Source organism: Lepisosteus oculatus, chromosome 6 (assembly GCF_040954835.1).
Source record: "Lepisosteus oculatus isolate fLepOcu1 chromosome 6, fLepOcu1.hap2, whole genome shotgun sequence".
NCBI lineage: Eukaryota > Metazoa > Chordata > Actinopteri > Semionotiformes > Lepisosteidae > Lepisosteus > Lepisosteus oculatus.
Window position 1 is genome coordinate 15,653,840 of NC_090701.1, and position 215,061 is coordinate 15,868,900.

At 36.7% G+C, this 215,061-nt stretch overlaps 10 protein-coding genes across 21 annotated transcripts; 5 read left to right on the forward strand and 5 right to left on the reverse strand.

Moving 5' to 3' along the window:
- Positions 1 to 16,571: 16,571 nt before the first annotated feature.
- On the reverse strand, positions 16,572 to 36,551 carry LOC102695403 (oocyte zinc finger protein XlCOF6). Its single transcript, XM_069191012.1, has 8 exons — positions 36,193 to 36,551; positions 33,198 to 33,721; positions 31,460 to 32,162; positions 28,862 to 28,961; positions 27,226 to 27,480; positions 20,539 to 20,672; positions 18,057 to 18,180; positions 16,572 to 17,326 (listed from the first exon to the last, which is right to left on the reverse strand). Exons 2-8 carry the CDS (start codon positions 33,693 to 33,695, stop codon positions 17,176 to 17,178), a joined length of 1,965 nt encoding a protein of 654 aa, XP_069047113.1. The 5' UTR covers positions 33,696 to 33,721; positions 36,193 to 36,551; the 3' UTR covers positions 16,572 to 17,175.
- Positions 36,552 to 37,130: 579 nt separating this feature from the next.
- Positions 37,131 to 57,957, forward strand: LOC102697627 (serine/threonine-protein kinase PRP4 homolog). Of its 6 annotated transcripts, XR_011189866.1 has the most exons (17): positions 37,131 to 37,240; positions 40,943 to 42,220; positions 42,701 to 42,868; positions 44,237 to 44,392; positions 44,614 to 44,695; positions 45,081 to 45,288; positions 46,914 to 46,987; positions 47,282 to 47,372; positions 47,829 to 47,976; positions 48,613 to 48,750; positions 50,012 to 50,165; positions 51,681 to 51,795; positions 51,935 to 52,086; positions 52,692 to 52,778; positions 53,474 to 55,562; positions 56,186 to 56,231; positions 57,772 to 57,957. XR_011189866.1 is itself a non-coding variant. In XM_015354761.2 (15 exons), the coding sequence occupies exons 1-15, from the start codon at positions 37,182 to 37,184 to the stop codon at positions 53,675 to 53,677; spliced, it is 3,114 nt and encodes a 1,037-aa protein (XP_015210247.1). In that variant the 5' UTR covers positions 37,131 to 37,181; the 3' UTR covers positions 53,678 to 57,957. The 6 variants fall into 6 exon arrangements, 1 of the variants encoding a protein (XP_015210247.1); XR_011189865.1 differs by having other exon boundaries at positions 53,474 to 56,278; XR_011189864.1 differs by having other exon boundaries at positions 53,474 to 56,231.
- Positions 57,958 to 58,044: 87 nt separating this feature from the next.
- Positions 58,045 to 64,667, reverse strand: LOC107078297 (protein FAM217A). Of its 2 annotated transcripts, none has more exons than XM_015354763.2 (5): positions 63,946 to 64,667; positions 62,283 to 62,379; positions 61,070 to 61,159; positions 59,745 to 59,827; positions 58,045 to 59,274 (listed from the first exon to the last, which is right to left on the reverse strand). In XM_015354763.2, exons 1-5 carry the CDS (start codon positions 64,218 to 64,220, stop codon positions 58,143 to 58,145), a joined length of 1,677 nt encoding a protein of 558 aa, XP_015210249.2. In that variant the 5' UTR covers positions 64,221 to 64,667; the 3' UTR covers positions 58,045 to 58,142. The 2 variants fall into 2 exon arrangements, with proteins under 2 accessions (XP_015210249.2, XP_015210251.2); XM_015354765.2 differs by having other exon boundaries at positions 63,278 to 64,519.
- Positions 64,668 to 64,805: 138 nt separating this feature from the next.
- Positions 64,806 to 81,104, reverse strand: eci2 (enoyl-CoA delta isomerase 2). 2 transcript variants are annotated; one of them, XM_015354769.2, is made up of 10 exons: positions 80,999 to 81,104; positions 76,084 to 76,246; positions 74,458 to 74,556; positions 73,151 to 73,336; positions 71,411 to 71,480; positions 69,754 to 69,856; positions 68,553 to 68,673; positions 67,452 to 67,541; positions 66,463 to 66,606; positions 64,806 to 65,579 (listed from the first exon to the last, which is right to left on the reverse strand). In XM_015354769.2, the coding sequence occupies exons 1-10, from the start codon at positions 81,028 to 81,030 to the stop codon at positions 65,424 to 65,426; spliced, it is 1,164 nt and encodes a 387-aa protein (XP_015210255.1). In that variant the 5' UTR covers positions 81,031 to 81,104; the 3' UTR covers positions 64,806 to 65,423. The 2 variants fall into 2 exon arrangements, with proteins under 2 accessions (XP_015210255.1, XP_015210254.1); XM_015354768.2 differs by lacking the exon at positions 80,999 to 81,104 and adding an exon at positions 77,119 to 77,226.
- A 126-nt stretch (positions 81,105 to 81,230) lies between these two features.
- Positions 81,231 to 90,370, forward strand: cidea (cell death inducing DFFA like effector a). Its single transcript, XM_015354770.2, has 5 exons — positions 81,231 to 81,485; positions 84,188 to 84,332; positions 86,118 to 86,270; positions 88,255 to 88,427; positions 89,537 to 90,370. The coding sequence occupies exons 1-5, from the start codon at positions 81,433 to 81,435 to the stop codon at positions 89,658 to 89,660; spliced, it is 648 nt and encodes a 215-aa protein (XP_015210256.1). The 5' UTR covers positions 81,231 to 81,432; the 3' UTR covers positions 89,661 to 90,370.
- A 4,935-nt stretch (positions 90,371 to 95,305) lies between these two features.
- On the forward strand, positions 95,306 to 100,507 carry tubb6 (tubulin, beta 6 class V). Of its 2 annotated transcripts, XM_015354873.2 has the most exons (4): positions 95,306 to 95,449; positions 95,888 to 95,996; positions 97,082 to 97,192; positions 99,237 to 100,507. In XM_015354873.2, exons 1-4 carry the CDS (start codon positions 95,393 to 95,395, stop codon positions 100,298 to 100,300), a joined length of 1,341 nt encoding a protein of 446 aa, XP_015210359.1. In that variant the 5' UTR covers positions 95,306 to 95,392; the 3' UTR covers positions 100,301 to 100,507. The 2 variants fall into 2 exon arrangements, with proteins under 2 accessions (XP_015210359.1, XP_015210360.1); XM_015354874.2 differs by lacking the exon at positions 95,306 to 95,449 and having other exon boundaries at positions 95,920 to 96,004.
- Positions 100,508 to 102,871: 2,364 nt separating this feature from the next.
- Positions 102,872 to 124,725, reverse strand: LOC102695016 (AFG3-like AAA ATPase 2). 2 transcript variants are annotated; one of them, XM_006634497.3, is made up of 17 exons: positions 124,496 to 124,725; positions 122,343 to 122,442; positions 121,740 to 121,817; positions 118,828 to 118,943; positions 117,225 to 117,377; positions 116,778 to 116,852; positions 115,142 to 115,266; positions 112,465 to 112,738; positions 111,930 to 112,067; positions 110,186 to 110,339; positions 109,222 to 109,329; positions 108,321 to 108,446; positions 106,879 to 106,989; positions 106,119 to 106,234; positions 104,791 to 104,991; positions 103,825 to 104,019; positions 102,872 to 103,380 (listed from the first exon to the last, which is right to left on the reverse strand). In XM_006634497.3, the coding sequence occupies exons 1-17, from the start codon at positions 124,586 to 124,588 to the stop codon at positions 103,138 to 103,140; spliced, it is 2,406 nt and encodes an 801-aa protein (XP_006634560.2). In that variant the 5' UTR covers positions 124,589 to 124,725; the 3' UTR covers positions 102,872 to 103,137. The 2 variants fall into 2 exon arrangements, with proteins under 2 accessions (XP_006634560.2, XP_015210358.1); XM_015354872.2 differs by lacking the exons at positions 118,828 to 118,943; positions 121,740 to 121,817; positions 122,343 to 122,442; positions 124,496 to 124,725 and adding an exon at positions 117,751 to 118,473.
- A 5,367-nt stretch (positions 124,726 to 130,092) lies between these two features.
- dipk1c (divergent protein kinase domain 1C) lies at positions 130,093 to 149,323 on the forward strand. The gene is made up of 4 exons (XM_006634496.3): positions 130,093 to 130,580; positions 139,029 to 139,724; positions 145,572 to 145,736; positions 148,097 to 149,323. The coding sequence occupies exons 1-4, from the start codon at positions 130,395 to 130,397 to the stop codon at positions 148,307 to 148,309; spliced, it is 1,260 nt and encodes a 419-aa protein (XP_006634559.2). The 5' UTR covers positions 130,093 to 130,394; the 3' UTR covers positions 148,310 to 149,323.
- A 24,218-nt stretch (positions 149,324 to 173,541) lies between these two features.
- Positions 173,542 to 195,396, reverse strand: c6h18orf63 (chromosome 6 C18orf63 homolog). Of its 3 annotated transcripts, none has more exons than XM_006634495.3 (15): positions 195,302 to 195,396; positions 194,179 to 194,318; positions 193,516 to 193,594; positions 193,042 to 193,098; positions 191,569 to 191,680; positions 188,242 to 188,283; positions 186,768 to 186,844; positions 184,864 to 184,973; positions 183,779 to 183,875; positions 183,590 to 183,675; positions 182,949 to 183,120; positions 181,042 to 181,671; positions 177,530 to 177,640; positions 175,603 to 175,686; positions 173,542 to 174,368 (listed from the first exon to the last, which is right to left on the reverse strand). In XM_006634495.3, exons 2-15 carry the CDS (start codon positions 194,310 to 194,312, stop codon positions 174,246 to 174,248), a joined length of 1,914 nt encoding a protein of 637 aa, XP_006634558.2. In that variant the 5' UTR covers positions 194,313 to 194,318; positions 195,302 to 195,396; the 3' UTR covers positions 173,542 to 174,245. The 3 variants fall into 3 exon arrangements, with proteins under 3 accessions (XP_006634558.2, XP_015210130.2, XP_015210131.2); XM_015354644.2 differs by having other exon boundaries at positions 182,937 to 183,120; XM_015354645.2 differs by having other exon boundaries at positions 182,937 to 183,120; positions 194,965 to 195,391.
- A 2,733-nt stretch (positions 195,397 to 198,129) lies between these two features.
- On the forward strand, positions 198,130 to 207,077 carry cyb5a (cytochrome b5 type A (microsomal)). The gene is made up of 5 exons (XM_006634418.3): positions 198,130 to 198,358; positions 201,142 to 201,270; positions 202,799 to 202,828; positions 203,842 to 203,876; positions 205,250 to 207,077. The coding sequence occupies exons 1-5, from the start codon at positions 198,224 to 198,226 to the stop codon at positions 205,329 to 205,331; spliced, it is 411 nt and encodes a 136-aa protein (XP_006634481.1). The 5' UTR covers positions 198,130 to 198,223; the 3' UTR covers positions 205,332 to 207,077.
- Positions 207,078 to 215,061: the final 7,984 nt, after the last annotated feature.

Sequence of the window (215,061 nt, forward strand, 5' to 3'; positions counted from 1 at the left end):
TGAAGCAGCACCAGTTCATTCAAAGAGAAAGCAGACATGCTCAAGTGCTGACACAGTCAAGTAGCTAATAGACAATAAAACCCTTGAATTTGTAAAATTTCACAGTGGGTATTCAAGAACTACACTTTAGAAAGCAAAATAAACGCTTTAGTCAACTTTGCATTTGCAAATAAGTAAACGACAAGCTTAAAATAATATTGTTTCTGACAAAAATGTTTCCCAATGTCTGTGTATAATCATTGCTTTCATTACATCAAGGCTTCTTTGAACTACATTATTGAATGTCTTAACTGTGCCCATGGTTCTATTTTCATCCACTGCACTTTTCAAAAGCACTACCTCTTTCATGGCATATACTGAAAAAACTCAACAAGTAAACCTTTGAATAAAATTAACATCTTGTGATGCACACTTCGGAAATGATGAATATCTAGCATTGCATTATGAAAGTAAGAAATGTAATGCTTTTGGTGCAAGTCATAGGTTTTAAAACAAGTTTTTCTGTATTGTCTGATAAAGCATCAGAGAAGAAGTGATTCTGAATATAGGCCACTCACTTTGCATTTGTTATACCCAGGGCACTGTGCCCAGAAAAAGTAAAGACAAATTAAATAACTCATGGTCTTCACAATTTAAATTAAGTATAATTCTATCTAACACCTTTTTAAAAGATGCAGATGTCCTATTTAATTGATTTGAATGTATGTAGAATATTGTAACACAGAAACTGTGAAGTTCTTTATCGTTACCGGATAGAAATAGGTCACGTTATATACTGTATGACTCACACAGTTTTGTTAAGTCAAAAACCTTTATCATTTTTTTAAATCTTATCACCATATGTTTTGAAGCAGTGTATCTTCAAGAAAAACGATAAGCTACTTCAAGCCATGTGATATTTTGAAAGTGGAAAATAATTGCTGTTGTATTACTGTAGGTATTTGTCTCATATCAGAACACTTTCTAGTGTACTATGAAAAAAAAATAATAATTGAAAGAAAAACATTTTATAAAACAATCCAGGCTGTCCTCTAGAAATGCTAAACCAGAACTACTCTGATCTAATATACAATATATAGCAGGACACGATAATACATAACACAACAATAGTCATAAATAACACAATAATACATGTTTCTGCACTTCACACCCACTGTTCAAGCTACTAACTACCATATAGGTTTACCAAAAACTGCTTGTGCAGTAAATACATTTAATCTGTCATCCTTGAACATTTGCCATGACATTTTCGGTCAAAACTGAGCCATAATCTTTTGCGGGCATGATCTGGAACTTTAAGATTTTCTTGGCTTGTGTAGTACTGAGGAAATTCTATCATATCACAGATTATATACAGATCTCTAGATTCTTATTTAAGGGATACCCATTTTTACATATGAAGAATATAATTTTAAAAGATAAATATAAGACACCTTCAGTTTAACCGTTTTATCCGTGTAACAATTACTAGCGAATGTCCAGTATTTCATAGAAAAGGTGAAAGGCTTGAAAGCCAGACAGATATTTCAGGTTCTGACCTTGCCTGAAACTGATATTTTTTAAGAAGCAAAGCACACATTGTTTGTCCAGTTATACACTCCGTACAAGGCTAAAATAATATTGAAACAGTTTTCCATATTCACATTGTGAATTGCAATGTGTGTTGCAATGTCAATATTAATAAAGCAAAATATTTTTGCACAGTGAATTTTAAATAGTCAAAGATTTACAATCTGGTTTTAACTTAATTAGTGGCTGCAATTACAGTTTTCTTTCCAGTAATACATTGATACACATCCTTTAAATGGTATTTATACATGTCATATTTACTCATCGCAGTGCCACTGGCCGTCAGCTACTGTACATGAAACGTTGGGATTGATGACAGAAGGCAGTTATCAGTGTCAGTAGTCATCCGGCAATTTTCTTTCCAGCCAATCACCCTTGGCATTTAATCTTTTGATATGAATCTCTTTGATGGCTCATCTGTCCAGTCCTGTTGTTGCCAATGACAAATTGTTGTTCCTCTGTTTAAACCAACAGTATTTCTTTCCTCAGAAATCCAATACTTACAGCACAGTAATTCTCCAGAAGTATGTGGGAGAAATTCTTCACTCTGAAACAAGAAACAAAATGCAGAATATACTAAAAAAAAATGTATAACCAAAACAATATTTTACTGATTTCACAGGTAACTACCTTGCAAGAATGTTGAAAATGCGTTTAGTTTTCTGATTAAGGAGAATCTATAAGCACGAAGCAAAAGGTTATTATCTACATTGTGTGGTGGATACTGTATACGTATGTCAGGCTACTTATCCTCATGGTGTTGAAAAATGTTACTCCCAAAAATCACAAAAACAGTTAGAGCAACTAGAACAGTTAGAACAACTAGAAAAGCTGTCTATAACATAGATATCACTAATATGTTTTTGGCAAGCATTTTGTAATTGGGATATGTTATGTTTGGCACTGTGATTTGGGAATTCTCCTATTTTTACTGCCTACTTTTTACTTTACTTTTTTAGACATGCTAGTAAACAGACAGAATCACCTGGAGATGCATACAAACAATTTGCAGAAAATGCTTTGACATGAACATTGGTAAGGATTGACCCAATAATTTCTTATTTGTGTGAATGCATTTTAAGAGGGGGCAAATGTTAAGTCTCTTTGTTATTACACAAATACAATCCTACTTAATTCTGTAGTTTCCATGATATAGCTTAGATTCTCTCATTGTTTTATTTTCATTTTCCAGGCAATGAAAACTCATACACACTCCAGAAAAAGTAAGTTAACATATTTTTATTGACCAACTTAAGAATCCTTAAGCAACAAAACAAGCTTGAAAACAGGCTTGATGCCATTGTGGACACAGGATATTATTTTAACATGATTTCCAATTAACCCAAGACTAAACTTTACATTGTATTCAGCTTTTATACAAAACATCACCATACTCTATTTATCCAGAACAAGCTGATTTGCAGTTATTTCAGTCAGCCTGTTTCTTCCCAGCTGTAAAATGAGCCAACTTCCATCACCTGCCTGTTATCACTCACTTTAGCCCTAACCCAGGTCATTAAGAAAAAGCAAAGTAAGAAGGTAAGATGGAGGTAGCTCAAAATTACCCTATCAATTCTCACTATGTGAAAATAAATCCTCAACAAGAAAGTCTCTTTATGGGCACAGACATATGTTTGGCGTATTCCGCTGTCTGAGATGGGATGCTCTTGTATTTTAACAGAAGACTATAAACTGTGGTAAACAAAGGAAGGATGCATCTGTCGAGGAACAAAGGACATCTGCCTCAGTGGCTTGTGGATCAGGCCATAACTCCAACTGCACAAAGCCAGTGAAATCAGGGACTCCATAAAGAAAACTACTGCAGGTCTTGATCATGCAGCTTTCCTCCAACATATAAGTTGAAATAAGACAAGAGTACCGTTTTTTTTAAAGACAGCCAGACTGTCCCCCAATTGTGGTCTTCAGCAGGCACCATAATGGTGTGTCACCAGAACCATGAGCATCTGCTGCTGTTTTATGGCTGCGCTTTGTGCCTATAGCAGAACACAAGGCCTTTCACTTGTGCTGGGTGTTTCAAGGTTGGTATAAAAAACACAGTATGAAAAGGAAAAGATAGCAACTGCACATCTAGACCTCTAAATTAAACTAAGGCAAACTCAAGGCCTTAAGAGATCTTTAAAAACACCATAATCTCTGCCAATTACATCTTGTTTCACATTTGGGGGCCAGGGGTAATTTTTTTTTTTTTGCTTACTTCTAACAGAAGAAATTCCAGCCCAGACTATAATTTAATGATTTATTGTTTGTTTAAATCAAATTCAACTGGTACCTTATTTTAAAGAAAACAATATTTTGTTTCATATTCAATTAAAGCAACCAGGAGAAGGTCTGCACAATTCAGTATTAAAAGAAAGAAAAGGATTTGCAAATCCTACCATGTAAATTTTCACTCCTTCCTTTTATTGTTGTTTTACATCCGTTGGCAGTTGGGGAACTGAAGTGGAAACTGCAAATATCTCTCAGTTTATAACCAGGCAGCACAGAGGCACAGTGCTAAGCATAGCTACAGTAAAATGCTATATACTGTAGCAATGGGTTCAATCCCAGACCTGGAGTGTTATTTGTGTGGAGCTTCTACTGCTTGTTCTCTCCATGTTTTTGTGGGTTTCCTCCCACAGTTCAAAGATGTACTGGTTGGTTAATTGGCTTCTGGGAAAATTGGCCCTGGTGTGAATGTGTGTGTTTGTCTGTGCCTTCCCTGTAATGGACTGGCATCCTGTCCAGGGTGTATCTTGTTGCTCTAACAAGCTCTATCTCCCCTGTGACTCTGTATTGGATAAAGAGATTATAAATAGATGGAAGAATGATTATATAACCTGCCAGATATGTGTGATTTTATTCTGAAATTGTGATAATTGCACACAGAAAAATGCCATTCAACTAATTGTCTAGGTAATTAATGTAATTTTGTGTACCTTTCTGTTTGGGTACTTGGCTTTTCCATTTTCCATTCATGTTATCCATTTTCTTTTTTCTCTTTATTTGTTTTAACTTTGAATGCGTGTGGTAGGTTGTGTACAAGTATATAGCAAATATTATATTTGTAGCTAATATAATTGCTACTTCAAATGGTAATAACTATAAGCTTTAAAGCAACAAAATGTGTAACCTATACAAGACCTATAAATACTTTTGACAGTGACTTTATGAATGCGATAAAGCATCTTGTATGATAGGAAGCAGGCACCAACCCAAGGCACCTACATTATCTCTGGTCTGTCTCATCTTAATGTCTTTGTGTGGAGACCTGCATATACACATTTTATATATTTAAGAGGACATTAGTCTACTGCAAGTCACTTGAAAGCAAAAAAATAATAATACTCTTCTGAAATGATTATTAATCAATGTATATTTGATACTGTTTAAAAAAGTAATTAGAAATGAAAGGTCTGTTCTGGTAAAACATGGATTCTTTCCTTTAACTGAGATATTGTTAAGTACTGTAAATTGTGAATGTTTGAAAAAATGTCATTTAAGTAATTATCTAAAAATTACCCCTTTTCCTGTGGACTGATCTTCAGAGAATGTTCATTTTTACATTAGCTATGGACCAGCTAGTGGTACATGAAACTGGCTGGTTTTGGTTTTCTCCAGGAGCAATTTGCCTAATTGGCCACACTACAAAGTGCACTGTTTCATGGATCCATTCTTGTTTTCCAAAGAAGCCAGTTCTACTGAAATTTTGAAAAATAAATCATTTCCATTTATGGGCCAAGTGGTGAAGTACAGCAATATTCCTTTGTCTGCAATATCACATAAGAGGTTTTACAAATTCCTTTACTTAGAATGTTGGTCTGGCTTCATGTAAAAATAATCTGTTACTGCTGTTAGAAGACAACAGTACCTTTGCTGGCTACACATAGAATTGATGTGGTTTTAGCTGTAATATTTTGTTGGTGTTTTTTGTCATCTTTCTGTGCAAAGATAGTGTTGGAGCCAGGAAGACTGTAACTCTTCTCAAATCATTGATTTTCAATCAGCAGTAATTAAAAGCAGACTATAATCTAATTCATTTCAGGGTCTTGATTCATGAGAATGACAAGTTTCTCAATATGTTTTCAGGGAGACTTTCAAAGCTTCGTGCTTTAATGCAGAATGTTTCCTATTTTCCCACCTCCAAGTAAAAGCTAATTACAAAGTTTTTTTTAATCATTTAATTGATCTTTTGCACAAATGCAGTGTCCTTTCAGAGCGCAACAGTTCTTGAATAACATTTGAGCAAAGTCAAGGGGTATTTTTGAAGCCAATTCAAGCTGATTCTCATGGATTGCTCAATTCTGACAGTTTTCAGGAAAAAGGAAAGTGACATGTACTGTATGATGGTGGCAAAGAAATCATGTTGGGTAGAATGTCTAACAACCTTAAGAAAAAACTGATTGTTGTACAGGACACAGTCTTGGACTTGTATTACTTTGGCAACATCATTCAAAAATGTCTTCTTCGGGGTTAACAATGCAAAACGTATTTGGCAGAGAATTGTCTCGGGTAGGCACCAGGCAGCCAGAATATTTTTGATCAAGCACCTGTGGTATGCAGATAGAGGCATACTGTACCTGGCACACATGCACTTTGTTGTAATACAATTATGACATGTTTAACCTAGGATTGTGAGCCTTATGGGACTTGTAGACAGGCTGCTCACATACAATATTAATTGCTTATCCACCCCCTTTATGTGATGTCCCTATTTAAAGTAGGGTTAACTGTTAGCAAATTGTATTATGCATGTGAAGGTGTTATCATCAGCAAGAATATCAAATTAATGTGTGAAGATAAAAACAAAATTTCTAAATGATGGAAAAACAATATGCCATATTATAAAATCTTGAGTCAGTTAACCAGAATTGTGTGTTGATATTTGAGCTGGTGTTTTTGAGATATTTTAGGTTGTGTTACACTGGGTTTTCAATTCCAACATTCCGTGAAAGGTAAATAAGTGGGACCAGCTTACTTAAACCCCCTGCATCTTGGTTGACGCTGCCTGGAAACACCAAATTCAAATCCCTCTGTCTTTAGTTGCACGTGATCCGTGAATTGACATTCTACTGCCTCTGACAACAGATAAAGGGAGATCAGGTTCCAAAAGGTTAAAACTATCTATCCAGGAAGTTTGCTTGGTTGACACCAAATGTTGAGTGTCAAACTACAGTTCCATCCTCAAGTGCTCCTTAGTTTGGCATCTTCCTGGATGTCACAAGAATCATTAACAGAACACCTAAGCAGAGAAATCCTCCTTCTGGCTGGCTTATAGGAATTTCAAATTGCCAGTTTTTGTGTTAGACTATATCATGAACTGTAAGATTGTGTGCTATCTGTGCCTATTTAAGGATGAGAATGGTGTACCTATGAAATTGCTTAATTTGTTGTGAGACTATTGACATATACACAGAGCATCATAAATTAAGTTCTTTGGAACTTCAAAGGGTTTCATACATATTTGACTGTAAATAGAAATATCATAAACTGGTGTAATGGGGGAAAAAGTTACCTAATAAAATGTTATAATTTAATGCCAAAATGCTACAAATATTTCTTAATCTTCTCAGTTAGTTGTACTCCATCCATATAGACTTTCTTGTTATATGCTTATCTCAAGGATTTTATTTAAATTCCAGTTTATTACCTGTTTCACAGGTTCATTAAATAAAACTGCTCTTTTCCTGAAAGGTTTGTTTGATTTAGAAGCTCTTGTTATTGAAAGACATTTTTTCACTGTTATTTTTAAATGCTCAGGTTGGAAAAGCACTGTGCTATACTTTCCCATGTCATGTTACAGTTAAACAGCATATGTTGAATTTTTCTTCACATAATTAACATACTGACATCCTGTCTTATGTAATGAACTGTTATAAGGACTGTTGTTCACTCTTTCAAAATGTTTTCTTCCATGTTCCCATCTGATCTAGACATTGACCTTATCCATTTTTAAATATGTCTTTAATAATTTAAAGAATGTTTTTAGTTCCAATTCTTTTCATTTACTTTGTTGTCAAACGTAGTACTTGTAAGACTGGTCTGTTCTGGGTGACATTTTGCACTGCACCAACAATCTAATCTGCTTTCTATTTATTCTCAGACTTTTTCATACATACCAAAATAGAAAGGAGATCAGTGTTGTCATGACCAGCACATAAATTAGATACTTGTATACTAACAATATCAGTGGCTTTGTCTGGTCTCTCAGTGTCTATCAACAATTACTCCAGCTGCTGCCATGTAGAAACTACAACTCCCACTGGTCAGACTCACCAGCTGGACATTATCCAATTACAAAGCCTGTCCTATTGGCTGCACTTAATTTTCTACTGCAAGAGCTTTATTGTTACTGCACATGAGGTCAAATGTTTCCTTCTGTCCAAGGAGGTAGCAAATACATTTGAAAGTCATTAGACCATCAAATATTTCACACAGTATGGAATAAAGCGGCAGCAGAGCCACATTAATGTTTTGTGGACAATATATTAAGGTGTTTCTGAATATATTTATTGTATAAGTCATTGTGTTCTGATGTTATTACACAATCTTCAGGAATAATATTCATCAACAATCCCTGTGGGGTTACTGACAGAGAAAACAAAACTTTCCCTTGATCCCATTGAAGCTCAGAGTATCACTGAAGATAGATACAGTGTATAGTTTTGCAGGTACTGTGGCTCAATACCCATGGTGTGGGCATCTATGGGTAATAATAATAATAATTCCTTACACTTATATAGCTCTTTTCTGGACATTCCACTCAAAGCCCTTCACAGGTAATCCTGTACCAATCCTGTAATCCTCCACCACCACCAATGTGTAGCCCCCACCTGAATGATTTGACGGTAGCAAAAGTGTATTAGTATGCTCACCACACACCAGCTATCAGTGGGGAGGAAAACAGAGTGATGAAGCCAGTTCATAGGTGGGGATTATCAGGAGGTGATGATTGGCAAAGGCCACTAGGATATTTGGCCAGGACTCCAGAGTAACACTTTTACTCTTTTAAAGAAATGTCCTGGGATTTTTAATGAGCAGAGAGAGTCAGAACCTTGTTTTTATGTCTCATCCGTAGGACGGCGACTTTTCACAGTATAGTGTCCCTGTCACTATACTGGGGCATTGGGACCCACACAGACCACAGGGTGAGACCCCCTACTGGTCCCACTAAAAATTCTTCCAGCAGCAACCTTAGCTTCCCTAGGAGGTCTCCCATTCAGATACTGACCAGACTCGCACCTGCTTAGCTTCAGTGGCTTGCTAGTTGTGAGTTGCAGGTTGATATACAGTAGCTTCCAGCGTTGACGGCTAGAACTGTATCCCAAAGCAGCAAAGCCTCAAGCCTGTGCAAGAACAATCCAGTTGCAACTCAACTAAAACGCCTCATAAAATTCCAATTACTGAGAAATCGTGAGTTGCTGGTGATGCGCAACAGGTGGAATGTTGATATACTGCTCACACCTTCTGTACAACAACTGGGGACTAAGTAAATGACATACAGTAACAGGATGATATAACAACATAACATAATTGTACAACAGAATGTGGCGGTGATAGTAAGTGTGACTGTCAGAAAGGGTTCAATCATACAGTTGAAAACACCTCTTATATATGGTGGTTTAGCTTATTCTGCAGATTGTTCTAGTGATTGGCAGTAGAAAATTGAAATGACTTGTATCCAAGGTCGGTAGTTGCTCTTGTGAGGTTCAGTAATAAAAGAACTACATCGTCAGTTGTAGCATGTACAGAGAACTGCAATAAATTATTAAGATAGGAAGGCATTTTCCCAGGTAGATTTGGAATTTAATTTAAACCAATGAAGCATTTGTCTAAAGAGAAGGCCAATCAATCAAAAATGAACATCACAATGATGAGTGTGATAAGATAAATCTTAAGGGATAGCAGTGTAAATGATATCAATTTCTGGTCTTGTAGAAACACAGTCCATCGGGTTTTATAGTTGAACTATCACTATTTATAGGGTTTTATAGTTGAACTATCATAATCACTGAGAAACAACCAGACCAATTAAGCAAACAATTGATTCAAATACTGTAAGACACTATGACTCCATAGTGGAATGAAAGCCGGAAGACATGGTACAACTATGGGACCAGGAGTGCACATACATCAGGATTCCCAAAAAACAGTCATTGTGCAAACAACATCACCTTAGTCAAAGATGGGGTATACAAGTATACAAGCTTCATCTTCTTACCAGAAATATTAAGTCAAATAAAATGTCTGCTCATCATTTTTTGTGATTCAAAACACACATTTTTGAAACCATGAGGTGTTAGAGTGAATAGCAGCAAAGAGGTTTTTTTTACAATTTTACCACCATTTTGGCTTGAGAATCCTGTAAAAAATAACCGGTTTTCAATAAGATTACTAAAGGAACGATGCTTCCTAAATATCACCCATAGAGCCATAGGTCTTTGCAAGACTTTCAGGAGAGCGTACTATGCATCCAAGTACAGGAAATAAGCTGAGGTAGCACATGACCGTGTGCATAATAACGTGTTCCCTAAATTTAATCTAATCCTGGTGCTTTGAAGGTCATACTGTGTTTTCTGGATGGACAAAAATTACAGATGCAAGTCTCTCCATGACTGGAAAGCATTTAATTTATTATGCATTAGGCAGCAGCTCACTATAAATGGGAAATCTAATATCAGTCTAGCTGGGCTTTAATCTTACATGAGCATTTATAAACCAAATATGCATAACTCCACAGAAATGGTATGCTGTGAACTATATTCACTCTCAGGGAGAATTATTCTGTAAATATTTATTTAAAATGTTTGTACGCTGCTTATAGAAGGCCAGCTGATTATTTTAATCATATCAAGCTTGAAAGGCTAAATAGCATTTTGCTGCAATGAAGCAAAATTACACCAGCGAGGTATCATCTCTGCTTGCTGTTAAAACATTCATAACTAATAATTCAAACAGATTTTATCCATGAGATAAAATGATGTTATATAATTAATTAAAGGCAGGAGAATAAAACCCCCATGGAAATATATGGAAACCAGAAATCTGCAACAGTTGTTTTTTTCAATATTCAATTCTCTGCTCAAATTCTTCTCTGCTCTGAACATAATAAAGAAATTAAGTTTGAAATCTAGATCCTTTGGACCACTTTCCATATATTTGTGTAAGTTTTAGAATTTGTAGATCTTTCAATTTTAATGATTAAATCAGTTGTAATATCAAAAAGATGTTTTTTTCCTAACACACAAGTGTATCTACACAAATGAGGCTGGCATATTTGTATGCTGATGATACAAAAATGGGAGCTCTTGGGAGCTTTGTGTCCAGCTAAAGTGGTCATTATAGCTGGATTGACTAACAACCTGCAGTTTGAAAATAGATATACTAAGGACTCCATAAGAGCTCAACCAGTTGAGAATGATTTTCTAACTGGCTGAATTCTACAAGACTGTGTGGATTTTGTGTCATACGATGATGTCCCTCACTTGCTGCATATCAATGTAAATTCCTCTTTCAGTAACAGGGCTAAATCTCTCCTCCTAAAACTGTAACTTGTACTTGCTTTAGGACTCAGCAGTGTGTAAAGAGAGAGGGTGGATCTGACAAAAAATCAAATTATCATGATGGTATGAGGTATCAAAGTCATGTTAATTAGTAACTGTTGATTCCTAACTGGATGGGTATGAAAATAAAATAAATGTCAAGAAAAGGAAATGGAAAAAACTCCACAAAATTTTAGGATGAAGCAATGCCTTTCTTCTTGTTAGCAATGAAGCTTGTACCTCTTCTGAGCAAAAAGTAGCTTCAATGTGAAATACTTTCCACAGTGTTCCACTTTAAAATGCAATTTAAAAGAGGATGAGGCTATAAAAAGAAAAAAAAGAATGATCAAAATAACTATACAACCCACTTAAAATAATCCACTTTTCTCTTGAGAGCTGATATTTATTCTCAACTGCAGAAACTTCTTAATAAATCTAATAATGTCTGACAGGGAATGAGTAGTTCTCGGATTTTTTTTTGTTTCCTCTCTTTTCAATTCCAGTGCTGTTTTGAGAATCAGGTGTACTCTTGATATCGTCCACTGTGGAATAGAGCTCGCTGAGAGAATCTCGATGCTCCAGAGCCTGAAAACTACAAGGAAGGGTCATGTGATTGTGCAGCTGTTACCTTGCAGCACTAAAGGATTGCATTAGAAGTCTGCTTTCTAAAAAAAAAATCTTAACCAAAGAGACTCAGCTCACACTCGAAAAAGTTCACAAACTTTGATCCACGCATTTTCAAAAAGCACAAATCTTGAAATCTGCAATTCACATGCTCATAGTTACTTTGAGAGCCAGAAACATATGCTTTATGTGTTTCATAACGTAAACAAAAGTATATTCTAAATTAATAAAATTTGTACTCCAGGACTGGAACTACAAAGTGATAACCACACCCGCAGTTACCGTTCAACTTCAATTTTATAAAGGTGAGAAATAGCTAGGCACAGGCAGTGGGAGAAGAAAAAGTCTTCCTTCAGCACCCTTGCACATGAAATACTATTTAATTATTTATTTAAATATTATTTTCACAAATCAGCCCTGTTGTTAACTCCTAGGGGTTGAGCAATGATTCTTTATAGATTTACGAATTTCACCTTTGTAATTGTGGCCTTGAAAATCACTGCTTTGTGAGTCTCTAGATGAACAGTCATTATAGTGGAGTAGAACATGTGAAACACATAAAAGTCAGCAGTACTACAACCAATGTGCTGATGACTGATACGCTTTGAACCTACATAATACAAAGTTACACGGTAGCTTATCCTGGCAAACCTATTGGGTTGAGCTGACAACCTACTGTGGGGTTCAAAGTTGCTCAAAATGATGTTTGAAGTGAACAGTGTGTCACGGACGTCCAAAGGGACTAACCGTGGGGAGCAGGAGAGCGGAAAAAGACCCATATGCGTAGCGGCGAGACAGGAAAAAGGCCCGGGCTCATTAGTGCAAAGAGTTCAGGAATGCCGTATAGAAACCTATGCCCTCAGGGAGCGGACGTGGGGCGCCCTGGTGCTAGGCGGGTCTCAGGACATCCAAACGTCAATGCTGAGCGAGGACAGAGTGCAAGACCCGGAAATATATAGCCCAAGGGAAAGAGAGGGACAGGAAGGACAGCAGACCGGAAACTAGGGACAGGTCAGAGAAGGAGCGCCCTCTGGCTGCAGAGGGCGTGACACAGTGTTCACATACATTGCTTTTATTCAGGAATACTAAATGTTAGGCATTCGTTTGGGGCAAGTAGATAGCTGCGTCAGCATGCATAGGCTGCGAAGGAAGAAATAAAGGTTTATTCCATGCTGAAAAGAGAAGAAAAGAAACACATTATTGAAATGTGTTTCTTTTCTTCTCTTTTCAGCATTAGTTTGGGTTTACATTTTGGTCACTCAGATTTAATACTGCAGTCATTATGCAGAAAAGAAGGTGTAATATTAATACGTCTATGAGAAATGTATAGGTAATATATTTCTAATGGGAAATATTGAATCCTATTATTAAGAAATTCATGTGGTCTAGTTTAGACTTAATCCTAGCATCTGATAAGTATGATAATCCTTTATTGCTGGGAGATATTTAAATTCTGTTTTTTGTTGTACACTATAATTGACAAAAATTGATGTGGCTTAGGAGCTTCCTCATATATAATTTGTGTTATTTTCAAATGTAGAACTTCTTCTATCATGTTGCCCTGTTACTCATTTGTCTGATGTTTAGAATATTTCATTACAACACTGCGGTACAATCAGTAGTTTAAACAGCCTTTTTAAAAAATCTTTAAATGTTGAACTGAAATTTAATAGATTAACATAAGTAAACAGTTGGATTTACAAAGCAGCCACACTAGATTGTATTGGATGTTTCGTCAAATGAGTACGCTCTTATTATGTAATAATAGTGAGGGAGAACATGAAAAAAGATTACAAATGAGACAAGTCTGTTCAGTCTATGGTGCTCATTTGGCTGCTTAGAGCTTAACGGTTTATAAATTCCAACAAGTCATTTCTGGAAAGATCTTATGGAGCTGCTTCAATACAGTAGATAAGCTAAGGAGGTTTTTCCAGACCACCACAATTCTGTCGTGGATTCTCCTAAACTCTGTTTCCACTTGACACACATTGCTCCAAGCATCATCGCTGACCTCTAACACTTTAAAGTGTCCTCTGAATTGACTGACTGGTGTGCACAGGCTTTCATTCCAACACAACTTTGCTCAACTCTCCAGGTGTTGATACAGTACTTTAAACAGTGCTAGAAAACTTGCTGACACCCCAGACTTCCAGGCAGGAGTTGGACCACTCAAAGATCTTTCTCATACATTGATTTTTAGATTTTACTACTGCCCAGCTGACATTTAAAGTGAATTCTTTCTGCTAGCAACTGACATTTTGCAGCCATTCACATTACATATATTCTGCCAGGTGTTCACCTAGATCTGATTAGTAACTATATGTTTTTATAATATGCTGAGAAAATAATTGAATTTCCATCCATTTTCGTATTTTGTGCAAATTCAACAAATTAACTACTGTATATCAGAGTCTACATTTTTTATATAAATTACAAAAAAATAGAAGCACTTTACTATAATGAATAATAGCTACAGTAGCATTTTAGGAGGAGAAGTACAGTATTATTTTTTGTCATGTTGAAATTATATTGTATCTTTTGTTTTCTTTTTGTCTTTATTCCTTTAAATTGCTCCTTTTTAAATAAAACACGTTTTCTCTATTTGTAAAAAAAAGCCTTATATGATGTATATGATGTACTCTTTTGGTCTCACATTAAAGCATTAACAAAAAGGAAAATGTAAGTTGTTAGATATAAGCAAATACCAAACAACTGACTGTCCTGTGTCTGAGGGCAACTCCATTCAAATGCAAGGTTGGTTGGTTTTAATAGGAATGTAAAGTGCCAGTGAATAAAGCTGGTGTGAGGTATGGATTCAGTGTGAGCTTGTTGTAAGTAGATGAGGGGCCTCCACACCATAGGGGAGCCTCTTAACGAGGGTAATTTGAATTTGTATATGTGTGAGTGAGGGGATGCTTGTGTCATGAGAAAGAACGGTGTGCTCCCCCCCACAATGCCTCCCTAAAGTGTACTGTATGAGCTGGGAGGGCTGCAGCCCAACATTTCCCACCACTCTCTCTCCTCACAATGATATCCTGCCACACCGCATTTCCTTAGAAGAAGGCTCCTTTTTTTCAGGAAATCTGCTGACTTTATTTTTCTCCTTGGCAGCCTGATGACAACACATAAGGAGACTGCGCTGCTGCCAAATCCTGGATGTCGTGCTGCACGCAGAGAAGCACAGTTGCTTGGTCCTGATATTCCAGCTAAGGAGGTCTAGAACTGCTGCTGCCAGCTACAGTAAATCAGCAAAGGACCCTCTTTTTTTCCCTGTGGCTCTGTGATCCTGAATGAGCATCCCATCCATGGGAAGAGCTGTCTGCTCCCCTTGTGGCTTATACCCTATGATTTCAGGACAGGCTCTGGATTGCCAAAACCTTCAGTGGGATAAGTGGGTTTCTGGCAAATATTCTGGGAAAATGCTGTTCAAATACTCCTTTTTAAACGAGGTGTTCCATTTAGCATCAAGTGTTAAATACCTAAGCAGGGATGTGATGAATTTCAGATGGAGGGATTCCACAGGGAATCAGTTTTACCATGTTGATGCCTATCAATCACTTATATAGAGATGTGCCATGAAAAATAATTGGCAAGGAAGGAGTCTGAAACGACGTGACACCAGAGCAATGATTTAACTACCTCTCTCACTTGTTTCACGAGCCTTTTTCTCTAAACTCTTCCTCCCACCCATCTGTAAGGAAACTGGAAGAAAAAAGTAAATGACATTTTTTTTCCCCCGCTTTAGTCTTGGCTAACATATTACACGCACACATAAATTGTAAGTACGGTTAATAAATTACTTGTAGCACGCTGATAAATGTGTAAAAGCCAACCAATAAACTTTACTATGACAATAAAAGAAACTGTAGTTTTGCAACAGAAGCAAATGTATTAAAGTGTATTGCTATTGTAAATCTCTGTGCTCCAAAGACAGATTCTCCATCAGCAAAGCAGCCTTCCTCCAAGGCAATTTTCATGCTTAGCTTACTTGGGCTTTCAACTACAGAAGTGTTTGACTGTTAGGATTCAGAATATCATGTAAATCACACAAAGTTCATTCCCCACAGAGTCAACATCAAACAAATAAACAGACCTGAAAATTTAGTTGAATATAAAATGTGCCCCAAACACTATATGCTGCTCTTATAGATCACAATAATTTCAAACCGCACTGCAGTAGAGTTAATCTGAATTAAATGACAAGTATTGCAGAAGTAATTTTAACCAAATTGCATACATTGTAGTAGTTCGAATAACAGAACCAACAACACACTACAATCCAGTCACTTGAATGGTCTATATCTAGCAGAGGTACAATAGGCCTGTTTAATCAAATCACAGTCATATCAAACTAAATGAACTGTCCAACCTGTGCACATAGGAGTCTGATTATTGAAGGACAGATAACATCTGACTCAGCACCTGTGCACACACATTTCTGTCTGTACAGATGTGAGTAGCATCTGTAACAGCTGCCATGTGGGACTACTTAGCCCCTACATTTATGAGTGGAAGATTAAATGAATGAGACTTTTGTGAATTTAATATGCAAAAGCATTTTGTTGACTTCCACTTTATGACCTATTTTGAAAATGCTGAGTGAATAAAAAGTACTTAAAAGTATTTACACTTTCCAACAGCCAGGAAAGATCACATGGATGATTCCCACCAGTGCAAAGTACAGTACATATTTCTTTTTCTGCATGGCTTCAGAAAACATGACCTCATTCATAATCTGCAGTGGTATCCCTAAATAAAATTTTGGTCAAAAAAGAGATTCTTCTTTTTTTGGAGGAAGACAACATTAGTAAAAGGACTGACAATAGATACAATAAAACATAACTTTTAAAACGTTATAGTTTTATTTTCCTCAAGTTTACAGTACATAGTTATATTAGGCAGCAGTAGTTAGCATTATTGTCTCGTTTTGCTGGGGCCCTGGGTTCAATTCCAGGTCTGGGGTGCTATCTGCATGTAGTTTGTATGTTTTCCCCGTGTTCATGCCGGGTTCTCCAGTATCCTCCCACTGTCCAAAGCCACATACTGGTGCAGTAGATTAATTTACTTCCAGGAAGACTGACCCTGGTGTGAGTGTGTATGGTTGTATCCGTGTATGCCCTGTCATGGACTGCTGTCCTGACGTGGTGTATCCTGCCTTGTGCCTGTTGCTTGCCATTCCCATGCTCCGGCTCCTGTGACACCGAATTTGATAAAGCATCTAATGCTGGGTAGATGGATGGGTTATTTTCACCTCCTAGGGGGGAAGGAAGTGTAAAGGTATTACTGTGTTTGAAGCTCAGCTGTCTTGTCTATACATTCAAAATGCTTGTCCTACCAAGAACCGGCCAGCCTGACCCATTTAGTACCATACATTCATGAACAAAATAAAGTCCGTCTTGGCAAGGGAAAATGTGAGGGTCAGGGGGGAGTGTGGGGGAGCTGCCTAGGTGCTGCCAGCGGAGCTGGAGTGATGCCTCTTGATGTGCCTGTGAATCAGCTGCTTGTCTGGGGAGGTGTAGGGGCAGAGGTGGCAGGAGAAGGCCTCTCCAGTGTGATGCCTCCGCACATGAAGATCCAGGCTCTTCTTCTGGATGCTGCAAGAGAAACAACGTCAAGCACGTCACGGGTGGCAAACACCAGAGCTCTGGGCCAGGGTCTGGTCAGAAATAACTACATGTCAACATACAGGGGTTGCATTGGTCCTCATCACAACTTTTAATAGGGTTTTGGCCAAATATGAGTCAAATATATAGTTATTTGGCACAGACTGGTTTATACCCACATAAGATAATTACATCTGTGCATAGTCTAGAGCTCTAGATTAGATCATGCATAATCATGACCTCAGATGAATCAACTACAACACCGGTTTTCCATTGTACTGCCTCTAATTCAATCACACACGTGGTATTTTTTACGCTTTTTACATTTTTCATTTAATACCCACTTGGGCATCCAAAAATGTTATTATATGTGCTTTTTTCAGCTTAATGCTTTGAAATGTTTGAGCAAACTGTTCAGGTGACACTACAATATGTAATAAAAAATGCCAACACCAAAACAACGCTGCTCTAAAGACAGCATTGCAAAAGGAATAAAAATCCAGCATCTGCATGGATTGATCAAAATGAAGAATCAATTTGTGAGTGAATCATTTTCAGACAGATGGAAATTATGTAAGGAAAATATCCAATAACTAATTAAAATATTAAATACTCAATTATTTATTAATATAAAAAGATATAATATATGACAGTAGTGAGCTCGATGAATGAAGACGTGGGCTGGAAAGGCACAGTTCTTGAATGGACATAGTTGTCTCACCAGCTGTAGGGGCAATGCTGGCACTGGTGAGGTTTTTCCTGAGTGTGTATCCTGGAGTGTCTCCGCAAGGAGCTGGCATCTATGGAGGCATAGGAACACTGGCTACATTTGAACGGCTTCTCACCTGTTGGAAAGCACAGACAGGACTGAAACAGATCCATACACACACACTGACCTTTTTCCTCCATGTTAAATGTTAATAATCCATCCATCCATTCTTCTACCTGGTTCTTCCAATTGAGGGCTGCTGTGGAGCCGGATCTCAGCAAGCAACAGGTGAATGGCAGGGTACCCCTGGATGGGACGCCAGTCCATCTCATAGCACACACAGGAACAAGCACACACACGCTCACACCAGGGCCAATGTTCCCAGAAACCAAATAAACCACCAGCATGTTTTTCGACTGTGGGAGGAAACTGGAGCACCCAGAGGAAATCCACACAAACACGGGCAGAACATACAACTCTTTAATAAAATGAATACAGGAATTGAACCCTAGGCCCCAGTGCTGCAAGACCGCAATGCTGCCACCGTCCCATCATGCCACCCTAAATGCTAATGATACTGGAAGTAACCTGTGCTACATTATGGTATGAATTCATTGATTTTCTCAAGAACTGAATGAAACCAAACCATTATTCACAGAGTACTTTCTAGAACGATATCCAGCAAGATTTGTTTTAAAAAATCTGCACCTGATTTTTATTCAACACTACTAATTTGAATTTTAAAGGATTTAAAAAAAATGTTCACCTTTTGTTGTGTTTTTTTATGTTAAGCAGATATTAACCACTAGGAGTGGTTCCTGGAATTCTGATCATATTTATCAGCATCATAGTGTAGAAAACAAATCTCCCATCTACTAAATCCTCAAACTGGCCACGTAAAGTGGACTCGGATTAGCCTATATATTATTTCATTTCAGAATCATGGAGTGACAAACAAAAACTAATTTTGCACTATTTTAACAGAAGTGTAGCACATATTGGGAGTACAGATGTGCTCTTTTGCTAAAGGGACCATATAATGGATTCAACTAACTAGAAGGAAAGGACAAAATAATGAAAATATTTTAATTAAAGTAACAGGCAGGAAAAATGATTCGGAGCATTCCTGTCGTTATTCAGCTTTGCAGATGGAACATCTTGATCGAGACTCCGTTCCCTCCAACTAAGATTACTTTCCCTCACAGTGTACATCCAGACTGCTAATGAGGCCTGGGGTAGACAACTTCTGAAAGGTAGGGAATATTGATTATACATTGACTTCTCTGTCTTTTAAAATGACATACACAAATTTCTTCAAAATACATCCTGTGCCTTTAAGACACTATCAGGTCACGGGAGAAGATTTCATTCGCAACCATTAATAAAAAAAACACAGATCAGACATTCTCTTCGGTATGCCATACAGTTCTTTGTAATGTGATGTGTCCCTCTGTGTTGCCATGGACATCAGTCTCTTCTATTCAGTCCAGTGTGAGAAAGATCTTAATCCGACCCCCATCACCCCCCACAAATTCTTCACTTTGTAAAGAGTGATAAATGCTAATCAATTAAAATAAAATGCCTCTAAATAACTCCGCATTCCAATGTTTTTTTTTCAAAAGCATGGAAAAAAGTTAACCTCTGTAAAAAAAAACAAGTAGAAAGGATCTGAACTGCTGTTTATTATCCTTTCTCTTTTTTATTCACTTACTTGGAAGTAACTGAGCTTCAAAAATGCTGTCAATATCTTCTGAAGCCACGACATATTAAATTCACCATTAAAAATGGAGATCCTTAGCCAGCATGTGTCAAGTATACTTCGTAAGTTGAATTGCTCTTTGAAGCTATTTTGGCTTTATTTTTAGTATTTTATGTGTAATTGTATAGTCTCTGTTCACTTCATAGTCATCAACTTTAAAGGGACTTCACATCACGTCACTTTCAATAAATTATTTATTCAATTCAAGTTCACAGTTGCCTGGAGCTCAGGAAGCATTGAGCTCAAGGCGGGAAACACTCTGGATGGGATATCAGTCCATCACAGAGCACTCTGAGACACAGACATGCACACACTCACACCAGGAACAGTTTTTCCAGATGCCAATTTAAATACTAGCATGTCTTTGGAATGTGGGAGTTAACTGGAGCACACTGGGAAAATGTACGCTAACACGGGGAAAACATGCAAACTCCATGTACTGTAGATAGCACCCCATGATTTGAACACAGGGCCATAGCACTGTGAGGCAGGAATTTGTAACACTGCACCATGGTGCCACTCTTTAAATGGACTTTTCAGAAGCTATTTTTAAGGTAACAGTGAGAAATCATGACAAGTATTAATAGTGAAGATACAACAGAGAATCTCACCCAATTTACAAAGTATGAACTGAGGAGTACATCACACTCAACTTCAATACAACAGATAAACGCCTATAGTTTGCTGAGTACTCAATCTGTAGTAACTTAACAGGCTGAGCTGCACAGACCCTACCTGTGTGGATTCTCATGTGTTGAATGAGGGAAGCCTTCAACCTGGTCTTGTACTGACAGTCCTCACATTCAAAGGGCTTCACCCCACTGTGGATTCCCATGTGTCTTCGCAAGGCCAGTTTTGAGGAGAACTTCCTGAGGTCAAGAAAGCAGCTTTAGTGCCACAGTTAGAAAAGCAACAAGGAAGTCCTTCTGATTAGAAAAATCAGAGACACTGTCAAAAGCATGTTTTCCAGGTTCAGTTTTAGTCCTTCTTACTATCTTATTGTCCTTAGGAAGTAAGTGTGTTATTTAGGAGTGGCATTTGAGTTTGATTTTTATTAGCCATCGATGACAAAGTTGACCCTTCACACTCTCCTTACTCTAGCTCAACAGTCAGACCAGTTACCTGTTTCTCATTCACTTTCTGCTAGCCACTCCAAGCTACAACTCTAGGTTTCTTAAATCGCTTGACATTACCCAGTGACTAAGAGTTTTACAGCTCATTTCTCATTCCATGCTATGAATCAATTCAGCCTTTTCATATCTGCGTCAATTCAGTGTTTATTGGAGATCCAAGTCACTACTAATCTGAATATATAACTCCCCAGATAATTAAATAAAGCCATTATCATAAATGACAGGACCACATGGCCAGGGAATTCGCCCAAAGGAAGCAATTTTGTATTTTTATTTTATACTTTACTGTACTTTATAATCCTATGCATCAAATTAAATGAGATAGACTGGGTATAGAATGAGATTTAAAAGTGTCTTTATAATATCTAATTTAAAGATAGACTGAGATAGAACCAAGTATCTACAGCTAGTTTGTATTCTGTGCATCTGTACATTGTGTGATTTCTGCAGTTTTGAATTTGAAGTTCAGATTAAAAGTGTAATAAGATGATCTAATAATGTATTTTCATGACTGCCAGGAAGATTAAAGAATGGAGAGCACTGATGTTATAGGCAATACCAACTGTTAAAGTATTTTTAGATGACTTAAGACAGCTTCTTTTAAAAAAATGAATGCACTACAGTAGGTCTCCCTGCACAAGAACTATGTTGAGATGCCGAAACAGGGAAGACCCTCCTGCCTGGCCTCACTCTATGTGCTACCATATATCAAAATCTATTGCTGTTTTATAACACAGATAAAATCCTAAAGGTTTCTCCTTATTAAACTAATTCTACTAGTGCGATCCTAGTAATCAAACTTATAATTCATTATGTAACTTAAAAAACAATTAAGCATTACCAGTTGTTGATTGCAAAAGAACTGTTAAGTTATTCACTAAAACTTTATAAATGTACTTTTTTAACTACAAGATTTAGTCATGCCTTTTCTACATAATGTAGAAATTGATGATTCCCTTGCCCCTTAAAAAAGGGCAATAGTCAACATACGATCCTTTTTTTGTTGTTGTTCCACTTTTTACCTCTTGTCTATCTGATTGTGATTAACCATTCAAAAACCTTCCCCAGTTAATCATAATGTCACTACAATTCAGGCTGGCTAAGTCAAGCAACATAAAATGCACATGCCTTGGATTCATTCCCAAGAATAGGTCAAAGAAAACTATGGTATATAAACCCAAAAGGATACTGTATGAAGCTTCCACCACCTATTGAGTTCAGGTCTGAGTACTTATGCAATTAACATACAGTAATTTTCTATTTTTTTCTCTTTAGTTTTTGCTGATATTTGCTCTCCCTGGAAGTCTTCAGCTTGAGCATTCGGGTTTTGTTTAAAGTATTAATTTTGAAAACAAATGCACACATCATTCTATAACTTCACAAAATGGGACACCACAGGAAGAGTTAGAATACTTTTCCTAGGCACTGTATACTGTATAGTTCGTAAGGCCAAAGCAAATGGCTGATACGTGGTAAAAGCTCTAAAGTTGTAGTTACAGCCACAAGACCAAGGGCTTGATGTTATTCAGCATTATATCATCACAGTGGTCAATCAGCGCATGTGAAATCAGGATAAGCGGGTTGAATTAACAGGCTGACACAGGCATCCTACAAGACAGGCGTGTGACTCAGTAATATTTCTATCTCATGTTTCATTGTTTGACTAGACTTTGCTCTGTAAACTGACCCAGTACAATGTAACCCCTGACCTTCAGATGAAGTAATGCTGATGACAAAACAGCATGTGGGCAACAGGGTTGATGCTGCTGTGCTGTCCATTTGTTTTTGGGGGGGGGGGGGGACAGGACGACTTGAAAATATATTTAGTTGAGAATAATCATTTAACTGTTTCCCCTGTACTGATATTCACTGCATATAAAATCTATTCAATAACACCCCAACCCTGCTGGTTTAGGACGGATGAAGTTGAAAAATGACTGTGAAATCTTTCAGTGTATTCATTTAAAAGTAACCATGGGCTGTTTAAAGTTTTCTTCTCGATTTTTAACACGTACTGTAAAATTTGACTTGATACAAATACATGAAAATATAGGACTGAAAGAATTGTTCTTAATTTACCATTTTTATATTAATTATAGACATTATTATACTTTATTTTACTAGAAATATACTTTTTAAACATTGTAATGCATTGTAGGAGCTGGATATATACAACATATTGTAGAGGCTTTTGCATGCGTATACTGTGTATTAAAATTATTAGGTATTATTATATTCCAAACTTCGCAAACTCCTAAAGAAACACTACAAATGTATATGTTTACCAAGAAATTGCATTTTGATTTATGCACTTCTTTGACTGACATATGCTGTTGAAAACTCTGATTTGCAACATGACCTGTGCATTACTTCCACACATGACTACTGTTACCATCAACAGTGATAAGCGTGTATTAGATGAAAGATTAGACCATTGTCCATACATGTTACATTCCTTTAACACTCACTACTTGAGAAGAGCTGGTCACCATTAAATCCTTACAACATTGTGGGAGACGCAGAGATACAATACATATTATTCATGACCTGGAATATGTGCACTGTCATTTATTTCTGCCCTGCTCTCCCGAGAATGCGAAACAGCAGTGCTGTACAAAATTTCACAGAAAATGTACAGGCCCTTTACCAACCAGTGATAAGACAGCCGCATCTCACTCAGCAGGTATAAAACTTAGAGAAATGAGCACCACTCATTTATCTCCATAGTTAATGGGCTTGAGTTACAGGTCTTGGCCTGCATACAACACGCCTAAGTCCACACTAGTTCTAATTTGAAGCTCTTGTAGATTATTTACGATGTTAAAAAGGAAATTAAAAATCTAACACACATTAATTATATGAGAGTTCACATGAGGTAAATGTCTACTCTTAAGAGCTCAGCTAGCTCAAAATGAGAAATCACTGCTCACAGGAATAAAAAGGGAATAAAAAAATGCAATTGTTGCCAAAAGAAGACAATGAAACAAACCTTTTGGCTGCACGAAAGATAATCAGTCAAATACACTGTAGCTAGCACTACATTTTCCACAAAAAAACATGTCATGTTAAAGTAACATGCCTGTTGTGTAATTTTCACTCTTCGCTTGGTTTTCAAAAGAGATCAAACTAAGAGAAAAGACTAAGCACTGTACTGCAACAGGACGTTCACCACTACTCATGTAAACCTACTTTTACTGGCTCATGGTTGAAGCTAATATACTTTATTTACAGCTTTGAATATTAAAGACAAACCTTTTGGAACTTTTAAAACAGAAATAAAATAGAAATAGCATTATTAATTTGAAAGAACCATGACCATATGTTTGTCAAAGCAAATGATTGTCTGGAGGCATTAAAAATCTGATGGCAGCTGACAGCTTACAACATTCTACTGAAAATGGTTTGTAAAACTGATGGTATCATTTAGAAGCCTTTTTTTCCTCCTTTGCTCCTTGCATCGGCTGGAAAAAACAATTTGTTTCGGAGGCTAATCCTTAGACGACGATGACTTTCATGTAACAGCACAAAATATGAACATAAGAATCCTGAAATCCTCAGCAGCTGAGGTCCTACCTGTAAAAGAAATAAGAACCTTTAAAGGTTCATATTTATTTTATAGGATTCATTTAATTTTACATTCAGAGGATAATTCATTAATTCATTATCCTCTGAATGAAATTGTAAAAATATAGCTGGGTGAAAAAAAAAAGTTTATTTTCCTTTTAAAAAACTGATTTGTTTTCCAAAATTATTTGGAATAATAAATAGGGTTTAAAATATATACTGTAGCACAAAGATGTGCTTATTTTCATGGCAAAAAAGATACATGAAAAACCATCTCAGTGTAAGATCAAACCTAATATACAATGCAAGTATAACATAGAGCTTTCTGTGCTGATATGGGGGCTGACCTCTTGCAATTGATGCAGCATGTCACTTAAATTGCAGGACTGTCCAAGATCAAGGTGTTATTAGCTATTCTCAAAACGAATGCGACTTTTTACTAGCTTTTTCAGTTAAACATTACAAAAAGCACATAAAATGGATCTCTATATCTGGTTTCCTGAAGTTGGCACTATACTCTGACCCTAACACTGTACTTAGATTTTGTGGGAGGGATATAACAGTTTCAAATACTTATTTTATTTCATTAATGTTTCAGATTTAACCAAATATGATGAGTATATGTCAAAGGCCCTAAAACAACTTTAAATGTATCTAAAGTTCTATATGTTTTTAAAAAGTTTATTTTTTCCAAAGATACATATCGCCTGCTTAACTAGAGAGAGAGTTTTAACAAATATTTTTTGTAAAACTTGCTAGAATAAAGCTAGAAGATCTAGGGTTACCAAAAAATTGTGGAATACTGTGGAGACTACTCATTCTCAAGTATTTCATTACTAAATTGTTTTTACATGCAACCACAAAATAACAAGGTCCTTTTTTTCCTACTTGTTCCTTAAAGGCCATCAATTATTTACAATCTGTGCCTGCCCTCTAGTGGTAAACCTTGCAGAATACAGGTATGACTCCAACAGTTGGCTGTAAGAGCTATATATAGGGTGCCCCTGTCTGTAGCCTTTACTTTCAAAGACCAGTTGCAAACAAAGTCTTGTTCACTTATGTCAGGCCTAGAGTTGCAAAAAGCTCACTCAGGAGAGGCTCCTTAAGCTATAATGAGCAGATAAAGCAAGGGGGGAATTTTTACCTGAAGAACAGGTTCATTTTCAATACAGCTCTTCATGATTGTGAATTTAAGTTAGTTTTGGTAAGTGCTTTACACATTTCATGTACAGGTACTTTAATTGCCAAGATAAAGGAAATACAAACATAAAGTGGTGGTTTGGTGTTTTTGTGATAGTGGTGGAATACTCTGTCTCAGACGCTGCTCCAGAATCTTCCATTAATGTTATACTGGATTGAGATTTGGAGAAGAGATTTGTATCGTATGTAAGCCTTTAGGCCTTTAAGCCTGTACTTGATGAAACTGCCTACTCGTGCATTAGATTGAGATTTGATTCAGAGTTGCTTGTCTGTTGTGTACTGCATCTCGAACCGATGCACATGGGCAAGGAGTATGAGTTGTCATCCATAGCTGCCCTACATGATTATGTCTTCACCTCAGATGTCCAGAAGCCTTGGTCAATGAAGCTCGTGACAAACATGCCCCAACAATCAGTCCTCTCTCAGATCATTGAGATCTCTTCTGCTAGATTTGGTTGCCAAAATAATGGGCAACTGAGCCTGTCCAGCATTTTTATACATGACCCTAAGCATGATGGGATCTTAATTGCTTAAATATCTAAGAAACCACCCCTTGTGGAAACACCTGAGTTCAACATACTTTGCATCCTTCATTTATTCAAGTTTCCTTTATTTTGGCAGTTACCTGTGGGATTAGGTGCTGGTCTTAGGTGGTTTTAATTTTGTTTAGCTAAACAAAGAGAATAGGCTTACCAAGATCTTGGTAATTTACATAAGAAAATAGATCTAATCATATTGTTTTTCACATTTGTGTCTTAATGTTAGTCTAGAATATTTGCAGCAATAAAATATCATACAGCAAAACCTTACTCAAAGAAATTAGCCCATGTGCATCCATTGGGGGAAATTATTTAGCTGTAACTGTCAGAAGATGTTTTTTCTGCTTTGTGTGGAAACAATTTCACAGATTCGAGTGACTTTTTTTTTCATTTTGGAAAAGGGAATTCTTTCTAACATTACTATCGACTCACTCTATTATGACACTAACAATGAGAAAATAAGTTCGAAATATTCTTCAATATTAGCGATTGTTTCGCTATCACATTTCCTGGCAATTGACATCAACTGTATTTTTTACGGGAACATTTATGTGGGAAAGTAAAACACATTCACCGGAAAAAAAATATATTACGAACACCAAGCAAATAACAATTTTGAACTCCACAACCACTAACGTTTTAAAATACTGGGAGCCCCAAACTATTCTAGACTTTTAGCAGGATTTATTTTTCATTGAGAATGTGATGTGGGTCAAAGTCTTCAAGCCAACCAAGCACTGACTGAAACTGGGAGACTGACTTTTTTTTTAGTATAGTTTTAAATCATACCATATTAACGGTATGGTATCAATCCTGTATTTTTTGTAATATGTTTTGTATTTTATTTGAGGATTTCTCCATCTTTTCTGTCGTATTTTTGGATGCTGAAGTAACTACTGGATCTACTTAATTTAATTTAACTTAATTTTGCTCCACTCGGTGAATCACGCTTCGGCTCCAATGGAAAATGAGAAGAAACAAGGTACCTGTCACACAGAGAGCAGCAGAACTCTTTCCTCATTCTTTTTTTCTCTCTGGCTGTCTCCTGGTGTGTCTTAGATACATTCTTTCTGCTGTTTTGGGCCTGCAACCTTTTCGTCGTCCTCCTTTTTTTCTTTTTCTGAGGGATTTCACTGCAGTTCTGTTCTGTGTCCGACCAGTTCCGGAACAGCCCGCCGCACAGGTGGCGCAGAATACGAGGGGAGCTCCCATGTGTCATCAAGTGTGCCTTAAGATTACATCTGTTGGATGCAAAAGTGGATAGCTTGTGATAATGCTTTTGAGACAGCTAATGTCTGGGAAAGTGTAGCAAAACCACTGCATTAATTAAAAGATCATATTCTGCAGCAATACCACATTTAAATAGTATTTCAACAAGTATTTAAACAGTAATATTTCATTTTCTTGTTATGCATTCTGGACCTACCGTATGCTATCTGTATTTTTAAGGACAAAGAATATCACTTATGTATAGCTCCGCAGTGAGGCCATGGTTTTCAGCTCTCGCCATTGACAATGTTACTGACTGACTCATCCTGTCTCTCTATATATACTGTATGTGCGCTGTCACTGACAGTTTCAGGCCAGCAGAAGAATACAAATTCAGCCTATGAAAAATAGCACATTTAGCTTTTTTCAGAGTAGAAGTAGACAGCTGAGTCTTGAAGCAGGTCTGGGATGCTGCTGCAGTACTGTTAGACAGTAGCTTTTTATCAGAAGGCAAGAGGAAAGCAGATAAATACATTTTAATAATTTCCTCCTATATTACATGTAGCATATTACATGTAGCAGTAATATGGTGGCCTTTCCTTGGAGCTGCAACCTCACAGCTGGGGTGCCTTCAGAGTGAGTTGTTGGTGCACCAGATTCCTCCCACAGTCTAAAAACATGCTGTCTAGGTTAGCTGACATCTTTAAATTATGCCCCAGGTGTGTGCTCCCTGCGATGAAATGCAGTTTAGGCTGTATCCTGCCTTGTGCCCACCGTCTGCAAAGCTTACCAAAGCTTCACATTGGACTAAGCTGTCATTGATAAAGGATGGATGGAACTCCTATATTTGAAATGTAAGTAATAAAGTCGCTGATAGCTCAAAATGTGAAGTCAACATAACTTCTATAAAACACAAACCAGGACACTGAGAGGCAATTACAGCTATTTAATTATTTCTAGGTGTAAATATTGTTTCAGGAGCCAGCGTTGGAAAGCCACCATTTCTTGGATTATGACTGAATGTCTCTAACATAGAGTCTCCCATAAAAGGGTACTACTTTGAGGTGGAAGCTTAAAACCCACTGCACTCTTCTGCAATTCAGACACTGTACATGTCCTTGCTGTTCCTTGTGTATGATGCCACACATAACCACTACTTAGAGAAACACCTGCGCATGCCAAGAAGTCACAGGAACCTGGTTAATAATATGTCTAACTTGTGAAACATCTGTAGCAACCGAATAATACATCAGACATACAACATACAATATCAGAACGTTATTAGACAACATTATATTTGAGACCTTATTCGTTAATTAAAATGAATGTTGAAAACATTCAAACTAGAGCATTCTGCAGCAAAACATATCTAATTATCCTTTAAGTTAACACCAGAGAATCTGAATGACCTACCTTCTGCTGAATGTCCTGTTACATTCAGTGCACACATGTATCTCGTCAGTGGGTTTGTGCTGGTCACACAGATGTTTGTAGACTTCGTCCCAAGATTTATCTACAGAATTAATATTAAAAAATTGGATTGGGTAATAATTAGCATGTTTTTAATTATTGGATATCTGATATAAGATATCTTCTGGTACTGAGAACATGAGAACATTTCAGTGCTCAAGGGCATGAGTTATGAGGACAGATGAGTAGTTTGTTCCAGTGTTCAGAACACATTTGTTCCATACTTTCTCTTACCACATTTGGCTTAATATCCTCAAAATACATTTTAAGTGAAAGCATACCAGATCGTTTTTGATTTTCAGACGTGTTGTCTCTGAACAGACACCTTCATACTGATGTACAGCTATTGCATTCAGCAAATAAAGAGCAGATTCCGCACAGCAGCAAAGAACTTTCACACCCTTCCTGGTCATCTGGATATAATAAATTAAAAGACTTGACTTGACTTTAAATTAAATCATAACTTTAAAATAAGTGTAATGTATCAAGCAGGACAAGCAGGAATGGAAGGTTTTAAAGATTCTGAAGACACTTCAGAAGTTACTCTCCCCTGGATGAACTGGTTTACTGCTAAAGAGCATTTTTGAATCTTAAACTGTAATACATAGGCCTGAAAGTAAAACTCCATAATGCTTTTAATCCAAGGTAAAATCATAATCCTTATACATATTTGAATAGTTATTTTAATGAATCTAAGGAAAATTCATAATGATAATAGTTTGACTGTCTGGCTGTTATCATTGTAACACTTGGATATTTATTTACACTGACGTTTTTTTATTTATCTGTCTATACATGCATAACCTTGAATTTATACAGATCCCTATGAGGCATAACTTTTTGGATTACCCTACATAATGAAGCATCCTGCAAGATTCCATTTTTATTCTTCACAGCACTATTCAGTATGCATAGTAACATATTGGTCACTTTTTAATTTAAGGGTTACTACATTGCACTACATAAATGGATTATAGGCCATCTGGTAATCCATTTAGAAAATATTAGAGATTCAAAAAGCTACCTTTTGCATATATTCCTAGAAATAGGGTTAGGGATGTGATTCAGGTTATAACCAGTTGTTTCTTACCAACATAAAATGAATCTACAGAAAAGGAAAGATTAGAAAGGATGTAGCTTAGAAAGGTTCTGCAGTGATTATCATCATGTTTATATCACTCTATTAAAGTATTCGATTTACAGAACTCTTAGAAATGACATTTGCAATCTGTAATCTAAAGCCTTAGTAATATAATGATTTTCAAACATGATGGACTCTACCAGCTAAAAAGGAGATGGAAGACTTTCTTTGACAGGTCATATGAACCTTGCAGTGGAAAAGCTTCTCCTCACAAAACTGAAGTGTACTTTGTTGAATTCATTACAGATACACTTACACGAATCTTTGTGTCTGACGACAACATACAGTACAAAATGCATGTAACCAGATAGCAGGAATGGTTACTGTTACATTTTGTTTTGACAACAGCTAAACAGTATGTAAACTGGTAGCAACATCAACCTCTGAAAGATGTGAAAACTTCCCTGCAGCTCTTTACTTTCAGTCCAGATGGGGTTTTTTTGTGATGTTTGCAACTGCCACCAAATCAATGCTTCCCAATTCTGTAATCAAGAACTCTGTGCTAGTTTTATTCTAGCCAGGATCTCAATTATTTAATTGAACACCTAGCTGAAGTAATATTTAGTTAATTAACCCATTTTAATTGCAGATGTCTAATTCCTTATGTCTGTTCAACTGTTGAAAACAAATTCAATTGTCTTAATTCAGAAGGTTTTTAACTCAAATTAAGATTTCTGCCAAACAAGCAAGATCATAATGAGAATGAATTCCAGAAGGCTTTTGAGACCTTCCTACAGGATTTGTTGTATTTTTTTAATAACAATGGGTGACAAAATTAACCTAGACCAGACAAAACTTCAGCCTATTGACAATAGTATTGTGTGCCACATTATTATATGATTGTAACTGGAGATTCTCCAAGCAGTGCTTTGAATGTTGTTTACTGGGATAAGATTGGCTTTAGTCAGCCAGGATTCCCTCATCTTTCTAACCTACAGCTTCTCCTGTGACTTCCTTGGCACCTGCAGACTTGCAGTGATGTCAGTGAGACATGGGCTTTTCCTCCAATCAGTGCTAACTCTCCAGCCAGGTACTATGAAGCTTGTAATGGGTCTTAAAGAAAAAAGGCTCTGTTGGCTAGCATGGCAAAGGAGTCTATATATGCGTCTCATTTTCTCCTGACTGGGTACAGGAACTGCTGTCAGAAAGTCAAGCCTTAAAACAACTAGTAGTTCTAATTACAATTTCAACCAATCTCATCCATAACCCACTCCCAAAATGAGAGATCAAATTTTTTAGAGGTTCACTGGACATGGAACTGATGAGCTTTAAGCCTTTTAATTGGTAGATGACGACTTTTTTTTATTTCATTTGCACTTTAGTGCTGGCTAAATGTGTAAAATGGCTCTTTCAGAGTTGCAGGCAATGACCGGCTGATGAGTGAGATTTGAGGGCACTACCTGTGAAGCTGCAGTGTAGACATTTAAAAGTGTCCTGGAAGTGGCAGGCAGCGTGCTGCTCCCTCTCTTGCTCTGAAGGGCACAGCGCCGGACAGAGAGCACACTGAGTCGGCGTCTGGGCTTTGCTGTGCCTGCTCTGGTGGGAGTCCCTTGACTTTGCCTTCCTGAATGTTTTCTGACAGACTCCACACCGGTGGGACCTCTGTTCCTTCCCATGCCCCTGCAGGTGCTTCTCCATAGACGACCACTCCAACACAAACAAGTCACACTTCAGACACCTGAAGCCCTGCTCCCCATCATGGCATTTAAGGTGCACCTCAAGAAGGTGTTTGGAGGCAAAGTCCAGATTGCAGAGGGAACACAAAAAGGTCTTCTTCTCAGTGTCCTGGCTGTCTTGGCCCTTCAGTGAACCTGGGAGCGATGAGGAAACTTCCTCCTTTTTGGCAGGGCCGTCGGGAGGCTCCTGTGCTTGTTGCAGGGCCTTACTTGGCTCAGAGATCAAGGGGTGGGTTTTCATGCTTGAGATCCTGCAGAGGCCCAGAGACATGAGGTGAGCTGACTGAGCCATCTCTTCATCCTGGTCCTCGCAAGTGGACCCAACTGTGGAGTCCATTGGACAGGACAGGGGGCCAGACTCTATGGAAGTTTGATCCTCCAGGCGGAATTGACCGGACTCCTCCCCTTCCTCAAAGAGAGTGCTCACCTGCATATGGGTTTAAGAGGCACATTTCTTTACAAGTTACAACCACAAAAGGAATGAAGTGCATGTAAACTAAAGATCAAAAAACAACTCTTGACAGCGAAGGGAATCCTCTAAATCATCAGAGGCTGGTGAAGTGTATGCCTTGGGCATAACCAGGCATCAGAAACTCAGGAAGTATTCCTAAAGTGCTTGTACTGGGTAGAAATTCTGGGGCCACACCTTAAAAAATGTCAATTCTTTAAAAAAAACAATAAAACTTACTCTATAAGATGCAGTATGAGGTCACCCACTGTAAAATCTACTCATGAAACACCTATACTGCTAATAGTGGTAGGAACAATGCAGTTTTTGGCATTCTGTCTATAATATATAGCGATGAGTTTCCTCCCATTCACCCTGAATAATGAAAGCAAAATTTATATTGGCTGCAATGTTATGATTCATTCTTCTGTCAAACTTCAGCTAGAACTTTTTTGAGTTTGAGTAATGTTTTATATCCTTATGCGTTTCTTCGTCATTTCAGTAATTAAGGCTGAAATTGGCAGCGCACTAAGCGTCACTTCTAAGATAAAAAATAAATCACTCTCTCCTACTTTAATTGCTTTCCTGAGGGTACTCTATGACCTTGGAGATTGGTGATACACTGTGCTTGTGGCAGAAAGGCTTTTCCATAGCCAAAATGAAGACAAAAAAATATAGTTCTACATTTTTGCTTCGGTATTGACCACTGAGTCAAAGCTAAGATTAGATTGGCTAAACTACAGACAGAAAAGCTGAAATCTAATTAAAATGAAAAGTAGTTTGATTAATTTCAGAATTTGTGAGCAAATGCCTTCAATACCTAGACAAGCCAGATCTAGGTATTGAATACTTCATACTTGTCCAACTAATTTGAATAAACCTGGACAGACAAACTTCTGCTACAGCGGTATAACAAGATCTTGTAGGTCATCTAGGCAGAAGATGAACAAACTGCTAGACACCAGGTGTGTATTATTGCTATGGGTGAATATTCTACCCAGACTTTGGACTCACCTCACAGTTGTGTGCCACATGGAGGCCATCACTGTTGGTACTGAGACCCATGTCACATGACTGAGGGCTAACATTGTGCAACATCCCATACATGGGCAGCAGGAAGGACATCCGCTCCAGGCTCACATCCATGTTGTCTTCACTCTCCTTGCTATCAGACTGCAGTTCATCCTCCACACAGTAGGGGGAGCCCCGACCCATCTCCTCCTCTTCCACCGGCCGATCCCCTTCGTCTTTCTCGAGGCAGTTTATTGGGAGGCATGTCCTGCCCAGCTCGTGGCGCTCGATCACATGGGAACTGATCTTGCTCTTCAGGCTGCTGGTGAACTGGCAGACTCGACACCGGTAGACCTCCACGAGGAACATCTCCACCAGACTGGAAACCTGCCCTTCCACCCCCTCTACCGTGCTGGAGTACAACCTGGAAGTGGTGGTCTCCTCAGGAATGCACAGGGCCACTGGCTGAATATCCTGGTATGCATACTTCAGCTGGCTCATCCTCAGTCAGCAACAGGGAAGGACAACTGCATGCGTGCACAAAAAAAGGCATTCAAATATATTTCCTTCAAGGACACTGGAATACTCTCTCCCCACAGAAAATCTTGACTCCATTACATAGGTCTTCTCATTTGCCTTAATATTCCTTTTTGCTTTCATAACATTGAATTGACAAATTAATGCTCTTTAATCTTAACTGCCTATTGTGTGAGCTACCTAGTGAGCTGAGTGTCCGTGAGACACGACCTCAACAGCTTCTGCTATTGTCAAGGCATACTTTTATACATCATTTGCAACGGCACCACTGAAGAAATTGTCTCAAGGTATGAAAAATAAATGAGAAAACCAAAATGGTTTCGGAAGGAGATTTATTCAAAGATACCACTTTACTGAGATAAGATAAGATCACTTTATTGGCCATATACAATTTCTTGTATTAGGAAATTGTCTTTTCACAGACCCCAACTTGCTCTCCATGAGACACACAGACAGGGAGAGAAGCTTGGGGTCAGAGCGCAGGGTCAGCCATTTATAACCCCTGGAGCAGTTGGGGTTAAGGGCCTTGTTCAGGGGCCCAACGGAGTAGGATTCCTCTGTCGGCCGCAGGATACGAACCGGCAACCTTCCAGCCACAGGCGCAGATCCTTAGCCACAGAGCCACCGCACCGCCCCGACTGAGCAGGTCTATTGTGTTTATAGTTCTGCTTCTCCAATTTCATTTCTCCTGTCCTTGGCCTCCCCATCAAACTTTGTACAGATTAAATCAAAACTCACCTCTTGAGGCAAGTGAAGAGGACCAGTTAAGTGACCACACCTATGGAACTCTATCAGTACATGAGCAGCACATTACAGACACCGAAAAACTGGAATGGTAATGCGTCATTTCAGTGTGCAAATAGAAAAATCATAATCATATTTTCTTTAACTTGTTCAGATATTTTTAAATCACAGGGTGGCCAGCAGCCATATCATCCTGCAACTCACAACTGGCAACCCACTGAAGCTAAGCGGGTGTGAGCCTGGTCAGTACCTGGGAAAGACCTCCTGGGAAAAACTATGGTTGCTGCTGGAAGAGGTGTTAGTGAGGCCAGCAGGTGGCGCTCACCCTGCGGTCCATGTGGGTCCTAATGCCCCAGGATAGTGATAGGGACACTATACTGTAAACAGGCGCCGTCCTTCGGATGAGACGTAAAACCGAGGTCCTGACTCTCTGTGGTCATTAAAAATCCCAGGGCGTTTCTCGAAAAGAGTAGGGGTGTAACCCCGGTATCCTGGCCAAATTTCCCATTGGCCCTTACCAATCATGGCCTCTTAATAATCCTCCTCTGTGAATTGGGTACATTACTCTGCTCTCCTCCCCACTAATAGCTGATGTGTGGTGAGCGTTCTGGCGCACAATGGCTGCCGTCGCATCATCCAGGTGGATGCTGCACATTGGTGGTGGTGGAGGGGTGCCCCCATTACCTGTAAAGCGCTTTGAGTGGAGTGTCCAGAAAAGCGCTATATAAGTATAAGCAATTATTATTATTATTATTATTATTATTAAATATCTCTGATAGCAACATGAAATATGACCACAGGCCAAGTACCACTTTTTCCAATTCATCAATTAAAAAAAATATCTAAGTAATCATCTAAACTGCACTACCACCATAATTAAGTGGACATTATTATGCTAAAGTGTTTTTTTTTCTAAAACTATACTGAAACAAAGGAGAAAACATCCACCGAATACTATGCCTGGGATGGACCAAGATGCACTTGCAAAGCAAAATTGACAGACTGATTACACCGATTTTGAGGGGCCATTTAACTGTATCAAAAGAAAATAACAGTGTCCCACCCCGTTTTACTATTTTTCGTATAAACATAAGGGATTTTTCATTATGACATGCTAAACGATTTGAAGTATTATAGAATGTTATATGTAACAGCATTAAAAGACAGTAATCTCATTTCCTTAAATGATAGCTGTTCTAGGTAACCTGGGCTCGATAATATAAAATAATATAGGTTTTAAGACTTTCTTAAAACTTCACTTCAAAAATATCACATGGATCAAATTCCTAATATCTATTATGAATGCTACTTTTTCTTCCCCATGCAAAGAGATACTTTAGATCGTTCTTTCGTCGCCGTGCAGGTGACAAGATACAGTAATTGAAAGGATGTGCATACAGTACTCAAAACATATTTTCACTAACCGTAAATTCTTTATTCAACACACGAAGTACACCTTTTTAACATAAATGATAATGTGCTGCAAAGCATTTTGTGTACAAGAACTGTGTGTAAACTGATCCGCAGTGTCTTGGAAGCACATATATCTGCGTGTGTTCACGGAGTACTATTCTAGCTGTAATGGCAGTACGAAATCTAAAACTTTTTAAACATAATACACTAATTTAGTTGCGATCACGTGGCATTCTCACCCTATGGCATAACTAAATCTGAGATATTATTTCATCGTTTGTTTTTTCCACTTATATTTCCTTACCTTATGTTCAGACTCCAAAATCACTAGTGCTCCACAGCCATGCTTGTTTCAATAATCTTATTTACTTTTATTTTATATCTTCCAGAGATATAAAGGGAGACCTACACTCCCACTTCCACACCAATTTAAGTCCATATTACTATTATTATTCTTGATTACTTCCAGGAAGTACCGTAGTTTTTATGCGGGCTCCTGGTTCAACCTCAGGGCTCATTTAAAAATGTTCATAACTAGAACGGCACGTAGAGGAATTGACGACGATGAGTATTGTGATTGTTTTGGAAATGTTAGAAAATGTGTGGTTTAGGTGTTTTATGGTGTGTCTCAGTGAGAACAATTAATTCATTATGCCGTTGTTTTCTGAATACTTCAGGTTTATATAAACCCATCTTATGTTTACGTTGTGGTTAAGTTAAACCACAAATATCCACGTGTATTCTAAATATTTTTTACAATTCTTTTAACCAGTTGAGTAAATTGAGAACATGTTCGTACTTACAGTGACGAAAACTACATTATTATATGTATGTATTATTACAGTACTAATAATGTTACATTATTGCTAATATATCTTTAACGCAACTCGATCTTAGACTATAGAGCTAGGGACCCCTCCTGTCCTCTTAAGACTCTACACTGGGTCACGAAAAGGCAACTTTTCAGCTGAAGTCCAGCTGCGGTTTGTATAAGTTTGGAGTCCCGTTTCCGACGCCTGCAAGTTTTCAAGATGATCAGACCCCTCGGGTCACACAGTGGCACCCTGCTCTTTTTATTTTAACTTCCATATAATTATAAAACTTTAACTTAGTATTTGAATGGTGGGCATATTGCGAAGGACTTCGTGAAACGGGGTGTCCCTACTCGAGCTGCGAAGGTTAAATGCACCCTTTTAGAGGGTGACTCACGTTGAGGTGGTAATACCGCGACGCTCCCTTGCTGTAGCTGGTGCGCGGAGTGCGCAGACGCAGTCGCCGCACTCGCTGGTGAAAATGGCCGACATGGAGACGGAGGTGGACGGAAAGAGCTTGGACAGTGGCAAAGAGCTAGAGTAAGAAATAACCATAATATTCTAGTTTTGTACGCTAAAAGAGGACGAAATGCTAAATGCCGGGGTTTTGGTAGGATGGTGACGGTGGTAAAGGTTTTTTTTTCTATGTATACGTGAAGCAGTGGTGTTCACAGACGTGTTGTTGCTTCTTAGTTTTGCGTTTCGTAAGTGCGTGCGAGATGGGGAAACGTGGTGGGGGGGATAGTTCAGTGTTCCCGGTTGAAAACAGCTAACTTTGACTTTGTGTGATAGGGGAAATCGACACGCATTCGCTTTTCGGAAATCGGGATCTTCCGTAAAGCGTGGGAACGGCCATCTGCCACACGGACGAGCTCCAACGGCGAGAACTTGCTTAGAAAACTGAGGCCGGATAGTTGATCCGCCACCCAGCGGGTGTCTGTTCTCGCTGCTGTGTTAGTAACCGTGTTGCTGTGCTGAACAAACAACAGAGCACATCGTGCCTCCATCCGACAAAGTGGCTTCGCGCCCTGCAGCTGGATTCAGCCTTTATTTTTGTTTCGGGCAAATGATTGCTCACGTCTTGCACGCCGACGCGATCTGTGTTTTTTTTTTCAAAAGCAGAAAAAAAAATCGGGGCCTACACTTCGGTCCTCTCCACGTTTTTTTTGGTACTAGAGAGCGTGTTTTGTTTTTGCCGTCCTGTAGGCCGTTTTAACGTAGATGATCACAACTTCCGAAAATCATGGATTTGGTGTTTACGCTTAAAGCATCCCGGAGCTTCTTGTATTATCAAGCCATATCAGTAACATCTCGGGTTTTTAACGATTTATTTAATAATCCAGCGATTGTTTATTAACGCCCGTAAAGCGAATCAAGCCGCAAACTGGTCGGTTCTTCCAGATTGGGGATACTTCTATTGCCTGAACCTAACCAAAAAAACTTTTCGGGAGTTAGATCGTCACTTGCTAACCTTAGCTATGGGTTTCGATTTTGAAAAAAAAACGTCAAAACCTTATCCAGGTGTCTTGCAGACGGTTTTCTTGCCTCAGTTCGTATCTGCAGATCAATGGCCCCGCTCTTCTTTGCAGAAACCTGGACCGATTTATGCAAAACAGAACTAAATGGGTTTCAGTAAAGATCATTTCGATTGTGAATTGATGACAAAGGCGATCTGGGAATGTTCTTTCACCAGGCGCAAATCTGAAAGTTTGATTATTCCTCACCGCTGGTGTTTTGACAAAGTGTGAGGTGTTAGGTTTTTAACAATTGAAACTGTTAAATTAAGGTTTTAATAAAGCAATAATTTGCACCCCGAACCTCAGTCTGACCACTGAAAAGGAGCGATCTTAGTTTCCAAAATCCTCTAGTAATTCAGTTGGGCAGGTTTAGAAAAATACTAAGGAAAAGTGCGCTCTTTTCACGCGTCTTTCACGTGAAGTGACCTTATATACTATCTGTTTGGTTAATTCTTTTTTTTATCATGGTAAGACTGTAATGTAAATAAGTAAATCGTTCAATAAAAATTGATAGGAATACATTTGTAAATGCACGTTTCTGGTTCAAGACCAACAAAGCATGTAACAACAGTATTTCCAAATCCTGCAAAACCTGCTTTATGGTTGGTTAATTTTAAGAAATGAACGTGATCTCGAAATCGCTTAACTTTAAAAAGAGCCACCCAGATTTCGTGACTCAAAAATGACAATATTCTGAAATAGGCGTAATGTATGATTATACATTTCATGGTATAAGCTGAAGACATGCACAGACATTCTCAAGACACTAGTTCCTCCTGAAACTTGTGGACAATTTGAACTTGGGGCTTTTTTAAGTTGGTCTGGTAATTATATCAAAGCCACAAATTGTATTATCCAGTTGTGTTCTAGTATTTTGCTTAACGTACTTGTGGAGTTACACTAAATACACACACAAATGAGTATGATGACATTTATTAGTTGCTATATTCTGGAGGGACTGATCTGTGTAGATCTAGTGCTGTGAAAAAGGATGACTGTAACATAGTAATTGTATATAGTATATTGTGCAGTCTTTCTGTGGTCACAAAAATTATTGGTGCCCTCCATTTGTAGTAAGTGTAATCACTATTTTAATTGACTATCCTGACTATCTTATGTATGTTTATTAAACAGTCATGCGATGAAGTGATAGTTTTCTTTAATAGTGAAATCTCTAGTGTAGAATCTGTGAGGTGGTGTTTTTAGGTTGGGTACTAATGCTCGTTTTGTTAATAAAAACAATTCCTTGCACTTATGTAGCACTTTTCTGGACACTCCACCCAAAGTGCTTACAGGTAATGGGGACTCTCCACCACCACCAATGTGTAGCCCCATCTAGATGATGTAGAAAATGTTCACCCACTGTTTTAATTGACTTTATTAGCCAGTATTCAAGTCTGCAACTATGTGCACTAGCAGATGAACATGGTCTGAAAATGAAATGACGCTCTTCAGAGCAGGAACAATTTAGGAACATGGAGGTTGCAAAAAAGACATTTGTCCCTAGCTAGCAATAGACACCCGCATTCCTCTGGTTCTGTTGTCACGTTTATTAAACGTATTTTAATAGAGAGTGTTTGTAGCAAAAACCAGGATTGATATTGTGTCGCACATTCATTTAAATTGTCTACCTTTTCTTGAAACAAATTCAGAAACGAATCCCATTGGTGAATTTTTTCATCTTCCCCCATTTGCCTTTATAAATTAGAAGTCCGGTCTGGGATTGATTGCCCAGGCGATAACACACAAGGTCTGTCATTACTAGGTTGAGCTTTATTTAAAGGTCATCAAGGGTGTATTTGCCTTGCCACATAAGTAACCCACATGGCTGGCAGGGCAGCCTCAATCCAAACTCTGGTTCTGCTTTTCGCAATAAGAAACAAAAATGGCTCAGGGGCTTCCGAGTGAATTAACTAATAAGCTTCACATTTGAAGTTCAGGGCTGTATCATGATTTGAATGCATTCATAATCTCCCCAGTGGAGGTGTTCAGTTATAAATTGGCTTCATCACTCTGTTTGCCTCCCCACTGGTAGCTGGTGTGTGGTGAGCCTAGTTGTGCACTTTGGCTGCTGACGCATCATCCAGGTGGGGGCTACACATTGGTGATTGAGGGGAGTCCCCATTACCTGTAAAGCACCGTCAGCGGAGTGTCCACAAAAGCACTATATAAGTGTAAGGAGTTAATATTTTTATTGAAGTGCAGATGGATTTGGGTTGGCTGGAGTCAGCTAGAGGAAGAACATTTTGTTCAGTTAAAATCAAGCTAAATTAAACCTTTGCACTTGACGCTACCAGTTTAGAAACTTGGGTCAGCCAAAATGTCACGCTAGTTAAAAACACGTCTCCTGTAAAGATATGCGGCATACCTTAGATGAGCAGCGCACATTTGGATTTACTAGTCCTGCAGTACATATTTATGTATTACATTTCTAAGAAGAGAAGAAATTATAGGACAGGGCATAGCAGTTCCAGAACACTATTTTAATTTTCTGGTCTACTTCGATAGATTCCTTAAAAACCTAATTTGTGTAGAAGATATTCTGTTTCCATCTGTAGTACCTCATTTGTCTTTAAACTTGACACCAGGAAAATGGCTTTGAGGAGTTTTAGTTATTTCTTTCATTTTTTTTAGGAAAAACTCAAGTCATGAAAGATCTTAAAATGCTTTGAATAATATGTCTGTGGATACTCAGACATTTACTGTTTAAATTTGTGCTCCACAGAGGCGAGGATGCAGAGAGCTCTGGGAAAAGCGGAAACGAAGAGAATGGAGACGTATCGGAGGAAGAAGACAAGCCTGAGTCCAAACACAGCAAACACAAGAAGAAGAAGCATAAGCATCGGAGCAAACACAAGAAGCATAAGCACTCCTCCGAGGAAGATAAGGACAAGAAACACAAGCACAAGCACAAACATAAGAAACATAAGCGTAAGGACAGTGGCCCAAACACCTCTGTTAATGCCACAAGCAAAGATGGTGCTTCTCCTTCAAAGCGTCCCAAGCTGGATGACATGGCAGTCTTAGAAGATCTGGAGAAACAGAGGGCGATGATTAAAGCAGAGCTTGACAATGAACTGATGGAAGGGAAAGTCCAGTCTGGGATGGGTTTGATACTGCAGGGTTATAACTCTGGTTCAGAAGAGGAAGGGGAGATTCAAGAAAGAGCACGTAATGGGGAACAGCGAGGCCCTGCCAAGGCTGTTACTCCCAAAAGCCAGGGCAGGTCACAGACAGTCAAGGACTCCAAAAGCAAACGAGAGTCCACTGACCATAAATCTAGTTCAAAACGAAGGAGTCGAAGTAAGTCCAAGGATCGGGCGAAACAGCATAAATCAGAAAAGAAGAAAAGTAAGAGCAGTGGAACTGAAGGTGGTACCAAAGATAGGACAAAAGCACGGAGCAGATCTAAGGACAGGAGGCGATCTAAAAGTCCCGCGAGGTCTAAAGAGAGGGCCAGGAAATCAAAATCTCCAACTACTAGAAGGCGCTCTTCAGCCGAGAGAGCCCGGAAATCCGCCTCACCCGCTGGTGAAGCAGAAAAAAGCCGAGCAAGTAAGCGATCGCCTCCACCCTCCAGTGACGGCAAAAACAGGGACCGGAGTCGGAAATCCAAGTCTCCTGACCGAAAGAGTAGATCTCGTGAACGAAGATCCAGGTCCAAGGAGAGGAGATCAAGGCGTTCAGAGGCCGAGAAAGAGAAGGACAAGGACAAGAAACCAGCCAAGTCGCCCTCTAAGGACGCCTCGTCTGGTAAGGAGAACAGGTCACCCAGCAGAAAACGTGGACACAGCCCGCAAAGACGTAGCTCTTCCCCCAGGCGGAAAGAGAGGGCATTGAAGCGCAGCAGGTCGCCACCTTCCTTGAACACCCAGGCGACGGACAGGAGGTCAAAGCAGAGCCGCTCTGCCTCTCGAAACAAGTCCCCAGCTAGGAGAGGACGGAGTCGCTCAGGGGATCGCCGGAGACGAGAATCGGACCGGCTGAGACTTTCGCCTGTCAGGTGCGTTTCTTCCTTCTTTCATTGTGGAAGAGGTTGTGAGCACTCTTTTTTTTTTCTGGGGGGTTGTGCAGCCTGTGAAGACCAGTAAAATGGCATCTCCTTTTGTAACCTTCATAGATTTTGAGAGGTTTTAGTGAGTAACCTTTCTGGCGGATAAAAAAAAATCAAACAGTGTTTAAACATTGTGGGTGTTAAAATGAGCTCTTCCTTTCAAACCTGTAAATTGAGTTGATCTTGTCTTCCCATGTTTTGTTTAAATTAGAAAGTTTCACTTTCTGCAATGTGTAAAGGAAGTGCCTGCTTTAAATATATAAAAGGGTGCATTACAGAAATATAATTCTCCATGTGATGGTGGAGTATCTTGCAAACGAACGCTGTTGTGAGCTCCTGTATTACAGCTGCTAGTGTTAGGTTTATCTGTGGTTTTTTTCCCCCTTGCTAGTCGTGGGGATTCTGAGCAGCTCAGCTGTTGCTTTGCAGGCTGCGATCGCGGGATGAACCGCCAGGGAGGAGGGACAAGTCGAGGGACGCGAGTCCCCTGCTCCCCCGGCGCAGGATGAGCCGGTCCCCCCTGAGGAGGAGGTCTCGCTCCCCGCTGAGACGCAGCCGATCCCCGCGCAGGAGAAGCCGATCACCCCTCCGGAGGCGGTGCGTGCCTTTTTTTAACTAACGTGACGCTTTCTCCAATCCCATCAACCCAGGTGTATTTCCCACAATTCTTCCCAGGAAATAAATGACCCAATATACAAAAAAGACCATATCAACCCCTGGAGAACAAGCTACAGAGTACACAATAAAACTACACAGAAACAAAGTGTTGACATTGCATGAGGTCAGACTTTTACTCAAATGGGAAGGGAGTGTTTTGGATCTGTTAAAACGCAGGGAAAATGGGCGTATGGTTTTGTCACTAAATTGTGTAAAGAACCAGATAGACTAGAGTCAGGCCCGTTTTAGCGCTGGCAGTGTTCCTAGAAATCCTCCTGAAAAAGATTTCCTGCTCAGGGGTTAAGTAGTAAATTTCCTACAAGAAATTATTCGGTGCAGGTAAATTCTTGTAAAACATGTCCCAGCTTTGCAAGGGGTTTCCTCTTGTGATTTTGCTGCAAGTCTTGCATTGTCATATTCCTCTAAAGCGGTATATAGATGTCAGAGGAAACATTTTCTATAAAAACTTTCAATAACAGAGATAGTCACATGGGCAGGTAGATGCTCTGTTACGATGAGCATCGCTCATCTGCTTATAATAGACCATGACTTGATTGGCAAATACAAGTTAGTATTTCCTTTTTCCTAGTATATCCTTTTCCTTTTTATGTGTTGTGCATAAATGTTTATTTAAAAAAAAACTTTTTCCTTAGCCAGCTTCACTCCTTCCAAAATGAAAGACAACACCATTATTGGAATTTAGTCGGACTAGTGATGTGTAGGACTATGATGTTTATTTTTTATTTTGAGTGCTAAACTTCAGAAGAGAAGAACCACTTTAATCATGAATGTGCTATCCTTATTTTAATAGGACGTAATTTATAGGTCTGACTCGCAGTTGCAGTGAGACTCTGTCAATATTAAGCTTCCAAAAACTACATTTGTATCATTCAGATTTCTTAATAGGGTACTTTCCTACAAAGTTTGATCCCTGCATCTTGTGTCCTCTTAGCTGTTAAAATAACTGCCAAGGCTGTCTTCTATGTCTTTGTATTAAAGCTATAAGTTGTCCCATTCTTTTGTTTGGATCGTAAAATGTAAAAATTCTAATTAGGATGTGAAATTACCTGCACGCATTTGCAATTTCATAGTAAAGTATTTTACTGGTCTGGTGTTCTAACGTTTGGTTCCAGAAGACAGATAGTTTGGTCCTCAAAATAATGGGTTTTTATCTCTTTGCTTGACATTTGTAAATTGTTGCAGTTTCAGATTCCTCCCCTCCCTTTAATCTCATCCTAGAAAAACATAGTCATACCGCTTTGCTCTGTTTCATTGGCTCCGATTGTGATGCAGACTTTGTGGTTCTAGGTCACTGGATAGAGACAGGCTAGGCCGGTACAGACCGAGGTGGAGATCAGGGTCCAGAGATCGCCGGCGGAGACGCAGCAGAGACAAGGAAGACAAGTTTAAAGGCAGCCTTTCAGAGGGAATGAAAGCTGATCAGGAATCCTCTTCAGATGAAGTGTAAGGCTTATAGATTTTAAACATTTCAATTGGATACTTGGAGAAGCACTTTTCCTACTTAAGGTGTGCTTATGAGCTGTTCTCTATGCATGTGATCCTACAGATGTTCTAGTTGGTTTAACGTTTAGTACATAGTTTAGGAAATCATATGTTATTGACTGAGTATCCTACTATATTGCATAACTGTGTCTTGAGTTTGGTACTTAATTTCTCTTTCTCAGTCTGGAAGATTATGATGTGGATGAAGAGGATGAAGAAGCTGTTATTGAACAGAGGAGGCTACAACGACAGGCCATAGTGGAGGTTTGCTTTTTAGTTTTGTAATTATAGTTACAAACAAGAATGAATGCCACCCATCTCCGATAATCTCATTTTTTAAGCATAATATTGATTGTAATGATGCCCTTATTGATAATGGTAATAAAAGATTTCTCTGTCTTTTCAGATAGTTAACATTCTAACTTATGTTAACTAATTCTATTTAATTGGCTACTTTAAGACATTGGAGTTGAACACTTGGGTCTATATCTCTACACACTTGCACAGCATTGTAGAAATGTTTGAGCTAAGAAACATCCTTAGCATCCCAAGTAATTTCAGTGTGTTGCTGTACTATATTTGAACACATTGCAAAAGCAAACAGCTGCACGTCATAAAGTGACAGAACATTTGTACTGTATTTCTCCAGAAATACAAATCTGTTAACGAGGACAGCAACATGTCAGTTCCTTCGGAGCCCAGCAGCCCCCAGAGTAGCACCAGGAGCCGCTCTCCTTCCCCCGATGATATCCTGGAGCGAGTAGCCGCTGATGTCAAGGAGTATGAGAGGGAGAACGTGGACACCTTTGAGGCCAACGTCAAAGCCAAGCACAACCTCATCGCTGTGGAAAAAGATGGTTAGTGGGGAAGGGGGGATTGCTTATCTCATGGTGCCTTTTTTTCCCCAGATCCAAAAACATCAAATCGCATCTTAACATAAGACTGTAGTTTCTTTTTCAGAGTGAAAACTAAAAATCTTTTGGTTCTAATTCTAGAGTTGATCTAGCTGATCTATAGTTAGTCAGAAAAAAACTGGAAGAGGTAGATCAATGCATAATCAAAACAACTGCACATCAGTTTGATCTGTTGTAGGATTTTTAAACCCCTGCTGTCTTGTATTGTATGTATTGTACTCATGAAGCAGAAAAAATTAAAATCTTGAACAATCGAGCACAAACCTTTAATATCTCAAGCGGAACGCTCTTCTGTGCAGTGGTAGCATTATCTGCTTCTCTGTAAGATCCCATAGGCATAAACGTTGTGGGAAGAACTTGAAATGATTGTAGTTGGGATCCAGACCAAATATTTTCGGATTATCTCATTTTTATTTGCTTGTCGTTTATTTGTTCACGGACATATTTTGCAGCAGGGTTCAAAAGGAAAAAAAAACACTTAGCATCACTTTCATGTAGTGTTGATGCATCTGTAAATATCCTTAAATTTAGACTTTTTTGGCACAGGCATATAATCATACTGAGCATGAAAACAAATGTATTTCACAAATTTTTTAAGTGAATATATGGCTTTGAGGTATCGATCAAAGGTTTTGGGTATTGATCATTTGTAACTGGGTGAAATTCTAGTGATTGTTGAATAAGCGCTAAATTGCCTCATTATTAAGACTTGTTTTGGCACAGTGTTTGTGATTTAAACTGAATGTTGAGCCCCACGAAAAAGAACACTGAAAGGAACCACAGCACCCTGATCATCAAGCGAACAATGCATTTGCCATCCGTATGTTAGTCAGACAGGTTTTACATTGCCAGTTGCACTATATCAGAAATGCCATGTCACATCAACCTGTCCGTGAGCAGTACAACTATGAGGAGGTAGCTAAACATTCATTCTCGCTGATGTTTGAAATAAAATTAGATGGTGTTACGTTTTCTTGCGAGATGAGAATGTGACAGATTAAGCTGTGGGTGCCCTATTTACTAAACCTGCCCCTGCTGAAGATTTGTGGAATAAAGTGTGGCGTGTATTTGGGAGACCAGTGAACAGGCCCATGCTTGTCCACAGTCGACCGAAAGAACATCCTGCTGTGGGACAGAATCCCTCAGTGTTTGAATCCTGGAACAAAGCATGTCACAGATAGCGGTGTTGATTTCAGTGGATGTCACATGCTATTAGCCAGCAACTTTTACAGTAGCACCTCTGTTAACTGACCCTTTTCTTGACCAAAATTAATCAGAATAATTTGCCTATTTCATGCCTGCCGATTAAAATATTAGTGTACCTGCTACAAAAAAGTATAATTTTCCGATAGTGATAGACTAAACCATCAAAAGAAATTTATTTCAGGAGAACAAAGGGTAATGTCATAACTCTAGGCATGAAATGTTTTGGGATCACTTTTTCATTATAGTTGTACTTGCATTTTTGTTTGGAATGCACAGTTCAATTTTCTTTAAGAACAGCAAGTTCTTTCTGTTATTAGAGAATAAAAAGAAAACCGCTGACCATTTCTGTATGTATTTTCCAGGATCAAATCCAAAGAAGCCATTAGCTCCAGATATGTTTACAGAATCTGATGACATGTTTGCCGCATATTTTGATGTAAGTATTTTTGATGTTAGCTCAGTGGAATTTAATTTTCTAGAGAATTTTAATTCTTTTGAACAGCACTTCTAAATTAAAAAAAATTAATTGGTATGTGCCTTAAGTGTTTTTTAGGACTTCTGATTGTTTTAGTTATGACTTGAGTTTTCTGTAAACCAGCGTCATCCAATAGACCATATTTTGTTGTGATCTCCATTTGCTTTAATAAATTAAAATTGTGGTATTTCAATTTTTCAACGCACAAGGAGCATTTCAGTGTTGAGGCAATAATTTGAATTGTACAATTAACAGAGTGCAAGACTTCGTGCTGCTGGCATTGGGAAGGACTTCAAAGAAAACCCGAATCTCAGGGATAACTGGACTGATGCAGAAGGCTACTACCGTAAGATCAATTAATCATCTTCTTAGTGTTTAAGAAATTAACTTGGGCAAAGTTGAGCTTGCATTTGATTTTATAATTTATTCTAATACTGACTTTCTTTGCAAAGAAAAAAGCTCAGACCAATTTGGTGCCCTTTTAAAAGTCTTTTCACAAGTGTTGGAAGATGCAATTCCTTATAACGGCATTAACTCTACATGACCTTACTGCTCCTTCCATGTTTTTTTTTCTACTAAATCTGTTGTAAATGTTCCTTATTTCTCACAGCTTTTTTAAAACATCATGTCTTAATATGCATTTTGAGGTTGGAGGACCTTGGAAAGTTTGTGAGCATGATGTCAACATTTTGTGTACAATGTATAATGGGACTTTTATGTCTTCTGGTAATTCTGAAGTATCAATGTTTGAGCACACTTGAAAGTAGTAATAATAAGAGCTTTGAACTTTATACATCTACAGGCGTGAATATTGGAGAGGTTTTGGACAAGCGCTATGGTGTTTATGGCTACACCGGCCAGGGGGTCTTCAGTAATGTGGTGCGGGCCAGAGACATGGCTAGAGCAAATCAGGAGGTGGCTGTGAAAATCATCAGGAACAACGAGCTCATGTGAGTACTGTTTGCACATTGGCAGCCATTCCCAATTGACAGATGGCAATGTTCTATAATAGACATTATCTACAAGCAGTAAATGTAAAACTCAACTACATGCGGGGTGCCATTACACCTGCTGCAGTCGCTTCAATTTCCACTCCTGGTACGCTGAATAACTTGCATGAACACTGTAGCAATGTGTTTTTCTTAAGTGCCCTCTTTCAGGTGTGTTGCCCAACTTATAACCAATTTAGACTCTGAAGAAGCAAACAGTGTTCGTTGTGGGGAGAACTCGGTAAATTCATTCCTGTCTGTTAATCTTAAATTGATCACATATTAAAGCGTTTAGTGAGAAATAAAGGTAAGCATTTTGAGAATGATTAATGCTTCCAGCAGCTTCAGTATACAAAACCGAATCCTTAGAGTATGTCATTTTTGAAAATCAGGACTGAATACAGCAAAAGGAAAACTGAAAGTCTAAACAAACAAGCAGATGAATTGAAGGCATCGGTTTTTACTGGCTGTGTGTTGCTCCCCTGGGATGAAAACCAGCATATACAATGTACCCCCCTCATCAGGACCAAGGCTGTGAACCACTAACCTATATAGTATTAAATAATAAGTGCTGTAAATCATTACATGTCATTATAGGCAGAAGACTGGACTGAAGGAACTGGAGTTTCTTAAAAAGCTCAATGATGCTGATCCAGATGATAAGTTTCACTGCTTACGACTTTTCAGGCACTTCTATCACAAGCAGCATCTCTGTCTAGTGTTTGAGCCCCTCAGGTAAATTGTCTTTACTACTTTCACACTATTAGAAGTATAGAGTTTTTTAATATTTTTATGATAGGAAGAATTGAAGCTAAAACCATTTTTTAACTATGTAAGTTATTCAAGCAAAATTATTTAGAATTCAGTTAACCGGACTATATAATTAGTTTGATTGCCGTCATTTTTAATATAGCCTATACTTTTGAACGAGTGTTACTGGTAATGGGGAGCATCTTTCTTGTGAAATGCACTCTAGATATCTGCTCTGTCCCTAAAGTTAAATGGTAAATTTAAATTGTGAATTTTATTTATATATTTGTAGTCAGCAATATTCATATTCTCTGATTTTGTAATGGAAATGGTACAAGCAGCTCTGCTTTATCCCTTTATCCCAGCATGGGACAGTTGGAGGCCATGTGCACTTGTCATGATGTAATTGGTTTTTCAAACTGACAGTGCCTTCAGTAGAATTGGCATCTGTTTAATGAGTCCCTGTAGATTTTTACATCTCTGCAGGTTTGGAATCGTAATCACAATATGCTAGTGAGGTAGCTACCCTTCAAACCAGCCGTGCCCAGGCGCTAATCTTCATCTACAATTCCGAATTGGATTGTTCTAGGCGTCATTCAATGTGTTTGCATCATTAAAACACTTCCTATTCTTTTGAATATCGATTGTCTAACAAAGTTCTACTTAATTTTCTTGCAATGAGAAAAACTTAAAAATAAATTGAATTAATCCTTGCATTTGTATTTAAGTTGTTTTTCATGGAACAGAATAGTTAATAGAAATTGAATGCAGTACATTTTACTTTTTCAACTTACACATACCAACACAGTCTTAGCTAGAGGTTTGGCTGTGCTACATCTGGAAGTGGCCAGTGGAAATGAGGCAGTAGCCTCTATTTTAACTACTAAGTTTAACAATCTAGCATGACTTTGTGTTGCCAGTCTCAACCTTCCATGTGTTTTAGAGCCATTGTGCTAATTTTCAACAGTGTATGTAGCTATGGTTCTGCTTGATATACTGTTTTAATTTTTGAGCAGTATGGCATTCCATTAATGGAATTAATGGAACAGGCTGTAAAGTTTTTTTTTCTGGTATTATAGTTAGATAAATTGCAGCTGTCATGTAAGGCTCCTATGATGGTTGTATCTCTCACTATTACTGCCGAGGGGCAGACATTTGAATGTGGAGGAGGATCTGGAAATGATCCTTTACTGTGACTTATTTATATGTGGGTTTGTGTAATTGTCTAATTGTTTGTTTTATTCAGCATGAATTTGCGGGAAGTGTTGAAGAAGTATGGGAAGGATGTAGGCCTTCATATTAAAGCAGTACGATCATACAGTCAGCAGCTCTTCTTGGCTCTGAAACTTTTGAAAAGATGCAATATCTTGCATGCCGATATCAAACCTGACAACATACTGGTGAGTATACTGCACAGTCCTGTACTTGTCTTCTAGTCTGTTTTGTTATTTAATTTGTTGCATACTGTTTTTACTACTTTTGAATATTTAATTCATGATAGGTACATTATTTAAAATCTGTATTGTAGTTGTTATAGTCTGTGTTGATAATGTTTTTCAGGAAGTTTGTGTGCTGAAGTTCTTGGCAGCGGAGTTGCGTTTTATCTTTGGTTTCAAAAAGGAAAAAGTGTAATTGGTTTTGGAGTTTTAACATGAATGGATGCCACCTCTTGGTAGTGAATTGACCTAACAACTGAATTAAGTTCCAAGGACGTATGTCCCAAGAGTTACCATGCTGACTTCACTAGTCCGTTGAAAACAGTCTATTCAGTATAAAACGTATATAGCGTGCTCCTATTCCTAAAGAAGCAACATTTTCTTTCAAAATGAATCATTCTTTAACATGCCATTCCATCTTATGTTAAGGGTCACAGTAGTATTTGCGATATTGTTGGAGAAAATTATTTCAAATTAATGCCTTTCATTAGTTTTTTTAGATAGTTTCTGATAGGGAAGACATATTGCAGATGTATAATTTGGATTGATTTATACAGAGCTTTATATTTAAGCCATTACTGATGACTACAAGTTGCACTTGATTGAGGCTCTGTGAAGAAAACATAGAGGTTTTCAGTTGGCATTTGTCAGCAAAGCCGTTTTAAGTTTGCTTGTTTCTTGCAGGTTAGTAGTGTTTTAGATAGTTTGTGATACCCTCATGGAGTACTATTTTGTGTAAATATACTGATGCACAGTAAAAAAGTAACAACCTGTTTTATGTTGGCAGCTCATTGGGGACATTATGTACATTTTAAAAAGGGAGCAGTTGGGTATGTTGATTTAGTAGTGTGGTTCTTTGAGATAAAATACAAAAAAAAGGTGCTCACACCTGAAGAAGGCTCCACGGCCAAAACGTTGTGTTTTCTTTCTTCTTTTTTTCAGCATGGAATAAACCTATTGTTCTTTGACAAAAAAAATGCCTGTTTCTCTGTTTAGTACTTAGTTTTACAGTTTTAGCAATTTTAATTCAACTGTTCCTCTGCTATGTATAATGGCAAACCTATCTGGAATTGTTCTGTTCAAAATCTGACAGAAATACACTGTAAGAATTGTACTTCATGTCCAAATTACAGAAAGAGTGACAAGAACATGGCCAAGCACTTTATCCAGAGGCAGACGCATCAGCTGCCAGGACTGTGTTAATGCTCTGGGAGGTTAATACCTGGTGCTATTTTGTGATTTCCTTTTTCACTCTAACAGCTTATTATTTTTCAAACTTAAAACATCTTATGATTTTGATCTGTATTTGTGTTTGCATTTTCTTGTGAGTGATGCATATAAAAATTTCATTAAATGTATTCAACCTGAGTGGTTTACGATTTTAATTTGATTTATTAAATGTATATAGTACTCCTCATAATGCCCTAGCAATTCTTAAACCAATTAAAAGTTCATTGCACATTTGTCTTTACACAACAGGTCAATGAATCTAAAACTATCCTTAAATTGTGTGACTTTGGATCAGCATCCCATGTGGCAGATAATGACATCACCCCATACCTTGTTAGTAGATTCTACCGGGCACCAGAGATCAGTAAGTAGTTTTGTTGCATTACTGTTTTTCAACACTGGTAGTCTTGGTAAAACCCACGTTTTATCAATAAATCCTTTTTAAAACAATCTTGTGCGAAAAATATCATGTGATAAACATATTTAATTGTATCTTTCTGCAGTCATTGGAAAACCATATGATTATGGGATTGATATGTGGTCTGTGGGCTGCACCCTATATGAACTGTACACTGGGAAGATCTTGTTTCCAGGCAAAACGAACAACCACATGTTGAAACTTGCAATGGACCTCAAGGGAAAAATGCCTAACAAGGTAAGAATAACCATCAGAAAGTTCTGAAGTGCAAATTCTGAATTCCTGATTGTTTTAATAAGTTTGATGACAAAACAGTTGCATTGATATATTCAAAACCGTTATGTGGTTGCTTCAATCAGAACTATGAAATGTGAAAAATGTGGGGTTAGTATCTGTGAAACAGCATAGCTTCAAGAGTTCATTTTTTTAGTATTTCTGTCCTGGATAGAAGCTTTTGATATGTGCACCTTAGAATAGCTACAGTCTGTGAAACACGCTGGTCTTATCATGATTATTTAACATTTTAATAACTGCTACAGATGAAGTAGTACAATTTTGCTTCAGTATCCAAATGTCCTTTACTCTTATTGATGAACAAGTATGTATTTGTAGTCACAGATTTTTAAGTAAAAATGGTTGATGAATAGTTCCTACTTTTAATGCAGCAATTGCATCTACCTGTAGAGAGCATGAAGATCTGTTCTGCAACTGTAGTCCCAACTTTTCCACACCGAAGGTTAATAAACATTGTTTTGATTTTGAAAACCATGTTTTATGTAGATAAAACCTGTTTTAGATGTTTGTACACTGTGCGCAAAACAAAATGCATTTGTTCTCCACAGATGATCAGGAAAGGCTTGTTTAAGGACCAGCACTTCGATCAAAATTTGAACTTCCTGTACATAGAAGTAGATAAAGTGACTGAAAGGGTATGTATTTTCTCATCCATGCCGGTTTTTGTATTTTTATTCAATCCTATGTTTAGTTGGCCAGGACCCTTTTTGTCCTTGACATCTCCCATAGTTTGTTTCCTGTTAGATAGATAGATACTTTATTGATCCCGTGAGGGAAATTGCAGTGCAACAGCAGCTTAACACACACAACACAGCCACAGTGTAACGAATTATATACTAATAGTACAATACATACAATACAATACAAGAGTTACTCACAGTCCGGACACACAAGAGCAAACTAGAACAGAACAGTACACAGAAAATCGTATCACACGTATGAATATAAATATAGATGTAACCATAGATATAAATATAAATGTATTGCACAGGTCCCTGGCATATATTGCACAAAAGTGGTTGTAAACGGGAAAATAGAAAAAGAAAGAGAACAGATGTAGCAGTAGATGTGTATATGCGTTCAGTCCAGAAACAGGTCACTGTCGCTGTTGCCTCTGCCAAGACGCAAGGTGGATGCGTTGTACAGTCTTATGGCAGACGGCAAGAATGACCTCCTGTAGCGCTCCCTGTCGCACCGTGGATGAATCAGTCTATTGCTGAACGTGCTCTTCATTCCTGCAAGCCTGTCATAGAGTTTCCTGTTGCCAGTTCCAGTTATAGTGCATTCGATAACTGTGTTCATAAACCTGTGTTTGTGTTTCTCTGAACAGGAGAAGGTTACAGTGATGAGCACCATTAACCCTACTAAGGACCTGTTAACTGACATGGTTGGCTGTCAGCGGCTGCCAGAAGATCAGCGCAAGAAGGTTATCCAGTTGAAGGACTTATTGGACCAGATACTGATGCTGGACCCAGCCAAGAGAATCAGCATCAACCAGGCACTTCAGCACCCATTCATTCAGGAAAAGATCTGACAACAGAACAAGTACATTGTGTCTCACAAAATAGCTACAGAGACTGAAGGATTCATAGCAACCATATTTTTAAGTAATGTTTATTTTTGACCCACAGATTTTTGTTTTATTCTGAAATACAACCAAAGTAGGGGTCCAAGAATTCTCAGATGACCAGGAAGACTAATTTACTCCCTTTGACCATTGGCCCAATTTAGTTGGCAAGTTTTCATTTCCTTACTGGTCATTCCAGATGTTCTTAGAAATTGTTAAAGGTTGATCTTCCTCCATTTTTTTTTATTTCCTTCCATTTTAAAACGGCTTATTCTTGGGCCCTTGCAGGTAATTGTTGCAGAAGATATAATTATTGTACATAAATTATTGTATTGTTGAGATTCTGATTGTAGCGAAGGTTTATGGGTTGCCAAGGCTGCACAAAGAAGACAAAAAGCTTTCAATGATTGTACACATCTTTTATGTAGTGTATTGTTTCATCAATACATTTTTATATATTCATGTGTTTGTTCGTGCAGCTCTGGCAACCAGTCTTTCTGTGAAAAGGCCAGCGTAAATGCTGTTTATATTCACATTTTCCTAGGTGTATGTGTGCAGGCCACAGCAGCATGCCCTTGGTGTATTTCTGTGCCGAAGGGGGTCTGTCCTACTTGAGCCTGCCTGCAGGGATGGTCTCATCTTTTAAAGCAGGTTGTGTACCACTTTCAGTACACTGAAGGTAAGCTTAAACCCATCAACTTCACTGGTGCTCTTACCAATTAGTACAGTGGCAAGTTTGTTCTGAAGAGTGGCTTTTTGGCATTTTGCCTCATGCATGTGTCTAAATGCAAATCCTCCTGAAGCTGTGTGCAGATGGTTTGTTTTTGTTTTTATTTAGTTTTTTCCCTCCAAAATGGCTTGCAAACGCAAAAGTGTACAGCCAACAAACCAATTACTGTGGGGGGGAAATAGGGAAGTTTTGATGGATGATGGCGCCTTCAGTGTACTGCTTCTTTTATAAAATCTTTCAAATCTTTGCAGAAGTGTTCACACCTTTCTCAAAATAAAGTGTAGTCCATACATAAATGCTTTGTTTTTTCTTTTAGTAAATGCATGTCAGGGCTAAAGGGGCATTTTGTCTTAGTTTTAAAAAGTTGCATTTAACTTCATTGAAAGTGTGCACTTTTTATGATTACAGACTTTTTTTGTCATTTTGACTTTTCTCATTTATGTGACCGTGTTGTCTTTCAATACAGGCATAATCCTTCTGCTCTTGAGTATACACCTGCTTGTTTTAAGCGGTAATTGCTTCTTTACCTTTTCCTTTGTACTGTTAAAACATCTTGGGGGTTTTAAAAGAACCAAAAGTGTAGTGTTGCCCAATCTAATTTTGTCTTTGCTTATTGTAATCTCAGTAGACTTCCCTGCATGTCAAGTGGACCATGCAGATTTACTGTAAATTTTTATTATGCATCATAAAACATCATAAAATAAAGTCTTCTGTGGAAAAAACGGTTGTAGACATTAAGATATTTTTGTGGTGATATTTTTATGCACTAACCTGTTTTTAAATTTATAGCTTTCCGTTTTAAACCAGACAGAACAGCTTTTCCTTAACACTTAATTCAAGAGAGGTGGCCAAAAAAAACTTGAAAATACAGATTTTTGCTTTGAGTTGACCTCAGTTGCAGCTTATTTGTGGTGTAGAGGAGTAATGTTTGGTTAAACCTGACAATCACATGCTGTTTGCTTCTTTTAATCTAATTGATGTTTGTGATGTTTTCTCACTTTTCCCTCTGGTCGCTGAGAGAGAATGAAATCAAGTAAAGCTTCCAAGCCAGGAGGCACAGTCCACGTCCTCTACTCCGTGGTTCTGCTTTGAAAGAGACAAGGCCTTCATCTACTTAACAAGGTCATTTCTGATGGCATGTGTAGATAAAACATGTGGCATTAAATGAGTTAAAATGCTTACGGCTAACTTAAAACTGTCCGTAAATACTGACCCCATTTGTTGGTGAAAGGGAGAAAAGTTCACCTCTTTTTCCATGAACTGTGCTTTGAGCATTACAAGCAATCCAAACCTCCGGGAAATGAGAGTAAAACACAGCGACAGACTGTTGGCAAAAAATTTAGGACAACTTGATTTTTCTGTCTTCGGGAAGGTGGGGCTTTACAGATTTCCTGAGTTTACCTAGGGCTGCATTCACAGCAGTTACCCTTGCCTTTGGTATCCTTGCTTTCACATTTACCTTTGCAGTTTTTGTCCTTAGGCAGTTGACCTCGTCACGTTTCCACCACAGGGTCTTCAAATTTTTTAAACCACCCACACACCCACCCTCTCACACACTCACTCTTTGGAAAAATCTCACATTTTCACTTCTGTAACCTGATGTTCTGGAAGGACAATCTTATTTTAGCAAATGAAGTTGTAATATAATACAGAAGGTTATGAATAGGTTTGCTACAATTCATATATATATAAACCTGTTTCAAAAATGCATCAAGATGCTCGTTTATGTGTTCTTTGTATCCTAGGTGCAGCCCATTTGAAGACTACAAGGATTCCAAGACCTGGACAAAGGTTTCTGTTCTAGAAAAAGATTTCTGTTAACCCTTTTACTGTAAAATGTAATTGCTTGAATTTGTGTCCTTGGTTGTGTAAACGTGGTTGCAGTAGCTACCCTTTCCCTTTAAGAAGTAAATAAGATATAAAAACTAGAAAATTAGATAATTATAAGGTTTTGATCTAGAGTGATAAAGTGTAAATTACATTATTGTCTGTTTCTATGAACATACTTTATTCAAGCAGTAAATTCATTCATCTTAATTGGATTAATTTTAGTAGCCTAAATGTTTATATATTGAAAACATTTTGGCTCAGTTTACAAGAATGCACACTCTAGGTGGTTTCTTAAATAACCTGTGGTTTTTCAGATGCAACGTGAAATTATCGTTTCGTAGAAGGGAGGTCTGTCTTGAGAGCCAGTGTGTCTGCAGACTTTTCAGTTCTCTTTAAAAAGGCAACACTTGAAACAAGCTTTAATTTGATTCATTTATTTCAAACAAATTAGCTAATTTAGGTTAATAGTTAAGTTGGAATAATGTCCTACAGACATTACACCAGCCCTCCAGGACTCTGATCAGAATACCCTGCTTTGTAAGAAACATGGCCCCTTTCACTAGTTGATATTGGGATGTTTTTACATGTATATACTGTGATATATGCTGGTTAATCTGTCAGCACGAGGTTTTTGCAGCTGGGTTGAGGCATGGCTATAATTATACAGTCTTGCAGGATTTCAGGAAAGTAATGATTTTTCACTGGTTGTGTGAAACCTATACAAATACTGGAGAAAGATGCATAATCTTGACACTACCAGATTTTTTGCAGAAGAGCACAGCTGCATCTGCTAGCTTTTCTTCTGTAAGTTTTCAAATGGTAGAGTGCTTAAGCCAGAAGAAAACTCATGACATTGTCCTATAGTGCGACACCACATCCAGTTTCACTATAAACACTTGAGAAGAACATTTACATAGCTTTTTCAGTCCCTGCATTTTGAGATTTATAAAGGCATGCCCTGTGTTGCCCTTATCAGGGAATGTTTTAAAGGATAAAGGGTGAGTAATGTTGCTGATGAGCTGGAAATACCCATGTCAACTATAGACCATCATCTAGAAATGCAGGACATGAGATTTTGAAAAACTATAAGGCCTAAAGCACGTCGCTGTTCTTGTGACTGTTAACGGAAACCTAGGTATTCAGATTATAATCCAAGCTATGGTTTAAAAGTCATTTCTTTACACTTCTCCATTTACTTTTTAATTTTTCTTTATATTCTTGATTTTGGACCACCAGATCAGGATACATTTTGATGCATTGATACTAAATACAATTTCTATATTTATTGCACAAATACCTATTCACGTTGTACCTGAATGCCCAACCTAACTGGAAAGAATACATCTAGATTTGTACACTATTTCCAAATACAACAAAAAAATGTCCCCTATTGTTGGTGGTGTATCAGCGATCAGCACTGTGCAGGTAATATTTTCTTACTTTTGGTAGAAATACACAGGGAAATTTAATGAGAAATACAATAAGTTTTTCTCTCTTTCAGGGTAAGTGGCTCCGCTGGAATGATGTTTGTGCAGAGAAGAATGGAGACGTAATAAAGCATTGCAGCAAACTACTTATTTTTCAATTAAAAGTGCATTTTTATATTAAGTATTTTTCATTCTCCATTGTAAAATGCATGACATTTTATCACATACTGAACATAAAATAAAACTTAATTGAAACAGTCTTCCTCATTATTTAGTAGCACAATATTTCTCCCACAATGCCATTACTAGTATTTTGTATCCATTTGTTTTTAAAAGGAAAAAGTGACATAGCATCCATTCACAGTTTAAACACTGATCCAAACACCATGCTACTGTCCCTGTTTCATGTCTTTAATTTTTCTTGCTGTAGGTTGCCAAAACCGAGTCATAGATTTAGTTTTCCCATAGATCCGTTCAGGACTGAACAGTTTGTCTGTCTTGGGAACACAGGTGTGCTTAGACCTACTTTCTTTGACGATCTTGGTCTTCTCAATTTCCTGGAAGTCCTCAAGGGTGAGGAATCCTGTGTAGATACTGCCCCTGTAAGCTTGGAGGAAAAGGTTTGATTCCTACATGTAACGACAGAGCTTGAGTGTGGTCGATTAACCTGAACTGACTTTGTACTTGATTCTGCCTTTTTAATGCAGTTTTTTTTAGATTCACATGCAGTCTTTGGTCGTTTCATAGAATGTTTCTTTTTAGACCTTATATTACAAGAGATTTTCCAATCTGACAACTCGGATTGATAGTTTAAATTGAAGAAAGAAGACCAAGTCTCTGAAGCTCTGCTTTCAGAAGCAGTAAAGTTCTCTGACAGGGGCCCTCCAGATCCCAATATCTCAAATTTGTGGTTACTTTTCATAGAACCAGCAGCAGTGCCAGGTCGGGAACGGCTCATCTTGGATTTTTCCTTTTGTATAGTCAGCTGTTGCATCTTTTCCATTTGTATCAAACGAGAGACTATGGGTGCAACTGAAGAGTCTTGCAGGTGTAATTTCTTTATGCTGTCCAATGAAAGCAAGGATCCTGCTTTGTCTAAACTTCTTAAAGATGCAGGGAGAAACTCTGGGTAGGAAAATGTACAGGTGTCCAAGTCTGAATTCAGGACAGAATCATCATCATCAAATGCCTCTGGTCGCAATTTGAGTGTAACTGGACTACTACAGTTTTGAACCGTACTATCTCCCTTTTCATAATCTGATAAATCACTATCATCTGAGGTGAGGTCCAGATTGATATTCCTGTGTTTGTCTGTTGATACATTTGTAATACACTTGCCCCTGACTTCTTCAAAGCTGGCTGGGCCTGATGAGGCAGTAGAATCACTGGTTCTTTCTTGAACATCCCTTGTTTCTTCTCTTTCATGTAATCTGAGAGGTATATCCTTGGGTGCAAAAAAGCCATTTTCTCTTTGATAGAGGGATGGAGTGAAGCATTTAGTTCTAATCAAGTTGCAGTAGGTTATTGAATTTGTGCAGTTCACCAGACTGGTTTGCTGATTTTGCAGATTGTGTGAACTGAAAGTACATTACAAAAACTCATTAAGAATGTTAACTGAGAGGGGGATAGTGCTATATTGCACATCCTGCAAAAATAGGATACACAAAGTGATACAGATTTTATAAATGATCTAAATTAGTGTATTTGATTTAAATATCACCAGTCACATCGAAATGATCTCTTGGTTGCCATGATTCCAATGAATGGTCCCAGAAGTTACCTTAAAGGTTAAATGGAATAGGCTATGCATGCTTTACAAGGGGTTCAGCATGAGCAGCATATACTGTAGGTTAAACAAAAGCGGATTAGTTCATATTCTGTACTAATGGGTAAAAAGAAATGATTGCACACTCATTAAAGAACCAGTTGAAATTTACAGGTCAACTAATAAAAGACTATAACACTGTTTTATATAAAGTATCCGTGGTATAGTATGCACAAGCCTTTTAAAAAGGATTGCCACTGAACACGTTTCAGATCAACCTACCATGAGGGAGAATCCCAATTGCTGTAACCCCTGTTGGAATGAGGTCCCGAATATTCATTTGAATGGAGTTTGGGAGGGAAAATCTAGGACAAAAAATAAAATGCAAGTCTTTACAGGAAACTGAGCACTTTTTAGCCAGCTATGAATTTCTTTAACAATATCACATTAAAAATAGAGAGCAGTTTAAACTCAAATGAATATGGGATTCCATGAGCCAATGGAAAATGCACTGAACCCCAGCAGAAGAGGAGTACATTTGTTAATAATGATGAAAAAAAAACATTCTGAAATGTACTGGATTGAAATACAATATCTTTAATTTAATTTTTAAAAAGTTTTTTTTACAAGTGTATTGAGTGCAATGTATAGATCACCATATTAAAGCGATGGCTAAAATATCTAGGTGGTTTTTCTTGTTTTTAACAGTTTTAATAAGTTTTCGAATTTTTGATTCCAAAGTTTGCAGCTTTCAAACAGCTTTTCAATGTGAATATGCAAATAGCAGAGGTGTAAGAACATTACTTGTGGTGAAAGACTTCACAAGCTAAAACTGCACTTTTCCAATACACAGTTTTGTGGTTAAAAAGCACTTGAGATTACATTAAAACAGACTTATTGGCTCATTTGTTGTTTTTTTCATGAAACTACTGAAACAGCCAGTGAAATTGAAAAATATTGCTTTATACCGAGATGCTTTAAAAATTCAGCAAATGAAAATTGTAACCATTCTAACCACTTTATGTAGTAAAATGTTCCATTTCTATGTAAAAATATAAATCAAGCCCATCAAATATGCAGTATCTTACACTTAAATGTATTTTTATTCCCACTTCTAGCCAATTTGTCATGGAACTGTTCATGCTTGTGGTTATAAAGGTTTCATTTCATTGCTTCGGTACTTCACATTAGTGAGTTAATGTGACAAGGCAATGGTGATTGCTGGAAAACAAATAAATCTAAAATCTCAATTTGGATATGCAAGTCCAGCCTTTCATGCCAAACCTTTCACCAAATGTTCAAAATGTACCTTATACCATTAAAAATCTAAGAAACGTTTTATTGACAATTTAAGGTCCATTCAGTCTCTTAGTCTTGCTATTAGGATGCTACTGGGACCTGTCTCCTCATTTTTATCTGAGACATTAAAACTTTTTTTCCTCTTACTCCATCAGAAAGCAAATTTAGTTGCTCACAGCTGGTTAATAATTGCTAACTATCTGAAGAGCTACAGTCAAAATATTAAAGTGAAGCTTTGTAACACTTAATCACCTTTGGAGTCTCCTAAGAATTCATTGAGGAGTGAAAGTTATAAATAAACTGAATACCTTTGGCCTCCTGTTGCATTTCCTGGACATGCTGAGCTCTTCCAGCTGACGGAGCAGCAACCTGTACCTCTCTTGAGAAAAAGAAAGGTTCTACAGGAAGAGAAAAAGATTCTTCATTAACATTTTTTTTGTTGTTGTTGAAAAGAATATACAATGTACTCATACTGTAACAGTGACCCACGAAATATCATCATCAAGCACTGCTTATGCATTTTCAAATCACGTTCTCCCATTAAGTGAGATAGAACTATTTGTAATGCTTTGAGATTGTCAGCTGAAATGTTTTTTTTTTTACTTTTCTGCATGGCTTTAACTTTTGCCTTATATAGGCAAGTGCCACCTCTATACTAGAATGACAACAAAAGATTTCCATTGATATTATATCGTATATGAGGAATATTTGTCCTCTGGTTAGAGTAGAGACTGCAGTAAATCATTCCACTTATATACTATGCTATTTATGTTTCTGGGGAATAACAGAATATATTGTACTAGCACCATGGGTGTCTGGCAGTCTGGAGTAGAAAACAAATCTTTAGTAATTAAGCGTAAAGATTTTTTATATCCAATTCAAAGCGTTGATATAGAGGGGTTTGTGCAGTTGACTAACGACTACAACGAATTCTAGCAATGGTATTACAGATATACAATTAAGATTTAAAGAAGTCTACTTTTGATTTGTACTGCACGAACATTTAATACCTTTAATAAATTTAATTTCGTTTTGTTTCTAAAGTTGAATTGACTTGTAGTAGAGAAAAGCTCAAGCATTTAAGCACTTTAAAATGACTACGTAATAATGTGAAGTATTTCATTCTTTCTTAAAAATAAATTCAAAAGTGGTAATACAAAAAAAGACTTCAAATAGTGCTGTTCGATGATTTTGTACATTTAAGTTGTGAACTGCTCTTGCAATGCTCAAATTCAATTAAAAATACAGCTATGATGCTCCATACAGTACGTCTCGACTAGGAAGCTGTATACATTTAAAAGTAATTAAACACATTAATCAAGGAACTAATCAATTTAAGAAATACAAATTTATCAGTTTCTATTTCTCCCGTCGAAGTAATGACGGCGCCCTTCTCTTGTTTTCGAGTTCCCCCCCCAATAAGCATGGCTCCGTTTACACCGTATTTGCGGAGAGCAAATTCGTGCCCGTTGAGAAGTGTCTCTGTATGAATCGTAGGCCATCAACTTTTCTACTACTTACACCTACAACCTTCCGTCCTCCGTTTGTCAAAGAAGTCTGGTCCTTTTCAGAATAGCTGGATGTGGCCAGGCAGTTGCATTCGTTGCTTCCGTGCATTCTGAAATAACCCAATGAACTTTAAAAAAAAAAGTTACACTGACAGGTCGCAGACCACTGCGTCTCAATTGTTTCTTGAACTGGTTATACAGCCTTACGATCACCAGCTGTCACTAAGAAACACACGACACTACGGCTTGACTAAAAATAATAACGTCTCAGATTACTATCCCTTTGCATTCTGCATTTAGCATATTGCTTATTATTGAGACAGCTTGCCCATTGAATCCATTATACAGTTGGTGGTTTAACAGAAATGTACTTTTAAGATATTGCAGTTTAACAGTATAGAATACATGGGAAATGGCCCACACGATCCCCTTTCTCTCCCTGCAGAAATGAGGATGACTGATACCATGACAACGACAAACCGCAGCCTCTGAGGAATTCATGAATGAACTGCAAACGCAGCAGCTATTATAAACCAGAGCTTTAACAGCAGTAATCGTAAATTGAATTGTTTAAACCGTAAAGTATTGGATATTAACGTATACACACACCGTATATTAAGGCTGTCTGAATTAATATACGGTCAAATATCAATTTAATTTAAAATAATTCAAAATCAAGATTCTAAAATGCTTCCAAATTAGCAGACACAAACACAGAGTACGTAAAGAAGAGTCTGCCTCTTAACCCATAGTTTTAAGACGAAATTCAAAAACTATTCTGTTGCGTTAGCACGGGGATTTACGGAAAATGAAATTATAAACTGTCAATTTAATATCGAGATTGTTATGCAATTGAATTACGAGAGCTATACAAAATAGACTTTGTAACTAAACTAGGTGTCTAATTCAGTGCTGAATAAAAATGACAGATCTTAATAGTCGATATTCCCACCTATAATATTTGCAAGCCCTTTATTACTCATAGCTCTGAGTTTAAATAGTACATACTCGTCTTTACATGAATCTACGATATATTAATATCTTCATTAGTCAAACGTGGAAATGAAGATTTTTGTTTCTCCCACGTTTTTCAGTTTCTGTGTGCAGTTACAATACCACAGTTTATGCACAAGTCAGTTTTGTTACCATGGTATATGCATGTCGTGACACTATAAAGCAATGTGAGAATTTTAACTATTAAGGGGAATTTCGGGACACACTTGTGAATCTTCTGATTGAGAAATTATAGCAATTTAATACAATAACTACTGTGCCAGACAATATAACACTAAGTTTCAGTCAAAAAGTCAGCTCTTCACAAGATTTACTAGAAAACAGGTTAAAACAAAAAAACGAAAACTACGAAGTCGTCCGGGAATTGTTTCATCAGAAATGTCACGGACTTCTAGTTGTATAATTCTTTGGATTATTTTTCCAAACTTTGGTGTGATGTAAAGGAGAATAATATAGAAAACGCAAGCTCCAATACTTTTATTAAACGCAAAATGTATCTATGCTACCTTGGCCTGTAATATGTAGAAAATTGAATAAAACAATATATCTGTATATAATTCGGTAAACACGAGAATGTTACAATGAATATTAAACTTCCCTTTCCTTTTCCCCCCCTCAAGTAACACAGAATATAAACTCATTTTAATGCCAGAAATACTTACATATATCCATATGAACTGATCTGAGCAGAGCCTGCTGTAGTACATGATGAAGGATCCAAACAGATTGAAAAAGGAGAATGCAACAATCTCTCCTTTTTGTTCTGCCCTAGAAAAGGCCTTGTGGCCCCTTCTGTGCAGGTAGGTCTTACAGAGTTGTGGTCATGCACCCAGCCATTTTTCAAAAGCATGCAGTTCTGTCCTGTTTGAAAGGAACTGTGCAATACCACAGTGGCTTTGGGTAAAAGCAGTTGCTTCTTTACTGTTTTAGGCTCCATTTTTTAAAATCCCCACAGAACAAGACAAAAATCTCACTGAGCCATGTCGGGTTCTACAGATCTAACCATGTACAGTAGTTAATGATATACCTAAGTTTGCAAGTATCAACAAGCAAGGAATGGGGGATTTCATCAGAAATAAATAAAACAGTCAAATGTAGTACACTTTGAAACTATATTAAGGAGAATTAGTTCCAGAAGTCATGGTCTATAGTAAGCAGCAAAATGTCAAATATTGTCTTGATCTACCACGGTGATCTTTTTAATATTTAAATGCTGACCAAGAGATGGTCTTTTATGTTAAATACATTTGTACTTTTTGTACCGATTTATGCGTTTTGCACCTTATTGACATTTTGAATACAGTAACTTTTAATTGTTCAATGAACTTTTGAATAAATCAATAAACATTCATGACTTTACTGTTTTTAAAATGCATAACCCACTATACAGTTTATACAGTCTGCTCAGGACGTGGATTAAATCATTGTATTCTAGAGATGGTACTGTGTGCACAAAAGATACTGGGGCTTAAGTCACCAAGCCAAAAGAGCTGCAATATATATAGTAAAAGAAGCACTCACATTTTATCGTGTATTCAGAATAGGTTGTCTTCATTCAAATGTATACAGTACATTTTAGGTGAAAAAAACAAACTGAACATTATTATAATATGGAATACAACGGTTCATAAAACTGCCAGACAAATCAATTATAGTGATAACTAAGAACTAATTTTAGTACTTTTTGCAAAATGTATAACTGTTAATTACTTTAATCCTGAATTTGACAGAGGGCATTGCTTAAATAACATTGTGGCAACTCTTTAAATTCATTACCTTATTATATTTACCTTGAAATATCTTTTGATCATATTTTTTTAAGATAACACTGTTACCTAGTGTTCGCATATCAGACATTACATTAGCCTGCATACTTCATAAAGTTTAAAAAAACACAGGGTACACAGCTCCACTGTAAAATGTAAAAATAGACAGGCGTTTCTACAAATTGTGTTTTTAAAAACAATTATGACTTTCTTCATTTAAGGGGCACGTAAACATACAGTGGAAGGCACTACACTTTAATGCGCAAATAGTTGTGAGTAGGTTCATTATTCTTTCAGAAAGCTGCTTAACAAGTGGACTTTTGTCCTGCCATGCAATTACAGCTTTTGCGCATGTGAAAACCTGCTATTGCTCACTACAACTTTGACTTTGCTTGAAAGAAGCTCATAATTGCATTCATGCACTCATCAGAGAGCCATCTCTCCACAAGTCTCTCACACTCCTGGTTATTGACAAGGTGTAGTTTCTCCTTTTCAATCCCCCGGATCAGCTGTTTGGAAAAGGCCAAAGACTGGGGGAAAAAAAGGAAAAACATCATATTCTTAGAGCACAAATTCTTTAAGTATTTCTCTCTTATGGTATTAAATTCTCCTAACAAAAGACACAAAGACAAAAAACGTTTAAAAGATGAGTGGTATTTGCCATTTCTAAGCTACTGCTTAGGCCAACAGAATATATACTTCCCAATATACCACCTGTGTAATTATCAGTTTCAAATACAATAAAAAGGTATTTATACTGGACAATTGTAGAATTATGAGTTGTCTACTAACAAATGTTCCATGTTATTTTGACATCGGTATCTCATACAAATGGAAGTCTACAATACAAATACCAGTGGTATTAAAGAAAATGCATAAAGTCTTGCAACAACCAAAGAAGAAACCTAATTTTATCTGCTCCGTGTTAATCTAAATTGAACACAAGATGTGGATATTGGGTAGTAATTGCCAAGACTGAGCTATATTTTCAGTCAAGTATGAGGCATAAAGAAATTTCAGAATGTTCAATGCTTTTGATTAGTAATATAGTGAATATTAGTACAGTTAAACAATTCTAGAAAAGGCCATGGCTTCTCTCTGCATCACAAATCCAATGCATTAAAAGTTGTTATATTTAATGGAAGAAATCAAAGATTACAGGCAGTTGCATGGATATAGAATAATAAACTTGAATGCATTTAAAGAGGTTTTGATCTTTAAGCCCAGTTTGGTACGTGGTAAAAAAATCCTTGCATAAGTCAGACAAAGATAGTGTTCACATGTCTGTGAGGAACAAATAACAAGAGGATGTAGATGGTATAAGCAAAGTGAGATGTTTGAAAATGATGTGTTTCCCTTTCTTCGAAAAGCAACAGAATCGAACAGATTGAACCGACAAATGAAAACACCTACATTCTTGGGAAGCTTGGCGTACTCTTTCAGCCGAGTCCACACCTCCTTCTGAAAAGTGCTGTCTGGAAAGACCTCCGTGACCAGGCCCAGGTTACAAGCTTCATGGGCTGTGAGCTTCTTATTGAACAGCAGCATCTCATTGGCCTGAGAGCAGCAGAGCCACACAGGTTACTCAGGAACATCAGGATACTAATTCTCATTGCAGTAACTCTTACCAACTACATTTATCCTCATCAATGACATATTGCATGGGATTCCCAATTACATTCAAAGTGAATCTTACTATGGATAAATTGATTTGTAAAGTACATACAGTAAGAGCGTATCAGTGATCCAAACTTTTCTTATGCTTTCCTTTTTTATCCAGTGACCTTACCGCTGCCATCTCAGTATTTTTGTGGGTGGATTTTTATTCTGGGTGGTTATTTATTCCTGTGATTTCTCAATGAAAATAAATGTTTTTTTATATATATATACTTGGTCTAAACTTACATATGGAGTAAAACAATTGATATACAGTGTGCAAGTCCTACAAAATGCTGCTCCATACTGTATTACCCAAATTTTAAAACATTAAAACAAGCAGCTGTGCTCTATAAATAATATGTATACCACACAACATCAAGGATAAAACAGAACAGATCCGAACCAAAGGTAACACATAATATACCTTTAATGCATTATAAACAGCATGATGAACACTGAAAGCTTGTACGTGTACCACCCGGTATGGAGAATTTGTGAATTTCCTAATTTAATCTGTATTATGCCATGCCAGTGTTTTCCTTGTAGTGTTGTTAATCCCAGGTATTGTTAAAAAGAAAATACATCTCAACAATCTTCCCACATGATTAAACAATAATCCCTTCTCTGTAATTTGACGTCTGTTACTGTAAGTGCTTGTGTAAAAATAAAACCTGTCACAGACAGCATGGACCTTCAACGCTTGAGGCTCTGCCTCATTAACAAGAAAGGATGACTGGTCTCACCTTTGCGTTGCCCATGATCTTGGGGAAGACGTAAGAGGAACATCCTTCTGGACTCTGACCTAGCTGGCTAAAGGGTGTGTGAAATGTAGCCTGGTTGAAACAGAAGCAGAGTTATATATGATGTTCTGCACAACAGAAATATACCAAAATGGTCTGCATCACCTTTTATTTGCATCAAGACTGACATATTTTTATGCCTTTTCTCTTATGGTATACATATATGGGTATTTCCTCGGTTCAAGGAAAAGTTCCCTGCACCCCTGTAATTCATAACTTTGGAAGTTAAAAAGGGAACTGCAATACTATTTTTTATATTTCAGGGTTAGAATGAATCAGCACTGATTAGTGCATTTCAAACCACAATAAAAGGTAAATGTACACAGTAACATGTAAAACCTCCAATTTACATCACAAAATAGATTACATTTCCAAGTATGTACAGAACAAGGCAACACAACGTCTGGTGAGATGAAGTGGCAATAACAGATACTGTAAATTAATAGACAATGTAATAGACACTGTAAACAAGCAGGCTTGTGAATACATCTCTTTTGATCCAATAGAAATATTGCTGTCAGCTTTGAGACGGTTTTGTTGCTAAATGGAAGTTAATCGTTAACTTTATAAAGATGACTTCAGAATATTTCTGTCTGCTGCACAACATGTATTTACTTGCTCACACATCACATTACATTAGTCATTCCAGTGACTAGTGATCAGGAAGGACCACTTCACATCGCAACTTGCATGAACTCTCTCGTCCGTGGGGAGACCAGGGCTTTGCGACATGACGACAAAGTTCTTTCAGAAAGTTCACGACTTTGTGCTTAATTCGAAATTTGTACAAATCTATGCCACAAAATTCATTTTGTGTCATTCTTAACCCAATAGGCAGTGGAACAGGAAATGCTTTAGAGATGGGACGAATACTGGAAGCTGAGTGGATTTTATGGCAACACACAGTACCCTCCCATCATGTGAGAGTTGGTTTGCGTTTGATTTTTAATCTGTTCGGGACATGACACTCCATTACAATCAAATTCTCCTTTGCAGGGCTGCTCATCCCAAAAAGCACAAACACAGCATCTCAAGAAAACCTACCCTGTCGGTGGCGTAGACTACATCAAAGAGTCCGAGCAAGGTGACCACAATTCCTACGGCAGGGCCATTAACCACAGCAATCAGAGGCTTAGGAAAGTCAATGAAAGTCTCGACAAATTCTCTGCAAACAAGAGCGAATTCAAGGAAAAAAAAACACAAAGGGGGCTTTCAGACACAAGAAAACCATCAGGCCGTTGCTTGAAAATACTGGTCTGTGAATAACATCACTCCTTATACACATTCCTTTCCTCTGATCATTATCAAAATTTCAGCTTTTGTTGATGTAAAGGCTGCAATCTTTTTTTTCACCTTTATTAAGATCTTGTAAGCAACAATACTTAAGTAAAAAACAAATGTATCATTTTTAGGAAAAATAATTTAAAATAAAAAACTTTCAATGCCTCAGTTGCGTATGTGTGCACACCCTTTACATCAACAAAAGCTGAAATTTCAATGAGGGTGTGTAGACTTTTGATATCCACTGTGTTTCAGAATAGTCTGAAAACCTGACTGCTACCCCATACTACTTTCAGCTACAACACAGGCAAGCCACGACCTGTATAAGTACAGTGCGTAAGATCAATGCAGATTCTAACAAATCAAGCAAGGTTTTTCAATTATTGGTGTTTGGTAACAATAAAAATGCACTGATTGGAAAAGAATGTGTAAGTAGGAACTATTTTCCTGGCAATCAAAATTATCAAATGGTTCTTTTCCATTTTAATAAATACTGCCTCAAATAATCAAGAAAAAGATTTGGATAATTAGGACATAAAACTAATTGAATATTATCAAAATAATGTTTTGGGACATTTTCAACTATATAGAGGCCAATTTATTTTAAAAATCATCATTTTAAAATGTCAAATGGTTTTGGAGTTTGATCTTCAAATTTTGACAACTGATTGATGGAAACAGTTTAAAGTTTTAATTCTGGAACAAAAACCTATGGGAATCACTTTTCATGGATAACAAACAAGTTAATGCCAAATTATATGGAGATATAGATATATAGACAGTTTTAACTTATTTTGTTACATGTTAGTCTAAAAGTATTTTAATATTCTAAGAAATCTGTAATGGAGAAAGGAAAGAAGTATTACTTATATTACTACAGAACATGTTACACAAAGGCCCTGTGCATGATCTTCTAAAAGCAGCAATATGTAAAAAAATCACTGACTCCTTAATTGGTTCTTACCTGAGTAAGTCTCCTGAATCCTTTGCCATTTTCTCTACACCTCCAGCTGGAATGTTTGTGAAGTTATTCAGGTCATTTCCACTGGAATAAAAATTACCACTGCCTAGTCCATAAGCAAAAAGAAAGCAAAATAAGTGCCCTTGCAAACATAAATGGTTCAACTATTCTCTGTTACTACCTGACAGGTCATTTTTAAGATAAACAGAGAAAAACACACCACCTAACCTCACTCTCTCATTCCAGTCACTATTCTAGCCTGGAAAAGATGAAGAAACCACAGAAATTTTCAGACTGGTATGACGATCATTGAGCCACTTGCTATTTTTCCACACTGTATGCACACTGAGGGCTGAGCTGTGACTGTGTCTGAAACAGACTTTACAAGCAGCACACAGGCTGTCAACACACCAAGATCAGCAAGAGTCTTGTTCGAACCTGGCTAACTGTGGACACCCTAAGCCCATAATCAATATCAGCTAGTTTAACAGCCTAGAGCCAGTAACCTCCAGGATTCTGAGCACACTAGAAGCAAAGCATGATTTTGGCACTCCTGCCTTGAAGTAGTCAAACTATGGTTTACTAAGAGAGCCTGTCTATCCAAACATGAAAAAATTACCGAAACTTCATATGTAAATATTGTGCCCTCAGGTTTGTACGTCATGGTAGCATAGTGGTTAGCATTGCTGCCTCACAGCACTGGGGCCCTGGGTTCAATTCCACACTTGGTGTGCTACCTGCACGAGTTTGTGTGGGTTTCCTTCTGGTGCACTGGTTTAAAACCACAGTAAAAACAAAACATATAGGTAGGCTCATTGTCTTCTGGGAAAACTGGCCCTTATGCAAGTGCCCTGCGGTGGACTGGCGTCCAGTTAAGGGTGTATCCGGCCTTGAACTGGTTTGAAAAAATTTGCCCCGTGACCCTTAACCGATTGAAGAGGACAGAAAATGGATGGACAAATTCCATACACTATACTATTGTAATGGAAGCAGAAAGTGCAAGAACTTAATTCTACAGCGAATTAGCAAGACACCGTGAAAAACTTGTGAGCAACAGATGTCTCTCCGTAGTTTTTATCTGGGAGATCCTGTGATATACTATATGTTTATACGTGATATAAATATACTGGCAATAAGATACTGTCTGGTAAGGCAAGGCAGAGGTTTGATTACCTGAGCTATATCTTGGATCATCAGCTTCACAATACTTCTGCAATGTGTTTGGTTCAAAGGGAAGAAAGGTTAAGTTTTTAAGCTTGGACAAAATTTACTGACCATTCATGGTCAGCATGGTCCTTTTTACATAGTCACAAAATCTGAAATCAGAGTTCTTAATTGTAGAAGGAATTAAATGTGGTATGCAAAATAATTTGCAGTATACTATACAAATGTAAAACTTTCTAAAACTTATTAACAGTTTCTATAGATCATTACATGTTAAGAGTTTTATCTGTTGTACATCATTAAGGCATAGCGGATCTTATACCAACTCAGCATGTGAATTATAGGGAGCTGGATCTTGTCAATAATACTGGATATACTCCCTACCACAGAATGAGCAGTGAAGCAACACAGTGAGCTGGGAAATGATCCTCACTGACTGAATGAATGTTCTTGGCTGCAACACACCAAGATCAAAAGGTGAGGACAAGAATGGTACCTGTCAGTACAGTTATGACACAGTCATTATTAGCTGCCAGCTCCAGGGCTTGCTTAATTTCATTGTACATCTGCAATAAAGAAGGAAAGGGCCATTGGACACAAGTTCAAGGACCAATGAAACTGATCAAACAGGTATAAAGAGATGGTATGCTCATACAGGTTGACATGTCCTAAAGCAAACAGTCACTGAAAGAGATGCCAATCTAGCGAAACAAAACAATACACGGGGGAAGAAAGTTTAACTCTTAGCAGTGCAGTAAAGTTGTGAATATATCACAGAAAGTGCAAAATTTAATATAAACCTAACCTTGTTCATAGTTGCGACAACCTTCATTGTGACTGATTTTTTTTACTCCTGTTGTAAAGTAATGTGAAAAAATAAACAGAAAAGTGACCGTCACTTTCATACAGAGTGATTGGTATGCCTCCTCTATCCGATTAGGGATTATCCTTGTTAAATACAGAAAGGAGGACCCAAAGGAACACAGCCCAGGAGTTGGTTATTGTAGGTATAGAGAAAATTAAATGCTATGCAGCTAGTAGTATTAAAAGTTTCCATTACTGCTACTGTACTTGCAAGGGTGACTGAAAGAGATTATAGACATTTTACAAATAATGGCAAGGTTGTTCAATTTCATAAATGAGCCTTTACTGCTCTCCAGCAAGTGTAAATTATGCATTATTAGCTGCAACTCTTCACAGCTCGGGAAACTTGAAGACAGAGGTGCACAAATTATTTATATTTATGACTGCTTGAAAATGACGACTTTGCAAAGAAGTGACATCTTCCATCTAAAAAATCATGAATATTACAGCATTAATAATAAGGTATTTGTCTTCAGCCATATCAAAAGGGCTGCAAGGTATCATTTACATCACCCACACACAAGTTACAAGTATTTTTATTCTGACATTTTGATTTGGGATTCATTTAATTTTACATCTGATTTAAATGTACCTTGTTATAAACAGACTAATTCAATTACAAACAGAATAATAGCTATACAAGCCACCCCAATAATAGAAATATATGATAAAAAATTACCTTCTGTAGGTCCAACGTACCCAAAAATGTTTTAGAACATATGCTTTATAAAGTTTAATAAAATATCTCTGTGTTTTGAAAACCACACATATTCAATACATGAACGCTCTTTGATTTAATATGAATATCAGGCTTGGATGAAAATATACTACGCATGAGATCCAAGATCATATGTCACCTGTATTTGCTATGATAAGCCTGCAAGTCTGATTTCAGTAATGGGGAACATGGACAAAACTTTGAAGGCTGGACTTGTAGCTTTTACAACTTCTCAATATCTCTCTGCTTATCAAATGAAAAGTATATTACTATCATATTTATAATATGGACAGTATAATAAAGTTTAAATGCCTGAAAAATGTCCTCTTCAGTCATATTTCTTACCTAAATGCTTGCAGCAGCTCTAAGTGTGTATAAGGTGCTGTACGTCAGTGTGTAAGGTGTATGTTTCTCATGTGCCCCACGTCTCCCTGTTCTCCAAAGTAGAAAAGTTTGTTAAGTTGCTATTTATTGGGCGGGGGGGGGCAGCTTGCTTCTACATTACCACTATACATGAGGGGAGATTTACCTGTGTAGGACTGTCAAACGGTACGAGTCGCAATGTTCTCAGCTTAAGACCCTCTGTGGCCCCCATAACCTTGGTATTAACTTAACATTAACCACATCTGGTTTTCCTGTTCAACTCTGCCTTACCAAGACAGTAATGGCGTTCTTCTTCTCTGGTCTGTTCATGACAATGGTGGTGATGTTGTCCTCCGTGGTCACAAGCAGTGTCTCAAACGTAGCCTGGCCCCCCGTGGATGACGTTTTTGGCTGCGCCGGTGTTTCTGCAGCCACCAGGGACTCTACAAGGTCTACGTACTTCTGCCTGGCCTCCTCCTAGTACCAGCAAGGGTTAAACAGCTAGTTCATTTTCACGGTCTTTACTGAACAGTAAAAATAATACCAGTCCAGCTTCGCTTGGTAATCAAAGAACTGAAAATATTGTGTAATACAGTTCCCAGTTAAATCGGAAACCACAAGAAGAAACACTGCCAGCAACGCATTGTAATATGTCAGGATTCTGGCTCCGCTGTTCCACCCAGGATCAATGCAACAGTTAGATCCTGCAAAAGTGTTTAAATCAGGAAACTTAGACGCTGCATTTAAAGTGAGTCATGAAGTATCAAAATATTAATAACAACTTGAATTTGCATAGTGCCTTTCATTTTAGAGGACCCCACTGCACATATAGGTGGGGATTCAGTTTATCCACAACAGAAGGGCAACACACATCCACATTGAGAAATAATTTCATTAAATAAATTAAGGGGGAAAAATAGGGAGGGCAGCAAATTTTTTAGTAGGAGGATAAACTTACTTGACTCAGGTGCAGCACAGTATATAGCAAGTCTATAGAATGATGGTTTCCCTCGGTTTATCTGTCTGACTGCATATGCTAAAGTAATTCCCTTCTCCTCTGTAAGGGACCAGAAATAATGTCTGGAATAAGACTGGAGTGATTGTATATATATAGCCTCTGGATACGTGGTAGTGCCATGGCTGTTCTGAATCCTGATTTACACTGCATGATTTTGAACATTCTTATATTATGTACTCAAACCACAGCTTATGATTTGCAACTCACAGAAATTTCTTTAATTGTTTTAAAAAGTAAGGCCCTCATGTGGCACGTTTACAGCAAACGAATGTTACGTTATTGAAAAACTTGATTTAACCAAGTCTGTGTGTTTTGATGAAGACTTTTTATATGCCTACAGGATCTACAAAACTGTTTGGAGTACAGAGACCCTGCATCCCGCATGTGAAGAAATGCAAGACAAAGCAGGAGGAAAAGTAGTCTTCATTTCTCTAGATGTCCCCTCACCCACATCTTCTGCAGAATCTAGTGCTTCCTTTTTGCCCCCTTCTTATATTTCTCTCATTCTTGCAATATGAAAAAGAAATCTGATTATTTATAAAGCCTAAAGAACAGTAAATGATAATAGTTTGGTACTCACCGGTGATAGACTGTCAAGAGACTTCCAGGCATCCCACTTGGCCTTGTTGACGAAGTCCAGCATGCTTGGCTTTGGAATATTGCAGGGACCCTGCATGGCCTAGACATATAGAACAAGCAACACAATCATTTAGCCATTCGGCTCTCAAAGAGATAGCATGTCTTTTTCCATTTAAAACAACTGAGAAGAGCAAGCAGTGCTACAACAGAAGATTAAGGCATCAAAACAAGACCTGACTCAGGTGACCCAACCCAACAAGGCCTTAGGCGTGTAGAAACCCACAAGAGTTCTCGCTGCACAGCAGGATAATGAACTCCTGACCATCTACAAGGCCCACTCAGATGGCGATCAGTGTGACAGGACTAATGACATGGCTCAAATACAAACCTGACTTCTAGATTATGGGACCCAAATGCATGGTAAGCATAGATCTTTACTAGTTCAGCTACTCAGAATATCCACTTTAGAGAGTGAAACCTCGGTAGTAGAGTCGCACTACTTGTGCAGTTCTTTTTGTGCTGTACTGAAACAGAAAGCCGTGGTGATGCCAATCCAAGCATCTACAATTCTGTAATGGATCTAGATGACCCCATTCTTGTGTTATATATGGAAATGGAATAATATCAAAATTATCCACAAAGACATTAGTTCTATCGAAAGTAAAGTCAGTAAATATACGTCTACAGTATGTGCAATACAAAGGAAAACCACAAGTATTGGAAATTCATGTGTTGCACTAGTGTAGATTTAGACTTTGAACGAAGAATGATATTCTTGCAAAGCAACAAAAAAAGAGAAAAACATATTAGCCTTTAATCCAGAAATAAGTACATGTGTTACTTATTTTCCATAATATATGCACCAATTATGATAAATATGAAAATGTATTAAGCAGAGTAGTAGTAGAGCAATTTATTGCCATATGTACACACACATTGGAATTCTTAACCGTGCTGATCTCTTGGGACACACGGTACAACAGACAACACCACACGATGCAGACAGTACCTAATTAATAACAACAGGAACAATAAGTATGTTGTGGGACAATAAATATGTAGTAGTGAGAAAAAAAATGGTAGACCATGCAAAAAGTGTGTAGTGCAGATGTGTAATGAGTTTGAATGGAAGCATGGTACTGTAACGCATACGGCCACCAGTGAGTGTGTAAGAGCCGGCTTACCAGAGCGGTGACATCACCGCCCTTCCCTGTGATAGCAGGGCCCACAGCCGCTGGGCTGGGGAGAGATCTCTCTTTAGCTCAACGGGCTGGGTCCCTGTTGAGTGACGCCGGAGGCCCGGGTTCGAGTCCCCGACGGTGGGGGGCCAACCTGATGCGGCAACAGCGAGGGAGCCCACGTGAACCCCGAATCGTTACAGAACATTGTCCAAGTTGTGTTTTTGTTGGCTCAAGTGCCAAACAGAGGACAGGCGAGCCCCACTGGTACTGTAGCTTCACTCTGCTCAGACACCTGGACTCGAGTATGGAAAACAATACTCACAAGCCTGATCCAGCTCTGCCCTATGTGAGTGGTTTTCAGTCAGTCTTGGTCTGCTGCTAGTGTGCTCCCTCCTGCTACAAATGACAAGCCCTTTAAAAACACCACTATGAGGTGCGAGTATCACCTGTTTAAAAAGTGCATATATTTTCAATTTGACTTCATTGCCAGGGTCCTTTTTCAGTTTGCTGAGCTTGTCCTTGGCGTGATTAAAGTCCTCGACAGTTGCCCCCATTAAGGCCCCAGTTGTATGAAGCTGAAGTGCTGGTAAGCGAAAGGACTGAAACAGTCTGAGGAAGAAAAGAAAGACAGTATTTAGAAAGTATTTAAAACATTTTGAATATTCTAATAAATATTTATAGAGATGCAGTACACTGCACTGTGTTGGCAAACCAATCATGGCTGTTAAAAAATAAAAAATATATTTGAAATGCATGTGGAATAATAGGGAGTTTCAACAGTGTAGACCCTACAGGCTGTTACAAACATAAACCTCACCTTTATTTCACCAGTCCTCTCAGGCCTACATATGTTGTAGGAAGAATCATTTTAGTTGTTTCTTAGACGATCTAAAAGAATCAGCTTTAACAGGGGTGGCCGGATGGTAGTTCAACAGATACACAACCTTGTTCCTCTTAGGTGTGCCTAAATTTCTCACTCTTAATTTCCACATTTAGTCCCCAGTCTCCATAGCATTATGATTGAATCGGTAACTTCAGCTGACATTTCAAAGCCTGACAAATCTACTAATTCGAGTAAATCACCGTTTCCAGACAAGGAAATATATGTACACGTCTTTGAACTCCTCCAGATTTTTCCTTTTTGAAAAGCGAAAACAATCATAGAAGAGATTGTTTACTTTTCAAAAGCTATGTCTTCGAGACTGATACTATGTTTGACATAAGAAAGCCATCGCGGTCTCTGAAAACGTTACTAGTTAATGAGTCAAACAAACAGAAAACTAACGATTTGCTTGCTTTAGAAATGTTGTAATAAAAACATAACCAAGCAAACTTGGATCTCGTACAATCAACCCGTGCAGCATGTCAACCTTCATTGCAGCTGCTAACATTACAGCAAAACCAGCAAATAAACCTCCAAAACCTACACAAACCGCGGCTGGACAAATATTCCACAATTATAATTCACTCTTTAAACTCACCTCGCAGATTTCATGAAACGCCAGCTATAAAGCAGAGACACGGCTGCAGCCATACTATTGTCGAGGTCAGTGGGATAAAGTTCACCGGCAATCTAACAACCCAGAGTCTTACCCCCTTTCTGTTCAACCCCTCCCTTCATTTCGTACAAGTCAAAGCTCAATTTAGTGGCTCCCTCTGCTGGTCGGAGCACGTAGTCCTTTTTACAGTGCAAATACAGTCTACACCTTGTGACTAAGCGTGGTTAGCATCTGCACATTATAAGCATTCACAACTTCATGTTGAAGTTAGGAGCTCATGGTTAGTATTCTAGTATTCAGGATTAGTATTCTACATGCAGATGTTGGAGTCCCTGAACACCAATCAACACCTGTTCTTCAATATTACAAATGTTTGAGTGTCTCTTGTAAGTGTTATGTCTCTGCATTAATTTTTTCATTGTCTTTCACCTTAGCTGGCACAATATGACAATGTTTTATTCAAAGCGAACATTACACTATTATGAAGAAAAATGGCCCTTCATGTTTCCAATCCTTCTTGTTTGCAATCTTCTTGTTACACCTGTGTGGTTCTGTCTATTTACACCAATTTTAATGCAAAACATCAGCCATGCCTCAACACAAATAAAAACAAGAAAAGTCTCTATGAGGTACAAAGAATCAGATGTGTTCTTTTTGTCTGACAGCAAACCAAGAGCTAGAAGTTTATTTATTACTTTAATATAAATAAACTATAATATAAAAGAAAAACAAAAATACATTTGAGACATTGGATCATTTGTTTTTAAATCACTTTAAGGTTCTACAATAAAAGGCCCATTAAACCAGACACAGACATGCAATGGCTAAGGCAAGTAGGCCTGTTGTTAATTACAAATCTTGTTTTCCTCATAGGTTTCCACATCCCTAAGAACATACAAATGTTTCTATTTGGTTATTTTCCCCATTTGGTTACTAGTAGCTTTTCAATTCAAGAATCTAGATAGCAGCAGTTGTAATAAAATTGCATGTTTGGTGATCACTTATTCAAATCAGAAGGAGCAGCAGGTTAAAAATAAATTCCTGTTGGTCTCCACATAATATTCTCCAGTAGCCTTACATGAAATTAATGTGTGAAGGAGGTTTAAGATGGAGACCCATTTAAAACTAAACAGCAAACTAAACTGAGACAATAAAGAAAACTGCTGCTCATTAAAGATCGCAAGGCACTATTCCAAAAGAGTAGGGATTTTAACCCTGGTGACCTTGTTAAATACCACTCTTGACTTGTAAAATCTGGCCTACCTAATGTTTCCCCTTAACTCTATTGATGAAGCCATTTGTCACTTCTCTACCTTGACTGCTCTGTAGTGAGACTGGTGGCTGCCACATGTTACCCAGGTGTCCTCATCTGCATGTAAAGTGATTTGGGACCTTTGAGTTGAACAATGCTATACAAAATGAAAACTATTGTAAAGATATTTCACTTTAATGTTATCTTTCTTCTCAACCATTGATTGCAATTGACAGATTGGTACTTACTGTCACTGTAATTCCTATTTTAATGCTTTTCTACAAATCATTTATTGAAAGTGTTTTAACATACTGTCTTACCTTTTTGTGTGGCAACATCAGTACTGCAAATTGAAATAGGTGGTTAAAAACAGGTTTGGAAAAATATTCGTGAAGATTAGTACTAAATTCATTAGGGCAAATCAAATCAATGTAAATGCCCATTTTGGAGCGTGTGCCACATCCCCTCCACTGTGAATTTACACTACTCCCATCTGGGAGACACCTTGGTGCCCATAGGAGTAACAACAAAAAGCACTAGAAATAGTTCATCCCTTAAGCAATCATGTTCTCAAACAATGTAAAGTAACTCTCTTATCTTCTGAAACACTGTTGTCCTGAACTCTTTGTTGGTGATGTCTTGTTTTTGTTGTATTGTTCTGTTGGACTCTGCCAAAGTACAAACTTCCCTCAGGGGACAATAAAGCTTGAAATGAATCAAATTACGTTTTCAATACCATCCTGTCTTCTGTACCAGATGGACAGGTATGCTAATTTTGCAAAGTAGGGTGGATTTTGGCACTGCTCCAACCTGTTTTGTTGTTGCCAAGAAAGTTGCATAACCTCTTTGCTGACAGTGGGGGAAAAAAACAGCAGCACAAGATTTACTCACAAATAAGTAGAATTAAGGAAGCTAACAATACATAAGCCTCTTACATGGAAGTAACTCACACACTAGATTCCTACAAAACTACATCTGAAGTATACATTAAGTCACCGAGCATAAGTCCTGTGTAAACTCAGGAATTCTTAAAAAATGCTATTGTGTTTCGCTTTTCTCTGAGTTATTTCTTGTGGCATATAATCCTCATAAATGTAAAGGTCAAATAATATGTAACTGACAGTTATATATGCACATTTAGACTGTTTGCAGCATGATTAAATTGCTGCTGCTGTTTTCATCTAATTTCTATCATCCATGCATTTCTAATAAACTGCATAATGGGTGGAGCAGTGGCTCTGTACATAAGTATCTGTGCCTGTGGCTGGAAGGCTGCAGGTTCAAATCCCGTGGCTGGCAGAGGAATCCTACTCTGTTGGGCTCCTGAGCAAGGCCCTTAACCCCAACTGCTCCAGGGGTGCTGTACAATGGCTGCCCTTGTGCTCTGACTCCAAGCTTCTCTCCCTGTCTGTGTGTCTCATGGAGAGCAAGCTGGGGTATAAGAAAAAAAAGATGAATTCCTAATGCAAGAAATTGTATATGGCTGACAAAGTGATCTCTTATCCAATACTGGGTTGCACTGTCTCAGAGCCCAGTCTGGCAGACAATGATTACAAGGCAGGATACACCCTGGAAGGAATGTCAGTCCATCACAGGATGTTTTAATTAGTTACATCAAGATAACCAGCATGCACTAGGCCATTACATCGTTGAATCTCAAGTATCACTGCTTCATTTCCATGGATACCAGGACTTCACATATTTCCTCTAACACCACAGATAAATTAATGCTGGGGACAACAAAACAAAGCAGCACGTGCTCTTGTTAACTTTATTGTCGTAACTGTGACCTTGAGATTATTCTAGTGCTTCCAACAGAAATCAAAAAGCTAGAAAAGTGCTTCAGAAACGTATATCTATGGTGGAAGGCAGTGTCCATTTCAAAATGAAATGCTCAGATGTTCTGCGGCACCTGTTTCAGACAGCAAAATACTTTAAAGACTTAAAGACTGTGGAGACTTGACTGTCATACACAGGCTCAAATTTATATTTTATTGTTTCTTAGCCTAATGTTGTTCAATACAATGCACACTGTTTTATGCAATATACATTATAATGTACAATATAATGCAAAGCAGCTGTTTCTTAATCCAGTATTTTACAATATAATGGAGAGCAGCATATGCATTTCTTGGTTATAAATTTATCCAATACTGAAAAATTACTAAATCTATTTTGCCACAAGGTTCAAGTAGTCATCACTAAGCTCATGTGCTACAGGGGTTTTCAAAGACCTGTTCACTTTCAAACATTCGTTCTGGTAGCCATTTTAAGAGTAATTTAAGAAGACATTACAGGAGGTAGAGACTTTACAACACATACACTTATAAAAATGTATAAAGCAATTTGATTAGATCATCTCGCCCACTTCAGAAGGATCAAAACACTCGAAATGACTGGGACACTTGACAAGTTCAGTTTTTCCATTTAGAAGCCATTCAGTATCAGTTACTCAAAATCTCTTAAAGTTTTATTTTACTATAACACTACTAACAGCTCATCTGTACAGAAATATAGCGTTATAGCGCTAAATAGAATTCGTATGCCATTAAAATCAGTATGTATTTCAAGTTTTTTTCCCTCAATCTCAGAAAAGGGGATGTACTGTACCTTAGTATTGACTTATCGGGTTGCATATTCATTTGGCAGAACAGGCAACAGCACTCAGTTTTAAAATCGAATGTGCGTAAAATCGGAGATAGACTGGAGGACACAAACAGGTATGTAGATAACTGGTAGGCAATCGCTTATGTGCCTTGGATTCCCAGTTCCAAAAAAAGAAAAATAATACAAGAAAACGTCCCCCTTCCCCTCCTTTCCTCGTCATAGCCTTCTGCAGGTAAGAACCAATCAGATGACCGTAATGGCATCAAAACACAAAAGCATCCCCCCCAATACCCCCGAAAATATATTGTGCGACTGTGGCATCTGTTTATCAAGTAACCAAGTGACACTGTCTGTGAGTGGAGAAGATCTGACCTCTTGCTGAGCGGAGAAAGGTTACTGTAGTGACCGCACTGACCACTTGCTCGGACCGGCGAGCCATGGAGTACGCTAAGGAATACGCCAGCGCTTTGTCGCCGCGGACTCTCATAAGGCGAGTATTTTTTTGTTCAGAATGGTGCCATTTTATGCAGCACAAATTTGTTGCGTCAATACCTCTGTTGTTAAAAGAAATGCATTTAATGCACCTACGTAACATTTCACACATTATTAAATAATAATACCCGAAACATGTCGGCGAAAGAAAAAAAACATCAATACCATAGTTTTGAAATGATTTCAATGTTTCGGCGAATCAGGCAACATTCTAACATTTTTAATCTAAAAAAATAAGACTGGAGGATTTCATATTTACACGAAAATCTTCCGTATCTTTTACTTAAGACCCTATATTTAACGCTGCTGATTAAAAAAAATGTCGAGAACACACCGCATTCCATTTAATTTAATTGATCAAGGCTCCTTCTCTGTAGCCGGCTTTATCAAGACAATACAATTAACTAAATTATCTTTAGGACCTCTGGCTGATTTGTATAAATATAACGCACTTGGATACTTAATATTTGTTTACAGTGTTTAATAGTTGTGCAGCCGGATCTAATTGTTTACTTTGAATGTTTCTTCATGCACTTGTACTGTTTTTACATTTGTTAGTCATAAATGAAACACATTATTCACAGTGTTTATCATGGAAAGTTACTCCCCATACCCATCTCGTCTGTTCACGCTGTGTTGTGAGACCCCGAAAAGTGTCCCCCAAGGAAGACGAGCCTTATATTCGTGTGCATAAAGGGCTAGGCTAAGTCATAAACAATGCTGGCGCTCTTGACAGATCAATAACTAGTAACACAGAACTCTAATCTGAGTATTATGTAAAGTGGATTCCCACACCAGACTCAGGGTTTATTTTGAGGTTTGGTCTTTGAAATTGCAATTATTGGTGACATTCTTTTCATTTACCATGTGAACGTTCCGTTTTTGATTAAATATGATAATGAATTTGATTAAAGTGATAATCACAGGTAAAAAAACATGCTATGGGACTTTTTTGTCCACATGCAAATAAAGCCACGACTTTTCATTAGTAATTTTTGCTCTGTTTGCATTTGTGCTACATGTACAGAAACTGGTAGTGACGTTGTACGGTTTCCATCTTGTGCACATGACACTCCTAGAGGTCTTTAATACAGGAATGCGATGGCTAACAGGAAGCTGCACGTACACGTATTCAATATAAAGCTCCAAATGATGAAAACTGGTAAGATGTTTGCATGCTCATACGAAGTTCACTAAAACCAGTTAAATTTAGGATGACCTTAGTTCATCCAAAAACTTCATCTTGGTTTCAAACCTATTAACTACAGCTAAACCTATTAGTTAGCTACAGCCCTACCCTTGTCTGTTGTAAAACCTTACTTTAGCTCCCATGTTAAGTCAGAGATGTAAAATTAGCATTAAATCCACCTCTAGGGCTGCAGAATGAGCAAGAACATAATTTAAAGAACAGACTAGATTTATCATGGAGAATAGAGGCTGTTCGCCTGTGTTTATTATCATACACTTCAACCTTGGTGATGTCTTTCTTGAGGGCTTGTTATATTTACTGTATTTGCTCATATGCATCAGAAGCATAGGTTTTGCGCCAACCCTAAACTAGTTCCATCCCTTTTCCCACCTATCTTTTAGCCATGCTGAGAGATCCTTTTACAAGCTGGGCTTTGTGATTGTGGTTGTCTTGTTATGCACCACGCCCAGGTAACCAAGCACATTTAAGTGCGATACAGAAATTGGCAGGGCGCTTCAAATTAAACATTACTATCCATTTTCACAACATTCTGTAATTTTTTGTAGAGTAGGGGTCCCAAGCCTGCTTTGCTAAGCCCACACATCTGCTGGCTTTTGGTCCAGCTCCAAGTCTGTTACACCATTAAAACCTTAGCTGAAATTAATCCCATGATTAAGTCAATTATGTGATTGTCTTTATCTCTTAAACATGTCGGAGGTTGTCTTTTAACTATTGTGTTTTAGAGGTAACTTACAATTCCAAGAGTATTTTTTTAGCAAATGCTCTAGTCATGCATCTTGTTAATTCAATTAAGGGTGAAATTAAAATGATTCAGTGAGTGTTTTGAATTTCATATTGCAAAGGAGTAGCATAGGTGCCTTGATTTTCCTTGCGTATTTATTGTAAAATATACTATTGTATACTGTATATAGAGTGGAAGCTTGTTTTAGTTTCTGCCACTATTTGTCCCACAGAGGTCCTTATCCATAAAACACATTACAGTTGAATTTTTATTTCCTCAGAAAATAACTCGGGAACAACAGGAAAACAAATAGAATTAGAACAATGAGAAAAATGGTTAAATTGTAAAAATTGTCTGCATAGGCAGTTTAAATGTTACTGGTTTTGCAACCTTCAAAGTTCATTTTTTATTTTCAGAAAAAAAAAAAGCTAGACAAACCTAGCAGGAGTTGTTGACTCGGACTGTACCATGCTTTCCTTTGTGGGGGGTGGCCAATATATCATTTTGTTGGTGTGGGGAGAGGGGAAGAGGGGTTTCTGGAGAGTCTAGCTCGTGTCCATTGCTATAGGAAGGGTGTATGTTTTCCAGCAATACGGTTTTGATGGGTGAAATGGAAATTCCACATTGCCGAGAAGGAGACCAGGATTAGCAGGACCACAGCATCAAACCAACTTAAAGATCCCTAAAAGAATTATTCTTGTACAAGTGCTGAAAGTCCAAGACTCAAGGAACTTCTGGGGCCTGTTTTTTTTTAATTCTGAAATTGCAGGACTGTGTCTTCGGTGGGCTCGTCGATCAGCAGGCGCGTTCTCTTCAGCCCGGAGGTACAGCCGCGGCCCTTTAGGGTCTGCACACATGACCGGGGCAGGCGTAAAGGAATGGTGGCCTCTTCGCTGGACAATCTCCTCGCTAAGGTAGTGTCCTAAGCAGGGAGGGTCAGCTCAGAAAACCCTGGAGTTGTGAGGTCACTTTTCCATCCCCACCCAGCCAAGTCTTTTTTTCCCCACGGTAAAGATTGTCAGTCTGTCAGTTAGTGGTGAGGACTGTGCAGTAGACTGTCAAATCCCCTTTCAGATTTCCATTGTTTATACAAACCATTAACTGCTGTCCTGTGAGAAGAGTTCCGTAATTAGAGACAGGAGAAAAATAAATGTGTGAAAGTTTACCGCACATTGGAAGATTCAGCATTTATTTTTTCTTTCCTAAAAATAAAAGCAAGAGAGAGTGCGGTACTGTGTGTAAAACTGAAATGTGTTATCAGAAATGTGCCCTCTGAACATGCAGAATAATGTGTTTTCAAAATGTCTCTTTGCCTCTGGATATGAGTGTATGTTTCAGTTTGTGTGTTTTACAGAAGGTTAAAGTACTGCAGCTACTGCTGAGTTCATTTGCTTTGCTTTGTTTCTTGTGTTGTATACAGTACTTATTGTGCAGTATCTGTACCTCCATCTTGATATTGCCCCAGGTCTTTTTTATGAACCCAAGGGCCACTTGAGATTGAATTGTGTGCTTAAAGGAAGAGCATCATTGCTCTCGGTTCATTTCTCATTTTCCTGTTTGAGATATTAATGTCTACAATCAGCAACCACTAGTAAAAGGTAATGTTATTTTTTTTGAGGGGGGGGAGTGGGGGTTGTCATTTGTTTTGATTTGTTCAGATGACATTAACTAACTTGTAGTTGATCTACTTTTACTCCAACCGTGCAATTGCCCTGGTATCTTTACAGTTTAAAAATCCACCCATACTACTTTCAGGGTGGTAGGGGAGCTGGAAACTTTTCCCAGCAAGCAGTGGGTGCAAGGCACACCCTACACCCTGGATGGGACTGCTGTTGACAAATCTTATTTTTCATTTTTATTTTAATATGAGAACCCCTTGTGCTGATGGGCTGTTCTATCATACAGTTTTCATAAGTATCTGTTGCTATGTAATTTCTGTAAAATATATAATGTTGTATTTTGTTGTGTGTTAACTGTTGTAGATCCACAATATTGTCTTATGCTAGATAGTTCCACCATCCTGTGTCAGGTTAAGAGCTTGTCAACCCACTTCTTTAAATGAAGGCTCACTTGTCCATCAATAGGACCAGGGATGGGGATTATAGTATATAACCTGGCCTTAGTGATGTGGTGCTTTGTTCTGTCCTGTTGTTTTTCCATTTGCACGTTTTGATTTGGTTTCCCTTAATAAACCTTCTCTGACGGTACAGTGTTATTTTGACTCGACTGACTGCTTATACCGAGTAGTAAGTCACAGCTCCTCTCTGTACAACGTAAAATATAATGTACACTTTTATTTTGAATGCAACGTAACACTTGTTTTAAAATATTACTCTAAACTTTGTGCCATGAGGCTCAAATCCATCTGACTGTACAATTTTGACTTATTTGAAGGAGTAAAACTGGATATTTAGAGCACATGTACTGTACACTAACTGTAGAATTGTTGTTCTCCACCACATATTTATTGTTCCTGTTGTTATTGTTTATGATGTTTGTAATGTACTGTCTACATTGTGTGGTGTTGTCTGGTGTACTGTGTCGTCTATTGTACTATGTCCTGAGAGATCAGCGCAAATAAGAATTCCAATGTACATGTACATGAACAGTAAATAAACTCCTCTATTCTACTTCTCTCTACTTGTGCAACACCTCACAGTGGTGAAGCGCTGATCAGTGTTTCATTCCTCTTGCTCCAGGCTGTGCAGGCTTTTCTGCTGACCTCAGAAGTGATCACGCTGGTCCTGGAGGAGGACGGGACTGTGGTTGAGAATGAGGAGTTCTTTCAGTCTTTGGAAACAAACACACAGTTCATGTTGCTGGAAGGAGGGCAGAGGTGGACTCCAGCCAAGGTAATTATAGATTGTTTGGCTGCCCCTTAAAATCATTTAATGCTATAGGAAACAGCCAGAAACGTCTGACATCTATTCTTCATCTAACGTCTAAAGACTAAGATCTGGGTTGAGGTAGTGGTTAGAGGTTGGGTGTATGTTGATATTCCCCTGAATATTCAAGTTGTTCTGACTTTTCTTGGTCTTACTTGCCCATAATTTTCTTAGGTGCTATATACAGTATATAAATTAGAGATGATGTTGATGATTTATTATCTACTATTGATTAGTTCCCTGCCCTCTCATTGACTGTAGTTCCCATTAAAGCCACCAGGAGGCGAAGTAGGACTGTATGCAGTCTGGTTTGTGGCTCCTACAGAAATTGCAAAACATGTCTTATCCTCTGTATTTTGTTCTAATTCATTGAAATCTTTTCTGTCAAGTTAAGGAAAATTAATTTAACGTAAAAAGCATCACTTTCCCGGTGCTATAGCACTTGTGGTTAAAAGTGTATGAGTGAAGGAAAAAAATAATATCTAAGCTGTACAAATACACCCCACATACTTCATTTCTAACGTGTTTATGTTAAAAAATGTGCACTATTATCAACATGAACACTTACATTATAGATCATGTGTAAACAACAATAATGTAATTTTTGTTCCTTATAACAGTTTCTATTCAATTAACTGTATTTTAATATACCATTATATATTGTTCAGTGTATATACAGTTATGTTGTACTGATGAGCATATTTTTCTGAAACTGAACTCCTACGAATGTATTACAGTCTTAAGTAGTGGATTGTTTTGTACTTTTAATTGCACTCTTACGTTTCAGGTGATACACTTTATTTTCATACTTCTTGAAAATGAAAATAGTTAATTGAAATGAACATACATGCTTGAACAAACTTGTGCTGTTGCTGTTTCTGAGACATGTGACGCATGTGGTGAGATCTAAGATGTAGGTGGTATATACAAGAGGAAAAGAAGCAGGTTCCCAAGCCCAGAGCCAGAGGGCTACAGTTCTGCAGGGTTTTCCTCCAGTTTAACAGCTTTTCCCAGATCTTCAGATGCACCCAACTTATAAATCCTTCAGGAATGTGGCCTTTCAGGGCTGGAGTTGGGAGCTCCTGTCTCCCATGATCTAACCCAGATGCTGTTCCTCTTGCCACTGCTCTCTGAAGCCATTTTCCATCTACATGGGGCACCTTGCTTAAATCCAGATGTGCTATATCATAAACCCCACACGTGTCAAAGGTTTGCGTAACTTGTTCTACAAAAATGACTTTCAGAGATTTGTGAAGCCAGTTCTTCCTCAACAGAAGCTGCACCCACTGTTTCCGGTCATAACATTACTGGACAGATAAGATACAGAATCGTCTTCAGGATTTCTGTTGTTTTACATGAGATATAGACATTCGCCTAACCTGTTGTCCTGCAACATCCTGATTCAGTGTCATCAACTACTATAGAGACACAGAGTTACTCATGCCTCAGTACAAAGTAATTAAGCCTCAATCATTTTCTTAATTAGAAATAGATAATACAGTATTTAAGATCATGCTTATTAGTCATAAATATAATCCAAACAACAAAGTTAACTGAAAATAAAGGAATAAGTCAATATTCATATCTTGCAATCTTTAACATGTTTCCATCTGTTTTGATACCATACGGAGATAAAAATAAATTTAGGAATACTGTTATATTCTTTTAATTTCACACACGTCTGTATGATTGTTTGATATGGTGACAAATGTGAAATGTCCAGAATCTACTGTTACCTACTGTTGACTTACATTCAAGAGCTACAGAATAAGATATTTTAGAAGTTGTCCAACGTTCTTCTGTGCATTGTATTTGATTTGTGATTATTTTAAATCCACCACTATTCATTTCTGTTTTTGTTTCTTTAGAGAGGATGTTGAATTATAAATGTCATCTCAGAAAGTCACAGTATTTCCATAGTAAATATGTTTGATGTTTTTTTTTTTTGTAGGGAGCCCCAGGTCTCAAGCGATCTAAGAAAAATGGAATTGCCAAATTCAGTTTTGACCTTTACAAATTAAATCCCAAGGATTTCATTGGATGCCTCACCATTAAGGCCATTTTTTATGACACATACACAATGTCATATGACATTAAATGTACAGGAGCGAAACAGGTGCTGAAGTAAGTATTTGGTGATAGAAGGTTTAGAAACACAACTTGGAAAGGATTAAATGAAATCTTTTCTCTAGTCTGATATTTTATTAACCGTTGTACAAGAACTGCAAACACGTTATGTTATTGGGCTATTTTATTACTAACTTATACACAAAATACTGCGTATAAGTTTGTATAAGGTTGCGTATAAGGTTGTATTGATAGCTGCATATACTCTAGTTACATAGTCTGAGGTTTCCATTTTTTATTTTATCCAACCAGTTTGATTCCTGTTTTCAGTTTCTACCTGTTGTTTAACCAACCTATCAAACTGTTAACTTTAGAGAACTGGTGATGAGCACTTCAATTTGAAGATGGTCTTGATATTGTAAGGTCAGTTTTTTCTAGAATAAGAGGAGTAGGTTGAGTTGAGTGTTTATGTTTATTAATTTATCTAACTGAGGTTTCTATCCAGAGTGACTTAAATCTGTGAATAGTTATACAGCTGGGCATTTTTACTGAAGTAATTTGATTGAAACACCTTGCACAAAAGTAACAATTAGCCATCAACTTACAGTCATGCCTTTGGAGAGTTTTGCTTGGTGCTGTAGAATGGAATGATAAAGGGCTGTTTCAAATTCATATTTTTACTTTGCATCACCAGCATGGGACAAACATCTACAAAACTCTGTCTTTTACATTTTGATTGTCTTGTGCTGGTTTTCTTCTCACTTGCTGTATCCCCTCTGTGCTTAGAAGCTGGACCTTTTAAATCCCTGCTGGAAAATCTTTATAGTTCTAGACTATTTTATGGTTTTGTAACCAGTCTGGATTATTTCATTCTAAACAATGTTAGCAAAGTTTTTTTTGTCTTTGTAACCGGTGTTGAGCTGCAATTCCGCTATATATTTTCTTTTTATATTCACTGTAGTATTGTTTGTTAGAGTACAATCTAACATAAAATGTTAGATTTCTATAATATTCCATTAAAGGGAGCTTCAGCTCTCCTCAACATGCCTGCTTTTTAAAGACTTTTTGGAATAACTAACTTGTGAATGTGTGGAGAGGTTTGAACGGAAAGAACATGGACCAGAAAGATCAAATCACTTCTCTACTTTCCACGTTTTTTTTTCCAGGATAGCCCTCCGTTACCTCTCCTATCTGGCCCGAGTTGCTGGCCAGTTACTTCTCTATAGTGCCTCATATGTGTATCAGCGTATCGGAGAAGAGGAACAGACAGGGACATCGGGGACATGGTGATGCAACAAGAAGATTCCTGATACTTGAGTGCCTGACCTGCCTGTAGACATACTGGCTGTGTTGAATGTACTGTGTATTTTAATAATTTTGAGGACCACACAAATGTACAATGTGTGATACTACATTGTGGGTAGTTCCTCCAGTAACTCTCAGATCTCAGCCTGTTCAGTTATGATTGATGAATGTATTAACTCTGCTGCCTCTGCTCAGAGAAAAATACTGTATATAATTGGCAAAAAAATATAAAAAATGTTGCAAACTTAATGGAATCAGGAGATTCTCAATTATCACCTATATTTTTCTTTTTAACAAAGTGTATGTTTTATTTAGATATACTCTATAATTTCCATGCAGGCCACTCTGACAGACAGTGGGTTATAACATTTACAAAATGGGTATTATGAAGTTTGATGCAGCATACTGTAAGGAGCCAAATAGGCTATGGACAGGTAAAAAAGTGACATAAATGTACCTTCTGATAAAGAAAGCAGTAGGAAATGCAAGTTCAGTTTGATCAAATCATTCAGTCAAAATATTCATACTTTATTTATTGAATAGTGTATTGTGTTAATGTAAAGTATACCTTTACAGGACCAATTATAATGTTATTACTAGCACTAATATACAGTAAACAAAAAGTCCACAACCATTGCCTGTTATCAAATGTTTTCACATTATGTCAAAATAATAAATATTTTTAAAGGACTGTTTGCATTTGTATAAACTTGATCATTACTACATAACTAGTTTTCCAGCATTAAGCTTTGACTTCCTCTGTGCGTTCCTCTTACCAGCTGCAGAACACACTATGGGAGCTGGACCTTAAGGATATCCTGAGGTTCCTGCAGAGTGTTTGCAGCTTGCACTAGGAAGGGAACAATTACTGGCTTTATATCCGTTTTATTTAGAAAGATTCTCCCATTTTGTATAAACAAAACATATAAGAAACAGAATGATACCAATGCAAACTAGTGATACCAAAAAGGGTGTTTGTCTAGACCGATCTAATAAAAGAGCTAGTACAACAGTTACAAATCAGATTTTGTTCTGTATACTGTACCTAGGAGTGTTGCTCTCTATTGGCGGCAGTGAGACTCCAACTTGTTGCCCCACCCCGCAATGCATTAGTACAATGCGGTACCTTACAAATTAGATGACATCATATCGGGAGACTCCACTGGAAAATGTTCTGTAGGCATATTTTTCTCAAGTTGACCAAGTTGTCCTGTCTGCCATAATTTTGTGTCAAATGATTCAAGTGTGACACTCAGCCTCTTTCTTTTTTTCCAATAACATTTCTCACCTAAACAGTTTTATCGGTGACATTAATTATCTGTAATTATTTTGCTGTTAAAAACAATAAAAATAATAAATGTGAAGTAAAAGTCAGAAAAATTGAAAAGGAAGGACCGCTTCCTGAAAAGCATAATATAACTGCTGAGAGAGATTTTAAAAATCTTACTGAGGCATAAGAAACTTAATGTACACTGTGTGAAAAATGAATGCTCTAATCTCTGCTAAGCACTTTTAACACTCAATAGCTAAATTAAGCACAGTTTTCTGACAAGCACTACCATAGTATGGAATTTAATTTTTTCTTGTTCTTTAAATGTAAATAAATAAAATAGATAAATATCAATGCATAATCCTGTTAAAATTAACAAAATTGTCAAACATGGTTCCATCAATGACAAACTGTTGCATATTACATAGAAAGTGCATATCAGCAGATAACATTTACATAACCCCAAATTTGTCTTGTTAATATATCACATTGCACACCATTTATGAAATATAGTGGAAAGAAATTTAAACATGCGTATCCTTATTCTTTTTTAAACATTTTGATATTATTGGATTGCTTTTATAGTCAAATAGTTTTATTAAAGTTACTTCTTTTAATTTTTCTTCAGCAAATATGCTTTCTTCTACAGATTGTACGTTTGTCTTTAATTTATCCTCTGTGCAAGAATAAGTACTTAAAAATGACTGCATATAATCCATAGATATGATGGAAAAGGAATTAATATATTTCATAACTAAAACAATCAAGTTGAAGTTCAGGAAAATATGGGTTTATTTAATGGAGGTTCAAGGGTAAATCATAAGGAAGAAAGTGTAAAGTTTAAAATAGAAACAATAATAGCTACACAACTGAAAAATACATTAACCAAGAGGGAGGCAGAAAAGAAGCAAACATTTATCCAATGCTATAAACAGTAGAAGAACCGTTGTTGGATGTAAACAGCCTGCAAGATAATATAGTATTAATACCATAAAAAAGAAAAAGTTCATGAACATTTTATACAGATTTTTAGAAAAAAAGATGAATCAGCTTGGAGTAATTTTAGCTTAACTGACACTAAAGTATTGCAGGAACTAGGGCAGCTTAAAGCTAATACATCACCAGGGCCTGACAGTGTTTTCACAGTTGTGGTTATGGAAATAAGGGGTGTTATTCATAGACCTTTAACTAGGTATTTCAACTGTCGCTTAGGTTGGGAGCTGTACCCACAAACTGGAGCAAATGCAACACCAAGAGTCACAGATATCTGTTTCATACCCACTGGTCTTCTTAATCAGAAGCTGGTATTTGTAGTGAACTCATTACATTCTTAAGATTTACAAGAATAGGAGAAATGGCAATGACAGAAACAGTGAAAAGATTAAATTTAACATTGACAAGTGGGCAATATTATCCATTAGGAATTAGTAACATACACCACATATCAGATTGGTGATTTTGGGCTTCAGAAGCTTCACAGCAAAGGAATCTGTGTTTTTATATAGATGCTTGTTGTTCTCATCAAGATGGTGCAGGGAGTTAAAAAGCGAACATCGCTTGGGCTTATAACAAAAATGTGGAATTTAAATCAGTTAATTTAGCATAAAGGTTATGCTCAAGCTAGACACCGCATTAGTAAGACCTTAGAACCCGAAATAGTTTGTTCATTTTTGATCACCGTACCACAAGACGATAGTATATCCTCAGCAAGAGTTCATAGAAAAGCAACAAGAATGATACTTGGTGTTTGGCATTCTTATGTGCAGGCAGGATATAGGACATAAATCTACAGTCTAAAATAAAGGAGACAGGAGATTTGAGCCAAGTATATGAAGTTACAGACATGGTCAGATCAGGGATTACTTCAGACTCAATAGTGAAACAAGGACACAGGCTCTAAATTGTGAACCAAAAGGGAAATTATTTAAGATGAGAATTGTGGATGCCTGCAATAGGCTTCACAGTTAGTGAAGTTAAGATTTTGCCTTCTGGTGTCCAAATTGTGAGAAACTTCAATGCTACTCGACAACATTTTAGGATATCTTAGGTGTTTAACAACAACATGATCTAAACGACTTCATCTCGTTCGCAATCTTTCTTCAATTCTTATGCTCTCATAGACATTTCCAAGAGCTCCAATATTTTCTTGGATGTAACTTTCATTGCACAAAATATTGTCTGTATAGAGCAAAAAAAAAAACAAGTTCATTTCAGCTTGAAACTAATTTGACAAAGATCTTGGGTTGAGCCTTTTTCTGCTCCATGGATGCTTTAGCAGCCTATCCTGTGGAATTCTTCAGCTCATGAGTTCAATGACTTACATGGCATTGTAACTATGCATGCTGCAACCAGAGTCTCAGCAAGAAATGTCAGTGCAGGAGCTGGGGTACAGTACACAAGGCATTTCGAGCAGACACATAGTTAGAGACCCCCCTCCTACCTATTCAAGTTCCAATGGAAATTCTCTTGCAGAATAATATATGAGTCCTAAAATGGCCCTGTGGAGTTATTTGTAATCTATCAACACTGAATATAAATACCTTAGCTATCAGTGTCCATTTGTGTTTATCTGGCTTTTGTTCCTGCTTGAGAGAAAAATGCTCCAATTGCACTTGGATGGGATTTTCTGATATACACCAGTTCATCTCCTGAAGGATTACTGTGGAATGTCTAAACTTTGGCAAAGTCTAGCAAAGCAGTATGGAATCACACTGAACTGAACATGCACATCTATGACAGTGGCCAAGTAAATTTTAGACAATTTCTTAAAACAGTTAACTCTAAATCAATTCAGAAATCGAAAGAGAACTAGGAATGCAGTTGATAGGCTAGAACATGCTTTCCATCATGAATGGATTCCAGCTGTGATTGAACAACATACTGCAAGAACATGCTAGGATTGAGAGGAAGACAATCAGCCGTCTAGCCCATTTGATTACAGATGTTGTGAATTTTACAAGACATCCTGTTGTCCTTTAGAATCCCTTCAGTAAGAAATGCTCTTGGAAAGATTTAGTGAGCCACACAATACAGGTTAAGTTGTTCATGCATGCTTTCATTTTGTGCTTGGCTGAAAGCAGCCTCTTCCATTTAATGAAGCTTTGCCCATACTTTGAGAATTTTCTGATAAATGTTTCCACAGGGCTAAAGAATGTATATCTGGTTACACATTGTACCTCTTAAGGCTAAAAATGGATCTGAATGTTCTACACGAGCTTCACAACCTAAATATTATTTCACCACAACATTTGATGGATCATGACAGGTTGGAATGTGTGATGGTTTGGGTTTGGAATTCTGTGTTGTTGGTGAGGAAAGACAAAGGCAGCTGTCATAACTACTGGTACAGCCCCCTAACCTGTTTAAAATGTACGTTTGAGGTTTAGGCTTCATACCACCAAGTGGGCAGTTCCAGTGCCTTCTAGTAACCAAATCATTCCAGTCTAACCAGTTGACAATAAATTGCCAATTGAATCCACAACCACACACTTTTTCTATAACCTTGAGAACACTTTTCTTAGGCTAACACACTTCACAACAGCTAGACTGCAAGAGTAGTTTAAAATGACAAACTGGAAAGAAAAAAAATAATGCTGAGAGAATTTAGATTGTGGAAGTGCAATATTAAGAATGTCAGCATTACTTACATATTTCTGAGTTTCAAGAGAGAAAAGTACAACATAAGACTGTTTATACAGTAGCTTTATCACCCAGTAACTCACAACTGGCAACACACTAAAGATGAGTGCTATACTGTAGGTGTGAGCCTGGCCAGTGCATGGATGGGAGACCTCCTGGGAAAACTAAGTTCTTAAACATAGATCTGTTGACTCTAGCCTGATACAGATTAAGATACATAATTTTCACATGTTTTAATGCCCATATCCATTAGCAAGACCGCATCTTTTTCAAAACCTAGCTTTATTCAAAGGCTGTGTATGTGCAAGTCTTTGTTTTACAGCGATAACTTGCTATTCTTTCATCTACTATTTTGCTTCTGTTGTGATTAATCGTTAAAACCGATTCTTGAAAGTGCTTTTATTATTATTATTTATAATACTAATAATGGATTGAACAATGTTTCAAAATTGAAAGGATTTATATTCAGCCTGTGAGGATCACTCATGAAACAATGTGAATGCAGAATTAAAATAAGCGTCCTTTATAAGATTAACTTCTATTGCTTTGAAACAACTAGTACATTTAATACCGTATAACATCAACTACAAAAGACGGAAGAAAATAAAAGGTTTGGGAAAAGAAAATTAAGGTTGAGCTATCTTGTCATTCAGATAGAAGCCCGACCCTACCCTGCGCTGATTGGGTGGAGACTCCCTGAGATTAGAACTTTTGCTGTAGCGGAGTATTTCATAGATTGACTCGGAGCGCTTGAAGCAGTCTGCGCCTTTCGACCCATCGCAGGGAAAGTCAATACCGCAGCAACGCAATGAGGGAAATCGTTCATATACAGGCTGGCCAGTGTGGCAACCAAATAGGAACAAAGGTAACTTTTTTGTTTGAGTCATTATTTGATTTTTCCATAACTGTTCATTTGTAAATTATAACCGAATGTAAAGAATTATACAAATTGTAAGGCTTTCACGAGTACAATGAAGTGTGTGTGATAGTAAATTTATAGAAAATCCACATATAATCTACATAGAAGATGATGATGGTGACTCGGTTTAATCCTAATTTTTTATCTACTTGGTATACTGATTTTTGTGCCGGAGCGCACAGGGAGTGGCAAGAATGGTGTCTGTAATGTCCTAAACATTCAGAGAATTCTTCAGCTGTCAAGCACTGCCTGTGTCCGTTATTAGAGAGGTTGAAAGTCAAACCCTTACTTTTTTCAGAACGTCGTAAGTTTATAATAATTACTGTTGCTTTTTAAGTGTGTCTGGTTGAATCCTGATTTAATCCTTTTCGTTGTTTGGAGCAGTTTTGGGAAGTGATCAGCGATGAGCATGGGATTGATCCTGCCGGAAATTATGTCGGTGACTCAACTCTCCAGCTTGAAAGAATAAATGTGTACTACAATGAGGCGTCCTGTAAGTTTGTGAGTCAGAATGAATACTCCCTGTAGCATTAATGGAGAAATTACATTAAATCTTGGAATCTTAAAATGCAGATTTTGTTGGGTGGCATGACTTTGGACTAAGTGCTTTTTTAAATATTTGAATTAAATTAACCCTACAGGTTCGAATATAAAATCCTATATTGATTACCTACTGTTTGAGTGTGCCATGTTTTTAACTTCAATGAAAGGTACATAAGAAAATATAAAAGGTTACAAATAAAAGGAAACCCTTTGGCCTATATAGCCCCTTTGATTGCTAGTGGATAATTGATCTGAGGTTCTCAATCTGCTGTTTCTTAAATTAAGCCAGGATACTAGCTTCAACAGCATGGATAGTTTGTTTTAAGCCTACAGAAATCTTGAGAAAAGAAGTGTCTTCTTTTCCCAGTTTTAAATGTACTTCCTCATACAGTAATTTCCACTTCTGTCTTCTGGGTCTTGTTTCACTGCTGATTTTGAGGAATTCTGTAGGGTTACCCTTGTCAGTCTCTGAGTATTTTGAATTCTGCAGTCAGGTCCTGTCATAGTCTTCTCATTTCAAGACTAAAAGGATTCAGTTCTTTTGGCCTGTTACTGTAAGATATTCCTTTACGCCCATGAACGTATCTGGTATCAATGTCTGGACTAATTCCAGTGGAGAAATATTTTTTTTAATAACGCGGTTACCAAGTTTGAATATAGTATTTTAAACAAGGCCTTACTAGTTCGTAACATTCCTTGACAATGATGTAAGTGTTGGACTGTTCTACACTGCTGCTGCCCCAACTCGTAATTGAATTTCATATTAGGCAGGTATTGTGTATTTTGTACTTACCTTTGAACGTCTTCAAAGGTCTATCATTATAGGTAAACTCCTTCACTGTACTGTGCAAACTGCTGCATGGTCATTATTATTATTACATTAAGACTTTGTTCTGACCTCTTTCACTTGTATATAAAATGTTTATCTTTAAACCTTTGTATGTCGCTTCAGTTAAAGTCATCAGCCAACTGAATAATAACAACAAAAGAAAGCAGTCTTTGTATCAAATTGTCTGGTGTGGCTTTGTCTTCCAGCCCACAAATATGTTCCCCGTGCTGTACTTGTTGATCTGGAGCCAGGCACCATGGACAGTGTCCGATCAGGACCCTTTGGGCAACTTTTCAGACCCGACAACTTCATTTTTGGTAAGCAGTCGTGTGGATGGTTATGTAAGCAGTGCAGAACATGATAAGTACTTTTGTGGTAGGTCGTACAGTACACCCAAATACCAAACATAAAAATGGCATTCTCTTTACAGAGAAACACAAACCTGATATATCCACAAAGTGAAGCAGAAATAACATTTGCCTTGTCTTTCTTAGCTTATAATCAAAGTGACAGAAATACTTATTAGAATTAATAACACAGCACTAATACATAATATGTTAATTGAATGTAGTAAGGATTTGGTTTGACAACTCAGTCCAATAAAGAGTTCTGCCTCCAACCGCAATGGGAATTCATTTTAGGCTGTGAGATCATAGTGAAGATGCCTGTTCTGTGTTACACTAAATGTATTCAGTCTGGCTTCAGAGGCCTTCAATCCAAGTATAACTCATTTCCCACTTCATTTATCTGGTAAAATCTGAGAGTCTGCTCCATATCTCCTATATACTGTATTGCATGTACTGTATATAAAATGTGTAGGCATGGAATTTGTGCTGTATGACTACGAATATTTGTTACAGTCCATTGTGTGCCTTTGTGCCTGTGGGAAAAATGACCATCCGCTCAATTCACTGTTCTATTTCAGCGAGTCTCTCTGGTGGCACAAACCTGTACATATACTGAGAGACATTAAAATGCAACAATGAGAGAATGCCATTCAGCCTTCATACCCTGTTCAGTAACTTGTACTTACCTTCGCAGTATTAACCCAAGGACACCATTCAGCTGTTTTTTTAAAGGCACCAGAGGATTAGCTTCAACATGGCTGAACAGTCTACTATATTAAGCCACAAACTTTTGTGTGACAAAATGCCTTCATTTCTTAGTTTTAAATGTACATCCACATAGTTTCCCCTGGAGTCTGCTGGTTCTTATTGCACTACAGGATTTGAAGAACTCCATAGGTTTAACTTTATCAGTGTCTTTGAGAATTCTGAATACTTTAATCAGGACTGTTCTCTGTTAAGGAATATAGTTTAGTTTAGTTAGAGGTTTAGTTCTTTTAGCCTGTCAGTGTAAGACATTATTTTAAGCACTCTCTATACTCACAACAAATGGGTATTTGAAAGAGCATGTACCAAGAGACATTGAAAATACAACAGATGCATTGGTTTCAATGCTAATTTCTTACATTTTTATCAGCTGTCAGTATTTTTCAGAGAATGAAAGCACCCCACAGCTTTGCACAGCAGCATGGCGAACACAGTACAACTCTATTCACGCTGGCCATTTTATGCAGTCTAGCCAGAGGCATCTTCCTCACAAGTTATCTAGCACTGACTTGAGACTGAGTGAGGATTAGCACATCCATCTGTCACTGAGTACTTGAAATAGATAAGAGCCATTTGAAGTGATGATACAAACACTGGAACAACAAAAAAGTCACTTTTCTAAGCAGGGTAAGGCATTTTGCCCTTTTTGCAGAAACAGAAATGCAAAACAATTTTTTCAGATATTTTTGACAGTTATATAACTTTAAATGTATGTGAAATACTGTTTTTAAGTTCAAAGTAAAAAACATGCAGAATGTTCTGTTGTTATAATAAACATGGAAGCAGACATAAGTCCTGTCTTATGAGTCTGCTTGACAATGAAATAACACAATGAAGATTTGCAGCAGACTAATAAAAACTAAAAACTAAATTTTAAACTTTGTGAGTATACTTCCTAGATACTGTATTTAAATATATGTCAGTATCTAGGGCAATATAAAACAACATAGTGGAAAATTGAGATTGTTAATTGTTAGACAATACAGATGGTTCTAAATGTAATGTAGCCTCTGATAATAAACTGAGCATAATTGTTTAAAAATCAGCAATAAACAAAATGAGTAAGGAAACATTTTTATACCAATATTTTTAAAATATGGTTTGATGACCTTGCAAGACAAGGTCTCCAAAACCAAAGTGTTTCAAGTCATGACACCAGGATAGCTTGAAATCTTCTTGTAAAGAGAAATAAATGCTGTGATTGCTGGCAAGTTAAATTTGGTTTCAATTTTTTGCTGTTGAATTACAGGGCAAACAGGTGCAGGGAACAACTGGGCAAAAGGCCATTACACAGAGGGGGCCGAGCTGGTGGATTCAGTGCTGGATGTGGTGAGGAAGGAATGTGAACACTGTGATTGTCTGCAAGGCTTCCAGCTCACCCACTCCCTGGGCGGAGGCACGGGCTCTGGAATGGGAACGCTGCTCATCAGCAAAATCCGTGAGGAGTACCCGGACAGGATCATGAACACCTTCAGTGTCATGCCCTCTCCCAAAGTGTCAGACACGGTCGTGGAGCCCTACAACGCCACCTTGTCCGTGCACCAGCTGGTGGAGAACACCGATGAGACGTACTGCATCGACAATGAAGCTCTATACGACATCTGCTTCCGTACCCTCAAGCTCACCACCCCCACCTACGGTGACCTCAACCATTTGGTGTCGGCCACCATGAGCGGGGTCACAACTTCGCTGCGTTTCCCCGGGCAACTCAACGCCGACCTCCGCAAGCTGGCGGTCAACATGGTGCCTTTCCCCCGTCTCCACTTCTTCATGCCGGGCTTTGCTCCCCTCACGGCTCGGGGCAGCCAGCAGTACCGCGCCCTCACCGTGCCTGAGCTCACGCAGCAGATGTTTGATGCCAAGAACATGATGGCAGCCTGTGACCCGCGCCATGGCCGTTACCTTACGGTGGCCACGGTCTTTCGGGGACCCATGTCCATGAAGGAGGTGGACGAGCAGATGCTCGCCATCCAGAACAAGAACAGCAGCTACTTTGTGGAGTGGATACCCAATAACGTCAAAGTGGCCGTGTGCGACATTCCCCCTCGTGGTCTGAAAATGGCTTCTACTTTCATTGGCAACAGCACAGCCATTCAGGAGCTGTTCAAGCGCATCTCAGAACAGTTCTCAGCCATGTTCAGGAGAAAGGCCTTTCTTCACTGGTTCACTGGAGAAGGGATGGATGAAATGGAGTTTACAGAAGCTGAAAGCAACATGAATGACCTGGTTTCAGAATACCAACAATATCAGGAGGCCACGGCCAATGATGAAGAAGAGACTTTTGAGGAAGACGAAGATGACATTAATGAATAGAAACATTGATCTGCAACTTGCTCTTATATTGTTTGGAAATTACTTTTTTACAGTGCATTTGGGGTTCCAAGACACTTTTTTCCCTTGTTGGTGTGTTTTTATAGAGCTAAAGGAGAACAACGGAATTGTAACAAGTTTTAGCAAAGTGTTTATCTGAAACAAAAGCAGTTAGAATAAAAATTTAAAAAGAGATACAACCAAACGTGTCTGTGGGTTTATAAGAGCGTCACAGTAATGTGATTTGTTCTGAAGCTGTGACAAGAGTGTCAGAGGTGTTGGTTCTGTAAGATCATAAATAAGCAACTCCCAATGTGGCCAAGTGATGTTGTCAGGAAAACAAACAAATACCACTATAGGTTATTTAGGAAGAGATCACATCACTGATGTATACCCAGAGAATAGCTATATAACTGGGAACTTCATCAGGAAATGGGAACCAAACATGGATGGAAAGACAACCTTGATAAAGTCAACATTAAACCACTTTGAACATAAAGATTATGATCAGGAGAGAAGGCTTGTTAAGCCATCTTTGTCATGCAGTTCCAGTAGCTTGTTGTTCAAGGATCCAAATGAATTTGTATTCACTAAATTATTGGATGGTACCTTTTGGTTTTAAGTCTTAAAATAAATTACCCAAAACATTTAATTGCTACTAAGTCACCCAAAATGTAATCTTCAAATTGTTTTCATCTTCAAAAACAAAAATTTCTTGTACTGTTTTAAGATTCACCAAATCTGAACATTCCTTTTCAATTTGATCATTCCACCTTAATGTAATCATTACATTGCTGGTTTTGTCTTTTGTGCTACATCTTTCTTGATTTTCTGTGGTACTGGAAAGATTTTGCACCCAAAGTATATACCTTTTTACATCCCTTAAATTGTGCTGTAATGCTCTCCTCATGTCGTCCTATGAATACCTTTCTCCTAGCATTTTAATCTTTTATGTTTTTTATGCCTGTAGACATTTTTCTTCCACTTTGTCACCAACTTTAGTCTTTGACTGCAACACCATCTGCATTTTTCAAACTCTCCTTCCAAAGACATATACAGTACCTTCTAGCTTTTAAAGCAGTGTTGGGTAGACACTACAACTCTGGTGTAAAAACAATGTTTAAATGTTAATGTTACCATCATTTACCCACATACAGGATTCCTCTTTTCTATACGTTTCATTCTGTCTTGGCTATTGCATAAAAAATGGTTTAAGTACTGAATACAGATTCAGTGTACATCCATTCAGATGAGCGATTGTAAAAAGCACAAGCAGCAGGTGCTTGAAAAGCACTTCACAATGTGCATAATCTGTTCCTAACAGCTACTGCCGAAAATAGGTAAATTTTTTAAACGAGGATTATTTTTCTTGCGCATCCTGGAAGATCTTTTCAAATACAGTGGAAACAAACTTCAGGAGAGAAGAACACACTAGTTCATTTTAGCACCCCAATGAACATCGTGCCTGGGCAAAAACTGAGGTATTAACTCCTTTTTTCTTGGCATTTGTTGTTTTGTATCCCAATTCTTACTAATGTTACCTCTCTTTACAGCTGCCATGTGGCTCCTCCTAACACCCTATTTTGAAACTAAATTTAAAGGTGTTAGCGATATGTAATAATCAAGAGAAGGTTTAAAGCCACGGGCTTCATAAATTTCATTTCTGATCCCTGTGTGCAAAACCTTGCATTCCAGCACAGGAAACAAAATCCCCCTGAGCATTCACAACAGCTGCAGGGGCTCAATGTCTATATTTTTGCCATGGCAAAATCAAGAATCTGCATGTGAGGATGCATTTTTACTTGGTTATGATGAGATAGGCTAAAAAAAAACGTTTTCTAAAAAATCTCTGAAGTAAATAAATAATGTGTAAAATAAAAAAAAAATATTGGCTTTTGTATTTCCATTAAAACATGAGGGTTTCAATGAGCACTGTCAATGTAGTTAAGTGCTCAACAGCTGTTATCACTAAAGTTAAGATCTTCTGGTATGAACAGCTGTTGTACATTGGAAGCAGACGGCCAGCTGAATGCGAACAATTGCATGCTAAAATATTTCTGTCAGCCCTTTAGTCAGTCAGGCCCAAGAACCAAAATGAATGAGTAAGGTGTGGCTTAATTAGGGCACTTTTTTAAGTGGTTCACCCTCATTTTTATTAACGTAATAAAACCAAACATGACAAGGCTTCTACTAGAAGACTCTGTAGTCTTCCCGTGAAGAGCACAACTGATCTATGATAGCATGGCATTTGGTTTGGTTTATTTGATTTAAGATCAGCTGACAGACAGAAGTGATTTTACCATACACTTTATGAAGGGTGCAGGCTGACACATACTGTACTGTATGTATGCAGTATATGCAGTTTTGCTGATCAACCCCCAGAGGTGGCTGACTTGCTGTTATTATCTTATCTCACAAACAGAATCCAATTGCAATAAAATTAGCTTTTATTATTCGACAAAATTATTTTTTTTTTCTTTGGTGAGATGTATGGTAGGTCGGAGAAACAAGAAAAATACACTAAACAATCACAAATGTGAAAACCAGCAAGATAGCTGATGGCACTCCACTTAGTATAATTTAATCAAACCCTTGAATTCCTGTCTTTTATTTTGTTTTTTTACATCATCCTCCACTTCACAGAAGCAGGATTGATACTGAGATTGCAAAGATACATTTGAAAACTGCGTCTTGGATAGTTCATACTTCTATAAAGATCTTTAAAGCTGAAGAACATAACCACATTATATCAGATGGTGTGTGAAATGTTATGTTTCTTCCTGCTTTCTGAGCACTGGTGAAGCCAGTGGCCAGGAACCTTTATGATAATGCACTAAAACTCAGAAAGGCATTCCTCCAGTGATCTGCCTTGCAATTTGTTCTTCTGTGCTCTCCTCTTTCTCTTTCTCTCGGTCCTTGTTCCAATCCTTTAGCCCTTCGGGAAGGGTAGTGTCCTCATCAAGACCTCCAGTGCCCTCCACAAACTCCTCATAAGTAGATTTCTCGGCAAAGGGCCTCGGACCCAACAGCTCCACCATGTCATTCTTATCAAGGACTTCTTTTTCCAACAGGCGAAGTGCCACCTGAAATAAATGGGAACATCAAGTGTTCTGGAAGTGCATATATCAATGTTTTAAAAATATTTAACATATAAGAATTCATATATTTAACAACAATCAGAATTAATACATTAGAAAGGAACGCAAAGGCAAATACACTGGTACCCTTTGTTTAATTTAATACTTTAATTTAATATTTTTCTATTCTAACTATACTTCACATGGGATAATGGCAACGAATCATAAAATACATTATGAAAATGTCATTATGAATAAATAATACTTTTAATTGAGAGACTATATTTGGACTGTTTTTTGGACTTCATACTGTTAGGAAAACGTCTATATGAGAAAGAAGTGACCTCTAAACATGAAAATCTGGGAACAACTGAATTCAAAACGTAAACAGAAATTATACAGCATCACTAAAACCTTTTATGTATTTTCCCATAGTTTGAAGCCTCTCACCTTTTCAACTTCAGCTTTCTTCTCCGACAGCAGTTTCTGGGTCAGCTCATAAGCTGTGTTTATGAGGAGCCGAACCTCGGTGTCAATGAGTCTGGCGGTGGCTTCACTGTAGGGCTTCTCCAACACCATCTCTCCCTGACGAGGGAGATCGAAAGACACCTGTCCCACCTTCTCGTTCATCCCAAACTGAACGATCTGCGAACACAACGGTGAGAGTTATCACACACGACAGAAAAGAAAACCAGTCCTAGGCTGATTAAGATCTTCTCATTTCCCAAAAACCACCTGGATCTCAAAATAGTTTTCTAACAGTGCAATGACATTGCTCCCAATATTAAAAAAAAAAAAAATCCTTGAATTTGGAACTATTATAACAAATATTTTTATACTCTTTATCTGTGCATTCATATAGTATATGCATCACTCAGTTCAGAATGAAGTGTGAATTATTCTTGTACATTTCAATGATTAAATAAACCAAAGGGATTACATTACTATTATAATTTAAAAACATGACATACATGTTCTTAGTGATATATTTTCTATTTCAATGCTGTCTCTAACCAAGCAGTTGTGATGATGATATATGTACCAATTGTCCAGTTCATCAACTGGAAAACGACTTATAATAAAAACTAGGAGCATAGGATGAAGCCCCAGACTTCATGGACTTGAGCCTGGGCTGCTTCATTAGTCACCCGAGACAAAGAATCCCTGTGTGGGGTGGAACAACTCATGCCTCACTGGTGTTCGCTAGCTTGAGCTTGAAATGTCCTCAAGATTGCAGCACAATAGTGACTCTTGGCACAACTAGTTAAACCACGCTTGAATGCTATCATATAGAAATATTCAGCTGCATAAACAAACATTCAAGGCTGATATTTAGTGGACATTACTTTCTATAACAGTTGCTAAAATGAAGGAACTATTGAATGGCCTTGTATGAGAGGATGAGAGTGTCCAAACCTGTGCGTAAGCACTCTGAGTGACCTTCCTCAAGTCGTCCTGAGCCCCTGTTGTTATTCTTCCAAAAAAGATCTCCTCCGCCACTCTCCCTCCCAGAGTCATGCACATTCGGTCTAGAAGCTGCTCTTTAGTATACAGGTACTGTTCTTTGGGTAAGTACTGGGCGTAACCCAATCCCTTTCCACGAGGAATGATGGATACCTGCAAACAAAAAAAAAACTGAAAATCTCATCCTTCGCTTGCGCACCGAGCATAATTTACATTTTAAAAAGTGCTCTGTCCCTTACAAGTTGGAAAAAGAATGTCGATGTTAAAAAAACAACATCGCTGCCTGTTGCTCTGGTTGTATAGGAAGCTCCCTTTTGCTTCAATATTGTAAGTACAGTAGGTGTGAAATTGCTGTTTAGGTTTTTGAAACAAATCCCAATATTCTGTTCAGCTTCCACTTCCCAGGCTGCTTCTGTGGAAGGGTTTCAATACAGACACGCATTTGTGGGGCACTAGCACTTCTTCTTTCGCAATGTCAGCTTACACCTGTGCAGGGGTTATGTCCTCAAAGCAGCTGTTCATCTGAAGCCACCAAGAACAGATTTCTCTCTAACCCTTGTCGCCGCTTCCAGCAGCTGCATGAGATTTAAGCAATACAGAAGCTTGTATTTCTAAAAATATAAGCTAGCAAGACAGTGCTTGCATTAAATTCAAGATAATGTGGACAATAAAAAAAACAATCTATTAAAGCTTGTGAAGTTAACTTTGCTTATGTGTGATTATTCCTTGCATTTTTCATAGGAGTAAAATGTATCCCTAAAAGGTAACATCAAAACACCGCTTCTAAAAATTTAGGGCAAAGATATTCTAGTAGGAGGGGGTGACCATACATGTTTAAAAGAGTGCTGTCTATTTTGAGAAGATAAGTTTTAAGACATCTGAAGAAAGCAACATTAAAGGAGTTCATGTTATGTGGGATAATTTAAGAGCTGAATGTTTGCATCCAAACACTTGGCTCTCAGTCACGCGCAAGACATTAATTGACATGTATGAAGCACAAAACTTTGCCCATCATAACCCTCAGGGGAGGTTTATCCTCATTCAGTTACAATCCTGTAATTTGGTGCAGTTAATCTATATGAAAAGAAAACCAGACGATGTGGTGTTGTTTGATGAGATGAATATCTCCATTGTCAATAGAACCAAATACGGTAAAAAGAAAGAGGAGTAAAGTAACCTGGAAACAGTGAGGTTTATCTTTTAGAAATGCATATTTCATGTTGTAAACAGGTTACATTTGATAGGCAATCACTGCCACACAAGTGCTTTAATTCAAATACCTTTAAAAGAGGATCAGCATGCTCTAAATACCAGCCTGCTACTGCATGTCCAGCTTCATGATATGCAACAGTCTTCTTCTCCTCTGGCTGAAGGACTTGTGTCTTTTTTTCAAGACCTGAAAATGGCAACAAAATCTTGAAAAAAATCATAACTACAAAATATTAAAGCACTTCTGGCACAGTGCTTCTTTGTGGGCCACTTTCAGATTTGATACAAAAGAAAAATATTAGTATGTAGAAAATTTGGATGACTTAGTTTACTGTAGAATTTGAGGCGTTTGGGTTATTTCTGTATGTGACAGAATTGCGTTTTGCAATTTTCAAGGCCAAAAACGCATTTGTTTTCTGGATCAGTCCATAATAAAGAGTGTTTACCATACAACTGCAAGCAGTAAGAAACAGATACGCAAGTAAGGTTCTCACAATAACATTCCTATTTTTGTGTATCACCGATTTATTTCTTCTCATCCTTCCAACCTCATCAAAGTTTCTAAGTTAAAACAAAAAAAAATATTTCTAATTAAAAAGGATGCATACAAATCAACTACACTGCAAGTGTCCAATCATGAAGGACAACAGTATTAGCAGGTTTTCTAGGTTTCTTTCAGAAAGAACAGAAAGAAGTTATTAAATTGGTCCCGTTACGCCGGCTAGTTCATCTCACTAAAAGCCAACTTCAAATGAAAACCTGCAGACACACCATCTTTGCAGGAACAGGTTTGCGCATCCCTCAACTAAGAAATGATAACATTTACAGTACCTCCTATCACACGCTCAATAGCCTGTTCAAAGTGCTTCTGGTTGATAGAATCAGAGAGGTGTCTTGCAGCAATTAATGCAGCTTCATTGCAAACATTAGCAATGTCTGCCCCTGTAGAGAAACAGAAACAAAAGGGACAAGAAACACTGCATGTAAAATGAGCTTTTCACTATTCCAACTAACGAGGGAAAACATGTTTTATACAATTAAAGCTAAATATAAAAACATCAAGACCAAACATGGTCTTTTCAGCAGTCAAAGACAAATGAGTGAATCGGAAATCTCATGATGAAATGAGATGCAGACATAAGTTTCATTAAACTGAAACGTTGTCTCTGCAAAATCCAGATTCCCTGTTCTTCATCAAGCAAGTCGGGCACCACATTGCATGTTTGAACTTTTTTGACCATCTTGATGAAGAGAAGGTCAAATGATTATCTATAGATCAGAACTTCATAAATTACCAAAATTATGAAAACTCAAAGTCACCTGGATGAAACACTGATAAGAAACAAGATCATATCCAATGCTTAGAAAGAACATGCTTATCATATAGGTATACACAAGTGATTGAGAGAAATGTGCTTTGAGAGATGACTAAGAGGGAGTGTGGAGATAAAATTAAGGTGAACTGGACTACAAAGTTAGGCACTTTAGTTTACCCAGCACCTAAAACAATAAGATTAACATCCAGGACAAGTTGTACCAACACATTTCACTCATCAGATAAGTACTCTTTTAATAAAACATTAAAAATGGTTTTGTAAATGCTTTTATATAATTAAGATAGCCATACTGAAACTAAGATATACTCAACCTTATATACTGTACCTTCTTGTTGTACAACTATGAATAGAGTATAAATACCACAGTTAATTATATACCTAAAGATTGTAACACAAAATATGCTTTTAAGTTACCAAAGCAAGTCACAAGATCAGACAATCAGGCTTCTAAATCATGGTTTTCAGTTAAACAAAGAGTAATAAGCTAACTAAAATCACTCAAAATATGCTACTAAAAGTAAAATAAAACAAGTCATACTGCAGCACTAAGGAATACTTTTTTCTGTTGCATTCAGAAATAAAAAATGCTAATGTTCCTCTATGCATCATAAAACAGTTTAAATTTCTACAGCTGCACACTAATAATATTTAAAAGTTTGCTTTACTACTTTGTGGCTGCTTTCAGGTGGATAAGAAAAGTAGACTGCAAAGTATTAGCTGCATTTTCTTTTGAGAAGGTTAATTCTCTAACTAATCTATAATTTGCAGTGACTTGGTTATTACTAGCACTCATAATTTTAACTCCCACTGAAGCCTGTTGCTGCTCCCATGGTGCAACAGGATAGAATTCATAAGAAATTTACTAAACAAAAGACACAAAGAAATTAAGGAAGACCAAACTCGCACACTGAAGTGTTTACATTTCCTCATACTCACCTGAAAACCCTGGCGTTAATGCTGCCATTTTCCTGGCTAGGCCTTCCTTATCTAGGGACAGGTCCAATTTCAGAGGACGCAGATGGACTTTGAAAATGGAAGCCCTGCCTTTGATATCTGGGGGCCCTATTGAAAACAAAGGGAAAAGAATATTATGGCTGTCAGTTCTAGGCACCTATATCCTTTCTATGCCTACTGTCTTTAATTACGTTCTGATGTTATCTCTACTAAAAGTAAAGAATAAAATTGCAAATTGATAATATGGAGAAAAGGACCAAAAAACACTTGAGAGAATAAATGACACATGGTCAAATGTTAGTCAAATTCAGGGTCATGGTGAGCTGGAGACAATGAGAGAAGGGTAGGATACACCCAAGACAGGATGCCAATCCACTGACTATAGATTATATAGTGACACCCATTCACCTAGACAGCATACCTAGGATTATCGTGGAGTATGGGAGGAAACCGACACACCCAACGAAAACCCATGTGGGCATGGGAGAGAGCTTGCCAACTTTATAATTAAGCACAGCAAGCAATAACTGAAGCTAGGAAAAAGCTGTGACAACACTAATCACCATGTCAGTAGGCTACTCTCATCCGAGTGAATGATTTTAATTTCCAATATTCTTTATCAAAGGGGGAACTTTGATTGTAGACACCGATGAAGATAAAGAGTCAATTGAAACATTGGGTCGTTATTCAGCTATTTATAACTAGGAGCTATATAATAAAGAAAAATAAAATGAAAATAACTTTGATGGCAGGGTTGGTGCAATGGGACGCACGAGTAGCCATCTTCTTTCAAAAGTTCATAACTTTGAACTTAATTTGTCGAAAATCTTTAACCTAAGATGTTAAATATTGTAACAATGAAAAAAATGCCAATAACATGTACCAATAAATATCTGTCTGTCAAAACGTCCAGGCCGCAGAAGGGCAGGATCTAGAATGTCTGGTCTGTTCGTTCCTGCCAACACTACCACGTTTGTTGTAGTGTTAAATCCTGAGGAGAAAAGAGTGGTTTATGTTAACAACAAAACTGATTAGTTATAAAGCTTGAAAGTCAGTGAGGTCAGCTAAATTCCACGCTGTTTCTGAGTCTGTACAGGAAAAGAAAGGTCTGTACTAAAGCCCTGGAATACAACTTCAGCTCTTTATGCATGTCACCAAAACGCTGCACAACAGTAGATCAGGACATTATTTAAGAGTTGTAATGTACACAGAATAATCCAGTTCTTTCAAATGAAAAAAAATATGCTCATTTTAGTTTAGAAAACACACACTCTGCCAGTTCACATTTATCTAGAATTCATTTGTTTATCTGAAGTTCACCCAAAACGTCCCAATAATTCCAAACTTTCAGCCTGTCTTTCCACAAACTAAAAGAAAAGCTCTTAAAAGGCACAGAAAGCCAGTGTGTCCCAATAGTACAAGAAATAATGTTCACAATTTATACTGGCAGTCTAATGTTCAACAAAATAACAAACATCTCTGAGGAGCTAATGTTACCAATTTCTAGGCACATGAGTTGATAGGCAATCTACAATTGGAAAGCAGGATTTTTCTTGACGTAAAATTAATGAAAATATATATTTTTGTATAAACTTCTACGTGTTACTTGGCTGGAAAACTATATGGTCTTGCTTTTTCTAGGACATCCCTTGCTCTTAAGCATTATGTGACTTATGTAGAAACAGTTCGTAAAATTAGACTCTATAAAAACATAATTCCTTTTCATTCCATATCTTTAAAAAAGAATGCTAGAGTATGTATTAAGTTCCATGCTTTCCTGCTGCTGACTGCTTTTTCCTCACCACACCCTTCCCCTTAGCTTTTTAACCCTTGACATCTGCTCTCACCATCCATTTCCACCAGCAGCTGATTCAGAGTATTCTCCTGCTCGCTCTGTCCTCCGAAATTTCCCCTGCCTCTCTTTCGACCCACTGCATCAATTTCATCAATAAAGAGGATGCACGGGGCATTCTTGCGGGCCAACACAAAGAGGTCTCGAACCTGCAACACAAAAAATAGTTTTAGAAAAGCTGAAACATGCCTTTGAGAGCAATTCATAGTTCTGATTGGCAATTAGTACTGTCATGCTTTATTGACTTTTTCATGTTCACAAATACAAAAATACACCGATTTTTAAAAAATATATTTAAACCAGCGCTGTCCTATAAGATGAGTTACATTTTGACTTACTCTCTCAGTAGAACTGTTTAAATAATTACTATATTTATCCTGAAGTAGTCAAAATAGGACTTACAAGAGTATTTTAGCTTGCTGAAATGACTGGATTTGTATTGCTGGTTAACTGCTTTTGGAGAGAAATCATTTTCAGCACTAGATGACACTAAATCATACAGAATAATTCATTGCTGACTGAATGAATGCAATCATCTTTTTCAGGTTTAATAAATTTTCCTGTAATCACCTGCAGCTCAATAAGAACTACACAAGTTTAGCAACGAAGTAACTGAAGCAACTGATCTACCCGCACTTCAGGGATGGCCCATTAACCATCTGGAGGTAAAAATCAATGATCACTTAACTGCCTGGAGTGACATATCAGTCCAAGGTATGATTTTATAACAATTCTGCTTGTCTACATGAATTTTGACAACAAGCCTTTCCAAAGTGTTTAATGGGCTGAGGAAGAGCCATTTAAAAATATTTACTATGTTAGCCAGTGGAATTAACCTTCATTTAGGATTATATTTTCTATTACACATATGCAGTGTTTAGTAAAATTATTTCACAAAAATATATTACAGATACAGTACAAATTACTTGTGCTAGGAGATTACTTTAAATTAATAAGAAGTTCAGAGAAAATGTTTTAGAGTGGCAATTACTTTACATGGTAACTATATACACAAAGAACAAACCTCACTGTGACTTAAAATAATTTCCCCCAAAAACGTAAATCACTTAATCAAGTAACTCATAATTGATTTCTTAATAGATTTTTTAAAACTAACTTTCCCAAGGACTGATCATATAGCACACATGTATACAGGTGTATTAACTATCAGTGAAAAAACATATTAAACTTTTTCATTCATATTTCAACTAACTGCCTGTTTAGAGTTTTCACTAAGCTTGTTTCATTCCCTTTTTTGTCTGGCTCAGTATCTAGTTCTCTTCCTACGGCTGAGCTATCAGGTCATTCGCCATCTCAGTGTGCTGACAGGGCGGATTCCCACTGAGGTCAGCAAACACTGAGTCAGTGGTCTTTCTCTACAACTGATCCTCTGTGCCGCTTCCTTATCATCTCGTTTGCTCACCCACCCGCCCTCCATCATTCAGATGCATAATACAGACTTCTAATGATTCACCAACAGCAAGAGTTTAAACTATTCGCACGACTGGAGACGCTAGGTAAAATAACAGAATGTAACGATCATAACCTATGCTTATATTAGAGATGGAATTGATATATTTTACTTGGAATAAAAACAGATATTCATGTTCCAACATAGTCTCTTTTAATCTCACAATCTCTACAGAAATCTACACAATCTCTTTCACTCCCAGTAGTGGATTTTAGTAGTGGAGCTAATCAAGGCAATTTATTCACATAAGCGGTAAACATCAACTTACCCGTGCTGGCCCTACACCCACAAACATCTCTAGGAACTCTGACCCATTAACGGTGATGAAAGGCACATTTGCCTCCCCGGCTGTTGCTTTTGCCAAGAGAGTCTTTCCTGTGCCTGGAGGTCCCGTCAGAATAGCACCCTATAAACAGCAGATACTGTATGAGATATGTCAATGTATACACTGGCCATGACAACAGAACATCGAACTTTTATCTGTACTACAAATTAAATGATTGCAAGCAACAAACAATATTGAGGATAAGGAGTGGGGAAAGTATTGCTACATCTCTCTAGTTTCTGGATTATTGCTACCTTTGCTTCCCTGATAATATTTGAATGACGCATTGAAAAATGCAATTTTGCAAGCAACAATGGGATCCCAGTGTGTTCTAGAAACCAAAAAGAGCACACAAGCACTAGGTAGGGTATAAGTACTGCAGTGTAAATGAACTGTACAGTATATACTTGAATAAATATGTGGGTTTTATTGTTACAAACAGAGTTAAACCTTTTTCGACAGGACCTAAGCTTCACACCTTGGGGATTTTGGCCCCTAAGTCTTGGTACTGTTTGGGGTTCTTCAGGAAATTCACAAACTCCATGATCTCGAGCTTCGCCTCTTCACACCCCGCGACGTCTTTGAACTTGACATCGATCTCATCCCTCAAAACCTTGGCGGTGGTCTCCCCCACGCTGAAGAGGCCTCCCATCCCGCGGCCTGACCGCCCGCCCCCGGCGGGGCCCCTTCGCACCGTGTACAGCAGGAAGCCAATGATGAGCACCGTGGGCAGCATGCTGAGCAGGAAGGAGCTGCAGGAGACAGGAGCAGGACTGCCGCGGTGAGCGTTCGTAAGTGAACTCAGAAGTTTCATTTTACATAGCGCCCATTAGAAACAAAATAGCAAACAACTGTGCTAAGAGTTATAACTGACAGAAAATACATTAATTCCGGGTACAGAAACCCACAGAGACTCAGTTTCTAAGAGATCTGCTGCATGGCAGTGGAATGCCCTGCCTCCCAGTATCATCCACAAAGTGGTCAACGTTTGTCGACCTTAAACACTGAGAAGGATATTAGGCAACAGATCTTCCAGAAGAACTAGTGGGAAGCCAATGAAGGATCTGTGTATTAACAGGATTTTAAAATCAAAGCAATATTTATAATGTAACCAATGTTAAAAAAAACGTTACCTGCTGCATTACAGCATTCAATAATGATTCAAAGACTTTTTGAAACGCTGGTAAGATTGAGACAGTCCAAAAGGCTTCCTCCTAAGCCATCACTGTTACACACTCGTTTAGACTGCAGATAAGATATTTATTTGTAATGTGTCTGAAAGGACCCTTTTATGATCAGTATTCCTATAACCTACAGTGGACAACATTACCAGGAGTTTGGAAACCCAACCTAGAAACTTTATCCCTTTTAGAGACCGCACAGACAATTTGTCATAAATCTGACAATTACTGGTATGTTTTGGTAAAGTAAAAAAAATAACAGAAATTTTCATTTCAAGATCAATGCTTTTCTTGGCAATGTAATAGACCGGTTAAAATACACTCGAGTCCTTAAAACTCCCACTCTAAAGACTCTTTCTTTGTTGCTGCTAAACTCTTTCAGAAGTGGAACTATAGATTGAGGCTTGCTAGAAATCAAAACCTTTCAACCAAACAGGTGTCACAACAACACTTGGTTGTTAACTTGTGGTAAAGAAAGTGAACAAAAAGTGGATAGTGTCCTGTTCTTCTGACGAAGAAAGATTTTTAGCTTGTTGTTAACTTTTAAAGGGATTTAAAATACATTACAATTACAAAGTACGAAAGTATTACAAAATGATGAATGAAGATTAATTTCACAATGTAATTAAAAGATTCTTTATCTAGCCATTCCAAAATTTAAGACACGTTGAATCTAAATCTGTTTAATCTTCATTCACTGGTGAGATAAGACTACCCAACAAATGCGATAGAGAAACCACATTATGTGTTCATCTTTAAACTGAAGGAACAGGAGGAAGCAACTTCCATTCATCAGCTTCCCAAAATGACGGTGTTTTACTTCCTACCTTATATGGATATAAGAAAAAAAAAATGGCAACAAAAGTAACAGAGACTTCTCCTTAAAATACTGCTCTAGCTAAGTGGTCCGCTCCCATTAACCAGTTGATAAATTCACGGAGAACAGAGAACGTCAGCTTTATCGCAAATTTCTAAGTGTGGCTTCCTCAGCCACACTAACAAAAGCACATCTGGAGGCCTGAGAGGATGTGAGTAAGCCTTTGAACCGTCTCCTAGGTTGTAAAGAACTTCCCTTATAAGGGAGGGATTTGTCCAGTAAAACAGTTGCTGAAAGGGGTCTTCAGTTCAGCAACATGGGATTTGTGTACTTATGGCTCCACCTACAGGACTTCTTAAACGTGTTGAGCAATACTTGCCCCGCAAACACACAAAAGCACTTATCATCACTCTTTGTCTACAAATCTCTTCTGAAATCTGATTTTTCATCCTTGTCCTTACCTCTTCAGCCCTCCTGCCCCATCCTATACCTCTCTCTACCCCACATTAAAAGATGAACTTTAGTATTGTTCTACAATAAAAATTATTAGCTTTGTCTATACTGACCCACACTATGTGTGCACTAGCATTACAGTCGGTAAATGTAATGAGTGTATGTTCTCTTGAATCAAAACACATTTAACAAAGCTATTCTAACACAGGAGAACATATTCGCACTGTTTCTCCAATATCAAGTACGTCCTCTATTTTAGGGTTTTTCTGCCCCTAAAATCTTGTGGGAAGAACATCTTAATTTCCCTTGTGTACTGTACTTACTTTACCTCCAACAAACTGAAGAGGTGGTATGCTGTCACTTTCTTTCAGTCTGTACTTAAGAATCACAAATGGATTCAACTGAATTTGTTTTTTAATCAATCAAATTGAAAACTGTGCATTATCAGTGTAGTAAATTTGGAATGTGAAATTCCAAGTGATGAGACTTTAAGCAGTGCAAACTCTTTTTTTTTACACTACAGGTATTAACCAATTAAGTGAAATAAATTATGCTTTGTAACATATCCTCAACTGCATTCCGGTCTTTTTCATATATTTAAAACAAAGCTAATCAATCAGGGATGGCACATTCCTCTGGGCACTCCGCAAGCTGATGGAGAGACAGAGTCTCAGAAAATGCCCTGTTGTGGACTGAAGCCTCACCCATCGCTCTCAGTAGAATAGACCACAGGCAGCTTGTTCTCCCCCTCAATACCCATCTCCAGCTGCGCTGTCTCCAGGTTCCGTTCAAACGTGTCCACGCTGCCAATGTTGAACCACACATATTGCTGTAGAGAAAAAAAAAAGTCACAGTGAAACTAACCTAACAAATCAATAAATCTTAAATAAATAATACCCACAACAAAGAGCAGGGGTTCCCAAGTCGAGGCTTGCAAGAGGGAAAGAGCTGTTCACCCGCTCAAATTCAGCCAATAATGAGTTCACTAGCGCTGTTAAAAGCTGTGCTGGAATTAAAGACTGCAAATACGGTAAGAACATAAGAAAGGCTACACATAAAAGTAGGCCTTTAGACCCATCCAACCTCTGTGATAGTAAGTAAACACAAGGGCCCTCCAGTACTGGATTTGGGAAAGAACATTTGAAACAGTGCACAGTCAGTGTTCATCTGTGAGTTTTTTTACATAATGGACACGTTCTTTAACATCATTTTATTAGCCCTGTACAATTTCTTGCATTAGGAATTTGTCTTTTCACATACCCCAGCTTGCTCTCCATGAGACACAGACACACAGACAGGGAGAGAGAAGCTTGGGGTCAGAGCGCAGAGTCAGCCATTGTACAGCGCCCCTGGAGCAGTTGGGGTTAAGGGCCTTGCTCAGGGGCCCAATGTAGTAGGATTCCTCTGCCGGCTGCAGGATTTGAACTGGCAGCCTTCCAACCACAGAGCCACTGCTCCACCCATTTCACATTTCTTAATGTGTAAAAAATGCAAATGGACCTTTTAACAAGATCCAAGTTATAATGCTCCCCAGATGTTTTCACATTTCTTCCCCAATTACATAGAAATAAAAACATCATAAAGCTAAATATGTTACAAATTGGATAATGTAATAAGTAATGTAACAGAAGAGTCTGACACTCCGTGGGGGGGGGGGTTAATTTTAGAAAATGAAGTGTTATTTCAAACTGTCCTCGCTACTCACTCTCATAATGAGCTGCTCTTCTATGTACTATCTCTGAGGCTCCACAGTTTATTAAGGTGCAGAACTTAACTGAATTTCAGATGAAGGCTAATTAAGGCCCTACACAGTTTTAAGACAAACTCTTGAATTATCAGACATACTGTTCGCCTATTTTGCAACTGCTTCTGTATATTGTCGAGATGGAGAAAATAATAAATTAATATCTACTTTGTTCCAATTGACACCATTTGTGTATAACCCAAAATTTTTAGATGAAAAATTACACCGTTTTGTTCCCACTTCCATTATGCATGTAACCTATAATCTATTAATTTAATCACACTAATTCCTCTATCTTTGTTTTAATTACTTTAACTGATTTGTACTCCACGTACATCAAATGTTTCAGTTTCATAATACAAGAGAAAACTGAACTGTTGTTTACGCTGCACATTTTAAAGATTTTATAAAGTACAAAGTTTTGGACTTTTACAATAAGGAAGCTCAAAAATGAATTGAGTTTCATAAATGGCATTTGCAAATTGATTTTTATGACGAGGAGAAAATGGACCTGTTGATTTCCCTTAACCTTGTACAACAATTAAAAGACAAGTAGTTTTAAACTGGGAGTATATATATATAGAAAAACTACTTACCCCATCAACTGGTAGTTTGCCAGGGGAAAATATCACTCTCACATAGCGCTTGTTTATGACTTCTAGTCTGTCAACCTGTTAAATGAAAGAAAATTGATTCATTCACTTATATCATCTTAGCTCACTTTTACACACCAATTTAAGCAGGCACCCTTACCCTCTAGTAATTTTCGCATTAAAATGTCAAGTTCATGCAGATGATGAATGATCACAGAGCATTTTCACACCCATCAAACGCAAATTACTTCATTCATTTGAGTTTGGAGACTGGCCTTGTGCATTTGCAGGACCTGAGGCTCAAACATCGTCAGAAAGTCTGTATTTACAGAAATAAACACCAGTGAAAAGCAGAGAATTCCAATGATTTTGCCCTGGTTTTGATGTTGCAAGACAGTTTGGATATGGAGTACATAAAAAGAGGAATACAAAAATCGTTTCTATACTTACAACACCCTTTGAGAGATAATTATTGACAAAATCTTTCCAGGTGACCTCCCTGCCTGCATTTCTGAAGAAAAAGTAGTAGGCAAAAACAGCCCAAAATGCTGCTCCTCCCATGAAATACAGACGAAAGTCCCTGTCATCCCATGGGACGTCTCCCTGAATACACAAGAAAAAAAACAGGCAAGTTTAGGGAACTGTAATTAAGACTGTTTCAGTTAATTTGAGAATGAAGGCTTTTCTTAGCAAAAGTAAAACAAAAAGACCAGTCTTTTCAAGACCCCTCCAACAGCTCTCATCCACTTGAAGGATGATCCATCTGACTGTATCACAAGTCCCCACTGCTCAGTAGTTCACTGCCTACACTATCTGCACCTTTGGACAAAAATGTAGTGAGAGGTGGGATGAGTAGACTTGTGCATGGCAACCCAAAAATGATCTGTCACTCTGTGGAGTTGTAGGTGGAATGCTTTTGAGGAAACTGGCTGCTTGCTCCCTGAAATTTGCAGTCAACCGATCTGCATTTGCTCACCTCTTTGCATCGCACTTCGACTTAACGTTTGGATATCATGATCCTGGAGTATGCACGTCTGCCCACTGTTGCTCTTTGCTATTGATGTCTTTCCCTCAGAGTTCCATACTAACATCATCTTGGACAGCAGTGCTTGGAAAACATCCGCAAGTTCAGCTCCAGCCAAACCCACCCCAGCGATCACTCCTCTGTCAGTGTCACTGAAGTCTTCTTTTGCAGCCATACTAGCTATAATTATAGGAAACCAGGCCAGTCTGGCATTTTCATACATGACCCTAACCATGCTGGACCGTTATTTGCTTAATTAATGCATGAGCCACACCTGTATGTAAGCTCTTACTCACAATAAATTGGCCATGGAGTCCCTCATTCATCCAGGTGTTGCCCGCATTTATCAACTAGTTTGGGGTTGTACTGAAGAGAGCATATGATTTTGTTTGTGCTTTAGTGTTAATTGCAGTGGCTGAAAACATTCACGTCTTGGGTAGAATAACCTGGAGGCAAAACTCAAAACTGTACATAAAAAATATGTCCAGGAGGTTTCCTTGACTAAAAATAAATCTTTGGGACTCTGAAGGCTGATAAACCCATAACAATGACAGTCCTATCACAATGTGGCACAATTTTTAACAGCTAGAAGTTAAACACCTCATAAAGTAACAATATAAGCTACAAACTGGAAATTAAAGACCTATGCACTTTGTATGAAGTTTTTAAGATTGTATTAAGATTTTAATAACACTTAATATCCTGTTGTAATAGTAAGTTTAAATTCAACATCCTGAAATAAATACTTTTTAATGACGACCTAAATGCTGTAAAACGGTTGATACAGTAAACCTGAGGGTAGGGGTTACACTTAGACTATACAGTGAAATGTACCTAGAATCAAGATCACTTTACATGTAAATGTGGAACTACAAATCAAACACAAATACACATTTTTAAAACTGGATGTTACGCAGTCCAGCTTCTGACTCTCACATCATATATTTTCTGCTTAATAAATGTTTCCACTTATAGGCTTTCATTCAGCAGTTCATGTGTGCAGAAGACCTTTATCTGCTTATATCTCACCTTTTGCAGTCGTGTCCACCACTTTGACTCGTCCTTCCTCCCTCCTCTCTTCCCTCCTCCTCCTCCCCCTCCCCCACTGTTCCCTGAAGATTTCTGTGAATTGGAAGGCTTGGCCTCTGAAATTGGAAATAAACAGATATGAAGTTTGTGCATGAAAATGTTCATCACCAGCAGACAAGTTGTTAACATGAATCTTCCTCCTTCTTGCACAATTCAGTAATAGTAATAAACACATTTCCTACTTCTGATGCCTTTAGACAGGTTGTCTAAAATAATGTGATAATTACTGTATGGTGTACGAGTCAATTTGTATTGGAAAAGCAAAAGGAAGCAAATTAAAGGCTATTCAATGATGTTCAGATTGGCTGTTCTCTGTAGATTTTCAGACCCTTCCATTACCAAACTAGTTTGTGGGATAAATCATTCAGAGATGTTTTGTCTTATGCAGGCAATATCTATTCTCGAAAAGAGATCAAGAGAGAGCAGGGAACAATGTTTGCATCATACTAACATGAACATTTAGTTGAAAGACAAGGTTAAATAGCCATCAAACGTGCTATTGCTACAGTTTAGAAACCAGTGAGTGACAGAGCCTGCAAAAAGTTAAATGAATGGAAATTAGATGGAGACACAGCAAGCATCAAGACATTCCTCCTGCATAACGTTGACAACATAAGGTTGTGGGTTCAAGTCCCACGTACACGAGCAAGTCTAGTTACATGCCCTTCTGTATAATCGGTAAAAATTTAACTCTCATTTGAGAAATGCATGAATCAAATAAATTAATAAAAACATAAAACTAAAAGAGCAACCCTACGAAATTACATTTTGTGTGTCAATTATGTGACAGATGTGTAAAAAATATTGAAAAGGTGCAAACACTTTAATCTGACAACCAGTGACCAAAATGTGAATTTGTAGACTTGCTCTTTTGGACTTTATTTTTTTTCTGCACCTTTGACCTCTTAAGTTAATGACTTTCTAAAATAAATAATAGATTGACAGTTCTAAAAACATTTTGTTCAAGATGGCTTGTGAGAACGAATTTTAGGAATCAATCAAAAAGAGCATGTTTAGAAAACAGTCTGTGCTACAATTCCAATTTTCATTGTTTTATATGAATACATTGTTTTTGTGCTATGACCTTTGAATTGTTCTGTTTTTCTCTGGCATTTGAGCTACACACTATATTATTTTAAAAATACAGTTGTCTCACAAGTCAAGTCTCCCATGAATAAGTAGAGTGCTCATGGCCAGTAATCAACTCATAAATCTTTTTTTTTGGCTCCTAGCATTAGTTCTATACAGTATATATGTCAGTAACAATGCTACAATCCAAACTAAATCCAGACTAAATGGTAAACGCTATGATTTACTGTTGGCTAAAAAAGAAAGCAAATAGCAGTTTTTCATTTTGTTAGGAAGGTTATCCAGAGGTCACAAGGAACGAGAACATTATTTTTTAAGAAACTTCTGGGCTGCTGTAAATATTTCCTTGGGGGAAGAATGCTTCATTACGATTAGTGGAGCCAGAAAAATTAGAAACAAATGTATTAAAGAGACAAAACCAAAGGAGGGTTTCAAAATTTGAGAAGCAAATGGAGCAGGTTAAAGAAAGACAATAGATTATTGTCTGGTCACTGTTAATCAGCAATCTTACATGCCACCAAACATGTTGTGTATTGTAAAACTTCATTACAATAGAACCGTCAGTGCCTATTCAATACAGATCAAAATGTCACATTAAAGCTGGTTTAGCACCATATCATATTTTTATATAATGGTGGTATAATTCCAAGTTGTTTACTGCAATTGCAACACAAGCAAAAAAAAACTGTCAAAATGATCATTGCAAGGGTTCTGGGTGAACATCCAGCCAAGAAAACACTCACTTGCACTTTTACAGTAATAGTTTTTTAATAATACAACATTGATCCATCAACATCGATTTAAATATCAGTTTAAGGGTTACAGTTTTAGAATACTTACATCTTTTACACAGTCATGATTTGGGAATCAAATCTGCTATAGCAACTGAATGTTTTTTATCCTTTTGCACAGCACTGGCGAACACAACAGTGCTTGTACTTTTGTGGATTGTGTAATGACAACATGTCACGTTCCATAACATATTGACATGACTACAGTCTAATGTTCTGACACTGACATATGTTCTAATGTTGATTTGTGTTGACAAAAAAAACATGCCACATATAACACCTCACATGTAACATCCCCCTCTAAAATATACACATGTATGTAGACAATTCTGCAGCACAATTTGTACGTTTTAACATGATTATTGAATTTCCTGCAATGACGGGCTGTGGGGATGGAACCTTTTTAGTCCTGAACAGAGAAAACTACAAACGAACCCGATTACACGGGTATTCAAAATCATCAAAAGTTCTGAAAGTCAGCCTACCTGATTTCTTCAGAATGAACAGTGAAAGACAAACCAGAGGAAATAAGTGGAAACTACGTGGAAGTGCATTTAAAACCAAGATCAAGAGGCACATCTTTACATAAAGGGTTGTGGGAGTATGGAACAAGCTATCCAGACATGTTGTTGAAGCTCTATCTTCTTTCAAAAAACAGTTTAATAAAGGGATAAGGTCCGTGGATCAAACAATCTACCAAATGGGCTAGATGGGCCTCGTTTTATACATAACAGTCCTTTATATTCTTATATACATCACACATTTACTTCCATATTTCATAATTTCCTTTGCATCAAGGTTAACTTTCACTCTCAGTGCTTTACCATTTCATTTTCAAGATATACGATAACAAAAGGATTGTACGTTCTTCCACACTGGGCCTACACTTTGTCACTTTCTCCAAATAGTTCTGTATAAAAACCGATTTCGGAATTTTGAGAAACAGAAATAATCATGCCAGTTCAAGTGTACCTTTAGCGCCATTGTTCATTCCTTCTGATTCACTGCTCTTCTTGCTGTTTTTTCCATTAGGAAAGTACTTCTCAAATCCTAGAAAAAAATGGTTCTTTCTGATCCAGCTGGCAAGATCATTAAAACACATTTCCCTTAATGCTGCACGCAAACTATCTTACAGTGATGACATGGTTATGAGACTAATAAAGCCTCTTCGTATGTTTGCAAATAATAAATATGTCCAGCACTTAAAAACAAAATGATGCCTCTAATCAGAAAGTGATCAGGATAAAAGAAAGCATTCTTGAAATGCATATAAAACACGTAGTTAAGAATGGGAAGTATTACTTTTGCACCTTGCCTTCACTCCTATTAATTACTACCAGCCACAACTAATATAAGAAGAGTGACACATTCTACAACACTTGAGAACTGATAGCTTCAACTATTATTCATTCACAATCACAAGTGACTAGCCTTCCCAATGAGGACTTGCATCCCATCACTAATCTCAGTTTGCAAACAGTTGGACAATACGAGAAAGGCTACAGCTGAGAAACTGCCCGGATACCAGTACCACATAGTTTTTTCTTCTGTGAGCTTGAACAGCAATGACTGTACCTTTCGGAGGTCTTGAGCACAGCCGTCTATAGGCACCAATTACATTTGCTATTAATGTTCTTCTGTCCACTGCAACATCCCTGCTTTCTTGTGCCAAGACCTTAAAAGAAAAGGATCACAAAATATTAGAGAAGGCACAGCCAACGAAGTCCTTTAAAACTCACTTCTGTCTTCTTCATGCTTAATTGCCACATTGTCATTTGTTATGTCAAAATCAACATAACAGCTGGCAGTACATACAAAAATTCATTACAATAAAATTCAGAGGCATAACACAAGACAGACTGGCAATTATGCAAAGGACACTATGAAGGACACTATGTGGAACAAATTCATGCTTTGAGATGACGAGGACGTGCTATGTTCTGTTAACCTACTGTATTTTCTTTTAGTGCATACTGAAACATGGAAAAAATAACTATTTTTAAGCAATTTTAGGTTTCACAAGTTCTAGGTCAAGCAACAAAGATGCACTTCAAATTCAAACGACATTTCAATCATGTAGATTAAGGAGGAAAGCAAAAGGTTATTTGAACTTGAAGCGCATCTTTAAGGTCAACTTTAAGGTAATCTTTTAGGTGACCTGCCTCCTTACTCATAGCTTATTTTTTGCACTACATTTTGTTTGTGACATGATTAATACTGTATAACTGACAAGTGTTAACTCAGCACTGGAAGGTATTTCTTTATTGGCTCACAGCATCAACGTGAGGCATTACACAATGGCACAAACACAAACTCCCAGCCACGCTTTCACAACAATGCCCCTCAGACCCCTCCCTCACTCAAATCATTCCTCAAACATGTACAGAGGTGAAAGACTCCCCTACCTACCCCCACACATCACACACAAACTCTCTTAACAGGTTAGAGCACAAAATCAGAGCAGCAGCACCTCAACGCAACACAACAGCTTTGTGTTGAACTAGGCAAGGCAGCAGCTCACCCTCATCCTTGGCTGCCATGATGTTTGCCAATACATTCCCAGGCTAATATCAAACTGCTTCTCTCCAGGGGGCCCACAGCCAGTACAATCCTGACAACCCAGCCTGTGAAGTGTGAGTAAAATACACCTGCACTAGGCCTAACTACTAACATAAGGCATCCCACAACCAGACAAATAATTAACAAATCAGAGGTGTTAACAAAAAAGACAAACAAAAATCTAAGGCAAAATAAGCAAAATCCTTTATTATCACAGAATCTATACTTAAATGCACCCTTCCTTTGTGCTACATGATGCTGCAAACAAAACAACTGCTTCCCTACCATAGAAATTTCAAGTGCACCCAGCTGGTGTCTAAAGGAAAAGGTATTTATCTGTTTTTACATACAACGTAAAACTTCAGTACAAGGAAAATGCCATAAGATGCAGTGGGTTGCTTCCACATCATCTGGTCTGAGAGTATCACATGGCTACATTCAATACCACAGGTACAGGGTGAGACTGAAACGTTATCTTGGAAATGTCGGAAGACATCCAACACTCCCCTATGTAAGGCCTAAGTTTATCTAACCTTCAAACCTCCAGATTCACCTCCATATGTTTTTAAAGAGCCAAGTGAATTCGAATAGATGAAACGATGATCAAGATGTTTTCCTTTTAATATTAATATTTTAATTTTCCCAGCCTGATTTACTCCATTTCACAATCTGCTGCCGATTCAAGATCATATATAAATATTATATTAATGTAATTCTTAAAATTAAATAATTATTAATGATTAACAAAAGAAACTGGTTGTTATTGGCACCTGGAGCATTTAAGAAGGTGTTGTTGCACAATCTGGTTGTTATTGGCACCTGGAGCATTTAAGAAGGTGTTATTGCAAAAACTGGTTATTTTAAACTTCATTTTAATAAAGAGGCTAAGGTGGTAACATCTGCCAGAAACCATAAAAAACATGTATCCTAAATTATCCTTCACATTATCAAAAACTGCATTGCTTCAAACGTACCTGTGATGTAACCGTTACTTAACAATGTCAGATGAAGGCCTGTGCTGTATTAAACACGTTTCTTTATACATCAATACGACACACGACGATCCTTGTTGCAATAGTAAACTCGGGTGAGGTGATTTATACAATCATCGTATCCACACAAAAATCTCGGACCCACATAAAACAGGTGCTAGGGTTACAAGCACTTACCAGCCTTTTGCTACCTGTGACGTTGTTAGGAGAAAACAAGCTTTTGAAAAGATTCCTACAGCCTTTAGACAGAAGAAGATAACGATGGGCCATCCTGCTGATTTCGTTTTAGTTTTCTAAAGTTTTACCATAAACAAATGCAAATCTGTATTATTCGATTGTCCTACTACACTAAGACTTTTTCCTCCATTCCTCTCCGCCATTCTCAAAATAACAATACGTCATCACGTCCGTCCACCAACACGCTGTGACGTATTTCGCCTTAGGTTTGCGTGAACACGAAGTGCTGAGTCACTGTAGAAGCACCACAGCAGCACTGTAGATGACTCAGCAGAAACATGTATACGAAAGCTTACAAATTCGAGTGCATTACTTGTGTTTAACGATTTATGGAAAGCGTTTGACGTTTGTTCGATCGTCAATAAGGTTTTATTAATACCGATTTTTATTTGTGTGGTAGGTCTATTTTGGTTCTTTTATCAGTGTATGCAAGAACTCGAGATACCTGTATAATTCAAATAGAGCTTTGATCATTTGTAACTACACCGTATTTTCTAGCTACAACTCGCATACCAACGTGGAAATAGATTTCTGTTTTTGCTTATTGGGTATAAAATGGATAATTATACTTACTGCAAACAAATTTATCCATACCATCCATACCAGTTAAAAAACACATTTTAACTGCAGTCACGCATGTATTAAACAAATATCTGCATTTCAGTTACTTTTTAACATGACAGGTAATTTTCGGGGGGAAAAAGACCTCTAATCAATGCAAAATCTATAAATACAACAATCTGAACAATCCGGAGTGATCGTAGAAGTGCCAGTGTATTGTCGACAAACTATTCTTTGAATCTTCATACACTATAGTTGTATATCTTTAAGGGATGGCTTATTAGAACAAAGCTGTTCTTTGAGAACAATTGCATTTTACATGTGCCTGCGTTGTGAAAAGAGCCATTTATTTTATCATTCTAGAATGATAAAATTCTAGAATTGTATTGTTCAACGCAGTTGAGAAAGTAAAATGATAAATCACCCTTCTTTATGTGGCGACTTTATCTACAGTACCAGTTCCTTTATTTTACTTGAAACAAGAATTTCAACAGAAGTGACAACACATTCCTGCCACAAGATGGGAATGTAGGCCCACCTTTTTGTAGGTTCGTCGATTATAGTAATTGGAAATAGCTGCCACTAATGGTTATAAAGTTTATGTTTTTTTATTTTACTAAGCAAGTTTAAAATTACCAAAGTATGTAGAATAAGACCTCTTAGACTCAATACATTTTTATATCTGTTTCTAATTCTCGGTCAGTAAAGAACTTCAGAATTCAAGAGGTCAAAAATAATCATTTGGTTGCTTAAAGCATGCCATTAAGCCTTTTCTGAACAGATCTCAGAGAGTCAACTGCTACTGCAAATCTCCACAGAGTTTTTGTCAGGCCCCCACAACTCTATGTGCAAAAAATAAAGTTGTTTATGGAGACATCTTTTGGACTGTCTTTGCAATTATACCTTTGAAGACTTTGAATAAATGCATCAATACCTCAGAAGAGTGCATAGATCACTGCAGTCCAGGTGTCCTGATGAGTGTCTTGAAGAGCTATCAATTAAGTATCTCAATCATTACAGGGTTCTTTTAAAATAATTTTTAATAATTATTTGTAAAATATCTTTGAAGGAAAGACAAGGTATATTCTTCAATATCAGAAAGACTACAAGATAGAATGATATGCCGTAAAAGCCTGATATATACTGGATGATGATTTTTTTTCATGTTCTACACCACATCAGTAAACAGTATAAGACCTTGAATGGACCAGTTAAAGATAGATTTCAAAATAAATATCAGGTGAATAATACACAAATGTGTACTGAGTAAGAAACTGATTATAAACCTCAGAATTAACAGGGGCTCCACTCAGAGCAGGAGAGAAGTGTTACAAGGTCTAGCTGCTCTTAAAGAAAGTATATTTCCTGGGTCTGACTGTAATTTCCCAAACACACTTAAATAAAATATACCATATGTAAGCCCTTAATTAAATCCATAATAATGATTAAATTGCTGTTTCAAAACAGGTACATTCAAATTAAAGCACCAAAAGAAAATTGCATCTCAAAATCTGATATGATCTAATCTAGTATAATTAATCTGAGATAAGGACACAAAGTGAACCGGACAGTAAACACCTCTCCTGTATTTCTATAAAAGTTAGAAGTGCATTTAAGTTATTAAAGTTATTTATTTTATTTAAAGTAAGTATTGCTGTTGAACAAAAATAATTCCATGTTTAGAAAAACCTTTTTTAAATTAACTTGTTAAAGTTTTATTTTTTTATCTAGTCGAATTGGTCTAAATTATCTAAATGGAAACATTTAGATTTCCAGAAGGCTACTGTTAAAATTACACCCTTATGGTTAATTAACAAAGATAAATCTGTGGGAAATTATGTTATACATGAATACAGGTTTAGGATGGGTTAATTTCTAGGAAACAGAATACTGACAACAGGAAAGACCTTAGATTGGGCAGAAGGTACTGTATGTAATGAGTATTCACTCTTAAGTCCCAGTTTGTAACATTTCGTGCTACACAAACCTAAATTAAGTCCGGTGATCTTCCTGATTAAGATTAATAATCTAAAATATTGTAATCACTAAGTAAGGGAAACAAACACAACATATATGCTGTTTGGGACTGGGTATACATCAGGCAAATTAAATTTAACTTTGATAAGGGCAAAGTTCTACATTCCAGTTGCAAAAACACATGCATTCTAAATAACAAATAAAAAACTTTGGCTGCTTCTTGGTATTGCAAAGAAGAATTTGCCAATCATTGGACTGTTCCCCCACTAATGGGGAATGTGTGCTGGGTTTAGACCATAATGATATGCAATAGTGTTACCCTGTTAAGGGCAGCTGAATCACACCATTTTCTAGCCTGACCTCACCAGTTAAGTAAAGAGAGGTCTCATCAGTACTGGAATGGGAGATGTTCAAAGAAATCCAGGCTGCTACTGTTAATTGGTATTAGTGGACCAGCTGGTGACACTGTTCTGTAGGAGGTGTTGTATTGTGGATGAGGTATTACATTGAGTTCCTGACTATTAAGTCATTAATAGCACTATTTGTAAGACTAGGGGTATCCGTTTCTATTTCTAAATTCATCTCTGAGTTTTCACAATTTGATCTACCCCAAGTTCCCCCTTAATTTAACCAGCAAAACAACTTCTCACTTCCTGGTCTGTGTAGTGGTGATACTGGCACATAGTGACTGCTTCATCATCCAGGTGAGAGTGGCTTGTGGATAAAATGGAAATGTTCCAATATGGTTTTTAATGATTCATATGCAGGTATTGTGATGTGTTTATGTTGATTCATCATTGTCCTGCATTATATACAGTAGGTACCTTGATGATGTGGGGTTAAGGATACACTGTTTAAGTCATACAATGCATGAGTAAAAATGTATTTAGAATGTTATGTGCAGTTTTTATCAAACAGTGTTATCAGCAAAAGTAAACTGCTGTCCAGGAAACAGTTAAAGGATCAATCAAATTAATTGATGCCATACACAGATTCAAAGAAAATAACCTCCTTGGATTAAGGAGATTAGAAAGGGATTTGACTTTTCATTTTGACTCCATTCAGCTTTCCAATAAGCATGGCTTTTATTGCACAATAACATTTGAGTCCCTCTATAACAATTAGGTGTAAAACAAAGAAATAGTTCAAATTCAAGATTAGTGTTGCTACAGGAAGTTATCATATATTTCTAACTGGGAACTCAAGTCTTCCACTGGTACACACTCTTTCAGGAGCCTAAGAAATTGGTCAACATGTAATTGACTCCAAATGTATTAGTGAGGTAAAATGAATAATGGTGATACTTTTACTAATTTGCTGGACCCTGAAAGATAATATAGGACTGAAGCTGTTAAAAGAACAAGATATACATAAACCAATATGCAAAACTCCACAATCTTAAGAAATCGCATATTATAAAGGGTCTTCTGTTATAAACACTTAGGAAGTTAAAATCCAGTTCTTTCCTCTGATGATTCAAGCCTGTTTTGAATATCAGGCCCATTGCAAAAAATGACACCATAAAGTTGAGTAGTTTCCCACCCTTTTTTTGGTTTTAATCATTGTTTTTGATGAGTCTAGTATACAAGTGAAGTACTGTGGCAGGATTTGTATCTCAAACATTCCACAAGCCCTCTTTCTATCCTCTTTTTATCCTCCGAGTCTGGGCAAACCCATTACAGTGCCGGAAACAGATTTATGGATAGACTTTTTGGTGGCCATTCAAGAACATTAGCTTGCTGTCTTCGACCCTGTTTTCTAAATGCCCTTTCAGTTGCTTTAGAAGTTTAGAGGTATGTTTTACATTGACATCTTCTTGTATGTATGTATGTTAAATTCATACAGCTTGAAGTGCCCAAACGTTTCCACCTGGACATATTAACATATTATATTTCAGTGCCTTAGAACTTGTAGTCACCGGTTGTTACAGAGGTACAGAACGAGCAGCCATCTGAGTTCACATCCAGAAAAGAAGCACACTCCTGAAGGTGAAGTAAAGAGGTTAACACCCCAGGCAAGGTCCCTCCCACAGAGATTCAGCTCATCTGGCCTGTTTCATTTTGATGTCATTTCATAGCTTGTGAATGGAAGCTTCCAGATTTTCAGTACATAAATCCATGTGATACCCCCAAATAAAACATCTGTAAACACCACATGCACAGGGAAAAGGTTTAACAAGAAAAACTAAAACCAGCAGGAGATTTCTTTTCCAAGCTTTTATAAGAGGTTTTGCTGCACCTCTGCCTGCAAGATGAAGGCTTTTTCTGAAAAGCACTTTCTGATACCTCTTTACACTAAAAAGCTTATAGGACTTAAGAGTTTGTCTGACATCATAATCTAAAATGTTCCTACACCACTGCTTTTTTATTTTTTTAAATCAGCATTTAAAATAAATCAAGAACTGATACAGTTGAAGGTGCATTTGAAAATCATAGTTAATGGAGATATTATTTTATTACTTAAATGTCAGTACTCAACAAATACACTGTATTTTCTATACTGTAGCAACAAAATCAGAAGAACTCACTGCCTTGAAAAGAAAACGTATTCCTTCTGGCGGTCCATGAGATTGATAATACTCAGACAAACTAAGTTTCATTCTATACAGTATGTCAAGAATTATGAGTGCCATACCTCCTTCTAATCTCTAGATTTAAGTTATTTTGATGATTAAATATGATTCAAATACATGTGTGGGATAGTTTGCAATGTTTTGTGTGAAATTTATTTTATAATTTCTTAAAGTGATTATAGTGTCAGGGAGGGAGCGTGGAAATCATTTAAATGAGGGAAGAAAATAATGTGTTCTTTGTGCTTTTATGCTTTTCTTATGCCCCCTCCCCTCAACCAAGTGACACAAAGCAAAGTCTGTGAACTTGCAAAAATAAAAAAAAACCTGCATGACTGTGTGAGGTGCTACTTAGAGACAAAGGGGCTGGTCAACAGAGGAGGCAGCTTGCAAAAGGAGGCGGAACTAAGCGACTCCAGTATGAAAAAGGAGCTTTCAGTGTTCTGACTTAGAGCTCAGTACTTGTGAAAGCAAGCGCAGAGCACTGTAGCAGGAGAACTTCATTCAGAAGGAAAGTGCATGTCGAATCCTTCAAGGCGCACAGCATGCAAAGCCGACACGGAGAGAAAGAAACTGAGTGCGTTTCGGCTATTTCCAGAGCAAAGCAGGCACAGCAGCTCCTCATTGCTGAATGGCAGCTCTCCAAAATGACTGAGTTTGTTTCAGAAAGACATGCATTGTGCTGCTCTTGAATGGGTTGTCCATGCCAAGTGGATGTTCTGACTGCAGGCAATGCTAGTCTGGAGAAGTTGTGTTCTCAGGTGGCTGGGGGTGAGGATATTCAGGAAAACCACCTTCTTGTTCGTCCTCTTCTGGTTCGCCTTTTGGATTTTTGTCAATGGTTTAGTGTTCATGCACAGGACCATCTTCTCTGACTTCTGCACTGATGAGAAAAGTAAAAGGATACTGGAGAGAGTGGTAGGAGTTTTACTTTTTTTCTGCAAACCAATAACCAGTTCGTGGAAAGTGCTTTACTATGAGAGGGCAGTTAAAGGCAATAGTCCTCAGTATTTCCAGTTAAAATAATATAGTCATGACACATGTGATTACAAGTTTTAGAATAGTCTTACAATTACTGATTATGGAGACTTCCTTTGAATGAAATACAGGTATGATGCTTAAACAAACAAAATGGCATAATTTTGCTTTGTGATAAATATGCTTTACACCATAGATTGTCATATCATCCAGTAACAATTCGTGTGAAAAAGTGCTTCTTGTAGAACAGGTCAAAATCCAGTTTCTTCCCCTGTTTCTCTTCCATCTGTGGTAAATATTGTTCTGAAATCTGTAATCTAATCTATTGTATATGGACACAGATCATCTACTACCATGATCACATTAAGAACAGGTTGTGTAATTCATCTTGTTTTTGTCTCTTATAATAAATGTGCATGTGTATGTTAAACATACTGTAGTAGTTTCATGCAACTGCTTCACAGCCATTCAGACCTTTATGAACAGAACAATGTTTTAACATTGTACCTGAATTCTATGATGAACAATGTGGACCAAGTAGCAACACAACATTATGGAGTCATGCCTCATTAGGATTTCTTGTGGACAGAAACGTACAGCAACAATGATATTTGTTGACTACATTTAGGGTCACATCGAAAGAAGTGTGACTCTTTGCTACCCTTTATGCAGGACAAAGAAATTATATTTATAGTACAAAAGTTCAGAGAAAAAATTGAATCTAAAAGTAAAAATTGCACCAGAAATTGCAGTTACAGCAAACAGTAAAAAAGTTAAGAAAATAATCATTTTTACTAAAACATTTTCCTCAAAAATCAGGTGTACTGTGTAGATTACAGTTAGAAACAGTGGAATTAAACTCTTTATTGGAGCAGAAACAAAATATCCTTTCTAAATGACATTGCATTAATTACCTTGTTAGAATACATCAAAAACGATAAAGAGGTTTTGCAAAGAATTCACATTTAAGAAAAGATGCAATGAAACTCCTTAATGAAAATGAAGAATGATACTTAATGATAGCCTATCAAAGAAAAAGATGGGAGAGCAGCCAGGACTTTGTAATGAATTGAATGACGGCATCTTTTAGGAATGTATTGATAGAACAGTCAGAGAAATAGTCAGGTCATTCAGAAGCAGGGAGTCAACATGGGAATACCCCAGGGATCAATTACTAAGGTCAAAGTAAAAGGCAAACATATGATCAACAGAGCAGAACTACAGTATGTAAGACAATTAAAACTAATGTTAAGAGACTGTGTTGTACAGTACAAGTATACAGTAATATATGGAAACCGTCTTTTTCAAAATGGGGCTTTTGAAAGTTAGATCTCATTGCTTTTTTTATAACTTATAATATTGTTTATAAGGCTTATGTAACATTTTAAATTTGTCAGATGTGATAGTTTCCCTGGAGAGATGATTCTGAATACAATAGTATCATATAATGTACAGCACAGTGGTGCAGTGGTTAGCATTGGTATCTCAAAGCGCTGGGGCCCTGGATTTAAGTCAGGACCTGGGGTGCTGTATGTATGGAGTTTGTATGTTATCCCTATGTTTCCTCCAGGTGCTTCTGTTTCCTCTCATAGTCCAAAGACATATTAGTGGATTCTGATAAAAATTGGCCCTGTTATCAGTGTGTGTGCATGCTTGCGTCTGTGTGTTCCCTGAGATGGACTGATGTTCCATCCAGGGTGTATCCCGCCTTGAGCCCCTTGCTTGCCAGGAAAGACTCCGGCTAACACCCGTCCCTGTACTGAATAAAGTTGATAGAAAATGGATGGATGGATAGTATAACATGGCAATCAATGAAGTAACTCAACAGATATTCTGTGTGTCCAATATTTATACAAATAGGTACAGCTGCAACAATTTGTTTAGACAAGTGATGTGCTGATTGTCAAAAAATGTCAAATATCATCACCACACAAATCCTCCTGTATGTCATCAGTCACAAACAAATTTGGATTCTGCAGTAACATAATCTCACCACATCTCATCCAAGTTTTGCAGCTGCTTAGAAGATTTATAAAGGGAAAAGAAATAAGCCAAACTCTTACGGCATATTTAGAAAAAGTATTTATTGCCCAAAATACTATTTAGCCAAAATTTCACTAAGAGTTTATTGAAATACTTAGTAATTGTTTTTCTATTTTCCAATAAAACATGTCTTGACAATTGCATATGGGAGTTTCCTCTCTAATACTGTATATAAACATGCATTATGATTTCAATACAAAAACAAAGTGTCCAAGATACCCAGTGTCATAGACAGAAGCTTCTAAATAAAAAAGCAAATGGGCACAAGTAGCTGTTTCTCTCAGTTCAGGTTCTGAGGCCTTGTAAGCAAAAGGCTTATGTTGCTGCCTGATGTTGGCCTGAATTCCTGAATTCCTGAACGCAGTGACAAGGAATAGAATTATTCAGGATCCTCTTTTAGAAACCTTCATAGTGCTGCATGTGTTTTTGTAATCTAAACAGAAAGCAGAAAAATGTGAATACTTTGGCTTACTTTAAAATTTATATTTTCTTTAAAATTCAATTTTTCCAAGCACTATGTAGATTCAGACAGATGGGTGTTTTTTTTTCAGTTCCACCATGACTCCTGGCATACATACTGTATAAGAAATTCTGTTCAGAAGCATGTTGGAAAAAAGCGAACATCGAAGCAACAGTACATTTACCAAAAAGATTTATTTAAATTTAAATTTAAATTTAAATATATTTTTTAATTTTAAATACCAGATCAGTCTTAACAATAATGTGGATAATTTACCAAAAGATGTGAAAGCTGAAAGATAATGTACTCAGAAACAAAATCGAATATAACAGTTTTCTTTTTAAAAGTAGCAATGAAAATGAATACCATCTTCAGGTGTTTTATACTATAAGCAGAAATACAACTGTGAACAAAAAAATCTTTATATTAAATTACTATCACACCTTTTAAAAACAGGGACACTGAAATATATACCCTGAAATGTGGTCAATGTAATGGCAATGGCTATGTAACTTGGAATTTAATGAAGTGAATTGTATTATGCTGTTGGCAAATGAAGTTGGCTGCAATTGCTTCTCTGATAGATGAACAAATGAAAATTCAGACTCCCAAATACCTAAACTGGTAAAAAACATAATCCAACTCAAGGCTGAATACTATATTTTAGACACTAGCTGACTGTGACTGGTGGTCCCCTAAGAAAGGTGCAGAATCAGTAAAGCATTCACCAGGGTAAGGGGTTGACATTACTCCACCAACTTTAGGATTCATACAACTTCTTAGCCACCTGTAGACTTGCAGTGATCTAGCAATATGCCTCCGCGTGTTGCTCTCCGAACAGTACTCTGTGAAACTTCTAGCTTTTGAAAAGATAGGTGGAATAGGTGGGCTGGTCTTCGTGCCCTTAATCATTATCCCTGTATGGGGCAGGAGGTGTTGCTGGAAGCAGAGACATAAACAAAACAACTGGTGATACCAGATTTAGTGGGTAAAAGAACAACATGCACAGAAGCAATTCTTGGGAAAATAACATGGAGAAAGATTCACATTTAATCGATCAATCTTTTCCTTCTATAGAGCTTTTCAATTAAGAGTATTCTGAAGACACTTAACATTTAACTTAACTTAACTTAACAAATTTTACACAGTACAACGTGCAATTAAAAAAATAGATTAAGAGTTGAAAGAGTTGGAATTTCAAAGCAACAGAGGCTTCATATGTAATATTGTCAACATTTTATTTTTTTTGTTAAATCCCTGATAATGTAACATATTTGATAGCAAAGTGCTGAAAATTACTTTTTAATTTTTTTCTTTGAAATGCATCCTTTTGAGTTTTCAATTATTATACAATTAACTGAAAAAATACTATTTACTGTTATTTGTATTGTCCAAATCACATTTTCGTTTCCTAACTGATTTTTAATCAAGATTTAACAATCATTTGTTTATTTGTCTTTAAGTTAAATGCCAGCTAATTTTGTTCTACAAGAAAACTAAATCCCTGTTTATTTTGTCTATAGTAACGTAAGAGTAATATTTTAACCTAGGCATTTTATTTTATGTAAAATGTGTTTATTGGTTTTTCAGAAAAAACAAATATATTACATAGTACCATATACAATAATGAACAAAAATCATGGCACTAAAGACTTGGTACCTAAACTGTATAAATCCAGCAATAATATAAAACCAAGAAGAAAGGAGACTAACGTTTGGAGTTAATTTAAAGATAAAATCAATAACCGAGTCTGGAGGGAAAGTGGAGAAATGGACTGGTCAAATTTCACCTTTTAAGTATTTGTGTTTTTTATGGGTGAGATACCTAGGAACAGTTCTGCAGGTTTATGTAACACATATTTACAGTATAGAACAAAATGAAAAATATCAGCCAAGGTATAGCACCTTCTTCAGAATACTGTACTGTGTTAAAATGGAAAAGCATATTATCATATGCATATTGCCAGGTTCTTAACTAATTGAGGTTGGGCTGGGTGATCAGTTTTAATCAGACAGGAAAGCTAAGTTTGTACTGTACAGTATCTAAAACACTATTAACTTTTTAATTTCAAGGTGAAAGGTGGGATATACTGTTATGTGTGAAGAATTAAATAATGCTGTTTCTTACATTTTAAGCATTCAATCTTGGAATGCAGTAAAATGTTAGTTTTGGAAATACAGTCTGGTGTCCTGCCCAGGAAGAGAGAAGTTATGTGCTCTCTGATCCAGCTTGTACCATATGCTTTGAGGAAAATACTGATTGATTACCATGACCCTCAAGAGAGGTGGCTTGGCGGCTTGGAGGTGACAGATGAATCAACAAATTAGCTGTAATATATATTATAGTATTACCTGGCACTCAAGAAAACAAGAAATACCATTAAAATAATTTTCCCCTAATCAATCCAGTAATCTTATTTCTTGAAGAATTCCAGAAAAACGCAGGATCATTTTCACATTTTCAGTTGTCATTTCATGTACTCGTAGCAACAAGTCAGTACTTTTGGACCCCAGAGTTAACTTTGTGAAGAATTTCAATTCAATGTCCCTTATAGTTTCTGCTTTTGAAAATAATGAGTTCCTTTAACCTGCCTGTATACAACATTTCTTTGAGACATTTGGCTTTGCTGGTTTTTGAAATCTTTCATGCATACTGTAACTCTCATCTCAGGAGTCTAAATAATATCTTACCAGTGCAAGGCATGTCATTTTAACATTAATTGATTAAATTTCTACACAATTTCTTTTTCAAACGGATTCTTAAATGTGTTTCAAGGTGCTTCAGTAATTACAGTGCCTCCCATTTGAACTAGTATACCTTAAAACTGATTTTTCACATCTTTGCCCTGTCCTAAATATTGCCATTCAGAATGAAACATGAATATTTCAATGTTTCAGTTTTTTTTAACAAGACACTGCTGTTGGAGAGAATCATTGTAGATGTGATGCATTGAATGGTACTGGTTGTATTATAAACAGCTACTGTATGTTCTTCTTGGAATAAAGGCAAGAACACTGTAAAGTTCCCAGATTCCCAGAATTTCCAGATTATTAATGTTTGTCTAGGAAAAATGGTGCATTCTCTGAAATGGGCTTTTTTATTTCAACACTCTTCAACATATCTGGCATTGCTGAGGAAATTCAATACAGCCATTTTTTACTTTGTTGAATTCTTCACATACCACTACAGACCAGCACTGAAAGAGTCGTTCTGTAATAATCAAAAAGGACTCTAATAAAGAATCACAAGAAAACACTTGATCCCCATAAGCAAGATTTAAAAAAAGAGAAAGTTTGACCATATGCATCATTAAATTCTAAATTAAGAGTGTTGGAATGATTCAGCACACTAGAAAATACTTTTTTATAGGATGTTCCTTGTTCATAATCAGCTATGTTCCAGGATTCATGCTAAAAATTCTATAAATCTGTTTAAAAAATCTATATAAAAATTCTATAAATAAAAAGTTAAGAGGTCTGGGAGTTTGATGTTTGGAAGAAAAGTATTATTTTCAAGATTGCACAAAGGCAAGGCTTGAATTCTGTTGTAAACAAGTAAAAGAAAATTACTTTTGTAAAATTCATCTCATTTATCTCTTATTTTGAGGGAATTTAATTACAATGCGAATTTCCAAAAGCAAAAGTAAGGGTTTATTCCTTGCTGAAATAAAAAGAAAAGAAACACAACGTTTCAGCTGTGGATTGACATACGTTCCGGTGCCTTATCAGCATTAATGACCTTTGGTTTCATTCATTTGACCAGTCTTTCAATTTTCATGTGAATCAACACTGAAGGCAGCTGCTTTAAAACACACCAGGAAATCCAAAACAAGTGTAACAAATCCCAAACTGGCAGAGGAACTACTTTTAAACAGATGAGATGCTATTTCATGTCACCACAGTAATATTTAATAGCACGAGACAAAAAGAGGGAACAAATTCCTCTTCTTCTTTGAATTTTTCCCCCAGTATATTCATTACTTGATTGCAAAAGAACATTTAATCAGGCCAACAGGACACTTTTGGAGCTACAAGTGGTAAGAATGTATTACTTGTTTTGACTGAACCTACTGTACAATGTCTATGCCCTGATACAAATTTGTAACCAGAAATTCCTTCATTAACATCAAGGCTTCTGCAGCTCTTTACCCTGTGGACTCCTTAACGTGTGAACGTGTGAATCAATCTCTAACTTTGAGTGGTCGCAATCAATGCAAACGTCAATGTGTATGAATTTGTATTATGAATACACTATCCCCTGCAGTGTATCAAGACAAGAAAGTTCAGATCAAAACAGCCATAATAAATCAGAATCAATTATATTGATCAAAGCTTTGCACAATTACAATGAGCTGCCGATATACAGAAATCATGTAACTACAGCAAATGGCCACGAACAAAATGAAACTCAATCACATCTGTATGTAATAGTCTGGCTTTGTGCATCACTCTTATAAACTGTATAGAGTTGCAGTTCTCTGCAAGACCTACCATGTACCTTTCTTGGATTTCTTTATATATTAAATAAATATTTTATCCTGACAGGGCTAAACCAGTTTAATCATATTATTCAATTGACATCTTCTGAATCAAAAGTACAACATGAACAAGAGTACACAATTGTAAATTACAGAGGCGTGCACTTAAAACTGAGGAATGGAGAGACTTTGTCAGCTGGAAAAGCCGGAGAGCAGCAGTGGTGGGTGGCTTTGCTATTCAGACAACAGCCATAGTCAAGATTCTGGGAATCACACCTGATCCTTTTGAGCCCCACGTGAAAAATTTGATTAAGTCTAGATTTTTTCGCCTTTGAAATATCTCATGCATTAAGCAATTTCGATCAATGTCCGATGCTGAGCACCTGATTCATACATTTATAACATCAAGGCTTGATTTTTTCAACTCTTTGCCCTATGAGTGCCTTAACACTCTTCCAGGTAAGTCAGAATATGTCCAAAACGCAACAACTGGACTTCTAACTCGTACCAGACCATGGCAGCATATCAGTCCTACATTTAAGTCTCTACAGTGGTAGCCAATTCAAAGTCAAATATTCAATATAAGATCTTGTTACTGAGTTTCAGGGTTTTAAATAATCTGGCTCCATCATATACAGTAGCATATTTCAGAAATCCCTCATATTTACATGAAGCCTCCCTCCATTCAGTTGAGGTTGGTCCTTTGCTCAGCGAACCTGGGACTAAATCTCGGACGTTTGGTCACCATGCTTTTCTGTTTTCTGCTCTGTTCTTATGGAATGCACTTTCTCCAACTCTTTGAGAGAAAAATTCTTTGCCTCTTTTCAAGTCTCAACTTTAAACTAATTTTTTTTAACTAGGGCCTATGTCTGACTGCTTCACAGTTTATCATGCGTGTTCTCATTTTTAAATATTTTATTGTATTTTTTTCTCTTTTTCTTCTTTATCACCATGTACAGCATCCTTGGAAATTTGCTTTAGAAATGAAAAGTATATTTTATTACTTTAATTTCTTTGTCATTATTACTTTCTTTCTCAGCAAGGTTGTGGGAGTCTGTAACAAGCTACCCACCCCTTTTAGTTCAACAAATATCTGATGAGATACTTGAACCAATTTACTATTAACTACAAAACAGTCTAGATGGTCTGAATTACATCCTGTAATCTTCCTTATGTTCGGATGGTCAAAAGGAATGTTGAATCTTCTGCTGATTCCCCTATTTGTGCTCATTTTAATTCAAAAGAGACCTATACAGCAGACCAAAGTATTGCAGAATTTAGGTCATTGAGAATTGTCCTATCACAATTATGTTCAAATCGCATTTGCCCAAACAATTTTGACTGAAAGTGGTCACAACTGTATTTGGTGTCAACGTTCATCATTGTCACCCTTTGTTTTTATTTTAGTGTGATCAATACAAGGAGGGAATTCTCACTGGGGACCTGTGTGAAGATCTGTGTGTGAGCCAGAAAGTGGAGTACAGGAGGTGTCTTTATTATGAAAACGGTAAAAAGGTTATTGAGGCAGACTGGCGTGGGCTTCCCATCATCCTCAAATCCAAGCTGGAAAACTTCTCTGCCTATGAGACCTTTGGCCTACTGGATTATCAGGAAATGCACGAAATCTCCACAATGGATATTGTGTTTTACACTGCGATGGAGATTAAAAGTTCTTTAGGCCTTGAACTGAAAAATACCACTGTGCCCAAGCTGTGGACCAAACATCTCGAAGAAAGAGTAGAACCCTATTCCAAGGCTGAGCTCGCCTCTATGTGGTCACTGCTCCAGCAGGAAGAGTACACGTTTTTCAAAATCTTACAGGACCTGAGCAAACATGTGGTCAAAGTCCTTGGCTCCTGTGGACACTTCTACGCTGTGGAGCACCTCATAGCTGGGCACACGTGGAACCAGAATCTCTTCTGTCTTGAAGAACTGCTTGACCCATCAAGGGTGACACAAAAGAGGAGAGCTTTAAGAGAGGCCATCCATAAAATTGCACTCAGTTTCTTAGACATGGTCTCCCACTTCGAAAACGATTTCTCTTACAAGCTTCACCTCTGTGACGTAAAGCCAGAAAATTTCGCTATTAGAAAAGACCTTACGGTAAGTGTGATCAGAGGAGCTGCACCACTCTGTTTAAACCTTCAAACCCTTGTGAAAGGAATGCAGTAATATGGAACCTTCTTGTTTCGCAATTCTTAAGTTCAGTTAATTTTATAAGCGTACAATAATCTTCTAAGCTTCTTATTCCAGCATTTAAAGTTCTCTTTTTGTCCTGACAAAAATAACTCCAAAAAATATAGCAGCCCGCTTATTATCTTGGCCACCAAAAAAACCAAAACTTTTCCCAGCTTTCAAAAACAGTTTGTTTATAATTTAAGTCATTAAAGGTAAAGCTTGCAGGTATCACAATCTTGTTAGAAGTGTTTATGTTTGTCTGCCTTCTCAGTTCTCACAAACTTAACTGACTACTCACATTTCTAGTAAACAAACCATATAAATAACATTATTATTTAATCATATGTATTTGTAATATATTTGAGTGTGCATAAATGAGCATCTCTATTATGGAAAGGTGGTACAAGATGGTTCGTAGTCATTTTCCCTCTTTCCCTTTCTTTGCACACCTGGCATGTGAGGGAGTGTCATGAAACTAAAGCCTCTTTTCTTTGTCTGTAGTCATTACCTTTAAATTGAACATGATTTAAATTATTTATCATTATTAAAAATATTACATTATTAATTACTTTTATCAAGGGTGCAACATTATGGGAGGCACAACAAATTTCTCTTACACTCAAATTTCTTTGACAAAACATAGTTATCATTGGAGCTGCCATAAGTTTTTTTTATATAAAAAAGTATATAATTAAAATTCTCAAAACTGACACACCAGGATAAGGTAAACCTAGTTCCCTGTTTTTCAGCTTTTCTTTTTTTGCTTCATTTCACTCTCAGGCTTTCAATGTCCTCCCAGTTACATTGATCCTGTAATGTCCTTGCCTGGAGCTGAAAACATTAGGAGTTGCAACTTCTCTAAAACAATCAATTTGCTATTCAGCTAAACTCTTCATTGTTTGATCTGCATATGGAAAGAGAGAGAATGAATTTAAATTAAATTGTCAAGAAGTACAAAAAATATAAACTGTTTACTACTATTTGTATATTGCTATTTATATTTTGCAGTTACAAGAGCGCAGATGGCATTTACAAACTCGGATTAAATCTGTTCTAAATGTATAATATCTTGATGATTTTCACTCTGCTATCACTTCATTTTGGTTAATCACTAGGTTTTACAGTACCATTTAGTTGGCAGTACATATTAAAAATATTATCACCTGTAGCAATATGATACAATTAAACCACCCTAACTAGCATTAACTATTGAAATTAATATATTCAAAACTGTTTCTCTTGTCTGCTTTTGTTCTGTTTTCTTTTTAAAGCTCTTTAATTCTACTTGATTCTAATTATTAAATTAAAATTCTAATAATTATTATTTTATTATTTTATCTAATCTAATTATTTTACTTCTGTATACACCAGTTTACCAAATTCATGTGTCCATTGAATACTTGAAACTGCATGTACAAGTCAAATCAGATCCATCTAACATATTCATTTAATTAAAGTTACTGTAAATTAACTTGATATTCAATGCCATTTTTGGAACCTTGGATCAGATTTAAAAAGTCAAAAAGACATAGTAGTGCAGGCAGTTGCAGTATGTGATTCAATAATAGACTTCCGGAGCCATTCAAAGACACTTCACCTGTGAACAATGTGAGCTACTTGAGCAGATTGAGACCAAAATGGGCTCCCCTGGGCTTGTGATCTGGATTGCTGATCTGCTCAACTATACACATTTAACAGTATTGGAAAGACTACTAAGAATGCTCTTTTCACAAGACAGTCTACAAGTCACTGTAAGAGGAGGAGGGAGACTTCAACCATAGAGGAAGAGGTAGCCACAGGCCATAATTGCATGGAAGGGTATGCACCTCCTAACAGAAGCCGTACAGTATGTCCAGAAGTTTCTGTATTCAACCTTGTCCAGGATTTACTGGAGTCAAGTCTGAGATCTCTGATAACTGGGAGAAAAATTAGACAATTGAGAGGCCCAGGGACATGTGGAAACCTAATTCCACTGGTAAAAGGCAGGGAGTGATTGTAGGGATCCAGACAGATGTGAAGGCCAGACAGTGCCCATGTTCAAAGGAGTCTTGTATGATCTTTTGCCTGAATTCAGTCCTGGTTTTAGACTTCCCTGAGAGAGTGCACAGGCTTCTGGCGAGAGCTGGGGTGGACTCAGCCACAATGGTCCATTTTTGGAATGAATCGTGTCCTGGAAATATACCTATCATGGAAGCCACTAGAGAGAGTTCTCACCTGAGCAAGGTCTTTATTTCAATATTGCAGTATTGGGAGCCCTGCTGTCACTCTGCAGAGTGCGTCAGAGATTCAACTTGTTACAGGCAGTAAAGGCTTTTTATAAAGATATTGTAATGCAGAGGAAAGTACAGCACTTTGTCCTTTCTAATACTTCTCCTTTCCTTAGGACAAAACAGATTACATCATAGAAACAAAAGAAGAAGTGCCAATATATATTTTGCAAAGCTTAGCAGTTACCCTCGGCTAATTTAGTAATCTAGACAGTATGTAATGTGTTTACAAACTGTCTTCTAAAGATCTGCACGTAGCACAGCAGTTACATCCTTATATATGTATACTTTCCTAAAGCTCTTTACATTTTAAGAATCAATTTACTTATTAGATTTCCATTTCAATTGCTTAGAAAAAGGTAAAATTACAAGTCTGCAAATACAAAGCTTTAGATTGTAAACCTCAGAGCAGAATTCTCAAGAACCAAGAGGAATCCCACATGGCTGAAAGATTGCTAGAGAGAAGACAGCTTTCATTTTATTGTACCTATTGAAGATACGTCTTGACCAAATGGGACCTGTACAAGTGGAATGCAGTGCAATGGAAGGAGAGTGATTTATTGGAGTAGCGTCTGCATAGAGTACTTGAGGAGCTTTAAAATAATGGGGCTGAAGAGCACGAATCTTAGAACAGGCCAAATCTGTTGGGATCAAGAAAACCAACACTACAACACTGAGAATGCTTAAAACAAATAACCTATCAATTAAGTAATTTCTTACATTTTTATGCCTTAGGCTTAGAAGTGCAAGGAATAAAATGCAATAATTCAAGGTTGTGACACTGTGATAACTAAAACAAATTTGAGAATGATACATTTAAAAGTAATTGATATTCTGTAGAAAGATGGGCTAGCCAGAATGGCTGGTGGGGAAGAGTACTGTAGTGTATCACAAAATAACTCTGAAGTTAGGGAATAGAAGCAGAAGGGTACTATAGTTTGAAATTTTATGGAATACACTGAAAAACAGATCTTAAAAAGTTTCACAACATTTGTACGGACCACCTATTTCGGTCTCAGGTGCAAAACAGCATACTTTGTAATGAGATCAGGAAGGTCAGTAGCAATGTGATATTAATGGCAAATTTCAGAAGCTGAAATTGATATAAATGAAAAGAACAATGTTTGTTTTGTTTCTTAATGTTTGTTTTGAGTTTTAGCAGAGAATGCTCTTTTTACTATCTGTATACTCTCATTGTTTACTGGCCAGTGTTGAATGAGTCAGGTGGGGCATTAAGTAGGTATGTCATATTATATAGTGGTATAACTAGTATATGCCGAGCACATTGCAATATTCATTAGCATAAATCATAGTGACTGTATGCTCCTAAAAGATAACCATTACCCTGAAATTTGGTATGGATATCTATCATAAACACTCCAATGGGATTGCTTGTCCAAGGCTCACTTGACTAGCTACCAGTCTGGGCTTCTTTCATGAGCTGAACTGAAAATGACAGAGTGAATTACGTGGTCATCACTTTACCACCAGGGTTTTATTCTGGATTTAAGAAAGAAAGATGAATGAAATACAGAATGAAACAAACTCTGGGTTTGTAATTTAATTTTGATCCCCATCATTTTGTCCTTTGGAAAAAAAGCTAGACACAAGACGAACTTATTTTGGTACATTCAATAAACGTTGTAAACAATCAGAATACTGTTTTAATCAACACAATACTACTTTGAGGTTTCAGTTTTTGTATTTGTGCCACACACCATACTTTCATGTGCTCATAAAAGCTCTCTGTGCCTAAGCCATATTGTTTATTTCTGTACAACTAGGCTTATTCAGAAAAACAAAAATCCTCCAGGGTATGGGCTTGTTGGAATGTCTTTGCTGCAATATTTTTTCCAAGTAAGCTGGATACATTGTGCGCTGATTCCATCTGCCCATTAACTCTGAAGCATATTAATATCCACTCAAATATTACACAGCCTAAGGCCCTTAAATGTGAATTGCAATTATTTAAAAGCTTATGAGAGGTGTGGTCTACGAAGTTATAAAAGGAAAGCATTAAATCAAATTTAAAGCATTTGGAGTTCTTTACAGCATATACTGTATTCTTTAAAACAGAATCATCATGAATGTGTACCTAATTTGAACACTAACACTAATCTTTTTAAAACTTTAAGTATGTTCCTTCGTAATTGACTGTTTTGGTGAACTATTATATCTTTGATATATTCACTTTAAATTACTAATTGTAATTTTACAGCAGCCACCTTACAATTATGTTCATCTAGGAATGATATACATGGCAGAAAATACTAGAAATAAACAGGGATTGCTTTTTTTCTTTTCTGCGTCATAACCACTGCACACAATTACAGCTGAGTGAACCGACAAACAGCTGTTAGATTGCTGTTGCATTTACCTTTCATTTTAAAAATCCATCCATAATCATTTCAGGCAGCATGATTTTGCAGTGAGCCTGACCTTAACCTGTCAGACAGGTCACAAGAGAAGATTCTCCAATGCCAGTCCACATGCACAAGCCTTCACACACATACACACAGAGGATAGTCTAGAAATGCCAATTAGCCAAGAAAAAAAAAATTCTGTAATCACAAAGCCAGTGACTGGAAACAATACCTGAAGTAAGAATTCCCCTAGAACCCCTAGCTAAGAAGGGGATAATCAAATCTAAAATTTTTGGGGGGAGGTGGGAGGAAACAAGAGGACATGGGAAACAACCATGAGAATACAAGCAGACACCACACTGGGTCAGGTGTCCCAGTATGGAATTAAATCCAGAACTCTGGACCTGTGAGGTAGGAATTCCAACCACTGTGCCACTGGCGTGATGTTCAGATCAGAGGTCATTATAGAACTGTGTGAACCCATTATCATTCAAACTATCCACACTGTCAATCTAAAATAAATATCTTCTCAATGAAGTAACCTAAACCAGTGAGAATGTCTTCTACTGTATGAGTACTGGTATTAGTTCTGACACCAGCCAAACAAAGAGTCCTTAACATGCTCAAAAGCATATGGAGATTCAAAAATGTTTGTAATTTTTTATGTGTTCATTTAGCATCCAGAAATACTTCCGACATAAAAATACGAAATAATGTGAACAGTTCTATTGTTCTCAATGCTTGGAGACATTTACAATAACAAATGCTATGAATCTGCTGCTAGACCATATGGACCATAGCCACAAAGAATAGATCAGTTTAATGTGCTTAATATTATTAATATAAATATTTTTACAATTTCTACAGTAATATATGTTATTCTGTAATAGACATGATTATCTAATCAAACATTAGTCACATGCAAAAAGCTGTCCTGAATTCCTGAGAAATGACATTATTCATAGAAGAAGATAAATTCCATACTGATAACCATGAAAAGTCAGTTTCAACATTGGCAAGAAAGAATATTTTTCAACTGAAGACAAAATAGATGTATTAATTGCTTTAATAGTTTATGTGCCGTCTGCTTTAATCGGTCTTTCTTCATTTGATAATAGTCAGTGTTTGTTTGTGTCTTGCAGGTTGTTGCAATTGATGTGGACATGGCATTCTTTGAGCCCAAAATGCAGGACATACTTGAACAGAACTGCACAAATGATGAAGACTGCAATTTCTTTGACTGCTTCTCAAAGTGTGACATGAAGAAAAATAAGTGTGGTTCAAAACGCACCAATAGCAATCTCCAGGTAAGGAGCTATTTTGGCAGAAAAGATATAAAGCAAACTGTAGAATTATACTGTAGGTGGCCACAAAAAATAAAATCACAGTTTATATCTGGGTTTGTTGTGCTGTTTTTTGTATCTTTGCAGTTTTTCTTGGTCATTAAGTTTTTAAAAGCTGAATTTTAAAAATAAATCCATCTGTATTTCAAGTAGAATAGCCATAAAACACATGCGTTTATTTCTCAAGTGTCAATTGAATATTGCTGTTCTATTCTACTATTACTATTTATCTACTATTACTATTCCACTTGAAATAGTAAAAACACATGAATCCACTGTTTGAGTCTTAGCTGGTGTTAACTACCCATTAGTTCTCTATCTTTCTTAAAAAATATCGTTTGAGAATTCTGAGTGTCTCAACAAGTCAAGAGGCTTGCCCGAACGTACATGTAGGTTTGGGCCCTCAACTCAGTGATAAAGGGTTCAAACGCTTGAGCATGGATCATGTCACTAGCAGACTGTGGCCAGAGTTCAAGTGTCATTGTGGTGCTCAATTGGCCACCAAGGATAGGGTGGGATTATTTGGCAGAGCTCTCTTGCTTCTTCTCTCTAGCATTCACTGCCTTCTCGAGAGTACTTAAAGTTATGTTGTTGAGATAAAGCACATCACCTCCAAACAGCTCTTCAATCTCCGGTATAGGGCTGTGTTTTCCATGATATTGTAAAAGTGAAATGGCTCAAAGTTGGGTGGGCCAAAGGACTTTGCCTACACTTCCTCCTTCTCCTAATTATGGGATCATAAATATATATATATATATTATATATTAAAAATATATATCTATATTAGTTATTCGTGAGTGGTTCCTTGGAGTCAAATGTCGAGTCTGGGGCTATTAGGTATAGTCATTAGCCAACCAAGACAGTACATAATTGTGTCAGAAAAGCACCAAATGGGTTGGATAGACTTGGGCAGACTTGTCCAACAGGGACACATATGACTAGGCGTGTCAGCCTGCAGTATTGTAAGTGAAAGAAACCCTAATTATTACTTACTACATTGTTACTGTAGGTGTTTCAGACCATCAAATGACTATATTTGTGATGGTTCATGGTAGTAAACTGAGTTGATAATCAACTGGTGATTACAAATGGGGAGAGTATAAAACAGACATTATGCATGTCTGATTGGTTTCTGCTTAGTTTTACATTTAGACTTCTGGGGTTACATTCATAGTTCTACAGATGCCATACTGAGCAAGACACTTTCAACATTAAAGGTTTTAACTTTTTGTGTTAAATATTCAATTGTTCAGATAATTCTTGTAGTTAGGTGTTGTAATGACTTTGTAAAACATGCAAGAAATTGTATGCATTAAAGGAAAACAAAACAGATCTGAATATATTTAATAATGGTATCTGTATTAACAATAAAATATGAGCCAGAGGCTTTTATCAATAAAGTACTTTTATCATTGTAAAATGCAAAGCTAATTTGAGTATATGTTCTCTGTATTTATTTGTCACTTTTTCGCCTGATTATTGTCAACTTTGTCCCTTTTGTTTGTCTTCTTTGTTATGCATTCCAGTGTAGGAAATGCATCTGCTGGAACTGGGTCAAAATGAGAAATTGTCTTGTTTTGCTTGACACAGCTTTGTGCAGCTGTTAGATATAGGTCTGTGTGGAAACTAGTTGTGAACTCATTGCACAGCTGTAGGACAAAACCAGGATGTGTATTAAGGGGGTGGGATTTCTGCCTTTTGGCTAACAGTTCTACCTTGTCGGGGAATTCTGATTTAGGGGCATGTAATCATAATCTTGTTGTTCCCAATAAAAATAATAATAATCATCATCATCATCTTAAAAATTATCTATTATTTATAATGTGCCTTTCTAAATTAAACGACACTCTGCATAGTGATAAAGTAAATGACAAAAAAGTACAACAGAAAGTAAACAAGAGCATACAGGTTTATACAGATAGAATGCAGGGCAAAAAGACATAGGCCCTGGTAAAAACCTGAGTTTCAAGTGTTGATTTGAGAATTTGTCTCCCATAGAATCTGAGGAAGGGCATTCTATAGCAATGGAGCAGCGACAGAAAAGGCATGGTCTTGAAAAGTCTGGGATTTAGTCTTGGGTACAGTGAGCAAAGGACCAGCCTCAAATAAACAGAACCCACTGGAGGGATTGTAAACATTGAGGAGCTTAGAGATGTATGATGGAGCCAGATTATTTAGAGCCATGAAAGTCAGTAACGCGATCTTTACATTGAAGAGGTGACTTCATACGTAACCTTTGTGGCCAAGATCCTGCATGCTGTAGCTTTCATCAAGCCACGTACAAGTCTCTGAACTGACAGGTACTTTATGCTGTGTTTCTGCAGGTGATTTGTGACAAAATCTTCAGGCATTGGTTCTCCCCCAGCCTCGTATCCCCCAAAGCCAACCAGCCTTTGCAGGTTCAGCTGCAACAGGCCGTGCAGAGGTGTGCAGAGCCAGCAGTGGAAGACCCAGCCGAAAGGAAAGCTCTTCAGCAGCACCTGCTTTCCCAGTTGTACCAGTTGCTGCAGGACAGCAAGGAACAGTTAAATGAATGATCAAGATGAAAACACCCTATGCGTAAAACCATAAATGTTTTCCAGATGTGTACTGCACAGTTTTTCAGCATTACATTTTTTTAGTGACATCCATCACGGAAAATGATAGATTCCTCTTTTAAACGCTTTGTAACAGTATTTTTTATACTGATGAAGAAAATGATGTCGAAGCTCCGACATAATTTTTTTTTTGTGAAATGCCACTGGGAAGGATGTGAAAAATGTGCTTTATTACAATAATTGTGTTAAGAAAAAGCAAGCACTGGTTATGAAGTAGACTAGTATTTGAAAAGCAGTTTGGATACGAGCATTTAAAACACGAGATCCAGGTGTTATCAGGGAGAGCTGATGAGTTTTCAAAGAAATTTCAGCTAGGTGTGTATAGAAATGTGTTTTTGTTTTTCTTTTGTAAGACGTTTTATGCAGTCATGAAGAAATTCCTTATTCACATTTCAGTTCAAATTGGTAGCATAGTTAAGATTTCCATGGTACTTTGGAATTGTATTTTTGCAGCTTCACCACAGTTTTGCTGTCCAATTACTTTCTTTGAACATTACTTTGGAATACTATGGAACATACTGTATAGTTATCCTCACGTAAGGCAGGTAAGGTGGTGTATTTTACAGTACTTTTCACTGTGCAATTAATGTTTGCTGGCTCCTTTTTGTTATTGTTACTGTTTGTATAATAGCAAAATTTAAGAAGCATTTTAGTGAAATTTTAGGAACACAGATTGTTTTCATTACTGAAGTTAAAAAACATAAACCCACAAACTATCAGTGATTTTTTTTTTAAATCATGGCTTTTATTTACTTTGGAACAGAAACAAAAACAGTGATGCAAGACACTGTGAAACACATAGCACCTTTATTTACATTTTTGTGTGATTTGTCTGTATAAAGTGCTTGTAATAAAAGTTTTCTTTGGCCCAATATATACAGGGCTTTACAATGCACTCAATAACTTGTGAAGTGTTTCTACATTTTATAAAAAATAAAATTGTATTGGACAATATCTTCCTGGGGTACATTTTTATCTATTTATCACTGAAAGTCTGACACAGGCATTGTCTTACTCTTGACTAATGTGGTGTTTTTTGGGCAGAAAGAGAAAGTGCTGAGAGAGCTGTTATTGTTAACATAACATAACATATACAGTATAACAACTATTTTTACTGAAGAAACCCCACAAGTTACTGAATGGGTTACTACTGTATTTCTCATGGCAACCACTAATCTTGGTCTCACCTATAAATTATAACTGCCCAAATGAAAATGCAGTTTCATCCTCTTCAGAAAGCTTTCCATGTTTAATAGGCTGTGAGAAAAACTAAATTCACCTCATCAAGTGATTAAAATGTTATGCAAGAGCAAAGGAAGAAGTCCAAACAATGTGTTGTTGGTAGAACGCCTATTAAAATCTATTTCACATTACTGAGCGAAAGGTTACTGTATTGCCATTTCATGATTGTTTCATTTTTCACATACTGTACCTCTTTTTCTCCTTCTGTTTGCCAAAACACATCTGTTTTTCTTATCTGTCTACAGTGAGTTTCCCTGGGGAGACCTACCAGAAAGGTTCCATTTTGAATTGGAAAGAAATAACTCTTATTCTATCATGCACGTTTTAGTTTCAGTCGTCCTAATAAATGCAGCACTCATAAAAAAATTCCCAGCAATGTTAATCCGAATCGTACGTAATGAGCCACATGACAGCTAATCTTAGTTTATTACTAAATAAAAACCTGTGATTAGCTAGACAAATGAGTTGCTCATGTTTTGCTTGAGTTGCTATATGAACTTTTAAACTCTGCTATGTTTGTTCAGCAGTCTGACCGCATCCCAGTGGTTCTGCTGACTTATCACCCTATCGAGAAATTACAATGTGCAAAGAACGGAAAAGTCTGCCTTTGAAACAACAATTCAGAAGTTCATCCAGCAAAGGCAGCCCATCCCAATTTTTCTGAAAGATGGGGGGAAAACACAAGAGAAACATTCTTCATGTTAAAGTCATTGCATTCAAGCAACAGAACAATGTGAATACAAATCTGCCTCAACCTTTTTTTTTAGATCTCAATCAGGAAAGTGGAAATCAAATTTTGATCACTCTTAGCTTCGTGCCTGCCTCTGCCACATTGTAGGTGCTCAGTTAACGTTAACCCTATTTTCTATATTTTTGTAAATCTATGAGCAGCGTAATTCAAGTCTAAAGGAACTAATGCAATAACGCTGCAATACAAATTTCCAACCATACAGACACACTTGCTTGCGATAGGGATAAAGTGACAAATGGTGCACACAATCAAAATGTGTTTTCTTAAAGAGCATTGATTGATTTGATTGACTGGTGTGCTGTTGATTTGGTGAAGTCAATCTGCAGTCTTCTGTGGACTTAAAAATAGGTCATCAACTACATAAGCCTGCTATATAAAAATTCTTGTGTGCTACAAAAACACATCATTTTGATTTTTAAGATAAATTGATTCACAGAAACTTTATATTTTTATAAAACACCTCATGATCAGTTATCATTGAGACTTGTATCTGAAAATTAATGTATCTGTTAAATTAATAATTAAAACTATAGACTATTTTGACATGTACTATGTATTTTGTGAAGAATATATAGGGTATTAATATTACAGTATGCTGAACAAAAATTAAATTTGTGCATGGGTTTATCAGTGGATCAAATCATTAGGACAATTTGAATCTCCTTTTTCCACAGAATCGGTCAAATGAAATTAAAGATCTCTCCTGCGTGTACTTTTCTGATGTCTTATATATGAATTCAGTACAATACAAAGAACGTGAAGACTAAACAGAGAGCAGAGGGTAATAGATATTTGACACAGTACTATAATATTTCACTTCTTGATGAATTCCAGATTGTAAAAATGTGCTCTTGAGTTCTTAGATTTATGTACAAAAAAGTTGTCTTTTACTGCAAGACAAGTCACTCAAGACATCCACAATATATCTGTTTCAAATCTGCAAAGCTATGGCTCATTTGATAAATTCCTCACTGTAAAAATACACTGTAAAAATGCAGTATAAGAAGAGGATACTCAAATCAAACACATTTGGCAGATTCATTTTGTTTTCCCTGAATTTTAATCTTCATTGTCAGGTTCTTGTTTCAGTAATGAATTATGTTGGAGACAAATTTTAGAATTTTACAACTGTAACATTTAACATTCAACACAAATGAAGACATTTTGAGGACATTTTTTGACTTATGACTCCTAAATGCTAATAACGGTAAGATTGAAAACAAACAAATAAATATGTATAGTGGCAGAAAGAAAACTTATCTAACACCATGAAAAAGTAGAATTGTGACATACTTAATCAGATACGCTATTGAGAGAGAAATTCGTCTTGTCTTGCATGTAGCCCGAAGGTTGAAAGAGAAAGTGTGATGAAATAAGATCTCAAGTAACCTAATTAATTCTCAAAACACTGATTAAATCACTAATGGAACAACTGAAAATTCACAATAGTCAATCATAGCGCACTTCAAGCATGGAATTATAATTGCGCTCTAATTCCCAGTTTAATGAAACAACAAGATATTTGCATGCTCACAATTGAGCAATCTCTACAAAAAAGCAAAAAAAAGCTATTTATGTTTGCCCTTTGCTTTGGTAAATGAACTAACTTTAAGTAGAATTTCTGTCTGTCAGCAGAGCAGGTATAATTTTGTTAGCTGCCTCCTGAACTTTCCCACAGTGGAAAAAGTTTGCCTTAACTCTGCCATGTGCAAAGTGAACAGGTAATTAATTTTCCATTTCTATCCACCCCTGGCCTCTCAGCTCAAACTAGCCTTAGGGATTCTGAAGTTGAAATAAAAGAAATTAACATTTTTTTTCCCACAGTAAATTGTCTTCATATTATTTCGAACATTAAATAATTTAAATCAGATTTGCTAAGTTATTATCAAACCACACGACATTTCATTTTCATCTACAATCACCTCTCTCACTAATAAGGTGATTCAGTGTTCATGCAACAATCAAAAGTTACTCAAGTGTATCACAGTCTGTCGAGAATAATCAAGAATAAACAAAATGTTGCCAAGCATTTAATCAGTATCTAAAATCCATATCCAAATTTAGGTATTTTAATATTTCATGATCCTTCAACTGGTCAAGCTGCTTCCTCATTCTGTGTGCATATAACCTTATTAAGAGGAGAAAAAGAGTTTCACAATGAAAAAACCTTTTTATGTTTTTAATACCGTATCACTATATTTATATTTAAATATCCATTACTATCCTTTCAATATAACCATTGTCTATTGTGAAAACACCTCAGAATTAAATATTAAACATTTTGGCTAAAGTAAAGATAAAATGGCAAAGTCAAGAAAGTGCTTACACAAAGTGTTTTGGATGGTCTTTAGCAGCTGTGCTTGGGTAGATTTCAAAATATTAAAGTGTTAAGCTCATAATACTGGCCTTTAAGGTATTATTTTAAGAATTAAGGACTATATCCAACACTGACATTAATGGATTTACCACATTTTACTTTCCTTTCAGTTAAGAGTTTTCATAGCAAGTTATCACTTGAAATTGATGTCAGTAGGAAAAAAACTCAATCAGATTTACACCTTAAAAAGGACAAATGGGGTGAGATTTTGCTGACAAGGATGTGATTCCTGAAATGGACTGGAAAACATTAAGAGGCAATTAGTACTGGCTTGCCAAGATGGATGTGAGCTGCATGTCATCATCCAAACAAGTTTTAATAGCTTACCAAAAAACAACAACATACAGTACAAAACTTCCATAATAAATATTCACACTTTTTTGAGGGTCCAACTATTTATTTCCTAACCAGAAATGGATCCATATTTATGGTACTGCTTGAGTGAGGTAATTTCATTAACAGTATTGGAATCACTTGGTGCAGAAAGATTTATTATAAATCTTTATTAATTGGGGTCTCTAGTAGGTTATGAAGAAGTAGGATAGGGTTAAAAATTTTAAATAGGGTTAAAAGTACCTAGACAGTTTCCAGGATTACAATCCTCCCTTCATTAAGGTGTTAGGAATGTGAGCAATTATTCTACTGAACAGAGTAATTATTTTTGTTCCCGCCTGTGTCTGAATATCATTAATTTGTGAGCTATTAAAAGTTATTCAGACAGAAATAAGGCAACAGCCACTCAGTAAGCACATTGAGTGGAGAATGGATGTAGTTTTGTTCTTCATAACAATATACCTACAGCAGAGTGTCTAAAAAGAAAGATCAGAAAAGGTTCCAATCAAACAAGAAATTAAATTGCAGGGATCAATTATTTAATGTGATCAAGACCTGTGTCGAAAAAAAGCACCAGAGGAACAAGGGGAAACTTTAAGGCCAGACTAGAGAATTTGAGTATAGAATCATAAATCTTCTGACAAAATGTGCTTAATGTCCAAGCTAAGCTTATAAAAATATGTTATGCTCCAGTGCTATCTAGGTTTGTGAAATGTCAACACCACCAGTCCAAAACACTCTACATCAGATTTAAGTAACAGCTGATTTCAATCTTAACTGCTGCTATTTTTCCAAACTCACAAGAAAGAGAGGTTGCATCTTATTTTCCTGCAACTGAAAGATATATGGCAAATTATAGTATATTTCTAAGTTATTTAAATTACATCATTTTGTTTTAATAATACATATGCATGCAAGTACTGATACTAAAAAAATACAAAACTCTGATAATGAATAACACTCTTTTTTTGCAATAAAAAATTATATAGTTTTGTTTTAAGCAAATGCCAAAATCGAAGCTTCATTATAAATTCAGTTACTACACACAACACACTGATTGCTATACCATTTAAACTATAACTAAGTTGCAGGTTAAACTAACACAGGTAAAAAGCAGATAATGGACTGTATATCATGTATATATATGATTAAACCGTTTTAGAACATTATTTTCAAATTCTATAGAGTACTCATTTACAGAGTAAATACAATACATTCTAAATGTTACTCATGCATTGTAATCAATAATTTATGGTTGGTTATTAACTAAGACCACCCTTAATATAAATGGTTGCTCATTTATAAGGTCAGGAATTTGTGAGTTATTATGTTTGGAGTTGCAATGTCCATTTCTGTCAGTTGCAGTAGTCTTTTATAGCCTTCCTAGTGAATAATGACAGTACACTAAAAATAAGCAGCTTTAGTGTGAGGTTCTCTGCTGTCAAATCTGTCTAAATGGAAACAGACAGGTGACGGTTCAGGGCCAGAAGCTGGGTGGTGCTCCTCTATCATTCAGTTTTCTTTTTTCTGTTTAAACCCTATCCACACTAGCACTCACATTAAAGGTTTTGAGTTCCCTCTGCCTCCCTCCTCATCTCTTTCTTTGGTGTTGCCTTTGCACCCAGGTTCCCTCAGGGGGGTCAGTGAATTCTCATTGTGGAAATGTTTAAATGATTGTTTCGGGGAATTGCTTCTGATTGATTGACATGCACATGTAGGTGGGTTCATTATAAAATGATCACTTACTAATAGCTGTTTCATCTTATTAAAGTTAAGTTGAGTAGAGCCAGCTGTACTGTACATTTAGTATGCTGAAGCTACACTTCAATGCAATGATAATAAACAGTGGGTAAATGAGACTCTCCTTCTGCCCATCTCCCTGCAGTTTTATTATTTTCTCACAAATGTTAGAAATTACTCTTAATATTTGTAAGTCAAGTTGTGTGAAAGAGATTTCCTTTGTTGTATTTTACTTCACTAATTATTTATGGCCTGAGTGTATTTCTTTATTCTTCATTATTTTTTCCTGAAACAACTCAATAGTTTGCATTGTGTTGCCCCATTAATAATGTATGGTTTGTCTGAGGTTCTACAATACCATCAATATACCAATATATTCTGTAGGAACTGACTTTTAGTACATACTAAAAGAGAGACTATACATCACATTTAAAAGAATCCATGATTACAACATATACCTTTTATTGTTAAAGTACTGTATATGGATAAAAAGTTTCACAGTTCCACAGTAAATACTGTTCATCTTGCCAAGGAACAAAAACACTATTTAAAGGAGGAAAAATGCTGCCTGAATTAGACCATACTGTATATCACTTGGCAGCACATCAGTGAATGCCAAATCTGAAATATCATCTACAGTGCTTACCTCAGCCTGGCTGAAAATTCACTTTGCAGACTTTCCACATCTATGGACAGCCTGGAAAAAGCATCTAGTAGCCAGATGTAAGAATATCTTCACAGCACAACTGCCACTGAAGATCATCTGGCAGTTTCAATAATAATTTCTTAATTTCCTGTGAAAAGGGTGAGAAAAGCAAAATTATAATTTGAAAAGCTTGAAATAATACAGAAACATTGTAAACATTCATCAGTTGTCCAATATACAGAATTGTAGAGATGTTTGTCATGTAATCATACAGTGCTTACAATTATTGTTGTGTGTGAGTGTCTCAGGGATCCCCTGTGGCTGGGACCCTATTTCATTTTCCTTCCCCCCAACACCTCTCAGTTGCTGATTCCAGAATTTGTGTAAATGCTAGTATCTTCACGTTAAATTTAAAATAAATTGTCATTCTTTTTTTCACTGACTTTGATCAGAGCTTTTAAACACCCAGACATTAAAATTTCAAAATTTGACTCTCTCTAAATCTTTTTGCAGTTGTTTTTTAGATAGCTCCAAATCCTTAAGTGGCTAATCCTTAGAACTAAAGTGATCTGTTTCTAGCACATGAGATCATTTACTAGATAAAGCTCTGCCTGGGAAAAACAGGATTATGGTAACTGAAAACATTCCTGTGGAAAGGGGGAGACAAGTTTAACCAGCTGCGCCAGGAAAGCTAAAATCATGCTGCTTCTCTGACTGTAGTCTGCAGGCCGTGGTAGTCAACAGGAATGTCTAAGGCTTAGCCTTTAAATGGGATTTTTTCAAACTGTTAAGCCTTTTTCAATAAACAAGAAGACATGTGGTTTCCGTCTTTATTTTGCTCTTATTTAACAAGAAATTGAACAGTTTAACACTTTCAGGAAGGGGATTCTACCACCAAGTGGCTTTGAAGTAATTTAGCACATTATACACATTTCTATGCACTACAAAAATAACAGAGGATACTTTTTAAAACATAAATCCCAGTATTTCTAAAATATACCAGTTAAAGTACTACACTTTCATTCCACCTTTTGTAAATATAAAAATATTCAAAAACTGAAAATCTATCTCAAGAATTTAAAAACAAAATTATAAATTGCTTTGTGATCATGGGCTGGGAAGAATATCCATTAGGCTTCTTCCTGCAGAAACTCTGGATTGAGTTCACACTGTCTGTGTCTCCACCCTGACAGAAGCCATCTCCCTCTGAGAGTCCGCTCCAGGCCCTGCTCTCCACAGGCTCAGGCATCGCAACCCCTGAGGCAGCTCCTTCAACAGAGCCGGAGCAAGCCTGTTATATAATAACGGATTAAAAAAATGCATAAAATTGATTGATTGAAGAGTAAGAAGAAGAAATTCCTACTTTTGGGAGCTCTTCATGTATACAGGAAGATCGACATCATCCATTACTGATATGCAGCACAGGTGTAGTAGACATTATGGGTCATAATTTTCTCCTGTATGTATCCTTCATTATTTTCCACAACATGAAAGGCAAAAGACTTTGAGAATCATCTATGGATATCCCCGAATGTTAGAATAACACCCAAGCCTTGCCTGTTCAATTCTCACCCTAATTTAAGCTTATGCTTGAATTCCTCACATCTTCCCAGTTTAAGTTTGAGTCCATACTGAAATGTTAACTGAAATGTTAGATGCCCTTTATTCTAAGCATCTAACATATTAGTGTAATGATATTGCACTGTTTCTTTCTTTTAGACACCTTTCATTGTCTAAAAGCAATACTTTCCGTGAACACAATTGTATTTTCCCAGATGACATTAAGTCTAGTCCCTTGTGGGCTCTTTATTGGCTTGTACTTCACATGGACCTATTCAATTAAAATATTTTGCACGGCCTCTACTTGTCAAAGGTCATAGGTCCAGCTGGCAATAATTTACCATGACTTGAATCCAACTAGTGACAGATGTAAGGCAATGCTCCTTTATCTGTGCTCCATTAGTTCCAGCCTTGTGCTGTGTTGGCTCATTTCCTCCACATATCTGGCTTTAAGACCCTCTATCACATACAGTTTAATTCTGCAAGTTCCCTTTAATCCAACCCAACATATTGCACTGCCCAGTATGCTGTCTGCACCTTAATTTGCCTGGGAGGAAGGTGTCTCCCTGTGTCACTTTGCTAACTTGAATCGAGATCTTAAAAATGGAATTTTAATTAGAACATATAAAGCTCAAAACAATAAGGACCCACTGATAATATTTTATTGATATATATTTTATATAATAATTTGACCCGCAAAATATTTTAAAACAGCGTTTCTTGCCAATGCTGACCTGCTGTGTTAGCCATTTTGTTTTCCATTTTTCATTTTGTCCATTCATTTGTCCCTCTCTTTTTTGTCTCATATTACATGTCATTAAGTGAAATTCCGAGAATTATGACTTTCTTTTAGTAAGCTCTTGAAACTATATTTTGTTTTGGCTCTTGTTCTTGAGAGAATCAACATAATTTCACGAGCAGTAATGTCGTCCAAGAATGAGATGCATTGAGAATGTTTGAGTACTGAAGTATAATAAGTCTTGGCATAACCCACTTGGTTAAGAGGTAGCGTGCTGGTCATAGGACTGGTAGCATCCTGGCCTTCAGAGAGAGGAGTTAATTAAGGGACAGCTGCAAAGGTAGAGGTGGGGTCGAGGCAGGATGAATGTGAAAAAATGAGGTGTGGGCAAGATGAGATCCACAGCTGGGCTGTGAATTTTAATTCTCCTAGCAGTTTTAATAAAATATGTGTCATTTTGCTCTTCTTATTCCAGCATTTATTTTCTCAGTATTGAGCAACAATTTTGATATTATAGCATATCAACCGGCACATTATGAGGCCTAACTGTGGATTTTCCAGACTCTCCCTTTCAAATGAAAATTGTCCTACACATGTGTTAGAGTATACTGTAGCTGTGTTGTTGATTGGCACATATTGAAACTTTTTAAGGGCTTGCATGACATTCTTTTGGAATAGTAATTGCTAACATTGTTTTGTTTTATTTGCTGCAGGGGGCAAATTTAATAGTGCCTCTTTTAAAAAAAAACATTTTCCATCCGATTCTTAAAAGGGCTTCTTCTTTGCAGAGTGCAAGTCCTTTTAATTGTTTCAACAATATATTTTTTGTGGTGTATTTTTTGTGGTGTTAAGATAAAGGTGTACCTTTATCTTAAATTAATGTTTAATTTAAGCCTAATTTGGAAACATATGGAAATGTTGTCACATACATTGTAGGCCTTGCTCTTATATGAGACAGAAAGAAGAAAGAAATAAAAAGGAATGTATTTTTAACAATGGAAGCTCTCATAAAGAAATTCCCTGATGTGTTTTGACTTTCCAGAAAGTAAAGAAACTATTATGAATTAACTACACTATCCCAGAGCAGATCTTCTACACATTGTTTTCCAAAAACATTCCTGGTTAATTCCCACAGACAACACAGCTGTCATATCATTACCTTCAGTTAATATGCTCTTTTTTTCAAAGTAAATAAAAGTTTATTACTTTTCTCAATTAATCTTTTGGCATGGAAATTTGATACACTGAGAAATATTTAAGCACTTAATGGTTATTTCAATATTAAACAAGATATAAAAAATGGAAGTATTTCGTATTTGCAGTCAGGGTAATTTTATTTTAGAACAAACATGGTTCTAGAGACCTACTGTACCACTGAAGCCATTTTGCAGAAAGTGGTACTGTTGCCCTGATACAGTAAGTTTTCTTTTTTTTTCTCTAATCGCTTTTTAAATTTCTTTTTTGTGCAGCACTTGCGTCACTCCTTCCAATCTAGCTGCTACTTGTACAAGCCATTACTGTCATTTTATTTACATGCCCTTGTTCGTAATCATGTTTGATTTTGTACAGTACCTTCACTTATTATTGTAAAACATTGCAAACACTGTAAGTTACCCTGAATAGGCACATCTTCTAGGCTAATAAATAATAATGATGACATATTTTTCTTCCATCTGATTTGAAGGTCAAATACTTAATCTGTACTTCTCCTGAGAAATCAGGATCTACCATATGGTTTGACAATTTGCTTTTCTGAATAATCTGCAGAACTGCTTGAAAGACTACCTCATCTTCAGTGCTTTTCTTTCTCTGTTCCACTTATAGGAGTCTCCTATGAGGATTTGTGAACTAGCATTTGCTTCGTCAGTCAAAAGACCTCAGTAAGACATGCTTAAAATTTATTTAGATTTTGGCAGAGAATGTTTCTTTTCTATTCTCTGATGCATCGCAATTTCTTGAAGTTAACTAGGTATGTCTGACAGCCTGTCTCATGTGAATTTGTTTTGTCTGGGTAAATGGACAGCACCATTTCTTTGAAACCAGTGATGGTTCATCAATTACCAGTTACTACCATCAATAAAATGGATTTTGAGATTACAGCACTGTTTCAGATCTCTTGATATGGTTTATTGACAAAGGAAAGTTTTTCTCTGGGCTTTCCACTATATGGTCAAACTATACCATACATTATGGCCTAGTTCTCAACAAAAACATGACTACTGTATGTCTAGAAAATTACAGAGCCAATATTCAAGCAAACGTTGATAAAAAAAATCCCAAATCTGAATAATAACCTGGGTATAGAGTTCTAGAGTTGCACTGACCTGGCGTTGTAATGTTTCACAACATGGTTTTCTATATACTATATGTCATGGTTTGTTTATTCTGTCTTGTTCTCAGATATTTTTTTCTAGACATTTTAGACAGACTAATTCATTCTCCTTGTAAATAATATGATCAGACACTGAAAACAACATATTATCAAAGTACAACAACAACAACAACATGGTGCTCCTGCAATACCTTAATGGCTAAATTACGACCTACAGTACATATGTTAATGACAATTTGATCAACATGACTTTAAGTTGTAGATTGAGGCTTGAGGCTATGTGGTTGATGAACAGTACAGACAGCTCAATGCAGACCCCACCCATGAGCTAACATGACGGTTAACACTTGAGGACATTTCGATGAATGTTAAAAAATACATACAGTATCTAACTGCAGTAAAATACCTTCTCACTAATTTAGCAATGGCACAACGGGAGTAATCACTGTTGTTTATTTAAAAACTGGTGGGGATGGTTTGCAGCCATCAGGGTAAATAAACAATGAAATAGTCATCAACAAGCTGGGGTTATTATTATATAAGGAAATCATGAACTATTCTTCTGTATGAGCACATGTATGACATTAAACCCTTTAATAGTACTTTTACAGCCTCATCTTAAGAGTCGATACAACCTAATTTACACAAACCGGGAATCTATTTCCCCACTATTCAAACTAAAGACTTAAAGACTCGTTGAATTTGTTGTTGGTTTATTTTATCTTTAACTGAGACTAAGACACATGTTCATATTTATTTTGTACCATATGTATGCTTTACAGGACTCATAAAATATTAATTCTGCTGATTTTTTTCTATTTAATGTTTCATGTCTATTTATAATGGTCCATGAATTTATTATTTATATTAAGATACAAAGGTTACTTGTATGGCCTTAGTATAAAGTAAAATATTTACAATTAATTAATAATTAAATAATTAATATTTTTAACATTTTAGTTATACTTCTATTCCCTCACATGGCTTTCAGAAGTATTCATACCCCATGGACGTTTTCACATTTTCTTCTGGAGCATCGCCAATTTTCAAAATGCTGAAGAACAATGTTTCCCCAGTGTTTAATACAAAGCAGAAATTAATAAAGACTGAAATCTGGGATGCAACATTTTTACGACTATGAAAGAGTAAAATGTAAAGAATGTGCTGTAGATTGTTGCAGTTATTAAAGACTGTAGTGAATAATCTCAGCGTGGGATTGTGCTTTTTTAAATAGTCTGTGTTACCGAGAAAAAGAGAATCCTAATCAAAAACTGATTGTTTCAAACCAACTTCCATTTTCCACACAAAATCTTCATTTCAGTTTAGCATGTTCACCCATGAAGTCCTTGCGTTGCCTTCCTCATTTGTGAAAGGCTGTACAGCATAACTGTGCAACAGGCCCTTTTTTTGCAGGAGTTTAAAATTTATAACTTTGTTATTTATCGGCTTATTCTTTGAACCTGATAACTAACTCCTGACTTCCACATGTGCAAAAAGAGAAAAATATGAGCTGTATTTTTATGACCAATAAAATGTGGATACGATGCACGGTTTACTGAATGTTGGTATATTAATCTATTCATTTGACATTCATCTTTGATTTAAGAAGTCATTCATTTTTATGAGGTAAGAGGGAAATTTTAAGATTTTTTTATACATTGGAATGTTTCGATTTACACATCCATCCGATCTCTAACATCTTTATCCAGTACATAGTCTGAGGGAGCCAGACCTTATCCTGCCCAGCAAAGGGCGTAGGACAGGGTACACCAGTCCATTGTGGGGTCACAAACATGCACACATGCACACCCCCACATGTTTTCCCCCAGAAGTCAAATAATCTAGCAGCGTGGCTTTAAGCTGTGAAAGGTAACCAGTGCACCCGGAGGACACAAACAACGAAAAGGAGGAGAACATACAAACTACACTCCGAAGGCACCTCAGGAATTGAACCCAGTGCAGCAAAGCAGTAATGCTGCAGTGTGCCACAGTGTTGCCTCTTTACACATACAATAACATGGAAAAAGGTAGTCGAACAGATGAAAATATGGTTATTTGTACATTAAACATATGTGGCCCTGGGTCCAATCCTTGGTGTCTGCATATCTTCAAAAGGAGGAAGATCCAAACAAAAGCCGTTACACTGAGAGTAGAAGTAGAAAGAGCACCCAAAGTAAAAGCAAAATGTCAGGGCAACACACGATACACCAGGAGTATTGGTAACTAATAAAATAAATAAAAACTATTGCATTAGCAATTATTGGAATCACAGAATTTTAGTTAAAACAGAGTAATGATGATGAATACAAGACTTACTGTATGCATTCTGATGAGTCAGGAAAGATGGCAGAAGTGGGAAGGTACAGTAGCACTGTATCATATGTCAAAAACCCGTAGGGTATCCAGGAATATAACTGAAATGAATTTAAGGTTTCAGAATCTATGTGGTTCAGTTTTAGAATAAATATTTTAACAGTATAGAAGTGTCCAAGGGAAATTTAAGTGTTAATTGCAATGCAACCTTATATAATGAAATCATATAGCAATCAATATACAGTGAAGAAATTGCAGACCAGTGAACGATTGGGGACCTGTTATCTTCAGATGTTTTTTAACTGTACTTAAAGTATAGTTTGAAACTGTATAGGCAAACTCCAAAGCAAAGGTTCACACATTCTAGAAAGCAGACTACGAAGGAATGAGACAGTTTAAGGGCAATATAACTGGACAGGATAAATATTGATTCAATAGAGAATCTATGGATTTAGTTTAAAGTTATTCTACTCAAAGCAAATTAAATATTTATTCCAAGAGTAAGCTAATCAAGAATTAAAAGCAGTTCCTTAAAAGGTTTGATAAATCAATTTAGAACAGTATAAAAAGGAAAATAAAAAGCAATTTGATTTAAAAAGAATAAGATTCAATTAAAGAAAAGGAGTATAATGAACTACAAGCAATATTAAAAAGAATATTAGAAATGCCAACAGAAAACACAGGAAAAATATTGCATTCGAGTAAAATAAATACCCTTTCTCTGTATTACAAAAGCAAAATAATAGTAATGGATGAAGTGATTCACAATTAGTGATAGGAAACATACAGACAATAAAAGGTATTAAATAAAGATGAAATAGTATAACATATTATATAATTTAACATGAATTTTATATCAATATCTTCATAAGTTATTACTAAAACACCTACTGTACCATAGTGACCCAAAACAATTTTAACACCTAATGACCAGAAGAAGAAGAATGTACAGTAACAGCCCATCCAAAATAAAGCAACAAAGCCAAACCAAGTGAACGTAAACCATTGAATCTTACTTCTACTGAATGTGAAGTGATGAAGCTGATAATTAGAACTAAACTAGAGGGTTGTCTATATGGAAATATTAATATTGTGAACGATATGCTTCTGTTGAAAATGAACAGAGTGCTGGGACAGAAGTTCTTCTTCCACAAAACATGGCAAACAGGTTATGACATTGTGGTCATGCGTGTTCCTGTATGGTGGATTCTTTACCAATAATTTGGTCGTTTACACCAATTTCTAGAGAGTTAGTGCTTTGCAAAATAAACATCACTGTAGGATAATATCTCTGCAGCACTTTGCAGAGTTGTACTATACGAGATCTGTTTCATAATCTGTTTATGAATTACACACAATGGTACTTTGATTATCATATTCAGATTTCAGGAGCTTGACAGTCACAATTATGCAACAGTCACAAAATCTGTTGCATAATTTATTAGATCTTTAGCACTGTGTCTGAAGTTTATGAAAAATCCCCATTAAAGCACATTCCATTATATTAAATGATTGGCCATTAAAAACAACTAAGAAAACAGAAGCACATACAGTACTTTCAGTAGACAATGTTTTATCTACTATGGGAAGCTGTATATTCTCTGAATTTCCACCCAGAGTAACTTGCCAAAAAGATTGCTTTTGCACTGTCAGGGTATGCTAAACATCCTTAGTAACTGATAAAAAATGTCATGATTGAGAACATAAGGGTCAAAGTAAATTCCGCTACCACATTTTTCCATAACGTTTAAACAGTTGTGGGAGTCATTATTAAAATTTGTTTTTAAAGTATATTTTTCACATGCCATTCTTAGCAGTACCTACAGTATGCAGTGCTGCTTTTTTGCATTTTTCCTTTGTCATGTTTTTCCTTCCTTTCAACCAAATATTGAAATTTGCATGCTGGGGAGATGGGGCTAAAGACTTCTAGCAAGGTAGAGACACTTCTTCAGAATCATCGGCCAGCTCTGCAAGTTCTTGTAGCTCCAGAAACGGAGGCTGCCACGAAGCCGACAAATGTTTCAGTGCTTTCAATCTGTATAATAAGTTTTGATTGGATATAAGGAAAAAAAACGTGAAATTCAGGCAAGAATTAATTCATTCATCATCCATCTGATCTACATCTGGATGAGGCAGAGTACTTATGAGAGTACTGTATGTCATTCATATGTCTCACAGCTACCAATCCAAAACAATTCTAGATAGATAGAGGAGTTCATTTGTCATATGTACTGTACATGTGCAGTGGGATTCTTATGGTCAAAGCCTGTCAACAGTTTCCTCCAGAACATCCTGAATCGATCTGCATAGTTGGGCTGCTTGCCCAAAAGACTAAAAGCAGCAAGGAATTTAACCTTTCACGACAAAGATGAAGCTGTGTTCACAACAATCAAAATTAACATGATCCTATTGAAGAAAACAACTTCTTTTACATAAGTTAGAATCTAGCTACAGTGATTTATCAAAGCTCTTATTCATAGCCCAGCTAAGTAGTGTACATACATGAACTTGTATGTACTTTTCATGGTTTTTATCTAGTAACCCTCTCAAAGTATGAAATGAAAGCACACATTTTATGCTAGTTCTTACCAGGCTACGAGCCATGGTAAATCAAACCATAATAAGAGAAAGATTAATTAAGCTACATAAATAAATACAAAACCTTTCACAAACATGAGCCTACAAACTACCCAGTGTAAACTTGGGTGTGAGTCATCCCAATCATTTTTCATCTCAGAATAATTGAATCACACACTAAATTATGCCATGTCGAGTAAGAAAATGAGCATAAAATTAACAAGGTTCTAAAAAAAATATCATAATTATAATAATAACAATGAAATAGCTATTTTGTCTATCCACTTTCTAACCGCTTCCTCCAGTTTAGGGACGCAGTGGAGCTGTAATCAATCCTGGCAAGCAACTACGATACACTCTTGATGGGACATCAGTTCATCACAGGGCACACACACAGAGAAAAACACAAATATACACTCATGCTTGGATCCAATTAACCTACCAGTATGTTTTTTGGACTGTGGGAGGTAACCAGAGTACCCGAAAATGGGGTGAACATACAAACTCCACGCAGATAACACCCCAGGAACTGAACTTACAAGTCCAGAGCTGTGAGGCAGCAACCACTGTGCCACCATATACTTAATTATTATATATTACTGTATATAATAATACAGATGAATAATAAATTGTTGTTGTTGTTGTTGTCATTTTGCTCTAGGATAGTTTGTTCTGAGAAAATTCACTTTCTTTTTTAAAATTCTGATAAAACTGTTCACCTTTCCTGTACTAAATAATATATTTACACCTGGTGTGCTAAGTAGAACACAGCACTCAGTTTAAACAGTAGTTGATTGTTTGAATTCTTTTTGATCTGTTTTCCCAGTTTTATTCTTGAGAAATGTAGTCCAGATGGACATCTTCAGACTTCCTTTAATATCAATACTAGCATTGTTCAATAGTAGCATGTATACTACAAACTGTAGCTCTTTCCCCCAGCACTTTTGCTGTATCAAGCCATGTTAAATGTTTTTTTTCTGAGGTCACAATATCTTTATACAGCGCTTCAGTGATATATGGATGTGTTTAATACGAACCACATGTTTGATAACTGTTGTAAGTAATGTTGCATAGTGTGGACAGAAAGGATACATACATACTGTAATAGAAAGGTTTACATAAAACATGGTTACTATAGAAAGGTTTACATAAAACATGGTGCTACTGAGTCTGTTTTCAAGGGAGAGAGTCATTTCATGAAACTGGACACCAGTGTGGTCATCTGATTCTTGTTCTGAGTCTGTTCAAATAAGAACCACAGTCTGAATGAAATTTGTATCAAAATTATATCTCTCTACTACAATGCGGCACGCATTTGAGTTTTCTTCCCAACCTTTTAAGTCACTAAATATGTTTCATACAATAAATATTGCTTATCACTGGTGAATGAGTTAATCATTCCAATCATACAGGAAACCCATTTCAAGATTTTGAATGAAAAAAAAAACAGTTAGGAGCCAGTTTTCTTTAAAGAGTCTGGCCTAACATCAGGAACCACAAATGTTGGCACTATACCAGAAATAACTTTGTATTTTTAGAGAAACGTCCACCCAATCTAAGAAGAACTGAAACATACACAGCTGTGTTTTACAACATCAACAAAGTGCAGGAAACCTACTATTTTGCAGCACTCAAACAATTTATTTTCTTACAACATAATGACTATATTTAAAAAAAAATCCTGCTTAAAACTTTTTAAAAATTTGCCATTTACAGAATCAAAAAATTATTATTTTTTAATCAATTCATTTTTTGAGGGGTATATGCAGTATGTTTTAAGCCTATTTCAAGACCAAGGACTGTACTAAGGACTACCACATCGATTTTAACAATTTCATTTTTTATTAATTAAAAAATATTTAATTTAATATTGATTAAATGATTGATTGATTATTCATGACTAACTGCAAATACATATTTCCAGGATAAAAAGGAAAAAATCCTTTTTTTCCCATTTCATACAAGCACTAGACTTTGTTCCTTCATTATAACTTTTATCAGAGGGTTCATATACACCCGTCAATGTCATATTAAATCCCTTTAGTTAATTTTCAGGATCCCCAGCTGTCCCCCAAAAGAGTAATCAGGCCAGTATTTACAGGCTTCTGGTAATTAAGTGTTCTGTCACATATAACATTTTTCCTTCTCAGAGTAGTAGCCCGCTTCCTTCCTCCTGGTTAACTTATGCCTGTTAGGAGACTCTGCACGAATCACTGACCTCTGGACTTGTGGAACAGTAGGGCTTTGTGTTTATTACATAATAAATACTCTTCTATAAATAGATGTTTAATTTATGTTCCATCACTCTTATCTACTGTTCATGGGTTGGTTTCTTGGTTTGTATGTGTTTTCAGAGATATTAGCTATCTATTTTCATTTCAATGAAATCAGCATTAGCTCAGCAAGTAAATCCTCTTTCATCCTGTGTTATTATTACTGTATATAGGCTTCAGTTGTGGTAGTTTGAGTGCATAGTTAAAGACAGTACAGAATTGACATTTGAATTGCATTAAGAATTAGATTTTGGGGATTGATAGGATTATAAGATGGGAATGTTTAAATAATCATTGCTTTTCAGAAAAAGTCAAGGATTTTATTCTAGCCTTCTTTCAGCTAAAAACATTTGTTGTCCACTGGGAGGAAATAATTTTGTACTTGATTCAAACCTGCCACCTATTTCCAGTTAGCAACATATGTTCGCTGTTTTGACTTCTCGTCCTATAATTTTGAAGCAGTAAATGTTTAATGAGCTGAAAGCTCTGTCTTCCTCTTCCTTTCCTTTTAACATCACAGGTATCTAAATATACACAATATTTTAAATTAGCATCAGGTAGAATACATTTGAACAAAAAAAAGGAAATGTGTACAAAAATAATGCAATATTCAAAAGAAATATCATATCAAAGACCTGAAATTATTCAAACCATTCACACATTTACATTTTATACACATTTCTTCAATAACCACACATTTCTTTCATTTAAATTGTTTAGCTATTTTTTATTATTTTGAAAAGGATATAGGTGTCTCTAAGGTTTATTCTTAATGTTATTTCAAAAGTAATTATAATTTGTGATCCATATTTATAATTTCTGGGTGGTTACATATGTTGAGGAAACCCATTTAATAAAGAATAAGAAAATTTCCATCTGGTGATTACATATGAACCAAGGCTTCAGAGGCTTTCAGAGACTCTTGTGAGAGGTGAGATAATGGTTTGTTTTCACTTTTTATATGATTCAATTTGTTTTTTCATGCCATGCTGTACTAATGTCTAAAGGACAGTGGAGAACAGAAATTTATGCGAGGATTTGGATGAGATCCATAATGTCACAGAGGCAATGTACAGTAAGTCAGACAAGATCAGGTCTCAAAACCACACCCATAATAAATGTTCACACACTATACAGGTATATAGCACATTTTGCCAAAGACCATTGAAAGACCAAGGAAATTAAGTCATCTACCAAATTTCTGTATAAAACATTTTGAACTAAAGTAAACCTAAGGTACTGGATTTACACTACACTGTACTTTTTCCCTTCAAGTTACAATGCCGTTTCATCTAAGAGGTAAAATCCAGAAATAATTTGTGACTCAAAGCCTCACTCCTTTTTCAGTAACCACTTTACCCTTTAAAGCTCTGACAAGATGGAAGGTAACATAGCAGGCAATGGACACAATTCACCCCATGCATTCCTATTTAAATGCCTTCAGACAAATGACTATTTGATCCTTTCACTAACACTGACTCTCTTATCACATTCTTCTCCTGATTTTTAATACATAATGCTGCTCAACCTTCTCTTTTCCGGCTCTGTCCTTTAGAAACAAATTATATTCATATTATATGTATACCAAAAATATGCAGCTCCTAATGATATTATAGTTCATAACTTCAGCCTCTTGGGAGTTATAACTTTGAATGAATTTGGAAATCGTGACTCTTTATCGACTATGTCCACTGCCTCAATCTAGATATCAAAATAATTGAAGAAAGAACAACTGCAAACAGTTTCCTATCGAACACAAACTTATCAGCACTGCATGCTGTCCAGTTCTCAGAATTCACATGCAAAGTGAAGTAAGGCTTCTCTGCTCAACTCAGGCCCATACACTTCCACTGCTACTTGGAAGCTTCCAGTCACAATCCGATAGTGACGAAGCTTAAACCAGAAGTGACCTACAGGACACACTCTACAATCTTAACAAGCTCCTTTACCAATTGAGCCACTCAGGACACCATACAAGTCTCTCTTTCACTTCTTCATACTACTTTGTCTAAATGTTTAAACTGAGCTTCCTACCAAGTGAAAACAACCCTCTTCTGAGGCTAATGGATTCCTCACTACTCCAGGGATCATCAGTCTTCTCACTTGCCTCTGATCCTGATCCACCTCCTGCACATGATGGAACCTACTGGACACAGCGATCCCAGGATCTGCCACTGCTTTGCTGTCTGCAGACCTTTGTGTTTAACTTTAGTACATCTTACAGTAAACCAGGTAAATCTCCTAATCTGTTCTGAAGATGCCCCCTACCTGCTTCTAGTGGGCTCACAATTTCTCTCTTACACAATAATCAATGTCACTAGATGTATTGTAAGTTTTAAGAATCATTCCATCTCCAGTTGTAACTAAATTATTTTTATTCAAAGTATGGTGATGCGCGGTGAAATATATCTAATGCAAAATAATTATACATAGAGAGGAAGAAAAGTGTTTGTTGCCCACAAATGAAATCTAACCTTATGAAAGGGTGGTTAAATTAAACTTAATACCCCTGCTCTGGGACATACTAAATGTTTCTAACATCATTTCATTGGACAAAAATAATTAAGCAAATTAACTGACAAGAACATCAGCCTTACAATCATAAGCTGCCTCCATTTGTATGTGTAAAGCAAAGGCATCTCAGGCGACAGTTCTTGGGTCCTCCAGGCACACCTCAGCAAAGACAAACAACTCTTCAACACTGCAACCTGACCTCCGTCTCCTCGCCAACAAAACTAGGCCGACTGCTATCACACGTCTAAATATCTCATTATTAATTATATTTTTACCTGTTAACTGCTGTTTCTGTTTCATATATATGCCCATTCATTTACACAAATGTCAAATGTATTTTGATATATTTGCATAGATACAGAAACATTCATACTTAGCATTGCAGAACTGTTTACCTTTTTAAGTCATCTTCAAAGAAATGCCTTCTGAAGACATTCTCATTCTGAATTAGTTCAGAACACCAGTGGTAAAAAAGTATGCTGGATTTTTTTTACTGAACATTATACATTTTAATTAAATAAATTAAATGTTTGGTCCCTGTAATAATAACAGTAATGCTGAGTACCTTTAGACAAACAAAAAAATCATATACAATGACTACATACATTAGAGTATGACATGACTCCATACAAATACACATTTACATACATATAGTTAATTAGTTTACCCTTTTTTATTTACTTCTACTTTGTCTGGACCGATGATTTGAGTTGGTACTAACCGCTCTAAGTAGCACTATATCCTTTATGACACATTTGCTAAAGATCTGTCACAGAAATGCACATCACTGTATCCATAAGTCTGTATGTACTGTAAACGTTTAAATACATTAAGCATTACAGGTAAGCTTTCACATTAATTCAAAAATAGAATGGCAATGGATATCATTTAAAAAAATGAGGAAAATGCACATTTGTTATTAAACTACTTCACTGACGTCTTTAGTAACAATCACATCACAGCTATCACTTATTTGAAAGTTTTGAAGAAGGGGAAGTCCATGTATTGAATTAACTAAAATAACAAGTATATTTTCATGATGTTATATACCCGAGGTTTCTTAAAGAACTCAGTGAGAACATTTCCCCTCATCACCAAGATATGACATCCTCAAGAGTTCCACAGGAACATTGAAAGGAAAGATACAAATTTTCCAATGCTGTAAAGAAATCAATACATGATTAAACACTGGGTATTAAGAAATATACAGTATGTCAGTAGTGTGGGACTCTACAGATTTACTAATTACTACAGTAATTATGACACATTTTATGAAAAAGAACTTAATATACTGTATACCTCTGATAAAAAAAATGCATTTTAGGACATGAATAAATTTGAAGGAAAAATGTATGTATATGGATTGTTTTATGCCAAAAAATGGAGAACTATAAACCACAATTAATTATTGTAAGCAGTGTCATCCATAATGTCAGGACATTTAACTCATTAATGGAAGTCTTTACGTTTCCACGACTGCTGGGACAAGAATCAAGCAGGCGTTGTGCATGATGTGGCCTGCCTCCTTGCGGAATTCCTTTTTCACCCCCAGGTACCTAAAACACTGACAACATCTTTGAACCATAAATTTAAGAGCTGCACAATCTGCCCTTCCACACTACATTGCCACTGATACCTTTCAAGTACAACACAAATGTAAACAGTAACAAGAGCTATGAGCTTTGGTGGCCTGTAGCTATTTGTAAACCCAGTGTCTGCACCTGACAGTATAGTCCAGTGAAAGTCCAGATTCATTTACTTGACTCACAGCTATTCAAAAGAGTTGCAGTATTCTTGAGGGAGTTTCTATTTTTGTCTTTTACCTTTGTTTTATGCTTGTGACAAAAGGCTGTACTTCTGTTGAGCAGCAATATAGAATAAAACAAGTCATAATCTGGATCTTTTCCCTTTCTCTCTCGTATCTGAAAAAAAATATCCCTTTGCCAAAAACATTTTCAAGAAACATCTCCGGGAATGCGCCCATTTTAAGAACCATTTAATTCATAACTCAGTCAAGACGGACTCAGGCCAAGTTGGCAAATGCTGCCTGGACAACAAAGAGGATTTTCATCATCATCATTACAATAATAAGAGTGCTGTAACAAGCATGCCCTGTGGCACAGTACCAAGGTTGTCATGATCTAAGGTGGTATGGATGAAATCTAGAGAATGCTTTTGTCTTCAGCAGGAATGACAGAATGAATTAAAGGTTGCAAACAGAGCCCACACTGCTCACATATGGAATTGACAGTTTTAGGTTTCTGTTGGTCTGTTGGTCCTAGTTGACTAGTTCCCCTATAAGTCATAGCAGTACCACTGAACTGCACATCTTTGCATTTTAAAATGAATAAGGACTTGCCAGTGTATCTGCTGTGTAAAGATTATGTGAACATTAAAATACTGCTTAGCTATTTTACAGGATCATAACCTGGAAACGGATATACAAGTAGAAAACAGAAGGCAATCTGTGGTCACAGCTGAGACTTTGGGCATAGCAGAGAGTCTTTCTGTGCTGCTACTAGCTCTATGAAAATAGAGGCTCACTTTTGGCCAATACAGGCAAAACTTAGATGTACAAAATTATGTAATTGTGCAAAAAACATACTCTTGGAAGGAAACAAACATCTAAATATAAAAATAAATCAGGACTCTGAAGACAAAAATAGGCTCGGAAGAGAAAGGGTATGTGGGAATTGTAAAGTGCAAATACATATAACATTTGCTCAAACAGCTCTAAAATAAAGCTTCTTGAAACACGGCAGGGCATTGAGTTCAACAACATAGCTTGAAAGTACCGTATGCTGCAAACACATACAGTACAAACCTTTGTGTAAAAAAAGTATAAGTTCTTATCTGAACTTTCAGCATGTGTCCTCTGGTTTATATTTTGCTTTTAATTCTGAATAAATGAGACTCAGTGCCTTTACGGATTTTAATTATTTGAATCAGTCAGGTTCTCCTGTCATCATCCAGACTAAAAAGGTTCAGTTATTTTAACCTGTCAGTGGAGGACATTCCTTTGAGTACAGAAATGTATCTGATTGCTTTTTTCTGCACTGATCCCTGAGTAGCAATCTTTTTTGAACCAGGCTGACAAAATTTTGAAAAAAAAATCTTTTAGGTTTCCAAACGTGTATTGCACAATTTAACATTTTAATCTAAACATAAACATACATTTCTTTAATTTCAATTATAAATTTTTTACAGAAATGTAAGATAAGTGCAGTGCATATGCATGATTTAAAATATAAGATGCTGTTTTAAACAGTTGTACTTGAAACTCTTCATTTTAATGCTGAAATCCTGCCCTGTATCTTTCAACAAGGAGCTACAATAATACTTTTTTTAATTAAATTTAAATGCCTTTTTTATATATAAGAAGACCACAAATTCAGATCAATCTGAATCTTGTATTAAACAAGACCATTCTATGTAATGAACACCAGTTGCCCTTAGAAATTAACAAAGTCCAAGTCTGGTTTGGATTATGGGTTTAAGTTCTGAGTATTTTTCTTGAGACTCTTAAAAATTATATAAGAAACTTTACCCCTTCTTGAACTCAAAATCAAAAGAATTACAATGAATTTACACATATTATCAATCTTTCAGTTACAGATAAATGCTACAAGTCATGTGTATGGCAGTGTGTAAATAATTCACAGTTGGATGGAAAAATAATAGAGTACTTACTGAATCCTAGGCTTTCAGAAAGGTTTTGTATACGCTTGGAAAATATTATCTAAGAAATATACAAAATGTAGTTTAAAGCAATTGTTTTATTTAGAATTTGAAGAGAATGTGCACATTTGTATCCATAACAACACAGCAATCCGAGAATTAAAGTTCATTTGTTCAGCATTATCTTTTAAATTAGTTAGCTTCATATAACAACAAGGGGGTGGTGGGGACTGAGTCATTACAAAAAGTATGATTGTAAAAATGTTGTTTTTTACTGTATTTACTACATAGTACCTATTCAGAAGCATTTCATATCAATGTCATTGAATCCAATGAAGAACAAACTAACGTAAAAATAAGACTAAATACCAAATCTTCTTATCCTTATGGTCATATATCAATTTTATAAAAATAACAACAATAAAATGATGTTACTCAAAGTAGTGAAACTGAACAAGTACTTCATGTTAAGATATGTTGATATTCAGTATGACTAAAAAAACCCAACATATTTTAAAGAGAACACAATTAAGCAAAACACTCATTAAAATTACTCAAATTAAAATATTTGAAACTCTGACATATTACCAAATGATATTTTAAAAACATTTGTAATGAAATGAGAGTTGTGGTGTCCAGTATTAAGAATACAAATATACAGAAAGTACTATTCATGTAACACACATTTTTAACATTAACATAACATTTTAAAATGAATAGATATAAACTAAATTAATTAATAAACTGAAGGAACCTGATCCAAGATAATACACATCTCCTTAATACATTTAATAAAAACTCTCATGGTTCACAGATGCTCTGTATGACTTTAGAAACCAGTTCCTCTTTCTTGTCCCTTGACTTCACAGAAATGCCATTCATCTTAAGCCAGGCTTGCAGAGTAGCTGAATTAAGCTTCGAGAGCTGCAGAGACAGGCAAGCATGTCAAGCTGAACTTACAGTAGTAGAAAACACCTCTCTGACCAGATAATGGGTAATGCCCCCATATCCAGGTGGAAATTTATGGGGAAAGGAGGGATAGTACTGTATTTTTGTCAAACACATAAGGACATGCTTTTTTTTTACCTGAATCAATGCAATGTCAAAGACTTTGCTATGCACTCAAAGAAATGTACAGAGAAATCTCCTTAGAAGTAATGACATTTCTTAAAGTTATTCAGTTTTCTTACTGTAGTCTTTCCTATTTCATAAAATATACAGAAACGTAAATAGAAACACAAAACCTTTCGCTGCAATTTAAAATGAAAATTGTGATGCTGTTGCAGGCAAGTGAGCTAGAAAATGCTTCAAGAAAAAAAACACAGAACTCTAATTGTTGTGGTGATATAATCAAATTCAAGTGTTTTTTTTAAACAAACTAGAATATAAAAAGGATCTGAAATGATCAAATGTAGCATTATTATAAACAACTGATCCTGGGGTACCATTGTATCTGCTTTTTTCCTTAATATGTCCAGCTAATCTCTAAACGTCCATTGCTCACTGATCTCACTGATACCTATAATTGATCTACTTGTTGTTTAGGAACAAGTAATAGGTTTATTCCATGCTGAAAAAAAGAAGAGAGAAAACACAACGTTTCGGCCATGGAGCCTTCTTCAGGTGTCAAGGCATGGAATAAACCTATTACTTGTTCCTTTGCAGCCTACGCATGCTGAAGCAGCTCCCCACCTGAACTACTTGTTGTTTCGATTTTTGCTTTGTTTCTGTCCTCATACCCAAGTTTCAAAAACGTCCAACATACTGCAGCATTCTTTTCAGTAACCTGGGCATAATAATCATTCTCATAACAACAATGCAAACTGTCCTACAATAAGCATTTTGTTTTTCTTCTGCAGAGGTCCAAAGCTACAGATGCAATAGCTTACTTGAACAGTAAGCAATTTTAATTCGACAACAATAAAACTGTAAATATTCTGCTGTCATTATGCCTTAATACTTTTGGCTCCAGTCTACCACCTATGAAATCAGCAGACATTCCTGTGCAATGAATCAGGGAATATTCTTGTTTTATAAATAAAGCTAAGAAGATTCATATTGTTTTGCTTTTTTAACAATGAGCACAATCATTGTGGGAGGTCTTTCAAAAGCTTGCTTAAACAAAGGCAACTATGGTAGTAAAGGAGTAATTTTGTACCTGATTGCTCCTTGCATACTCTTCCACATCCACATCCTGGATAATGGGTCTTGATTTCTTACTTGTATACTCCAGCCCATCTCCCTGTTTAACAGTAAATTGTAATATGTAACCACCTCAAACAAACAACATTATTCATACACAAAAAGACTTCACCACAAACTATAATTCAATGTGCATCAAAGCACTGCTACAAAATTCAGGCTCCCCATATCTAAAGCACTTTTTCTCCTTCAGCATTCAAAAAGATATGCTGTATAAGTTTAAAGGAAACGGGAATGTGTAGTTTAATTTTAAAAAGAAAAAAGAACTACCTGCATTTATTCTTTGTTTCTTTTCAGAAGACATTTGCCTGCTGGTTCAATGTTCAGTGACATTACCATACCAAGATTTATCATTAAATTAATTATCTAAAAGAGCTGTGGATTATTAAAATGCCTGATTGTTATAACATCTCCGACTAAAACAATTGAAAAAGCAATTGTCCTACAAGAGAAGGAAGGATCTAGAATTGCAATTAGCCTGTTTTGCAAAGCATATACTGTATGTTTACAGCAACATCAGATCCAAAATGTATTAAATTAACACAGCATGACATCAAAATCAAACTACAATCCTTACATTAGGAATATGTTTGTAAAATGCTCGTTACTACAGTAAAGCACAGCTCCATCAATATCCACCTTTACGAAACTATAAGGCAATAATATCCAGCAGAATACAGTATGTAGTATTCCATGCATGAGGTATGCCATAAACCTAAAACTGTCACTCATTGGTGTTATTATATAATTATTCTAAAGGCAGTTTAAACATGGGAATAATAAAATCCATTTGGAAAGTCAAAACCTAAACAGTAATGTTTACAGCTGTAATAAACGTATCACAACAGAAGGAATAATGACACTATTTGACTTTACTGAACCTGATGAACTTTACAATACATAAGTATTTTTGTATAATTGGTCTCATGTAGCTACCTCTTTTTGAACTTTGTTTTCTGATTTCTTAGTTCCTTGTGTTGTCTTACTTTAATATAATAATGTGTTAGTTTTACGCTTTCTAAACAAAACAGAAAGAATAACACAACGTGTCTTATAAATTTACAATGTGTTAACAACCTTTCATTTGTCAGATATTTGAGATTTATAAAATCTTATTACCTGATTGTACTTTAATGCTTCTATGATATATTTATTAGAACTGTGCCTGTACTTGACAGTTAGCATTTGTACAGCTTTTACATTTCCATAATATTTGAAAGGTACAATATACATTCACTTTGAAGAAGTCAAATATGGGCAAAGGATCAAAGTCAGTGTGCCAATTTTGTATTTATGTTTTCAATAGTCTAGCCACTTTAAAAAGGAGAACCAACCTCTTATATTCCTGGAACACTTAAAGTGTAAATATTACTGCTACTGTTCCTGGGGCATTACTATTATTAGATGCTTTCTGAACAAAAGTAGGTTTGTTGTTGTTTCAGATTCCTATAGATGAGATAGAATTCCATATTTAGTTTTCTAGAACTTTTTTTCATTGAGTTGTCTCTTTGATACTTCTGAAATTCTCGGCCTTGGAATTGGAATAGATTTTTTTAAAGATGGAATCAACAGTTATTCATCAATTTCAAAATTCCAATCTTCAATCAAGAATAATTTATCAATTTGGCTTCACTGCTACAATCTATGCATCAGAATATACTAATTGTGGAAATAATTCCCCAAATCTAATCTAATCTGTTTACCTCTCTCTATATAAAACAGTCTGCTGCAGTGCTTCGATGACATAACCACAATAGCTTAAATTATTAATCATTATGGAAAAGACAGACTGTTTGAAAAGATATCCCATATGTTTAAACATTCAGAAAGGGTTTATGCCCCTTAAAATAATTCCACTGCTCTATAAATCTATCAAAACACACCTGAGAAATTATTTGGTTCCTTTTTTGCTTCTGTGCAAGGCCTGTGCAGGCTTGGATTGCCAGGTCTGCTTTGCTGTGCTGGAATCCACTTTGCATGAACATAGTTGCTACCTAATAAAAACAGTTAATGCACAAAGGTTAAGAAAATAAACAGCATCAACTCCATCATAAATTAAATGCTTTAGTGGTGGAGTATTAAAAGTTATACCCATAAAATTACCTCATCTCCCCATGTTTTTGAACTACCAGCTAATCACTAGGGCAAATATTTACATAGGGCAAAAACCATATGTTTTCTTTAAATGAGTGCAGATGTTTGGCTTTAGTAAATGAAAATATTAGAAAAAATCCTAAGCATATTCTATAATCAATGGTTTACCATAAGAATGATTCTAGTAAAAAATATTTTTTAAAGCTGCAGAACATTAAAAAGCATTTTTTTCACAAGGCAAGCTTTTCTTTCAGATATCTCCACAATGTTTTTTTGTGTTTCTGTAAAATCCACCTAAAAACTAGGTGGATTTAGTTCTCATTCATAAGTTACATCACTGCCTGGCTAGTTACAAACAATTCGAGATTATAAAACTGATAAATGAGAAGGTGTTCTGTGCCAAACTCATGAGTTTAAGAACAGTCTGTTTTGTTTCATTCAATATGTAGCCCAGCTGTATGCTTGTACAGGTTGACTTTGCAGAGGCTGTGGCTTGCCATAACCAGACCAGTGTCAGTTAAGCCAGTGGCATTCCTACAAAAAGCCCATACAAGACCTGAAGCCAACAGTAGCAGTGTACCCACACAAAATAGATTATACTGACAAGCACTCATCCTTATAATATATACACTATATACTGTTCTATTTACTTTTAAAGCACATTCATTTGTATTCATGTCTTAAAAAATTATGGTCTTTGTAAAACTAGGTACAGTTGCCAGGAATGTCTTTCAAGAACATTAAAGGGGATTCTTTCATTTTCTCTGTACTGTTGATTCTGAAAAAAGGAAAGAAGGTACAAAACCATGGTGTATTGATTTCGGTAAACAGCTTGTCTTGGCTTTAACAGACGCTTACTACTTGTATATAATTGGTTGAGGTGCCTCTATTTATTTAATTTGTTTGATTTACAGGAGTATTTTTTTAGACTTTTATTTGTTCTATTTTTTTGCTTTCCTTCTCTAACTGCTTGATTGAAATTGCTCACACAGACGCTTTCTGTTAGAAGTCCTTATTTTGTAAGCATTATCTGGTTTGAGAGTGTTTCTCTCAGAGTACTTGTATGTTTGTTTTATTCCTTCCAACTTTGTATGATTCACTGGGATTCTGAAACAACTATTGATCAAACGGTGATATAGAGCAAAGGCTATGACCCACAAGTTAAAAGTGGATTGTCCAATTAAGAACTAAAGTCATTTCTCTGTGACAGAAACAGAGAAATAACTATTTCAACCTCACCACTGTTTTATAAATAAATGTAAATCTAAAGGAAGAATTACAATGTTTCAGAGATAATACTGGGAAACCTTAAAGACAATGAACCTTAAATAGATTAAGTCTAGCATGAATATTACAGCGAGGTGTTTTTCAAAGAAGACACTGACAATAAGCTGAGTAAATAAAGTCCTACATTAAATAATATTAGCATAGCAGAGGTATATGCATTAAAGATGCAAAAAGTATAAAGTAAATGTCCTGGGACCAGTGGTACTGTATTCTACCTACTATACTGTACATAAGGAAATGAGATGTTATTCATCCAACAGTCACTCATAACATGTGTGGTAAGGTAATGAACCCTATAGACCAGTTAGTTTGTAGTTCCATTTATTATTATTTTTTGATTAATTTGAGTTCTTTAACTGAGGAGTTCTCTAGTAGTGAAAATTAGGACGTGATTAATCTGCTTCTGGAAAGAAATGTATTACTATTTAAAACATAACCCTTACTATTTGAAAAGGACCAGAATCCTAATCTTTTTTTCTCCAAGTATATTACAGTTTCCCTCTAAACTCTTAGTGTTTGTTTTGTTGCCTCTTTTTAAAACAAACACCCTACAGATACGTCTGCTCTTGTAGTGAGGCAGTGTTTGAGACTAAGATTGAACTAACATCTGAATGAATATTACAATATTAAATGGGATCCTGGAATGTTTTATGGCACAAGTGGGGTTTTTTTCTGTTAAAGTCTACATACAGACTGAATCAATTTCTTTATCCATTGGCTCAGATTTCATGCTTTATTTAGGCAAGGGACAACTGTTAGATTTCTTTAAATCTTCCTGTGTTTAAGGCTGAGAAATAATTAGGTAATTAGACTCTGAGGGTGCTCTTGAGCTCATGTGGACTCCACTACTCTGGGGTAATTCTCACTGACTGGAAAATTGGTAGTGTAGCACCCATCCATGAAAAGCATGACAAAAGAAGAGCCAAAAGAAAGTACAGACCAGTATGTCTTTCCTATACAATAACTAGAACTAAACTAGAGGAGCATCTATATGGAATTATATAATTTTTAGATGATACTCAACACGGATTTAATAATGTAACGCTTACGGCCGACAGGCACTGTGTAAGAGCCGGCGTACCAGAGCAGGTGACGTCACCGCCCTTCCCTGTGATAGCAGGACAACGGCTACTGGGCTGTAGAGAGATCTCTCTTTGGCTCACCGGGCTGGGTCGCTGCAGAGTGATGCAGGAGTCCCAGGTTTGAGCCCCTGATGGTGGGGGGCTGACCTAATGCGGCAAGGGTGCCCACCTGAGCCCCCGTTGCGTTACATTGGTGTCAGCAGTGGGATGGGATAGCCCTTCGCCAGGGACAGCGATTTGAGCGGGGAAGAGTGTAACGCTTACGGCCGACAGGTACTGTGTTAGAGCCGGCGTACCAGAGCAGGTGATGTCACCGCCCTTCCCTGTGATAGCAGGACCACAGCCACTGGGCTGTGGAGAGATCTCTCTTTGGCTCACCAGGCTGGGTCGCTGCAGAGTGACGCAGGAGTCCCGGGTTTGAGCCCCCGACGGGGGGGGGGGGCGACCTAATGCGGCAAGGGCGCCCGCCTGAGCCCCCGTTGCGTTACAATAATATTATGACTTGTTTACCTATTTTTTTAGTTATTTGAACTACAGGCAGCATATGGTATATTATATTAAGATGCTAATCTTCACACATTGCATTCATCTTCTAGAGATCGTTAAGAAGCAATTAAAAAACCAAATAATGTTGATTTGATTTGAATGTTTAAAATTCTCAGTCGTTGACAACGTAAACCCACTAGATTTTTTCAGAATCAAAAATGAAACATGAACCCGAGTCCACAGATGGAAATTACAATTAAATTAAAGCTAGGAACATGAGGTACTATCAAGCAAATAAAGTTAGATGGGTTTAATCATTCTTAAATAACTTTTTGTCTCTGATTTCTTTTTTGCTAATCATCCTTAAAGACAACATGGGTTACACAAGAAAAACCTTTATACTGAGGAAAATGTGTCACAGACAAAAAATGCTGGATTATACTTACATTTCTATTGCTAGTAAGAACTGGAGTAGACGTGGAGAAAACATTACTTGGGTCAACCTGCAGACATTTCTCTTCAGGATTTTTCCTCAGTGAGGTATTCTTGATAAACGGGCTTTCCATATCTTTGTTGCCAGCGGAAGAAGAAAAAGATGAAGGGTGCCCTGAGTACTTCAGAGTGGAACTGGGCTGCATTAAGTCAGGTCTGGAGGTTCCCACTCCAGGATTTGACCTCTTGAAAGAGGATGTTGGGGGCCACTGCAAAACTGCAGCTTTAGCTAAGGGTGTAACAGCAGGCTGTGTTTTTGGTCTTTTTTCTGCTAAGATTTTTGTGACATTGACTTGTTGCTTTAAAGCCTTATTTTTAAAGATCGGGACAAGTCGGCGTGGCTGCTGTGTGGAGGAAGTAGAGGTGGGCTTGCTTTCAGAGTGAAGGTCTGGTGTTCGGTGTTCTGTGTGTTCCCCTGCAGCTCCCACGACATACGGGGAGCTTCTGGACTCCCTTTCCTGACTGGGTGGCATCCCCAGCACAGCATCCCTCCTGGGCTGTGGAGCTGCTCTGATAGGAAGCTGATATACAGCAGAGCTGTACTTCCCTTCAGCTGTAAGATTCACTGGTCTGATCGATAACCCCTTTAACAGAGAAGTAAAATGCCTCATGAAAAAAATGCACAGATAAGCATAAACAAGAATTATAATAATTATACTGCACAATTTTTCTTACAATGAGAGTTTTCAAATTATCTTTTTAGAAGCTCAATCTAATTTGATGTATATGTTGTATTTTGAGCAGCATTTCACAATGTGTAAGCATATCTATGACTCAGAATAAAAGAAGATAATATTTAAAGTGGAAGATCATTTCTGTTTGCAATGGTTCCACAAACTATTTTTATACTTACAACCACATTCATGTAAATTATTCTGTAAATTAATGCATATTAAAGTATATTCAATTCTCATTTCTTAACAAATTTGTGACAAAGAAGACAATTTAAACAATTTAAAATAAAAAATAGATTCAATTTTAAAATCTTACAGGCCTCACAGCCATGTTATTTAAGCTGAAAACCTGGCTTCATACCAGAAACAGCTTGATAAGGTTCTTTTGAGCTATCTACTATCTAAAAATAGATGGATTGAATGGTCTTATATTTAATCATTCTTTAAATAACTTTTTTGTCTCTTATTTTTCCTAAATCATCCTAAAAGAGAAAATGGGTTGGTATACATTTACATATACAGAATATTACTAATGCAGCAAAATTGTATCATTTAAAGCAATCTTTATTAGACAAAAAACAAAGCACTTTGGCAGAAAATGTTCCTTAATCCTCTGTGCTTTATTAATGTAAGGAAATGACCTCATAGAATAGTTATTCCAGCTGAAACATAGGGCTTATTATTTTTATGATTCCTTATAATGCTAAGTATGCATTTTCATCTCATTTTGTATTGAAACTGCAATTTTCTTTTTTAAGTGAACATGACAATTAATATTCTAATTAATTTCAACACAATTAGGTAAACACAATCAACAGATATGTTCAAGCTAATAATTATGAATTTCAGGAGAAAAGGTGGATGAATTTTAGGATCCAAAAAGGTACAGGGCAGCTGAAGCAAGGAAACACATAATGTTTTTGTCAGTTATTGTCATGAACAACAAAAGACAACACAGAACATCACAGTAACAAGTAACATCACAGTCAAGGTATGGAACTAATCTGCCAAAAACAATATACTGTACAGTATGTATTGCAATCTTGGTTAAGGTTTTCTATTTTCATATTATTTATGATTTTCAGAAATACATTTTAAGGAGAGTTTTTTTTAAGGCAGTCAGATCTGGAATGTCTCAGGTACTGACAAACAAGTTTAGTTTTTACTTGCCTCACCTTTGTACTTACGTTGTTGAGGTTGCTTGTGAAATAGCAAGGTTTACTTGTCATCTGCACAGCAAAACCACAGATATTTTCCATGTTAGCCTTCAGGTCTTTAAGAAATAAGTTAAGCACCCCATCTAAATCAACTCTTGAAAAACACTGCACTGGCTGACTTCGGATGCAGCATAAAGGGTATCTAAAGCAGGAATTAAGAATAAAACATTACAGTGGATTAATGACATTTAAACCCTATATAATATTCTTGTCCATTCTGTAGATCTTTCTTTAGTACTTGGAATTTATGTTTTCTGCCCTAATCTGGCAGTACTGCCCATGAAAATGTTTATTTCCCTTACTATGTTGTTCAAATAGCTAACGACATAAAAAGGAAGCAAGAGTTTTACCATGAAGCACCAATTTAAACCACTTGTCTCTATAACTTTACAAAACAAAACTGATTTTGAGATTCATTTTCTTCTCATTCCCCTAAATGCCAAAATTCAATATTAGTAGACATTAGTACCTAGCCGATCCTGTTGTAGCTGTTTCTTTTTCACAATTCTGAACCAGCTTGACATTTGCTTGGATGTAATCATGCAGAAGTAATGCAATGCCAAACACTGGGTTATTATACATTTTGTCTTACAAGCTTGTAAAAAGGATACGTGAACAGCCTCTCTCCTACCAGTTTGAAGTAAACATTGCAATATACTTCATTTTCCCCATTGACAGCAGGAATCTTATAGCCATACTGAAATACAAGGAAAGCAAATTAATAAAATGAAAACATGTCTATAATAAAAAATAGTACTGGCAGGTTATGTTATCACACAATGTAGACATCTCTTTCTTACCAGTATATTCCAGTGTTTCTGTATTTCTGTGTATGACTCGAATGGACACACTGATGGTAGCAGATGACTGATGCTGATGATCTGGCCCATCTTCATACTGCAAAAAAAGAAGTCTCCTATGATTCTTTAAGTTTCAACATTCATAAACATTAATGAAAAAGTTATTTATTATGTTTATAAATGTGGCTAAAAAAATAATCATTTTTATTTCTTACTGTAAATTTAAAAAGTAAAAAAGAAAAGAAAGAAAGCTATAAAAATAAAATAGCAATTTATAATAAATTAGAAAAATGTAGTTTTATAAGGACATGCTGTCATACTAATACACATTGTACATACAATAAGTAAGATGTACAGTATGGTATAGCATCCAACAGGACCAAGCAGGATATGGGGAGGGACAGAAGGCAAGACTATGATATTTATAAGAGCAACTCTATGGGCTAACTAAAAGAAACGGTGGTAGAATATGCTGATGCTGCACATACCTTATGTTCATGATAACTACACTAAGCCAGAAATTTCAATTGCTTTGCTTGTTTAGATTTTGGTTTACCTATTTTTGCATTTGGTACTTCTTTTAAAAAATACTAGATGTCAAGGCTATCGTTCCAATAACTTCAGCATACAGAGCTTCTTGTAGTCTTTAACTTCTTAATAGTTTGATCAACAGACACATGTCAAAATGACAATTTCTGACACTCAAAATTTGACACAGGCTTTATACAAATTACAACTCCCATTCAGCATTTTAAGAAATTAAAGCAACTTTTAAAACATGCCTTCTGATAGAAAGAATACAGAATACACAGAATAGACACAGAACACATGAGTTTCTTAATACAAGTCTGGGAACCACTGATGTAAAGTACCAAGACTTCTTTTACATGGAAAAGCTTCTTCCACAAAGTAGGAAGGACATTTACAGCTACTTTACTTTTTACATTTGACCCGTAACATAAACACATCTTATAGTTTTTTTAAAGAAAAAAAAACATAAAAGCCAAATATCCAGGTAAGGTAACTTTTCTGACCCACAACTGAAAAAAATAATAAAAACATCTCTAATTGAATTAGAAACCCACCTTGGTAATATGTAACACCAGTTGTTAGAAATTGCATATGTCTGAATTTCAGCATCTCTGCTACTGTAGAAATTCTTCACGGCATTAGCAGAAATATCAAAGTCTTCAAGCTGTTGGTCGATTGTTGAAAACATGAAAAACGTTTTTTTTTTCATGACCATTCTAATTATCTGTTATTTGCTTCTACAACTTTAAACATCCAGAAAAAAAAAAGTTAATTTAGACAATGCATTGTACAGTATAATTATTGCTCGGAAATACACCAAAATGTGATTACTAGTGGGTCACTCTCAAGTGGCCAGGAAATGTTTGTGAATCCCTCAGGAGGATGTGTTATCTGCTACACAAATAAAAAACACACAAAGGCTGCTGTTTTCTTATAACTTTATTGTGCAGACTGCTTAAACATCTGTTTGCAGATGGCAGTTGTAAAATCAGTTTTGAAGCAAAGATAATCAATCTGAAACTTCCCATCTGCAGCAGAAAAAATGAACTTTTCCTCTTTGTCTGAGAAATTCGTGCATACTTTTGTACAGTTGGGACCATTATACTGTTGTAGATTAATGTTTTCTATATAGCCATCAATACAAAATGAGTAGATGGAGTGAGCACAATGTTCTCTTTCTATGACAAAATAAAGAATGCAGATTTTGTATTACTAAAACCCTTGAGGTCCTACAACATCTAAAACATACAGTATCTGCTGCAACCTTTGCCTGAGTGTCTGTAAAAAGCTTTATTGTGCCTGATCCCTGGTGGTGATATTCCTGTCTGTGCATTGCTCGATAATGAATAGGAAATTGAAATATGTTTTTACTGTGTTTCTTCCTTAGTGAAGCATTGTATTAAAAATAATTAATTTGCCATTTTCTTTTCATTCTTCTACAGACTCTTAATAATCCTTTCCTGGTCTTCTGTTGTTAGAGTACTGGGAAAAATGCATTCATTTTAAACTTCTCCCTCTCAAACTAATATCTTTTTAGACTTGTGTATACATGTCAGAATATTGTTTTAGCTTTTTTTAAATCTTAGTTGGTCTGTTTTATATATTGTGGTAAGTGCCTTCTTTACCCTCAAATTTTCTGATTTGATCCACTAAAGAATTCAGGCCAGTGCTTTGTTTTTTTTTCCTTCAGTTAGTGCTTCGATTAATTTATTACATGATTCAAGCAACAGAATTTGAATTGACAAAGCACTCGAGATAAATTAAATCCTGTTCTCAAAGATTCTGCTTTATAAATGCAGCAATTTATTCTACCAGCGCAAGCTTATGAAATTTAACCTGTATTTTTTTAACCCAGTCACATTATGGTAGCTAAAATGTAGCAAAATGACATTAGCTTGGTGATGGTTGTGGTGGTGATGGTGTGGTAACCAGTATTGTGGTAACCTGGAAAAAGGAAGCACTGCGGTACTTGTGAATTCACTGAAGATCACAGAGTGGATGAACAGTAGCCAATATGACCATGTGACCTGCCATGGGAGAAACACTGAAGTCCACTTCTATTGTGAATAGTTGCCTATTTTGTGTCTTGTCTGTATTAACTGTGGAATTTACTTTGCACTATTTTAATTTATTGGCTGTTCATTTCTTTTAAACCAAGCTGTTGAAGGAAGATTAGATAAGCCATGAGACCTTATCTAGTATTATGACTATTGGAGTTCATCATTTAATTTTTATAAATTATCTGTACTTAAGCAGTGTTGAGGCTGACGTAATGAATTTTAAACATATAACTGTCTTTTCTTTTCAAATCCCCCCACCAATACATTTACGTTATTATTGTTGGAAATATATTTGAGATCTTAACTATTAATGAAAAACAGAGCATGACCTACAAAACCATCCTAATAACATACAAACTAAAACATACACTGTAACATAAAAAAATATAATTCTTTACTTTTGCTGGTGGCAGACGAATGGATTTGGCTTCTAAACATATGCAGAGCTGGGTTTCAGTGGCATTTAGTTCCATTACTGTAAAGAGAGAAAACATTGATTGATGTAACTTAATGCACCTTGGTATACAGGTACCTCACTTTAGTGCTATTGGCCTTTTACTCATAACTTGCCTATTTGTAAACTTGAGAGACCAAATTTCAGCTAAATTGTGGTCAAGGTAATCTCCATTAACAGCACTTCTTTCTAAATGCTATAAGAACATGAGAATAGTCACAAACAAGAGGAGGCCTTTCGGCCCATTTTGCCCATCTGGTAGTTAGCAGCTAATTGATTGAAGAAGCTCATCTCGCTGCATTTTAAAACAAACCACGATATCAACCTTAATGGCTGAATGGCTGGGAACCTTGTTCCGTTTTCTCACAACCTTTTGTATAATAAGTGCTTCCTGTTATTTACTTCCACTTCCACACACAATCATCACTTCTGTCCTCTGATTGGGCATTCACTGTTTATTCTAAAGAAGTCCAAGGGTGCATTTGAGGACTTTGAATACTTGGATCAAGTTTCGTAGTCTTTTATTTTCTTTAGTCTTTTTTGGTAAAAACAAAAAAGGTTTAGTTCTTACAGCCGGGCAGTGTAGGACATTTCCTTCAGCCCCAGAATGTATCTGGTTGGTCTTTTCTGAACTTATTCCAGACCAACAATATAATTTATATGACATAATGACAAACATTCCACACAGTAGAATTTTTCCTTGCCAAAAACCTGAATGAAATACCCACTTAATATATCAGTCATTACCATTTCATTGTCTATAATCTTCTCATCAATTACCTGAATACATTTTTTTCCTTTCTTAACTGTTTCTGTTTACAGTTGTAGTGCCAAAACAATTTTTGTTTTATTTCTTTAGCATCCATTGTAATATTCCTTTCCATCTGTCTCCTTGCCTTTACCTTTACTTGCAATTCCCTGTACTCATTATCCTCAACTGGATACGGTTATTTAGAACTTTATTAGCTTTTTCTTTTCCCTTACACTTTTTCTTAATGATTTTTTATTAAAATGAAACATTTGGAATACTGTTTTTTATGTTTGATATGTTCACTCTGGGGATAAATTTGTCATCCGCTTCAAGAAGGATGTATTTGAACTGAATCCATATCTATTCACATTGAAATTCTTTTAAGCTCTGCCTCGTTCTTTCAAAGTCTGTTTTTTATTTGCACTCAACCTGCATAGTTTCAAAATAAACTCTAAAGCATAATATATTATGATCATAGTTCCTAAATTTTCTCCCACCTCTGTTTGCCTCACTCTATCATGATTGTTTGAAAGCTTAATTGTTTTCTAGGTAGGAAGTTGTGATGACTGCCTATAAATAACAACATTTTTAAAGATGTCAAACAGCCATTCTGTATATTTTCATTTCAGCAGCTTATAGTGTTTTTAAATCTGACAAAATAACTTACCTACAGCATTAAGCCTCCCACTTTCTGTTAAAAAATCTGTTCCTGGAAAAAAAGAAAAAAGCAATGAGTGTTTATTTTTAATCGAGATGGAGATTAACATTTCAAATTGGCTATGTTGAAATACTGACTTTGTTTTAGGAATATTCAATGAATAATCAAGCTGGTTTGGATGACAGCTACTGTACAGTGGAAGGGAATATTGGTTTGCAAAGTTAACTTAGGAAGATTTTTGCTGTTTAGAAATTTATAAGAAAAACAAGACATCTTCTACACTAATGATCTCGGTGGAAATAAAGCAGTGATTCAATTCAGATTCAGTCAATTGTACGTCACACTTTTCCCATTAATTTAACCACAACAAGGAAAGTAAACACATAAAAATCACTTGATGAGCAAATCCTTCTTAGTGCCCTTGCCCAGTAAGACATAGAATCAACATTAAAGGTTGATCTGCATATGGAAAATTAATTCACTGTTGCCAATCAGAGGCCAATAGAATTCATGTCTAGATTCTGAGGCTGCTGCAGAAAAAACTGAGGTAGGTTTTGGTACAATTGCAGGGTTAACTTTTGAATGAGGAACAGAAAAGGATACACTTCTATTTTTTACAGCAACTTCTGGCCGATGTTTCTTTAGGATCCAATTCAGTCTGCCACGTGGACAAGTGGAATGCCAAACTTACAAAGAGAATAGATACTAAATAGTATTTCAAAAAATTTTAACATGATTGAAGAAACATCAGATAGAGGAACAAGTAAAAGGTTATTCCAGGATGAAAAGAAAAGAGATGACTGACACTTGTAGAAGACTCCACAGCCAAAATGTTATATATTTTCTTTTCAGCATGGAATAATCCTTTACATGTTCCCTTGCAACCTACGCTTGCTGATGCTGCTACCTACTTGAACTACATTAGTAAGAGGTTTGTTAAAATACAGAGATATACTTATGTGTATTTAGATGTGGTTCCCACTTTGAAATACTTAGCTGTTAAAGCATGTGCACATGCACTCAATATGAACTGAACAGGAAAATGTGGCAATTGCATGTGAATTGCAAATATTGTAAAGCATTACATAAAACACTTTTTATAATTATAATTATAATAATTATGGCATTATTATTTTACCAAGGATATGTTCAAAAACTCTCATTTTATCTAAATGCCATTTACCTGTGCTGTTTAGCATGCCCTAGTTACAGTAGTAATACACTTGTCATTGCTCCAATATATTAGTACAGTATTTCAGTTACAAATAGCATTGTATACTGCCCTCCGGAACCTTTTGATTAAAATGTTGCGCACTGAGTTAATAAACAAACAATACCAAAAGGAAGCTATGGCATAAGAACTATTGAACTATATGGAAAATAGCACAGACGCTGGTGCAGGATAAGAGAAAATGTTCTGGAAGTTAATTTTTTTTTAAAGTTTTGTTCTTTTAGAGACTTTAAAAATGACGCATTATTAAACTATTTCACTGGTTTCTTTTTCAGATCATACAATCACAATTCTGCCACCATGTGGCAAAAGCAGCTAATCCAGGCCCTATACAAATGTTATACAAAAGAGAAACTGCCTCTTTTTTAAACTACACATAATATCTTGAAAGTTTCTATCAAATCAATGAATTGGGCAGGGCCTAACATCCAGAAAATTAAGAAAGGTTACTATTAACATCTAACTGATCTGTGTGCAATGTTTGAAAATGTTGAATATTTGAATCAAGTCACCTTATATACTGTATACTGCCATAATAAACTGCTTATTGTACACAACACTAATATCAATGAAACTAATATTTCACAAATTTATAAAGATATCATCCAATTTTACACATGTATATGCTGTTATCAAACTTATTTTATACATTCCAAATTGTGACAAAGGAAAGTGTTGAAGAATGTCACGCCACAGATACCTTGAAGCGCACGTGGAAAGTGAAGACCCAAAATATTCACAAGATAACATCCAGTAACTGTAGTATTTATGACAATACTTTAAGCTACCATACAATCACAACATGATAATTTCTGTACTAATACTGAATGCAAAACAACAATGTTGTTTGTCTTCTCTTTACATATATTAAAAATTGCAAAATGCATTCTCTCACTTTCTTCACTGAACCTCTTCATCTGAACCTTAGCCAAACTATCTAGAGGCCCGGATTGTAGCTTTATCCCTTCTGACAGGAAAGGACTGATCCTGACAGGACTAATCAGGAGTGTGCCCAAGTCCCTTTTCTCATAGAACTGACTGACTAGTGTAGATAATTAGCCTACCTGCACATCTTTGGGAGGGGGGAGGAAATTTACTACATGTGTGCACAATGAGAAAAGTCACATGAACACAAGGAGAACAGACAGGCTCCACACAGAACGACACACCAGCCCTGGGACAAACCCAGAACCTTGTCATGAGTCATGAGGGAGCAGCTCTGCCTGCTTTGCCACTGTGCCACCACCTATGTCCTTGGCAGAACGTAAATTAACAAGGAAGGAGGTCTTGGCAAATTTCTTATTTGCGCACTGTGCACAAATGGTCATCATTGTGAAGCGCATGCTGAACGGCACAGGTAAGCAATTCACTAACTGGTCAGTTCATGACTAGGGGACACATCAAATAAATCCAACCAGTACAGTAAAAGACAAATGCAAAAACCTAGAATATTGTTTGTTTGCTTTCTAGTCTTAAATCTTACTGTTTATTTTAATATCTAGTTAATGGAGGTTTTGAAAATACGTAAATTATCTAAGACAGAAAATTAAGGCATGATTCTGAATATTGCCAGCTTCTTTTCACTATATGACATGTTCTTTAATTTCAGCATTACTGATGCAAAAGCAAAAAATTATAAGTAGAGTTAAATATAAGTTTATCTATTATAAAACACGCAGTGCATATTTGACAATATTCACAAAATATAATGAATGGCTATTTTTCCTAATGATCACACTAAGAGTTATTGTTTCCTACACAGTTCAAGGACAATGACCTTGATTTCTTCTTCTCTTTTTGACCTATAGTTCAATGGCCATGCTCATATTTCTTTGGCTTTTTTTTTAACCAAGGACATAAAAAACTGGAAGTAGGAAAAATCATAAATAAGTCCCAGTAAAATGCTCACTCTGACACAGAAATAGAACAGTGCAAGGGAGTTTCTTGAAGCTTCACTGGAATTTCCTTAACTCTAGAAAAGCTGTTAAAACAACAGTAGTACTGACTGCAGATGTATCTGTATTTCCTGTTTACATATTTTAAGTAGAACACTGAGTACTTTCTAAGTTAGCAAAGCCACAGGCAGTGTTTTCATGTTACAATACCTGCAATGAGAAACTGCCCTGCCTTATTCCACTCTGGAGCCATTTTAGCAGTCAAGGTATATGAAAGACAAGCCTTCAAAATAGCAGGCAGGACTCTATGTGGGGTACCCATCTATCAAAAGACATTGGAAAACCTGTAAACAGAATATTCTTGCAATGTATACATATACAGTATGTGTATATATAAATTTATATATATTTATATCTTATTATCTTATTTACATCCTGTTTTAGATTTTCTAATTCATCTTTTCCCCTGGATTCAGAGTGAAAAATTCCAGATTCACTTCACTGCTGCCTCCCTTCAAATTACCGCTTGTCCAGGTTTTCTTGCTAAGTCCAATCAATAAATTAACCTGGACCAGTATGGAGTATGATATTTTGTACTAGTGAATAAAATCAATATGTAGGACATTAAATGCACAGATGCTGAATTATTGTGTTGTATACCTTTATGGTAATAATATCTTGAGTTCTTAAAGGCCTCAAAACATAAATGTCTATGCAAGTTTACATATCTATATAAAAGAAAAAATAAATTGAGACAAACACACTAATTCCTATAATGCATATTTCAGTTCACTATTCCAAAATATTAAAAACATTTTTTAACAAAAGATTTTTTGCCAAATAGACAAGACTTTATAGATACTTGAAATTATAAAGTTAAACTTTATCTTGACTGAACATAAAGAACATCTTTTTATCTAAGTAAAAGGTACTGTAAATATAACCAGAGCAAGCTCCTAATGTTATTGTGCTGAACTACTGTTATTTAACTAATTAACTACTGATAATACATGCATAAAAACTCTCCTTCAATAATTAATTTGTGTATTTGAGAAAGAAAGCTATACTACATAAGAATTCAAATAAATTGTAAAAAAATGCAGCTTTAAAAGCTTAAGCTACAGTGCTCAGTTTGTTCCAATTTCTCCTCATCAAGTAAAATTCTACTTAATGGCTAACAGAAAAGAAATGTATTACCTTTATTTCTCTTTTGCACATCTTATTTTATCTGGTTCTATTTGCATCTTTAACAGTTTATATTTACTTTATATTTTACTTACACTTAATTTATGAAGAAGTTTTACTTTGTTTTACTTTGGATTAAGGTCCAGTCAATGAAATAAAAATGTACTGTAATGAAATACTTTTTAGATTTTTATTTTCCGGGAAAACTAAACTTTGAACAGTCTGGAAAACATGTCCCCCTATTGTTTTGAAAATTAAAGAATTTTTTACTAAAGCCTGAAAGAAATAAGCACAACATTGTCTGTGTTAGATCATGTTAGATCAAAAATAACAAATAAAAATAACATGAAGCAAGACTTAATGTGAAGTCCATATGTGAATGATCAATTAAAAACGCCTTCACAGCTGGGAAAACCATTTTTTCATCACAGTCACTGAGCTCATCCACATAAGGTTAAGTACAGTATTAATTTAAAACAAAACATGAAAGATTCTTACCTGTAGACTGTGCCTCTGAGTGTAGGCTTGGATTATTCCAGTTTTGAAAAAGGTTATCTGTTAAACACATTTACTGGTAATTTAACTACATTTAATCACAAGAACTGAATATAGGAAAAGCAATGTTATGAAATGCTTAATTCATAAGGCTTTGTTTTGTCTGAGCTAATTGAAATGGTTGTTTTTCAATTTGTTACGAGTTTTACCTCTCATCATCATAGGCAAGCAAAAATATTACAAGTGACTTAAGCTAAGAAGAATAATTTTTACATCACATATAGATATGTGACAGGCAGATTGGGTAGACAGATTGATGGATGGATTGTGGGCTATGAATAAATTATCTCATAATTAGGATTACTTTACTTGTACTCCTCTAACCCCTTTGCTTAAAATATATATACTGTAATTTCCTGGGGTATCAACATCAGATTTTGTCAAGCTTATGGTGTGACATTAAAACAGCACACTTACAGCCATTATCACTGTGATTTCACCAAAGGAGTCTAATACAGGAGAGGCAAGGAGTTCCGGACAGAGGAATAAAAGCTCTCTAAAAAGGGACATAAGAATTAATAAATGAAATACACAATTCATCATGTCTTAAGCCTATTTATTAAAAAAAAACAGATAGGAAGAAAAACATTTGTTTAAGTCTTTCTATAGAAAGATGTGTGCAATAAGCATCTGCTGCCTTTTCACACTCCAACTAATTTATCTTTAATCTAATTATCTTCATGTCTTCAGCCAAAAACAAAGACTAAGAACCATGTGCTCCAGAACCAGACAAGATACCATTCCTCTATAGAAGAAAATACCACAGAACAAACTTCAGAAATTGTTTTTATTTACTGAACCTATACCATAACAGGCTGACAGACATAATGAATTACAAAACCCATAGGAATGGAAAGACAAATTTTGCATCATGTAAGGCTAACTAGAAACAAAGCTGTCAGCATGCTTAATTCAATATACTGAATTTACAAAGTACTGTAAGTGATGTAGTTTACTTCAATCAATCCAGGTTTTTATGCTCATTTCATGATCTGAAAACTTTGCACAAGGGAGACTACAGAATAAAGAAGGTTAAATCAGAAATATATATAAATGACTTGAAAGCAAAAAGTTAAGGACCTGCATATTCTGATCTGATTGTTTCTGGTTTCCCCATCGTCAGGGTCACAGAGCTGAGATATGTTTACACTACACAGCTTTCGAAGGTCAGGCAAAGTGATAAAGAATAAGGACTGCACATTACTTCTGCTCATGGTCCCCTGAAAGAAAGTGCAACATCAGAAAAAGACATGTTTTAATGAAAACCAAAGATAATGCACTTCAAAAGCTAAAAGGTGATACATGTCTTCAGGAAAAACATCATATCCTTTAGAAAAATCTAAATCAAGGTCCATTGTTTTTTTAAAGAGAGTTGCAGAAATTCTGTAGTTTTGCTCTTTTAATTACAGTTTCAAGTCACAGTTTAACAATCGCTATAAATCTGTGATGTAGTGAATGTTTCAATGTGCAAGTCACCTTCCTCAAACTCTTTCAAATCTAGACTCAAAACCTTCTTCTTTAGAAGAGCCTTTACTCAACTGGTTCTGTTATTAACCCCCTCTGCTCCTACTGTATTCATTACACCCAACCGCTGTCTCATCTCATTGTGTATTTTCATATTTCATATCTTGTGTATTTTTAGTCTTGCTGTTTGTGCTACTGTACTTTAATGTGACTATAAAATTGCCTGCTTATGAATCGGAACACTATTTAAAGGCTACAAAGTTTTTAATTTCAAAGGGTCTCCATTAATTTATATTAAGAACAGCTTGTGTTTATTTTATGGATTTATTTATGCTCAAAAAAGCCATATTACATACATTTTTTAAAAACTATTACACGTTAAATAAAACCACTATACAATACCTCAAGCAACGTGATTAACTTGGTCTTTGTATCCACCGAGGCACTGATTTATGAATCGAAACCTGACGCTTAAACAAAATAACTAGGACAGTTATTATTCAAATTATCCCACAGCAGGTTTTTTTACATAAGCAAAATACCTGATACCCTAACCTACCAAACTGAGGGCTTCAGTGTAGGTTTGCGTATTCTAAAATATTCTAAAAAAAGTTTTAGAGCTGCAAAAGAGGTGAAATTCTGGTTTTACTAAGAAGACAGCCGTACGTATTTTCGCTGAACTTTACGTAAGAATGAGACGTGTTTAAAATAAAGCTCCCCGACAACCAGTCTTCCTCACCTCACAAAAGACTTCAAGTTTGACTTTCTTGACTAGAAATACCGCTTCTTCCTCACAGAGAGAAGCTGCGCAGTTTGTAGAACTGGGCACGTGGTGCGCCGCCTCGTGCAGGAATTGGGCTGGAATAGCGTTTTAAATTAAGAGTTTGACTTAAAACAAACACTGAATGTGGAACTTGGCTGTAAAAACTATTTGTTTGTAATCTTTCTTTGGAAGTTCCAGCGTGTACAAAAGAGAATTGCAAAGGACACGGCGAAAGCGAATTTTCTTTTCACATGGGAAACCTAAGCATGGTTATTCTATTCGTCAGGAGGTGATTTTATTTATGTACACTGATAAAGTCATTACCTCGCAAGGATCTTCATCTTTTCGTATTTCATACTATATGTACAAGGCTAAAGGCATGAATAGTACCATAGTAAGAACTGACCACTTAAAGGATCACTTAAAGACCAGATGGGCAAATCCATGCAGTCAGAGGGTGAACACTCGTAAGGAGTAGTCAAGTAGTGGGGTGACAAGTATTACCCTGTAGCAGTGGTGAGTAATCTCTTAACCCACTTGATGTCACAAAGCCCCTCTTAGGAGGAGAGATACATCTGGGTATTCCTCTTGGCAGAATTGGGGAATGTTATTCTAGCTACTATAACTGGGTCTGTTGATAGTGAGACAGATTCTGTTCAAATATTCTCTTTTGGTGCTAAAAAGGAAAGGACAAACTCTTTTATTTTTACACATGAGGCCTTACGGTTCTAGTTTCTTCACTCTCAGGACCACAAAAAAGGTTGGCCATTTTCTGTGAATATATAGAAATTAAGGTTTTAGTGAGTTTGTAGGACGTTTTAGACAAATTTAGCCAAAGGGTGCCCCTTGTGTTTTAGACAGAATAAGAGGGGAAGCACACACTCTGGTCTGTTTCTGCTCCCCAGTTGTACATGTCTGGGCACGCAACTTCAAAATTCAAACTAGAGATGTGCAAATAGATAGCAGTATTTTGAGTAGACCTGCCCACATTACTATACACAGTTTAAGCATTATTACTGATTGCCTTTTCTAATGATCTCTGTTCCCTGGAGCACCTAATCTCTTGTAATTACTGATTTTCAGTAATTATTGTACTATTGTATTCCAGCAGATTGTGTACTTTGAAGTTTTAATTCTCAATTAAATTAATCTGATTTAAAATTATTTTAATTTGGTATACTTTAGCCTTAATTTTCCTCTGATATTAATTCCTGTTTTTTTTTTACAATTTGTATATGTTTGATTATGTATTTGCACCACCATTAAATAACCTCACAGCTGACTTTCATTACATAAACAAATACAAACAGATACCCTACACTGGCCAAAGTGAAGGATATACCTGAAGTGTAGGTTAGCATATTCCAAAATACATTTATTCTTATTCCATCTTTGGGGCTGTAAAAGAGATGAAATTCTGTTGTTACTATGACCAAACCCAGACATGATCTCAATTCAGTTCCAAACCACCCATAAATAAATGTTACACAAACAGATTTGATCAGCCTGAAAACTAAATATTTCACAGCTGCATTGTAAGTGATATTGCAGCAGGAATGCAACTTGATTACAAAAGATTTACGACGATTTAATAGAGAGAAGGACCCTGGGGAGGTTCACTGCTGACCCTGAAACTTTGCCGAGTTGAGCTGTAGCAGCTATGGGGAAATGAGTCAGAAATAAAGCACTTGCTGACTTTAGTGTAAGGTAGAATGTAATTGCTGTTCTTGGCAGGTTTAAATTGTGTAGAACTTTGAAATATCTTGCTGAAAAAGGCTGTTCTCGCTGATTTATTTTACTATATGTATAAGTTGTGCATAGTCTCCTTAATTAGGTTGTTTATTTATTAGTTTAATGATGTAGAATGCAAAGCCAATTCTGTTATCATACAGTATAAAGACATTAAAAAAATGTGGCTGTTGTAAAAATAGAGGCAGATACAGGTCAAGTTATAAGCAATGGGTAGTGTACTTTTGTGGTTCACTAGTTTCTCTGAACAATCAAACCTACAAATGTATATAGCTCTTAAGATTAATAAATACCATTGCTTTCCACTGCCAGTTAAAGTTGTCTGCTACACATTCTAGAGACCTTGAGTTTAAGTCTTGACGTACTGTGAACCCTACACATTTAATATAAAAGAATAACTGTTCTTAAAATATGATTATTTGTTGTAACAATGGGTTTGTAAACGTTGTTAAAACTTTATATACTATAAAACAATATAATAAATACATATATACTATAATACAATATAATAACTAACATGCAAATCAGCGGCAAATAGATCTGGACGTTGAAATGCAGTGTGTAAATAACTGAAAAGGAGAGGTTTTTTATGTTGCTTGCAAGGTTTACATAGTTGATGGTCAGTTTTTTCGGGAAAAAAATCCTTTTGTTAAGAAATAATTTAAAGATTGTTTTACATAATTTAAACCTTGCATGGATATAAACATTTCCTTCTTTTGAAGTAGTACAGACATATTAAGTACTCTGTATTTGTCTTGGGAGATATTGATTTCAAAGAAGGAAAACCTGCAGGTAGTTTTTTGCCTGCGGGGAAACTTCACAACGGGGGCGGAATCGTTTCGTGACAACAGCCTTATTTGCGTGCAAATAACACTAAACACCTCCTTCCCAGTGGAATCGTGTGTACTCTATGCTGGTCACGCGCGAACCCTTGAAACGCGTGTCGGCGGGCGTAGAGGCAGGTCTGGGGGCCAATCAACGTCAGCTGGACAGTTGTTGGCCAATCGTGGGACGAACCGGAGACGCCGGGGGCGGGACTCCAGGGCGCCTCTAGGAAGTTCAGTGCGGAGTGCGGAGACGGCGCAGCATTGCTGACCGGCTGCGGTCGAGGAGAGTGTGGCGAGATATTAAGCCTTAAATAATATAAAAATGGAAGGAAAGAAGGAAAACGGGAAAGAAGTGAAATACTTTCGTCTGGAAGAAGTGGAGCAACAAAATTCCTCCAAGAGCACTTGGATTATTCTACATCATAAAATTTACGATGTCACTAAATTTCTGGAAGAGGTGAGGAGATGAATAAAAAAGTTTTTTTTTTTATGAATCAGGGGTGGTTTAAAAGCAGTGGCTTCTCAGAATCACAATTCTATGCACGCATAGGGTAACGCAAGAACAGGTATTCCTGCACATCAGTGTAGCAACTTGGACACGAGCTTCAACTTGTGCATCCTTTCAATTGATCATATAGTCTTTATTGACTCAGATGGGAAATTAGTCGAAAATAGATTTCGAAGTCTGCGGTGAGCTTGTGTTTAAATTGACTGTGAGTGCTGCAAACTGCAATGCAGGTCCTTGAACTTCAGTGATTTTGGTTTGAAAAGTCACTCTTTTTTCGTGGTCCCAGTTATTGAATGTTGTAAGTAGACTAACGTCTGGTTGCTTCTACAACTCCGAATCTGTTTGGCTTGATATTTTTATGAAAACTATGTAGAATTTAGTTTTAGTCCCGTGAACTATTTCAGATATCGATGAAAAGGTCCCTAAAACAGTTTTATGTAAAAGCAGATTCTTTGTTAAAATGCGAAATTAATCCGTGAATGTTTAAATAGTAAAAACGAAAAGAGACCCCCCCCCCCTCCCCTACTTTTACGATTTAGTTCGGGCAGCTTCATTCTACTTTTAAAATTGCGATTTTGGTGTATTCAGACTCGCGTCTCTTATTCAGTTTGAACAAATCTTAAAACCCCTGAAATATTTTAACAGCTTTGCTAAATGGCAGTTAAGATTAATGATTAATAAGTTGACTTTAACAAAGCAAACCGAATTCTCCTTTGGTACAGTTTTCTGAACTTTGCACTATGAAGTGGGCCAGATGTTAAATACCGACTCGCTGCAAAAGAGCCTTTTCATTTGCGCTAGAAATACTACACACCCTGACAAAGAAGCGACAGACATCTGAGTGTAAACTTGTGAATGAACGTAAAATAGTCACGAGACGATAGGAGATATCTTTACGAGACACGTTTCAGTGGCTAGCTACAAAGTTTCAATTTCCTTTCCTTTTTTTCTAACTTTATTACACTCGTTTTTTTTGGCTACGACATTCTCCCGACGATGTGCAGTAAGAGAGAAGATCTTTCATGAAATACTGTGTTCTTAAAATTTGTTTTGAAGAAGATCCATTTCCTTCGGGTTAACAGGTTGGCGAATTTGTTTTGTGTGGTTCGAAAAGATTCACGTTACTTGGGACCCTCAGTTGATCAACACCATAGTCTGCTTGGAAGAATGGTTATATAGCGAAGTGGCTCAGATATTGTCATTTAGTTTTGGTCAGTGAATTTAGAGGCCGCTGATATTAGGACTTAGAACGTCATCAACTAGGATTTCGAGTTCATGAACTCTAAGCCAGCCTCATGACGTCACACAGCGGTAGGATGAGGGAATGAAACAGAAAATGGTCACCATCTGTTATTCTGCACGCCTTAACAGGTCAATATTATAATTTAAATACATCAGTTATCATAAACGTATTAAATTAAATTTCCTTTTTTTTATTCTTGCTAGCTCTTGAGCTCTCTTAAAGAATATGGGATAAGTTTGACATAATGTGCTGTGGGAAATGATTCAAACTGAATGTATTTAGTGTTTTGTTTCATTTCAGTGTGTCCAGCTGGTTTCTTGAATGCCAGATTCAACACATGAACTTTAAATAGCAAGTGAAGAAAGTAGTTAAAAAGGTTTTAATTTATTTATCACAATACTTTAATAATTCACTTACTTGGTGTCTATTCTGTAGTGTACTTTAAAGCTACTTGTTGATAAGTTAGTTGAGAATAGAATGTTCTGTTTTTTTTATAAAAAGGAACAACTTTTTATTTAAGCCACTGGCAGCCAAAGATACTGCTCTGAGGCTTTGGTCTGGTGTTTTATTTACCCAGTGTAATGCAGAAAGTACTGAATTTACCTATTTTGAATGACCATGGAATTATACTAATTCATGGGGTTATGTTTTTTTGTCTTCTGACATCTGAGATGAATTCCATGCAGCATCATCTATTACCTGGTGTGTGTTAGTGCAGTTGTATGCCAATGTTCTGCATAACCCCTTGCCTGTATTGGAATATGGCCAAGTACACAAGAGATAGCTCTTGACCCACAATCTTAAAGTGCTGACTGCTAGTGCCACTTGCTTTTGCTCACAGTGACTCTGGACAGTCAACGCCCTAGGGACTCAACCAATAATAGCACCTGTTCAGCAGGTAGAAGTTAGCTCTCCCCTGATCCAGCTGAAAGATTGTCTGATCGATTTATTACCATTGTCCTTCTATTAATGAAAGAGGGTTTCCTACCTTTAAAGTAATTTCCTCTGGTCTTTCAAGAGATTATAGTGGCATTGTATAAAAACCCTTACAGGATATTATATATTGCAGAACCCTGTAATAAAAAAATAAGCATCTTGTGAAATTCATTATTCCCTATCTAAAGCATTTGGAGCAGCAGTTTCAGCTTTCTGCAGGAGCGTGTGCTTTAGGTTTTGAAAGATGGTCAGATCCACGCTGCTGACTGTATGTTCTCTGTGATGTGCTCTTTAGCATGTAACTGCAGTCTCTGTATCTTGCCTGTTGTAATGTTGTAGGGGTGCATTCACCATTTAAGACATGGGGTGTTATAAAAACATTGGATCAATGTATGTTCTCCTTTTCACCACCTGGTTCTGAGAAGCGATTCTGAGGTGGTTTTGTCAGTGACTTCTGCCAAGGCCGTGATTTTACAGAGACCTGCCCCGTTCAGATTTTCAGTCTTTTTTTTTTTCCAGAGCTTTTTCAGAGTTTTCTTTTTTCCCCCTCTAGCACCCAGGTGGTGAAGAAGTTCTGCGGGAGCAGGCAGGGGGCAACGCCACAGAGAGCTTTGAAGACATAGGCCATTCTTCGGACGCCAGAGCTATCGCCAGCACATACGTCATTGGCGAACTCCATCCCGTAAGGATCCCGTTTCACAGTCAAGCGCACAGTTCTTCTTGACGAGGCGCTGCAGTATGGTCAACGCCTTCTTCCAGACCTGCAGCACCCATCACTCAGAGGCTTAAGATCTGCCCGTGGGCTACTTTGTTCAAATTAATTACATGTATAATTAGACCTTCTGTAGCCTGGCATTCATTCGTAACTCAGGGGCCCATAATATCCTGAGTATGATCAGATAATGCGTACCACTGTATTCTAAATATACTGAAACTTGACAAAAAGACAAGACAAGACTTTTTACTTGTAACAACAGCAAAATTGCAAAATTTATTATCGGTAAAATCTTTCTTAACATGCATATCTTGAGCCAATTCGTTATGCTGATTCACCTTTGTCATCAACATAATGTCCGTGGTAAAATTCACAGGTAAATAGCTTGTCAGGTGATCATTGGAAGTAATACACGCTGTACAGGGCATACTTGCATCAACGTCCCATTTCTTTCCGAGAGACTGGCCAAACATGGGCCTGTTCACTAATCTTTAAGCCCTAGATGCCCCTCTTTGATCCATCACATCCCACGATGTTCAATGTTCGAGTGGGGCAAATTGAGCCAATGTGACACTTCTTAAAAAAGCTGTTGTGTGATACCTTAGCAAGGGCCGCAAGTGAGGTGAAAGGACTGCAAAGCGGTCAAGAGCAGTGGGTTGTGCAGAGTAAACATTTCTGCTCAGAACATCATCACACTTCTGCTTCACCAGTGATTAGTGTAGAACTAGTATATTAAGTCTGTTGCATTTTCAGGTGTCAATAAGAAATATCTACAGAAAACCTTGGTTCTTTATTTTTCTATAGATTACCTTAGATTACCTCATCTTAAACCTCTAGTAACATAATGTGATGAAAATGAAGATGAAGTGTGCAAGTAAATGTAGTAATTATAGTTATACCATATAGGAGTTAGAACTGGAAACAGTGTACATGAATTCAAACAAATACAATAATTGCAATAGCATATATTGAAATAGAGACAAGTCTGTCTTAAAGTTTAAAAGACCTGTATAAATGGGTGAGTTTTGAGGGTGGTGAAAGCATGTTTAGTCCATTAACATAAGATAAGATCACTTTATTGACCATATACAATTTCTTGTATTAGGAATTTGTCTTTTCATACCCCAACGTTCTCTCCATGAGACACACAGGCAGGGAGAAAGAAGCTTGGGGTCAGAGCGCAGGGTCAACCTAATTATTAAGGGGCTAGAGAAAGACTTGTCAATTATGTTGTATGGGCTAGTGTAGGATGTGGTGTAAAATTCATTGCGTCTTAGTAAATACAGGTTTTTTAGGGAAGGCAGTGACCTTCGTGCCAATCTCTAGTTTCATAAGGTGTGTTTAGAATATATGCACTGCTGAGCCTGATAAAAATCTCCTGGTTTTTGACAATCTCTGAAGGTAATCAGTGATAGAAGAGGCCAAATAGGAAGTAAAAGCAGTGTGGTTCGCTTGCAGTAATCTTGGCTGTTTTTGTTGTTGTTGTTGTTTGTAGGATGACAGACATAAAATTGAAAAGCCAACGGTAAGTGAACTAAAACTAAGATTTTAAACCGTTTTTTTAATAACATTTTGAGGTTGATGTATGGGGACTATAAATTCAGAGAGGCCAGAAATAGAGTAAAAACTTTCCCTTTTGTGGGGAAAGGTCTGTTTTTAGATTTGCACTATAAAATGTTTATATTTTAGTTAACAAATTGGAAATCAGGTTGTTCTCTGGGGAAAATAACTATAATTCTTATAGTTACACACACAAATAAGAGCAAAATGTATTTTCCTGTATGATCATTAATATCTCCTTTATTGTGTCTATTGCTTTGGATCCCAAAAGACTTCAAAGCACTGCCCCTGCAGGAGGGGACCTATTTATTCCCTTATTTAATTACTGTTACTGACCTTTTCAATATTATGTGGATATCCAGAATCACAATCACTTGACTCGGGAAACAGGCATCCTGGTTTATTGGCATTCCTGGGCAAGAAAAAAGGTCCTTTCACACACGCATCTCGTGCTGTAACAATACCATTTTAAAACATTGAGATTTGTTTTTTATCGGATAAGGGGGAGGTAGTATTTATTGCGGAAAATGTGAAAAGCCAGTAATGACTATTATTCCTCTGTAAGGAAACTTCAGTCCCTTCAAGGGGAAACAATAGTAATGGTTATTTCAGGTCTGAGGCAGAGAGTCTGTGATTTTTTTAAAAGTCTGCGTGCACTCTGGACACTCATGGAGAGTCACAGCTCTGCACACTTCAATCACAGAGTAGATAAGTGTACCTTCACCTTTTCGGTATTGTGTTTTGCTGAAGATTACCCACTGATAAAGATAAATAAAAACTAGAGTAGGTAAGAGTTCATTTCCTTTTATTTTACTTTGTTACATGTATTGATATCTTCTAAATTATTTGAAAATACTTCATTATCTTCCAGCTTTAATTGAGCACTGTTTTAAGTTAGCACCGCAATAATTAAACAGTATCTTCCCTCTTTTAAGTCAGAACAGTGTTAAACAATCTCTACGTTTTGTTCTTTTTCAGGAAACGTTTGTCACTACACTGAATGATAACTCAAGGTATTCTCATTTCATATTTTTTTTCGTATTTTAATTTTTATGAAAAATCTGATACATCAGGCAGCAAGGTTTGAAAACAGTGTTAATGAATACAAAATTGGACTTGCGTTGAGTTCTAATTTTTTTATGTTACCACAGACATGATAAGACTAAGACCTAAAAGGTTGCGACACCTCTTACTGGAATTTATTTTAAGTTGATGTTGCCGGTCTCCAGATAGTTCAGAGTATGTATTTGATAGATGGGTTAATGGGCTAAACAGATGTCCTGATTACAAAGAAAGGTTGAATGCAGGGCCAGGGTAATGATACATTTTAGAATTGAATTATAACGCATTTCCCTAGTTCAGTGCCACTTTAACATGCAGGCCACATTGAAAGATTTTCTCTTTGTATAACTGGTTCGAAAACATTCTTTTGTGGATGCACTTTGGTAGTGGTGGAGGGGAGTCCCCATTACCTGTAAAGCGCTTTGAGTGGAGTGTCCAGAAAAGTGCTATATAAGTGTAAGGAATTATTAATCTTTTACAGTGTATTGTACAGTCACCACAAATTCTCCAGTATTGACTGACGCTCTCATAAAGCTGTTGAGCAGCACAGGAAAATCTGCAGAATCTGAATATATACATTTATAGATGCTTTACAATAATGCTTAGGAATTAAACTGTTGAATATCTTTTTGTAATTTTTACTTTAAAAGAAATGAATATGTATAATAGTTTGAAAAGATATAGCATGAAGGTTTAGGAGTCAGTGGTATATGTTCTCTGTAAGTGGAAGGTTTTTATTTGTTTTACTCATAGTTCTGTAAAATAAATACATAATGTGGAATGAAGTTTTGCATTTTTTGACTTTGTCCTGTTGGATAAGATAAGATCAATTTATTGGCCCTTTACAATTTCTTGCATTAGGAATTCGTCTTTTTGCATACCCCAGCTTGCTCTCCATGAGACTCAGACACACAGACAGGGAGAGAAGCTGGGGGTCAGAGCACAGGGTCAGCCATTTATACGGCGCCCCTGGAGCAGTTGGGGTTAAGGGCCTTGCTCAGGGGCCCAACGGAGTAGGATTCCTCTGCCGGCCACGGGATTTGAACTGGCAACCTTCTGGCCACAGGCACAGATCCTTAGCCACAGAGTCACCGCTCCGCCCCTGTTACCATAACAGAGAAATGAAACAATTGTCCTAAAGACCTTAGTAGCACAGTTTGATTGAGCACAGGAAAAGGGAATAATCATAGATTACATTTGTGTTTTTCTTAATTGTGCTTTTGCTTTACTTGGCTCTCTTGGGACCACAAGAGAATGTAATTTGAATGTAATTTTCTAAGAATTTCAAGTTCATGTTATTAATCTTTCCTTTGTTTCATTTTAGTTGGTGGACAAACTGGGTGATTCCTGCAATTGCTGCTGCCTTTGTCACTGTGATGTACCGTTTGTATGTAGCTGAGGAATAAAATTGACAAATGTGATTGCTCGCACATAACCACTAGTTTCGATTGCTGTAGTAATGTGAATGAATGGTGGAAAATCACCCGTTTGCTTCAACATTAACAAGTGCCTTTGATTCCGTTGTTTTTATCAGCAATGCACTGTATATGAAGGCATTTCTTTTCACTAAACCAGAGTTTTAAAGCCTTGGTTCTGGTGAGCTCAGATACTGTTACAGATTTTTGCTACAGCTGAGGTAATTTACTGAACTGAGCCCTTTGTTGAACTTTGTTGGAATTTAATAAGAACTATTTTATTGGTTTCTGCCCTGAACTGTTAATGATTTAAAGTTGGTTATTAAATTTTATAGCTATTTTTCAGCTACTTTTAGCAGCTGAAGCTGATGTCTAATGAATCAAATTCTTAGTTCATTTAAAGGTTTAAGGTGTAATTGAGGATTCAGTCTTATTTAGAATGAAAATCGGCAGACACTGGGGTCACCAGCGTCAGGTTTGGGAAACCCTGTTCTGGAGATATAAACGTTTATGTATACAGCCACACACAAAAGTATTGTTACCCCGTTCAGAGCTCACTAACTGTAATCTACCAAGTCTGCACCCGCTGGGCAAAAGATTGACTATAAAGTAGTGAATGGTAAATTGAGATTGCTAGTAAGATAATACATACTAGTATTTTAGCAGAAGAGGGACTTAATGTGCTGGAGTAAAAGGGAGAGGAAAAAGATTGCTACCACACCGGTCTCCAGTATTGTTATGCTCTGTTGCTGAATGAGTGCTTTGATACTCAACTTAATACTCCTGGCCTCAGTTGATCTTTTTGTTGTGTTCCATTTGTAATTCTGTAGCAAACATAGTGAACACATTTTATAAACAATGTAAAACATGCAAAAGAAATGTTTAAATCCACAAAGTTAACAAATGGCAAAGTATAATTCGGCCCAGTAATAAAACTGAAAGCTCTCAAAATGGTGAAAGCCAGCACCACATTGCTGACACACAAGAAAAACAGCATTCCTCAATTATTTTTTACCATTTTCTGCTGAAAAAGTACAATGAATAAACATCAGATGGAGGATGCCATATATTTGCAATCCCAATCCCATGTGCTGCTCTCCCTGCTGTGTTATTTTAGGTTCAATTTCAAGTTGAAAATAAGAGAATAAGCAGGGAAAATGTATCCTGCAGCCCAGAACTGGATTGTGCATTAGCTCAGCCACAGGTACAGACTCAGCAGAACAGAATTCACCCGTTATCTGTACTGTTATTTACAAGGATGAATTATTGCAAACAAGCAAGTGTAATTTAACAAATATATTAAGGGTATTAATAACTTTGGATGTGACTGTGTGTAAATAAATAATGAACTACTCCTTTACCTACCTATGTACATATACAATATACATACATAGAAGTAGGTAGATGGATAGGTCATAACTTAACAAAGATTGTATTAAATTTACACTGTATTAAATGTACAAGATATAATATGTGAACGTTCTAGTTTCTCCTCAGCAGTGTAATCCACATGAATTGTTCAGTGCATGTGAAGAATGTAATCAGATTGTGACATTGCCATGCTACTGAGCGTGTTAAATCATGTCTTGCTTAACCCTTAACCGCAGTACAGTTTGTAGCATAAAAATGATACTAACAATTGAAAAGGCAGGCTATCTCTTTTTTTAAGAATATAATTATATTTGTAAAATAAATTTTCATACACATTAAGAAATGCAATAAACTGTATGTACAGTACTTGGTGCTTTTATTTTGACATTTTATTTTAAACTATTTTTTAATAACAAGCTTATCCACCTGCAACCTGCTACAAACAGGGTCTCTGCATCTCCTTACTTGACTTGGGAGAGTAATACAGGGAACAGCGTGCATCACAAAATCAAAATATAAAAGCAGAAAGGCTTACGTTTTGTGGTGGGGTGATGTAAGATGGAGTCCTGAGAAACACAAATTGAGTAGAACACATTTATTTCTCTGAATTTATTGTAGTGAACGTGTTTAACAAGACATGCCTAGTTGAAAAATAGATGGGGAACCTTAAATATTTACATGTATCTTTTGCCTTCTCCATTGTAATATTAAAGTGGTGTGTTGTGAGCTTTTTGCTGGAAAAAAAGTGTCACAAAGTTATGAAATTTGAAATGTGTGCATATCGGAATAAAAACGAGTAGAGCGAATGTTTTCATGTGTAGAAAATTCCACAGTATATTCCCAGGTGTGTAATTCAGAAGTAGCAAGCATAGTGTATGCCCATGGACTGATTTAAACAGAGTTAATAAAGTCAGAATATGAAGCTACAATGTTCCCTGAAGTGCTATATGTACAACTAGAGATCTCCATTTCCTTGCAAAAAACGAAGGACTGTGCTTTTTCATACTTTTGGTTTTATTGGAATGCACAGAGGGAGTAAGACATAGTGTTGATATTTAGCAGCTGGGCCTCAATGCATAAAGGACCCTAGGTGTCGAACAAGTTGAGCTTTATAGTCTAGCCATCACTATTTCAAATGTAGTCTGTACTGTAAGCAAAGTGTGACCTTTGTGACTGAACTCCACCAAAATTTGGGGCCAAATAAACTTGCCAGGCATTTGTGCACATGAAGTGCATCTGTCCCCTTCTGCTCTGGCCCCTTTACTGACTGAACTCTCACCAGGCATAAGGGACAGATGACTGAGGTGACCTATGTTTATTATGATTTAGGGAATCCAAATTGTGTGATGAAAAGCAGTGGTTATTTAAAAAAAAGAACAAATAAAATAATTGGGATCGGATTTTATAAATTAGTAAATGGAACTGCTGCCATATAACGGAATTAAAAGCAAATCTGATTGTAACTTTGGAAAAACACCAATAAAGTGCTGAGTATTTTAATTGTTTTTAAATATTTTACTCACTAATTTTCTTATACACAGTGACTGCCATCACCTTTAAATAATGGGGCTCACGGCATATGAACGCATAAAATCCCTCAATGGATGACAATTACTGTTTTTCAGTTCAGAACTTGAATGCTACATTTTGTACTCTCATAAAGTAAGCCTAAAAGTCAAGCCGAATCTATCACTGATGATAATTGTTTGTATCCTAGAGTCTATTTCAAACCACAGTTATAAACATGTCTGAAACTGTTGTTCATTATCTCAATCAATACACCTCAATTGCTGTAATTAAAATCAGCCCATTTAACTGTTATCACCTTATACTGAGCAAACATTATCACTCAAGTGTCTTTGTAATGAAAGGATGTTTTTTGTTCCTTATTGGGCTTACTATAGTTATAGTGCATTGAGAACAATAAAATGTAATTCGATCAATCCAGTTTATGAAGGTGGTGATCCTTGTACAGCAGCCTCTACATTTGATATTTCTTATGGCTGTACATTGTGAGGCTTTGCTCATTAAGAAGACCAAGCCCAATGGTTAACAATCACTTAAAGATAATCATAAAACACAAACTCACTTTATCACTGATGCTAAGCTGAAGCCTGTGTTCTCACTATCTAACCACTTGTATTTAACTCTGACTTTATGACCACAAGGTTAACTGGATAAAAAGCCATGTGAATCGGTAGCGTAATTTAGCTAGCACTAAAACAGAATAAAGTTCTTGGCGTACCACGTACTTCATTAGGCCTTTTAGTAGATTTTCTTGTAACACACACAAACCTATTCTTGCACCCTTCTCAAAAATGGCTCTTGCTGTTTAAAAATGAGACAGGCAGTTGAACTGAACTACAGATGGACACAATCTATGATAAAATGTAATTAGAACAAACATTCATCATACCTGAAGAAGGAAAAGGCAAAATGCATATCAAAACACAGATTGATCAAATCTCATCCTGATTGTCTTAGCATTAACTGAACTGAGGTCATGTGACTCACTCTTTAATAGGGGTCCATAGTAGGGATTACCCTCAGCAATGCTGGTCTCCACGTATTTAGCTGGGTGGACAGGAACAACTGGAATAAAGTACTCAGCTCAGCTTGAATCCATGACCTGTTAAAGGTGACTGGTCTTATTGAATGTGCACAATCATGTACAGTATGTAAAACTAAGAGAAATATTAATTCTGGAACTGGAGAAAAGGTTATCAGCTGCAAATCTGAAAAGAGACAGATGCAGAATGTCCTGTCTTTGTCAGTTCAGTGTGTTGCACAAGCTGTTTCAGAATTCATATAGTCTTCGACCACTGTGTGTAGTTGCAGAGCATGAATGTGCTGCAGCAAGACTGGTCTCTGGAGGCGCAGGTAAAGCAGGAATAGTGACCCCCTGCAGAAAAACAGGTGAGTGTGTTTCAACGAGGCAATACTGGTCTATTGGTGGCTGGCAAGCAGTCCTCTCTGTTGGTTGGCACAGGGAGGCATCTGTTTCAAAGGAAAAGCAAAGGTCTGTAACCCAGGAATCAAACTTGAGTTTCCCAGAAGTTATGACAGGGACAGTTCTACCCTTGTTGGAATTTGATCACAACCAAACCTGGACATTGCTGGAACTGTGACGCTCAAAAAAGCCCCAAATCACCATTCCTCAGCAAAGAATTCTACTACCCCCAAAGAACAGGTCTCCCACCATGTGAGAATTCAACACTTTCCTGGTTTCAAGGGAATTATGTCACTTTCAGTAACAGACTCTGTAGCTTTGAACCCCTTTAATATATAAATCAAATTTTGTGCATTCAAATGCCTTTGCTATTTGTACTGATATTGAGAGCAGATTTATTTTCTGTCATTAAGATCGCCATGGAGATAGAGTCAATTAGTAACCAAAAAGGTAATCTTACTCTTGTTAGTGCCTGGAGAAATTGAACTTTCTGAACAGCTTCTCTACCACAACACATAACAGTTTCTCTGAGGGTCTCCAGAAGTTGACAGAAGGTCTCTGGGGACAAGGATTTCATCTTGGCCTTTACCCATCATTTACCTAATCCCATCTCTGAATTGGCGTCATTACTCTGTTCTCCTCCCCCTGATATTGGATAAAAGGTGAGCATACCGGTACACTATGGCTCCCATCATGCAGGTTAAACTGGTGGTGGAGAAGAGTCCCCTGTCACAGAAGCCATTCCTGATTGATGCAGATGATATAATCTGGAAGTGACTGGAGAAGCACAAATGGGGAAAACACTGCTGGATCTGGACGGGATTACAGAGAGGGGGGCAGTGATGGCAGTGATCCAGTGCTTGGGGAGCGTGGCGAAGGCGTACGTGTCCGAAACACACCAAAGGGGAAATCAGGGCACAGTCCAAAATCCAATAGCAGGGAGGTCCATCTGAGACAAAGACGAGGAACAGGGAACTTGGAACCAGGAACACAGAAGTTAAAATCATAACGGAGCCAGGCGCTCCGAGCCCCGGACCCAGATGGTCAGGAAGCCGGGGTGAAGCCGATGCCGTCAGGTCTCTCCTGGACCCGCTGGTAGGCGGGCTTCCGGGCGTCCATCTTCCAATGCTGAGCGCCGAGCTTCGGAGGCACGGGGTTTAAATAATACAGGAAATACCATGGACAGGTGTACATAAAAAAACTAAAATTCAGAAGGGTCGGAGTGCTGTCTAGAGGAGGGATGAGGACTGTGACATCCCCATTCCCTGTAAAGCTTTGAGTGGAGAAAAGCACTATATTATTATTATTATTATTATTATTATTATTATTATTATTATTATTATTATTACAACTACTATAACACTCCAGGAGAAAAAAAGTGCCAGGAAAGACATTAATCCCTAAAGTTGAGTTTTCCTAATGTGTTGCTCTCACAAAAACCAGTGTGGTCTGACCGTGTGTCAAAGCACTCTTCACCCAGTTCACCATGATCCGCAGGACTATCATCGGTTACTGAGGTTATCTCAGTATAAAATTCACCAGAGTCAAAATGAGCATGAGATGCCTATAGACGTGGAATAACTCTGGTGTATATTAAGACAAGAAGAAATCAGAAATGTAAGGATCTTAAAATACAGATGAGTTATGGCTTGAACAGGGAAAGGGATATTCAGTTTTCATGGGAAAACTAGTTAAAACTGAAACTAGTTAAAGAAGAAATGAGCTTAGCAAACTCATTGGTAGATCAGTGGTACTACTAAAAATGACACAAATGAAATCATGTGATCTTGGCTTCTAGATGAAAAAGTCAAGGTCGGAATAATGCAGCAGTGTCCTTTACGGCATACAATTATCATACTAGATCAATACTTGGACACTTCCCCTTTGGTGATAACTGCATTCCATTCATAAAAGCAACCTAGATCTGTGACAGATATGACCAGATTTTGTTCCAAAGAAAAAGACTTAGAAGTTACCAAACAAGAGACATGTATGGTTCAGGTTTTAATGCGGATTTTTCACTTGCTGTAGCTGTTGGTTTGGTGTGGGTTTCACCATTCAAAGCCAAACACACTCAACATTTACTATCACTGGTTATCTCCCATTGTGTCACTTTTCATGTACAGCTAGCTGGGTAATCTGGAAAATGTAGTTCCCAGGACCTATCACGATGCATTATTATACACAATGTATATCATATACAGTACATGTTTGCAAACAAACGCATTTCTGCAACTCATGATGATTGCTAGGATTCAAACTATTATATAGTATACATACTTTAAAAAATCATAATTCTTCCAAATATCAGTAATTCTGGTATGCTGGAGGGTTTCTGCAAAATCACAACATGCAAACTGAGAATATTTTTTTAGTTTTTCATGCTGGATTAAATATACAATAGCTAAAGAATCATGAGATATGGCCTTCGTCAGATGTACTGTAGGTCCCTGCGTGCGATTGCAGTAAGTCATAACCAGGTAGTCAGTACCAGGTTTCAGCCACTAGGGGGATCCCGTGTACAGCTGCTTATGATATTTGGCTCCGAAATCATAGAAATTACCTTCAGACGTCGGCTCAATGGCTGAGTCACTGAGCTTTAGGCTGCCAACATTTTGAGATCTCCGTGTCTTATGTTGTTATTTAACCCCCTTGTCACACAACTCTGCTCATTTGGTTATCTCCACATGCTAGGTATCGATTAAAAGATTTTGAGCTTCAGTCAACTTCATGCTCTGTCCAGCTAGACCAGACAGGCACCTGTACATGATGGGTAAACGTGGATGTCAGCGTCATCAGCTGCCAAATAACGTTGCTGACCAGGCAGTTACTGTAATGGAGTTTTTAATGAGTGTTCAGGACAAGGACAACCCTCCCTTTGCCCACTTCTTACGTAAACAGGTTTCCAATGCGTCCACCTAGCCTGTGCACTCTGAATCCCTTCCTCTGCCCCATTACTGCTCCGGTAGAAGATCCTCATCTTATTCGGTATGTCCAGTAAGAGTGGGGTTCTGAAGGTCTCGTCCTTACAGCCAAGGTGTTGAGTCAATAATCAAAATCCAATTTAATTACTTCCATTATTTTGTCTTAATTAAGGTCGTCTGAGCTACAGAACTGACGGAGTGGAGTAACATGCCTTTGGTTTATAGTAAATGCGGAAACTGTCAGTCTGTGCCAGGGCTATACTGTACAGTCCTCGTCCTGGAGAGCCGTATTTACGGATTGTTCTTGGGCTACAAGATGTACTTTAGCCCGTCATAAACCTGCAGACGGCAATGTCCAACAAATGAAATAACTTTAACAGTGTTTGACCACTAATTGTTTAGACAGTGCTGAAAGTTTAGCACAAGTAAAAACTGCAGAAACAGAAGCGCAAAATGTTTACATACATTTGAGAGTGATCCAGAGCTCAAATATAGAACAGCATTTTTAAAACAGCATTCAAAGCTTCTGTCAGTCTTTAATACTAAAAATGGGTGGTAACGTGTGGATATCCTTTAGTCATCTTAAGCAGCATTCAGGCAACAGAAAACGCAAACGTTTAGTTCTAAAAACTTTTTTTTTAAAACTAGGAAAATGACAAAAACAGACGCACTCCTGGAGTGGTGGAAACGGGGTTTTGTGTTGCAAACGCAGCCCTACTCATTAGCTAGCTATTAAATTAAATTTCAGCGTCAAAAGGGGGGCAAGGTTAAGAGAAGAAATCCAGATCAAGAGGTGTGTTGACTTAAATATTAGAAAAGCAAAAACAAAAAGGTTAATTTGACTCTTCTGAAACATATAATTTATTCAGGGATGCCCGACTCGAATGCATTCATCATGTTACTCCTAACGTACAGCCTTCAACAATTCTGGTCCCAAACTTATAAATGGTGTAATGTTTACGGCTAAAAATCAGAGATAGAATCAGTGGTTGTACGGTAGCGATTTACCAAGAATTCAAGAATACAAATGCTTGTTAAAGAATATATGAGCAAGTTTATTTTCAAAATTATGATGTGACATATTTCTTACATCACGTTTGTTAGTTTCGTACGGCACTTGAATTCGGATCCGCTGAACACACTGTGTTGTAATGAATCCTTTCCTATTAAATAGACAACATATTTACGAACACAAATTAATTGTTGTAGAATTATAAAAATATTAATAAGAAATGTCGAGTATATTTAAAGAATAATTTCCCTAGATTTAATTAAACTATTATTAAAGTTCATTAGCGACTATTGTAGAGAGCTGGACATTTTTTAGTTATTATATGAATGAACTTCTACAAGTGGTGTGATTGAAGCAAAGGACTAAAAAAAAGACGTTCTTCTTTTAAATCCTGGCTCAATCTGTAATCTCCTTGTGATTCTTGGAATGACCAGTCAAGCGCCAGATGCTATAACAATTGGTTTTCTCCTTTTGCACTCTCCTTATGTTTTAAATGTATTTACATGCTGTAAGTGCATTCTGTAATATATTTTAAATAAGCAATACAGCATGCATCAATAATAACATAAATCTAATCTCGCACTGTAATTGACGTGCTGTAGTCCGATATCAGAATGTCTAATGCTCTTGATAAGGGTCAGTCATAGCAAACCGGTGATTTGTGTGTAGTGTGTTATTCAAAATAATTAACTATATTCAACAATAGAATTTAAACAAATGTTTCTGCATGTTACTTTAGTTTGGTTATTGATGGAATGCACATATTAAGATAAATGTAATAAGGTGGCAAATTAATATGCAGTATGATATTACTGCGAAAGTGTGGACCTATGTTTGATGTGTTTTGAATGAAAAAAAAAGTTAAATAAACTTTAAATATAAATGTATACAACAAATACAAGTAAATCGTTTAATACCCTAATGCCTGTTAAATGTACTTGGAATACTGGACAATTTTCCAACATTGATAAACCACCTGTGTAACAACACGTGGGAATATGGAAGCACAGCCGTACTGATTTTCCTTTTCACTGTATGATAGACCAACATAGATTCTTCTTTCTTAGGAAACTCAGCTACTTTAAGGTAGATAAAAGGATTCTTACAGTTTTCTACAAATCATTAATTGAAAGTGTCTTAACATTCTGCTTCACTTGCTGGTGTGGCGACATGGGTAAATTAGTGAATATAAGTGGTAAAATAATCGGGAATAATCAAACCAATTTAAGTATCCTTTACAAACAAGAGGGGTGACTAAGAAAGCCAAAAGCATCAGTGTGTCTCACCCCCTCCATTGCGAATTCACACTTCTCCCATTTGGCAGACGCCTCTGTGCCCCCAGGTGTAAAACCAACAGACTCAGAAAATCTTTCATTTCCACTGCAATAACACTCTTAAACAATGCAAAGTAACTACATTGTCTCTTGTTTCTTTTCTCCCGTAACACTGCTGTATTCTCTTGGT

Excerpts from the sequence above, each read along its gene's own strand:
- LOC102695403 (XM_069191012.1), bottom strand. The coding sequence starts at position 33,695 with ATGAGCCAGCTGAAGTATGCATACCAGGATATTCAGCCAGTGGCCCTG. Across the intron at positions 27,481-28,861 it reads AACAGGACATTCAGCAGAAG|ATGTAATCTTAAGGCACACT; the intron begins GTAGGTCATTCA and ends TGCATCCAACAG. Across the intron at positions 17,327-18,056 it reads CAGCATTGCCCCTACAGCTG|CATCCAGAAGAAGAGCCTGG; the intron begins GTGAGACAACTA and ends TTTCTCTTGCAG.
- dipk1c (XM_006634496.3), top strand. The coding sequence starts at position 130,395 with ATGCTAGTCTGGAGAAGTTGTGTTCTCAGGTGGCTGGGGGTGAGGATA. Across the intron at positions 130,581-139,028 it reads AAAGGATACTGGAGAGAGTG|TGTGATCAATACAAGGAGGG; the intron begins GTAGGAGTTTTA and ends TTTTTATTTTAG. Across the intron at positions 139,725-145,571 it reads CTATTAGAAAAGACCTTACG|GTTGTTGCAATTGATGTGGA; the intron begins GTAAGTGTGATC and ends TGTGTCTTGCAG.
- cidea (XM_015354770.2), top strand. The coding sequence starts at position 81,433 with ATGGAGTACGCTAAGGAATACGCCAGCGCTTTGTCGCCGCGGACTCTC. Across the intron at positions 84,333-86,117 it reads TGGACAATCTCCTCGCTAAG|GCTGTGCAGGCTTTTCTGCT; the intron begins GTAGTGTCCTAA and ends CTCTTGCTCCAG. Across the intron at positions 88,428-89,536 it reads GGAGCGAAACAGGTGCTGAA|GATAGCCCTCCGTTACCTCT; the intron begins GTAAGTATTTGG and ends TTTTTTTTCCAG.
- c6h18orf63 (XM_015354644.2), bottom strand. The coding sequence starts at position 194,312 with ATGAGCAGAAGTAATGTGCAGTCCTTATTCTTTATCACTTTGCCTGAC. Across the intron at positions 188,284-191,568 it reads AGGGCAGTTTCTCATTGCAG|GAACAGATTTTTTAACAGAA; the intron begins GTATTGTAACAT and ends CTTTTTTTCCAG. Across the intron at positions 183,876-184,863 it reads TGGTGTTACATATTACCAAG|TATGAAGATGGGCCAGATCA; the intron begins GTGGGTTTCTAA and ends CTTTTTTTGCAG.
- eci2 (XM_015354768.2), bottom strand. The coding sequence starts at position 77,171 with ATGGCTGCAGCCGTGTCTCTGCTTTATAGCTGGCGTTTCATGAAATCT. Across the intron at positions 74,557-76,083 it reads TATATGCACTTTTTAAACAG|GCCATGCAGGGTCCCTGCAA; the intron begins GTGATACTCGCA and ends CTATATGTCTAG. Across the intron at positions 65,580-66,462 it reads ACGCCAAGCTTCCCAAGAAT|TCTTTGGCCTTTTCCAAACA; the intron begins GTAGGTGTTTTC and ends TTTTTCCCCCAG.
- tubb6 (XM_015354873.2), top strand. The coding sequence starts at position 95,393 with ATGAGGGAAATCGTTCATATACAGGCTGGCCAGTGTGGCAACCAAATA. Across the intron at positions 95,450-95,887 it reads GCAACCAAATAGGAACAAAG|TTTTGGGAAGTGATCAGCGA; the intron begins GTAACTTTTTTG and ends TGTTTGGAGCAG. Across the intron at positions 95,997-97,081 it reads GTACTACAATGAGGCGTCCT|CCCACAAATATGTTCCCCGT; the intron begins GTAAGTTTGTGA and ends TTTGTCTTCCAG.
- cyb5a (XM_006634418.3), top strand. The coding sequence starts at position 198,224 with ATGGAAGGAAAGAAGGAAAACGGGAAAGAAGTGAAATACTTTCGTCTG. Across the intron at positions 201,271-202,798 it reads TCATTGGCGAACTCCATCCC|GATGACAGACATAAAATTGA; the intron begins GTAAGGATCCCG and ends TGTTGTTTGTAG. Across the intron at positions 202,829-203,841 it reads ATAAAATTGAAAAGCCAACG|GAAACGTTTGTCACTACACT; the intron begins GTAAGTGAACTA and ends GTTCTTTTTCAG.
- LOC107078297 (XM_015354763.2), bottom strand. The coding sequence starts at position 64,220 with ATGGAGCCTAAAACAGTAAAGAAGCAACTGCTTTTACCCAAAGCCACT. Across the intron at positions 62,380-63,945 it reads ATCAGTTCATATGGATATAT|AATGCACGGAAGCAACGAAT; the intron begins GTAAGTATTTCT and ends GGGTTATTTCAG. Across the intron at positions 59,828-61,069 it reads AATGCAACAGGAGGCCAAAG|ATTTTCCCTCCCAAACTCCA; the intron begins GTATTCAGTTTA and ends TTTTTGTCCTAG.
- LOC102695016 (XM_006634497.3), bottom strand. The coding sequence starts at position 124,588 with ATGGCCCATCGTTATCTTCTTCTGTCTAAAGGCTGTAGGAATCTTTTC. Across the intron at positions 116,853-117,224 it reads ATTATCTCTCAAAGGGTGTT|GTTGACAGACTAGAAGTCAT; the intron begins GTAAGTATAGAA and ends TTCATTTAACAG. Across the intron at positions 106,990-108,320 it reads ATTAACGCCAGGGTTTTCAG|GGGCAGACATTGCTAATGTT; the intron begins GTGAGTATGAGG and ends GTTTCTCTACAG.
- LOC102697627 (XM_015354761.2), top strand. The coding sequence starts at position 37,182 with ATGGCCGACATGGAGACGGAGGTGGACGGAAAGAGCTTGGACAGTGGC. Across the intron at positions 47,373-47,828 it reads TGATGCAGAAGGCTACTACC|GCGTGAATATTGGAGAGGTT; the intron begins GTAAGATCAATT and ends ATACATCTACAG. Across the intron at positions 51,796-51,934 it reads CTACCGGGCACCAGAGATCA|TCATTGGAAAACCATATGAT; the intron begins GTAAGTAGTTTT and ends ATCTTTCTGCAG.